Source organism: Ictidomys tridecemlineatus, chromosome 12, assembly GCF_052094955.1.
Source record: "Ictidomys tridecemlineatus isolate mIctTri1 chromosome 12, mIctTri1.hap1, whole genome shotgun sequence".
Lineage (NCBI taxonomy): Eukaryota > Metazoa > Chordata > Mammalia > Rodentia > Sciuridae > Ictidomys > Ictidomys tridecemlineatus.
In genome coordinates this window covers 100,468,094-100,698,164 of record NC_135488.1, presented here as the reverse complement: position 1 = coordinate 100,698,164, position 230,071 = coordinate 100,468,094, and the positions used below count along the sequence as shown (strand labels likewise).

The window sequence follows — 230,071 nt, the reverse complement described above, 5'->3', positions numbered from 1 at the left end:
CCAACACACCTTCCTCTGCCTCCAGCATCTGTCACCTTAAACTCACCCAGAATTCTGTCTGAATGTTGCCCTCAGTCCTCCTTCAGACAGGCAGAGGTCTTCTGGTTACAGGGTTTTGTCCTCCTAATCCTGACTCAGAGATTCTGTAAGCATCCTGGTTTCCTGACAATCTGGTTCTCCTGACCGCTGGTCGCCCCTAATGCTGATGTCCTTTAGCTCAGCCTGGCCCTGGCTGAGATGGCTTACCACGCCCAGCAGCAGCAGCACTGGGGCCAGCTGGTAAAAGCCTCTGGGAGACTGGGACTTTGTCTAAGGGGCGGCGTTGCCGCCCCCAATGGGAGCTAGAGGCCCCATTCCCTAGGGATAGTTCTGCCTGGTATCAAATGCCTATGTCACAAAGGTCAGATGCTGACGTCATAGAATCCTCTCCTCAAAACTCTGGGCTCTTCTCTCTCAGAGATCATGCAAAGGCTGACCCCTGACAAAAAGTGTTAAGCAGGCAAAATTTTTTGGTGTACTCAGTTTCCCCTTTACACTCCACCCCCGAAACCCCTCCCTGCCCATATACTTTACCCCTTTCGCCACTTCCTCGATTAATTGTTCTCCCCACCTAGAAACTATCTGATTAATTGTTCTCCCCACCTAGAGACTATCTGGGAGGAGCCCTCCCTTCTACTTTCTATTTTCCTTTGCTTTCTGAGGAGTGGCTCATACTCCATATCTTTCCCCCTCTAGGATCTACTTATTCTATGTTTTAAAAACCATTTCAGGGCTGGGGTTGTGGCTCAGTGACAGAGAATTTGCTTCGCACATGTGAGGCACTGGGTTCAATCTTCAGCACTGCATAAAAACAAACATTTGAAGATATTGTGTACACATGTAACTTTCTCATTTGAAGATATTGTGTACACATATAACTAAAAAAATCATTTAAAAATATTTAATTTACACCTTTATTTAGATGTCATTCACATAGTATCCATCCATTTAACACATGCAATTCAGTGTATTCTAGCATAGTCTCAGGATTTTACAACCATTGTCACAATCTAATTTTAGAACATCTTTATTCCCCACCCCCAAAGAAATCCCATATCCATTAATAGTCACTATTTCTTACTGTCCTCAGCTCCTGGAAGCCCCAAAGCTACTTTCTGTTCCTATGGATTTGCATATTCAAGATATTTTATATAAGCAAACTTTTCTGTCTGGCTTCTTTCGTTTAGCATGTTTGAAAGGTTTGTTTATGTTGTATTATGTGTAATTACTTTACTTCTTTTATTGTCAAATAATATTTCTTTGAATGGATAGATCATGCATTGTTTGTATACATTTGTTGTTTCTACTCTAGCAATCACAAATAATACTGCTATAAATATTCTTGTAAAAATTTTGTGTGGACAGGTATTTTTGTTTTTTTGAGTCTAAAACTAGAAACAAAATGACTGAGTCAGATGGTGAAGCTGTATTTAACATTATGAGGAAAGGTACCTAACCATCTTCCAAAATGACTGTGATATTTTTTGATCCCACTAGCAAAGTATGAATGATCTAATATCAACATACATTATTGCCTGTCCTTTTGATTTTAGCAATCCAAGTGGGTGTGAAGTGGTATCATATTATGGTTTTGATTTGCATTTTCCTAATGACTAATCTTATCTTTTCATGTGCTTCTGGGCTATTTATATTCAAATATTTTGCTTATTTTTAGGTTTTTTTTTGTCCTATTGTTGAATTATAAGGTTCTTCTATATTCTGTATACAGGTCCCTAATCGGATATACAATTTACAATTATTTTTTCTAATTCTGTGAGTCCTTTTTACTTTCTTAATGGGTTATCTTTTTACTTTCTCATTTGATGAACATTTTTTTAAGATTTTGGTTTATTATTTTTATATTTTGTGGTACCTGAAATTAAACCCAGAAATTAAATATGCTAGGCAAGCACTCTACCACTGAATCACCCAGCCACTCACAAAAGTTTTTAAATTTGATGAAGTCTAATTTATCTATTTTGTTTTTTGTTCTTGCCATTGGGGTCTTATCTAAGAAACTATCACTTAACCCAAGGTTAAGTGATTTGCTTTGTTTTCTTCTAAGCTTTTTATAATTTTAGCTCTCACATTTAGGTCTTGACAAAGATTCTTTGATTGGCCAAATTTTAGTCAGGCTTCTGAATCTTCTAGTCTCATCTGTTCACTTCCTTATAAAATCCAACTTTAGCAAAGAACCTTGCTAAATTAGTTTAGCTAGACTCTCTCCTCTCCTTGATATCTGATCATCCTGAATATTTGGTCACTTGAATATCTCCTCACCTTCCATCATACTCCAGGTGATGTCTAGTCATCCTGGCCGGTCTTCATCAAGAATCCTGTTAGGATGGTTTAGCCAGAATTCCCTATTCCTGATGTTTCCTCTTAGTAATTTTCCCTCTGCTTACCCCACACTGTGCTTTGATTAAAAATCACCACTTGCTGTATTGGAAGTTGAGTCCCAAATACTTTCTCCACTGCAAGTCCTCATTACAATGGTGTCTATACCTGTAACAGTGGTCCTGATTAAAGTCTTCCTTTCTGTGTTTTAACAGTATCATTGAATAATTTTTTTCTGTAACAGTCTATGACCCATTTGAATTAATTGCTTTATATAATGAAAGGTAGGGGTCCAACTTCATTCTTTTGCAAGTGGATATTCAGTTGTTCAAACACTATTTGTTGAAAATATTATTCTCTCCCCATTGAATGTCTTGGTATACTTGTCAAATATCAGTTGACTATTAAATTAGTTTCTTGGTGTACCTGTACCAATTTACTTGATATTCAGTGGCTTAAACAACAAATTCATTATTTTTCAATTCTGTAGATTATAAGTCTAACATGGGTCTCATTGGGCTAAAATTGCAATGGCGGGTCTGCATTCCATTCTGGCAGCTCTAAGGGAGAATCCATTTTCTTGTCTGCTATGGCTTCTAGAGTTTGCCCATTGCAATGGTTTATATAAATATGTAAAAGTATGTCCTCCAAAGGTTCATGTGCTGGAATCTTGGCTCCCAGTTTGGCAGTATTGAGGTGGTAAAACTTTTAAGAGGTGGGACCTCTTAAAAAGGTAATTAAGTCATAGGGGAAAGGGATTCATACTGGTCTTGTGGAGTGAGTTAGTTCTTACCAGAGTAGGTTGTCATAAAAAGACTAAGCTTGACCCCTGAATTTCTGTAGGCTTCCTGTCTTACCGTGTATTTTCTTCTGCATGTGTTTTTACCATTATGATTTTATCTTCCATGTCCTTACCAGACACCAAGCGGATGGGATCACCCAATCTTGGACTTACAGCCTCCAAAACTGGGAGCTCAATATTCCTCTTTTCTCTATGAGGTATCCAGATTCAGGTATTTTGTTATTGCCACAGAAAGTGAACTAAGACACCCACATTCCTTGATTTGTGGTTCCCCTCTCACATCTTCAAAGCCAGCACTATATCTCTATGTTTGTTCTTTTATAGTCACCTCTTCCTCTAACTCAAACTCTTCTGCCTCTCTCTTCAACATTTAAGGATACTTGTAATTACAATGGGCAAAGCCAGATTATGAGGGATAATTTTGTGTGTATGTATGTATGTGTGGTATTGGGAATTGAATCCAGGGGTGCTTTACCACTGAGCTATCACCAGCTCTTTTTATTTTTATTTTGAGAAAGGGTCTTGCTAAGATGCTGAGGCTGGCCTCAAACTTGAGACACTCTTGCCTCAACCTCCCAAGTTGCTGGGATTACAGGCATGGGCCACTGGCATAGCAGAAGGATAAGCTCTTATAAGTCAGTTTATTATCAACCCTAATTTTTCCTTCCCACATAACCAAATATATTCACAGGTTCTAGGGATAAAAACTTGGAACTTTTTGGGTGGTAGTGGTGGGGCTATTATTCTGCTTAAATCTAGGGGTTTATTTCTGGACTCTCAATTAAATTTCACTGATCCTTTTTGTGGTACTGGACACTGAACCCAAGATCTCAAACATGTAAGGCAAGCACTCTACCACTAAATTACTTGGCCCTTTTTAAATTTTCATTTTGAGACAGGGTCTTGCTGAATTGCCCAATCTGGCCTGGAATGTGAGTCTTCTGCTTCAACCTCCAGAATAGCTAGGATTACAAGCATGTGTCACAGAACCTTGCTCTATCGATCTTTGTGTCTGTCTTTAAGCCAGTATTTCACTGTCTTAATTCCTGTAGCTTTGTGGTAGGTTTTGAAATTGGGAAATGTGAGTCTTCTAACTTTGCTCTTTTTTTCCAGATTGTTTTATCTATTATGGATCCCTTGCATTTCCATAATAATTTAAGAATCAACACATCAATTTACACACACACACACACACACACACACACACACACACATACACACACGAAACAAAAAACTAACAAAAACCAGCTGGGATCTTGGTAGCTATACAATGAATCTGTATATTTCTTTGGGGAATATTGCTATAAGAACAATGTTAATTGTTCTAATTTGTGAATATGAGATGTCTTTCCATTTTTTTACATCTTTAATTTCTTTTGATGTTTTATAGTTTTCAGTGTACAGATCTTGAACTTTTGTTAAATTTTTTTCTAAGTATGCTATTATTATTATTTTTAAAATATTTGTTTCTTTAGTTTTAGGTGGACACAGTATCTTTATTTTACATTTATGTGGTGCTGAGAATTGAACCCACTGCCTCACACATGCTAGGTGAGCGCACTACCACTTGAGCCACATCCCCAGCCCATAAGTATGCTATTATTGTTGTTATTATTTTCTTTCATTTTTTTGGGGGTGGGTAGGTACCAGGGATTGAACTCAGGGCACTCAGCCACTGAACCCCATCCCCAGCCTATTTTGTATTTCATCTTGCCGTTGCTCAGGCTGGCTTTGAACTCACAATCCTCCTGTCTCAGTCTCCCGAGCTGCTGGGATTACAGGCACCACCATGTCCAGCTATTATTTTCTTTTTACATTATTATAAGTGAAATAATTTTCTTAATTTCATGTTTTGGATTATTTATTGATAGCATGTAGAAATATAATTTATTTTTGTATATTGATTTTGTATTGCTGATCTTGTTTATTAGTTTGAATGATTTTTAAAATAGATTCCTTGTGGTTTTATAGATATAGAACCATGTTATCTGTGAAAATTGCTGAAAGATTGAAGGGTTAATGTCATTAATAAAAATTCTTTTTTTTTTTTTTTTTTTGGTACTGGGGATCGAACCTAAGGGTACTTAAGCACTGAACCATATCCCCAGCCCTTTTTTAGGGTCTCACTGAATTGCTTAGTGCCTTGCTAGGTTATTGAGGCTGGCTTTGAACTTGTGATCCTCCTGCCTCAGCCTCCCAAACTGCTGGGAATACAGGTGTATACCTCCATGCCTGACTTAAATAAAAATTCTTAATACTACTTCTTCTCCACTTTGTAGTAAATCTGAATTCAGACTATCCTGGAGAAGACCACACTACCTGGTTTCCAATGCTAAGGTTTGCCCTCAACGGGAATATGTATGTAAGTGAGGCGGTGATCATGGTGCCCGAGTTAAAGGAGGCTTTACTGATATGGGTATTTCTAATTGTCTCTTTGCATGTATTCCCTGAAGCTTTCTCATCCAGGGCAATTTCTCATAGTAGAATTAGGAATGGCATGGCTTGTGTAAAATGGGAGAGCGGTACTTATGAGAGGGTGGGTGATAGGGAAAGCAAGCTGGGCAAAATTTCAGTCATATCAGTTTTAAGAAGGAAAGAATTGGAGGCCTGGGCTTGGGACCTGGAAGGTTACCTGGGACTTGGGACTTTTAGTGCTAAAACCAAAATAGTTCCAGATAAAACTAGGACAATTGGTCACCCTGAAACTTGAGCCCTTTTGGAAAGCATTTATGCTCTAGGGATATGAGGACCTCAATTTGAAAATTATTCATGTCCATGACATAATAAATATTTGTTGTCTTTAGTGATAGGAATGTCTTTTATTATCAATAATGAGCCCTATCAACCACACCTGAATGTGTGACTGTTGGTCAGCCTAGAGATAGCATCAGGATGGTGGTTTGTAGCCAGAGGAAACAACCATGTGATTCATAGGGTGATTTTCAGCTCTACTTTCTGATCTCTGGGGAGGAGAGAGGGACTTGAGATGCATTCAGTCACCAATGGCCAATAATTTAATCCACTATACCTATGCAATGAAATCTTCCGACCTAAACACTGGGGTTCAGAGAATTTCTGGGCTGGTGAACGCATTGGATGCTGGGAGGATGGTGTTCCCAGACACAACATGGAAGTGTGCATCTCTTCCATTTTGCAGTTCCTGAAATGTGTCCTTTATGATAAAATGGAAAACAAATAAAATGTTTTCCTGAGTTCTTTGAGCTGTTGTTATCAATTTATCCAACTTGTGGAAGTTTTATATTTATAGCCTGTTATCCAGAATAACAGGTAGCCTGGGACTTGAAACTAGCATCTGATGTGGGGGCAGTCTTATGGGACTTTGGGCCCCTTTAACTTGTGTGATCTGATGCAAACTCAGGTAGATGGTGTCAGAATTGAATTGAATTTTTGGACACCTGGTTGGTGTCTAGAGAACTGAAGAAACTGTACAGAGAACATCATACATTTGGTGTCAGAAATATTGGAAGGAATAGAACCTCTTGTCCCAGTGAAAAATGTCTGGGGTAACTCCAGTTCACACCAACTACTGCTTCCCTTGTTTCATATTATTTACTATTTGTGTTGTAAAATTTTGTTGATCAAGTGAATGGAAGTTCTCTCAGCATTTGGCATGCAGGTTGTAAATGTGAGATTATAATGCAGTTGTTTCATTTTGCTAGTTGTTTCCTGTTGATGTTATCTATCACATATTCTTCTCACCCCACACCCATCTTGAGGTTTAAGAACACTGTGTTCTATTTCTTTTAAATTCTGTGTAGCACAGTCTACCCAGAAACCTGCAAATGACTGAGGACTGATGAGTAGATGGGTTCATTGATAGTAGTCTAAGAGTATTTGACTACTGCCACTTTTCATTTTCTTTTCCTTTTTTTTCTGTTTGAGTTGAACATTATGATATGGTGGGGAGGGGAAAGTAGGGGCGGGTCCCAGAGTCTTTTTGGAGAAATGATATATATAAGACAGGTGCCTGGGCTGGGGATGTGGCTCAAGTGGTAGGGCGCTAGCCTGGCATGCATGCGGCCCGGGTTGGATCCTTAGCACCACATACAAACAAAGATGTTGCGTCCACCGAAAACTAAAAAATAAACATTTAAAAAATCTCTCCCTCTCTCTAAAAAAAAAAAAGACAGGTGCCAGACAACTACAGATAGGTAAATATTAAGAAAGGCAAAACCGATCAATTCTAGAATTTCAAACCAGCAAATGTCTAGTTGCTTTTCCCAAAATTTTCTATGAGATTATTAAACTGTGCACAAGCTCTTAGAAAACAAATGAGTAATCACAATGGCCAGAGTGGATTCAAGTAAAACAACCTGGAGAGAACATGCAGCCATATAGAAGTGGCATATACGCTGTGTCTTGGGGGAAGGCAGTTGTCTTAGTTCACCTTGTGCTGCTGACAGAATACTCGAGACTGGTTTATTTATAAAGAACAGAACAACAGAGCAAAGGTATTTGTTATTTTTTCTTTATTTTGTTTTGGAGGGAGGGTACTGGGGGTTGAACCCAGGGTTACTTTACCTCTGAGCCACATCCCAAGCTTTTCCTTTTTTGGGGGGGGGATAGAATCTCGTTAAGTTGCTGAGGTTGGCCTGGAACTTGCAATCCTCCTGCCTCAGCCACCCCAGTTGCTGGGATTGCAGATGTATGGTACTGTGCCTGGCAGAAAACAGAGTTATTTCCTATAGTCCTGGAGCTGGGAAGGTCCAAGGCAAGGGGCTGTCATCTGGCAAGGGCTTTCTTGATGCATTATCCCATGGCCAAAGGTGAAAGGGTAACAGTGCATATGTGCATGAGAGAGGGAGAGAAGGAAAGGAAGAGAGAAAGAGAGAGAGCGCACAAGTACCCAAGACAAGGCTGAGTTTACTTTTATAACAAGCCCACTCCATGATAATGACATTAATCTATTCATGAGGGCTCTGCTGACCACCTAATCGCCACTTAAAAGTCTCACCTCGTACACTGTTGCATTGGGCATTAAGTTCCCAATGTATAAACCTTGGGGCCACATTCAAACCATAGCAGCAGTTGTATCTGACCATTCACCTTCCAGGATTAGAAATGTGCTCTTGGTCATGCTGACTAAAACTCAATAGCCTGAGGTAAGTGCCAGAATGCCAATTGATAAATTGACCTCTAAAGGAGACACAGACAGGAAATAATTAGCAGATTTTTCTCCCTATAGTTATTTGGGAAGTTAAAATGTAATCAGCATTTGCATGTGTGTGTGTGTGTGTGTGTGTGTGTGTGCGCGCGCGCGCGTCAACTCGGGGCGCTTAATCACTGAGCCCAATCCCCCGCCCATTTTTTAAATTATTTTGAGATAGGATCTCACTAAATTGCTTAGGGCTTCACTAAGTTGCTGAGACTGGCTTTGAACTTGCGATCCTCCTGCCTCAGCCTCCCACGCCACTGGGATTACAGGTGTGTACCACCACACCTGGCTAGCATCCACATTTTTTATTTACCATGTGAATCACAGTTCCAGGAACTGACTTGCTGCCTTCAATATATCAGTGTTTTCATATCGTATAGCTAGAGCTATCTGGGAGACAGAATGATACTTCATGCAGGTTCCTAGAACAAGAGAAGGTGAGGAAGTAATAAGCTAATAACACTAAGTGAAAGTGTTTATTCTATTTGTCTCAACGGAAATAACACAAATCCCATTGGAGAGCTCTCATGAATAGTGCTGGGATGAGTATCACCAGTTTTGCTTCTGTGACTCTTCTTCCTCTTCCCAAGTTGACTGACACATTCTCTTTTTTTTAATATTTATTTTTTAGTTGTAGTTGGACACAATATCACTTATTTATTTTTATGTGGTGCTGAGGATCGAACCCAGGGTCCTGCACATGTGAGGTGAACGCTCTATCACTGAGTTACAACCGCAGCCCCACCCCCAACACATTCTTTTGAATCAGCCACTCTGGAGCCTTGCTGTGTGGAAACTGAAATGTGCACACTTGAACTCTATCACAATGAGTTGCTTTCGCAGCTCATCATTGTCATGTAACTTATCCCCAGCTGCTGATAGGCACTTAAACATGGTCCTTAAGTATTTACCATATAAAGCTCCCCACATTTCTTTTATTTCATACTTTGTAAATGAGTTTTTTAGCCTGAGGATTATAGTAATCTTTATGTACTTTTATCTTATCAAGTCTTTTGACAGAATATCATGGTGTGATTGTGAACAAGAAGGATGAACATGGGCCAGTGGGTCAAACCCTTTTTCAAAGGGACCTCCACTTAAATAGTGTCTGAGGGTTTTTTGTACCAAACATAGATGACCACTCCTGGAAGATTGGACCCAAGTTCTGGGGTGGAGATGATCCTGTCTGGCATCCCTTCATCTCCACTCCTCAGTGGACAGTCAATCCCACACCTAAATAGGACACGTTCCTGCCTCTTCCTTAGCTTGTCGTGGTGGAGGCTGATGGTGCAGGACTGAAACAACCAAGAAGGAGTGGGGTACTATGGCACACACCTGTGATCCCAGCAACTCCTGAGGATGAAGCAGGAAGATCTCAAGTTTAAGGCCAGTCTCAGTAACTGTGTCAAAGAGAAAAAAAGGGACCGGGGATGTAGCTCAGTGGTAAAGTTGCCCTGGGTTCAATTTCAGTACCAATGAAATGAAGAAGAAGAACCCAAAAGAAGGAAGCTTGCTATCATTGCTAGAGGCCACAGTGAAAGCCAGAAGATCCAGCTTCCCATGAGTTGGACCACACCTGAACCTTCCTCTCATGAAGTAGCTATGCCTGCCAACTTGAGAAGAGAATGCATGATACCAAAGCTGTGCTTTCACTGCTCTGCTGCCTGTGTTCTCCAGGAAGCTCACTCAGTCCAGTTGAGAGAATGTACCCTGCTGTATTCACGCCCTGGAGACTAGAGGCAAAGCCCCAGGCTGAGACAAAGTTCTTACAGAGAACTTTATATCAAAGACCACTTCCCAGAGCCACCCACACACAGGCATCATGTGGCATTATGCCAGTAGAGAGAGTCAGGCACAGCATGGACCTGAGCTGTGCCCAGAGAGGATGTTCAGTACACAGAGCCCTTCACGATAAGCTCCCTGAGACCTGTCTGCCTTCTCTGCTGATTACAGCAGCACTTAAGATGCTAGAGTGCTAGAAATGGCCTCTGTACCGCTTGGCATGGGAACCATTAGCTCTGTACATCAGTCTCACCCTATCCTGGTTCACTTGGGGATTTACGGACACTGTTTTTCACTATGTAGGTTTTCCTTTCTACTCTAGCATCTTTACTATGGATGATGTGAAAGTTTGAGAAGTTCCCATTTCACTGACTATGAACTTACTGTCCTCCCAGGAACTGAACCCTCATAGTGGAGGACCTCTCTGAGGGTGTCCAGGCCACCTAGCACTGGGAGTGCACTTGGGCACTAGAAGATCTCTTTTCCTGTGGCTGCAGGTGTGACTTTAATATTGCCTTTCTTCTTATACTTTGTCCTACTAGGCTCAGCAAAGTAGGAACCAGATCTCCCTCCTTTCCTAATGGGTAAGTTCCCTTAGAGGAAAGATGCCACACCAGTTTGCCATCTGGTGAGGGTTTTGATGGCTTCCTTTATAAGTCTGTCCTCAGCACTAACTGGATTACATTTCCAGTGAGCTCTGAATGGAAGCTGGGAGAGTTTTCTGAGAAAAAGAACACTGCACCGCAGCTGAGAGAACTTGCCACTTATTCTACAGCTTCTTATCTTATTCCATGGTTGGTTAGAAAGCAAGAGTCAGACCCCCAAACTAGTGCAGTTTTCAGTGAGTGGCTTTTAAAAACTGATTTGAGGGTCTTGGCAAGGGCACTACTGTTGACTATCTGCTTGTTTCAAAGGTTGGCATCTGATGTCTTTGGAGAGGTTTTTGCTCCTTCTCTCCAAATGCCAGCCTTCTGTCCCTGAGATCCTGGTGGGCAGTTCTCCCATGATTAGAGTTCTCCCATGATTACAATCCAAAGAGGTTCTGTGCTTCTTGTAGACATCCTTACTCCTTAATGATTGCCATGTTAGTTTCATATGGCCCCTAATTTCAATAGCAAAAGGTTACACACTAGGCAGGATTTTTGTGCCTCTGACAAAGTGTGCAACTACCGTACAGCATTCTGGAGATGTTTCATGTCAGTCTTTTCTTTTTTCTTTTTTTGGGCAATGCTGGAGTATGACAGTCTTAATCTTGCTGGTCCTGCCACAGAACTGCTGGTCCAGGGGAGTACTTAGAACTTCAGGTTTCCCTGGAGGCCTAGGGCCATGCCCATTCTGTGGGTAGTGTTGTCAGTAGATACACAAACTGTGCCACCAGTCTGGTCCGCACTGTCACTCCATGGCTCAGAGCCCACACTGTTCTCTTCTGGTACTGGGACTTGTACAAGTTTCATAGAATAAAAGTCCTGCTGGATAGAACTTTCAGCTTTTCTCATTTTCTTGGAGATATATTCCAAAGTATATTATGTACATTAAAGTGTTGGAGCTTCTAAATAAAATGGATAAATTCATAGAAAAATATAAAATACTAAATACTCTTAAGAAGAAATAAGGAACTTAAATCAATTAGAAATTAGAAAAATGGAAGCTAAAATCTCTTCCCCTACTTGCCGAAGAAAAAAACCCAGGCCCAGTGGTTTTGCAGGTAAGTTTTACCAAACTTTCAAAGAATAGATGATTCCTATATTATGTAAAAAGTTCTCCCAGAAAATGAAAAAAAGAACAAGAGCTACTCGGCTCATTGTATTGAAGTTAATGTAATATTGACTCCAACAAAATAAGTATAAATAAAATTATAATCTCATTTCCTTTATGAAATAGTTGCAAAAAATCCTAAACAACATATTAACTAATGAATTATCAGTGTATTTTTTTAAGTGAATTACAATTGGGTGGGACTTGTAACAGGAATTCAAGCAAGAATTATCATGAAAAAATCTAATAATATAACATATGAATAGGGGAGATAATTATTGTCTCAATACAGAAAAAGCCTTTGATAAATTTTGATGCCTATTTGTAATTAAAAAAAATATATTGACAAACAAGGAGAAGAGTATACTTCCTTAAGCTGGTTATATACCAAAAACCTACAGTAAAGATTCTGCTTAATGGAGAAATTGTAGATAGGGTAGAGAATAAAACACTGCCTAGGGGCCTAGGGTTGTGGCTCAGTGGTAGAGCACTTGCCTAGCATGCATGAGGCACTGGGTTCTGGGTTCAATCCTCAGCACCACATAAAAAAAAATAAATAAATAAAGATATTGTGTCCACCTACAATTAAAAAATAAATATTAAAAAAAAACACTGCCTACCATCACTATCTATGGTTAACAGTACTGGAAGCACTGTCAATGCTCTAAAGAAAGAAAAAGAAACTAGAAGCATAAATTCTAGAAAGGGGGAGATAAATGGTCATTATTTTATCTACTTGGAAAAACCAACAGAGTCAACAGAACACTAAGATGAAAAAGAAAGTTCAACAAAGTTGCTGGATTCAAGATAAATGTTAAAAAATTTAATAGCATTTCTCTATAGCAGCCATAATCAACTAAAAATATAAGAATAAGATAGCATTTGTAATAGCAACAAAAGCTGTGGGCAATTTTTTGGTTTACTTAAGAATACACAGATGTTCATGGAGTAAATTATGAAACTAATAGGAGAGGATGGAAATAAAGGGAGAGATCAAGGAGGAAGCTACAGGGCCCTTCATAACCTCGTTTTGGGTTTGCCACTGGTGCTGTGCTGGTTCTGTTTGTTGGCAGCAATTCCTTTGTCTGGCTCTTGCTTAGGTGGGAGGGATTAGAGGACTCTGCAGGTAGAAGAGGAGACTTTGCACACATATTTTCAAACACCACTCCTCCTAACAAAAGAATGTACATCAAACACTGGAAAGATTGCATATGACAGGGGAGAATAATGAGAATGCAATAGAAGGGAATGGAAGGAAGGACGAGAGGGAGGAAGGCTGACTTTTGTATACCAAAAACAACAGTGTGCCATGAATTGATGTAGATGTTTAATTTTCTGCCCTGGAATGAAAAAAAAAATTAGCGTCCATCTTTTCAGTCTCCTTACTATACATTTACATAGCACATAACCTTAACACACATCTTTTGGTTTCTGGTGGGTTTTTTTACAGGCTAGGATCTTTTTATTTTATTATAAGTTATTTATATGCAGTGCTGAGAATCGAACCCAGTGCCCTGCACATGCCTATAACCCCAGTCCCCAGGCTAGGATCTTATTATACATATTGATCTACTATTAGGTTTTCTCATTTAACCTTGTATCCTAGAGAGTTTTTTCATGTCACTGTAAATACAGAGGTTTGTCTGATTTGTTTTATTACTACACATTATTCCATAGTGTGGATACACCAGGAATATAATTGATCAATTTCCTACTGATGGACATTCAGGTTAGTTTTACTTATCTTTCTTTTTTCCTTTCTCTCTGTTGGCTGGATGGGTCTTTCACTATATGAGCATCCAAATTTGTACTTTACTTATTTTGTCTCCCCTGGACTTCAAGACTAAGGGACCAGGAACATGCAAGATGGATTCTGCTGTAGGCAGAGTTTGTTACTTGAGGACAGGCAGGGCCACTGTGGCAGATTTTCTATGGTTCAGCAACTCAACCAGGGTCCTAGTCTTTGCCTTCAAAGACCTCATGTTTAGCAAAAGGCAGACGTGTGAGTGACCCATGGGAGGCAGAACAGCATACAGGGAGGGGAAGCCTCCTGTCTCACTAACTGCACCCGTTTTTCATCCTAGCCCACCACTCACTGGATTTGACACTGAGCAAGTTATTTCACCTTCCCAAAATCTTAGTTTCCCTACATCTAAAATGACTATTTTTTTTCTCATAGGGCTCTGATAAACAAGAGGATACATATAACGTTCCTGGCACATAGTGATCTGTGAACATTGAGTTTTCAGGAAACTAGCCAATCAGGTGGGGACACAGGTTCTCTGAGGTCTTAAGTCCTCATAAATGAAGAGCAGAGCCCTGAAGAATGGGCAGCATTCCCCTGGCAGAGCTGGAGGAAAGCATTTTAGTGCACAGAAAGGTAGAAGTGAAAGTCCTGAGTTGGAAATGGGAGGCGTGTTTGGGGGTGGGGAGTAGTGTCCTGTGGCTGGCTGGAGGGACACATTCATTAACCAGAGGAGGAAAGGCCTTTCTAGGATGTATGCAGGTGGTCTTCTGGCACAGAGGACAGAAATCCAGGACACCTCCAGGGACTTGTGCCTCAAAGCTGAAGCTGCAGATCCACCAAAAGACCACCGTTGGGGTCAGCCATGACCCCAACCTCATCCCTTCCCTCATCCTCCTGCCTTCTTCAGCATGGGCCTCCTCCCAGGCTTGGCCACTCCCAGCATTCAGCACCCCCACCTCTCAGCAGGGTTGGGAGGCAGGCGGAGGATTTTCGCGGGGGCTGTGCTGGGTGGGCAGTTTTCCCAGAAGAAGGAGCGAAGCTAGACTGAGTTGGCGCCAGCTTCCTCAGATGTAGACATCGCTGGCTGAATGGCCAGCCTGCCCCAGCGAGCTTGAACTCAAGGACTCCCTCAGGCCCTGTGTTCCTGCTCTGAGGGTGCAGTCCTGTACCTCAGGGGAGTGGCATGCCACAGAGGGAGGCCAGAGGGGCACCAGCAATGCCAGGATTGGGGCATAGCCGGGTTAAGGCCAAAGCACGGTTGCTGCCAGGCACCAACAGGAAGAGGAGCCGCCTTAGCAGGACAAGGCAGGACCTGTGGGAAGAGCCCAGCTGGAGTGACCAAAGATGGTGCAGATCTTCCCCTACCCCTCGAGGGGCCAGAGCTAGAAGCCCGGCTGGTGGCAGGGTAAGGAAATCCTGGTCCAATAGAGGGAGCCCTGGGGAGGCAGGGGTTGGAAGGCAATGAGCCTCACTCCATGATATTGTTCCTGCCCAAGAGTAAGGACATGAGCCCCTGAGACTCCTCAGAGCCCTGTGGGGCTGATTGGAATGAATCAGAGCTGGTCTTAACCAGAGCATAGCTCAGAGAGTTCCCTTCACTTCTCTGAAGGAAACTGAGGACCAGAGGAGGGATGTGAATTACCCAATGTCCCCAAACAGCAGGGATGGGACCTGGTTAGTTTGTTGTGACCCCTGGTTTGTCGTCCCTACCCCTTTACCACAGCAGCCTCTTCATCTCAAGACCTGGCTGGGTCAAGGGTCAGCCCTACTGAGAAGGGTGTGGCTCTGTGTCCCCCCTGGGCCCAAGGGCACCCCAATAAGCAGGATTCAAATTGGGGAGTAATGGAGAGAACCCTGGACGCTTGGGTTCTGAGTCAAGCTTTGCCACCTGCTGCCATCTGACTCTAGCCCAGGCCTTCCCACAGCTATAAAACAGGGCGGGGCAGAGAACCACAAAGGTGGGCTGAGGTCTATCAGTTTTTGCTGTTCAGCACCCACTACTGCAGTAGGATTTCTAGAATGCTTTTGAAGCCAGGGTTGATGGGGGTTCGGGGCCAGACCTACTCACTGGTGCCCTCTGTGCAGAGTGAGGCCAGTCCTGAGAATGCAGCACGGGAGCGGAGCCGAGTAAGGACGCTGCGCCAGGCCTTCCTGGCCCTGCAGGCTGCTCTGCCTGCCGTGCCGCCTGACACCAAGCTCTCCAAGTTGGATGTGCTGGTGCTGGCCACCAGCTACATTGCTCATCTCACCCGCACTCTTGGCCATGAGCTGCCAAGCCCTGCCTGGCCACCCTTCCTGCGTGGACTCCGCCACTTGCACCCTCTCAAGGTATATCATAGGCCCAGGGACATGGCTGGGGAGATCTCTGCTCAAGACCCTGAGGCAAGGTAGAGTAAAGGCGGGGGCACTGGATTGGGGCCCCTGCTGTGGGCAAAGCTGACATCAGGGTCAGTTTTTCCTGCTGTTGCAGAGGGAAAAGACTCAAGACTGGCTCTTGGGGTGGGACCAACCCTGTATTTCTCATGGGGTGGTGACTGGGAATGTGGTTCCTCCAAGAAGAAGGAAAGACTCTGGGGGTTCTTAGTGTCAAAGGGAAAAAGGAGCATGTCCTAGGGCCAGGGCTTGGGGAAGCAAATGGCACCCAGGAAAGTCCTTGATCATCATGCGGCTTTACACCTTGCACAGTACTGACCTCAGTGTCCTCTGAACTCCTGTTGCAGGAGAGAGCCACTCTTTGGGACAATCAAGTGGGGGGCAATAGTGCAGCATGCACTGTTTGCCATACTGTCACCTAGCTTTCCTGAACCTCAGCTTTATTCTATGTGAAATAGAAGCTAACAGGAGCTTGCTTTCTCCTCTTGAATACAAAATAAGATTATGAATGATAAGTATAATTAATGATAATCGCCATTGCCATGACAGACAACATGGCTGAGGTGCTAAAGCTATGCCAGGAGCTAGGCTAAGTGCTCTAGCATGCTCTTATCTCTTGACCTGTGCAAGAACAAAATGAAGATTACAGATGAGGAAGCAGAAGGAGGGCAAGAGACTGGGTGTGGTTTGAGTCCAAGGGAGTCTAATTCCAGACACCTTGCTCACAGTCCCTGAGCAGGCCCCAGGATGGCACCGTAAGGAGCCGGTTGAGAAGCACACTTTGCTCTCTGAGGAAAACATCGTAAGGGGTCAACTTTATTTTTATGGAGGATACTTTCCACCCTCTCTCCCCTAAATATCATGGTCCTGAAATATCTTGAAACTTGAGGTCTTTCTTTCTTTCTTGCAAATCTAGCTAGCCTGCAAGATTCAGAAACAAAATGGTACAACTCCAAAATGCTAAAGGTGGCACCTGGTGCAGGGTTCTGAGATGACAACAGGATCCTTCACTGTAAAATGGTGACCAAGTTAAGGCCTTTGCATGTAGTAGATAAATATATTAAAGAATGAAGACCTGGTTAGGTCTAGAACAATCTGGCAGATTGGTGAGGAAGGGAGGTGAGCCAGAGAGAAGCACCCTGTGTCCCTAGTGGGAAGGGCTGTTAGAGAGGAGGGGCTGAGTCAACGTGGAGTTTTTTAGGACTGCTTGCTCCTGCTGGAAGAAGTGAAAATGCCTGGAGGACCCCAGGTGAGAGGGAGTTCTTCCTGCCCACCAGAGGGGGCCCTTGATCTCCTCAGCCAGCTCCTCCTGTGTCTCTTGGCCAGACTCAGGGTATCTGGAAAATGTGTGGGATCCCTGGCGTCAGAGCTGTGATGCCTGGGGGAAGGCATGAGGCAGGGGTGCTAGAGAAAGAGAAGCTTCAGGTGTTAAGGATTCTGGACAATGAAGGGCAGCAGAGTCACTCACCACCCATCCCGTGTCTTACAGAAGTGGCCCATGCGATCTCGTCTCTATGCTGGAGGTCTGGGATGCTCTGGCCTCGACTTCACCACAGCCATTGCCTCCTGCCAAAGAATGAGGGATGAAGAGATGGGGTCTCAAGTCTCTGGAGAGGCAGATGTTCTCCTTCGTACCAGGCCACCCTCACCAGCTCTTGGTGACAAATGACTACTATCACACTCATCCTGTTCTCCTAGACCATGCTTAGGAACCTGAGTTTTCTACCAGCGCCTACCCATCTTCTCTCTAACTCTCAGCCATTGGATTTGACTCTGGCTCAACTTCCAAGGTCTAGTCTGCAGACTAAGTGAAGCAGCGGTGGAGAGTTCCCAGGGAGCACAGAATAGAGAGCCTCACCCTTGGCTCTTCTGTGGCAGCTACAAGGAAGTGGGCGAAGAATGGGTTTGACTTGGTTCAAAGTCAAGTGAGGCACCACCCCTCCTTTCTCTCCCCTAAGGCTCCTACAAATCTTCTGCACACAGGTAGAAGACAAAAATCATGGCGCAGATGCAGAAGGAGGGGCCAAGATGGCAGCTGCCACAGGTGCTGATGGGAAAGCCAGGGGGCTTCATAGGTTCTTGGTAGCTTTAAGTGTGAAAAGACCTAGGCCCGTGTCACATAGCCAGAGGGAAAACAGAAGAAAGAAATATGCTTTTTTTATATGGCACTGTGAGATGATTACCCAACGTCAAAGAGGCAGTGAGGAATTTAGGATTCTTGTCTCTGGATGCTGTGTCTCTCCAGCTGCCCCTCATCACTACATTTTCTCCTTCTCTGGGTTTTGCATCCTTCCACTGTTTCTGTTTTGACATGAGTTATATCTACAGGTTAAGACATAAAGCTTACATTGCTTACGTTCCAGTTTCTGGAGAAAGTTTTAGATAGTCCCAGCTGTTTAGTTTGAGATCTTATCCCAGAGGCAACTCCGTCTTAACGGAACCAGGCAACCATTCAAGGCCCTGCCTATGCAGGATGCTGATATGCCCATTTAAATCCTCAAAGGACCTTAAAAAAAGAATGTGTATCAACCCCCTTTCCAGGGGTCGATCCTTACAGTCTCCTCTTTCCATTATGTCAGAAACCTTACCTCAAAGGAAAACAAGACAGGCCCAGGGTCAGCGGGTTCCCAGTGCTGTTATTGTCTGAGGTTTCATTGACTCTGGAGTTATTTCTACAATCAGTCTGTAAATTAGCTCCCTAGGCCAGATTCTCCCACAACCATCATCCCACCAGGCTGTCCCTAAGTCCTGTCTTGAGATGCCAGAAATGTGATAGCTCTGTAATAGAATTCATCACTGGTCCCGAAGAAATAATTTGAAGACTAATCACAGAGTCTACATACAGAGATGCACTTTCTAGGTCAGATGAAGCTTCAAAGCCAGCACCTGAAGTGCAGGCAGGGAAGGAACCAACTTTTTGATAAATTTCAGCATGTAGGCAGACTTAAGTCCCAACAGGGTATGGTTAGTTGCAAGCCATCACTGTCCTCATGAGTGTAAAGTTCTGGGGCGGCTGGGAAGAACTGGGGTCGGTCCTCCTCAGAGCTAGCTGGGAGCAGGGAATAGCGGGCAGGAGTGACTCAGCAAGCTGGGGTGGAGGTAGGAAAGGAGACACAGTACGTCCCAGCCTGAGCCACATGGGATGTGGGAGCAGCTGGACTGTGGCAGGGAGCCATGGGAGGAGGCCTCAGCCAAGGCTGAACACATAAATCTGCCTGGAACCCTGTCTCTGCTGAGAATCCTGCAGAGCTTGTGCAGAGCTGCTTCTGGGCAGCTAGACGGGGCCAGGCAGGGCAGAGACCAGGTGTGGGAGGGCGAGAGCAGTGTTCTTCACAAGACCATAAAAGTCCAGCTTGAGTGTTCTATTTTTAAAGCTGAATAGCAGCATCTCCCTGGTTGAGTTGGAGGGGGTAAGAAAGGTCTCCGATGAATTTCCTCCTGAAGAGTGGCACACAGTCTCTTTCTGGGCATGAAGGAACTGGCTTTGGAGTTTTATTCTGGGGTTCCCTGAGACCCTGGAACTTCTAATAACTGAGTAGACTTTGATCTGGAGTTTTCCCTGCCCCCACCTGGCTCGGACTCAAGCCTTTGCCTCATATCATCAGACTCTGGGTGACCATGTCACCCTGGTATAGAAGACAAAGAGGGCAAAGGGGTGAACCTGGTGAGTCTGAAGAAGGGCAGGTTCCATCAGGACAGTTTCTAAGGCTGTCTCAAGCCCTTTCTAGGCAAAGTTGTTTTCCTTTGTGCCCAGGACAATCCTCTGTGGTCTGGGGGTCATCTTCCTCAGCTGGACACCCAACACAGTCAGGCCAGGGAGCCAAAGGAATGCTCAGAGGATGACTGTCCTTGCCCTCCGTGATGAGATGATGCTGGCCTTGAGGAATATCAGGTTGCAGACCAGAATCCATGAACCACCCAGAACCAGGTGTAGCCCCTTTGCCTCTGCAGCAGAGCAGATGGTGTTTATTCTAGAAGCTAGGGAGCATGGGTGAATGAAGTGCTGGAGGCAGCAGAGGCAGCTGAGATCCAGGCCCAGAAGATTTTGTTCCCTAACAGCAAAGGTATGCAGGAAAGAAGCTGCTATGTTCTAATAAAACCCACTTGTTTAAGTATTATTTATGGCTGCCTTCCTGATACCAAAGCAGAGTTGACTAACAGAGACAGACTGAAAAGCCTAAAATACTTACTCTCTGACCCTTACAGAAACAGACTGCTGACCTCTGCTCTATCAGGTATCAAAGGTATCAGGGGTATTCAAAATCTGTTCTGGAAACCTTGGGGGGCCAAATATATTTTTATAATATAAGATGCTATTTACCGGCTGGAGTTGTGGCTCAGTGGTAGAGCACTTGCCTGGCATGTGTGAGGCACTGGGTTCAATTCTCAGCCCCACATATAAATAAGTAAAGGTCCATCAACAACTAAAAAACAAAATTTAAATAAAGGATGCTATTTACCATTTTTTACTCTTATTCTGTCATGGTGTAGTGGAATTTTCCAGAAGCTATACAACATGTGATATTGCAACAGATGGAATGGAGAGACATATAGGAGAATCCAGCTATTAAGAAAGACACTAAAGATATTTGCAAAAATATAAAAATATTTCTCACTAAATATTTCCAACAAGGAAAATAATTATATTTCATTAAAATGTTATATATGTATATTGACATAGAATGGATTAATGGTCATGTTATTTTAAAATAAATATTTTTAACTCTCTATTTTAATTTCTAACATGGTAACTATCAACAGGTACAGAATAAAAAAAAAAACTCTTTGTTTGGGGTTTTACTTTCTTGAGAGTGCAAAGGAGTCCTGAGACCAAAAGTTACAGAATCTGGGCTCTAGAATAAATTGATGACAGTTAAGAAAGCTCTCTCCCAGGTCCTATATCCTGAACCATCACAGCCCTACCTTCTGGCCACAGCAGACACAGTAGATTGGTCCTGTCCTTAGAAAGGCAGAGGTCTCTGGGCACAGGGAGCAGTTGGTGGTGAGGACAGAAGCTGGTGGCCTTTTGAGTCCCCACAGGGAGGTCTCTTGGAGAACAAAAGTGGGGCTGCTGCCCTGGTGGGCTGAGCCATCCTGAGCCATCTCCTCCTTGTCTCTGCTGTCCCACAGCACCCCATTCATCTTCTTCTCTGGAAACAGGTCACAGTCTGTGGGGACATCCTGGGAACATGCAGAGCAAAGACAGTGGAGCTGGTAAGAGTGGGCAAGGGTGGTGAAGGGACACATGTAGGAAAGCTTGGGCCCCGCTAGAAGGGAGCCCAGCCAGGCCAGTGGGGGAGCAGGGGAGGAGAGGGAGGAGCACAGTGCAGAGCAGGAGTGGGATAGGGCAGCAGAAAGGCCAGGCTGAGCTGAGCTGATCCCCGAGCCAGCCCAGCCTTGTGGAAGGGCAGCTGCTGGGGACAGTCCCTGTTTAGGCACATGACTAGAAAAAGGAACACTGGAGAGAGGGGATAGAAAAGGGGATAGGAGGGGACCTGGGAGGCAAGTGGCATCTGCAGACAAGAGAAGTAGGTCATGTGACAATGGGTCCCACCTGGCTGTGGCTTCTGCAGCAAAGCGGCTTCTGACAGGACAAGGGCAGGAGGGAGAGGAATCTCAGCAGCACACAATAATGGTCCAAGATCCAGGGGTTGGCCCTGCGTGCCCCCAAAGGCAAAGGAATTTGTGAGTGACCTCTGGAGAATGTTCCAAGTCCTCAAAGCAAGTCCTCAAAGCAAGTCCTTGGCTGTCCCTTCAGCAGAGGTCTCAGCCCTCTCCCACCTCTGGGACCTCTGCTGGGAAGCCTGGCTGTTACCTACAGCCAAGGGCTCTGAGGGGCAGAGTCCTTCCTCCCCGACTTCAGAGTTCCTGAAAGCCCCCCAGCCCCTCCTCACTGGTGATCCCCCACCCTCAATGGTAAGCAGACCCCCCTCAAACTCCCACACCAGCAAGTAGCCTCAAAAAAAAAAAAAACAAAAACAAAACACTATTGTTCCTGCTTTGTTGAGGGGCCCTCAGTGAGATAAGACAGAAGAAATAAAAGAATAGGTAGAAAGGAAACCTAAAAGAAAGGCAAGGACATATAATTTGAATTTAAAGTTCCATATATTTTCCAGACCTGGCACTTCCCAAAGCAGTCTCTCTATCTATATCATCCTGAGAATGACCAGACCACCATAAGCCCCCTCGAGATCACCAGACTGATGTCATTCCCATGTCTTCCCATATGATTTCTCACCAGGTTTATTTTCTTTCTTTCTTTCTTTCTTTCTTTCTTTCTTTCTTTCTTTCTTTCTTTCCTTCTTTCCTTCTTTTTTCCTTTCTTTTCTTTCTTTCTTTCTTTCTAATATTTTTTAGTTGTAGATGGATATCATACCTTTACTTTATTATTATTATTATTATTATTATTATTTTAATAATCAAACTCAGTGCCTCACATGTGCTAGGCAAGCACTCTACTACTGAGCTCTTCAACCCCAGCCCCCAGGTTTTCTTTAAAAGGGGAGTTGGTGATGGCCCACGTTTTCCCTTGATTGTGTATTCCTTGCTTTCCTAAATAAACCTGTGCTTCCATTGACATGGGCTGAAATTTCATCACATGTGTCAAAGACCCCACTTGTCCTGAATTGAGTTTCTTGCTCTCCGGGAACTCTGAGGGACCCTCTCCTGAAGCTATCTCTTCTCCCAGGACATGGGGAGTAAACATCTCTCTCTTCTTGGTTGAGCCTGAGTTTGATCCTTTTCCCTGCTGTCACATCCAGGCTAGCTTGGGAAGGTGAGGATGCTGCCTCCTTGTGGGGCCAGAGTCCCTGACCCAGCAGGTGATCAGCTGCCTGACAGTGAAACAGAGGACCAGAGCCAGCTCCAAGGTTAAGAGTACCCTCCAGATGATACTATGACCAGCCAGTTAGGTTATCAGTGGGGACAGAAGCAGTAACTCAAAACCAGCCTCATTAACTACATTGACAAGTTATGAAGGGATGGAGACAACTGTTTTTTTTTTTAACTTAAAAAAACTACAAAAAAAAAAAGTGATCCAGGAATCAAAATAGAAATAGTTAAGGATGATAGGAGGTGAAAAAAACAAGTTGCATAAATCAAGCTGGCCTAAATAACTTGACAGTTGTATTGAAGCTTTGGTGGTTCAAAACCTCTGGGTTGGGTCCAAGTTGGATGAAAGTAAATTCCGTATCCACATCCCAGAAACCACAGCTAACTTCATGGTGACTAGCTGAGCCCCTGGAACTCTTGAGATCCTTTTGAAAATACAGGTACCCTCTTCTCATACACCCTTTGAAATGAGGTGTTGTGAGGGAGCCACCAAAATGACACAACAGGTGAGTATAAAACCATTAAAATCTTAATACACCCTGAGAAGTACAGCCAGAAGTTGAAACAAAACTCATTCATAACACTGAAGTGTAGGGATAGATGCTCCTCGACTTATGATGGGATTACATCCAGACTAAATTAATCAGAAGGTGAAAATCTCATAAACTGAAAATATATTGAATACACCTAGTCTATCAGATATCACACATAGAGTAGCAGTTGTTCCCCTTGGAAATTGTATGGTTGACTGGGAGATGTGACAAACTGTGGAACCTCATACCACTAGCCAAAGAAAAGATCAAAATTCAAATATGGTTTCTACTGAATTTGTATTTCTTTCATACCACTGCTAAGTGGAATCATCATAAGTCAGGCATCATCTGTAATCAAAAAGGCATATATCAACAAAATGTATTAAAAGGGCTGGGGTGTAGCTCAGGGGTACATTGCTTGCCTTGCATGTGCAAGGCCCTGGGTTCACTCCCCAACACAGAAAAAAAAATCCTTTAGAATATATTAACCCCCCCAACATACACTCAGAGCAATAAGAGATCTAAAATCAAACAGTAAATGGGCTAGAAATGTAACCAAGCATCCTTCTAAAAAGAACTCCAAATGGCAAAAGATGCTCAATTTCATTAGTAGTTAGAAAAATGCAAATTGAAATCACTAGATTCCACAAAACACCCACTAGAACATGTAATGTCTGTATCTATTAAATCCAGTAAGTTCACTCCAAAGTATGAAACCCCCCCAAAATGAGTGCACAATTCATCAAAAATATATATGAGAATGCTCATAATAGCATTGATTATAATAGCCCAAACTAGAGTTCTGTGTTAGCTTCCCATGGCTGCTGGGGCTAGGATTCTGCTAACCACTTTCTTCTTTGCTAGCGGACACCTGGCTAAGTTCTGCCAACAGAGGGCGCTAGAGGAAGCCTTTCAGACAAGAGGAGGAGGAGGAGGGACTGCTTGCCAGAGCTTCCAGAGCCTGAAGTGTCAGGGAGGTGAAGCTCTTCGTCCCTGCAGTTGCACTTCCAGTTTTTTCTCATGCTCAGAACCAGTGTTTATTGTGCCCCTTACAGATGCCGGCAACAGCTGTTACCGCACTCTTTCCTCTGAAGTCTGGGTTGCACCTCTGCGGGGCCCCTCCTCCAAAGTTTTAGGTTCCAGTAACTATCACCTCATCCCCTTACTACCTCTACTTGCACTTGCTTCCTTCAGCTGCCACCTCTGTTTCCTTGGCATTTTCCTTTTGCCTTTTCAGTTCTTATAATAAACTACCTCTGTTAAAGTAACTGGTGCAGTTTTTATGTTCCTAATTGGACCATGATGGATAGAAGAACCAGGTTAAGATTTTGTGGAAATCTGACCTGCCTCCTGACCAGAAAAACATGAAATATCGCTCCCCTTTTAAACAGGGAAACTGACCACTGCAATAAAGTCTACAGAGTCTGTACAGCCTTGCTTGGTTTGTTGTCCAGTGTCTTGGCATAGTTACATAAATAAACCAGGGTCACAGGGAGTGGAGCATGGTGGGTGTGACTGGCTGCCATGCGAACAACTGGGGTCACACCATCTTTATGAATGTTATCTGGCTGAACACTTCTCCATACACACACACTCCTATGAAGGTCTATGGGGGGAAAACAGCATCTTTTCTAAAGTTTTCATGATCCTAAGTTGTTACAGTAACTGGATCAACAACACCCAACTCCAGAGGCCCCTTGCCATTAAATGGTGCATTTAGTAACACCATCGTAAGGGTTGATTCATTCATCAGATTATAAATGCATACAGAGATTGCCTCAGCAAACTAACAAGAAAGTTATGCAATTGGAAGGCAAAAAGTTTTGTAATATGCAAGGAAAATTATATACCACGAAGGATGTTGGTGGGGAGGAGTGGGGGAGAGGGTGGACTAGGTTTATAATAATTCACAACGATTGGTATATAATTTTCCTAACCCAGTTAAATACATCCCTCCATAGTTCCCACCATTTAAATCTGTGTCTAAATAAAGCAAAAGTACAAAAACTGCTTATTTTAAGTTCTATTTTTATTTACACTCAGAACCAGAATGTTATCTTAAGATTTCCCTAATGTATAAATTTTAGATTGTGCCAATCTAATCTAGAGGTACTAGATAGGGCAAAAATGAACAGAAGTTTTCTCTGAGTCCCTTCAGATGACATGTTTTATCAGCCCAGTTGTATTCTGTGAGCCAGTTTTCTGATTTAAAAAGAGAGAGTGTGTGTGAGACCCCTTTAGCTCCCTGAAGGCACTAAGAAATTCTATTCAGTCTGGAACTTGGTGGTCTCTATTCCTGGGCAGAATGGCCTTTATTATCCAGAATAGCCCGCTGCTGGATGTCTCATCTTTGTGTTGTCAAATGTATTCAGCAGGCATTCGTAACTGAGGCAGTGGTGCAGGTGGTCATCTCCAGATTCTAAGTGGATGTCCCCTTGGGTCCTGGCTGTATGGCCTGGCTGTCATATCCCTCTCAGGAAAAACAAGTGTTAGGTGCTCCTTCTTTGCTTTAAGGATTCATGTGAATTTCTCTGAAGTGACATGGCACTGAACTCCATGCTACTGACACAGTTAAATTAGTCGTTAGTCTTATGAGGTTAAGTCATGCCAGAAACTTGGGAGTTAAAAGTAGATCAGTCTTCATGACCGTGAAGTTAAGATAACACACCAGGAGACGAGAGGTTGGAAAGTCAGCTCAGCCTTCCAAGACTGTGTGGTCAGCAAATATACCAGGAAGCCAGGACCAAGGAAAACACAGCAATTAACCCAGTTATGGATCAGGTCCACTAAGACAGAAGGATAGCCTGCCTGCTGTGAGACGATATTAGCCTTCTCTAAAACAATATTAGGATTTCCCCCCAAGAACAAAAGGCAAGCATACTGTAGAACAGTCACTGAGGTATCTATAGTTACTTTACCCTATTAGCATAGTGAAACTCACACCCGAGGTAGACTCTGAGATAATAATGGGACGCACAGGACTTGAAGAGGCAGCAGAAAGAAAAGCGCAGATGTGGCTGAAACTCTTATCTCCGCCTGGGGCAACAGGGAGAGACCTTGTCCTGGCCTACCTTAGAAGCACTCTAAGGCTACACTTTCTGTCCTTTGTTTGAGCCAGCCTGGGACTTCTGTCACCCACAAGGAGGCTCCTTTGTGCTCAAGCATAGGAATAAAATGTCTTGTTCCTGCGCCAATGTGACTTTACCTGATTCTTCCAATGGAAAGCCAACAGCCCATAACATTGCCAACACCTCTTACATGGGAAAGGGGAATCCAGTCTCTCCTGCTTGCTAAGAGTGTGGCAGAGGCCCCCATTCGAAGGTAGCTACAGTCCTCAGAGATGATAGCTGGGTACCTCTTACAACTCGTCAGTGGACTCCATTAAAGACAGACGAAAATGCAGGGGTGGGAAGACACTGTGTGAATGCACCCTTGACCCACCGCCCTTCCCAACGCCCTCACAGGAGTCATGAAACAACCACAGTGAGTATTTAACAGAGCTTCAGGCCATGATTTCTCTTGGGATCCACAGAGGCAAGACCATGTGGAACTTTCTGCTTTATGACCCTGGACATGAACACCAGGATCATGGTGGAGAGAAGTCTTCTTCTCCTGAAGCTTGGGATAAAGACTGTCAACTTGAGGAGCCCTGCAGGAACTCACTTGTCAGGCCCAGTGGATCCTCCTGAAGAGGAACCCAGGCCTGCCCCACCCATTGTTGAGTCTTGGAAGCATCACCCCATGCTAACAGATAGACACGGAGAAGGGCTGCTCCAGAAGACACACCCTTTCTGCACACACGCACTCAGTGTGGCCTCCTTCTTCTAGTGGAGGGTCAAGGGTGGGCATATTTGTGGCTGCAGTCCACTAGGAGAAAATGGGCATCTTCTAATTCCTGGTGTGTCACCTTGGTCCAAGAGACCCTGGCAGCCTGTCCTGAATGGAAACATCCAACCATTATTGGTTAAAGAAAACTACCTAAATAACTCAATACTCTGAAGAAGGGAAACTAAGCCAAATACTGGTTTCTAATGACATAGAGCCAAGGCAAGTAACAGACTTAATAAAAAGTAGTACCAGCAACTGGCACACTAAAAAGACTTTCCTCCCCTGCACCAAACCCTTTTATAGCAATAATAGCTCACCACTATCTCCCCACTAAGCCCACAGGGGTGTTTGAAAGGGGCTAACTACACCCCACATCTAGGCTTAAGCCCTCGATTCACTTTATTCTGAGGGAGACAAACCTAGGATTTTGTGGTCAGGGAATGAAAAGGTCCCCATCTTACTCTCCACTGCTGCTTTCCAAGCATTTCTTCTACCTCCAATTTCAAAAGCACCAGGAGCATCTCCCCCACTTTTTTTTTTCAATGCTGGGGAAGGAACCCAGGGCTTTTTGCATGCCAGATGAGCACTCTACCACTGAGCTACAACCCTATCCTGGTACCAACGGCTTTAAAGTTTCTACCAACTGATCTGTCCCGCAATATTCTTTTTTTGGTGGTAACTTCTACTAATCATTCTCTGTCCTTCACTGAAGACTTGAGCAACAAAAGTGTCCTCTATTGTTACCGTTTCCATGTCTCTGCCCTCTCACTCCAGGTCCCATCTCCACCTCACTTCTAAAACTGCATTGGTGAGATCATTGACGGCTGCCTTTTCCCCAAATCTCATGTTGATTTTGTTCTCTCTCTCTCTCTCTCTCTCTCTCTCTCTCTCTCTCTCTCTCTCTCTCTGTATTGGGGAGTGAACTCAGGGTGCTTTACCACTGAGCCACATCCCCAGCCATTTTTATTTTGAGATAGGGTCTCAACAAAGTTGCTTAGGGTCTTCCTAAGTTGCTGAGGCTGGTCTTGAACTCACGATCCTCCTGCCTCAGACTCCCAAATCACTGGAATTACAGGTGCATACCATTGCTCCCATTGATTTCTGTGGTTTCATTATGCTGACTTTTTTTTGTTTTGTTTTGTTTTTTCTTTTTAGCATCATTTACTCTTGACCACTGATCCTTCTTAAAATGCTCCCATTCTTTAGGCTCCTCACTGGTTGTTCCTTCTGAGTCTTCTTCCTAGCTCCTCCTCTACTTCTATTCTACTTCTAAATGTGAAAATAGCATAGAGAAACTGAATAAGGAGAAATTCATGATAAGCAAAGGCAAAAGGCAGATGACAACTGTATGATGGTATTTGCAGCTCAGGTCAGGGACACAGAGGGATCTCCCTAATATTTGAAGAGCTCCTAAAAACAATCAGAAAACCACCAATAACCTGATAGAAAAATGGAGAGACACAGAGATTAGGAAAAGGATTCAAATGGCCATTAAACAATACAAAGAGGCCAGCTTATTCATCAAAAAGAGAAATATAGATCAAAATAACACTGAAATACCATTTTCACTTGTCATATGGTTAAAGATCCAAAATTTGACAACATGCTCTGTGGGAAAAGGTCTCAACTATTGCTGTGAAATTATCATGAACAGATCTCTGAGATATTTTTAAATGAATTAGGAGAACAAAATAGTGTGCATATCATGCTACAAGAACATATGTGCTTTCTTCTATTTGCATAAAGACCCACACATAATAATGAAAAGCAGCTGCTTGTCAGAGTGGGAACTGTAATGGATAGAGGATAAGGTGAATATGAATCTTTTAAGTGTATGATTGTTGCTTATTGGGCTTTGAGCTATATGAGGGTATAAATGAGAATCAAATAACTGTGATCTAAAGAGTTTCTTGGTTAAAAAAAAATGTGCCTTATCTTTAGAAAGAGTTAGCAGGATGTGTGGATCCTAGGCCCAGTGTTGCATGGATCAGAGATGATCATCACAGTGTAGAAGGATGTTTATGATGACAGGCTACAGCATCTCCAGACATACACTGATTTATTTGAATACTTTACCTTGGATGCATGATTTGGCTACGTACTGACTCAAAGTTTGCCAGAGCATCAGTGAACCGGTTACCTTCTTTCACCGCCACCTTCATGGAAGTAATGGCATTAATTGGATGCTTTTAGCTGCTGAAAGAAAACACTCCAAATCAAATGACTTACACAACAAAGACAGCCATTATCTCACATGACATGGCAAAGTAGAGGCCAGGTGGTCCAAGGTTGGCTCAGAGCCTTGATAAGGTCATCACAACTCCAGATCCAACAAGTTCATCTTTCTGCCTTGCTTTCCTCCACATGTTGATGATGTTTCTCGTTGCGGTTTCAGGGTGGCTGCAGCAATTCCAGACAATGCATGAAGACATGATTTCATCCACATAAAAGAAAAGGGATGTTTCTTCCTATGCATTTTTTTATTAGAATAAAACAAAAGCTTCCTAATACATCCTTCTGATTTATATTTAAATGATAATTTATATGATTATTAGTCATATTATTAATTACAATAATTTGATGCTGCTAGGGAACCAACACAGGGCCTTTGATGCTAACCAGGCAATCTACCTCTGAGCTACATTCCAAACAAATTTGTTTGTTAAGACAACAATTATTCTATATTAATAATTCTTTGACAAAAGGAAGAATCAGGCAAATTAAGATTAAAAAACCACCTGGCACTAGGCTGGGGCTAAAGCTTGGTGGCAGAGTGCTTACCTGGCATGTGTGAGGCACTGGGTTCAATCCTCAGCACCACATAAAAATAAACAAGTAAAATAAAGGTATTTTGTCCATCTACAACTACAAAAAACAATTTTAAAGAAAAAACCACCTGGCACTGTGGCACATGCCTGTAATCCTAGCAGCTCAGGAGAATCACAAGTGCAAAGTCGGCTTCAGCAATTAATGAGGCCTTACACAACTTAGCAAGGCTCTGTCTCAAAATAAAAAAATAAAAAGAGTTGGGAATGTGGCTCAGTGATAGAGCTCAGTGGTTGAGCGCCTCTGGGTTTGTTTGATCCTTGGTACAACACACACGCGCACACACACACACACACACATACACACAAAACCCTCTTTGGCAAACAACAATATCCAGATACTTAAGTAGCTGAGCTATGTATCCAAGATTGAATGCCATTTTACAAGATAGTTCATTAGCAAGGCTTAGAGATTGATAGTTGTATTCCACAAAGGATAATATGAAACTGTTGGAGCCCAAATGTCTGTAAGAAAATTCCCATAAGTAACAATGAAAAGGCACTTTTATGATTGCAAAAAGAAAACAGGAAGATAAGAAGACATTGCCAAGTACGAAGTTCACAAAGTTTGGAAAAGGGGTGTCCAGAACACAGATCTGCTCAGCTGATGACTAGGTAAATAGCACAATTTCTGGGGTGGTGAAGCAGCCCAGATTTTCTGTATTTTCACAATGAGTCATCCCAAGAGCAGCACTATAACTTTTTTAAAAAAAATTGATGAAATTAACATGACATAAAAATATATCATTTTAGCTGGGTGCAGTGGCACACACCTATAGTCCCAGGTACTTGGGGGCTAAGGCAGGAGGATTGCAAGTTCAAGGCCAGTCTCAGCAAGGAAGGTCCTAAGCAACTCAGCAAGACCCTATCTAAAAATAAAAAATTAAAAGGGCTGGGGATGTGGCTCAGTGGTAAAACACCCAAGGTTCAATCCCCTGAATATATATATATATGTGTGTGTGTGTGTGTGTGTGTGTGTGTGTGTGTGTGTGTGTATTTTTTAAATCATCATTTAAGCGACTTTAAAGTGTACAATTCAGGGGCTTGCATTACATTCACAATGTTTTGCAACCGTCACCACTCTCTTCCCAGAATATTTTCATCCCCCATAAAGAAGACTTTGCCAGCCACAGTGGCACATGCCTGTAATCCCAGCAGCTCCAGAGGCTGAGGCAAGAGGATGGAGAGTTCAAAGCCAGCCTCAGCAAAAGTGAGATGGTAAGCAACTCAGTGAGACTCTGTCTCTAAATAAAATACAAAATAGCGTTGGGGATATGGCTCAGTGGTAGAAAAAGAAAGGAAGAGAAACTTTTTTTTTTAATATTTATTTTTTGGTTGTAGTTGGAAACAAATACCCTTATTTTATTTATTTTTGTATGATGCTGAGGATCGAACTCAGGGCCTTGCACATGCTAAGTGAGTGCTCCTTCACTGAGCCACAATCTCAGCCCAAGAAAGAGAAACTTTTAACCAACTGGATGTTGTAATTCCAGCTACTTGGGAGGCTGAGGCAGGAGGATCACAAGTTCAACACCAGTCTGGGCAATTTAGTGAGACTCTGTCTCATAATAAAATAGAGTCTTGTGCATATAAGGGCTGGAATGTAGTTCAATGATAGTGCACTTGCCTACCATATGGGAGGCACTGGATTTAATTGTTAGTACAAAACAAAAACAAAACAAGGGGGGCTGTAGCTGTAGCTCAGTGGTAGAGCATTTGCCTAGTACGTGTGAGGCACTGGGATCCATCCTTGCATAATATAAAAATGAACAAATAAAATAAAGGCACATTGTCCATCTATATCTACAAAAATTAATTAATAAATTAAAAAAAAAAACGCAAAACAACAACCAAACAAAAAAGGCCTTTAACCAGAAAGTGACTTCATTCCCCATTCCCTACAGCACCTGGCACTGATCTATCTTCTGTCCATGTGGTTTTGCCTCTACTGGATATTTCATATAAATGGAATCATACTATATGTGAACATTAGTATCCAGTTTGTTTCACTAAGCATGAAGTTTTCAAGGTTCATCCATGTTGAAGCACCTGTAAGTATTTAATTCCTCGTCACTGCCAAATAATATATCATTTTATGGACTTATCACATTTTGTTTATTCATCAGTTGATGGACATTGGGCTGTTTTCATTTGTTGGCTATTATGAATAGGACTGTCGCGAACATTGCTGTTTTATTTGAATATCTGTTCTCAATTCTTTTGAGTACACATCAAGGAGTAGAATTGATGGGCTATATGATAGTCTGTGTTTAACTTCTAGAGGAACTGCCAAAATGTTTTCTACAGTGTTTGAACCATTTTACATTTTCACCAGCAATATATGAGGGGTCCAATTTTTTTAGTTTTTCACCAATTAGTGTTATTTTTTTATTTTGAGTTGTTGTTTTATATATGGCCACCATAGTAGGTGTTAAGTGGTATCTCTCTCTCTCTCTCTCTCTCTCTCTCTCTCTCTCTCTCTGTGTGTGTGTGTGTGTGTGTGTGTGTGTGTGTGTTTGAGATGGTGTCTTGCTGTCTTGCCCAGGCTATCTTGAACTCATGATCTTCTGCCTCAGTTTCCCCAGTACCTGGGATTACAGGCAGGTGCCACCATACCTGGCTTCATTGTGAACTTGGTTAGCATTTCCCTAATGACTAATGATATTGAACATCTTTTCATGTCTTTGTGGGCATTTACATATCTTCTTCGGAGAAATGTCTGTTCAAATCTTTTGCCTGTTTTTTCATTGGGTTATTTGTCTTTTTGTTGTCATGGTGCAAAAGGTCTTTACATATTCTGGATACTAACTCTTTTCAGAAATATGATTTGCAAACATTTTGACTCATTCTGTGGTTTTGTTTCACTTTCTTGAAAGAGTCCTTTGATGTAAAAAACGTTTTAAATTTTGATAAAGTTCAATTATCTGCTTTTTCTTTTGTATCTTGTGCTTTTAGAGTCTAAGCATCCATTGTCAAATCCAAGGACATCAATCCCAATGTTTTCTTCGAAGGTTTTATAGTTTTAGTTCTTACTTTTAGATCTTTGAGCTCTTTTGAGTTAGTTTTTGTATATATTATGATGTAAGAACCCACTTTTTTTCATGTGGCCATGCAGTTCTGTTCATTTCTTGATTCTCAATTTAATTCCATGGTTCTGTGTTTATTTCATGCATTTTATACATTCCATACTGTTTTGATTATTGTAACTGTGTAGTTAAGTTTTTAAGTTGGGAAGTGTGTCTTACAAATTTGTTCATACTTTTCAAAATTATTTTACTATAATTAAAATTATTTTACTGCTATTTCATGTGAATTTTAGAATAATCTTGTCAATTTCTACAAAAGTCAGTTGGGATTTTTTTTCCCTGTGGTACTGGGGATTCAATCTGGGTCCTTGCACATGCTAGCAAGTGCTCTACTAGACACTGAGTCATCTTGTTGATTTTTTTTTAATTAAAAAACATTTTTTTTAAGTTGTTGATGGAACTTAACTTTATTTATTTATTTATATGTGTTGCTGAGAATTGAACCCAGTGCCTCACAATACTAGGCAAGCACTCTACCACTGAACCACAACCCCAGTCCCAGGTTGGAACTTTAATAGTGGGAGCATTGACCATGTATATCAATTGGGGAATAGTGCCATCTTATCAATACTAAGTCTTCCAAATTTATCTCCTGTTCCAATACGTGAACAAGAGGTAAATTTCCATTCACTTACATTGCCTTTAATTTCTTTTGATAAACTTTGTAGTTTTAGTGTACAAGTCTTGCCTCATTTTAGTTAAACTTATTCCTGAGTATTGTATTCTTCTTAATACTATCATAATTAAAATTGATTTCTTGCAGGCTGAGGTTGTGGCTTAGTGGTGAAGTGCTTGCCTAGCATGTGCAAGGCACTGGGTTCCATCCTCGACACCACATAAAAATGAATAAATAAAATAAAGGTATAAAAAACGTTGTACTTGGGGGCTGGGGATGTGGCTCAAGCGGTAGCACGCTCGCCTGGCATGCATGCGGCCCGGTTTGATCCTCAGCACCACATACAAACAAAGATGTTGTGTCCACCAAAAACTAACAAATACAAGACAGTTTACTGAGAGTATCTTCGGTTAATCTCTATCCCTTGCTCCACCTCACAGGTCATTTACAACCTCCATGTTTGCACATTTTGCATGAGATAAACTCATTGTCATTATGTTGCCAGGAAGATTACCATCAGCAAAATATTTGGGAAATGTGTTGTAACATCCTGTACCTGGGTTGCCAAACAGCCATTGCACCAGATTGTTTTTCATGGCACTCTGGATAGACTTTAAACACCCTTTCAATATTTAAAAAGCAAAACAAAATAATAAAAACAACTCTTCCAATTAGTTTTTCTTGAAATAGAGAGTCCTGCCAGGATGAGAACACACACATAATATTGTTGTAACTGTACATGCAGGCTCAGTAACCATAAAGGTGCATTTCAAAACTTTTGGATACATTTTTTTTTTTTTTGGAATAGCACTCAGATTTTTTAGCTGCTGTACTTTTTAGCTGTTGTATTTTATCACATATAATGCCTCTTTGTTTTCATACGATCTTTGGTGCTTCAGCTTCTCAAATTGAGCAGTGGTTAATTGCAGGGTTTGTTAAGCTGTCAAAATTGACATTTGCGCCATATCTAGCATGCAAATAAGAATCCTTATACCTCGATCACATTCTTTCCATCTGTGGCTTCATACTTCCACGAGGTGAGGAGGTAAAAAACAAATCAGAAGGTGTTCTCCTGTTGGCAGTTTGTTTGTGAGTCCCTCCGCCCTATCATCAAAGACTTTACAAGAAATCTATAGATCGAGGGCCTCTCTGAATTATAGATGCAAAAATCATCAATAAATATTAGCAAACTAAACCTAGCAGCTCACACACAAAAAATATTTTATATCAAGACTAAATGGGATTTATCCCAAGATTTCAACTGTGGTTCAACATTTAAAACACAGCACCTCTCCATGAGCTCCCTGAGGGTTAATCCTCCCTGTCTTGCTAAATAACCTATCACTCCCCACACACTTTCATTTTCCAAAGCTGCTGAATTTTTTGACTTCTGTCATCATTTCTCTCTCCTCTTTAACCTTATGGGTCTGTGGTGTTTTTATTTCTTTATTGTTATTACAGTGGGGATTTGAGAAGGAACAAATAAATACATATTCAATCTTTCATGTTTATAAGCTCTTTCATAAGCTCTTCTTTAGCCAAGTCTACCACCTAAACATAGGTTAGGAAATATATACTATTTTCTCATAAATAAATACTAACAGTTTATCTCTGGGGCAAGGTACTCTGGCCAGAAAATACAGGCACTTACCAGACACAATGAGTACTTCCATACAAACCATCAAATTTTTCTCACTCCCTGATGACATACTTAAAAGAGTTGTCACATGGTTTCTGATCTGGTAGATAGAATTTCCAGGGCTGCTTGGGCTGTGGGCCAGAATTCGTGGGTCTGACCATGGTTTTACCTGTGGGCTACTGGGGCAGGGGCAGCTTACTAACAGCAGTTATCTGGTGACTTGGCAAAAGAGTTGTGAGTTTACGTATATCTATTGAGTGGCATCCCAATTTTCAAGTTTATAATTAGAACATAAAAATGCCTTTTGATTACTTATATCATAATCAATCCCTTACATGAAAACAATGTTGAAACAGTACTGAGTCCATAGGGAACATTCTCATTCTCCCTCATCATTTCTAAGGCACCTTGATCTTCAGACCCAAGTAGTCTTTGAAAAGGCAGTAATACCCATCTTCCACCGAGAGAGGCTGCAGGGTTCAATCTTCTTCAGGTACTACAACAAAGCCAAAGAACACTAAGTGGTGGGTTCTAAAACTTTGGATCACACAAATGCAAATTGCGGGTTGTAACATGTCCTACACACTTTTTTTTTTTTTTTGAGTAGCAGGCATGAGTTTATTGAAGGGGTAGGAAAAGGGAAAAGAGGACCTTCTCCAGGAAGAAAGTGAGTCCTCTCAGAGAGAAAGATGGTGTAGGCAACCTTTCCTGCCCTCCAGTTTTATTGGGGGCGGGGGGGGGGTTCCAGGGCAGTTTCCAGAGAATCCTGTCCACCTCTTGACTTTGGATTGAGAGCAGGATGACATCAAACTTTGAAGTCCCTACCACATATGACAACTCTAGGTCACTTTGGCCCATGCTAATTTGTAACTTGTGTTCTTTTTACCTGTATTTGAGGTCTTGCATTTTTCCTGTAGATCCCTGGTTGTTTGTTGAGGATGTAACACATCCTGTGGACTTAAGCCAGGTGGGGCTGAAGGTAAATTGCCTTTTTAAATTTTTTTTTTTTTGGTTGTTGATGGTCCTTTATTTTATTTATTTATATGTGGTGCTGAGAATCAAACCCAGTGCCTCACACATGCTAGGCAGGCGCTCTACCACTGAACTGCAACACCAGCCCCGTAAATTGCTGTTTAAGAGGCCCAGAGAGAGAAGCGATGGTAATGAGGGTGCCTAGGAGCTGCATCCACCATCTAGAGAGAGGACAGTGGGGGGCTCACTGAGTGGGGGTTTTAAAAGACATTGAGTGCCCTTGTTTTAGCCTCAATTTCCTGCCCCCTTGAACAGTTTGTCACTCTCTGAATAGTCCTCAGAAAGCTTTATTTGTGGGGTCTTGATGTTTTCATTGTCAGGGCAATTGGAGGTTGCCACGTCATTTCTGAGATAAGGGAGAGTCCAGGCCAGCCGGTATGGTGTGACCTGATCCTGAAACAATAGTTTTTCTTACAGGGATGTAATGAATTGTGGCTGGAGGAGGTTGTGACATTCTGACCCCATCCTCCAGGGGCTTGCCTATCAGATAAGGCTTCCGGTGGTTTTCAGTGACCTAATATCCACCCCCAAAAGACTTGGTCCTTAAAGTTTCTTAGGGTTATCAGGTTGCTTCCTGCTGAGAGAGGGTGAAGTTGCAGGGAGTGACCTAAAGCCCTTGTTTTCTGTGAGATGGAACATGGACAGTTAAGGGTATTGAGTATCTGCAGTCCAGGGGTCCATGGTGGCAGTGGGTAGGTGACTGGATGAGGCATACAAAGGCGTACATAGGGCAGGGGTCATGTTAAGACAACAATAAACAAGACAGCAGAGCATTATTAAAAAAAATTAGTATAAAAGCAATTGGTATTTCAGTCAGTCGCTAAAAACCTTGAAGACAATAATTCAGGAAAGCTTAAGGTAGCTGGGTATAGTGGAGCATACCAATAACACCAGAGGCTGGGAAGGCTGAGGCAGGAGGATCATGAATTCAAAGCCAGCCTCAGCAATTTAGTGAGGCTCTAAGCAACTCATCAAGACCTATCTCTAAACAAAATATAAAATAAGGGCTGGTGATGTGGCTCAGTGGTTAAGTGCCCCTGGGTGTTCAATCCCTGGTACAAAAAAAAAAGTAAGGTTGGGTCCATCATATCATTGATTTGTGAATGGAGACCATCTAAGGCTTAAAAAACTTAAGCAAAGTTGTTAGAAATTCATTCACATTTATTTATTTTTTGTTTTGTTTTGTTTTTTGGTGGTAGGGATAGAAACCAAGGACACTGAGCCATATCCCCTGCACACACACACACACACACACACACACCCCATTTTTTAGCCACTTGATTTAGTAAGATAACTTTTTAAATTAACATTATCTAAGTTTAATATAGGGATCCCTTTAGCCGTGTCATCTAGGCCTCTCTTGGTAAAGTCAATTAGGGCTTCCATGTGCCACATTTCATCTTTTAGACTAAACTGAGGGATAAGTATCTGGGCTAGAAATTCATATCAGCAAAAAACAGATCATATCTGCTATGTAGAAGGTTAGGAAGACTTGTAGTCTTGAGACCAGGCTCATATGGACTAGGGGCAAATTTGTGACTCTGGCATTCTTTTGTGACTGTCATTATTAGGCACTCCTATAGAAGAACGCTCACACATCTTATGTTTGAAAACTCTGTCACTGTTCTTTTAGCCAGCTGACCCTGAGAAAACCGGTTTCATTCTGTAATATAAAACAATGCCTACCAGCCTGACACACACCCCACACACATGGTACTGGCCACCCCCATGCTTAGTGACCATTCTGGGTTGTACAAACCAGAGCTTTCTTGACTGAAGCTGTAGAATATCGTAGGAAGCTTGTTCCAGACCATGCTGATTATTTTTAGGCATGACAACCTTCTTGCTAATGGAGCTCTGATTGTCAAATATGGGATGGCAGTGGGCTTGGTGAAGGTGGGTGTGTTCCCCAGTAGGGTTGCCAGATTTAGCAATAAAAATGCAGGATGCCCAATTAAAACTAAATTAGATAAACAATCAATAGGCAGCCCTACTTCCCCCGCACCAAGGAAGAGCTATGATTAAGCCAGACATGAAAACCCTTTCTCCTTGTCAGTGATTGATTTTGGGAATTGGCTTAAAACACAGTTCTGACCAATGGGAACTTAGGGGACACCTACTGAGGCTTCTGAGAAATATTTTCCTTGCTGATTAAAAACAAGAGGGGGAGAGAGGGTGGCTAGAGCAGTGTGGGAAGTTCTTTGTACTTCCTGCCTTTAATGACATCTTGTGAAGATGTGGTGCTAGGGAACAGCAGAGGTCACTTTGTCACTAGGAGGTGGAAATCATGAGGCAGAGACTGAGCCAGAACTCTGAACTTCTGAAGGAGGCAGATATGGAATCCTCTTCTCCAGATGCTCTGTTCTGTGAAATTTCAAAAGTCTTCACTGCATGAACCACTTTCATTTGAGTGTTCTGTTTATGCTGTTGAAAGTAACTGAAAGGCTCACTTATAATCGAAATGACTCAGGAGGCTGAGGCAGGAGAATCACAATAAGACTAGTCTAGGCAACTTAGTGAGATCCTATCTCAAAAATTTAAAAAATTTAAAAAGCTTGGGGCTGGGGATGTGGCTCAAGTGGTAGCGTGCTCGCCTGGCATGTGTGAGGCACTGGGTTCTATTCTTAGTACCACAAAAAGATAAAATAAAGATATTGTGTCCATCTAAAAAAACTAAAAAATAAATATTTAAAAACAATTTAAAAAGCTTGAGGATGTGGCTCAGTGGTAAAGAGTTTCTGGGTTCAACCCCCAATACCAACAACAACCAAAAAAAAAAAGAATAAGAGAAAGAAAAGTCTAAAAAACTAAATTATTCAGCTGTGACAGGATTTTGAAGCTCACTCAACAGGTGTAAAATGACTATGGCTATCAGACCCAGAACTCAGCCAAAGAACTTAATCCTACTCAGATAGACAAAATTATTTTATTATAAGACCTACTGGCCTTATAGAGGTCTTTCTCAACTTCTCACATCTTAAGAAACACAGAAAATCAGGCATGGTGGTGCAAGCCTGTAATCCTAGCTCTGGAGGTTGAGGCAAGAGGATTGTTAGTTCCAAAACAGACTTGGCAATTTAGCAAAACCCTGTCTCAAAATAATAAATAAAAAAGGGCTGGGGATATAGCCCAGTGACAGGATGTCCTTGGGTTCAATCTCCAGTACTGAAACAAGCAAACAAAAAAGGCAGAAACCCTGCATAAACTTGGTGGGGCAGGGGTCAGTAAAGACTGATTCTTGCCTTCTCTGCCCTCAATGTCACTGATTTCTTTAGAGAGCTAAACTGGTAGCACAGGAAGTGCTAGCTAGGCAGCCAATTTTGTGGGACAAATGGATGTTGTTTCACAATCGTGGGTGTGAGAAGGAAAGCCTTTAGCCAGAAGTTGGGGTTAGTGACCCTTAAATATTATTAGTATCTATGGCAACTTTTGATCTTAGTGTAGATCATACCCACAGTTTGTTGGTTTTATTTCTAAACATTCTAAAATGAGTAAAAGTTATCACGTTTAATAGCACAATTTTAATGTATGGCTAATATTTTTATTTTAAAGTGTTGTGTATAGATTATATATACACATTGCATATGTAGAACTCAGATCAAAAAGTCTCATTTCTGGGGCTGGGGTTGTGGCTCAGCGGTAAAGTTCTCACCTAGCATGTGCGAGGCCATGGGTTTCATCCTTAGCGCCACATACAAATAAAATAAAGGTATTGTGTCCAACTACAACTAAAAAGTAAATATTTATAAAGTCTCATTTTCATCTTAGTCTCTCTTTCTCCTTTTCTAGAAGCAATCATGGTTACCAGTTTCTTATGTATCCTTCCAGAGTTTTATAGGTTATGGGTATGTATGTAAACATGTATGGCTCTATTTTTTAATTTTTATGCGGGGCTGAGGGTTGATAAGTGTTCCACCACTGAGCCACATCTCCAGCTCTACAGCTTTATTTTTAATACAAATTAGAGAATATAAAACACACTGGTCACATCTAGGAGATCCTGCCACATCATTATGTTTTAAATAATCTTTTTCTGGGAAAGGGATGCATAGTATTCTGATGAGTGGATGTGCTATAATGTGGCCCATCTCCAATTGATAGACAGTGTACTGGACATGAGTCACATTGAACACTTCTAATGTTGGTAGGAAAACTGACTCTCTATTCTCCTTTGAATCGCCATCTCTAAACCAGAAGTGGACCCCAGAGGAAATGGGCTCAGTGCAGGGCACCCATTTTGTTGGCAAGAGTGGCTTTGGGATTCACAGAAACTGCAAAGAAAGTTCCTGCTGCAGAAGACTCTTTGGTAGTGCTGGCACCAGCAACAGTCACAGTTGCAGGAAAGTTCTGGGAGGTGGTGCCTATGGCAGTGTGTTGTACTTGGCCCCAGTGCAGTGTTCTGGGTGTTCTACTGGTCTGCTATTTCAATATGTGGTTTGTGGCTTTATTCATGAGGTTTAGCATTGTGCCTATTCTCCAGGTCTTCCAACAATCGTCTTTATAGTAAATAACTTTCAACTCATTAATCAGAGCCACTTCTGCTGCTTGCAAACAAGAGCCCAGCCTAAGATAGGCATTTTCTTTTCCTTCTAATTTGTTATTTCTGTTTGCAGAAAAAAAAAACTATAATGATTATCCATAAATATCTTGGTGTCTGTGTTGGGAAGTTCTACGGCATAAAATGCTAAAAATTGAATTGCTGCATCAAAAATAATGTGATTTTGATGGCTATTGCCAAGTTGGCTTCAATGAAGTATTACCAATTTACACTCCTGTCAAAAATGTATTCCAGACCCTGGTCAAACTTTTTAAAAATTTTGCCAATCTGAGAGGTGAAAATTAAATCTCATGGTGGTTTTATTTGCACTTATCTTATTAAAGGTTGAACTTTTCTTTGTCAGTACTGAGGATGGAACTCAGGGGTACTTTACCACTGAGCTACATCCCCAACCATTTTTATTTTATATTTTGAGAAAGAGTATCACTGAATGGTTAGGGGTCTTGCTAAATTGCTGTGGCTGGCCTTGATCCTCCTGCCTCAGCTTCCTGGGTCACTGGGATTACAGGTATGTGCCACCAGGCCTAGCTAGGGAGTAAAGTTTTCATATATTAAAAGACATTTGGGAGCAGGGTTTGTAGCTCAGTGATAGAGCGCTTGCCTTTCATGTGTGAGGCACAAGGTTCAATCCTCAGCACCACATAAAAATAAATGAATAAAATAAAGGTATGATGTCTGTCTACAAGTAAAAAAAATATTAAAGACATTTGCATTTTCTATGAACTGTTAACCTTTTTGCCTATATTTCCATTAATAAAAATAGTCTATTCTTTAGTTTTTGTGTAGTCAAATTTAGAAATCACTTATTTTATGACTTCTAAGCTTTAAGCTTAGAAAGGACTTCTCTATTCAGTGATTATTAAGTAAAAAGCACTTAGATTTTCTTCTACTACATTTTTGCTTAATGATTTTTTCAATTTTTAATATTTAATAAAATTTGTATGAATTTTCACAAGTGTAACTACCACCACAGACAAGACACAGAATAATTCCAAAAACCCAAAGAATGTCCTTGTAGTTAAACCCTCCCTCAACCCAAGCAAGCCCCTGACAACTGACTTATGTGTAACTATATTTCTGCCTTTCTTATGTCAAATAAATTATATAGTATATAGCCTTTGATACTGGCCTTTTGCTTAGAATGATATATTTGAGATTAATCCGTGCTCTGTGTGTCAATATTTTGTTCCTAAGCCCAGTACAGCAGCATGTGCCTGTAGTTCCAGCTACTTGAGAAACAGAGGCAGGAGCCTGACTTGAGCCCTGGAGTTCAAGGCCAGCCTGAGAAACATAGTGAGACCCCATCTTAAACAATTTTTTATTGTTGAGTAGTATTCCATTGTGTGTATGCCACTGTTTGTTTGTCTAATCACCCATTGAAAGAGACATCTGGATTATTTCCAGTTATTGGTGGTTATGAATAATGCTATAATAAATATTTGCATACAGGTTTTGAGTGAACATCAGTTTTCATTTCTGTATTGCAAATACCCAGAAGTGATACTGCTGGGCCACATGGAATGTAACCTCCAAATGGTTTCCAGCATTATGCTTGGACACCAGCAATCCTCCAATCCTCTTCAGCACTGGTATGGTTAGTACTTTTAATTTTAGTCATTCTAATAAGTATATCATATTTTGGTTTTAATTTGCATTTACCTACTGACTAAAGAAATTGAGTTTCTTTCTTTTCTTTTTCTTTCAATGCTGGGAATTGAACTTACAGCATTACACATGAAGTAATGTACTTCCTGCCTTTAATGACATCTTGTGAAGATGTGGTGCTAGGGAATACCAGAGGTCACTTTGTCACTAAGAGCGGGAAATCATGAGACAGAGACTGAGCCAGAACTCTGAACTTCTGAAGGAGGCAGATATGGAATCCTCTTCTCCAGATGCTCTGTCCTGTGAAATTTCAAAAGTCCTCACTGCATGAACCACTTTCATTTGAGTGTTCTGTTTATGCTGCAAATATCTACCTGCATCCATCCATATATATATATATATATATATATATATATATTTTTTTTTTTTTTTTAAGTAAGATATCAATTCAGATCGTTTGCCCATTTCAAAAATTCGGTTGTGCTGGGCACAGTGGCACATGCCTGTAGTCCCAGGGGCTCAGGAGGCTGAGGCAGGAGAATCGTGAGTTCAAAGTCAGCCTCAGCAAAGGCAAGGTTCTAAGCAACTCAGTAAGACCTATCTCTAAATAAAATACAAAAAATAGGGCTGGGGATATTGCTCAGTCGAGTGCTCCCAAGTTCAATCTCTAGACCCCCCCCCAAAAAAAATTCAGTTGATAATTTTCTTACTGTTGGGTTTCAAGAGCTCTTTGTATACTGTGAACACAAATCTTTTGACACACAATTTGCAGAGATTTTTATCTTCAACTGTGATTTTGCTTTTTATTCTCCAAGGAGTGTCCTTTACAAAACAAAAGTTTTGCATTTTAATGAAGTTTAATTTATCCATTTAAAAAATTTATATATTGTACTTTTGATGCCATATCTAAGAACTCTGCCTAACCCACGTCGTAAAAAGCATACTCCTATGTTTTCTTCTAAGAATTTACATTAAGATTCATCAGTTATTTTTTCTATAATTTGTGAAGTATAGATCAAAGTTACATTTTTTTATATAAGGATGTTCAATTCTTCCAGTACTGTTATTGAAAAGATTGCCCATAGAATTGCCATTGTACCTTTGTAAAAAAAAAAAAAAAATCAGTTGAACATGTGTGTGGATATATTTCTGGATTTTCTATTCTGTTCCATTGATTTATGTGTCTATCTTTTTGTTAATTCTACACTGTATCTTAATAGATTGTCTTAAAATTAGCTAGTGTGGATCCTTAAACTTTATTATTTTCAAAATTATTTCAGCTATTCTAGTTCTTTTATTTTTTAATATAAATTTCAAAATCAGCTTTTCTCTATCTACAAAAATCTTGTTGGCATTTTTATTGGTATTGTAAATATAGTACAAGAGTATCTGGGGATTTACAGTCAACAGGCCAGGTGAGGGAAAGACAGAATTAATAAGAGGAACTTGGTCAGGTGTCAGAAGCTGGGAGAAAGAGGAACTTGACAGAATATCAAGGGTGGGGGATTTTTGCATTAGCTTAGCAGAATTCTTGCTAAAACTGAGCTCAGAAGGCCGAAGATGAGGCCTAAAGAAAAGTGTTCAGAGGAGCCTAACTAAAGTGTGGACAAGGAGGAAGCCTCTCATGGGAATATTTAAATCATGACGAGATACTGTCACATACCTATTAGAAGAGCTAAACAATGAGACACCATTACACACCTATTAGAATAGCTAAATTCCAAAACACCAAAAACAATGGTAAAGATGTGGAAAAACCAAAACTTTTTCATTACTGATGAGAATTGCAAAACGGTACTTTGGAAAACAGTTTGGCAATTTCTTACAAAATTAAATGTCCTTCAATCATATAATTCAGTAATCACCCTCCCTGGTATTTAACCAAATGTGTTGAAAACATCTTTACACAAAAACCTATACTTTTTTTTTTTTAAGGTACTGGGGATAACCCAGGGGTGCTTTACCACTAAACTACATTTCCAGTCCTTTTTTTTTTTCCCCTTTTTTATTTTGAGACAGAGTCTTACTAAGGTGCCAGGCTGGCCTAGAACCTAAGATCCCCCTGCCTCAGCTTCTCAAGTAGTAGGGATTCCAGATATGTACCACCATGTCTGGCTGCACACAAATACTTATAGCAACTTTATTTATAATTGCCAAAACTCAGAAACGGCCAATATATCCCATAGCAAAAGATGGATAAATGCACTATAGTAATCCAAATAATGGAATATTATTCAATGATAAAGAGAAATGTGTTATCAAGCCACAGAAAGACATGGAGGAAATTTGAAAGCATATTGCTAAGTGAAAGAAGTCAATCTGAAAAGACCACATAGTGATGATTCCAATGACATAACATTCTGGAAAAGACAAAACTATGGAGACAGAAAGAAGATTAGTGATTCTATACAGGGAGCAGTAGAGCATATCTATAATTCCAGCGACTGAGGTGGGAGGATTATCAGTCTAATCAGCCTCAACAATTTAGTGAGTCCCTGTCTCAAAATAAAAAATAAAAAAGGTTGGGGATGGAGTTCAGAGGTAGAGCATTCCTCCATTCCATCTCCGATACTGCATGCAAAAAAAGATCTAGTAATGGTAGACACCTGGCAAAACCCATAGCATATATAACACAAAGAGTGAATCCTAACATAAACAAAACAAAACCATAATGAGATTTAGTTAATAATTTAGTTATAATAATATATTAAACACCTATTGGTCAGTTATTACATATGTACCACATTAATACAGGGTACAAACAATAGAAAAATTGTGTTCAGGGAGGAAGCAAGTCCAGCAACTCTGTACTTTCTGACCAATTTTTTTTTTTTTTGAAAGCTAAAACTGCTCTAAAAATAAAAATAAAATACAAAAAACAAATCTCACAGAACTACTTCACACCCACTAAGATAAAAAAGATGAACAACAATGACCACAATATGGAGGAAACAGAAACTCCCTTACGTTGCTGGTGGGAATGTAAAATTTGCAGTCACTATGGAAAAACATCTTGGTAATGATCCAGAACAGATGGACTTGAGTGGTGGGAACATAAGGTTAAGGTAATAATTCTATGAATTAGGCCCATTGTGCCGACCTCCACATGCATTTTTTTTTTAAAGCAATTTACCTGCAGCCCGACTTGGCTTAAGTTGACAGGATATGTTACATTCCTCCCCAAGCTAGGTTATCTTTGGGAGGAATGCAGGCCCAAATGGGAAATGCTGATAAAAATGTAAGTTACCCTTAAGGGGGACACTTTTGTGACCCTTACACAAGCCAGATTGCAGAACTCATAGGCATAAGGATAATTTCCCCCCTAACCATAAAATCTGTAAGAACAGGTTTCAGTTAGAAACTGAGAGAGGGCATCTCTATGACTGCCTAAGTTTTACAGCAGACAGATATCCAAAATGACCTAGAATTGTCTCCACAAACAGTGTAGACTTGAAAGTCTGCTGTCATCCTGCTGTCAATCAAAAGTCAAGAGGTGGACATGGGTGGGACTCTTTGGAAATTTCCCTGTGACCCCAACAAAATCTGGAGGGCGGGAAGGGTGTTACAAAGCTCTGGCCTCCCAGGAAACTGAGGCAACATAGAGACCCCCCCTTGAAACTCCGATTCTTATGGTCAAATCAGAAAGATTTCAGACATGTCATTCAGAGTAACAAGAATGAATTTTATTGAAGGGATAGGAAAAGGGAAAGGGGACACTCTTAAGGGAAAGAATGGGTCCTCTCAGGGAGGAGAGGGACAATGCATTTCTTCTGCACTGCAGTTTTACTGGGGATCCCAGAGAAGTTTCCAGAAATTCCTGGCCAGATCCACCTCTTGAATTTTGACTGATGGCAGCATGACTTCTGATTTTCAAGTTCCACTGTCATGACAACATGACAACTCTAGGTCACCTTGGCCCCTCTGACCTGTTCTAATTGAAATTGTTTTTCCTAATTGTGTTCTTACAGATTTTATGGTTAGAAAGAATTATCTATAAAAAAAAAAATTCTCTCTCTGAGTTTCAGGATCTGGTCACAAAAGTCTCCTTCGGGAGATTTGGGTTCCCCTTATTGGCATTATTTTGGGCCTGTATTTCTCCTGCAGATAACACGTAGTTTGCTGAGGAATGTGACATATCCTGTCCGCTTAGGCCAGGCAGGATTGCAAGTAAATTGCTTCTTGGAAAAGAAAGCATGTGGAGGTCAGCACAGTGGGCTCACTTTATAGAATTATTCTCTTAACCTCATGTTCCCACCATTCGTACCTGACTGTTCCCTAACAGGAGCACACGGTCGGTCTCTCTTCTCTGAGAGGACCCATTCTTTCTCTTGAGAGTATTCTCTTCTCCCGTTTTCCTACCCCATCTAAAAAAAAAAAAAAAAAAAAAAAAAAAAAAAACCTCATGCCTATTACTCTGAGTGACATGTCTGAAATCTTTCTGGAATGATTGCAAGAATCAGGGTTTGAAGAGGGGGTCTCTATGACTGCCTAAGCTTTACAGCGGACAGATATCCTGTAACAGATATATATATATATATCAGTGATTCCTCAAAAAAGGCTAAATATAGAGTTACCATGTAACCCAGCAGTCACAATCCCAGATGAAATGGAAACATGTCCACACAATAACTTGTACACAAATATTATTTGCAGCATTATTCATTCACAAAAGCCAAAAGGTGGAAATACTCCAAAAGTCCAGCAAGTAATGAATGGATAAACAAAATGTGGTAGTTCATACACTGGGCTACTATTTGGAGATATAAAGGAATGAAGCAATGGTGCATGCTACAGTAAGCAAGATCTCAAAAACTATACTAAGTGGAACAAGTCAGGCAAAGAGAATTATGTAGTATATGATTCCATTTCTATGACATGTTCAAAATAGCAAATCCATAGTCAGAAAATAGAGCCCCACACCTATAGTGTCACTGGAGACCATATAGAGAGCACCCTAGCTTTGCCCAGTCAGGGTGCTCAGCAGAGACCTGGTGGGGAGTCTAAAGTTATCCTCTTCCCCAAGGTGACCAGGTATCTTTCCAGGATGTCAACATGGGCTCTGTGGGGACCCTGGACTTCCACTCCCGCCTGATAACTGCAAGGTGATTACAATACATGTACAACCAGCAAACACAGTTTTGAGGGAGGAAAAAACAAAAAGACAACTGGTTCTTGGCAAGTATGCAATTCAAGAATGGAAGACATTGTGTATAATTGCTTTAGGTTTGGGATTTTAGTGGGCTTTAGCCCTCGGCCAGTACATTTTTCAGAGTCCATAAGGTAGAGGTTGCTTACTACTGCATTTCTGCATGTAAAAATGCAAGTTAAAGGGCTTTTAGCATCTGCTTTCTACTTGAAAGTGACCTGCCTATCTAAAGAACTCTAGGGAGCCTGCCATAAGCACCATCCATACTGTGGATATTGGGGACCCCTAGTGGACAAGTTAGAGTGTGGGCTCTTCAAATTTCCCTGTCCCAATCAAATGGTATTCCCAAAGGAGACCAAACAGAAAGCCACTCACAGTGGACACCCCCATCACCCAGGAGTAGTAGTTTCTATGCTATTGCCACCCAAGACAAACAAATTAATCTATAAACTTATTGCAATTCTAACCAAATCTTTAAAAGATTTAAAAATTGGAATCTGAGAACTCTGATTCTCTCATGGAAGAGAAAATGTTGGGGGGGGGGATGTATAATTCAATGGAAGAGCACATTCTTAGCGTGCTAGAGGCCCTGAGAGGCCAAAATACCCACGCACATTAGTCCTCTTGGCAAGAATCGTGCCCTTAACTTGTTTATTTACCACAGTGTCAATAGTGTCCTGGGTAACTGTAGCCTTTCAGTCTAGCCATGGCAACATTCATTGGTTGTTCCTTTTTGACAATGTCCTTTTCCTCCTTGTCCACACCATCACCTTTCCTGTAGATTCCAACGTACCAAAGGAATAAACTCCATGTTTTGTAAAAGGTATAGAGAACAAATATACAAAATATACAAAATTTTGGAAGATGGTTCCTGCTGGGAGTCTACTAACAATTTCTTCAATTGACAAAGGATAGGTACCAGGCAATTTACAGAAGAGTCTAAATCAAAAAAGGAAATGAGGGAGGGGACAGGAGAAAAGGAGAGAGAGAGAGAGAGAGAGAGAGAGAGAGAGAGAGAGAGAGAGAGAGATTGATTCTCAAACTCAATGGTAATAAAAAAAATTAAATGAATTTTCCCCCCATCAGATTGTCAAGTTAAAATGTTGCTTGTCTACTGCTATAGTTACAGTATATATCTTTTCTCTCCTCACTGCCCCTGTACCAGTGATGAAACCAGAGGTGCTTTACCACTGAATTACATCCCCGGGCCTTTTTATTTTATTTTGAAACTGGGTCTTGCTATGTTGCTGAGGCTGGCCTTATAATTATGATCCTCCTGCCTCAGCCTCCCAACAAGCAGGGATTACAGGCATGCATCACCACACCTGGCTTTGCTTTTTCTTCTTAATAATATTTTGGAAATGAGAGGTATGCCAATATTATCATGATATTTGTAGGTTTAAAATATTGTATAATGAGATATGTACAAGGCATAATTTTAGCCAGGTACAGTGGTTCATGCCTATAATTCAAGTAGCTCAGGAGGTTGAAGAAGGAGGATCGAAAGTTTGAGGTCAGACTCAGCAATTTAGCAAGGTTCTAAGCAACTTTGTGGGACCCTGTCTTAAAATAAAAAATAAAAAAGGTTGAGGAGGTAGCTCAGTGGTAAAACATCTCTAGGTTCAATCCTTAGAACCCACCCCTCCCCATATGAAAGAAAGAGAGAAAAAAAAATCCAAAAACAAATGGAGTGTTTCAAGTGAACCTTTAGGATATCTCCATACAGATAAGAACTAGGACTTTGAAAACATATTCAAAGTTCCTTCTAGATCACCTCAGCCACCCTTTTCTCTGAAGGAAACCCTGTTTTAACTTTAGGTTAATCATTCCCTTATTTTTCTTTATGGTTTTACCACCTTTGTACAGGGCAATATATATATTTTTTCTGTGTAAAACTTTATGTAACACTGGAATCACAGTGTTTTCTTCTGTGACTTGCTTTGTTTTGATCCACTCTTTGTCTTGGGGATGTGTGTAGTTGGGGTTAATTTTTTGTCACTGCTACATAGAGTTCCTGTAAGGACAACGTACTAGTTTTTCTGGATTTCTGGGTTGTCTCCAGTTCAGAGCTATTGTTTCCTTATGAACACTCTTGTACATCTCCTGGTTTAGGACAGTAGTTCTCAAAGTGTGGTCCATGAATCTATAGGAGTCCCTGACTCTTTATCAGGGCTACTGAAGTAAAAATTATTTTCTTATATAATAATACTAAGACATAATTGCCTCTTTTTACTCTGTGAACAGTTGCATTTATGGCATACAAGTGACATGGGTACAACTGCAGCTACCTTAGCACCAACCAAGTCAATGGCTCCAAATTGTGTTTCAAGTCATTTTTGAACAATCTGATAAATATGCAATTGTAACCTGTTTGTTTTAATTGGCATAGAGTACTGATGAGATTGAATACCTTGTCTCATCTTTCTAGACCACTTGGATTTCTTCTTTTGTAAAATATTAATTCAAATATTTCCCATAGTTTTCTTTGGTGACTTGTCTTTTCCATATTGATTGCTAGGAGTTCTTGATGTTGCATGTTATTTGCCTCAGTTATATATGTTTCAAATACATTTTTCCTACTTTGGGTATGCTGTCTTTTTTTCCCCCATCTTTTCTTTTTTTCATTACTGGGGATTGAACCACTGAGCTACATATCCAGCCCTTTTTAGTTTATTTTGATACAGGTCTTGCCAGGGCTGGCCTTGGCAATCTTCCTGCCTCAGCCTCCTGAATAGCTAGCTTGGTTTCATTCTTTTTTTATATATTTATTTTTCAGTTTTCGGTGGACACAACATCTTTATTTTATTTTTATGTGGTGCTAAGGATTGAACCCAGCGCCCCGCACATGCCAGGCCAGCGCGTTACCTCTTGAGCCACATCTCCAGCCCCGGTTTCATTCTTTTAATGTTGTCTTTCATTTAAATAATTTTTAATTTTTAATATAGTCCAATTTATCATTTTCCCCCTCAGTAGTAGGGATTGAACTCAGGGGCACTCTACCACTGAGCTACATCCCAGTTTATTTTTTATTTTGAGACAGGGTCTCACTAAGTTGCTGAGGCTGGCCTTAAACTTGTGATCCTCCTGCCTTCTGAGTCACTAGGATTACAGGTGTGCGCCATCACGCCTGGTTCATCATGCTTTTCATGACAACTAACATATCAACTACAATGTGGAATAGAAATTGAAATAGCAGGGCTGGGGATGTGGCTCAAGCAGTAGCGCGCTCCCCTGGCATGTGTGCGGCCCGGGTTCCATCCTCAGCACCACGTACCAACAAAGATGTTGTGTCCGCCGAGAACTAGAAAATAAAAATAAATATTAAAATTCTCTCTCTCTCTCTTAAAAAAAATGTCTAAGAGGGTATATACCAATATGATAACAAAGGTTTAAGAAAGAAAAAAAGAAATTGAAATAGCAGACATTCTTCCAGCGTTTCATCACTAGGCTCTTTTCTTCCACTGCTTCCCTTTTTCAAAAACTTTGAATTAGTAATAGTAGTTAAACAATTAAATTGTTCCATATTTTACTTTTATTATAGTTTTAAAATGTTTGCTATTGCTTTTTTCTATTATTATTATTATTATTATTATTATTATTATTATTATTTGAGATAGGGTTTCACAAAATTGCTTAGGGCCTCACAATGTTACTGAGACTGGCCTCAAGCTTGAGAGCCTCCTACCTCAGCCTCCCAAGTTGCTGGCATTAGAGGCATGCACCACTGCACCTGACTTCTATAGCTTTTTCCACTATCAAATTAGAGAAGCCCTTTTCCTATTACACAAATGCTAAAGCACATGCAGCATCTTTTTGGCATCTATTGAGATGGATACAAGATTTTCATTTTCTTTTCTTTTTTTTTTTTTTTAAAGAGAGAGTGAGAGACGGGGGGGGGGGGAGAGAGAGAGAGAGAGAGAATTTTTAACATAGAGTGAGAGAGAGGAGAGAGAGAGAGAGAATTTTTAACATTTATTGTTTAGTTCTCGGCGGACACAACATCTTTGTTGGTATGTGGTGCTGAGGATCGAACCCGGGCCGCACGCATGCCAGGCGAGCCCGCTACCGCTTGAGCCACATCCCCAGCCCAAGATTTTCATTTTCATCTGTTAACGACAAGGCTTATATTATTTGAGTGTTTGCTGTTAAACCAGCCTCTCATTTCTGATTAATATATCATCAAAAAACAATGTAACTAATTAATGTATTATCAATTGGGAATAATATATTGTCCTTTTTATATATAGTGCTAGATTCCACCCATCAATATTTGATGATTTTGACCAGGCATGGTGGCACACACCTATAATCCCATCTATTTAGGAAACTGAATCAAGAGGATTGCAATTTCAAGGTTGGCCTGGGCAACTTATCAAGATCCTGTCCCAAAATAAAAATAATTAAGGTCTGGGGATATAGCTCAGAGGAAGAGCTTGCCTAGCATTCAAAAGGCCCTTGGTTTAATCCTCAGTACCACATACACAATATATATATATGTATGTATGATTTATAGATATGTATTTATAGATATGATTTATATATTATATTAAATATATTATAATATGCTTATATTATATTTATGTATTAAGTATGTATTTATGTATATAAATCATATATATGTATGATTTTTGCATGTGTGCTAATGAATGAATGAGGTTACCTGTGCTTTTCCTTTCTAATACTATCTCTGTCTGGTATTATGTTGATGCTCTTTTTTTTTTAAGAATTAACCTTTTTAATATTTTTAGTTGTAGATGGACACAATACCTTTATTATTTATTTATTTTTATGTGGTGCTGAGGATAGAAGCCATTGCCTCACACATGCTAGGCAAGTGCTCTACCACTGAGCTACAACCCCAGTCCATAGGTTTATGTTCTTATAAAAACACATACTAAAATTTTTTTGCTTTATATGCTTGTTGCTGTTTTTTGGGAAATGTATTCAGAAAGGCTTCTTCTATACTCTGGAATCATATGTGTAAATTTAGAATTGTGTATTCCTTGAAGAATGAGTCAAACTCAATGGTGAAAACTGTGAGCCTGATGTTTTCTTTTTTAAAATATTTTTTTTAGTTGTCAATGGACCTTTATTTATTTATTTTTATATGATGCTGAGAATTAAACCTGGTGCCTCACACATACTAGGAAAGCACTCTACCACTGAGCCACAACCCCAGCCCAAGCCTGGGGTTTTCTTCATAAGGTATTTCTTACTACTGTTTCTCTTTCTTTAATAGGAATAGGACTATTCAGATACTCTCGTTTCTCTACCTATAATTATGTATCCTTTGTGTTTCAAGAATGAATTATTCAGTCCTTTCTTGGTTTTTGCCAGTTGGTGAATTTCATCATTCTTTTCAAAGTACCACATTTTGACTTGTTGACCAAAGCAAATTTAGGCTATAAATTGACAAGAGGGTCAATTTGTGATTTTCCAGAGATTCAGCCCACTTCCCACCCCATCTGCTCTGTTTGAGTCTAAAGGAACACTCCTTTCAGTCCCTGGGGCCTGAAGGTATCACACTTTTGGGTCCTGCATGCTCCTCCCCCCCAAAAAAAAGGAAAAAGAAAAAATCTTTGTGGAGAGAAGTTCTATCTGTCTGCACATGCCTAGATGTCATTGCTGTCAAAATTGAAGCTGACAAAACTAAAGTTCACTTTTACCCAAATCTGCAAATATACTAAGGACAAAAGCAGTCTCAGGGACCTGCTTACCTCTCTGGATTCCTGCCTTGTCTAGACTTTGGCCCAAAAAAATCTGTAATCTCTTAGTCGCTAGGTGATGACTTAAAGAGGTTTTTGTGGAGTTGAAGATTGAACCCAGGATTTCACACATGCTAGGCAAGCTCTCTACCACTGACCTATATGCCCCACCTTAAGAAGATTTAAAAAATTTTATTTGGCATTTTAATTAATTTCAACAGGAGCTTTAATCCAGATATTTAACTAATCTGTACACAAATACAGCAGAAGTCTTCTTTGTTTAAAACAACACAAAACACTATCTTTGATTAATGCATTTAACTCACTGCTCACTGCTTTATGCCTTCAACCCTATTTTGTATGGCATTATTGCTCCTATTTCTACAGTCTTTTTACCATTTGAGTGGCACATTTTTTCTATCCTTTATTTTCAATAATTCTATGCCACTAAATTCTTTTAAGAATTTCTTTTAAAATACTAAGTAGCATGGGCACAGTGGCACATACCTGTAATCTCAGCGACTCAGGAGATTCAGGCAGGATGATTGCAAGTTCAAGGTCAGCCTCAGCAACTTAGTGAGACTCTGTCTCAAAATAAAAATAAAAAGGACTGGGGATGTAGCTCAGTTAAAGCACCCCTGGATTCAATTCCCCATACCTAAGTAAATAAATAAAATAACAAGTAGCTTTATTTATTTTTTTTTAAATCAAACATCTATGACTTTTATGGCTTAATTTTATATATTCATAATTAATGGGGCTAGGGATTTGCTTAGATTTATTCTTATCCTATCATTCAGGATTTTTATTTAGCATGCTTTCCCCTCTACTCCTTTTCTACTTTTGTCTGAAGTAATCCTTGAGGATTTTCTTTTTCCACATAGTTTATTTTTTACTCTAATACTATGACGGTAATACATTGTATATCCATTATGTTATTAGTTATCTTTTTTTTAATACTAGGAATTGAACCCAGGGGTATTGAACCACTGAGCCACATCCGCAGTCCTCTTTAAAATATTTTTTAGATGTTTATGAACCTTTATTTTATTAATGTATTTATATGAGGTGCTGAGAATTGAACCCAGAACCTCACACATGCTAGGCAAGTGCTCTACCCTGAGCCATAATTCAGCCCCCCTTTTTATTTTTTTGAGACAGGGCCTCATTAAGTTGCTTGGGGTAGTTATCTTCCAAATATTCAATGTACACTTTAATTTTTCTGTTACTGTAGTTATCTGATCTGAATTATGTTTTCTAAAAAAGAAAAAAGAGGATCTTAGCTCACTTTGCTTCCTTTTGTCCCTTTCTCTCCCATAATCCCCTAATATCATCTTGAATTTTAGTTCCAGATTATAATTTTATTGGTTAAATGGTTTGTCATCCTAATTGTTCACTTTTTAAAAAAAAGTTTTTAGCTATAAATGGACCTTTATTTTATTTATTTATATATGGTGCTGAGAATCAAACCCAGTAACTCACACATGCTAGGCAAGCACTCTACCACTGAGCCACAACCCCAGCCCCTAATAGTTCATTTTTGATGAATTCATATTTCTTCTCTCTGGAATAGCTCCCCTAGTAATTCTTTCAAAAAAATGGATATAATTGAAAACTTCATGAGTCCTTGTTTGTTTGTTTGTTTGTTTGTTTGTTTTAGAACTCAGGATTAAACCCAGGGGGAACTTTACCACTGACCTACACAACCAGTCCTTTTTATTTTTTGAGACAGGGTCTCCTTAAATTGCTGAGACTGGGCTTGAACTTGCCATTCTCTTGCCTTAGCCTCCCAAATCACTGGGACACAGGTGTGGGTTACCACATCCGTCTTTATGAGTCCTTTTGTGCTGAGGGCCATTACCAAGTAGGAATGACGCATCGAAATTTCCTTGCCAAGCGTACCCCATGCTGCTTAGAGGACATTTGATGGGACATTGCATGCATGCTTTAATGAGGTGACCTTGCTCAAGGACCTAGGCAGATCCGGGTTTAGAGCTGATCAGGTTTGAGGAAGTAACCGGCTCCTTGAGTTTAAGGCGTTGCCAGTTTAAGATAATGGGTTTTAGGGAAGTTGGAAGTTGAAGATTATTGCTGGGATTAGGGTGTTCCTGCTGCTTGTTCCCGTTGAGTTCTCGTGAGATTAAAATGGGATTTGGAGATAGCCTCGTGGAGTAGGTGGTTTGTGCGGGAGACGGCAGAACGTGTTTGCCCCTGGACCTGTGTGGAGGCGGTGTGAGAGCGGGAATAAAGAATTGCTGTTTGAACCTACAAAGCTGTGAGTGCCTCGTGATTCTGGTGCCAAGCCGAGACATTGGCCTTGGCACTTTTGAACCTGAAAATATATTTAATGCTCATTTTGGGATATCCATGTCAAATTTTAGTTTGACAATTTTCTCATTGACAATTAATCCAAACAGTTTATTGCTGAGCTAGAGCTTCTTCCAATGGCTCAGTGACATACTAGAATGATTGGAAGGATTTTCCTCTGACTGGCAAAAATGGCCAAACGGACTCAAGACCCTCCCACCATCACCCTGACATGGAGTAGGCTGCTTCCATGTTCTATCAGAGAGGAAGCAAAGTGGCCTACTGGGACTGCAGGTTGATAGGCCCTTTATTTCCCACGAGAAGGGGAACAGCCAGAAGTGGCTCCTCAGAGGATGTGGCCACTTTAATGGAAAATCCATGACTGCCCTAGAATTGTGGGACTGTTCGTGTTTGGAAATGGAAAAGGAACAAGTTGCATACCTGCAAGCTGGGAAGGACACTAGCACCACAGCATTTTTCAAACACTGGGTTGCAACAATTAATAGGTGATGCATGAAACCAATTTTATTGTATATTTCCTACCAAGAAGAACTATATCCCATATAATAGCAATAGAACTGGGAAAATCACAAAATTAATATCACTTCCATCTCATCCTCCGCTCCCATTTAAATTTCACCTATTGTCCTAATGATATCCTTCATAGCAAAAGAATGAACTTTGGAATCATATTGCATTTGTCATATCATTTGAATCTCCAGCCTAAAATATTTCAATCTGTCATTGACTTTGACTTTCATGGCCTTCATACTTTCCATGATTACAAGCCAGTTATCTTACAGAATGTCTTTCAGTTCAGTTTTTTATCTGATGTTTTCTCATGATCTGATTGGGGTTATACACCTTTGATGGGAATACCTCAGGATAGTACATTCTTCCCATTGCATCTTATCAGATGGCACATGACTGTCATTCGCCCCATGATTAATAATGCTCATTTTGATTACTTAATTAAGATGATATCTGCTAGGCTTTTTCACAACAAAAATGTTTCTTTTCCCCTTGTAACCAATAAGTATTTTGTACAGAGGAAGGTATTTAAAATTATGTAGAGATATTATTCTTCCTCTAACTTCTGATTTATTCACTTTCATTTGTCAATATTAACTCATGGGCTGGGGATGTGGCTCAAGCGGTAGCGCGCTCGCCTGGCATGCGTGCGGCCCGGGTTCGATCCTCAGCACCACATACCAACAAAGATGTTGTGTTCACCGAGAACTAAAAAATATTAAAAATTCTCTCTCTCTCTCTCTCTCTCTCTCTCTCTCTCTCTCTCTCTCTCTCTCTCTCTCTCTCTGTCCCCCTCTCTCTCACTCTCTCTTTAAAAAAAAATATTAACTCATGATTTCTGTTTGGTAGTCAATGGGTTATAATCCAATACTATAATTGTGATGCTCACATTGTCCCAGATTTAGCCAGCTGGCTTCTGTTTTTTTGAGATGATTTTATCAACCCTTGAGAAGTACTTTGCTTTCTTACACAAGGTGTTCCTGGAACATCTTGTGCTTTGGACCCAGCCCTAAAATCATCTATTTCTCTCAGAAGCCCTGGATTTTTTTTTAGAGGACAATGACATTTAGAAGCCAAAATCTAGGCACAAAATACTTATTATTATTGAAGTGCTACTGCTCCCAGGCCCTCTGGGCAGAGCTAATTCTGTCTCTATTTATTTCCTAGAAATATGTTGAAAATCATGAATATATGCTAATATCTCCTATTCTAATTCACAACACAGAATTCATCCTTCCTTTTCATACATATAACACCCATCTCTGATAGCCTGTGTTATCCTTAATATATTTATTTGACACACTGCTCTGAAGCCAAAGCCCCATCAGAGTCTCTTGCACAGAAACCTTACTCTTGCCCCAACCTGGCCCCTGTGTGGATCACCTCATCACCCATCCTACGCTGATACCCACCTCCAGGAAATCTCCAGGATGGATGACCTCCTCACCCTACTTGGGCTCCCACCTATCCACAGCTCTTCTTCTCATATAGACCTCCTCCTCATTGCCCTCAGGCTCCAGCAACCCAGGTTGGGCTACTCACATGTATAGGTGCCCTCTTCATTCTGTTTAGGTTCTGATTCTTCATGTCACACACACACACACACACACACACACACACATTTGTTCAGGCTATGAAAACCTGGCTCCCTCCTTGCTCCACCTTAATTGACACCCCACATCAGATCTCTTCCCTATGGAGATGCCCTTCGCATTCCCACTGAGTTCATGCTCATCCCACTCGGGCTCCTAACCCACATGGCCTCTCCTCATCCCGACCCTGTGGCCTACAGGCTAATCTGCCCCTTCAGGTGGATGCTCTTCTCCCTTGCTCAGACTGTGACTTCCCAACCTGGACCAATCCCATGTGTGCACTCCCTCCTCACTCAAGTTCTGATATCCCACACCAAACAGCCCCCACCATGAAAGCTTACCTTCCTCTATTCATATAATGGACTGGATTATTCAGGAAGGTGAGGTGCTCAGAAAATATTAACTACACCCTATGGGTATTTTTTTCATGAAATTCTAGTTTTAGTAATGTACACAGTATGTGTTGAAAGGAAAGTGACCATGACACTTGGAGCGACCAAGAGATCTTTATTATTGATAGTGTCATTAACAGAGAAGGAAGAAAAAAGAGAGAGAGAGAAAGAAATCGAGTGAAAGAGAGCAGGGAAAAAGAGAGGGAGAGAGAAAAGCAAGAGAGAGATTGGGGGGCTAGGGATGTGGCTCAAGCGGTAGCGCGCTCGCCTAGCATGCGTGCGGCCTGGGTTCGATCCTCAGCACCACATACCAACAAAGATGTTGTGTCCGCCGAGAACTAAAAAATAAATAAATAAATGTTAAAATTCTCTCTCTCTCTGTCCCCCCCCCACTCTCTCTTTAAAAAAAAAAAAAAAAAAAAAAAAAAAAAAAAGAGAGAGATTGGGGGAGAGCAAAGCATAAGAGAGAGAAAGCAAGAGAAGAAAGAGAGAGAGAGGGAGAGGGGATGAGAGAGAGTAAAAGAGAGGGAGAGACAACAAAGTGAGAGAGGGAGAAAGAGAGATAAAGAGAGAAGGAGGGTGAGAGAGAGGGGGCGGGTGACAGAGAAGAAAGGGGGGGAGGGGGAGTTTTTATAGCCAAAATCTAATGGGGTCTTTGAGTCTGCAAGCTGCCTTCTTGGCTACAATGATTGGATCATAGAGTAATTGCTAAGGGTGCCATCTTCTGCCATCAGGAAGACCGGGCAGGGGCCAGATGTGGGTTTTCCTTGCACCAGACAGGTGGAGTCGAGTGTTCAGCCTTGAGTGGGGTTGAGTGTTCAGATTTGAGGCAAACAAGGAGCCAGACACATAAGAAACCAGACAGATGAGGGTTGAGTGTTCAGCCCACCCTGCAGCTAACATTTGTTCAGCCTGCCCTGCAGCTAACATGTTAGCCCTGAGGTTCCTCCCACTAGACCCCAACTCTTAAAGTTGCCACCACCTTCCAAGAGCACCATGCTGAGTATCAAGCTTTAAACGCATGGGATTTTGGAGGACATTCTAGATTCAAACTATAGCAATGCATGTATTGGATGATGATGTAAAATATATTTCTTTCCATGGGCCTCAATCCAAAAAGTTTAAAAGCTGTGGCCCTAGAAAAATTCTACAATGATGGTGCTACTGGCCTCCCCAATTAATGTCTCACTGTACTCCAGATTGCTGTCTCCAGAGAGACCCCATTGTTTGTGTAAACATCCTGACCAAAAGGATGCTGCTTTCACGGCAATAGTACAACTTGTTGGGCCACTGAAAGTCAAAAACCCAAATTCTAGCTGTCTCAACCACTTTACCAGTCAAGCCATTCAGTTATTTTATACATTAAAAATACAAAAAAAAAATTAAAGTGAATTTAAAAATCAGTAAAAATGCAGATGATGGGTTGAGGGTATGGATGATGGACAAGTATTTACCTAATATGCATGAGGTTCTGGTGTTATGGTTTGGATGTGAGGTGTCCCCCAAAAGCTCATTGTGAGACAATGCTAGAAGGTTCAGAGGAGAAATGACCAGATTGTGGGAGTTCTAACTCAACCAGTTAATTAATCCCTCATGGGATTAACTGAGTGGCAACTAGAGGCAGGTAGGAGTGGCTGGAGGAGGTGGTTAATTGGGGGCATGGCTACAGGGCATATTTTGTATTTGGAGCCAGAGTCTCTCTCTCTCTGCTTTTTGATCACCATGATGTGAGCTGCTTCCCTCTGGCACACCTCCACCATAATGTTCTGCCTCACCACAAGCTCTGAGGGATGCAGCTGGCCTTCTCTGAACCGAGACCTCTGAAACCATGAGCCCTCAAATAAACTTTTCCTCCCCTATAATTGTGCTGGTCAGATCCTTTAGCAACAGCAGCAAAAAAGCTGACTAAAACAGCTGGGTTCAGTCTTCTACACAATACACACACATACACACACACACACACACACACACACATACACACAAATGCAGATGAGATTTGCTTTTCTCTCAAAGCATAAAATCAGGTAGTATATGAAAGTGCATTGAAAAATACAATAATTACTATAATAACCAATATTTAAGGATTGCATATATACCTCTGTATAAAAGTGCATGCAATTTTTTTTCCTTCAATGCAGTACTGGGGATTATCCCCAAGGCTTTGCACATGCTAAACAAAACACTCCACCGCTGAGCTATACCCCAAAGCCCTAATATATTTTAAAATGGAAACAATTTTTAAATATTTTTTTTAGTTGGACACAATACCTTTATTTATTTATTTTTATGTGATGCTGGGGATCGAACCCAGCACCTTGCACATGCTAGAGACAGGTTTTCACTACATTGTCCAGGCTGGTCTCAAACTTATATCCTCCTGCCTCAGCCTCCTCAGTGGCTGGGATTACAGGCCTATACCACCATACTTAGCTAAACCAGTGTTTGATCCCAGGTCTATTACACTCCATCCTCAAAAGCATTAAATGGCACTTGTAAAATGCTATGTGAAGAAAAGAGGTTTATGGCATTAGAAGGAAAGGAGCATATTTGCTCTCTGAACTTTGAATTATTTGTATGGAGAACTGTACCTGTTGCCATCCCCCCCCCCATAATAGTTCTTGAAAATTTGTGGGACTATTTCCTCTTCTGTGCAAATATAACTAAACGCAAGACTTTGAGGCTAAATGGGGCAACTCTGAGATGCCAATAGTGGCATCTGGTTCAGGGTCCTGGAGTGACATATCAGTATCCTTAGCTATAAAATGGCCACTATATTAAGGCCCTTTTGTAGTAAATGATGAATATATTGAAGAATGAACAAAGGAGCACCAGTTAGTTCTAGATCTCTGGCAGATTGGTGGGAAGGGGTAGTAAGCCAGGGAGCAGTGCCTTCAAGCGCCCAGTGGGAGGGGCTACCGGAGAGGAGGGCAGACCTAGGGGTCTCTGTCAATCTGGTATTCTCTAGGACTCCCTGCTGGGAGGATGGACAATCCTTAGAACATTTGGATTTGGAGGGATGCGGGCAGAAGTGCTTGGGGTTTGAGATTAGGCAAGAGAGGGCTCAGGGTTCTGAGTTCAAGAGACTGATTATGGGTATTTCTTCCCAGCCCTATGTCCTGAAAGAATGGTCAATGTGAATTTTTCTTTATACTAAGCCCTGGGCTTGGGGTTAGGGTTATGTGCCCTGCTCTTGACTGTTCCATAACTCCTGGATTGGCCAAGAAATGAGATTCAGAGGCCAGGCCTCAAGAATACAGATGGGGCTGGGGATGTGGCTCAAGTGGTAGCGCGCTCACCTGGCATGCATGCGGCCCAGGTTCGATCCTCAGCACCACATACAAAGAAAGATTAAAAAAATTCTCTTAAAAAAAAAAAAAGAATCCACAGGTGATCTTATCTCACTAGTTCTTGGTATACACAATCATTGCTCTCTCCTATGGCTTGAGCCAGAAATCTCCCATTTCTGCTTTGCATAGACATTTTCACATAGCTTTTTCTCAGCATAAAACCTTGCTCCAGAGGCAGCTCAGCCAGGGCACTTGAAGCAGGAAACAAGGCTTGAATTGGAAAACCCTGGTTTGATAAATTAGATGCAAATATTTTATCATTTTATATAGGGGACTTGCACAATCGAGGACCTTGGTATCTGAAGGGGTTCTTGGAACCAGTTCTCATGGATACTGACAAATTACATACTTAGTCACCTAGCCTCTGAGTAGACCCTAATTTGGCAAATCAAACTCTAGGGATCTTATTCTCTCCATTCCCCCTGAAGCCCCATCCAGGCATGTCTGAAATAGTGTCAATGGTCATATCTTGGAAATGACCATTACAGCCATTTCTCAGGTCTGGAGTAGCTCAAGACTATATATCCACAGTCCATATTGAATAGGAATTTATATATTTTTGCAGTGCTGGGGATTAAACCCACACATGCTAGATAGCTCTGTCACTGAGCTACATTCCATCACTGAATAGGAACTTTTATTCTCAATTCCAGAGTGTCATGGATTGGGGAAACAATGAGCAGAAGGTTTTAGGTTCATTGGTGTTCTAATTGGATCTGGGCAGAGTAGCTGTGGCTGGGGTCTGGGTTTGAGCATGATGAGCCTGTTCTCCCACAGGGCTGGCCAGAGCAGCAGTGGAAAGAGAACTAAAGTGGAAAGAGAAAGTTGGGATATAACCAGCACTGTGGCATATGCCTATAGTCCCAGTTACTCAGGAGGCAGAAGCAAGATCAGGTGTGCCCAGGAATATGGAGCCAATCTTGGCAACACAGCAAGACTCTGTCTCTTAAAAAATAAGGCTGGGGTGGAGACAGGAAGATAGAATGTCCAGCACAGGATATGAGAATAGCTGGATCATGTCTGGGAGCCATAAGGTGGCCTCAATGGGAGCTGAATCCTCAGATCTGCCTGGGACATCTCTGCTGAGGTAATCTGGAGAGCTTCTCAGCAACAGAGATTGTTTGGCAAAGGACAAAAAGGGCAACAGGTGACAGCCTAAGCCACAAGAAGTAAAGCCTTAAGGAGTAAGTACATCTTCCACCCTGAGGAGCGCAATGCCGCCCCAACAGATGTGGAACTGCAGAAACTCCAGGAAGTTTCAGTGGAAGTGTCAGTGAAAGGCCCCTCTGTCCCTTCTACTGACAAAGACATCTATGCACAGGAGGGGCTCTTCTTCTCCAGGGACTGGGTGGATAGTTGAAGACAGAACAGAAGCCAAGACTCTAGATGCAACAGCAATTTTTATTCCCTAGGAACAAAGATACATGAGGAAGAAACTCCAAAAGAAAATAGGAGTATCAATGACAGAATGATACCAGGGTAGCTGGCTCTGGAGACAAGGATAGCATATTCCACAAAGGACCTGGTTACGGCCCTGGTTCCTTGGATCCATATTTGCCCATCCCCAAAAGCCCATTTCAGTGTTTTAGGGTGGGTCAGTGATGTGGAAAACCTGCCTACTATACACAAAGCAGATGAACACACCTGCCTATTCAGAGAGGCTCAGGGACATCAAAACCTCTCAAGAACAAATTAGGCACACAAGAACGAGGAGCCTGGGAGTCACAGACAACCTGAAAGGGATCACAGGGCCCACCATGGCTGACAGAATCGGTGCCCACATGGAATAATAAGGGAACAGTTGTCCTTTAAGGAGCTTTGAGCTATGCGGAGCTGGTGGAGCTGGTCAATCTTGTCAGATTGGGCCCCAGGAAAATTTTCCCCAGAAGTATGGTCTCTAACTTCTCCAAAGGATACTGGCTATGCTGAATCAGAAGCCATATCCCTTTCCCAGAGGATTTGCTCCTATGCTCATTATTGCACTATCCTTCCCCCTGCAGCCTGGTCCTCTAGAGAACAGACTGGCAAAGGATGAGGAGAAACTCTGCCCTCCTCTCACCCACCTGGAATGGGACAATTTCCATGGCAGGTGAGAACCTTTAAGAACAAGATCCTTTGGTGTAGACGAAGTCACCCAGTCCCATCCCTGCACTATAGTGTCCTCCGACTGCTGGCTGGCAGTGGGGATCTGTCCCCATCATAGAGAGGTCTCTTGGAGAACAAAAGTGGGGCTGCTGCCCTGGTGGGCTGAGCCATCCTGAGCCATCTCCTCCTTGTCTCTGCTGTCCCACAGCACTCCATTCATCTTCTTCTCCGGAAACAGGTCACAGTCTGTGGGGACATCCTGGGAACATGCAGAGCAAAGACAGTGGAGCTGGTAAGAGTGGGCAAGGGTGGTGAAGGGACACATGTAGGAAAGCAAGAGACCCTGCTTGGGTCCCCGCTAGAAGGGAGCCCGGTCAGGCCAGTGGGGGAGCAGGGGAGGAAAGGGAGGAGCACAGTGCAGAGCAGGAGTGGGATAGGGCAGCAGAAAGGCCAGGCTGAGCTGAGCTGATCCTTTTGCTCCCCGAGCCAGCTTGGCCTTGTGGAAGGGCAGCTGCTGGGGACAGTCCCTGTTTAGGCCCATGATTAGAAAAAGGAGTGCTGGAGACAGGAAAGGGGATAGGAGGGGACTTGGAAGGCAAGTGGCATCTGTGTGCAAGAGAAGGAAGTAGGTCATGTGACAATGGGTCCCACCTGGCTGTGGCTTTTGCAGCAAAGCCGCTTCTGACAGGACAAGGGCAGGAGGGAGAGAAGTCTTGGCAGCACAGGGTAAATGGTCCGAGGGTTCAGGGGCCGGCCCCGCATTCCCCCTGAAGGCAAAGGAACTTCTGAGTGACTTCTGGGGACCCTCCAGGGCAGCAAGTCCTTGGCTGTCTTCCCTTCAGCAGAAGTCTCAGCCTCCTCCCACCTCTGGGACCTCTGCTGGGAAGCCTGGCTGTTACCTACAGCCAAGGGCTCTGAAGGGCAGAGTCCTCAGGAGCCCCCTTGCCCCTCATTTTTCTGCACAGCAATACTAGATCCTTACCAGTGAGCAGACTGACAGTCAGGCCCACCACAATAACTGTGGTAGAGTTGTGAGCGCTGTACCATAAATAAGACAGAGAATAGAATCGCTGCAGCCCTGTGGGCCTGGAGAGAACAGAGGGGGGAGGACAATTAGCAACTGGTTGAAAGGGCATTCTTAGACACCTCATTCTATCCATCTGCAACAACACTTCCCAAGACAACACTTCCCTAAGTCCTCTGGTGGCCAATCCCTTAGCAAGGCCTGTTTAAGATCCTTAAAACTGAGTTTCTGCCCTCAAGGAGAAAGACAGCAAGCCCAGCCTCACTTAGAGAGGGTGGTTGAGGTCATCAGGGTGGTCACAGTAGTGGTGGTCAGATTGGTGGGCAGGCTGAAGATGGACCCATTAAGTGAAGGTGCAGTGCTAGAGCTCATGCTGGTCACTATGCTCCCAATGCCGATCCAGAAGGCCATGATGAGTCCCGCCAACAGGCCCACAATGGCACCCTGCCCAAAGACACAGTACACTTACTTGTCACAAGGCCAAACCTTCACAGTCTCCAGCCCCCCATCCTGAAAGCCCTGCCAACCCAGTCCACAGACCCATCCCATGCACATGACTGTGGACCCAGATACATCACTCACAGGAGGGTTGGCACAAGGAAAGAACATCCCAAGGCAGAAGAGTCCAAGCAGTGGCCCCCCGACCATGCCAAAGATGCTGATTGCTGCCTGGGGAGGACAGAGTTGAGGAAAAATGAGAAAAGAACACACCACCCACAATCAAAGACCCCAGGCTCACTGAGCAAGCACAACTACCCATCACTGCCTCATAGCCCCACTCATCAGCTGTCTCTCTCCTCCCCCTGGAACAGAGGGCAGAGATGACTGCAGGCATGTGCTCTGGATTCCCACTTCAGGCTGAGCTCTATGTTTCTCTAAACTGACAATATCCCAGAAGTAACCTGAGAGCTTTTTGCCACTTGAGAGTCTAAAGTGGCAAAAAGCTAAAGGTGGTCCATCAAAGGGGATTTCTGACACCTGCTCCTTAAGCCATGCCCTGCTGAAAATTTCCTGTTTCAATCAATCCCTTTTCTTCCTTACAAAGTATTTTCTTCTCTCCATAGTCATTACCTGCAGCACAGATCCCAAATGGGAAGAAATATAGGCCATTCCAAGACAAAGTATCCCATAGCCAAAGGCTGGGGAAAAGCACAAGGGAGAAAATAAGCAGATGTGAGCAAACACAATAAAAAGAGAGAAAAACAATACAACTACCCAACCAAGCCACCACTCCTGGAGCCCTGGAAAGAGGGCACATATTCCTCATGCCCAGCTCCAGGTCCCTCTGCCCATTCTCAGTGCTGTGACTCAGAAACCTCCCCCAGGAAACACTCTGAGATATATAAAACCATGGGGTGAAGGCTGTGGGCTTCACCAGGCAACTGGTGTGCCCAGGATAAAATAGGTGCTGACAGTAGCCAGGGTGTATCTCAGAAATAACAAAACTGACAATATGGGGAAGTGTAACCCCACCAAGGCTTCTGGAAAGCACGATGGCCCGGGCCTCGCAGAACTCAGGGAACCAAGGTTGAATCAGGTCTTCCATCGTAACAGTTGCCAATGAATTAAAAGCAGAGGATATGGTGCTAGAAAAAAGAGAATGAGGAACAGCACTGTGCCCAGGAGCCAAGATAGGCAGAACTAACAAGGGACTCCACAGAGAGAACAGGGCCCAAAAGGTGACAGAGATGACATATGCAAACTAGACCTCATAGTTGGAACTCGGGATACTTCAGAGGAGGTCTGGAAGGCAAGGACTCTGTCCCTTGTTGATTTTTCTTTTTCTTTTTTTTTTTGGCAGCACTGGGGACTGAACCTAGGATCACCCATGTGGTAGGCCAAGTGCTCTACTACTGAGCCCCAGACACTGTCCTTTTCGGATGAAGGTAAAGCTTTTGTTGAAGTTAATCGATTCCTGACATTATAAAAAGAACTCTTAATCAAAACAGAGCATCATCTGCAGAGGCTGTGGTCTTATACAGCTGGACTATATCTTGTCATCCACAATGGATGGCACAGTGAGAAACTCAATGGGATCCCTCCTCCACCTGTCCCCTTGGAGTAGGAGCACCACACCTGAGGCAAGTGGTCAAAGGCGATACCTGAGGGAGCCACTGAAGAGGCAGGCAACAAAGAGCCCAGGCAGGCCTGGCAGACCTTTCAGGATGTCTATCACAAAGTAGAGGACGAACTGCAAGCAGAGCAGAGTACATGGACCTCCTCAGAAGGGTGCCTTCCCCAGGTGGGCTGTGCACGGAAACCCCTCTGCACATGCCCCAGCAAGTCCCCAGAGCCTGGTGCATCAGGATAGGGAGTCAGATACACAGGCATCTGCTACTATAAGTGACCTCCCCCAAGTCAACAGAAAAGGGGCCCTGAAATGAGAGTGACACATGGCAGCACAAGTCCCAGTTCTGCCTCTGACTATCAGTGTGATGTCAGCACACTGCCTATCTCACCAAGGCGATTTCTCCTCTATAAAATGACACTTCTGGAAGGCTTACATAAGACCAGGCATATGACAACTCCTGGCAGAGCATGTCGTGCATAGTGAGGGACAGGTTAAAAGTAACCTTCTCCCCATGCCCCCACCCCGGCAGGATGAGCACTAATTAGGTGATGACTAGGGCTGGCATCTCACTCTCTAGACTATTGGAACCTCAGAGTTAGAGAGGACTTTTCCTCCATCTTCCATCCAGGCCCTGGGGCTTTTCTGTAGCTACTCAAACTATCTGCTTGGATGCCAGGTCTGGCCTCTCATGGGCACAGGAGGGAGCTGGAGAGGCCTTCTCACTTGGTCAGGAGCTGCCTGAGACTGCTGGGTACTCATGGGATTCTCCTGGTAATAGGCGAACATGACCAGGCCGATGAGGCAGCTCATGCAGAGGACCAGCTGCTGGCAGGGGAACACCGCATAGCAGGAGCTGCAAAAAGTCAGTGCCAAGGGGTAAGGCTGGGTTAATGGGCACCATCAGGCACACCCTCCTGAGCCTTCAGAGAGGAGGTCTACTTCCTGGCTCCAATGGATGCATGTGCACCCTGCCATCCTGCCCCACCTCATGCATCTCCAGGGAACCCCCTCCTCTACTGCTTTCTGACCCCGCACTCACAGCACAGCAGCCTTCTCTGTGCGGGAACTGAGGTAGCGCTGCACCTGAGCCTGGTTCACACCATATAAAGAGAGCATCATAAAGACTCCCCCAAAGGCCAAGGTCCAGAAGGTGTGCCGCACAAAGGGGTCAGGATCCAGCCTGCAACAGATGCCACCCAGCCACCATGTCAGAGGCCCAGACACCAACTTGGCTTTCCTATCCTCCTGGAAAGAGAGGTAAGTGGACAGCAGAGCAAAGCGCCACTGCTATGCTAAGAGAATGATTTAAGACAAGGACCTGGATAGACTCAAGAGATAGCACAGCAAGCTGGAGGGAGAGTTCCTTCTTTTCAACCCCAGCCTCGTCCCAGGTAGTCATCCTGGTACCATCCTGATCCTCCACAAACACACCAGCAGGGCATCTGTGATCACCGTTCCTCTCTGTAGTGCCAGTTTCTTGTCCATGCAGTGTTGCACCTGAGCTTCCCAGCATGCCCTTTGCTTATGATGCCCAGATACTAGGTTTTAGGATGGGCTTGGATCCCAGATACTGCAGACTGCAGTCAGGACAAAGTGTGTACTTACTCAATCCCAGAGATACGGCCGTGCTGGGAAGCCACATCCCACACATGCCCCAAGCCTCCTACTTTGTTCGACCCCACAATGATGACTGCCAGCTGCCCTAAGAACATGACCAGTGTCTGGAACACATCTGTCCAGATGACAGCCTTCAGTCCACCCTGCAGAGAAAAGACAGCACACCTGCCAAATATATCTTCCACATCATCCACAGGGAGGACACAACCAGCGAGGAGGCTACACAACTTTCCAGCAGTAATCACTGGGACTCCACTGGCATCATTCCCATCCTCACTCCTACCTCCCATCCTAAATCTCATCTTCCGTCACCCCAACCTATCTGTAGATTTCATCCCATCGCCTCACGACTATATTCTTATCTCATTCCTTTTCTTTCTTTTTTTTTTTTTTAGTTGTAAATGAACACAAGACATTTATTTATTTATTTATTTATTTTTATGTGGTGCTAAGGATAGAACCCAGTGTCTCACACTTGGGAGGCAAGCACTCTGCGACTGAGCTAAAATCCCAGCCCCTCATCCCTTCTTTATCTCTCAGGCCTTACTGCACTTACCAATGCAGTATAGATGTTGCAGACGATGCCCAGGGTCAGCACAGACAGCCACAGATCAAAGCCAGTCACTGTAAGCAGATATAAGTCACACTCATATCTCTGGAAGAGGGTTTCCCAAGACAGAAGCCGGAAGAGCCCTGGTGAATGCAGCTACGCTAAGTCATAGAGATGAAGCAATTAGTCATTAAAGACAAAATAAACCATTCTCAATGGGGAAAAATGTTTGCAGAGCTCCACCAAAAGGTGTTGATTAACCAATTCAGGCGAGGCATAGTAATGTTTGATCAGCTTTCAAGTAAGGTGAACGAATCCTGCTTCTACCTGATAGAAGCCAACCCAAGGGCCCATGCAATGATTTAACTCCCTGTCCAAAGTTAGGTTCTTATGGCACATTGCCCTTCTTTGACCCTCCCAAAGGTGTTTTCCCAGACTGCCACTGCTGGAAGCCAGGGGCCTGACTCCTCACCTGCATTGAGGGCCAAAGATGGAGCATAGAGCACGACCCCCATGTAGATCACCTGTTGGATATGCGAAAGGATGCGATGGGGAGAGGAGATGCAGGTGGGATGAGAGAAGGATGGACCTCAGCTCCAATTTCCCCAAGATTTCCCCTTTCCTAGTTCACTTCCCTCTCCCTTCTCCTCCCAATGTCTGGCTTAATATCACCCTGGTACCTATGGTAGCATTGGACAGAATGGGCAGCAGGGGGCTGCTAATGGCTTCTATGACATTGACCCCTCACAGGAATTTCAATCCTGCCAGTCTGAGAGCAGGGAAAACTCCATCTCCCTCAACATGCCTAAATTCAGCTCTCTACATGCCCCGGGCCCAATTTCTATCACATTCCACCTACCATCTGAAAAATGAAGGTCACAGTTCCACAAACCCGCACTGCTTTATTGAATCGGAGCTCCAAGTACTAGGTAGGAATACACAGAAAGAAAGGTATGGCATTCCTCCCAACTCTGCCCTCCACAACACATACCCCTTCCCTCAAAGACCCAGGAGGGAACATCTAACGCATGTCTACTCTAAGCCTTCCTCAGCAAGGCACTCCCCAGACTCCCAGCCCCACCTGGACTCCATCCAGGAAGAACTGAGAAACTCAGGGGAATTCTCTGCCATCTTCCTTGGATGGCGGTGATCTAGGGCCCTAGATTACCTCATGTATGTCCTGTCCTCTTCTCCATTCATATCTCTGGAGGTCCCCATGCCTCCCCCAACCTTCCCTGCTCACCTCATAGGCACTGGTGAGATTCAAACGGTAGAAGATGGGGATGAAGATGTGAGCAGGTATCAGCAGCCCTAGGAAGTAGGAGCAACCCAGGAACCAATACTGGGTCCCAAATCGGTAGATCTCAGATGGAACTCCCAGGATGGCAACAGCTGACTGGAAGGTGGCTAGCAGGGACAGCGCCACAGGAAAGCAGCCCATTTTGCGATCTGCCATCAGCAGTTGGCCAACGGTATGGCGGCCCCAGCCACGAAAAGCATGGTAGAGACCAATGGCCAGGGAGAGAAGCAACAGCAGAACAAATACCACATAGTCCACAAAGGAGAAGGTAGATGTGGCCACGCTTGGGTGCGAGGTTGAGAGGAGGGGGGCTGCGGTGCTCATCGTTACACTCATCCTCGAAGTGTCTGTGGTCTGCAGCCAGGTGCTGCTCCTGGGTTCTGGGCTGCCACTCAGGCAGCTTATAAGCTGGCTCCCAGCCACGGTTATCACAGTCCTCCTCTTCCACCCAGTGACATGGTCCAGGGTGAGCTGCAAGGAGTCAACTTCTAGTCAAGCCTATTTTGTTCCATACCTGTTAGACTTGCACCAGACAGTGTGGCGATAACTACCTGTGAAGGCCTGGGATGGGCTGGTTAGGGGAAATCGGAAAGGGAGGAAGCAGCAGAGTAAGAGAGCCAGGAGACAATAATTTGGCTAAGACCTTTGGGTGTGCAAAGCTGTGAAATTCAATAATATTCTTGGGCCTCCACCTAAGTAGCAAAAAGAAAAATCAACTCTAGCTCCAGTTTCTTTTCAGAATTAATATAAACTTTGCCTTGTAGGCAAAGACCCAGTCACCATAATGTACTAAGCTAGTAGAGCCCAGCCTGGCGCCACAGCCCTGCAGGGAAGAAGAAATGGAGAACAATGACAGCAGGGCTTCCCCTGTTCCCCTTGCCTCAGCCTTACCTCCCATGATTCCCAGAATCACCCTTCTAACAGCACCAATTCTCAGCACTGCTCAACAGTGAGCTTGCCTCCATGGCAGCCCAAACTCCATTCTAATCACTCTGTGCCTTTTCCTTTCTCTCCAACACTACTCAATCAACCTGATACCCAATTTCTCAGACCCTCCACCTGCCCTACCAAGGTCAATAACAGATCTGGAAAGAATGATGGGATTCCAAAGTGAGAGGCAAGGTGCCAGGGCACTGTGCTGGAACCAAGGATTGAAGATTATGATTCCAGAACCACTGTGGACAAAAGCTAACCAGCTGGGGAGAATGTTCGCACACTGCTGTAGGCAGACACCTACCTGGAGAAGTAATCCCTGTTCTGTGGCAGAGCTGGGCAGAGGTGGAGTGTCTGGCTCTATAAAGTGGCTAAGAAGAGACCAGGAATGAGGTGTGGGGAAAAGCTCAAAAGCTATTTGTTCTAGTCCATCCATGCAGGGAACCAATCACTGTGAACCAAATGGCCCTATCACCCCAACTCAGAAGTTCCAAAATGGGAAGCAGTGAGCTCATATTCAATAGCATTCCTAGATGGATTAGGCTTTCGGCCTAAGTCACTCTTGGCACCTTGTGTGCTGGAGGGAGTTAGAAAGGAGGAACTGAGAGAAAATGGGAAAGTTGCTTTTCTAACTCCCACACAAAAAATAGTAATCCTCCAAGAACACACAGAGAAGCAAAGATGGAACTGCAGAATTTCAGCATTTAAAGAAATCTTAGGTGATCACTATTATATCCTCCTCATTTCACAGATAAGCAAAGGCCCAGATTATTCAAGTGAACTTTTCATAAGCACAGCCAATTGTTGTCAGAGGCCAGATCAGAACCAGAATCTAATAATTCCCCCATCCATTCTGCTCTCCATAAATATCATCTTGTCTTCAGAACCTATGCCCTAGGAGTACTTATTGGTATGGAGGAAAAAACACCAGAGTGTCATGTATTTAGATAGCATAACATGACGACAGTTAACATTTTCTAAACATCTGCTATATAGCCCAGAAGTGTGCTAAGTGCTTTGCTCTCATTAGTAACACTAAATAATGAAGTTATAATGGCTGATGCTTTCAAAATACCATTTCTCAGGTTAAGACAGGAATTTTTCACAAGGTAATTGAAACAAATAATTTGCTTAAGGTTATGCAGTATGATACAAAACAAGGGAGAAAAAAAAATAGTGCTGTCTAAAGGAAGAGTATTGTCTGTAACTATGACAGGTGAGTCACCAGAAAAGATCTGTCCTTACTACTCCAAGAAAGGGCAGGAGCTGAGTGTTAACTATAGTCAATCATTCAAGACACATAGTTTACATTTCAACTAATCTAGAGATAGATTAATATAAACTGTGTCTTCTGGTCCTGCCCACTGGAGGGAAGATCAGGCCAACCTTTAGCTCTCCAGAATTCTTGGGCATATGCTATCTGGTTAGCAAGGAATAGACTGAATCTGAACTTGGAACCTCTTGGGACCAATGAAAAGAAGAAAGAGCTGGCAACTATTGGGTCACATGTTTACAGTCACGAATGCTAGTGTCTAGAAAAAAGTTCTGAACAGATCACTCTGGTTTAATCTAAAGATGCCCAGGGCATTTTTATGTTGCAACATCTTGAGTTTTCTTGTTCCTCTTTGACAATTTTTACTGCTAATGATAGAGATGATGGGAACTACTAGAAAGAGATGTCTGCTATGTGCAACAAAGAACATGTAGAACTAAATGGTTAATGGCACTGATAGGCAGGTGGTTACAGAAAGGACTGGGACACCATACTGCTGAGGTAAACTGATAGGCTTCCTAATAAAATTCTATTTGCCTGAAGTACAGAGAACCCTCCTGGATGGCTAAAGAGAGCCAGGAAAGACAGGAAAAAACAACAACAACCCAGTAACAAAGCCTTCATCGAACACAGTATAATTCTAGGAACAGAGCAGTGGCTTTCTAAAAACCCTACACTGATAAAATCCAATGGACTTGCCAGACAGTTGGAGTCAAAAAGAGGAACCAAGTTGTTTCACTAAAACTTCAACATACCAAGGTACAAACAGCTCATGGGGGCCCCTTTTAAAAAAGCCTTACTCACTTTGGTCGCACATTGCACGGGGAATGCTTTGACTCCTACAAAATGTAAAGGACCCACTGTAGGATCAACTTCTCCAAAAATATTCTCTCAAAATTTGTCTTGTGTCTAAAATTCCTCAAGGTCTGAAAAGCTTGGGGCTTCTTATCAAAATGCCAAGATCGGATTTTAACATCTTGGAAAATGTGCCTGCCATCCAAATGTAAAATGCAAATTCCGAAGATTCTCAGGTATAGGTACCTAGTAATAGACACCTGGGAGAACACGAAGGGAAGGCTCTGCTGGCTACTCGAGATGAGTTCTGGTTGGCTTCAATGAGCTTTTATTTTTTGGGGGGGAGAGCAGGGGGGACGCTAATCAAAGCAAAAACTGTTTCTCCAAAAGCAGGCGTCCCCTAGCACCCTTCAGTCAGAACACCGGCTACCCTGGGACACTGCTGCCTTGCCTTACCTCCGTTCTTCAGCCAGGGCTAGGAAGGTCCCTTCTTTCTTTCCGAACTCAGCATCGCTCCCTGTCTTTGGAAAGGAAAAGAGAGAGAGAGAGAGAAGGGCACGTCTGTGTTGCCCCAAACTCCTCGCTATGCTCTGGGACGCCGCGCGGTCTCAGGACTGAGGTGAAGGCGACTTGGCACCCGGGGCGTTCCCAGGCTCGTGTCCTCCCGCCCGTATTTGCCCTTCGCCCTCCGCTCCTCCATCACCCTTACCCTCTTTCTTTCCCGGCTTTCCCCTGCCCTCCACACGTGCCGAGCTCACCTTTTAACTGCTCGCACTTCAGATCTCCAGTCCCCACGCTTAGGGACAGTCCGCTCCGCCCCTACCAGTCCCTCCTCTCCCGCCCAGAAACTGTTCTGCCCAGCCTCTTCGCCCCCGCCCACTCCGGCCCGGCCCAGCCCACCTGCCGGGTCTCCACACGTGGATTGCTGGAGGGCTGGGCCCGCGGCGCCCAGGCCGGGTGACAGCGGGGCCCCGCCCCCTGCCCGCCCCAGCCGCTGTGCCGCCATGTTTACTGAGGGCGGATGGAGAGGCCCGAATCGCTGCGGAGGCTCAACCTTGGCATCTGGACTAGCAGAACGCGGGCCGGAGAGAGTCTGCAGTCGGCTCAGGGGAGCTGAGCGGCTACAGGGGCGTATGCCAAAGGGGGAAGTGAAAAGGCGAGTGGGTCTGTCCACCCCGAATGAGCACTGGAGCGCACCGAAACTAGCACGGAACTCGTAGAGATGTCCGCCCCTCGGCGACCTGACCCGTCCGACTAAGCCACGCCCCTAGGCGATTGCACTAGAAGGGTTAGATCACGCACCTTTAGAGGGCGTGGCGCTCCGGAGGCGGGACCCCGCGCTGCTCTCGCGAGCTGTCAAGGAGGTCGGAGAGGGCGGAAAATGGCGCCTATCGTTCCTAGTAGTGGTGCAAGCCTGGTTTCCAGGGCTATGGCCCTGCTCCTCGCTCTGGGCGTGGAAAGGGCTCTGGCGCTACCCGAGGTACAGAAGCAAATTGAAGCCGGGCTGAAGTAGGGTTTGTTGACCCTCTGTGTGTCGCGCTTGCCCGCGGTTCTCCCCTCCCTCTGCCGGCTCAAGCTCGGATTTCCTCCTCGAGGCCTCCAGATCCTAGTCCCAGGAATACCCCAAACGGATCCTACTCCCGAGTACTCACAGTACTCACGTTGCCCAGGCCTCCGGCGCCCTCGCCTTGCCCACATTCAAAGACCTATGAAATTCGACCTCCTCTCTCCTCAGCCTTTGAATAATTTTAAATTCTTCGTGCGGATGAGTCCTATGACTCTTTTGCAAGCTGTCCAGTCACGAATGCCGTGCGTGGTGCGGTGATAGGACTATTCTTTCTGTAATGCTTGACGAGTTCTTGGTGTTCCTGCAGTCCTTTTACGCTCGGCTAAACTGGGGCTGCCAAGATGCGAAGTCTCTGGAGAAACCATAGTAAAAACCTTGTGTAGTAATCCTCAAAGATAAAGATCTTTCCTGTGTGAAGACTGGTACTGAAAATCTGACGCACTCATTCAGCGCCCAGCTTTAGGAGAAGAAATGGCATCTCCTAGTCCAGCCTGATAAAAAGATATGACATGAGCCATCTCCCCTGCGTTAGAAGAATTCTGGAGAGGTGTACTGGCAGTGAATTCTTGATCCTTGTTTGTTCTCTTGGCTTTTCTTTCTACAACCCTAATAAGGTTTCTTTCTCTTCTGCAGATATGTACCCAGTGTCCGGGGAGTGTGCAAAATTCGTCAAAAGTGGCCTTTTACTGTAAGCAGACTCCGGAGCTAATGCTGCACGCCCGCTGCTGCCTGAATCAAAAGGGCACCATCTTTGGGTGAGGGAGTAGAAGACATCCTTGGATACCGGAAAAGAGTTTCAGACCTAAATCTACAATCCTTGCCAGATTGGGTTTTGAGATAAATACTGGTGCCTAACCGTAGGCATCTAAACCATGATCCTCAAACTTTTAAATTTGTTATAGCGTTTTTGGCTAGGTAAACAATCCTGTGCTTCCTGGATGAAACTGCTTAAAAGTCATAGTTTGGGCCTTTTTAAAAATAGGCTTTTATGCTGGGCTCTGTGGTGAATGTCTGTCATCCCAGCGGCTCAGGAGGCTGAGACAGGAGGATGGAGAGTTCATAGCCAGACTCAGCAAAAAGCAAGGCACTAAGCAACTAAGCGATACCCTGTCTCTAGCTAAAATACAAAAAGGCGCAGTGGGGGGGGGGATGCTGATGTGGCTCAATGGTTAAGTCCCTTTGGTACCGAAAAAGGGCTTTTATGGCACCATTTTGAAAAGAGCTTTGTTCTTTTGTTTATTATCAAGACTTGGGTTATTTACTGTGTGTCTGGAAGAGATTCTCCCCTTATTCTCCAAGACACTGGCTTTTCTTCCTTTTCTGATTAATTCATTTTTTCTTTAGGACAAATTCCTCTTCCTGGCCCTTTTTTCAGGTTAACTCCTCAGATTCACTCCTTGGCCTGGCTGCCTTTTTCCCTTTACACTTTTTTTTGGGGGGGGGCGGGATCTGCCTATTCTTTTTTTTTTTTTTTTTTTTAGGGGAGGGTATGGGGGATTGAACTCAGGGGCACTCGACCACTAAGCACATCTCCAGCCCTATTTTTTATTTTATTTAGAGACAGGATGTCACAGAGTTGCTTAGGGCCATGCTAAATTGCTGAGGCTGGCTTTGGACTCTTGATCCTCCTGCCTCAGCCTCCCAATGTGTGGGGATTATAGATATGTGCCATCCTGCCCAAGAATCTGTCTATTCCTAATGGCTTCAACTATAACCATCATGCAAATCTCTCCCCAAATTAGGTATCTTTTAGTGACCTTTGACTTCTTCAAGCTCCAGGTACATGTGGGTATCTCTAACCTATTAAACATTTCTTCCTGGGTACACTCTAAACTTCAAATTGGAAAATGTCATGCCTTGCTCTCATTCTCTTCTTTCCCTAATCTACCTAAATACTTCCTGTGTTAAACTTTCTGAAAGCCAATTTTTTTCATTATTATTATCTTGCTTTCATATTGTATGTGTAACTATTTCTTGCCCACAGGATACAGGTGAAATCACGAACTACCATAACTAGTCCCAACCTGTTTTTCCATCATTTAAATTACTTGCCCACTCAAACCCTCCATAAGGTCTAGCTCCAGCCAGACTTGCCTCCTCCCCAAAGGCATTCCATTTTTGTTAGTTTCTTCATGCCTCTTTCCATAACTAAAATTGCATTCCTCCACCAAGTTAGGACGTAGCAATACTTAAATTCCAACATCCTTTGTAAATACTCCCTACTACCACATCCCAGAGTAATATCTTTTCCCTTGTAACACTTAGTGTTTATACCATTCAAATTTCTGTATATGGTCTCCTATGATTTCTTTCATATTGTAATTTAATGTATTCATTTTTAGTGTTTATTTTTAAAGTTATGCTCTTGTTCCCCTACTACATTGTAATCCACTTGAAGACTAAGATACTGTGTTATATATATTTTGTCCTCTCCTAATTTTTGCAGTTTGTAGTTACTCAGTAAATTTTCCCCCCCGGTACTGGTGATTGAACCTAGGGGAGCTGTGTCACTACGTTTCATCCCCAATCCTGCTTATTTTACACATCTCATTAAATTATACCTGTTGGCCTCAAGCTTGTGGTACTCCTGCCTCAGTCTCTCAAGATGCTGGGATTACAGGTGTTCACCACTGCACATGGCACTCAATAAGTGTTAGTAAAATAAAGGACTGGAAAGCAATAGGTAGTGAAGAAAAAATAGCATGTCATGGAGTTTAATGTCCAGGAGTTTAGAATCCGTCTGTAATAGAAGTTGCACTTGGAAAAAAACTGTATATGATACATTTTTTTTTAATTTAAGTGTCTTCTGTGGATCTGAGAATCGATATAAGATTCACTAATCTAACAAGAACAAAATTTCTTCCAATATTTGCACAGTGTATAGAAAAAAAGTATTAGAACAGTTTAGTCCAATAGAATATTCTGTGATAATGGAAATGTTCTAATCTGTACTAAACAAAACATAGCCACTAAGGTGGTTATTTCACATGCACTTTGAAATGTGACTAATGTAAATGAAACACTGAATTTTTAGACTAAATTAAAGTAACTACATATAGCTAGTATTGATTGTGTCAGATAATGCATGATTGAAATGTCCACTACAACACCTAGTCTGTGGCTCTAAACAATTGTATTCAATTACCATTAGCTGAAATGGGGACTGCATAATCAAATACAAACCTTGCCTTGGATTTAAAAAAAAAGATACATAGTTATACCAATTATTTTATTTCCTCAGATTGGATCTCCAGAACTGTTCTTTGGAGGATCCTGGGCCAAACTTTCCTCAAGCATATACTGCTGTTATCATGTAAGTGGTTAGGTTCCCTCTTGCCCAAAAGGTGAATATGATAAAGTATTGATAGGAAAATCTTTGGGGATGGACCCTTTAGAAAGTAAATGAATATTAATATTGGATAATCAGGAAAAAGATACTTTCCTGAACAGTGTGTACTTTGCAGAGACCTTCAGGCAAACCCTCTCAAGGATAACTTGGCCAACACCTTCCGTGGCTTTATCCAGCTCCAGACTCTGTGAGTAACAGGATAGGGCAAATGCTACAAATTCAACAACTTTGGGCTGCATTTTCTTTTTCTTCTTTCTTTTATTTTATTCTTTTTGGTGTTGGGGATTGAATCTATGGCTCTTGCATGTTAAGCATTTGCTCTACCTCAAAGTTACGCACGCCCTCAGCCCCTCAGGTTGCATGTTATGATCACCTATGTTGTCTTCAGGGTACTGCCACAAGGTATAAGCTGTCCTGGGGGTAATGATGCCTGGAAACAAGTTATCTCTCATAAAGACAACAAGATCTGCCAAGGGCAAAGGAACCTTTGCAATAGCACTGGAGACCCAGGTATGCTGTCTTATCTCCACCCTTCTGAGCATTTCCTTTCCTCACTTATGTTATCTGTTTTACATCAGAAATATAATGATACTTAAGTTGTCTTTTGTTTGAAGATCTGAGGCTTTAACTCTTTGGAAAGAAAAGATCTTAAATATTATTATGTTCTGATTATTTGTATTCTGAGAACTAAGTTAAAGCACATATTTTGGAATAAACCTGATTCCATTCAGTGATGTTCTCCTTTCTTTCTGACTTCCAGAAATGTGTCCCGAGAATGGATCTTGTGTAGTTGATGGTCCTGGTCTCTTGGAGTGTGTTTGTGCTGATGGCTTCCACGGATACAAGTGTATGCGCCAGGTGAGGATTTGACCTTCTTATTAGTAATAAAAGGAATGCATAGGGCAGGAACCTCTCTTAAAGGAAAGCCACAAGAAGCTGATGCTAGTTACCTAGAGAAGAGGAGCTATAGGGGAATTGCCCAGAATGAACTAGGTGTTAAGATGTAGTCTTCTGTGCAATGAATGCTGTGTAATTTTTTTTTTTTTTTTGGTTAATCACAGGGCTCCTTCTCACTATTTATGTTCTTTGGGATTCTGGGATCCACCACACTGTCCCTCTCCATTTTGCTTTGGGGAACCCAGCGCCGAAAAGCCAAGACTTCATGAACTACACAGGGCTTCCTACTGACCTAAGATCATCCTGATGTATATAGCCCAGCAAGGAAGATTTGTTAACTTGACGGGCATCATTGACCAACGGACCCTCCTAAGTCTGAGGGTGCATTTGGAAGGAAAAAGAAAAATTGCACTATGCCAGTGTTGGACACTCTTGAGTCAGGAATGAACCAGTACCAGTTCCCATTTGTGCTGTTGACTACAATAAACATTAAAAAAAAAAAAAAAGAACTTTTCCCCTTTTTTTTTCCTCTTTTTTCTTTTTTACATTTTAGGGAAAGGCTGCTAGTCTTTCGTGTTTCTTGCTTGGGGGGGCAGCTTCGTGGAGGCCGAGTTTTTCAGGTCTCGCTGGTTTGGCGCAGCGGAGACGACGCGGGACGACGCGGGCGCACCTCGAGCCCCGCCCCGAACGTGCCCGGCCCCGCCCCTCACGCTGCCTGCTGCTCGCGCCGCCGCAGTCGTGCAGTCGCGGAGCGCGCCTAGGGCTCTTACCTCGCGGCGCCCGCCTTCTCTCTAGCGCTCTGTGCTGCTAGCCACGTGGACCGACTCCGGCGCGCCGCCCTCGCGTGGTTCCAGTGGGGCGTGCAGCGCCTCCTGCGTCTCTGGGTTCACCCCTGCCTCAGCTCGGTTCCCATGGCGGCCCTGGTGTTGGAGGACGGGTCAGTGCTGCGGGGCCGGCCCTTCGGGGCCGCTGTGTCGACTGCCGGGGAAGTGGGTAAGCAAGCCCGGGCAGGCTGCCGACCGCATCCCCTCAGATGCCCTTCTACCCAACCCGAGGTGCCCAGGCCCCACCTACACACTCCCTCATCCCCATCGGTGCCACGGCCCCGGCCCTTTCACCCCTCACCATCAAGGCAGCCTCCACGAGGGTAACCTCCGCTGTGGCGATGTTGTGAAGGGTGCCCTTGCCCGAGTCCAGCTGTGCCTCTTTTTGCAGTGTTTCAAACCGGCATGGTCGGCTACCCCGAAGCTCTCACTGACCCTTCCTACAAAGCACAAATCTTAGTGCTGACATATCCTCTGATCGGCAACTATGGCATCCCCCCAGATGAAGTGGATGAGTTCGGCCTCCGAAAGGTAGCCACGCCCAATCCTTTCTCTCTACATTTCTTTTCAAATCTGTAGTTGTTAACTGTTGGTGAAATGACGACATTGACACCCTGCTAGGCATCCTGGAAAGAACAAAGATACCCGTTGAAGCGGTAAATACTAAGACAACTGTAGTTAGGGGTTGTTAAGTACCTGGAGAAGCGCAGAGTGCAATATTTTGTCTGTAGTGAAGGCATGGATCCAGGAAAGTGGCAAAGGGATTGGGAGAACAGTTGTCCAAATAGCTAGGAATGCAGAAATAAAAGTCCTGCAGATAGGTTGTAGTGAGTGTGGAGGGCTTAAAGCCAAATCAATTTGAGCTTAATTTTTTAAGGAACCAGCAAAGGATTTATAACAGTAGAATCATGTGAGGAGAGCTGGGCTCCGGCATTACATAAATTAGTAGGAGATTGGAAAGGGTCATTCCTTTCTGGGTGACAGTGGGTACTAGTTTACCTACAAAACCAGTGACATTGATTATTATCCTTTAGACTTCTTACATTGCCTTTTCTCATTTTCTACTTTTCAAGTGTTTTTATTCTAAATTATAAAATTGAATCTCCTGCTAGAGTGAGATTTCCCTAGTCTTTCTCCTTGGAATTTGGGAACTAAGTTGCCCTCTGAGAGTTCAAGTAAAAAAAAAAAAAAAAAGAACCAACACATAGCAGTTAGGTAATAGTGGACGTCACCATAGCCTAGATTCATTATTCCTCAAAACTTACTTTGGCCTGATTCTAGGCTTGCTGAGCCTTTGATTCTTGATTTGCTCTCCTGGCAAAAGGGAGCACTGAATAAGAGATACTCTCATTGTTATTCCTGAAAAGAACCCTTCTTCATTATAAACCTTTAAACACACTGCGTTCTAGTTTATAATGCAATATCTTGTGAATTTGATTAACATATGTCAGTCATCAACTTTATCAGCTGTGGACACACCGACAAAATTGAGTTTATAAAACTGCAAAATTGAGATCCTGATAGGGTCAGTGGAAGAGAGGCCTCCTAAAACCTTAGCCCAACACTGATACTTTTGTGGCACGTGTGCTGTAAATGGACTTGCACATATGTGGATTAAATCCATCTTCCTTTAAACCTTTCACCATTGAGCTGAATGTGATATAAGTGTGCTACTCCCTCCCACAGAAACTTTGTTTTGTTATTATTTATTAACAAAGTTGTGTTATACTTTTTTAAATGATAATCCCTAATAAAGTGGGAAAAGAATATGATATGTCTAGTATTATACTGTGCAACTTATTACTATTTTTATCACACTATATAATTAACATTTATTTATATGTGGTTTCTGGCTCCCTAAGTCAGAAATTAACATCATGAAGATAGGAACCTCTTCTTTTTGTACTCCTTGATTTTCCCCAGCATCTATTAAAATGCTTGCACATAGTGAACATTTAGTAAATGTTTGTTGACTGATACTGTGTGGTCAGACACAAATACATATTCACAATACAATGTAAATGGCAAGAAGGGAAGGTGGTAGGTGAAATCTTAGAAGGAGGCATAAGCTATAGTGGGTGAATGGGAATTCCTTCACAGAAAAGAGGATTAGTGAACTCAATTTTGGATAGGGAAAAGCAAATTGTCATTTTCAGCAATCAGGCATGCTGAGCCTGTATATTCAGTATTTTCTATAGTGCACAGCAAAGTTGGTAAAGGAACTATCTGTGCAAAACCATAAAATACTAGGTATATTGAAGGAATGACAGGTCAGCTAGTGTGGTCAAGTAGAAGGTCTATGGCCAGACAGTGGGGGCAAATGCTTTTGGGAGATAGTTAGCCCCAAGCTCTTCACCTTCTTCTCTTTTCATCTGTAGTGGTTCGAATCCTCGGAGATCCATGTGGCAGGACTGGTGGTGGGAGAGTGCTGCCCCACACCTAGCCACTGGAGCGCCACCTGCACCCTGCATGAGTGGCTGCAGCAGCATGGCATTCCTGGCCTGCAAGGTATGGTGACAGGCCACTGGTATGTCACAACAGAGCATAGTGTGCCTAGATGGAAAGAATCAGAAGGTTTCTGAAGTCTTTCAGAACCAAGGTCTAAGGTGACAGAAAGTGTCAAAAGTTTAGATTGGCATTTGGGGCTTGGGGAAGAAACTGAGCTATCACTCAAATGGAAAATTTCCATTATACAAAGGAAAGAATAGTATAATGAATTCCATAATCATCCACTCAAGACTGATCTTATTTCATCACCACTGTTACCATCCCTAGGTTATTTTAAAGCAAATATCAAACATCGTATCACTTTTTTAAAACTTACACACACACACACACACACACACATATATTTTAGTTGTAGGTGGACACAATACCTATATTTTATTTTTATGTGGTGCTGAGGATTGAACCCAGTGCCTCATGTGTGCTAGGCAAGTGCTCTACCACTGAGCCACACCCCCAGTCCTCAAACATCATATCATTTCATCTATAGTAGTTTAATGTCTATGAGAAAAATTTTTTTTTTGAAAAGTGACTAATGCTGTTATATTTTTTAAAAATGTATTCCTTATATGCAGATAATGTTGAAATTTTCCTCAGTTACCTAATTTCTTTAAACTATTTGTTTATTTGAATTTGGCTCTAATCAAAGTTCATATGCTACATTTGGTTGCTATTACTTAAATGTAATCTATGGACCTTTAACCTATTTGAGGAAAACAGGTCATTTTTCCCTAGGAATATCCCATAGTTTGTTGGCTATATTCTTATAGTGAAAGTTAGCATGTCCTTTTTCCTTGTGGAATTAACTTTCTGTAATTGGATTGATCTAGAATTGTGATTCAATTTAGATGTGATATTCAGGGCACAAATACTTCATGGTAGTGTCCTTTGATCAGGAGTGGGGTTTTTTTGCTGTTGTTTTTTAATGTAAATGGACACAATACCTTTATTTATTTATTTTTATGTGGTACTGAGGTGCTAAGCAGGCATCCTACCACTGAGCTACAACCCCAGCTGTTTGACCAGGATTTTGATGCCCATAAAATAGTGGTGTATGACTTAGATCTCTGGAATGAAAGTGCTCCTGGATGACTTAGTTGGGGGAGTGTGATCTCTGAGACTATGCTATTTTTACAGGAGTGGACACTCGGGAGCTGACTAAGAAGTTGCGGGAACAAGGGTCTCTGCTTGGGAAGTTGATCCAGGATGGGACTGAGCCTTCAGCCCTGCAATTCTTGGACCCCAATGCCCGGCCCCTGGTGCCAGAGGTCTCCATTAAGGTACAAAGGGACAGCAGAATTTTGTAAGTGGAAGCATGTTGGTTATTTTCTGCCCACAACTGGGATAAACATGTGAGGGTGAATCAGGGGGCCTCAAAGGTAGGGGTTGGTGGAGGCATACCTTATACCTGCTGATCATAGCGGCCAACTGTTGTTGCTCTTTATTCCTTAGACTCCGCAGATATTCAATGCAGGGGGCACCCCTCGGATCCTTGCTTTGGACTGTGGCCTCAAATATAATCAGATTCGATGTCTTTGCCGGCGTGGGGCTGAGGTCACTGTGGTTCCCTGGGATCATAAATTAGACAGCCAACGTGAGTAGCTGCGGCCTGCCCAGGGCTTCAGACCAGGAGCTTGGGTGGAAGATCAATCCATCAGTCTAGTTGCTAGGAGCAACTTTTACTCCTGTAAAAATAGCATAGAGGCACCAGGGCTTCTGTTCATATGATATGTTCAATGATATCTTTTCTGCCCACTGCAGAGTATGATGGTCTTTTCCTAAGCAATGGCCCTGGTGATCCTGCCTCCTATCCCAGTGTGGTAGCCACACTGAGCCGTGTCTTATCTGAGCCTAATCCCCGACCTGTGTTTGGGATCTGCCTGGGACACCAACTGTTGGCCTTAGCCATTGGGGCTAAGACCTACAAGATGAGGTGAGACTTGTGAGAAGAGGAAGATGACACACTTGTAACAAGAGGGGGGCGTGGGGTACATTGGGGACTGGAAGAGAGTCAGAGAGTATTAGTGTATGAACAAGAGTGGGGCTAGCAAGTAATGAGGGCCAGGAGAGCTAGGTTTGGCACAGAAGGAAAGAGAGTGAAAGGGGCCTGTGACTTGACATGCTTCTATCTCCAGATATGGGAATCGAGGCCATAACCAGCCCTGCTTGTTGGTGGGCTCTGGACGCTGCTTTCTGACATCCCAGAACCATGGGTTTGCTGTGGAAACAGACTCCCTGCCCGTAGGCTGGGCTCCTCTCTTCACCAATGCCAATGATGGTTCTAATGAAGGCATTGTACACGACAACCTGCCATTCTTCAGGTGAGCCTGTATAGTCTTGCCAGGGTAACTGGCAAGTGTGTAGCTTTGAAGCCCTAGGGTCTTTGAAGATGGGGAAAGTAAAGCCCAGCAGTAGAACTGAGTCCCCTCTATCCATTACCCACCTCTGAGGCTGCTGATGTCATGCTAGTGATAAAGCATCCAATCTCTTCAACAGTGTCCAGTTTCACCCAGAGCACCAAGCCGGTCCTTCAGATATGGAATTACTTTTTGATATCTTTCTGGAAACTGTGAAAGAGGCTGCAGCTGGCAACCCTGGAGGCCAGACAGGTAAGCACTCTGAGTAGAATTGGATTATGGACCTAAACTTAAGATCAACATGCCCCAGAAATACTTGTTGGAGTTTGGGAGTGGTGAGAAGATAAGCAAGCTCAGACAGTTTGTGTCACCTCTGTTAGGAACTCCAGAGTCATGAGTCCTGGGTTCTGGTGGTCCTCTCTCTGTCATTAGATACATGATTTGTTCTGAACTCTTCTGAAAGTGAAGGGACTAATCCAGATGGTGTCTTGGGTCCCACTTAGCTGTGCCATTCATTGACTTTATTTGTTTCTACAGTTCGAGAACGGCTGGCCGAGCGCCTCTGTCCAGCTGGGCTTCCTGCCCCTGGCTCTGGTCTTCCACCACCACGAAAAGTTCTGATCCTAGGCTCAGGGGGCCTCTCCATTGGCCAAGCTGGGGAGTTTGACTATTCAGGCTCTCAGGTAAGTCGTAGTCATCTGTACCCTTCAGTGTATGTGACCTGCAAATGTGAGTAGAGTCTTAAGGACTGAAGTAATGTTGATTATAGGGAGGAAGTCTGAGGATATACAGAAAGAAGGAGGTGTGGAAGGAAAGAAATCAGTTATTAGGGAACTAAGATTATAAGGAGGGGAAGAAGAAGAGTAGAAATGCTGGCCAAAGACTGTTTCAAGACTTGCTTCTATAATAGAAGCTGATGGATCATTCTTGTCCTCTTAGGCAATTAAGGCCCTGAAGGAAGAGAACATCCAGACATTGCTGATCAACCCCAACATTGCCACAGTGCAGACCTCTCAGGGGCTGGCCGACAAGGTCTATTTTCTTCCCATAACTCCTCACTATGTAACCCAGGTATGATGGGGGTAAGACTAGACTGAGGTGGGGACTCTTGGTGGATGGGGGGTTTTATGGTCACTCTGGGTTCCTAAGCTGCTTTGAGTCACTCTCTACCCCTAAGGTCTAAAGGCCTATGACTCCTCTTTCTTGCCTCAGGTGATACGTAATGAACGGCCAGATGGTGTGTTGCTGACTTTTGGGGGCCAGACAGCCTTGAATTGTGGTGTGGAACTGACAAAGGCTGGAGTGTTATCTCGATATGGGGTCCGGGTCCTGGGCACACCCGTGGAGACCATTGAGCTGACTGAGGATCGACGTGCCTTTGCAGCCAGGATGGCAGAGATTGGAGAGCATGTGGCCCCCAGCGAGGCAGCAAATTCTCTTGAACAGGTTCGAGAGCTGGTTGGGTAGTAGAGTAGTGTAATTTTCTTTTGTATTTTATTTTCTCTGGCTCTGGGCAACCTGTGGGAAGCAGAAAATAACCTATGAATTCATCTCTTCCATTCATTGCAGGCACAAGCAGCCGCTGAGCGCCTGGGCTACCCTGTGCTGGTGCGTGCAGCCTTTGCCCTGGGGGGCCTAGGCTCCGGCTTTGCCTCCACCAAGGAGGAGCTCTCAGCTCTTGTGGCTCCTGCTTTTGCCCATACAAGCCAGGTGCTGGTAGACAAGTCCCTGAAGGGATGGAAGGAGATTGAGTATGAGGTGGTGAGAGACGCCTATGGCAACTGTGTGACGGTGAGTGATTGGGGAGGGAGGGTTGGCTCAGGCAGTCTGAGCTTTTGGAAGAGCAGAGACCAGGGCTGAGATCTCTGAGAGGTCTGTGTCCCTCAGATCCAGGTTAGGCATAGCCCCAGAGATGTAGCCTCCTATCTCCTGATTCCCTTGGGCAATGACATTTGTGGCATTCCCCTTCCCAGGTGTGTAATATGGAGAACTTAGACCCATTGGGCATCCACACTGGTGAGTCCATAGTGGTGGCTCCTAGCCAGACACTGAATGACAGAGAGTACCAGCTCCTGCGACGGACAGCTATCAAGGTGACCCAGCACCTGGGGATTGTTGGAGAGTGCAATGTACAGTATGCCTTGAATCCAGAGTCTGAACAGGTGAGGCTTAGGCCCTGGAGCTGACATTGCATCAATTATCTCCTTTCTGCAATCTTTGGGCCTTGTAGTTAAGAGGTTTTCTGGCCCTGTAGACCCTGAGAGCCAGGATCAACTTTAGTAGGTTGAGCCTTAGGGAGGGCCCTTTGTTCTCTGTCCTTATGAAAAAGCTATTCTCTCTCCTTTCTGAGATCTCTTCTAGGCAGGGATTTCCAGGCTGGGTATCCAGTAACTTTTTCTCTGTTCTCCCTCATTGCAGTATTACATCATTGAAGTGAATGCCAGGTTATCTCGCAGCTCTGCTCTGGCCAGTAAGGCCACAGGCTATCCACTAGCCTATGTGGCAGCCAAGCTAGCTTTGGGCATCCCCCTGCCTGAACTCAGGTATGAGGTAGGGGGAATCTGAGTGTTCAGAGGGGGCAGGGAGGCGGGGCACAGTGGTACATGCCTATAATCCAGTGGCTTGGGAGGCTGAGGCAGGAGGATTACAAGTTCAAAGCCAGCCTTAGCAACTTAACAAAGCCCTGAGCAATTCAATGAGACCAGTCTCTAAATAAAATATTTTTTTTTAGAAAAGGCTGGACTTGTAGGTCAATGGTAAAAGCACCTCTGGGGTCAATCCCTGTTACCAAAAATGGATCAGGGGAGCTGAAGAAAATATTCATGGGGCAAGGACTATGAAAAGGATATTGGTCTGGATGTGTGGGTCAGAGCTATCTGGAAGCTCACCCTGTCCTGTATACTTTTCTCTGTCTGGCAACCCTACTTGCTGGTCCCCAGGAACTCTGTAACAGGGGGAACAGCAGCCTTTGAACCCAGTCTGGACTACTGTGTGGTGAAGATTCCTCGCTGGGACCTCAGCAAGTTCCTGCGTGTCAGTACAAAGATTGGGAGCTGCATGAAGAGCGTTGGTGAGAGTCATACCCTGGTCACCCCCACAAGGTCCACTAGGACCAAATGTTAGAGTTCCCTAGCCTGGCCTAAAAGTTCCCTGGTGCCTTTTTTAGCAGCAACTTAGAAATATGGTTTCTGAGAGCTCATAGGGACACTTCAAACTAAAATAGTCCTCATCAGGAGCAGGGTCAAAGTCACCTGGAAATGTGTTGGAAGGCAGACTTGGCCAGAGTACAAGCGGCAGATTGTCTCATCTCTCTTATTTAACAAATGAGGAAACTGAGGTGCCCCTGGGAGTAAAGTGACTTGGCTGAGGACCCACAAAGGAGTAGTGGGCAGAACCAAGAATGAAAACTAGATCGGCTTCCTAGTTGCATGCCCTGTGTTCACTGCATCACCTGTCACCTGGGAGACAAGTTCATGAAACCATGGACAGCATTTCATCCTCATGGCATTTTACCCATGGCCTCATCATTAGGTTGTTAATGCCAGTGGCATTTTATTCACTGTTAGTTTAAATACTTAAATTTCAGGAGAACAATTACTGCTGTTTTTTTGTGAACCTTTCTAAATCTGAGTCAGCCCAGTTGCAGGTATTCTTAGCCTATCTCCTACCCTGGCACTCTGTGCCTCAGTCACTAAATGAAATGTTTTTTAAAATAATGTTAAGATTAGAGCAAGGGGCTGGGGCTGTAGCTCAGTGGTAGAGCACCTGACTTGCACGTGTGAGGCAATGGGTTCTATCCTCAGCACCACATAAAAAAACAAACAAGTAAATAAAGATATGTTTAAAAAAAAAAAAAGATTAGAGCAAGCCATGAGAGATCTTAATTATAATAGGGAGCTTTATCAATGAGTATGAATGGATGTAACAGTCATTCACCACCCAGTAGTGGAGTTTAGTTGCCTTAAACTGTTCTCTAAAACATTTCAACCAAGACAAGAGTATGTATGTATGAGACCAAGTGTCACCAGCTCAGTAAATAAGAGCATTTCGTTGTGCTCCAGACTTCCATTTAGAGCACTAGTGGCCTTTAAACAAGTCTGGGCTCAGATATTATTTCAGAATTTTTAGAAATCCTACAAGACTGCCAAGTTGTTCCTTCTGGAGATGAGTTTCTGTTAAATGAAAATTATAATAATAAACATGGGAATGAAGCCATAATTAAATTATGGCTAAGAGAAGTAAATTGAAAATAGAACAATTGAAGAATGATTCCTAGCTGAAATTATGTAATAAGTGTTTTACATCTATTCAAGTATTCTTAGAATGTATTTTTTGGTAACTTTTTTATAGGATTTGTTGTACTAGTAAGATACATGAATCTTGAAAAATGAAAGATTATTTAACCAGAAAAAAAAAAATCATCTGTGATCTTGTCAGAGTTGGATTAATTTAGATATATATACACATCCAAATTTTATATATATGTGTATGCATATTTTATATATATGTGTGTGTGTGTGTGTGTGTGTCTACAAGTTATATAATTTCAGAAATTTTGTAGGTATTCCTGTATGAATGTGTGAAGTTTAACAAATTCCAAAATAAAAGGTTCTATAACCACAGTACAAAGGAATTAAAATCTTATTCCACGTGCCTATAATTCTGTCAGCTTGGAGACTGAGAAGAAGATCACAAGTTCAAAGCCTTCCTCAGCAATTTAGTGAGGCCCTAAGCAACTCAGTCAACTCAGTGAGACCCTATCTCAAAATAAAATATTAAAAAGGGCTAAGGATATGACTCAGTAGTTAAGCACTCCTGGGTTCAATCCCCATTACCAAAAAAAGAAAAGAAATTCTACTTCATTTGCACCACTATCAGCATCTTAGTGTTTTAAAATTTTGTGGAGAGGTGGTACCAGGGTTCAAACGCAAGGGCACTTGGCCACTGAGCCATGTCCCAACTCCCTTTTATATTTTATTTAGAGTTAGGGTCTCACTAAGTTGCTTAGCACTTCACTTTTGCTGAGGCTGGCTTTGAACTCAAAATTCTCCTGCCTCAGCTTCCCAAGCCACTGGAATTACAGGTGTGTGCCACTGCAACTGGCAAACTTTTTAAGAACATAAATATTAGGATTGTAAACCAGGTGCAATTGCACATGCCTGTAATCCCAGTGGCTTGAAAGGCTGAGGCAGGAGGAACCCAGTTTGAGGCCAATTTTGGCAACTAAGCAAGATCCTGTCTCAAAAAATAAAAAAGGCTAGGATGTAGCTCAGTGATAGATCACCCCTGAGCTCAGTCCTCAATATGAAAAGAAAAGAAAGAAAAAAATGATAAGAGGGCATGAGCAGAACTTTATAGAAGAGGAAATCATAAGCAGACCTGGGGAGAAAAAGTTTCCTTTCACTACTTAATAGAAATCTAGTTCAAAGTAATTAGTATTTACCAAGGGCCTTTACCCTTACCCTTGCACTTCTCAAAATTTATTAAAAGAAGCTAATCCAAAACGTCACAGCCTCATTTGTAACAATCAGCACTTAAAAGCTAAATGTCCCTCAGTAAGTTGGCAGTTAAATTATGGCAAATCACACAGAAGTTAGGTGTCTGTGAGGTCACACAGCTATGTGGGAAAATATTTATGAGAAAAAAAGGGTGGGCATTATGTATGTACTATGATCATGTATAAAATATACATATGAAAAAAGTCCAGGAGGAAAAACTCTAGAATACTTTTTTAAATGTAACTGTCTCTAGAGGGATTCAAATAGTAATGATGTCATCTTCCTGTTACCCAAACCTTTTAAAGGTCTAAAGGTTGAGGCAGATTCCAGATGGTGTCATTACAGTATAAATAAAACAAGCTGAATAACTGGGCAGCCGTCAGTGGTTCAGGCCAGTGGGATAAACTATAACATGTCACAGTATCTACATGCCCATTTTAGGCATATCAATTCCATATTTACTCATAAGCACAAAGCTTATCCATGAAAATGGCAGGAAGAAATGCTTAAAGTTTTGAGGTTTCTTAATAGTGAAATATCATGAATCCCATTACCCTGGGGCTTACCTTGAGAACCTCCCAGAGGTTTGACTAAACCATAAGTATGCTGGGCAGTGCCCTGCCCCTAAGCCCTCAGTTTTTTCATCTTGTTCCTCCAGGTGAAGTTATGGGCATTGGACGTTCATTTGAGGAGGCCTTCCAGAAGGCCCTGCGCATGGTGGATGAGAACTGTGTGGGCTTTGATCACACAGTGAAGCCAGTCAGCGATGTGGTAAGCAGCTTACCTCCTCAGGAACACCCTAGCATGGACTCTGCTCATTATGGGAGGATGTATTATTAGACTTGTTTTTACAGGTAAGGTTATAAAAATTGCTCATGTAGTGAGAGGCAGAACCAGGATTTGTATCCAGGATTTTGCAGATTCCAAGCCTATGCCATGGTGTTCAGCTTCTTTTTCTTAATACCAACTCAAGCACTCAGGCTTTCAGAGGTGCTGACATGAGTAGGTTGGGAATTTGTTTTTGATTAATTGATTGAGATAAGGTCTCCCTGTATTACCTAGACTGGTCTCAAACTTTGGGGCTCAAATGATTCTCCCCCTTACCCTCCTGAGAAACTGGCATGCACCACCACATCTGGTTGATTGGAAATATTTTTGGTTAGCATTCTGATCTCTCCTGCCTCTGCACAGTTCCATATCTATCTGTATTCTCCTCATCAGGAGTTGGAGACGCCAACAGATAAGCGGATCTTTGTGGTGGCTGCTGCTCTATGGGCTGGTTACTCAGTGGAGCGCCTGTATGAGCTCACACGCATTGACCGCTGGTTTCTGCACCGAATGAAGAGGATTGTCACCCATGCCCAGCTGTTGGAACAACACCGTGGACAGCCTTTGCCTCCAGACCTGCTATACCAGGCCAAGTGCCTTGGCTTCTCCGACAAACAGATTGCCCTTGCCGTCCTGAGGTCAGAGATTGTGGTGAGGGGCTTGGGCTGACAAGTGTGGGAAGAGCCTTTGTACCAGGAAGGGCCCTTGGGGAGCTTTGGAGGCTCTGGCCTTTTTCCCTGGGATATTTTCCTCTGTGATCCCTGCCCTAGGAACTTACCTCTCTGTCAGTCTGTATCCTACACCCAGGGACTGAGTTTCCCACCCTTCTCCTTCAGCACAGAGTTGGCTGTTCGAAAGCTGCGTCAAGAACTAGGGATCTGCCCAGCAGTGAAACAGATTGACACAGTTGCAGCCGAATGGCCAGCACAAACAAATTACCTGTACCTGACATACTGGGGTAAAACCCATGACCTCACCTTTCGAACACCTCATGTCCTGGTCCTGGGCTCTGGCGTCTACCGTATCGGCTCCAGCGTTGAGTTTGACTGGTGTGCTGTAGGTTGCATCCAGCAGCTCCGAAAGGTCTGAGATTTTGTGTTGCTTATTAGTTTCTCTGCTATCTGCTCAGTTTGGGTGGTTGCCTGTCATCCCTCACCTAATTCTGACTCTTCCTATTATTTGCTATACCTTTCTTCTGTCAGAGAGCTTTGGGTTGGGGCCTTGCTTAGTCCATCCAGTACTTGAGTCCCTTCCCCAACTCTTTGCCTGCTTCCCCCCAATGCAGCTGTGCTGTACAACTGTTTCACAGGAAGCTGAGCTGGCTGGCACTCTCCAGTGGGGGCTTTGGCTTAGTTTCTCCATGCTCTTCCTGCCTCCTAATTGCTAAGTGAATTCCCCACCCTGTGGCAGATGGGGTATAAGACCATCATGGTGAACTACAACCCAGAGACAGTCAGCACCGACTATGACATGTGCGACCGACTCTACTTTGATGAAATTTCTTTCGAGGTAAGGGGAATGAGGGCTGCCCTATACCTGGGTGGCCAGGGTCAAGAAAGAATGACTGACCGAATATTCTGTGGCACTTATTGGGAGTGAAGGGAGCTGTGAGCAAGAAGGCTCGGCTTCCTGACCCTCTTTGTGGCCACTGTCTATAGGTGGTGATGGACATCTATGAGCTAGAGAACCCTGAAGGTGTGATACTGTCCATGGGTGGGCAGCTGCCCAACAACATGGCCATGGCTTTGCATCGGCAGCAGTGCCGGGTGCTGGGCACCTCCCCTGAAGCCATCGACTCAGCAGAGAACCGATTTAAGTTCTCCCGGCTCCTAGACACTATTGGTATTAGCCAGCCTCAGTGGAGGGAGCTCAGTGACCTAGAGGTAGGCCTGGGTAAAGGGGCCTATAGGCTGGATGGTGTTTGTAGGTGAATGTGACCAACCCTGCTAAACTCCCTCTCCCTCTTAGTCTGCTCGTCAGTTCTGCCAGACCGTGGGGTACCCCTGTGTGGTGCGCCCCTCCTATGTTCTGAGTGGTGCTGCTATGAATGTAGCGTACACTGATGGGGACCTGGAACGCTTCCTGAGCAGCGCAGCAGCTGTCTCTAAGGAACACCCTGTAGTCATCTCTAAGTTCATCCAGGAAGCCAAGGTGAGAAGCTGCAAAGAAATCTGGGGGCAGACTCAGGGCCCTAAGGAGACTTCCCTCTGGTCCTGCAGAGTCATAGAAACAATGGGTCGGGAAGGATGGGTCACATCTTGGGCCTGTTAAAGAAAGGAAGCATCGCTCTAAGCAATTTAGCAAGGCCCTGTCTCAAAATAAATATAAAAAAAGGGATGGGGATGTGGCTCAGGGGTCCCTATGTTCAATCCCTGATACTAGGAAAAGGAAAGTGGAGGGAGCATCCAAGGGAAAGGGCAAGTCTTAGGATGGCTCTTGCCCTACATCACACTGCCTATGTCCCCCACTAGGAGATTGACGTGGATGCTGTGGCCTGTGATGGTGTGGTGGAAGCCATTGCCATCTCTGAGCATGTGGAGAATGCAGGTGTGCATTCAGGAGATGCCACACTGGTTACCCCACCACAAGACATCACCACCAAAACTCTGGAGCGGATCAAAGCCATTGTGCATGCAGTAGGCCAGGAGCTGCAAGTCACAGGACCCTTTAATCTTCAGCTCATTGCCAAGGTAATAAGGCAAAAGGAAGGGACTAAAGGGCTCTGCAGCTCCTCTATGTTCTGTACCATCCTGTGGTGCGTCTGTCCTCACTTAAGTAGACAGGAGAACTGCTGGAAAGAGCTCAGTGTTATCAGAGTTAGTGACAGTTGTTCAGGTTCATTACTCACAGAAAGAAGAGGGGAAGAGTCAAAGTTAATACAGTAGCTTCAGAATACCCAGCCTGTGCAGGCCTGACCAGTGTTTCTCTGCCCCAGGACGACCAGCTAAAAGTTATTGAATGCAACGTGCGAGTCTCACGATCCTTCCCCTTCGTCTCCAAGACACTAGGTGTTGACCTAGTGGCCTTGGCCACACGGGTCATCATGGGGGAAAAGGTGGAACCTGTAGGGCTCATGACTGGCTCTGGAGTCGTGGGAGTAAAGGTAAGGAGGATTGAAACCCTTGAGCAGAGAGCTCAATCAGCAGATAAACTGCCACCTACTTAGGCATTGCCAGATGGTGGGGTCATAGATGGTTTTTGTCCCTTTGGAGCTTACTCTCCAGGAATGGGAGGAAAAGGAAGTTGGGTCCAAAAATAGCTTTATTATGGGACAGTCAGATAAACCCACATTATCAAGGTATAAACCAAATGTGCAAGATGGTTAGATACAGAAGAAGCAACTTCCAAGAGGGCTGACCTGGGAAGGCTTAGAAGAATGGGTGGCATTTGAACTGAGTCTCGAGGATTGTGAGGATTTTTGACTTCAGAGTTTTTTGGGAAAATCCCAAGATCATTGAACAGATGGAGCAGGAACCATTAGAGAAGCTTTAGGGCGTGTGGAGCATAGCATCAGGGAAGGCCAGCATCACTGCAGGTACAATAAGGAGCAAGAACTATGTTTGTCCCTCTCCAAGGGACAACCCAGCCCTCTCTTTCATCCTGCTCTCTCAGGTACCTCAATTCTCCTTCTCCCGCTTGGCTGGTGCTGACGTGGTGTTGGGCGTGGAGATGACCAGTACTGGGGAGGTGGCTTGCTTCGGGGAGAGCCGTTGTGAGGCCTACCTCAAGGCTATGCTAAGCACTGGCTTTAAGATCCCCAAGAAGAATATTCTGCTGACCATTGGCAGCTATAAGGTACCAGAATTACAGAGGGTCATCCCTGGAGTTAGAAATGGAAGACAGAGAGACATTCCCACTTCATGCCTCTGCTTGATTTCAGAACAAAAGTGAGCTGCTCCCAACTGTGCGTCTGCTTGAGAGCCTGGGCTACAGCCTCTATGCCAGCCTGGGTACAGCTGACTTCTACACAGAGCATGGTGTCAAGGTACAACTCCCCATACTTCCCTCCTGTGACCCCAGGCTTGCCTCTCTCTTTTCCTCTGCTTCTGTGATCATGTCATGTTATTAACATGTGTTTCATGTATAACAAGTAGGGTATACAGGAAAACAAAAAGAAAAAAAGTCCTTTGTAGTTTTTTGCACTGTTAATATTCTAGCATATTTTTTTGCCAAGGCTTGCCTGTGTATGTGCTCACAAGCTCATATTGTTTATGGTCCTAGGTAACCTGTCTCATTCCATATACCTTTCCCGTCAAGAAAGATACCTTGCAAATAGCAAATAGAGGTAGCCCTGGTCCCCACTGGGGGTCCTTAATTCCTTGTTATGAACTCCTAGGTCAGCTCCCCTAGTTTTAGGCTGGCCTTCCTGACCCCTACCATGTTCAGGTTGGCCCTGACCTTAACTCTGGGCCTGCAGGTGACAGCTGTGGACTGGCACTTTGAAGAGGCTGTGGATGGTGAGTGCCCACCACAGCGGAGCATCCTGGAGCAGCTGGCTGAGAATCATTTTGAGCTAGTGATTAATCTGTCCATGCGTGGGGCTGGGGGCCGGCGTCTCTCTTCTTTCGTTACCAAGGGCTACCGTACCCGGCGCCTGGCTGCTGACTTCTCTGTGCCCCTCATCATCGACATCAAGTGCACCAAACTCTTTGTGGAGGTAGCTGAAATGGGGTGCTGGGAGGGAACCTGCTTCTCCTTTGCATGACATAGGGAGGGAATAGTGAGCACATCCTCAGTATTGGAAAAGGTCAGTGTGAAACAGCATTGCTCTGAGAATGCTTTGTGGCTACAGAGGGAGGAGCCTTGGTTTTAGGAAAGCCTGGTCCCTACCCACTACCCCTGGGTCCCCCTTCCATTAAATCAATGTTAACCATGCTCCCCACTTGCAGGCCCTAGGCCAGATTGGGCCAGCCCCACCTTTAAAAGTGCACGTTGATTGTATGACCTCCCAGAAGCTTGTGCGATTACCTGGTAAGTGCATCTCTTGGGACACTTGTAGCTGGCACAGAGCCCCTTGGGGTCTAAAGGTGGCTATGGGTCCACTCTGCCCTGGACTGTATAGACAGTGAAGGCCTCAGAATCTGTCTCACTCTGAGCCCTTCCTTCCTTAATCCAAGATGCTCTGGACTGAGGAACTTATATCATATACTTTTAATTTTCCCACTATGCCAACTCATTTATGTCCTTCCTATTTCTGAATCTCCCTCTAATATTGCTGTGCCCGTGTTTTCCCAGGACTTGTTGACGTTCATGTGCACCTGCGGGAACCAGGTGGGACACACAAGGAAGATTTTGCCTCTGGAACAGCTGCTGCCCTGGCTGGTGGTGTCACCATGGTGTGTGCCATGCCTAATACCCGGCCCCCCATTGTTGATGCCCCAGCTCTGGCCCTGGCCCAGAAGGTGAGCCACTACACCCCTGCTTCCTTGAGCCCTTTGCCCTCTTCTTTCCCTGTGGGGCCAGGTGTGATGCTAGGCTGGCCTTTGGGCATGAGTGTCAGTAGCTTTCTTCTCATGTGAATCCCCTGCAGTTGGCAGAAGCTGGTGCCCGCTGTGATTTTGCCCTTTTCCTTGGAGCCTCATCTGAAAATGCAGGGACCCTGGGTACTGTGGCAGGGTCTGCAGCAGGGCTGAAGCTCTACCTCAATGAGACCTTCTCTGAGCTGCGGCTGGACAGTGTGGCCCAGTGGATGGAGGTAGGGAGTACACCTGTGGCAGAATACCACCAAATGGTATCCCTTGGCTTAAGGACCCCAAAAGCGCTGGGCTCTGAGCAAAGAATCAAAGGCTCTGCACTCTCCCTCATCAGTTCTTTCTGCCCTCAGCACTTCGAGACCTGGCCATCCCACCTTCCCATTGTGGCTCATGCAGAGCGGCAAAGTGTCGCTGCCATCCTCATGGTGGCTCAGCTGACCCAGCGCCCAGTGCACATATGTCACGTGGCACGGAAGGAGGAGGTGAGAGTGCACCTGAGGTCCTGGTTCCCTGTTGTTTTCCCAGTAACTCTAAAGGTCAGGGTAGTCCTTGTGGGGCAGGAGAGGATGGGAGGAGGGCCTTGATCTAGCACCCTGGGCACAGTTGGCTCATAATGCTCTGAGGAGAGTTGCCAGCCATGAGAACTTCGAAGGACAAACATGCGGGACCTCCTCCGGATCTCCTCTCTCTCTAGATCCTCCTGATTAAAGCCGCAAAGGCACAAGGACTGCCAGTGACCTGTGAGGTAGCACCCCACCACCTGTTCCTGAGCCGTGATGACTTGGAACGTCTGGGGCCTGGGAAGGGAGAAGTCCGGCCCGAGCTTGGCTCTCGCCAGGACGTGGAGGCCCTATGGGAGAACATGGCTGTCATTGACTGCTTTGCTTCAGATCATGGTGAGAAGGCCCAGCCTACTCCTCCTTTGCCCAGCAGGACTTGTGTCCCAGGTCAAGCTGTGGGACAGCCCTAGCAAGAAAATGTAAGGGGACTAGACTCTGAACTCCATAAAAACAGGATCTTGATCTGTGGAGGACCCCAGCCTCTAATTTACTGCCTGGTCTGTGGTAGGTGCTAGACAAATACTTGACCAAGAGAATAAGTGTGAGTCTATTGTAAATGAGAGAATACATGGGCTCAGGTGTGGGAGGACAGTGTTCCCACTTCCCTGGGCTCCAATTCCCAGGGGAAAAGAAAAAAAAAGCATTGAGGTTGGTAATACAAGACTACTGGAAGTACAGCCCTGGGGTGTGAATCCCCATGTATTAAGGTGATTCCCTGCCTCCTCAGAAGGTAACCTCTTTCTTTCTCCAGCCCCCCACACGTTGGAGGAGAAGTGTGGGCCCCAGCCTCCGCCTGGCTTCCCTGGGCTAGAGACCATGCTGCCATTGCTGCTGACAGCTGTGAGCGAGGGCCGCCTCAGTCTAGATGACCTGCTGCAGCGATTGCATCACAATCCTCGGAGGATCTTCCACCTGCCCCAACAGGAGGACACCTATGTGGAGGTGTGCGGGGGAGGGCCCCAAGCGAGTGGGGGACTCTAGCCCTTGGTCTGTTCTCTGGTATAACCTCTCCTTCTTGTAACCACACCCTCTGGGCAGGTGGATTTGGAGCATGAGTGGACAATTCCCAGCCACATGCCCTTCTCCAAGGCCCGCTGGACACCCTTTGAAGGGCAGAAAGTGAAGGGCACCATCCGCCGTGTGGTCTTGCGAGGGGAGGTTGCTTATATCGATGGGCAGGTACGTGTGTGGCCCCTACCTGATCTCAGTAATGACCTCTGTGGTTTTCGTTTTCTTCCCTGGGCAGCACATCTATACAGTCCCACTGCCCCCTGCAGCTGACCCTGTATCAGCTGCTTGCTGATGTCCACCTTTAGAATCCCAGTCATGGTGCTCTCTGTTCCTTTCTCATGCCCCACCCCTGCCTTCTGTCTGCAGGTGCTGGTGCCCCCGGGCTATGGACAGGATGTACGGAAGTGGCCTCAGGGGGCTGTCCCTCAACCCCCACCCTCTGCCCCTGCCACCAGTGAGATAACCACGGTATCACACTGCTCCTGGGCTGGGGCTTGTGGGGTGCCCAAGGGTAGGACCAACAGTTTGAACATTTGCATTGGTGGTCAAGGGCTCTACACTTGACCACTAAAATGCCTCCTGCAAAACAAAGTTGACTATTAGGAGGCTGCCTGTGAGTGTCACAAACCCACTGCTCATCCAGCCAGGGTTCTGTCTAGAACCCTGCTGCGGGGTTAACACACACCTCTAAGAATCCAGTTTATCACTTGTTGACAAAACACCAGAAGGATGGGGCCAAGGGGAGATGGCATGGAGTAAAATGCACACACACAAGGAACAGCTCTTCCTGTGGGACTGTGAACTGTGGTTAGATTCATTACCTTTCAAAACACTGAGCCCATGTCACCACTCCAGACACCTGAAAGACCACGCCGAGGCATCCCAGGGCTTCCTGATGGTCGCTTCCATCTGCCACCTCGAATCCACCGAGCCTCCGACCCTGGTCTGCCAGGTAAGAGAGGGCTTCCTGTGGCACAGGAGAAAGGCCACTCTGACTAAAGTGTGTAGGGACGGGCTTCTCCTGCATTCTGTGTCCAAGATCAGGACTCAGTTGCCCAGGAACTGGTTCAGGCCCCTCCTCCCAGCATTTGCCTGTCCTTTTCTCCATCCCTTTGTCCTAGTTGTTCCTCATTTGCCTAAGTAAATCACCACAGCGTGAGGTAAACCTCCCACAGTTGCTTCTCACAGCCCTTTTTTTTTGTTATGGGCAGCTGTGTTCCTGCGCCCGGGAGCTGGGATCCCACAGGGCAGCAGAGTATGGGGTAAATCCTGGTTGCTGATTGGTGTGAGCCTGGCCATTCCTCTGCCTAGGATCCCTGTGCCAAGGGGGAAGGCCCTGGGAGGGCACCACTATTCCCATACAACAGAACCCCAGAGCTGCTGCACCCTCTCACCCTCCCCTAACCTGCTGTAGCTACTGTCGTGTGAGGTGGTTTAACACAGGTGCTGTGAGGCAAAGTTCCTGGGAAAATTGGTGCTCTCTAGACCACAGCTGAAAATTGGCATCTGTCCTGTTGCCCTCTTTACAGCTGAGGAGCCAAAGGAGAAGCCCTCTCGGAAGGCAGCTGAGCCAGGTAAGACTCCACTCTTGGCACACACTCATCTTGGGGACATTCCACTCTGGCCTGGGTAGGAGGAACCCTCTGACCAGCTTCTTCTGCCCCGTCCCTCACTGCAGAGCTGATGGGAACCCCTGATGGCACCTGCTACCCTCCACCACCAGTACCTAGACAGGCGTCACCCCAGAACCTGGGGACCCCTGGCCTGCTGCACCCCCAGACCTCACCCCTGCTGCACTCATTAGTGGGCCAACATATCCTGTCTGTCAAGCAGTTCACCAAGGATCAGGTGCCTGGGGGAGGGAGGGCAGGGACACCCAGAGCTTTGAGGATTTGGAAAGTTGGGGCCAGGACCTCCAGGGGCTGCTCAGCGCCTTTCCCTCTGACTTGGGGTGTTTCTTAGATGTCGCATCTGTTCAATGTGGCGCACACACTGCGTATGATGGTACAGAAAGAGCGGAGCCTCGACATCCTCAAGGTTGGGATCAGGGTTGTGGGCTGAGGGTCCCCGCCATTATCTGTCATTAGCCCCCGTTGGGGATGGGATATGCAGTGGTCAGAGGGGATCTTCCTGTCCCTGCCATCAGGTTCTTTTGTCTGCCTCCAGTCCCTGCACTGTCATCAGCTCGGCCCTCTGTTCTGGGAGGGCCTGCTGCTCTAGGCCTGATCTCAGCAGGTAGTTAGTTGACATGGGGACCTGAGCACTAGAGCATCAGACCACACTTGGGGTCATCTGGTCTGTGCCAAGTGGTCATGGGAGAAAGCTGTGGCCTTTCCTCTTCTGCTGAGTTATTCACACTCAGTGATGCTTTTTGGAGGCAGAATGCTTAGCTCAGAGACACACTAGCGGTAGAAATGTCAAGACTGTGACAGGTCACAGGGGAGGTTTGGGTAAAGAAGGATCCTCTCAACTCTCTTTGATATAAACTGGAGAGGTGAGCTCTGTCCTGTTCCCCAAGATGAATGTGCACACATGCCTTCCTCATCCTCTCCCCAGGGAAAGGTCATGGCCTCCATGTTCTATGAAGTGAGCACGCGGACCAGTAGCTCTTTTGCAGCGGCCATGGCCCGACTCGGGGGTTCTATGCTCAGCTTCTCAGAAGCCACATCTTCCGTCCAGAAGGGCGAATCCCTGGTTGACTCGGTGCAGACTATGAGTTGTTACGCTGATGTCGTCGTGCTTCGGCACCCCCAGCCTGGAGCAGTGGAGGTGAGGCCAGCTGAGATGGGTTGATTAGGCTGAACCCAAGGACTTGGGGTCCCTTCTGCCTCTGTTTCGTATCTTATTTGGGCCATATGGGTGAGGGGACTCAGGAAGGGAGGGCTGGGTTGGGGAGGGGCCTCTGAGTTGCAGAAGGCAGGATTCTCCTTCCTCATTCCATTCTTACAGCTGGCAGCCAAGCATTGCCGGAGGCCAGTGATCAACGCTGGAGATGGAGTTGGAGAGCATCCCACTCAGGCCCTGCTGGACATCTTCACCATCCGGGAAGAGCTAGGGACAGTCAATGGCATGACGGTGAGGGCAGTGACAGGGATTGGAGCCCTGCCAGGGGAGGTTCTGGAGAGAAAAGCAGTGGTTTCTCTAGTCCGGGCTATACTATACCCTGGAGATAGGCTTTGAAGTGGTGGCAGTGGTCCTCAATCTGGGTCCCCCTGGTGATGGTGTTCCTCTTCTAGATCACCATGGTGGGTGACCTGAAACATGGACGCACAGTGCATTCCCTGGCCTGCCTGCTCACTCAATACCGTGTCAGCCTGCGCTACGTGGCACCTCCCAGCCTGCGTATGCCATCCAATGTGTGGGCTTTTGTGGCCTCCCGTGGCACCAAGCAGGTGAGACTCTCACAGTCCAGCAAGCTTAGGGACCTGGGTTGAGTAGTCAGAACCCAGCTCTGCATTCCCCATGGCTCTGCCTTCCCCTCCAGGAAGAGTTTGAGAGCATCGAAGAGGCGCTGCCTGACACTGACGTGCTCTACATGACTAGAATCCAGAAGGAGCGATTTGGCTCTACCCAGGAGTATGAAGCTGTGAGTGCCGGGCTTGAAGAAGAAACAGGGCTGGAGCTAGGGAGGGCTGGGCATAGGCTGGGGCAGGGCCATTAAGCCTCAGGTCCCTTAGTTGATGTAGCTGCATGTGGGTATAGAAGGGACACTGGAGGAGCCCAAATTGTGTCCTCTATAGCCATCACTGCCCTAAAGTGCTAACAGGGACCCCATCTACCTTGCAGTGCTTTGGCCAGTTCATCCTCACTCCCCACATCATGACTCGGGCCAAGAAGAAGATGGTAGTGATGCACCCAATGCCCCGCGTCAATGAGATAAGGTGATGTGGAATCAAAACTGGAGACTACCTGGGGTTGGCTGTGGGAGGAGCGCTAGTCCTGAGCAGGCCTTCTGTGAGCTGCACAGTAACTCTTCTCCTTCTCTTGCAGCATGGAGGTGGACTCGGACCCCCGAGCAGCCTACTTCCGCCAGGCTGAGAATGGCATGTACATCCGCATGGCTCTGTTAGCCACTGTGCTGGGCCGTTTCTAGGCCCCAGTTTCCTTGGCCTCTTGTCTTCAGGCCCAGCTGCTGGGCAAGGAATCCCAGTGCCCCCCACGGGGGCAGCACACTTAGCAAACCTAGCTCACATTCACATATGCACACACGTGGTTACCAACTTCAGGCTCTAGACTGGAGGTCTCTGGCACAGGGTGCATCCTCAGATACCGGGACCCTGTCTGCCACATCTCCATTCTTGCACCGCATATCTGTACAGTTACTTTTCTACTGACTAATAAATAGCCAAGCTGCTTCAGTTCCTGCTTCTTCATGAGTTATCACAGGCTTTAGCATTCTCTGCTAAAGCCACATTCTCTGTGTGGTAGGATGAGAGACCCACAAGTCCTGACAAACAGCAGTGCCATCTTCCTGGATGCTGGGTGAATACAGCTCACCATAAAAGTAAGGCTGTGCATTGGGGCTGGACCAATGCGGTTTATTATCTTTCAGGCCCTTACTTTTCCCTCCTGTTTTTGAGCAGTCCTCTCCTTCAGTGGGTAAGGCACCCATTTCATCCTCAAAACCTCACCCTGGAGTTCTCTCACTGTTAGGAGCGCCACTCCTTCCATCCCTGGGAGCCTCTGTCTGATGTTGGCTAGAAGGGCAGAGCCTTGGATGCCTGAGGATCATTTGGCTGGAGACCCTGGGGTAGGGCACGGGGTGAAGTAGCCTGCGTATCTACAGGTGAAGTCTTGTGTGGAACAGCCATTACATCCCATGCAGTTTAGTAACGTTAGAGGAGTCTCATTACTTGTTGCAACAGACTTTAACTTGGCACACTCTGGGCCCAAGGCACCATGCACAGTGGGAATACAAGGTAAACAGTTCTCACCTTCAATTTTTAGCCTCTTGTTGAGGCACTCCATGAATCTATAGGTTAACCTGTTTCACCTTGGCACATGGTGGTCCAAACTCTTCCCAGGTTCTACAGGAAGAGCCTACTTCACCCAGAGCTATTAGCATGTTACAGAGATAGGAAAAGGGAAGGGCCCCATTTTTTGAAAACTTGGTATAAGCAGGAATTTCACACATATACCAGCCTTCCAACTATTTTTCAAATGTGGAGATGGGCTCAGAGAAATTGGTAGATAACTTCTCAGACCACTGGCCACCAGACTGCTTGACTTGAAACCCACCTTTCTATTGAAAAGGAAAAGGTTTCTGACTTTAATGCCATCCAAACAGAAGTTCACAGGAATCAGTATGGATAGCAGTCAAAGGCCCATTGGAGTCGGGGGTGGAACTGATTCTGAGGAGGAAGGGATTCTGATGAGTGAACAAAAGGACAAAGGAGCAAGAACCATATGTACAACACAGTTTGCCATACAGTGAGGAGATGGACCACGTGCAGCAGAGGATTCCTGCTGTGTGATGTTTGGAAGCTTTGAGAGTCTAACGGCAGACCTGTGAGATTTGAGTGTTGATTCCAACAGATAAAGAATAATCTGGCTGATGTTTGAAGAAGGGTAGGGCTAGATGTGATGCTGCGTCCTCTAGAGAGCTGGGATCTCCAGTTCCACTAACATGAACCCTTTCCAGTCACTGAATCCTGTTCTGCCAGTTCCTTTGGTAACTGGGGGACTTGAGTTAGTAAATAGTTATCATTTATAGAACTCTTCTTTCCAGAGCTTCAGTCTCCTGCTTAAACTATTCTCATAAGTCAGAATATTTTCCCAGTCTTGTCACAGATTTCTGCAGACCTGGGATCCTTGTCCCCAAGTGGAATCCTTGTCTGCTGCCAGGCGGCATGCTCATTCTCCTCTGTGGCAAAGTGGTGGGAGGTGTTCCTGCCCTCCTCCTTTCTTTGGCTTCCCTAATCATAAGAGCTCTAAGTTGAATAAACTTTCCCCTACAACCAGAAGTCAGGTTTTAATACATTGGGAAAGAGAGAGAAAGAAGATATCAGCAAAGAAGAAAAACAGCCCTTTAATAATAAAACAAAATTCTCATGTCTGAGCTTGTTCCACATCCACTGAAAACCATCCCCACGTGTTCCATGTTATTGTCATTAACTATAGGCTTTAGTTTCTGTTCGCCTTTCCTCCCAAGATGCTCAATACTGAAGAGATTTGACCTATTTAATTTTTTGAAAACAGTTAACAGTTCTAATTATATGTCAAGCACTATTTAAGCATCTTAAAAATATTAATATGACACTTGCATGAACCCTGTAAATCTGCCCCCACCCTCCTGAATAAAGTCCAAACTAATGTTTACTTGTTACCACTGCAAAGTCATCCTCTCTCCAACTCCTCTGCAATCCTTGGGATGGAATAAATCTCAAAATAGTTGGTCCACCCATGTCTGATTCCTGACTGATCACTAACTATAAATGTGGACAACTGGGTGTACCTTAGAGTTTTAATTTGAAAGGGTAGAAATGAAAGTTCCCAGTATAAAACTGATAGATGTCTAATTCTGGAACAATATCCTAGGCACTGTGGGGAGACACTGGTAGAGCAAGGAATGAGGGCCAGAGTGAAATGAGTGCTCAGGGAAGACTGGCAGCAACACCTGAGAGGTGGAGGCGGGGAGCCATTCCACCATCAGGGAGGGTGATCAGGAATTGGTTGCAGTAAATGCAAATGGTAGGTGAAGAGGGTCAGGGTTGAGACAGGAATGATGTCACAAAATACTTAGCGGGAAGAGAGAAATGATCAGATGGCTAACGTCTGATTTTCAGAAATGTGAAGGAATGCTAGAGACCTCCAGGAGGCCCCAAATTCAAGTGTGAGGTAAAACAAAGGCTGAGGCAAGGACACTCATAGCAGACATCAGCTCAGTGCTTGTGGTGGGACAGTAGGTGCCAGGTCTCATGAGGGCCTGGTTACTGATGGACTGGTTTAGAAGCTGAAATCACTTGCTAAGAGACAAGGAAAAAAGAGGTGTTGGGACTGGGACCCGAATGAGCCTTAAAAAGGATGTAAACCTGAGATGAGTCCAAGGGAGATTAAGAGTTGCCAGGTGGCAGAGCTCAGGAGGAATGTAGGCCCCGCAAATTTCTAGTGGCGGTAGGCATGTCACCCACCATGGAGGACCTTAGAAATACAAATTATTGCCTCCTTGAGAGACACCAGCATAGTTACTAACACATTTTGGCAAATGCACCCAGGGAAGTCAGTGGCTTGTTGGCCCATTGGTGGTTGCTGAGGACAAAGAAGACATTTGTGGCTTTGTATTGACTTGGCAGCTGGGGATGGGTCATTGGCTCCATGCCCATTTTGTTCACCATCCCTCCATCCATTCATTCATTTACCAACAGTCATCACTGAGTGTATGCTCAGCACTAGGCTGTGAGCCGGGGGCTGTGGAGGCAAGCCCAATGTCAACTTGACTTCCTTAAAGGAGAGCACCACTTGCAGGGCATTCACCCAGCCAGCACTGCCACTGTGCCTCCCAGAAATACTGTGTGGCTCAGTTTTGGTCAGCGTCTGAAAACTTTTTATTTTGTTAAGTTTTGCTGTCCCTTTTATTTTGCAGTTTTGGTTCCCTTTTGTTTGTTCCCAGGTTTTGGGCTGCAATGATAGCCCACCACGGGGTCAAAAGAAATCAGAGACTGGGATCAGAGGTTAGGGCTAATTGGATCCTATCTGCTGAATGAACTTCCCCAGCCTCCGGATGCTGTAGCCAGAGCGCAGGTGAGCAGGGCTGGAGCAGTGCATAGGAAGTGGTAGCAAAAGGAGAGAGGGGCTGGGGCTGGGGGCTGAAGGAAGGAGGTACAGGTCCTGGCAACTGGGCCCCTCCTTCCTACCCACTCTCCCCATATGCTTTTTATCACCAGCTCTGGCCACAGGTCCACTGTCTTGGGATTATGTGTGACCACAGCTGCATTTGGGCCCTCAGACTTTGCCCCACTGGGGCCAGGAACTGCCCAGCACCAGTTGGAAGGTATTGACCAGGTGCTGATGGGTCAGCCCTGAGGTACAGACAATGAGGTCCTGGGAACTCCCTGAGTTTGAAGGAAGGAAAGTTGGGGGTGTAAAGTCCTTCAACTATGAAAGAAATGCTCCACAGAGGTGGGAGAATCTGCCAGGAAGAGGACAGGGAACCTTTCCACCCTTCCCATAGTGACTCTGGTCCAGAGATTCCCTCCAGACTTCTGGTTGCCTCTGCTGCTATGGGCCTCAGCGGGGCAATGCTCCCACTGACAGTCTGGGTCAGGACACCAGGGTGGGCTGCAGGACCCTCTTTCAGATTGGTCAGCACTAAAATCCCTAAAGGGGCTGGATGTGGATATTGCTTTGCCAGTTACCCTGGGCTTCCAAAGAGCAGGCTGCTCCCTGTTCTTCCAGGTCTTTAGTTTGCACATCTCAGACACGGCCCTCCCTCGGCCTTCCCAGTGAATTGTCTAGAGAGGAGAGCAGAGCGTGTCCCTCCACCAGCTGGGTGGCCCCAGACAGTCTCTGCAGCTTCTCAGATCCATGATCTCCTCTCTGGCTAGTCCATCTGGCCCCTTGGTCTCCAGTCTCTTAAAGAGTCTCCCAACTGTGCTTTCAGTGTGACAAACCCGGCTCTCTCCTCCTCTCCACCTCATTCCTGTTCAGCTCCCTTTGGCTCCCTTTCCTCCAGTTTCTCTGCCTGCAAGCGGGCCCTTGCCTCCCCAGTTACTCAGCTGTGTAAAGAGCCGCCAGGGCTGATGGATGGGTACTCCCTCCTTATTCTCCCGCTGGCCTCCCCTCATCCAGCCCCTCCCCTCACCTCTCCCACTGCCTCCTATTGTATGTTATTTTATCACCAGGGAATGGCATCCCAAGGAAAGGACTTCTAGATAAGCAAAGTGGAGAAGGTGGGTTGAGAATGATGAGGAGGGGTGGAGCATCCCCCGAAGATAAGGATTCCTCCCAAGGGAGGGAGTGCCAATGAATAAGGAGGCCAGTTTCCTGGTCCTCCTGTCCTTCCCTGTCCATGACAGTGATGCCTGAAGGGCAGAGAGGCAGAAGAGCAAGGAAAAAGGATTGGGGACTTTCAGCAGCCAGAACAAAGTTTGAATCTCAGTTTTGACCCTGTTTAGCTACATGATCATGGACAGTAAGCCTCAGTTTCTCCATCTGTAAGGTGTAAATACTACCTACTCACAGCGCCCTGCACAAAGTGTAAACTCAGTAAATGTTGGTTCTTGCCCCTGCAGTTAGCATGCTGGGTCACCCTATTCCCTTGAAATTTTCCCTCTCATCTTGGATTCCAACCAAAGCTAACCTTTATACTGGGCACATTTCCAGCCACAGTATCAGGGAATCTTTATCTTACCATTAGGAAAGGGGAAATGCGGAGAGGTTAACTGTGTCAAGAATCAGCAGAGGCAACACCAGAGAGGAGAGCAGAGCGTGTCCCTCCACCAGCTGGGTGGCCCCAGACAGTCTCTGGGGCTGAAAAACTTGGTCCCAAAGCCCCAGGGGCTGGGCATGCCAGCAAAGAGGTGGCTGGGAAGCTGAGAAAAGGTTGCAGAAAATTCACCTGGGAATGAGCTTCAATAGCCTAGGGTGGCTCAGGAGCCCGGGATCTACTCCTGCCCACCACTGGCTGTGTGAGCCTGGGAAGTTCTTTCCTTCTCTGAGCCTCATCTTGCAGGGTATGGGGCAGCCAATGAATGGTATGCCTGGGTCTCTTTCTGCCCTGCATATTCTGTTTCCTCACCTGCACTGGGCACCTAGGGCAGCCCCGGAGTAAAGCTCTTCACAGGGTGATCATCTTGCCCTCTTCTTTCCCGCCCTCCTTTCCTCTTCTCCATTTCTTCACTCTTCCCCACCCCCATCCTGTCACTTGGGGCCCATAATCAATGAGACATAAAATGAGAAAGTGTCAGGAACTAGCAAAGCGTGGTGAGCAGCTGGGGCAATCTCCCATAGCCTGCCTGAGTGGGTGGACCCCCAGCTTTTTCCCCAGCCCAGCCTCCACACCCTGCCCAGCCATTGGGCCAGCTGCCAGGGGCCAGCCTGGGGCCTATTTTCAATGAGTCGAAAAGCTTCATCTAAAAAAACATCATGAAATCCGTGTGTATTGACATGGAAAGATGTGTCAGGATTTAGATGCTTCTCACCCCCATTTGTTATCACATAAACACATCAGTATGCACAAAAATGTGGATGAACGGACCCCTGCTGACTAGCAGATACCTCTGGGAGTAAGATCAAAACACTCACCTACTTCAGATACTGCCTTTGTTGGACCTTTAAAACAAGCATATATTACTTTTATAATAAAAGTATTTCCATTATGGGGAAAAATCTTCACAGAAACATGTATGGGCTAATGAAAATGCCCAGCCTAAAAGCATAGATACTGGTTTTGTGTGTGTGGCGCTAGGATAGAATCCAGGGCTGCTCCAGTACTAAATCATATCCCCAGTCCTTTTTATTTTGAGACAAAAGTCTGGCTAAGTTGCCCAGCTGGCCTCAAACTTGGGGTCTTCCTATCTTAGTTTCCCAAGTAGTTAGGATTACAGGTACACCCTACTGAGTTGCTTTTTTTTTTTTTTTTTTTTTTTTTAAGAGATGATCAATATTTTCTTAGTGTGGCTGGTCTGTAAGACTAAATCTTCAGAAATTTGTAATTTTTGAAAGTACTTTTTAGTTGTAGATGGACACAAAATCTTTATTTATTTATTTTTATGTGGTGCTGAGGATCGAACCCAGTGCCTCACATATTCGAGGCAAGCGCTCTACCACTGAGCTATAGTCCCAGCCCAGAAATTTGTAATTTTTAAGACAAAGGAGACTAAATATAAAAGAGGCCCTTGATGTGAAGGCTGGTTTATGATAACCAAGCCCACAGCAAACTGGAAAAGAATATTTCTTGGCAAAATTTACCAATATAGAAAAGCTTGTGCATAGGAAGAAAAGAGGAAGGAGAAAAGGTTGGAGGAAAGGGACAAGAGGGAGGGGACAATTTTTGTCCAACGAAGACCAAATGTTCTTTTTCAGGCTCATGTATTTCCCAGGTTGTTCTCAGAAAGAACAGGGACTCTTTGCTCTGTTGTGGAAAGCTTACTGAAGACAGCAACCCCGGATACCCCATGTCTCTTCCACGGACAAGGAGATCTTAGTAGTGCATGAAACATAGGAAGAATGTCCTCCTCCAAAGTCACTGATGATGTGGCTGTGTCAGAGGCAACAGGAGCTGTCACTTCTCCCCACCCCTGCATTCTGGCCATGGTTGCTCCTGTCACCCTCTTGCTGTCCCAGAGATGTGCATCCACACATAGCCCACACCTGGGCTCAGGATTGCCACCCTCCGCATAAGTACTTTACACAGCATAAGGACCAAGTCCACTGAGCTCTGTGGTCCAACTCCCCTCCCGCAAAGGCACCCAGCTTCCCTGCAACCAGCCTGAAGGAATCCTGCCTCCTGGAGCCTTTAAGCATGAACAGTTCCCCAGAATCCTTGCTTCACTCCTAGCCTGCAAGCTTTCTCCTGCCACCAAGCCCAGGTATATGGGGACTCTCCCTGAACCAAGGACCACGCTGGAGCATGCTGTGAAACAGAGAAAGGGAGGAAAGAGGCTGGTGTATCTCTGCCTCTTTCTGAATGAGGGTGGAGGGCTAGGAAGGGACATGAGGGCCATGGGAGGTCACTCCAGCTGCGGAGTCTGTCAGTTGATTCCCACGCTGAGTCACACGGGGCTGGAGGATGCAGTCAGACACAAGTTTATTGGTGGAGCTGCAGCAAGAGTCCTCCCTCCCCTGGGAGAGCCAGCCGGGGGCACAGCACCAACAGAGGGATGGACAGACTCCCAGACAGACACATGAGTGGAGCAGACTCATAGAGACCATAGCACAGCCACACAGGCAGAGACACCAAGGCCACAGCACCAAGGAACACACACACAGACAAAACCACAGGGCTAAGACACATGGAGAAAGTGCAGGCTTTGGGACCCCTGCATAGACAGAGCGAGGGCCACATGGGGAGGGGGCCCCTGCTGACCTCCCCAGGCATAGGCACACCAAGAGCACAGAGAGGCAGATGACCCAGCCACACAGCCAGACAGGCTGCCACACAGACACATGGATTGCACAGAAAGGACATGCGCGGCTCTCTAGGCTGTGGGGAGCAGGGACTGTGGGGGCTTCTTACATCCCCCTGCCTCTGACCTGCTTCCAGCTGTTCAGCCTGACTCCCACCCAACACTCCCCCCCACACACTTTGGTCTTGCTCACTGGGGCTGGAGCTGGGGCGTTTGGCAGGTGGAAGAGGGAGAGAGGAAAAGGTATGGGCCCAGCTCCATTCCTTCTCCGTGACCAGGGAGGCAGGTGCTGAGAGTCCAGGACTGAGCCTGGGCCTGGCAGTGGGGTGAGGGTGGGGCTGTGGCTCAGGCTTGGGGTGGCTCCTGGCAGCGTGGACACCGGGCCATCTCAGATCTGTACCGCTCGACCTGCAGGGTACAGCTGGAGATTCCAAACCGGGAGTAGAGCCGGGATGATGCTTCTTTCAGGACAGCCTCAGGGTCAGCTGTGGAGTCTGTGGGAGAGAGATAAGAGGCAGCCTCAGTCCCCAGGGAGTCAGAACCAGGCAGGCTGCGATAAGGACAGAGGGAAGGGGGCCTGAGGGCTGCATAGCCTTAAAGCTAGGCATGAATGGCGCACTTGCTTTTCTTTCTGTATTGTATGAATAGCATAAAATCATAAAAGAAAATGTCAGAAAGACTCACCCTAATAGACCATGGTTAACACACTAAACTGTTCCTACTATTCTATTTTCTTCTACCTTTGAGTATTAACATACAGCTAGATGTTTCATCAACCACACCACCCAGCTTTCCAGGACAATTCAGATGTTAAACATTCTGTCTCATTGTCCTGCTAGAGTTACCATCAAGTATCCCACAAGTTATGATATTTTTGGCATCTAAATTGCATGCCTCTGATTGCTTCTTGCATCTGGAAGAAACTCAAAAATTCTTTGTCAGCTCATGAGTCACTGTATATATTTTTAATAGTTGAATCATAATGTAGATATAATTTTATATTCAGCTTTTTTCTCAGCATTATACCATAAACATTTTTCCTAGTTGCCATACAGACTTCATAATTGTCATTTTTAATAGTGATGTGATATCCCACTGAGTGGCATAAGTTAACTGTGCCCCATCACTAGACCTATACATACTAGTGGTTTTTTAAAGGATTGTTGGTTTCTAATACTACCTCAGAAAGGGTGAAACCTCCCCCAGAACACAATGTCAAGGCCTCCTTCTTTCTAGTGTGTGTGTGACAGAGAGAAAGAAAGATCAAGAATGAAACAATCCCCAGTAATTCAGCCTACTGTCACATGTTGAGGGCCAGAGGATGGTTCCAGGAAGGTAATGGTTGGGGCCAGTGTAGACTCACCAATGGCCAGGTGTGCAGAGGCAACATGGTAAGTAAGTGTCAAGGCCCACAGGTGCAGCTCATGGGTTGCGCGGACTCCTGGCACCGACAGCAGTGTATCTCTTACAGGTTCAAACCCCACACCGCTGGGGGCACCTGCAACCAGCACCATAATGTCTTACTGCTAGGGCTGCTCTTGCCCAGAGGCAGTCCCCCCAGATTCCGCCTCCCTGATCCTATGTCCACCGGCCATGTGGACCTCCATGATCTGCCCTGTGTCCCAATCCTTCTTTCACTAATAGGTCTCATGACTCAGCCTTTGTACACTCCTTCAGAGAAAAGAGGGGCGGCCCAGTGCTGGGGTTTTGTCAGAGAGGCCTCTGGGGTGGGAAGCAGTAGCTTTGGATTCACCTTCCATGAGGATGTGAAGAACATCTCGGAGGGTGGGGGCGGTGGATCCAAGGGCACAGATGGAGAAGAAGAAAGTGCTGATGGGGTCAGCCGCCTTGTACTGAGGCTATGGAGAAAGAGATCCTTAAGCCCAGGAAACAGGGACCTCTAGAAGAAGGTCTTGGGGGAATCAGACAAATAAGAGGTGAGAGGGGAGCCCTGCAGAGGGGGAACAGGAATGTGACCCAGGGCAAGAAGAGGCTGGGAGCTGGGAGCCTGAAGGAGGCTGTCAGAGGCTGAGGGTTTCTGAAGGAGGGGCTGGGACTTGGAGTGAGGAGGGCTGGGGTAGGCCTCCACAGGTGGTACCTTGAAGTAGATGAGGACAGAGGCAGCCAGTACCCCGAAGCTCTGCACGAGGTCCCCCAACACGTGCACGAAGGCTGCCCGGACGCTGGTGTTCCCCATGGACAGGGGGTCACCAGGCCCTTCTTCCAGCGGTGCATACTCTGCCCCGCTAGAACTGTGGCTGTGGGAAGGCCCAGCCTGGTGCAGCACAAAGGCCATTCTGAGGGGAAAGCAGAGAAGCTCAGCACAGGCAGCCTCTCTAACCTCCTCTGCCCCGCTTCCATGCCACCTCCTCCCACCGCCCCAGGAGCCCAATCTACCTGTGTTCCCAGCCCCAGGAAGAAACCAGCATTGCCTAAGAGAGATAAATAATGCAGCCTGGGGGAAACAATACTGGACTTGGTGCCAGAGACATAGATTCAAATCCTGGCCTTACTAGTTAATTAGCTGTATGACCTGGACAAGTCACCTAGACCCCCACCAGAATCTTTTACACTCATGGAAAACAAGGAATAATACTACCAACTTCAAAGGGTGATTTGAGGTTTAATTGAGATTATACCGATGAAAGACCCCCAAAGGGGCCAGTACACAGCAGGCCCTTTACAAATGTCTGTTCACTCTGAATTATAGGTCTCTTCCCTGGCCCCTTTTCTAGCTGACCCAAAGCAGACAGTGGAGAACCGTGTGTGGAAGAGCCAGCTCTCTCATCCTGGAGGAAGAGCCCTCGCCTTGAGTCCCACATAGTGCCTGCTCCACACTGGAACGTACATCATATTGGCACAGACTGCAATGCTGGCGGTCAGCAGCATGGGCTCTGCCTCGATGTGGTAGTCACTGTGCAGCAGGCGGAGGAAGGCCAGGTACAGGAGGACACCAGTGACCATCCAGAGGGAGACCACAGAGGCCAAAGCCCCCAGAGTCTCTGCAGGGGGAGACAAGCTGTCAGAGACATGCTCAGGACCCTGAGAGGTGCTTTCTGCAACATTTAGGGGCATTGGGTCATGCTGGGCCTTACCTGAGCGGTGCCAGCCAAAGGTCATGGTGCGGGATGCTGGCCGGGCAGAGAGCCAAAGAGAGAAGAGGCTGCCCATCATGCTACCCACATCTGCCAGCAAGTGGACGGCATCAGTCATAATGGCCAGGCTGTGTGCCAAATACCCACCTGCAAGGGCAAAATTATGTGAAGTCTAGTTCCCTTTAGGAAGTATCACATAGTTTGTGCTCATAGACACAGAAAATAAATAGAGGAGAACACACAAAAATGAAAACTGGGGGCTGGGGTTGTAGCTTAGTCTAGAGCACTCGCCTAGCACATCCAGGGTACTGGGTTGGATCCTCAGCACCACATAAAAATAAAATAAAGGCATTGTGTCCAACTACAACTAAAACAAAATAAAAGAAAACTGGTTTTTTTGGGTGTGATTAAGGGCAGGTTTTTATTTATTCTTTTCATGCATCCATGTTTTCAGGTTTTTCTACAATGATATTCTATTTTAATAAAAAGACACAGCTTTTTTAAATACCAGCCAACACGGAGAGGTCAGCCCTGGCCTGCCAGCACTGCCGTCACTCACCCTGAACCCCCCTTGAAGTTTTGTCTTTAATACCACCCCTCTTCCCGCCTCCTGAGTCCTGGGCACACCCCTCCCACCCCTCCACCTTCTGCCTCTCCACTCAGGAATCCCTGGACTGGCACAGGTTGGAGAGCTGCTCCCCACTTACCAACCACCTCCCCAGTCATGAAGACGACACACACAGCACAGGCGGCGTACAGCTGCTTCCGCGCCCGCATTCTCTCAGGCGTGAGGCCCGGCGGTGGCATGGAGTCCCTGTGGCAGTGGTGGAAGGGCATCTCCACAGGCTTGGGCTCCTCAGGCAGGGGCTGCGAGGGCTCTGTGAAGAGACTGAGAGGGCAACTCCATTCCACCTGGAGTCTGGCCCCTGTCAGGCTGACCTGCTCATTCCCAGGACCTCATCCCCCATGCTGGCCTCAGCAAATGCTGACCACCTCCTGCACTTTCCCTAGGCCCGGTCATGCCCTAAGCCTTGTGGACAGACGGAGACCATTAAATAGTTTAGACCCTGACCTCCCTTTTCCTTCCATATACAGAGCCACAGAATTTCACAGCTGGAAGGCATCTTACAGATGAATGGTCCCATCTAACAATTTAATAAAGAAATGAGAAGCGTGAGGCTCAGAGTAGGAAAGGACTGATGGGGGCCCCACAGTTGGCTGGTGGTAGAGTTGACAGTAGAACCCAACCAAATTAATTTGCTATGATAGGCACCACCAGGAAGACACAATGAGTGGTCTCTGGGAGGTCTTGATGAGCAAGATGAATGTGCACTTAGACACTATGATACAGCCCAGGGCGGCTATTGGCAGCAGAGCACCTCTCAGGTGAGTTCTAGTGAGGAAGGCAGGGAAACAACTGACGGAGGCAACATGAAGAGGCTCTTGAAGAATGGGAAGGACTTTGATAGAGATGAGTGAATGTGCCAGGCAAAGGCAACATGAAGGGACACTGGTGTGATAATGTGGAGCAGGACTCAGCACATGAACATGGCTCTCCCAGCCCTCTTCCTGGTGCTTCCACTCCCAGAGCCTGCCCTCCCTATCTAGATACTCAGCAAAAGTGCTGTCCTTTCAGAGAGGAGTAGAATATTGAGACCCAAAACATCTGAGATTCTCAGCTCAGAAAACTGATGGCTCCAGAGCTGAGGCTGTCATAGGAAGAAGAGCTGCAGCCTGCTATGGCTGGAGATGCTGGTATGGGAGCACTGGTTTGGAGTCTGCCACAGGTTAACTGGACTTCAGTCTAACCATAAGCACCTAGAGGCCCTCTTAGCTACATGGCACCATGGCCTATCTTGACAAGTGAATGGGGACGGAGGCCTCCCTGGAGGGTGCCAGAGGCTGAGCTTGGGCTATTTTAGGTCTTTTCTGACCCAATTCTCACCCCATCACTATCCAAACTGAACCCCAGCAAGGACAGAACTATCCACAGAATAAAGAACCTAAACAAATGAACAAAACACTCATGACAATCTAAAACAGTTGTGGAGGTGTGATAAGAATACCCATCAGGGAAAATGATGGCTCCAAACAGAAACTCATCACAGAGGTGCAGTGGAAAGGGTGCCTGGGGCCTGCTGGCTGAAGAAAGCTCCGCAAGTAGGTGAACCAAGGTTTGAGGGAAGCTGAGGGCATTTGGTGCTTGTGGGGAAAATCCAAGTGCTAGTAGGAAAATGTATCTCCTGGATATCAAAAGCCCCTTCCAAGACATAGAACTTGGGTATACATGTTTCTGGGTGTTTTCAGAGGGAGTGGGGAGATGAGAGTGGCTTTGAAGTCCATCCTTACTCTTTTTATGAGGTGTGCCAGGCAGTGCATACATACAGAAGTCCAGTCTGGTGGGAGAGACAGATGTGTAACAAATAGCTTCTAGGCAGGGAGAGGCTATCGAGGTGAGGTTATGAACAAAGGACTTTGGGGCACTGTTGGGAGTGACCACCTCTAATGGGGGTGGAGAGAACTTCACAGGGGAAGACATGAGCCCTAGGTGGAGGAGGGTTCTCCTGACACGTAAAACAACCATGACAAGGTTTGCAGCTTGCAGTTTAAGTGTGAGACGAAAGGGGAAAGGAAATGATGGCTTCAAAGAAACATAAAGGGAGATGTGCTGATTTACTGAACAAATATCTTCCTGCAGAGATGACTTTGCAGATGGGATGGAGAGAGGAGAAGAGGTGGAGGAGTCGAGCACAGACCAGGCCTGAGGCTCTGGGTGCAGTGTGAGAGCATGGGCAGGTAGATAGGAAGAGCCTCTTTTTGAAAACCCTGCAGGATTTGGTGACTAATGGTCATATGAGAATGGAGATAGGCTGGGAGCCATAGTCACAGAGACTGGGTGGCTTTAGGGGCAGTGGGCAGGGCGCCTTCCCTGGCCTCATAAGGCACAGCACAACCAATCATCAAGGTAGCTATCCATCAACAGGCTGCTGCCTTTTGTTCTGCATGAATTGGGAATGAAACAGACCTCCTAGTCGGGATGCCAGGGGTATGTGTGGGCCCGGATAGCTACATTCTGTTGAGTGGGTAAAGGCTGTTCCCTCTCCTGGCCCTCAAAGCCCTCAACAAACAAATTAAATCTAGTGGGGAAGGCAGGGTGATGTGAGCAAGGGAGCAGGAGCTGATGCAAAGTCAAAAGGATACCTGAGAGATGCCAGGGTCATAGCTGGAGCCCCTACAGCGGCCCACCTCTGCAGTCCCCTGCAGGAAGTCTTCCCTCTCTTCTGCTCACCCATTCCCTCAATCACCCAGGTTTAAGGTCCCCTCCCAAGGAAAGTGCTAGAAACACACAAAAGCACCTCATCAAAGACAAAGGGAGCGGGGCGGGAGAGAAACAGAAAGATTAGGAGAGACAGAGAGAAAAATTAGGAAGAGAAAAACCTGGAGACCATGCCAAATTCTGGAGACAAACAGACGGTCAGCCAACAGACAAAATGGCCAGCAGAAGTGACCATGAAAGGCCTAGCGCTGCCGCCGAGGGGTAAGGCGGATGGAGCCGGGCGCGGGAGGCTGGCAGGGTGCGGAGGCGGTTCTCCAGCCGCCCCCGGCCCGCTGTCCCGGCCGCTCCGCGCGCCTCATTTCACACCTCGCCGCCCCCGGCCCCGTCTGTGCCGAGCCGGGAATACCCCCAGCCGCCCTTACCGCACCTGCTCCTTCCTAGCCGCCCCCTCTCTTCCCCGCGGCCGCTAGCTCCCCAGGAGCCGGGAAGACCCGCCACCGAGCCGGGCTCGTCTTCGGGCCCGGGTGCCCACAACTGGCCGCGGCTGGAGGGGGCGCCCCTAGCCCGGGCGTGCGGAGAGATGGGCTCGGGGCCTAGACATGGAGCTCCGAACCCTGGGTGGTGAGGTGTTCCCACGGCCAGGGCCCGGGGCAATGCGGACATCGGGGCACCTGGCGCGGACTCTGGCCCGACGGAGCGACAGACGCTCCCAGGGAAGTCAGACGCGGCGGGGGCGGCAGGGGGGCGGGAGAATGCAGACTGGGGACCAGCTTCGCGGGAGCGGGAGAAAATGGGATGGCCGGGAGGAGACACAGCGGGCTGCAGGCCGGAGGGGATCGGGCTGCTAGGGAGGGCTGGCGGGAGCCAGGGGCTCTATGCGCCCGAAGGGAACGAAGCCCCGCGCCGCGAAGCCGAGGGAGCCGCTGTACGCTTGGGTGGCCGGCCGAGCCCGCACCGAAGGAGACAACGAAATGGACAGAATGGCAGGAGGATGGAGCCCCCGGGCCGAGGGCCAGCTCTGGTCTATCCTACCTCTTCAAACGCAGGCTGCCGCCGGCGCCGCTACGGTCCCGGGGGCTCACGAGGCGAGTGGTCTCTGAGCCTCCAGTGGCGGAAGAAGGCTCCATGTCCAGCTGCTCCGACCGTCTAGGCCCCACCGAAGGAGGGAGAGGCGGGGCCGGCCTCGCGCTGTGTCCGAGCAGCCCGCGGACCCCCGGACTCCCCGCAGGGCCGCGGGGCCACCAGAGTGGAGGGAACTGCGGAGACTATAGTGCGCGGAGTCCGAACTGCAGATCCCGCGGCAGCTGGAGCCCCGCCCCGCGTGGGGCTATCTCCTAAAGCCCCGCCTCCAGGCTCCCCGTCCCCTCTCCCACGCCTAAACCCCGCCCCTAAGCCCCGCCCTCATACCCAAAGCCCTATTTTCCCGCGCCAGAGCCAGGTGGGGACACCGGGAGCGCCCTGCCACCCCAGTTCTAGAGAACGTTCAACCTGCACAGCCCCACCCCTTAAGTGCACCGGTTCCGTCCCTGCCCCAACTCCCACCCAGCCGTTCCAAGACAAGCTCCTCAGGCTTAGGGACCTCCCAAGGACCAACTTTAGCCCAAGGAAACCCACCCTTGCAGGCCTGCTTGGAGTGTCGCCCTGACACCCAGTAACCTTGTGGCTCCAGTTTCCGCGCGTAGACAGAAACAAGGGCCAAATCTATCTCCAGAGAACCAAGAAGAAAGTGGGGTGAGCAAAGACACATCCCAGAGAACCTCAAGAACGCTGGCAAGAAAACCCACTGTGGAATCTCTGGGGTAGGAATTCACAGCAAAATCTCAGTTGAGCACTGTTCCGCTAATAGTTTACTTTTACACAGGACCTTGAGTGACAAAAAGCTTCCTGCTGTCCATTATTATCCCTACTTTTTTTAGATAAGTAAATTGGGTCCCCAAAGAATGTCCAAGACCATGCAGTACATAAATAAAGGTCCCTGAATGAAACCTCATCCTCTTTCTCTCTCAGATCGGGCTAGGGCGCCCCACTGGTACTGAAGAGTGTGAGTCACAGTGCTTTCACTGAGAGGCTGAGACAGCAGGAGTAGTACCATCTTTCTGGGGTCACAAGCCACTGGTTACGGAGGCAGGTTGCAGTCAGCTTGTGATTCCTTATTTCCATAAGTGGAGCACCTTCTGGGGCATTATCTCATTTGGGGAGCATTAAAACCTAGTATAAGGAGTGACTTACGGCAAAGTCGATGGCCGAGGCTAGAGCTGAAGCTTCAAATACTCAATGCTTTCTGCCCCTCGCACTTGCCGCCCCTGTAGAATGAAAACGGGGTGGGAATTGGATTGTGCACTCTAAGCTGCGACAGTCTGTGAAGAGGAGGGTCCGTGGGAGGAGGGGAGAGAATAAGTAGGGATGAGGAAGCACTGAGTGTGGAAATGGTTGGTGAAGGAGGGCGAGCAAGGAACTCATCAACCGCATCTTTCAGAACATACTGGGCGTCCTGAACTGTGAGTCCTGAGAATAGACACCTACCCTCGACATTATTGTTTAAAAAAAAAAATGAGACCGTGTGTGTACTTACAAAAACAAAAAACTCTGGAGCACGTGCCAGCTGGAGTGACTGGAAGTGATGGGGTTAACCCGGGAGAGCTTCGCGGAGGAGGTGAGGCTTAAAACGGATTAGGCAAACTGGGCGGCGAGCTGGCTGTTCCGGCGGGGGAGAGTGCCTCTCGGCTCTTGCCAAGGTTTGCGGGTGGAGGGTGCTAAGGGATCGCACTGAGCGGCGCAACCCAGCAGAAAAAGAGAACCGAGGGTCTGCGCTCGCCCTCCCCACCGCTCCTCCACCCACGCCGCGCTCCGCGCCGCTGCCAGCCTTTCCTTGTAGCCAGTACCCGCACCGGCGCCTCACGCACGACCAAGGCTGGGCCAAGACCCGCGAGGGGCCAGCGAGCCAGGGAAGCGCGGGGTCGGTGGGCGGGGCTCTCCAATCTCCCTAGGGACTAGAGGTTGAAGGGACCTCAGCTCTCTGCTCGGGTCACAGGAGGGCAAACTGGGGTAGTGAGGTGAAACCACCGACCAAGGTCACCTTGTTGGCCTGTGTCAGAGCCACCACAGTGCCGCTCAAGCCCCTGCCCGGTTGTGCCAGGGCCCCGGCTCGTCCCCGGGCGCCGTCGGTTTTCTAAACTCGCCACCCAGCCTGGGGCTTCCCCAGTTCTGAAAACCCTGGAGCTGGGATGATCAGGAGCTCCGCCGCACTCCTAGGCGTGGTGCACTCGCCTCGTCCCCAGCTGCCCGGGTAGCCTAGCTCTAGAAGGGGGAGAAACCGCGGGGCCTACACGGGGACCCAGCTCCTTGGCCCGCCTCGCTGATGACGACAACCGGGGACGCGACAACAATGGCTTCCTCCGGGATTTCCCTTCCTGGATATCCACCGGCGCGCGGAAAGCAGACCCGACTGCCCGGGAGGGGGTGCAGACATAGGCACGTGCCCGCCCCGCCACCCGGTGGGATACAAGCTGGCGGGGAGAGAGAGGGGGGCCTCGGAGAGAGTGGATGACAAGCTGGCTGGATGTCTGGCTGCTGAACGTGACGCCTCCGCAAGCCTAGGGAGCCGGCGATGGGAATACCAACAGTTGCCTTCGCTTGAGAATCTGTGTAAGAAAAGCTTGGCGGCAAGAGTGGTGCTTGCACCTGTTTACCCAAGAGTCATCAAGTGGCCCTATTTCCAAATTTTGCAAAGGTCCTGCCAAGCCTGAGGGAATCATGCTGCACCTGGATAGGAATTTGAGATTTTCTTCAGGAGTTGGAAGGTCAGCCTACGATGGAGCCCTGTATGGAACTGTTGGTTTTTTGTTTGGTTTGATTAGGTTTGGTACAGGGGATTGAACAGTAGGGGTGCTTTACCAGGAACTACATCTCCTGTACTTTTTATTTTTTCATTTTGAGACAGGGTCTTGTTAAATGACCAAGGCTAGCCTTGAACTTGGATCAACCTGCCTCAACTGCTAGTGGCTAGGATTGTAGGTAGGCACCACTGCCTCTGGATGGAACTATGGTCTTTTAAGAACTATTCATTCAACATTTACTCAACACTTATTCCCTGCCACATATCCTGCTAGCTTAGCTGGAGATGGGTGGTAAACAAAATAGAGTTCCTCCCCTCCTCATTCTAACTTTACTGCAAAAGAGCTGTCCTCAGGAGTTCTTTGTACCCACATGCTTTTACTGCTCTGCTTTGGTAACAGTCATTAGGCAGAACTTGGTCCCAAAGACATGATGGAAGCAGGAAGCCCTGGATGTTCCTAGGGTAGGTCCCCTCAAGGGGTCCTCTGGTGGAACAGGTCAGATGATAACTACAGGGGGACCCATGCTAAAAGTCCATGCTAGATCATTCATATTGGAACAGGAGAGTGAAGCCCAGTGCACCCCAGTGTTGAGGTTAAGATTTAAATTAGCCTAGGGACATTAGGCAAAATTTGGAATCTAAGCATGAGCAAAAACTAACACTTGCAAGAGCCAACCCAAGCTGGAAAGGACAGGCTAAGGCAACCTGGAGATCCAACTTCTACTCCATTCTCCACTCAGATGTCACTTCCAAAGAAGCCTTTCCTGACTTCCCCCAGGCTAGGGATGTACTTCTCTGGTTCTCTCAGCACCCACCGTGCTTATCTGACCATAGTATCACATTGTCAAAACCATTTGCTTGACTATCTTCTCACTAGAGAGAGGTTAAGCTCCCTGAAGGGAAGAGGGTGTCTTTCTCATGCTGGATCCCCAAAGCCCCAATAGTGGCAGTACACAGTCCTTAATTAAGCCTCCTGGAAGAGAATGAGCTGGTCATCAAGGAGGAAGAAGGATGGAGGAAGCTGACTTTTAGTTGGCAAAAGAGAAGATAAGAAAGGGCTGCAGCTTAAGGATTCCTGGCCCCCAACTGGGTTAGTTCTCATTTACTTCTATGGCACACTACGTTTTTCTTTCCTAGCATTTATCACCCTATACTTAAATTTCTACTTGAAAATGATGTGTTTCTTCACTTGGCTTCCAGAATACCATAATCTGGTTTTCCTCCTACTTTGCTGACTGCTTATTTTCAGTCTCTTTTACTGGTTCCTCCTCAATCTTGCAATGTTGGATTGGCCCAGGAATTGGCCAGCCTTTTCTCTTATCTTTCTGCACTTATTTCTACCATCTATCACCCAATCTTAAGCCTTTAAGTACTATTCAGTAATAGCAGAAAGCAGGGGTTGTTGAAGTTGGATGTAAGGTATATGAGGAATCATGGTACTATTCTATTTTTGTATGTGAAATTATTTTTTTAGGGGCTGGGGATGTGGCTCAAGCGGTAGCGCGCTCGCCTGGCATGCGTGCGGCTTGGGTTCGATCCTCAGCACCACATACCAACAAAGATGTTGTGTCCGCCGAGAACTAAAAAATAAATATTAAAAATTCTCTCTCTCTCTCTCTCTCTCTCTCTCTCTCTCTCCTCTCTCACTCTCTCTTTAAAAAAAAAGAAATTATTTTTTTAAAGATTAAAATATAAATGGCTCTATAGATGATAATTCCTAGGTATCTCACTTGGACTTCAAATTCCTATGCCCAAATGTCAGTTTGACATTCTCTCCTGAATGTCTAACAGCAAGCATCTCCAGATTCATTAATCTAAAGCTGAGCTCTTGATCACCATTCCATCCCAAACCTCTTTTCTTTAGCCCTCACATGTCAGAACATGGCAACTCCATCCTCCACGTGTATAGGTTAGCAACTTTAGGGTTATCTTTGACTCTTCTATTTTATTATCCCACATTCAATTTGTCAGCAAATTCTGTTCCTACCCTTGTCCAAACCACTACCATCTGCCTTCTTGATTGTCATATTAGCCTCCTAGGTGGTCCCCCTGTTTCCTCTAGTCTTATTGCCCTATATCCTTTTCTCAATGTAGTAGCTAGGCAACATATGTTAGATTTTGCTAATCCCCATCTTGTTCAGAGAACCAGCCAAAGTCCTTCTAATGTCCTACAAGGCTCTACACTGATCTCAGTTCATACTCATTACTATCACTCTCCAGTCACTCCGGCCTTTCTGTGAGTCCTATAACCCTGCAACACACCAGATAACCTCCTGCCCTAGGGCCTTTGCATTTGCTCATCTCTACCTCTACTGGATTCAGTCAAATGTATTTATAATCTACCTCTTCACTGGATTCAGGTTTTGTAGCAAATATCACCTTCTCGGATCCCCTCTGCCTGTTCTTTTAAAAACTGCAACCCCTCCTTCATCACAAACTTTCTCCATCTCCATTCCCTCCTTTATTTTTTCTCCATAGCCATTATTACCATCTTATACACTATTTTTAAAATTTATTTTGTTTGCTATTTTCTCCTATCAGAATATAAGGTCCATGGTGGCAGAAATTTTTTTGTGTATCCCCAGCACCTAGAAGAGTATCTGGCACATATTGGCACCTACAAAATTTTTGTTGAAAGTCGTAATGAAGATGGGCACAGTGGCACATGACTATAATCCTAGTGGCTCGGGAGGCAGGAGCCAGCCTCAGCAAAAGTGAGGTGCTGAGCAACTCAGTGAGACCCTGACTCTAAATAAAATACAAAAAAAGGGCTGGGGATGTGGCTCAGTGGTCAAGTTCTCCTGAGTTTAACCATTGGTCTCCCCAACCCTCAAGAAAAAAAAAAAAAAAAAGGTCTAATGAATGTCTCAGTAGGCTATAATCTATTAAGTCAGAAAAAGATTTTGAATGCTTATCAATATATAGCTTTGCTTAATAAATGTTTGTTGGGAAAGCTATATTATTAAGGAAGAGGACATTTTACAAGGGGACGTGGTATAAGAGCAATGGTACAGAGGTAAGGAAGAAATATTTGGGGTGGGAGGAGATGTTATTTGGATTATTGTAGAAAGTTCACTTTAGGATGATAGAAGAGAGTGAGCTTGGAAACATAAGTCACTATCAAGTTGTAGAGTTCATTGACAGATTTCAAAGGATGCTTTGTATCCTGTAGGCTACAAGAAGAGTGGCTTTGAGGAAAGGACTACTTAAAATCACTAATCTGACAAGGCCATAGTGGCATGTACCTGTAATCCCAGCCACTAGGGGAGGCTGAGGCAGGAGGGTCATAAATTCGAGAGCCAGACTCTGTCTCAACATTAAAAAAAAAAAAAAAAAAAAAAAAAAAACAAGGGCTGGAAATGTAGCTCAATGGAAAAGCACCTCTGGGTTCAATCCCCAGTACAGAGGGGGAAAAAAAGAACAGGAGTCTGGTAGCAGGATTCCAGATAAGACTGGACTGGGGAAACAGGAGGGGAGGACCACATCTGTTATGATCTGGAACTCCCCTTAAGATTTCGAAAGGGAAATCTTTTTTTTTTTTTTTTTAAAGAATGTGTTTCTCTGACTTGCTTTATTTATTTTTATTTTTTTTTTAAAGAAAGAGTGAGAGAGGAGAGAGAGAATTTTTAATATTTATTTTTTAGTTCCCGGCAGACACAACATCTTTGTTGGTATGTGGTGCTGAGGATCAAACCCGGGCCGCACACACGCCAGGCGAGCGCACTACCACTTGAGCCACATCCCCAGCCCTCGAAAGGGAAATCTTAAAGCTGTGAGAGCTGACAAGACGGGACAAGTAAAAGAGCCATTTTGGGGAAAAAAAAAAAACTAATTAAACCTTTATAACCTGGATTTGGGGAAAACAAATCCACAGCCCAGTGATGCTTGGGTTTTGAGTTTCATTATCTTGGAAGTAGAGATAACTTTAACAGAAATAGAGAAACTAAAAGTAACAACCCATTTACATCATAATGATGAGTTGAGATTTTAGAGAGTGGTTGTGAGGCGAGTGGATGACATTGAGGCGTAGCTTAACAGCTGAAGCCGGGGTATAGACTGGACCTCTGAAGAAGAGAAGAGAGAGCACACACAGACCAAGCATGCAGAATCTCTGCAGTCAACTGTAAGAGAAGGAAAAGGTGCCAGGAAGCAACCAGGAAACTCATATGAGATGTAGGAGAGCCAGAATAACGCAGACCCACAAAATGAGAAGGCAGGAAAGTGATGGGGTTAAACAGGAAGGACAGAGTGATCTAAGGCCAAAGTCTCCTCCCCAAACCTAGCCTGATGATTTTCACTTCACTTAGCCATTCTACCTGAAGCTCTAGTTATTCCTCTTGTGTTAGTAAGAATCAAGAGGGTGAGGTATGAGTTGCCTTTCTCGCTATAATATAAATTCTAGTATTGGTTCTGATTGCTTTCCACCTAACCTTTAGGGATGAGATCATCTATGCAGCAATGTTATTTATTAGAAGCACTGAAAGGAAAGGAAGTGAGAGAGTTAATTTTGGAGTTCTGGTTGCTTGGGGAGGACTATGGAGATCATTCTGGATAGCTAGAGGATAGCACTGGGTAGGGGAATAAGAAAATGAGGTTCTAGAGGGCTGGGAGAAAGATGCAGAAAGAATGTGGAAAAACATCAGTGAAAATTTGCAAATCATAGAGGAAGGGCTTACTTTTCCCCTTCTTCCTAAAGACAAAGTAAAAAGCAGCATCTCTATTTGGGGCAGGGCAAGTTTTGGGAATGGAAGCTCTCTGCTACTGAGCTACCAGTTCTTTTTACTTTGCTAAGCTGTCTAGGCTGGCCCTGATTTTGACAATCCTCCTGTCTTAGTCTCCCAAGCAACTTGGATTACAGGCATATACCACTGTGCACAGCAACTTCTCTCTATAAAATTGGGAGGATACCACACAGAAAGAATTATTCCAATAATAATAGTGATAATTATTATACTGCAGAATTCCCATATACCAGACTCTGTTCAAATTAAGAACCTGGTAGCAACCCTAAGAGGTAAGCACTGTTATCTCCATCTTACAGATGAGGGAGATGTGCTATTATCCTGGCCTCAGGTCTGCAGCTTCTAGGGTTGTACATTGGAGAGGACAAAGAAATGAAGCAGCTTCTTTAGCTAGAAGCCTTCCACCTCCCAAAACTAAGCTGGGGGGTTTCTGTCACATGGAGAACATAAGCCTTCCTGTGGGGGTAGGGAAAGAGGGACATTCCCTGACATCACCCATGAGAGGACATGAATATCATCTACGGCTTTGGTCTGTCTCTAGCCATAGATTTTAAACTGGAAGGGAGTTGGTGTGTATAAGGAACAATCATGGTATAGACACTGAACTTGGAGTCAGGAAACTTAGGTCTGGACTTCACAGGTGACCTTGAGCACCTGTAAGTTCCTTTGGGCTGCACTGGCCTCAATTATAAAAATAAAGGCAGTGGGGTAGAGTTAAATCTCTGAGGTCCTTTCCAGCTTAAAAACTGTATAATTTCCAGAACCTGGTTGTTGGGTGTGACAAATTATGATCTCTCTCTCCCACCGCATATGTTCCAGAGCGTGGTGTTTTGGGTATAAATATGCCAATGTCTGCTGTCTGTACGTGTGTGTTCCAGCTATATGACTACAACTTTTTGTTTGTGGGTAAACAAGGGATGCTTCGTGGTTTTCTTCAGGAAAGACCAAATGGCTCTGGGAGGCAGAAAACTCTACGATCAGTGATTCAAGTCATGGTGAGAAGGCAAATGATTCCAGAAAAGGTTTGAATCTGTAATGATTCATTGTCAGTTCTTTTTGTTTTTCTATTCTTTTTGCAACCAAATACAATTAAATCTTGACATCAGTCCTGTAAGATCGCACAGGTTTTTATAGAAGAAGCAAACGAAACTCAGGGATTAAGGAACTTGTTCAAGATTACACAGCTCATTAGAGCCAGACCAGAACTGAGATATCATGCTGCTGAAGCCTGGCTTGTGTGTTCTTCTCAATACTATGTGGGGGGCTGGGGATGTGGCTCAAGTGGTAGCGCGCTCGCCTGGCATGCGTGCGATCCTCAGCACCACATACCAACAAAGATGTTGTGACCGCCGATAACTAAAAAATAAATATTAAAATTCTCTCTCTCTCTCTCTCTCTCTCTCTCTCTCTCTTTAAAAAAAAAAAGTACTATGTGGGGTGTGAGAAGACAGCCTATGTACAGGACACAGTTGGAGGAGCCATGGTTTTTAGAAGGCAGAGTGGAGGATGCTCCAGCCAGTAAGCTGCAAAGTGGATGCCAGGCTGACTTGCCTGCTATGTTCCCACTCTGCACTTACTGGCTGTAGCATCCTTTCATTCAGAGCAGAGCCTCACATGACTTAAAGATAAAGGCCATTTTTAGGAGCCATGAACTGGATTAATTAGAATGGCAGAGGGCAAGGATGAGAAGCATTGACTTTCTAGAGTTGACTAACTTTCTCCCAGGACTCACGTCTATAAAATAGGGATGTGATCATACCCTCACACAGAGTTGTGAGGATCAAAGGCAATGATTGGGTTGAAGTGACTCTGAAAAGTTACATATACATTTGCTCTTTCATTCAACCAATCAACATTGATTGAGCACCTACAATATCCCAGGGATTTTTAGGAACTGGAGGAATATATATATATATATGTGCAGCTCAGAATCACATTACATATTATCTCTCTTCTCATCCTCATTTTGTCTCTTCTTGTATAGGACCAGATAATGGGAGATGGGCCCAGTTGTCCTACCCAGTCCCCCAGCTTCTGTCCCAGAGAATTGCAGCTATGGCTAAGCCTCCAGGTTTAAATTCCATTGGCAGAGAAATCCCTCAGCTGTAGCTCATTCAACAAATCATCCCTTCATTTCCTGTGAGCCAGGCATGGTTATAGGTGTTGGGGATACATGGTAAATGAACAAAGTCCTGTCCCTTGTAGAGCTGTCAACTGGAAAGTTGAGCCTTAAATCAACACCCAAATAAATATATACTCAAATCATAGTGAAGGGGGCATGAGGTGGGGAGGGAGGAACAGAACCCAGTTTAAAGGCCTCTCTTTGGAGGCATGAGAATAGTCTGTGGAGGAGCCCTCTGGGCAGAGGAAACAGCTCTCTAGGTCAGAGGCCCCTGAAGTAGGAAGGAACACAGTGTCTTCAAAGATGTAACAGGAAAAAAGTGGGGCAGAGCCCACAGCAAGCAGGATGGTGGTTCTCCATGAGATTGGAGTGAGAGGTAGGGGCAGGCCACGCTGGGTCTTGGGGACAGAGGTGCGGAATCCTCTGTAAGGGTACTCTGCTTTGAATGCCTTCTTCTCCCAGTGCAGTGAAGAAATGAGTTGGCTTGTTCAGTTCGATTTTACTGGCCTTTGCTTCTGATGAACAGTTAGAGATTACTTGGAGAAATCTGGCATAGCACTAACCACCAAAAATAGTCAACATTAGGTCCTCCTCATTTGCCAAGTCACCTTGAAACTCATCTGATCCAGAGCCAATGGAACTGGATGGGTGTAAAGAATTTCACCCCCACTCCTTGTACTGATCACAGATCTATAGCAATAAATTCACCAATTCACTGTCATTGTGCCTGCTGCATAGGGATTCAGTTTGCTTAGATGACTGATGTCAATGGGGGTAGTTTATTGACTTACCCCTTAAAACCTAGAAGAGGAGGTAAATACGTGCAAATAACTGTAATAAATAGAAGAATGTAATAAAAGCCACAAGAGTAGTAAGGGGCAGGTATTATGGAAATAATAAGACTCTTTCAGTTACATGTTATAGGAGTCACTGTGCTCTTCTCTGCAAAGGAAACCAACACCACAAACACTGCCTCCCTTAGGGGATCACAGGACATGAAGCCAGAGAGAGACAGGGGCTCACTGCCCTGCAAGTGGTGATGCAAAATGGTACTTTTGGTGCTTGTCTGGGAAGAATTAGCAATATGGAATAAGAGCTTCGAAAAATATTCTATTTGACCCAAAAATTTCATTTCCAGGAATCTATCCTTAGACAAAAATCAGATTTGTTCAAAGATTTATGCATAATTACATTATGGTACATCATCATGATGGAGTAGTATCTGAATAAAATTTCAGAAGCAGAGTGGTGACTTTTGGCAAGGCTCAAGATATCATTTTAAAGAGATGTGCCAACGAATCGTTACAATGTAATAGGATAAATGTTTTGACAGATGACGATGAAATGGGAACAACTGGGGGTGAGAAGAAAGAAGTGTCTCAGGAACTGACTTTCGAGGTGACTCTCAAATGCTGTGGAGGGGGTTCCAGGTGGAAGGGAAAGGATCAAGTGGCCACCCCCACATTCTGAGGAATGGGATTGTAATACACTTCTTGAGAAGGCTTGCAGCAGCCATACCTCTCATCCGCCGCCTCGCCAAGCCGGTTGTCTTCCCGTAAGTGAGTTGGAGCACCAGGGTGGCCATCAGGATGGGTGACGCCCTCCCACTGGAGGAGGGATGCGGCAGCAGACTGGGTCGCCGGGAGCTGGAAGCAACGCTCAGCCCAGGGCCTGCGGGTCAGGCCTCCCGCGAGCGAAATAAGTCTCACGGCCAACGTGGCCTCTCTGTGTAGCTCTTCCTGCAGCGCCAAAAACCACCCGCAGTCTACTACCCAGCGCGCAAGCGCAGTGGGCCGAGGAACCGGCGGTGTGAAGTTTCACACCTAGAAAGATGGAGGGTGAATGAGGCCTACCTGGTTTAAGAGCCCTACTGGGAGGTAAAGGGCCAAACCCAGCAGGGAGAGGGCACAGAGCTGGAGCTCCCCTTCTGCTTGGTTTTCCCTGCCGAAGGTCTCCCCGGCCTCCGCCCTGCTCTCTTTGGTCCTGTCCCTGGCTCCCTCAGTCGGCCTCCCCCGCAGCAACCCCTTTCGGATCCCCTCTCTAGCCCCTGAGGCATCCTTCTGCTCTGTCCCCTACCGGGTTTCTAAGGGGCAGGGATGGGGTGGTTTGAGGGCCAGTAGCTGCGGGTGGGGGCGGGGGAGGACAGAAGTCCCTGGCCTACCTGCAAGCCCCGCCCTCTGACCCTGCATTGGGACCCCTGCCCGCCTTCAACAGTGGAGGATTTGGTCTGAATTGTTTCTTCCTTGGCTGTTGTGGATCTTCCTGATTCTGGACCCAATCTTTAAAGGGGCTGGGGCCACCCTGGTCTTTCAAACCTAGTCATTATGAACTTGGACATGAGTGGGGCTGTTTACTAAAGATAATAGGAGCTCTAGACAAAATCAGATCCTTCCATGGCTTCCTCTACTTGCTTATGCCTCTCTAGTCTGTGGGGTCGCTGGAGGTCTGGGTAGATGGGGGATCCTGAGAAATGTAAGGGGACGACGTCTTCTCTTTAAAATTCCTTTCTAGTCACCTGCACTCTCCTGGTAGTCAGAGTATCAGCTCACTAGTGTCTTATTCTTGTCCTTTTGGCCCAGAGTATGGCTCATGTGGATGAAGCAGCCCGCAGGTTGTCCCAAACTGGGACAAGTCTCTATGCAGTGCTGGAGCTTAAGAAGGGTGCCTCACCTGAAGAGATCAAAAAGGCCTACAGGTTCAGAACCCAGCTCTTTATTGAACCTTGAGATTTCCCCCACTTAATCCCTGTTCTTTCTACCTTGATTTCTGACCCATTTGTAAACCCCCCCCCCAAGAAGTCTTTTTTAAAAAATATTTTTATTGTTGATGAAATTTTTTATTTTATTTAATTATTTGTATATGGTGCTGAGAATCGAACCCAGTGCCTCACACATGCTAGACAAGCACTCTACCACCAAGCCACAATCCCAGCCTCCCTAAGAAATCTTTATTTGAGGAACAAAGGAGGCTATCAGCCTCTTTAACATAATATGGGAAAACTTTTAGACCTTGACTACTTACCTCCATCCTTCATACCACATCTCATGCATTCCTCTGCACTAGCTAGAGACCTATCCCTGCCATTCATCCTAACCTTCCCTTCCCAGCCATTCCCCATCTCCTCCCTACCCTTCTTTTGGGTATTGCCTGGGTAGGAGACTGGCCTTGCAGTATCATCCAGACAAGAATCCAGGGAACCCTCAAGCAGCAGAAGTCTTCAAAGAGATCAACACAGCCCATGCTATACTGAGCGACCCTAAGAAGCGGAAAATCTATGACAAGCATGGCTCATTGGGAATATACCTGTATGATCACTATGGGGAAGAAGGAGTCACATACTATTTTACACTGAATAGTTGTTGGTTCAAGGTACACAAAATTTCTTCCTAGTCTCTGACCCTCTTCTCAGACAAAAGTTCTATTGTCTCATTTTCTGGGTGTGAGGAGGAAGGAAGGAGGGGAGCTTGAATGAAATACAGAAGAACTGCTGGATTGAGGGCCACCTTCTACCTTTTAGACACTTGTCCTCCTCTGTGCACTGCTCACTTGTTGTTGTTGCTGCTGCTGCTGCTGTTTTTGCTGTGGAGCCCTACAACCACCTTCTGAGGAGACGAGTAAGAGGAAATATCAACAGAATGTCCGTACTCAGCCTAGGAGAGCAGGTGAGGACCACAGGCTGGGACTAAGGTCAGATCTGGATCAGGAATGAAAGAAATGGTTGGGCGTAAGAAAGACCTGTGAAAATGGCAGGTCAGCCTCTAAATATGGCAGTTTCAAGTCTGGAATTGAGGCAAAGTGAAGAAAGGGAAGGCATTTGATGTTTTTCTGTGGACCTCATGCCACAGACTGACAGCTTGAATATAATGATGGCCTCTCCTGACTGTTAAGCTAAGGAATGAGGTGGGAGAACAATAGCTGAGGACAGTTTCGAGGTTGCAGTTTATTGTATCTGCTCAAAAGAAAGATGAACTGAGGTTGTAACTCTTGTGCAAAATGAAGAATGATATATCTGAGATGATTCCTACCCCAAATTGTTAAAACTTTAAAATGGTGGATTGGCTGAGGTTTACACCAGTGCCACCTTGTGATGCTAATGAGTAACTGCAAGGTAATGGTTTTCTCATCTGTATATTAAAAAATCGTTAATAAGAGGGCACAGTGGAGCACCTCTATAATCCCAGCAGCTCAGGAGGCTGAGGCAGGAGGATTGCAAGTTCAAAGCCAGCCTCAGCAAAAGATAGGTGCTAAGCAACTCAGTGAGATCCTGTCTCTAAATAAAATAAAAAATAAGGCTGGGGTTGTGGCTCAGTGGTCAAGTGCCCCTGAGTTCAATCCCCTGTACCAAAAAAAAAAAAAAATGTTTATATGTATAAATATGTGTGTAATTCCATCATAGGAGCAAGAAATAGCTCTTCAGATGATGACGATAGTGATGATTAATAAAATATGAAGAAGATTGAGGTATGTACACTGAAAAGCAGCAATAATTAAAGAAGAGAAGCGTATAAGCTAACTTGAGATGAGTCCTTGGTGGAAAGTTTATATCTTTATAGCATGGGCTCCAGGTGTTTATATCCTTACATAGAGGGTTTGCTTTAAATTCTGCATGATTTTTCTTTGTCATTAATAAGGTGCCAACTTCTTCTGCCATTAGGTGCTGGCCCAATTGAGGGTGCCCTCTGCTACCCAGTCCACTGGACATTGAAGAGAGGAGCAAGTAGCCCTGTCCTGATGTTGACCCCAATTTGACTCCTCTTATAAGAACCTCTACATTAAAAGCATTGATAATGTCCATCCCAGTAAGAACACCATCGCTGCCCTCTATGGTACCACTAACTCTGGCCATATGGGGTCTCTCAGCTACTCTTCATTTTAGCCCCAGTCCTACTTTTAATCTGTGAGAGAGCAGCCCTCCCTTCCCTACCTGTATGAGGTCTCAGGCAGTGATGGCAGAATTTTCCTGAGGATTCTTTTCCCCGGTGTCTGCCTTGGCATTTAAGCCAATGTCAGGCAGGACCCTGAACCACTTGCAGCATCTCCACCAAGATTCTGATAGTAGAGCATGGTGGGTTCTATTCCTGGAGCTGCTGCACCAGTTAATCCTCCTTTGCTGCATCTCGTAGCATCAATCAGCCTCATTTCTAAGCCAATACATTTCTCTGAGGCTGGTGCCCATACCATGGGTGTTGCAGCCTCATCTCTGCCACCAAAAGTCAACTTGGGAAACACATGGGTGCATTTGAGACTTACGGGTAGCCATCCCATCACGGATTCTCCTTGACATCACTTACCAGCACAGCAGCCATTGTTAGCCCTGGTTCATGGGGTTGACTGCAGTCCCCATGACAGTGCCTGCTTGCCTCTGTCCTTCACCAAATCTTGTGCATCTTATACATTTTGTTCTTAAATCAGGGACTGAAACATGATGGGAAAAGCTTGTGCTTTACAATTGTTCCTTCCCCACTCTTGCCTCTTTGGCATCCTCTCCACATCATTTATTTCTCATCCATGCAGGGTCAGGGGCGAGGCACTTCTCTTCTCTCCCTTACTGGGGAATATCAGTAAGGGAATATTAGTAAATAAAAGAACTTTTGTGCAATCCCAGTGCATGTGTTGGGCCCAAAAAAAGACAAGTTGTGCTGTAATAGAGAAAACAGCCAATTGGTGGAAAAGACAGGACCTGTGCTTGCATCTGGGATGAGCCCGGCATGGGAAGTAGAGTCCAGGACAGCGGTGGAGTTGGGGCCAAAGTTTCCCAGAACCTAGTGACTCCGACTTCGTCAGAGCTCTAAGATTTCCCCGGATACTGATTCCCTGGTGCCCAAAATAGGTCCTAGCATTCGAATCTCCCAGCTTCTCCCAGTTTCCAAGCAAATGTGGTCTTTGGAGTGGCCTTAGTGACATGTTTGTGGACCAGAATCACACTTCTCCAGGGACATGCTCATATGACCTGGAGCAGCAGCCACCTCTAGCCTCTGTAGCTGCTTTCCTAGGGTGACATAAAAAAAGGGCTGGGCAAGAACAATCACAGGCCTGAAGTTTGGGACAAGAGGCTATCTCCCTAGTCTCTGGTGCCTCTCTTCTGAATCACACAGTCTTGCGGAGGAGTGCCAGGGTCACTGGCTAAGCCTGAGGAGAAGACTGTAGATCCAGCCAGGTCGTTCCTCCCACCCTGAGCCATGTGTGGTGCTTCTCCCACAACCTGATTTAGAGACTGCCACTGACTGTATGAAGAGGCCATGCCAGAGCATAGGGGTCCAGGGCTCACAGGAGCCTTCACAGCGAGAGCCAGAGAGGAACCCACACCTTTGCTGGTCACTATGTATCAGTAGTGACACTTGCCCCGGTTGTTGCTCCAGGGAGTCACCCATTCCTGAGTGAGTCAGGGTCATTTACTCCGCTGACAGCTGTGGCTCGCCTTACATGAGCTAAATTGGGAGTTGGAATGTCACACAGATGCCCCTTGTCTCCCCACCCCCACGATAATATTAATCTCCTCTCTGGGGAGCAAGGGACAAACAGTGCTGCCCAGAGTGAACCAGAGTGGTTTGGGGAACAAAAGGAGAATCGCCCAGGGAGGGAAGGATAAAGCTACATGTGCCTGGCAAGGACACCAAGCAAAGAGCAGACGTGTCTGGAGACAGCCAGGGCAGGACGAGTTTCAGAGGAAGGGACAGAAGATAGAGCAGCACTATTTTAAGAGGGAGCACCAGAAGGGAGCCTAAGAACCCACAGATAGTCTGAGGTGAACAAGGAGGGTCCAGAGGCAGTAGAGAAGGCCAAGACCAGGGCCGCAGCCAGGGCCAGCAGAGCACTGAGGGGATGAACTTCACCGTGGGCTTCAAGCCGCTGCTCGGGGATGCGCACAGCATGGACAGCCTGGAGAAGCAGCTCATCTGCCCCATCTGCCTGGAGATGTTCTCCAAGCCCGTGGTGATCCTGCCCTGCCAGCACAACCTGTGCCGCAAGTGCGCCAATGATGTCTTCCAGGTGGGCTCAGGGCAGGGGTGGTGAGGAACCCCAGAGGGTGCTGGGCAGAGTGCTCTGGGAGGTGGGTGGGGCCACGGTGGCTAGGAGCAGAAGAGCTGGGGTCCTAGGATCCCAAAGTAAGCATGAGTCAGCATTTGCCCTGCAGGCTGGCAAGCATAGCCTGTGCCACAGTAGCTGGAAGGCTGGCATCCACAGGGGACAGCGTGCCCAGCACAAACTGGGTGGAGGTGGTCTCACACTGGCCTCTGTGGGTGCCACACTAAACTCTGCATTCAGTTTGGGGTTTCAGATTTCGAGATCCTTGTGGAAACTCCAGAGAAGAAATCAATGAAATGCTGAAACATTCAGAATGAAATAATAAATCCTGTGACGAAGCCCCAAATGACACCAGAATTACAGTAAAGCCCAAGGCATCAGTTTTGGGGGACAAAGTTTGACCTAATGACAGGATACTGGGATTTCTCCCCAACTTCAGCTCACACCTGTGACCCTTCTAGACTGTTCAGTAAAGAGGCCTAGAGGCTAACAGCTATTGAGGTCAAGACTTACCACACAGAAGGCAGAGAAGAAATTCCCCAAAGTGCAGCCAGTTTTGGTTCATCTTTGGTCATAGAGCATAGTTGAGCAAAGTCACAAATATCATTTTGGTACTGATTTCAAAAATAAAAGCAGCATATACCAGAATGGTTTATAAATGGAGGTTCAAGTACAGATCAGAGGTTGGGGAGAGTGATGGGCAGTTTGTGTGTGTGTGTGTGTGTGTGTGTGTGTGTGTGTGTGTGTGTGTGTGTGTAGATGCACGGGTACACCCAAAACCTTGAAAATGAAATGAAAATTCTTATCTAGATAAGAGCCATTTGGCTTAGTATGCATTTCAGTGATAAAGCATCATAAATAAGTATTCTTCAATATTGTTAGTATGAGGAAATGTGCCAAGCACACAAGTAATTTATTTCTTTTTCTTTTCTTTTCTTTTTTTTTTTTTTTTGTGTGTGTGTATATTGTGAGTTGAATTCAGGGCCTCAAGCATGCTCTATCATTGAGCTACACTCTAACCCCAACACAAATGATTTTTTTTTTTGTATCAGAGATTGAACTCAGGGGCACTTAACCACTGAGCCACACACACACAGCCCTTTTTTATTTATTCATTTATTTTTATTTATTTTTTGAGACAGGTTCTCATTAAGTTGCATAGGGCCCCCCTAAGTTGCTGAGGCCACTCTCAAACTTGCAACCCTCTTTTCTCAGCCTCCCAAGTTGTTGAGATCACAGGTGTGTGAAGTGATTTTTTTTGTAATTTATTTTTTAATTTTAGATGGACACAATATATTTTTTATTTTTATATGGTAGCTGAGGATCGAACCCAGTGCCCCATGCATGCTAGGGGAGCGCTCTACCTCTGAGCCACAACCCCAGCCCAACCCAAGTGATTTTTAACTTAACTAAGAAAATACTTATCTTTTAGATTCCTTGGGGCAGATGTTTGGGGGAAAAAATGGAATAACTAAACCAGGCCATCACACATTATTGCCATCTCCACTGGGTGTCCACCAACCTGAAGTTTCTCCTGCTATCTTCCTGCTGAGACCCCTTCCCATCTCCTTTTATTCTGAGTGTTCAAATGTGGCTCCAGAGCCATGCCTTTCCCTCTCTGGGGGCCTAGACTGAATGCTATGCCCCCTCACCCCAGGCTTCAAGTCTTGTCCACCACCTTGGTATTTCCTTTGGTCTAACTAACTCTCTGAACATTCTTCAGGCTGAGATGCCTGGGAAGGAATTGCAGAAAGACTTTGCCACCCTTTCTTAGGAATTTATAGTGAAATATCCTCTCTTCTAATGAACCTGAAATATATAAATCAAAGAGAAGTTTGCAAAGTTAACATGTCCTCTAAAAAACTGGCCAGCATGTTAAAATACAAATCATACAGTGTTATCTGACAGTAGGACCCATGAAAAGAACCTGTATACAGAGGCAAGAAGAAGTTGAAGTGTCCCCCATTATTGGAGGCAATCCTCTGTATACAGGAGCACTGTTTGGGTTCCAAGAAGCTCTAGAATACTGATATGGGCCCAGAGAGACTCGGAGATGGTCTGAGTCAAACCCTATGCAATATCAGGACACATTGGTTTGCTTCTGTAGTCCCAGCTACTTGGGAGGCTGAGGTGGGAGAATTGCTTGAGCCTAAGAGTATGAGGCCAGCTTGAAAAACACAGCAAGACAGTGGCTCAAAACCAAACAACCAAAAACCAACAAGCAGGCAAACAAAACTTGTGCTGACTCTTTGGGAAGTAACATGATTCCCAGGACTCAGGAATGGTTCTATGGGTCTGGAGTGGTATACAGCATTGGAAGTGCAGAGCACCCCTGAACCCTCCACAGAGAGCAGAGAACATCTGCCTTCCTTGCTGCTTTATTTGGGAGGGCTTGGGGGAGGCTGACCCAGTTACCCAGCTGCATGTATATGCCTCCTGGCAGAACTCAGCAGATCTCTGTCTGAAAGATGAGCATATTTAGTTTTTTCACACATTGCCTCCACATTTTGACAACTCCAGGCATAATCAGATTGTTTTCTAAGTATGGCGACAAGAATAGGACTTTGAGTTCCTCTATCTTCAAACCACTTAGGAAGAAAACCTTTAGAACATTGCCTAGAAAGTTAACAGTTATGAAAGTGACACCAGTACACCATATTTAAACTTTCCTATGTACATTTCTTCCAAGCACCATAGGAGTTTATATCATGAAAAATGAATCTGCTACTTACCTTAGCCCCTCAGTTCTCTTCACCAGATAGAAGCAACCATTACCAACTTTATTGGGAATCCTTCCAGGAAATGTTCACACCTAGGTCCATGTTTGCACATATAAACATACTTACACTGGACTAATGGCCTTGTTCACTTTGCCATGCTTGTTCCATAACCACACATTCAGCTCTCTGCTTTCCTCTTTTTTAAATATATTTTTTTTAGTTGCAGATGTATACAATACCTTTATTTATTTGTTTATTCATTTTTTATGTGGTGCCAGGGATCAAAGCCAGTGCCTCATGCAGGCTAGGCAAGTGCTCTACCACTGAGCCCCAGCCCCAGCCCTCTGCTTTCCTCTTGAATAGTGGTCTAATGTTCCATTGCAATGAGTGGAGCACAGTCTATCTAATCCATCCTCTAGAGCCTGAAGATGGTTTTCAGTTTTTGCTGGGCTAAAAACTTCTATGATGGACAACAAATAGGAATTGGGGGGAAATGTGACCTTGTAAAATGAGGTTTGCTAGACAGCCAGGAAGAAAACTTTGAATAAAATATTTAGTTGAAAATGTTGAACAGGATTAAGGATTTGGGAGAAAATCAGCCATAATCCCCCTTTAACCAATCTAATTTTCTTCTTCTTCTCCTTCTCCTTCTCCTTCTTCTTCCATATTACTTTCAAGTCCTTATCCCCACACATATTTTCACATAGTTGCCATTATAATGTGACTACTTCTCTTTAGAGCTATAACACATCTCTCTTTCTCCCTGAACTGAAACAGAAAACAGTAAAATATGACATTAACGCTCTCTAATTTCTCCCTCCCTCTTTCTCTGCACTTGCACCCACTCAGCTACTGAGAATTTTGACTACAGCAAAGCTGTTGGTGTGGGAATTTGACACAAACATCTTCCCATGTGTTTCTGTATTTGTAAACTCTATTCGCGTCTGAACTACTTTAAAGCAAGCCTTCAGTTTATTTTTGTATCTGCCCCCACTTTACTGTGGGCACTTACTTGTTTGAGCTGCAACCTGTTGTAGCTCAGCAGAAGGTCTTGTAAGAAGGTTGCAGCTTTTATGGAGGAGGTTCTGCTACAGAGGGACTTGCAGAGAGGAATAGCAATGAAGAGACCTCCTTCTCCAGAAAAGGGTGGTCCGACAGAGAGGAGACCTTGGTTTCACTCCAGTCCTATTCCAGCTATCAGTTAATTGTCTGGACCTGGTGTCACCAGGTAGAAGCTTCCGGTGAAAATCCCAGCAGCCTGTCTCCTGGATCCCATGTACCTGCTGCCCAGATCACTAGAACTTCTTAGCTCTGCCTTGGGCAGGTCTCTTGTATGAGAAACTGGTTCACCAAAATTTTGTAGTTGCGTTAACCCACTAGCAGTGCTCTAACTTCTGTAGGGAAGAAGCTTGGTTTCATGGGAACAAAAACCTAGACTGAGGTTTAGCACTCCTGGCACCACTGTCATTGGTAATTAGACACATGACACAAAGCAAGAGGCTATCTGGGCACAGTGGCATATACCTGCAATCCCTGCTACACAGGAAACTGAGGCAGGAGGATTATAAATTCAAGGTCAGCCTGGGCAATGTAGTGAGACCCTGTCTCAAAATAAAAAGGGCTTGGGCTGGGGTTGTGGCTCAGTGGTAGAGCACTTGCCTAGCATGTATGAGGCACTGGGTTCAATTCTCAGTACTGCATATAAATAAATGAGTAAAATAAAGGTTCATCAACATCTAAAAATTTTTTTTAAATAAAATAAAAAGGGCTCAGTGGTAGAGTACCCCTGGGTTCAATGTCCAGTACAAAATACAAACAAAGAATAGCCTGTTTACACATCTTTAGATTAAAAGGGTATTATAAAATGATTTTAACAACCCTTGTAATTCTACCAATCTGCTTTCACAAATTCAAGAAATATGATTTTTTAAAGGATTTTCCATTCTGTACCTAGCATTCCCACTTGGCCTCCTCTTCTGCTTCTCTGTGGTCTGTTTGGTAGCAGGGCTCAGTTTGTCACCCCGTGAAGGGGCAGGGGCTCTTCCCTAGACTCTGTCAGTCATGGCTAGCCCTGTTCTCAAAATCCCTGTTAAAGCTGCTGCTCAGCTTTTACTGAAACCTGGATTCTTCCAAGGCTTTGCAACTTTTCTCCAAATGTCTGGACTTCTGCCCACCACATTCCTGTAGTTTCTCCAGTGTGTTCTGAGGTCTGACTCACAGAACCTGCCTGGTCCACCATTTCTCACTGGCAGATCATCAGGTTGGCCTTGCATCCTGGGCCTGTGTCCCACATTAGCCTCTCCCTGGTCAGGTAGAGAAGAGGGAAAACATTCTGCAATAAGTATGGATTTCCCAAAGTAGTAGCAGTTACAGAGATCTTCTTGGATGGAACATTTCTACCAGAGGTTATGGAACCTACAATAGAAGGCACCATGCAGCCTACAAGAGACAGCTAATGGCATGGATGCCAGCTAAAGCCTGAACAGAGCCAGAATTAAATCCACTTGTTTCTTATGGGGGGTAGTGGTGTTAGGGATTAAACCCAAGGTATCATGCATGGTAAGCACATGCTATGCTGCTGAGTTGCACCCCCATCCCTGTTCCATTCCATTTTATCCTTCACAGTGAAGAACAAACAGTTATTTCATGCCCTGTGGTTCTGTGTGATCTTTATTGTTAAGGTCTAGATTAGGATTGTTACTATTTCCTTTGTGTTTACACAGTGATTTATAATTTATAGAGTACCTTTGCAGACAGGATTCCATTTGAATTAGATAGAATGGATCAGAGAGAGAACACAGGAAGCAGGTTACGGTCACACAAACAAAGAGATAGGGTAGGGACATAAATCTAAGTGTTGAGTTCTATTTCCTAGAGTGATAGAATTTCCTCTAAACATCACATTTGTTGGCACATAAAAATTTTACTTCCTGGGGCTGACTCTCTTGTCTAAAGGTAATATTTAAGGAAAGAACATACATACAATAAAGCTTATCAGTTATATTTTGTCTTGAAATAGGAAAATAAACAGAAGCAGAATGTAAGATTTTGCTAACTGGAAATTAGTTGGCAGAGAGATTTTTAGCCCAGAGTAGAGACTGTTGACTATGAAGATATAGTAAGGAGATTATCATCACTACCCTAGAGCCCAAGATTCCTATTTGTGATGAGAAAAAGAAAGACTTATAGACAGAACAGAGAGTAATTTCTTTTTCTTGCCATGGAACTATTCGTCAGTCTATGAAATCTACGGATCCATTGCAAGACCGATGTTTTTAAATGCATATATATAATATGTGTTTATATGGGAAACCAGTTGCATTAGAATGCAGAAGCACCCTCAACAAGGGTGATATTGCTGCTAAAGAGGCAAAACAGTCTTATGCTTGTTATGTATAAAGCACACAAAAAAACATGCAGTATATAAGCAGTGGATCTGTGGTGTAGACATTCAATGGGGCAAGGGGAGCTGTTAGGAGAAAAATGCCTAGCTATTTGAGGTGAGACACCCCTGTAATCCCAGCAACTCAGGAGTTTGAGGCAGGAGAATCACAAGTTTGAGACCAGCCTCAGCAACTTAGCAAGGCCCCAAGCAACTTAGTGAGAACCTGTCTTAAAAAAATAAACAGAAAGGATTGGGGATGTGGCTCAGTGGTTAAGCACCATGAATTCAATCTATGGTATTTTAAAAAATGTCTAAACAGAATCTTAGAGAGGCCAATAAAGAAGGAGGTTTGGAAGCAGGTACAGTGGCAGATACCTATAACCCCCAGCAACTCAGGAGGCTCAGATGGGAGGATCACCAAGTTCAAGGCCAGCCTCTGCAAATTAGTGAGGCCATAAGCAACTTAGCAAGACCCTATCTCAAAATAAAAAATAAAAAAAGCTGGAATGTGGCTCACTGGTAATGTGTCCCTGGGTTCAATCCCAATACAAAAAAAAAAAAAACAAAAAAGGAGGGGGAGGAAGAGGAGGTTTGGGAATTACTGAATTGTTTATGTGCTTCTTTTTTTAAATTTTTTTTTAATTGTTGATGGACCTTTTTATTTTTATTTATTTGTATTCGTTGCTGAGAATTGAACCCAGTGCCTCATGCATGCTAGGCAAGCGTACTACCGCTGAGCCACAACCCCAGCCCCTGACATATGTGCTTCTTGATGAACCCATTAAATAATGAGATTTAGCAGTGGCCTAATAACTACTGTAACTTAGAAGTAGTGTAAGTGTAAATTGTTTTTTGAGATTCCAGCAACAACTGTAACATGATATGAAAACAACTGTGATTTCTGTTGGTGACAAAGTCACAGGTGCTGCTAAAACTCCTGTTTTGCGCCTGCATTCATCACTGAGGGAAATGTTCCGTTTCTGCTAAAGATTAATGAAAATAAAGATGTAATTCTTCTCCCACCCAAGTTCATAAACTCCCTGAACTCCATGGATCTTTTGGTGTCTGGCGCCCAAGTTAAGTACACCTGTGTTGGGGACATCAGTGTCTTCCCAAGTACCCTGGCTTGCAATTCCAGAGTTGTCTTTCACTCCCTCCTCTCCCCAACACCCCAAATCCAAGTGACTGACCAGTCCCACTGATCCCATCTCTGGTCTCCCTCATCTCTCTAGTGCTGCCATCCCTCTAGTCAGCCCTGTGGCTGACCTTGACCATGGCACTTGCTTCCTAGCTGATCCTTGCCTTTAGCCTCTCTCTGTCTCATCTATCCACATTACTTCTGTTTGATTAATATTTACCACCTTTTCACTCCCAACTTAGAAACCCAGCCTACAAAATCAAGTTCAAGTCCTCACCCTGTTCAAAGCTTTCCACGATAAACCCATCTTTCCAGCTTCCCGCATGCTCCTCTGTTTGTAACATGAACTTCTACAGTCCCTCTGCTCCTGAAACTCTTTCCAACCTACCATCTCCTGCTGTCTACCCTGATTTCAAGTCCGTTACAAGTGGCATCTTCTCTTCATACTAATATCCTTCTAGTTGTGTCCCCTGAAGTGTTTTGTCCTGTTGGCACCGTTATATGGCATTCTAGTGCCCCCTTTTATTTGTGTCATGTCTGAGCATATCATTTTTTGTTAAAGGAAGGATTTTTTTAAAAATACCTTTATTCTATTTATTCATTTGTATGTGGTGCTGAGGTTTGAACCAAGGGCCTCATATGTGCTAGGTAAGCACTCTACAGTTGAGCTATTGCCCCAGCCCCGAGCTTTGCATTTTTTAAATTAAGGGAGACCCCACCCCAAATCCTCATAGAAAATTTTGAAATCATAAAAAAGAAAAAAGGGAGAAGGATGAGACCCACAACACTACTACTCAATAACAATTACTTCAAAACTATTTAATTTTTGTTTTATGTACTTAGTCATTTGTAGCATATACAGAGAAACTTGGGAAATGCCAATGAATACCAAGAAGAAAAAATTGAATCACATGTAAATTTATACTGTATATATAGATTTGTATCTTTATTTTAATTAATTAATTAATTTATTTTTTAAATTTTGGGGTACTTGAACCCAGGGGCATTTAACCACATCTCAGTACTTGACTATTCTATGTACATCATATAAGATAAATTCCACAACAGTTGTCCTTTTGTATCTGGTTTATTCGCTTAGCAGAATATCTTCAGGGCTGGTCCATGTTGTAGGCTGGATCCTGATTACTTTTCTCTCTTCATTTCTGCTATAATCCATATGGCTTTTAATGGCATCATCCATTCTACTGTGCCAGATGTGGGAGGATTCTCCGTTAAAAATGTTGTTTGATTCCTCTCCTTAATTCTGTTAGCTCTGTTTAACTCTCCAGCTGCCATCACTTAGATCTCTTCTTCAATTAAATAGACTAAGTTTTCTTCATTTCTTTACAAACATTAGGTTGAAGTTGTATTGATCTTTGAGAATGTCTTCTTCTGGAAGAGTCCTTTGTCCTTTGGCTCCTCTTTGAATAGGGGGTTGTTTATCTGCCCCCTCCACCCTGTGAATTCTTTTTTTTTTTTTTTTTTTTAAGTGAGAGTGAGATTGAGCTGGGGATGTGGCTCAAGTGGTAACACGCTTGCCTGGCATGCGTGTGGCCAGGGTTCGATCCTCAGCACCACATACAAAGATGTTGTATCCGCCGAAAACTAAAAAATAAATATTAAAAAATTCTCTCACTCTCTCTTTAAAAAAATAAAGTGAGAGTGAGAGACAGAGAGATAATTTTTTAATATTTATTTATTTATTTTTAGTTTTCTTTGTTTGTGGTGCTGAGGATTGAACCTGGGCCCACGCATGCCAGGCCAAGTGCGCTACCGCTTGAGCCACATCCCCAGCCTAACCCTGTGAATTCTTGACTCACCCTGTTTACCTTGTTTCTTTTGCTGTTTCAAATGCAAACTGGCTGGCTGGCCGGATGTTGTCATCAGTTTGCAATCTCTGTTTAGTCATTTAGCTTCTCTGGTGAATAGAGGATATGACCTGAATTAATAGGTAGCTGAGGTCCCATTTTGGCTATGTTGTCTCAGCATGTTTTTTACAGGGAATCCAGTGAACTGTCTCCCATGGAGGTATGCACAGATCCCTAGGAAGTGGTCTCCCCCCTGAGACCTTTCCTTTTCTTCTCACAGACAAGCAGGTCATTCTGGTTGAAATCTCTGCCCTTACATGCAACACGGTACCCAAGGTTTTGATTTGATGGGTCATCTTCTGTTTATATAACTTAAATAAGTATGCTTAAATAACTTCAATCCACAGTTGCATAGATGATTTTCATCTTGTGATTTCTTTCCTCTATGAAGAACAGCTATTTAATTCTTCAGAGTTCCAGAATGCCTGAGTTCAAATGTCATCTCTGCCACCTTTAGCTGATATCCACATGCAGTTTATCTCACTTCTCTGGGCCACAGTTTTCCCATCTTTGAAATGGGGCTAGTAGTAATACCTGCTTCAGAAAGTTGATATGAGAGCAAATCTGACATAAAGTAAGTCCTCAATAGTTGTTAGTCACTGTCATTACATTTCTTGTAGGGGTAAATGGGTGAATGTTCATCTTTTCACTATCTTTACAAAAAGCTCCAGAGGATGAAATTCAATAATGTTGGAAAAGTCCAGGGCACGGTGCTTGACACATACAAATCCTCAAAACAATGGTAGAATGTTAAGTAATGAGTCTCCTGCACCTGTGTCCCAGGGAGAGGACAGGTACAGGGAGGAATGGAGGTGGAGAAGAGAAGACATCCCGGAGTTTGCCTTTGCTCTAAGCTAGATGGAGGTCCCTTTTCCTCTCTTCCAACACTTAGTGAGCACCCCTATATCCCACCATGTGCAAATCAATTGTGAGTAAGATCTTTCCAGGAGCTTGCAGCCTTATTATTCTTTCAATACCTCCTTACCCATTGGATTCTAAATATTGATAGGTAATTTTATTAGGCAGACAAAAGTCTGTGATCATACTCTTTAACACATTCCCTAAATTAAACCCAACAATAGTCATATAATCCTAGTTACTGAGAAGGACAGATGCACAATTCCAGCTTGGATAATCTCAAATTCCAGGCTTATGATAGCTAAAGTGTTAATTTCTTATGACTCTCAAGAAATTCTAAGAAAAATGTTGGATGCATAGCACATGTCAGTTACTCTCCCCAAGCTAAGCTGCCCACTTCACATATTTGGGCCATGTTTCCTGCCTAGGACCCTTGCCACCGAAGGAGCAAACAAGTCTCCTGACTTGGGTACACCTTGTGTGTGATGGGGTGCTGCTGTGCACACCAAAGAGTCCTTCCAAACTGGTCTTCCAGGGGTGTGGTAGAATTTAGAGAGTTTCAAGGAACACATTTGTAGGAAATACATCTAAAAATGCAAAGTCAAAGGTGATTATTTTCTCCATTTCTCTCTAGGAGTGAATGGCCTTCCAGCTTGTCAGGTTGAAGTGCTGGGGGTGTAGCTCAGTGGCAGAGCATTTGTCTGGCATGCACAAGGCTCTGGATTCAATCCCCAGAACCAAAACAAACAAAGTTAGGCATGCTGGTACGTGACTGCAATCCACTTATTCAGTAGGCTGAGGCAGGAGGATTGCAAGTTGGAGGGCAGCCTGGGCAACTTATCAAGACCCTGTCTGAAAATACAAAAAATAAATAAAAAAGACTGGAGGTGTGGTTCAGTGGTAGAGAACCCTGGGTTTAATTCTGAGTACTAGGGGAAGAAAAAAAGAGAAGAAATAACAGTGGCTTGAAGAAGGAAAAATATGGATGGGCAGTCTAGGACTGCTTCGTCAGAGACCTGCTTCTTTATTTTTTTAATATTTATTTTTTAGTTATAGGTGGACACAATATCCTTATTTCATTTTTATGTGGTGCTAATGATTGAACCCAGGGCCTCACATGTGCTAGGCAAGCGCTCTACACTGAGCAACCCCATCCCTGCTTCTTGATTTTGTTGTCATTCTCAACCTGTATCTACTACCTCATGGCTCAAGATAGCTGCTTCAACTTGACCCATCCCATCTTCATTCCAGGCAGCAGGGAAGAAGAGGGAAAGTAGGACATGCACCTCCCATTAAAGATACTTCCTAAAAATTATACCAAACATTTCTACTTACCTCCTAGAACATAGTCAGTGGCCACATCCAGCTGGAAGGGAGACTTGGATATGCAGACTTTATATCACTTATCTTGCTAAAACTCAGGGGCTCTATTGAAGAAGAGGTGAATATGGGGGAACAATGAGCAATCTCTGCCATTCTTTCATCTCTACTTCTCTCCACAGATTGATTCTTTTCTCCTTCCTGTAGACCTGCCTACTCTATTCATAGTTTCTGACCATCACACTTTCTGGGATGGCCACAGTGTACACTCTTAGCTCCACCCACAAGCCTTCTTGGTTCCAAAGCAGCACATGATGTAGCTAGCTCAGTCCCCGGGTCTTAATTCCAAGTTTCTGGGAGAACAGTAGATTGGTCCTCAGCTCTGAGCCAGTCACCTCTGGTGGGCATGGCAGGGCACTCCCTTTTAGAATGGGATGGAGCAATTCTCTGGTAAGCCTACTTTCCCTATGATCATGCCCCTTGCACTAGGTGCAAGTTGTCTGCTTGTCCTCAGGGCAAGGGTGCATTGTTGTTGTTGTTATTGTTATTATTATTATTATTCTTTTGGTTCTGGGGATTAAACCCATGGGCACTTTACCACTGAGCTATATCCCTAGTCCCTTTTATTTTTTTATTTTGAGATAGGATCTCACTAAATTGCTGAGGTTCTTGCTAAATTGCCCCAACTTGTCACACTCTCACCTTAGCCTCCTGAGTCACTGGGATTACAGGTGTGCTCCACCTCACCTGGCTAAGGTACATTTTCTTCACATACTTAACCCAGAACATAGCAACTACTTGGCATACTCCATATCTAATGTAAAATGAATAATCCAATTTAGTTTTTAACTACACAGGTTGAATGCTTGACAAATTTACAGAGTAAAAAAATAAAAAAGTGCCAGGGGCAGCCCAAGAACCAGAACTCCTGACTACCAATGCCTGAAGGGACCTTCCAGAATGACCTGGTTAATTATGGTTTCTCTGCCTCATTGTTCAGCACTTGCATTGTGTGCACTCCTGCCTAAGACTGCAGAGACTCTCCCCAGACATGGCCCAGAGGGTCCTAGTCTAGGGAACACTGGCTGCATGGCTCAGCCTTCCTACCAAAGCTTTGAGCTGAGCCCCTCTGCAGAGATCTCATCCTCACTCGGCCTTAGCCAAAGCTGCAGGGATGTACAAGGAGCTGGGCTGAGTAATGAGATAAAGGCCAGAAACCAGCTTCTGGGCCACCTTTCCCTGAGCTGCTTCCAGGGAAAGCCCAGCCATAGTAAAAAAGAGCTAATGCCACCCCAACCACAACTGTCCTACTCCCCATCCCCCAAGACCCTTCTTCCTTCCTCCTCCAAGTTCCTGCACCCTCACTGTCTTGTTCTCTTGTGCCACCTATTTTCACAGGCCTCGAACCCTCTATGGCAATCCCGGGGCTCCACTGCTGTGTCTTCAGGAGGCCGTTTCCGGTGCCCATCTTGCAGGCATGAGGTGGTCCTGGATCGACACGGTGTGTATGGCCTGCAGCGAAACCTGCTAGTGGAGAACATTATAGACATTTATAAGCAGGAGTCTTCTCGGTAAGCTGTTAGGGACTCTTGCCTCTCACCTCTCACAAGATCAGGGCCAGGGACTCTGCCAAGGAGCCCATCAGGGCCAGAAGGGAGGGAAGGGAACAATCAACTGCCTCTTCAGTTTAGAGAGGAGAGGCCTGGACCCACAGAGGGGAGGGACTTGGCCCAGATCATGCTGGGATGGCAGACTCTGATTCCCTGGTAGTACTTCTCCTTCACCCTCTCCTCTTGGGGTGGGGCTGGGAGTCTACCAGCAAGACTCTTGACCTTGCCAACCCTCCATGACTTCCTGTCCTATGGGACAGTCTTGCCCCCAGGAATAGAGACTTGTTTTGGATCCAGATCTCCTCTACCTCTTAGCCGCATCCCCTCCCCAAATTGACATGGAAACCACTCACCCACCTACAGCACGAGCTGCAGGGAGGTAATGGCAGTTGAGTGGAGACTCAGCACTCTGGGCTCACCTCCCTGGCCCCCGACCCTCACTGCCACCCTGCTTGCTCCCCTCAAGGCCACTGCACTCCAAGGCTGAGCAGCACCTCATGTGTGAGGAACACGAGGAGGAGAAGATCAATATCTACTGCTTGAGCTGTGAAGTGCCTACCTGCTCTCTCTGCAAGGTCTTTGGTGCTCACAAGGACTGTGAGGTGGCTCCACTGCCCACTATTTACAAACGCCAGAAGGTATCAAGCAGGGAGGGGAGTTCGAGTGGGAGCATAGGACAGGGTCAGCCTTTTCGCTCCACTTGCTTGTGCAGTCTAGCGGATCAGGCTAACTGCGCAGTTCTAGGCCTGACCCTGCTTGGCCCGGAGTAAGTTACTAGACCTCTCTGGACCTCACTTTCCTCAATTATAAAACAGAAAGTGGAAATACCTACTTTTGAGAGCTGTTATAAGCATAATATTAGATAATGGATGAAAACAGATTTCGGTGTGGTGGACTAGATATGCTCAAGGTCCCCTCCCTATCACACAACTAATTTCTGCATAAAGCATAATTTTAAAATTAGATTGGTTGGCACATAGGAAGTGAAAGAAACCTCCAAGTGGAGTGGGGCAGGGTGAGGAGGAGAGAGCCAGATGAAAACAGAGCCCTTGGCAGCCAGCAAAGACACCATTTCCCAGGGGGTTGATGCCGGCAGTGTCACAGAGCTTGACAGAAGAGGCGATGCCTTCAAATCTCTAAAAGGTGGGGGAGCTGCTCTAAGACTCCCAAGACCCCAGGTTAAACTGAAACCCTGGAGCTAACATCATCAGCTGCGCCACCTGGCCTTTGACAGGAGCAATTGCAAATTTTGCCTGGAGGAAAATATCCTCAATTTAGCACTTAGATTTTGTTGATTAAGATCAACAAAATATTAGTTTAAAATTGAAGATACACAGAAGAATGAACTCCATGAGTGAAGTCAGCAGAAACAAAAATTATAATTCAGATGCTTGAGGAATTCAGATATTGGAATTATTTTTATAAAATATTTCTTAGTTGTTAATGGACCTTTATCTTATATGTGGTACTGAGAATCGAACCCAGTGCCTCACACATGCTAGGCAAGTGCTCTGCCACTGAACTACAACCCCAGGCCCAGATGTTGGAATTATTAAAGAATAAAAAGTCACTATGAATAAATGCTTTTTAAAAGATGGGATATTTTTTAAAAGAAATTATAGAACATTAAAAGTGACCATGCATATCTGACAAAGCACCAAATAGAACTTTTATAAATTAAGTTACAATTATTTAAATAAAACATTCAATGGATGAATTGAATGAAATTTCTCTGAAGAGAGAATTAATGAATATGATAAAAAGACTGAAAAAAAACGACTATAATGTAGCACTGGGAGGTGAGAAGGTTGAGGATGAGAAGGCTTAGCATAAGTCTTATCAGATTCCCAGGATGAGATAATAAAGAGACTAGAGAAGAGGCAATATTATCTGAATGGATATCACAGAATTTTTTCAGAACTAATGGAAGACAAAAAAATCTACAGATTAAGCACCAAGTCAGTGCCTGGCACATGGCAATATTACGAGAATGTTTATTCCTTTTTCATTTGATGGTGGGACTCTCCTCTCTACCTTCTTCCAGATTTCATAGAATGCGTCTCCATACTTCTTAAATAGTTTCAAGCCTCCTAGATCTTTGATGTAGAGAGTTCAGTCTTCTAGGCAGCACTGGCTGGGGTGACAGGGGTATGACTGCAGGACAGGTTCTCCAGCTCTAAGAGCTGACCTTTGTGTGTGGTAGAGTGAGCTCAGCGATGGCATTGCAATGCTGGTGGCAGGAAACGACCGTGTGCAAGCAGTGATCACACAGATGGAGGAGGTGTGCCAGACCATTGAGGTGAGCCTGGGCTAGGGAGGGAGGAGAGGATGGAAAGGGGCTGGCCTGGAGACCTCAAGCTCCAAAGATAGTTTTTCCTCTCTGATTGCTGGTCAAATTGGCAAGACAGATTCTGGGCTCCTGGAAGTGGTGGAGTGTGCTTAGGCTGCTGGATTGAATCCCAGATCTGCTGCTCACTAGCTCTGTGACTTTGGCCCAGTTATTTAACTTATCTGTGCTTTGGTTTTGTTTTTAATTGCATAAAATAGTGACGATGATAATGATATACTGGCTGTCTCATTGGGTTTTTTTTTTTTTTTTAATGGTGCTGGGGATTGAACCCAGGGACTTGTGCATGCAAAGCAAGCACTCTACCAATTGAGCTATATCCCCAGCCCCTGACTGGCACTTTTGTGAATTAAATGGAATAACGCCAATCAAAACCAAGGCCAGGAATATAGATAGCACCCAGGGAAGCTACTTTGAGATGTCATGTTATCTAAAAGATCTGGGTTGGATACTGGCCATGCCCCTAACTCAGGTATAGCCATGGTCAGGTCACTTTAATTCTTGGCTCTCTGTGAGTTCCGTTAAGTGGGGAGCAGACGAATATCCAGCTCTCTCAGCTATAGGTCCCAGCCACACCTTCCCTCATGATCGAGTCTTTCAGGACAACAGCCGCAGGCAGAAGCAGTTGCTAAACCAGAGGTTCGAGACCCTGTGCGCGGTGCTGGAGGAGCGTAAGGGCGAGCTCCTGCAAGCGCTGGCTCGGGAGCAGGAAGAGAAGCTGCAGCGCGTCCGCGGACTCATCCGTCAGTATGGAGATCACCTTGAGGCTTCCTCTAAACTGGTGGAGTCAGCCATCCAGTCCATGGAGGAGCCGCAGATGGCACTATACCTGCAGGTTGGCCCCGGGGGAAGGCGGCAGCCCGGCACAGTGGCTGAAGTCAGGGGGGCATTGGCACGTGAAACCCAAATTCAGGTCTTATCTCTTGTACCTATTTGCCCCCACGAGCCTGGCCAGGTCACTCCCTCTGCCGTTGCTTTCTCCTAACGACTTGTGACATGCACTAAACGACTTGTGATATGCACTAAACGACTTGTGATATGCACTAAACGACTTGTGATATGCACTAAACGACTTGTGATATGCATTCCCACCTACCCTACAGGACTGTGGTAAGAATCAGAAACTGGGCTTTGCCGGGGCTAGCCCAGCACTTACTCTCACCCTCTTTTTTCTTCCCTGCAGCAGGCCAAGGAGCTGATCAGTAAGTAAGTGGGCTCCGCGGGAAGGGAAAAGAAGTGGCCGAGCCGATGCCTCTGGCACTGGGAGGGGCTGAGGGTACCTGGGCGTTGCCCGCTGAGCAGCTGTGGCCACCGCAGGGTCGGGACAATGTCGAAAGTGGAGCTAGCGGGACGGCCGGAGCCAGGCTACGAAAGCATGGAGCAATTTTCTGTGAGCGTGGAGCACGTGGCCGAAATGCTGAGGACCATCGACTTCCAGCCGGGTGAGGGAGCCAGGGAGGGAAGGAGGGACTGCACTTCCAGAACCTCAGTATGGGGGTGAAGTAATACGATGTCCAGAACAGCAAGGACTCCACCTCAATGGCTTTCTTTCCTCCCAGGCGCCGCTGGGGAAGAAGAGGATGAGGAGGTGGCGCTGGACGGGGACGAGGGCAGTGCAGGACCAGAGGAAGAGCGACTGGACGGGTCAGAAGGTGAGAGTGGCGCAGAGGGGCTTGGTGCGTGGTCTGGCTGGCACTCTCATGTTCCGTCCTCGGGTGATTGCCTTCCCAGCCACATCAGGGCTCACCGACAGCCCCCAATAAAGTGCCATCTAATCCCAGTGCTACAAAAGAGCGCCCCCTAGCGTGCAGAAAACGCTCTTTCCTCCCATTCATTCTGGGGCTCTACGAGATCGGGTTGAGTTTGCAAGAAACCAACCCGGTGACTGGCGAAAGGCAGTGAGCCGATCTTCGGGGCTACCATTGTTCTTTGAGTCACTCGCCCATCGAGCTTTCTTTGCCTGGCACAGGGCTGCACTGACCCGATCCCTAGTCGAGAGCCCACGCGCACGGAACCTGGCGCCAGCGTCCTGGAGTATCTGTACAGAGACCACCGCCGCCACCCACTTTGGCGCCAGGCGCCAGGGGAAGGCCTCAATAAAGGAATTTTGCGTCCCATATGCGTATCTCGTTTCGCTGCCTACTCCCCCATTCAGGGCTCCGGAGGCGACTTCGCCACCAAAGCGCCCTTCCCCGCCTGAGATCACTTGGGGGGCAAAAATGAAATGAACCTCTATTTGAGCACCTCCCTGATGCCCGACGCGGACTCGTGAGCCCAATGACCTGGGGAGAGGGTCGAGGGTAGCGTGGAGGTTGCGGGACCTCTGAATTTAGGAATTTGGGAGAGGGGGAGATAATGGTACCCCTAGAGCCTTGACTGAAAACAGTTCTCCCTGACCTTCTCCCCATCAAGATTGGGGCCTCTCCTGCCTCTCCCACGGATTCCCTGCTGTGCTTGCCCGAGCCCCCACGACAGGAGTCAAAGGCTCTTAAGCACTTTTATTAAAAAATAGACAAGCAGAGGTGCTCAGAGCGTCTCTGGGCCACTCTGCATGGCGGGACTGGGTTAGTTCCGGTCGCGCACCTTTCAGCCTCGGGGTGGGGGAAGGGGTCAAGGTTTTCGCAGTCCGGGACTGGGCGGATCACTTGCCCACAGAGTCGAGTATGATGCGGTTTTGCTCCGCACGCTCACGCTGACTCTGCGTCCGGGCCAGCTCCAGCAGGGTCCGCAGCAGGTGGAATGTGAGGTCGATGGACAGTGGAGGGTCGTCGCGTCGTGGCCGCTCGCCTGCACGGGATCCCCATCGGGTGAGCCCAGTGCGGCGCGGGAAGCGCTCTGCCAGTAGCAAGAGAAGAGCGCGAGCCCCACCACCCTGGTTCCGCGCCCCGGCGCTCCATCGAAGACTCGGGTCCTGGACCTCGGTCCCAGCTGCCGCCGCCGGGCTCCACTGGCTGCCCCCGGGACGCAGCTGGGCCAGAAGCAGCAGCCCCACCAGCAGTGCCGCGCGTCCCGCTTGCTTCATGGTGCCACCGGCCCTAGACACACGGGTTGCGCAGGGTGAGGTGCGCCTGGGACAGCCGCAGGTGGTGTGACCCTTATCAGCGCATGCCCAGCATCACCGCCAGGACCCTCCAGCTTCTGCCCAGTGCCCCAAGTCTGCCTCCCAGCCCCAGCCGCTGCGCCAATCCAGTTCCACCCCTCTCTCCCTTCTTCCCCGCCTCCCGGAGGGCCGCGGTTGGTGGGCTGAGTCTTGGTGCTCAGGGAATCTAGACGGCCGCTCCCTTCACTCACAGGTTATCGGAGAGTGTCTGCCTGATGCAAGACGGAGCTCCAGTCTCTGTCCCTCGGGCTGGACTGAGGGCTCCTTGGGGAGCACAGGGTCTGTCCCGGGACTGCCGCCAGCCTTATATAGCGCTAGGACAGCTCCGACTGACGTCAGCCAAGAACATGAACTGATTGTAGAAGCAATGACAGCAACTTTGAGTCCAGAGGTTTCGAGCCCCCAGAGCGGTACATTTCTTGACATTTGACTTAGTGTCCCTAGGGCTAGCACTGGAAGCAGCATTAGAATTGGAAGAGAAGCCGGCTCCCGAAGTCTGGGCCATGAAGATTGCTCTACGACCCGAGTCCTTCTCCCTGTCTAGAACAGACTAGAGCTGGTCGCCACATCACACTAACCTGGTTCCTGGCCTCTGGCACACAGAAGGGAGGTGGGACCATGGCGCTGTCTATGGTGCTGACCCTGTCTTTAGATGCGAAGAACTGGCAAGAAGCCTGGGGGAGAACTCTGGGATGCTCAGATCCAGTCCCTAGCCCATTATCAGGTTGTAGACTGGGGGAATCCAGAACCTGTGCTGGCACTCAGCCAACACTATAGGCAGCCCGCCACAACTTAAGTATCCCCAGACTCTTGACCTTATTACAGCCCTGGAATCTAAATTCTACAGCTGTCTGAGCACCAAATATGAGGATTTCTGGCTGGGCCATTTGTTTCTGAGTTTCTTCAAAGTGGAAGTTTAACAAATACCAGTTTTTCTTCCAGAAATCATAATAGCAGTATTATGCCTTTGCCCCTGTAGTTAAGATCAGTAGGCAGGAAATAAGAAAATTGGGTTCAAGTTTTTATTCTGCCACTCTTAGACAGGTTACCTCACTTCCACAGACCTTATCGTCTGCATTTGTAAATGAAGACTTGGAGGATATAGGCTTCTTTCCATCAATAGCTATTTTTATAGTTTTCTCCTGGGTCTTACTCCGGACCTCTGCACGTTCCAGATTATGTATTTAAAACATTTACTGAAGCACAATAAAGAGTTTGAAGGGATCCCAAAGAGCACTAGGGTTGGGAAGGGAACAGACATGTAAATGAAAAGTTGGCATGAGTGGGAATAAGACTATGTCATGTGCCATAAACAATGTTTCAGTCAATGACAGACCACATACATAATGGTGACCCTATAAAATTGTAATGAAGTTGGAAACTCCTATCTTACCACCTAGTGACATGGTAACTGTTTTAACATCACAGCACAATGCATTAATCCTATGTTTGTAGTGATGCTGGTGGGAACAAACCTACTGCATCCCCAGTTGCTTTAAAGTATAGCATGTATGACTTATGTGCAGCACATAAAACTTGATAATAATAATAAAGACAATATTACTGGTTTATTTATTTACTCTACTTTATCATTATTTTATGACTCAAAGTTTTTCTTGTTGTTGTCTTTTTGGTACCAGGGATTTAACCCAGGGGTGCTTAACCACTGAATCACATTCCCAGCCCTTTTTATTTTTTGACACATGATTGCTTGCTAAAGTTGGCCTTGAACTCCTGCCTCAGCCTCCTGAGTTGTTGGGATTACAGGAATACACCACAGAACCTGGCTTTTCGTTATTTTAGAGTCTTCTCTAATTTAGGAAAAAAACCTTTATGTGGTGTTAGACGGGTAGCAATCTTCATACACCTCATATTTACCATGTCTCTTCTCTGCATCAAGAGGCCACATCAAGTGACTGATCTATACCACCTAGGTTTGTGTAAGTATACTCAATGATGTTTGCATGACAATGAAATTGCCTAATGATAGTTCTCAGAACGTACTGTTGATAAGCATTGCATGAATGTATTATAAAGGGCTAGTGATTTTCAGAAGCAGTTTACAGTTTAAAATGAAATGTCCCATTTCAGAGTGCTCATCTCATCAAGTTCTGACCAGCACTTCCAACCCCATGGACATTGATATGCCCATTTTGAGGAGACTGTCTGACAATCCCGGGATCATGGTGAATCACTGCGGGTGGCAATGATGAAGCAAGGCAGGCTAGAACTGATGTGCTTTCCATGACAGGTAGGAGTTCCAAATGACAGCAACACACTGGACAACAGCCAACCTAGGAACAGGAATGCATTGTGAGGAGGGAGACTAAAAAGCACGGAAGGGGGAGAATGGAATAGGATAGGGAGAGTGCAAAGGAAAAGGAGGCAGCATTCTGAGAATTTCCAGATTTGAGTCTTCTTCCTCCAGCCCCTATGGAGGGACTACGTGGCGCAGACCAGAACTAGCTCAGATTCTCATTCTCTCCCAGGGCCCTGAATTCCAGATGAAGGTCTCAACAGTCAAGAACCCAGCAGTTCTTGTCAGGCACAGTCTGTTATTCATAACCTGTCCAGGCCCCTTCAAAATACATTTATCTGTCCATCTTGTACCAACTGAGGAGATTCCACCTTCCAAAAAATTTGCTACCTGTGTATAAAATAGAACCTTTTCTTGTTTGCTTTTTGTAGTGCCAGGGATCAAACCCTTGTGCACACTAGCCAAATGCTCTACTACTAAGCTATATCACCAGCCTTTTAAATTTTTTTATTTTGAGACAGGGTCTTTTTAAGTTGCCCAGGCTGGCCTCAAGCTTGCAACCCTCCTGCCTCAGCCTTCCCAGTCACTAGGACCTTCTTTATTTTAACTTGACTTTGCTCTAGTTTCAAAGACTGCTGCAAAGGACACTTATGTTTAGGAATTGGTTTGTAAGTAGGTATTCCTTTAACTATGCTATTCATGAAAAATTTGACCATGTCTTCTCGGAAGAGTTTCAGAGTTTTTCTGTTTCCAAGATACCTCACCTGCAAGCATTTTTAACAACTCATTTTGAGTTCCACACTATTTTTTATTATCTCTCAGCAATGACCTTTATTATTAAAGCAAAATAATGCTTTGCAGTAAACTAACCTGACAAAGCCTTTAGGTCTACCTTTCTGTCTAACCTAGGATGCAGCACCCCAGTGAGGCACTGTCTCTGCAGATATGCCATCAAAGGTGGAGAGCTCAGGTGGGATGGAGACAAGAGTTGTAGAAGCAGGATCCTCCATAGCGAGATGATAGAAGGTCAGTGGGGGACATTCTGGAACAGTTTCTGTAAAGGGCCAAAGGTTATGAATAAAATGCTTGGAAGTCTGAAGAGTTATGACCAGAGCAAAGTATACTGGTGGAGGTCTAAAGGAGGTGAAGGTTGAAATGAGAATCATTTTTTTTCTAATTGTTGGTAACATGGATCTTCCCTGAAGGGTGGGGTGGGGGTCTGTCATACCTGTAATGCAGGGGGACTAGGTAGAAGTTGGCTAACTGCACAGCAGGCCAGAGCTACAAAAAGAGAAGGCAAAAGTTGAATGGCTCCCTCCCCGACGGGACTTCCAGACTCACTGCCTCACCTGGCCCTGCCCTGACTGCTGCACACAAGAAAAGACTGGAAGTTATTGTTTCTCTGAGCATAGGGCCTGAAGGGGGAATGAATAATCCCAAGGGAAGGATTCCTATGCCAGGAGAACCCCAATCCCAGGGAATTTCTGGACTTAAGGGAGCAGGAAAACAGACAGAAGGGGTCAGTTCTTACATAGTAGTTGGTAAGGAGGGCATCAGGATAATCCTGAGGAGACAAAGAAGGAACAAATTCACACTTGCACCTCTAAGTGGCTGCCCCCCCCACCCCGCATCATGAATATCATATACAAACTTCTGTCCCAAGAGTACACCTCTAACACCTCTAGCCCCACACTGCCTTCCTCTCCTGGCTCTCCCTGCCTCCACGTTTTCCTGGAGTTGCCAGCCTACTAGCCACAGACTCACTTACCCTCCGTAATTTGGCCCAATTATCCTGGGCTGACAGTCCATTGAGTGTCCCCATCAATGGGAGGAAGCAGCCTAAAAAACACGGGGCAAACGCCCCCTAGGGAAGAGAAATTAAAGCTCTGTGAGTTACCCCATGTCCTAACCCAGCTTGGCCTTCCAAACACCCTTTTCCTTCACTCACCTGATCCAACAACATCTTCTTTAGCGCATCCACCTTGGTGGTGCCAGGGATGAGCCGGTCCAACACCTTGTACCAGCCTCCTAGTACAGGGGCCTGGAAGTCAACCCCAGTTGGGGCCGCAGGATGCAGTGAAGGGGCACTTGATTTTTATGCCACAATGTTCTTCCCCCAAGTATCAGAAACCAAATCTCAGGGGAAGCATACACTGAGACACTATGAGGGCTGCAGGATGACCTAGGTGTGACAGGCCAAGGGAAACTACAGGATGGCAAAGAACTAGACCTCTAGTGAGTTCAGTGCAGCCTTGCTGTGGGCAGAACTTACCACAAAGCCACAGCCCAGGGACACCATGGTTAGGGTTCGGCCTGTCTGGTGTTCCTGCAGACCCCGCCTCTCCACCAGCTGCTGTGAGATAATGTCACCTAGACCCATCAGGGACCCTGTGCAGGGTACACAGATGTTGTCAGGATAGCTCCAAAAATTTAAGTCCGCTGACAGAATGAGGCTCTGGCACTCTGAGCCCCAGGACTTCATTCTGGGCAAATGACTAGCCCCACCTGCTACCACAAAACCACCTGTTTTTCAAGGATGGTGACACCTCATGTATATCCTGAGTAGGCCAGAACCCAAGAACTCTGCACTGAGAGGTAAAGGGAGGTCAAGTCAGGAAATAGCAGATAGAAGAAAGAGAATTTAAGGTCCTAGGACTGAAAATCATAGACAGAATTAAAAGGGCCTACTAGATCATTTCTTTTCCTTTCTTTCTCTTTTGGTACCAGGGATTGAACTCAAGGGCACTTAACCACTGAGCCACATCCCTAGTCCTTTTTTTAAAAAATATTTTTTAGTTGTAGATGGACACAATACCTTTATTTTGTTCATTTATTTTTATGTGGTGCTGAGGATCAAACTCAGTGCCTTGCACGTGCGAGGCAAGTGCTCTACCGCTGAGCCACAACCTCAGCTCTGTATCCCTAGTCCTTTTTATTTTTATTTTGAGACAGGATCTCACTGGGTTGCTTACAGTCTCATTAAGTTGCTGAGGCTGGCTTTGAACCTCTGATCCTCCTGTCTCAGCTTCCTGAGTCACTGGGATTACAGGAATGTACTACCACGTCCAGCCTAAAAGATCATTTAATCCAAACTCCTTATTTTATTTAATACTTATCATTTGCTAAATTTAAACTGAGTTAAAATAACATTAATTTATTGTGTAAAGTTATTTTCATCTATATTTTTTATTTTAAAGTAAGTATTAGCAAAATGCAACATGGGAATATAAAATAAAAGCCATCCACCTCATGGTCACCTAATAAAACCCATCTGATCCCAAATCCATTATTTTAGAGGTAAAGAATCAAAGGTCTACAATCTCAAATAACCTGTAACTGAAGAGGCAAGCCAGAAAGAGGAGGCTTGACTCCTAGACATATGTTCTTTCTAGGACACTGTACTACAAATAGATCATGTATAGAATAATAAAGAACCCTGTTTCTTTCTCCCTCTGCCCAATGCAAGACTTAGCCCACAGCTTTCACCTTGGTCTTGGGATCTCTATTTGCAGAACACAGCAAGGATAACTCTTTTCTAAGACATTAGTGCTCAAATGGTCCTGGGTGGGAAAATGATTGAACTGAAAGAGTTCCCGACAAGAAAGAGTCCTGGCCACCTTAGCACTGTCAAATCCAGACTTCCCCATTCGTACCCTCAGACTGAGTTGGCAATGGGTATTAGAGCCATTTCTCCCCAGGCCTCTGCTTCTGCTTCCCCCTTAATTATACAGACACTCAGATCCATGCAGCCCCAGTGAGACATCCACACTCAAAAACCAAGACAGAATCATCATTGTTTACAGAGCCCCCATCAGTTATGATGGTTTCTAGCAAACACACACTTATAGGGGCCGCTTGGGATTGACCATCTGATCTCCAGCTTGCCCAACTCTCTCACTGAGTAATGAAAGTCCCCTCCAGCCACAAAGCCACCACTGTCTCTATGCCCTCAATTAGCACTGGGCAAACACATCCTGCAACCCTGTTCCTTGGCCTGGAACTGGCTCTGACGTCTATGCTGGCTGCGTGCTCAAGGCACTGCTCTTCTCTACCACCCTCTGCACAGCCCTGCCCTAGCAGCCTGGTCAGAGGCAATAGGGGAAAGCTGGGGGCTAGGGCTGGGGACAGGCATCCCTAGATAATCTGGGCTGCTGACCCCTGAATAGCTCTGGTCCCCAAGGTACAAACTATTTCAGATCAAGGTACCCCTGAAACTTTCAGTCATTCTTCCCAGAATACTGGTAGACATAACCTCCTCAAGGGAAAGTACAAAATCCTAGACACTTTTGTTTTCTTATTCCTCACCATACTTAACAGAATCCCTGGCAATTGTACAGAAATAAATAAAGGAAAAACGTCAAAAGCATGATCCCAAACAACAGGACTGCTCTGGGAAAAGGCATGAAGAATGTTGGAATCAAGGTGTAAAAACCACAGGGAAGTGAGGGCTTGCTCCCTGCTCTCAAGTAGTTAGCATTTAATTCACTATGTCTTCCCCCAATGTGGGGGCACTGGCTGTGCTCCCAGGAAGGACAGGGAGCTTCTGCAGCCATGCATAAAAGAAGAAGTGACCTTGGGAAGACCAAAGGCACTTCTTCAATGAAGGCCCTAACAGTCTGACAGTGTACTTTGGCCAGATGGTTACAGATAACAATGAATGCTCACATAAATCTCACAAAAGGTCTGGAGGTAGATGGTCACACATCCAACTAAGATGTGTGACTCAGTAAGGAGCAGAATTGGGACAAATCCAGGCCAGGAGAGCAAGAAGGCCAGCATTCCAAGTAGAAGCTGAGACAGGCTTGGAGGTCAATGGGCAGCCATGGGCTCCTGTGGCTGCTCCTCTGCATTGGTTTCTGTCCAAGCAAGGTCCCAAAGAGTTTACATATAAGAAATGCTTCCTAAACGAATGTATTTCCTGTTCTTACTCTCCAGTATTCAGCACCTTTGTTCCCTGTCACCTTGTGGGGAGGGCAGGCAGCAATGCTCCTGGGGAAAAAAAAATAGTTAAAGAGAGGTATATATTTCTACTCTTCATGACTTGCTGACAGTCATCTGACAAGCTAAAGGCAGAGTTGGAATGAAAGTCCAAGTTCCTGAGCCCATAATCATGGAAGCCCACAGCCATTGAGAAATATGGATTCTAGGCCCCAAACTGTGCACATCAAGCCCGAGGGACTACCAAGCGTCATGGCAACAACAGGAATGAGTAGGCACTATGGCTGTACAGCCCCTGCCAGGTCTTTCAAATAGAACAGCACCCAGAAATTCATCCTCTGCCCACAGATGATCAGGGACTTGGACCTACCTACGCAACTCTAGGGTAGTCTAAGGCTTTGGTCCAAACAAAGAGAAAGACCTACATTTATGGCTCAAGTGACCCTTTGAGCAGGAAGGAGTCAGATATTCAGATTCCTCATTTCATGCTTCCCAACCCAAAGCCCAAACAGACCCCAAAACCCCAGGCTCTGGGAGACCTGAGACATATTTTGCTAGTTTTGAGCTTCTATGATCTGGCTCCCTGATCCTTGGTCTTGGGATTTGGGACTAGAGGGCTGCAGGCACATAATGCCCAGAGCCCTGATGGGGCAGGGCAAGGGGCTGCTGGGCCGTGATGCCCAAATGCCAGAGCTGGGCACAGAGCCCAGCCTACAGATGCTGGTGCAGGTGTGACATCATGCCCTTGGGTAAGTGCCAGTTCTCATGCCGTCACTCCCTGCTAGAACCAGGGGAAGGAGGTAGGAGAGCCTATCTCTGGGCATAGATCTACTTGGACCCATCCCCTGCCTATTAGTAAAAAAGTCCCAACTTCCACACCTTCTTCCAAGGTATATTTTGTTCTTCCACTGGCTTTTGTGTGGAATCCTATGTACAAGAAAATAAAGCACTAATGGAAGATGAGAAGACAGAGGGACAGGAAGTAGCTTTTTGGAGTGAGAGAAAGTGTGCCCTCAAGCACAGGAGGCTAGGTTGGCAGATAGACACTACTGGCAGGGGGCCAGCAGTACTGCCTACTCAAAAGCTTCCTTAACTACCTCCCTGGCTGGGGTAGGGACTTGACCCTGGGTAGGACAGAGTACATCCTCTGGAATGGGTCTGAGGGCTCTCTTCACACCTGGCCTTAGCCCATCCTTCTGCTGGAAAACAAGACAAAGTGGATGGTTCTGATGCTTGCCAGATGTCTAAGCTCAGACCAGCTGGGACAGCACTCAGCATCCGAAGGACCCCATAGTCTCAAGTGCAGGGCAGTGCAGTAGGTAGTACTCTAGGTTCTAATGACAGCCCTACAGTGACCATATAAGACCTCAGCACATGTCACTCCCTACTCTTGCCTTAATTTCCTCTTCTGTAATATTGTGGGTAGGAATGGTCTTTAAGGCCTGTTGAGCTCTCACATCCTGGCTTAAGTCAGACTTCAGGGAAACCAGGGTCTACAGGAGCTCAGATGCTCTCATAGTAGTACTAGGGTGGCCGAAGATGAACAGAACTGGGCCCCAGGCCCACTGGAGACTGGAAGGGCCCTCAAGAAAGGAAGGGATAAGGCTGACTCAGACTCTACAGAATATGCAGCCAACCTTTCCCTAGGCTGCCCTGTTCCTGTCTCTGGCTTGGCCAAAACTGGTGTATTAGACACTTCCGTTGAACTATTTCAGATCTTGGCTCACTTATCTCTTGGTCCAGCCATTACTGTAGTACAACCTAACAGACCCTTGCTTTGGGCCCATGCCATACCTGGGGACTCACTGTTAATGTCTTCAGTGATTATGCTTGTGTAACCTGGTAGTGGAAGGGGAGCTAACACTTCCTAAGGTGACACTTTGGCCAATGTGAGATTGGAGCTAGGGAATGAAGTTTTCTTCTTTTCTCCAAAAATGACTATTCATCCAGACAGTCCTAAGAAGCATTTCAAAGAGGTTCTTAGTTCCAAGAGATTGAGCCACAGTGAACAGAATAGTGGACAATTTAACCATATATCCTTATTCTGGTTCTCCCTCTTTTCCTCTGTGGGATTACTTCCTACTCCCTAACAAAGTACCTGCACATAAGTTTTCTGCTCTGCTTTTTGGAAAACCAAGGCTAACCTACTATTCATGAACAGATTTATGGCAACTGGGACAAACTCAACCCACTATAAAAAGAAAGGCTTGTTGTGCTTGGGTTGACTCATAGAAAGGGTCAAACCCCTTGAGCCTTGAAGTCTGTTGTGGATTTTTAAAAGAATTTCCACATTGATAATCCTTACACTAACCCCGTGAAGTCCTAAATCCCTTAAGAAAAAGAAAAAAAATAACTCTGTGTTAAGAGCTAACTTTAAATAGATCAACTCAAGTTCTAAATGAGGAAACTGAGGCCCAGTGAAGTTTATTGGCTTGTGCTGATTAAAGCAGTTATAAAGTACTATGGTTCTGATTTTCATATCTTGGTCTTTTTAACTCCAATTCTGAAATCTGTTTTCCAGTGTGATGAGCTAGTCCATGGGACCTTAGGAACTAATTGTGCTGGGGTCCAAAAATGGCTCAGTGAGCTAAACCATCTTCATTTATAATTTGGTCCCAATATACCTAGCAGCAGTGATAGACTGAAAGTTTGGGGAAATTTAAGAAAAGTGCTAGGAATCTTCAGATTGTTTCAGGAATGAGTTGTCAGCATAGATTCAGGAAGATTGAGGGTGTGAAGCCAAAGGACTCTAATATCAAAAGACCAGACCCTTGTTCCACCACATTTTTGCCTTTGGGACCCTTTTCAGCTTTAGCTCCTGTCCTTGTCAGCTGCAAATTCACTGGGTATGGAAACACAAAGGCTATCATTCCTTCTCTCTCTATTCTTGATGACCACAAGGGGGAATCTTCTATCTGGCAGTTATGGGCCCTGAGGGAATTTGAGGCTGGGCAAAGGGCCCAGCGTGTCAGTTCCCATCACAGCCACACAATCCAGCATGAGTCACCACACACGCAGCCAGGTGAGTCATGCAGGCTGATGGACACTCTGAGGACAGGACAAGAGGTCTTTGGGCACAGGAGGCTGAAGAGAGGCCCAAGGAGAGGCAAAAGAGTCCATCCATCTCTTGGTCAGTCACACAGAGAAGTTGCAAATTTTTATTTGAGTAATCTTAGCTTTCAGTAGTGCCCTATCCCTTCTAAAACTCTTTCTTCTCAGAATCCCACAGTCCTCACATAGGCAAGGCCTCATCTTACCCGGATCACTCTTTGCACTGCCTGATAATTTTCCCTTCTAAAGCTTATCTCTGAGTTATCTCCTTGCATTAGCTAATCTGCAGAAAGAAGATAGTAACAAATGTAGGGATATCCTTGGGTTACCTTCATGAAGTTGCTATCTAATCACTGGATTAGAGTAAAAAATCCTTGGTTAGAAAGGTGTTTGGGGATATACACATAGGTAATAAACAGTAAGAAAAGCAAAAGAATGATATAAACAAAACTCAGAGTTCTCATGGAATATGTGAATTAGGGAGAGTGCCACAGGAGATGCCAAAGCTGAGTACTGATACAGGAGTGATCAGTTTTAGCACAATGTAAACTTCAAATGTATATATTTATTCTGGCACATATTTCACAATAAAAATGCTAAGAAAAATAAACTGGAGTCTTGATATCAGCACTTACTGGGTATGTAATCTAATCTGGAGTCAAGTAATTCTAACTCTGAGCTTTGTGGAGCCCCTGTGGTATGATGCATATGAAAGTGCTATGCATTCTATAAAATGTTAAAGGAGGGGCTGGGATTGTGGCTCAGCTGTAGAGAGCTTGCCTAGCAAGTGGGAGGCCTTGGGTTCGATCCTCAGCACCACATAAAAATAAATAAATAAAATAAAGATATTGTGTCCAGTTACAACCAAAAAATAAATATTAAAAAAAAATTTAAAAAATGTTAAAGTGAGTGTTTTAGTTTTCCAAGCGGGTTTTCCTGTAGCAATGCTTTTATCCTTGAGACCAACTGCTCAGCTTTTTGAGAACTTTCGTATCCTACTTTACAGGTAAGCCAATTATACATAACCCGTTAGAATAGCTTTGGGGACAGAACAGATTGAGATGAGAGTCAACACTTCCGGGAGGCTAAACAGAAGCAGGAAATAAGGGCAATACCTTGGAACGCACCCTTCTCCCTAATCAGCCTGCTCTGTTCCCACTTGGTTCCCAGACACTCACCAGCCGTCAGGACCTGGACTTTCCACGGGTGAGCAGCCAGGGCCCTTTGGTACGCCCGCCAGAGTGCCATGCCTTCTGTCAAGTCAAGAGGAAAGGGTCACTCCCACTGCCCTACCCACGATGAGAAAGACACCTGACATTTCCTTCGCACCCACTCCCTCTTTCCACTTCTGATACATCGGGAAAGGGCAGAGGCTTCCGGAGGGATGATTCCTGACAGTGTCGCCTTAGACAAGTGGAGAAGAGGCAGACTGTGCAGCTATGGACACCTAGTGGCAGCCAGCCCTAGTTCTGAAATAGGGCTGGGTGGGTGTCTGCAGCCCCAGCCGAAACACTCAGAACAGGCTTTTTCCAGCTTTCACTTTGAGCCAGAGTCCTCCGAAAAGGAAACCCGACAGACTCCAGATTCAGACTTAATTGAATTTGCCCGCATTTCTCCCGGGTGCAATTCCAACTGAAAACAGGACCCATCGTTGCCTGGGCCTGGAATGGTCACGTGCTCTATGGGGCACTGCAGGTGCGCAGCGCTGGGAACCAGCGACTGTAGATCACCAGCCACTCACCTGAACCCTAGCTCTGCGCGCCGCAGGGCCTCCCGCGTGACCTGAGACGGCAACTTCCGCCGCAAGCACCGCCCCTTCCGCTTGGCGTCCTGTGAGCCCTTGCAGCAGGCGCAGGACTGGAATGTCACCGGGCCACGGAATCCCATGGAGAGCATCTCTGCTGGGTCACCCACTCTGTGAGCAACCCCCTCCGGGGGACAGCGCCGAGCGTTAGCATGGGGTTCGCCAGCCATTCTGCCCACGAGGTTCGGCCTCTGCCTCGTCTCTCAAGCCCCGGCTTCTATGGGGTCTAGAGGGACCCCACTTTACCGCCCACAGGGCTTCCGCAGAGCTGGCCAAGGTCCTGACGTCCTTCCTAAATCTCAGGAGTGGTATTTTGGAAACAAGTATAGTTCAGTGCGAACGTGCGTTATTTTTTGTCTCTAGATTCCTCATTAGCCTAGCTCCTGAGTGGGGAGAACTAGAACTTGTTCAGATTTGTCGTCTTCATAACTAGTTGAGTGTTTTGATCACAAAGTCCCTTTTGGAAATGCTGCGTAAGGATGACTTCCATGGAAAGCACGGGAATTACAGAACTTCTGGAATGAATTTAGGTACTAACACGCCTTGATCTTTACTAGACTTGCACTTCAGTTTCATCATCTGTAAGAATGATGGGGTTACACTGTTTTTCAAACTGGGATCCTCAGTTCTAGGGGATGTTTGTGGAATGGGGGATGGGAAGAAGATTATCACTAGATTCTTCTACCTAAAATGTTTTGTTCTTCAAAATATATACTTCTGGAAAGTTATTTTTAACAAAGGGATTCATGACTATTTGGAAACCAATAGGGAAGGTGATCTTTTAATTCCCTTCCAGCTCTAACATTCTAAGATTTTGTGAAAGTAGTGTAGAATTCTTCCTAGGGTGGTGGGAATTTCTACAGTATGCCTGGCAGGGAATTCAGCAGGCTGTGCCTTTGCTTATCTCCAGGTAGCTCACATTTCAGGAGGCAGACTTGCAAACTCTCTACCTGCCTACCTCCAGGCCCGGTTTACTCAATTCCTATGATTAAAGCGGGGAATCCTCTCTCAAACACTGGAGAAACAGAGTAAGGATGCAAGAAAACTCAATGTTACAAACATTTGACTAAAAGTTTCCTATATACAAAACACCATGGTAGATTGAGCTTACACTAGCAAATTTAATAGGAGACTAAATATGGTAGTTTGGGAAGTTATATTCTCAAGTCAGACTGAGTCAAAATCTCAGCACAAGTACTTTGTAGTTACATGTCTTGTTCAGATTGCTTAACCTCAGAAACTAATTTTTAAGTAAAACAGCAATACCAGACTGGGGTTGTAGCTCAGTAGTAGAGCACTTAGCTAGCATGTGTGAAGCACTGGATTTGACCCTCAGCACCACATAATAAAGCCATTAAAAACAAAAACAACAACAAAAACAAACAACAACAACAAAACAGCAATACCTACCTTACAGGACAGAAATATGCCAAGTACCCAAAATATGAGTGCTTAACATTTATCTTTTTTCCTCCTTTCTTGGAAACACATGGGAAGAATGTTTTTGTTTTTTTTTTAAAGGCAAACTCCTTAGTGAGGGTGAAATTTCAATTTTTTTTTTTTTCCAAGCCGTACTGGGGATTGAACCCAGGGCCTTGCACATTGCTTAACTCTTGCTCCACCCCCAGAGGTACACCCCTGAGCCAGGATCTTGAAGGATGAATAGATTAAGTTAGAGACAGAAATGACAGTACTAGAGAAGGCAATAATGTGAACAAAAACACGAAGATAGAAAGGTGCAGGAATGGAGTATAAACTATATATATTGAAAGGATAGGTTAGAAGTTAAGTGGCCTGGAGACAGTATTTATGGGAAAGAAAAAGATCAAGACCTGAAAGCATCATTCTTATTTTCTTTTGGAGGTTAAGATTAGGGCTGACCCTCAACAGCAGGAGCAACTATGGCTGGCACCAACCTACAACCTAACTATACATATCACCAGGTCCACACATTTTCTATTACTGGAAATAGAAAAGGGGCTGCTGAATAGCATCAAGAGGTTGCTCTGTAGAGCAAAGCTTCTCTTAGTGCAAGGCACTTTCCTGTCAGCTCAAAAAGCAAAACTGGTACAACTTGAGTTGGGTTACAATAGGATGGTGCACACTTGGTGCCTCTGCACTGATGTGAGTTATGATTCCTTGGCTGCTAAGGAACCTGGGTTTTCTGTTTTTCTTTTGTATAGGACAGGGACTGAATTACTCACTTGATTGCCTTCTTCAAGGTTTTCTGATATATGATAAATTGACTAAATTAAACAGGAAGAAATTTGTTCCCAGATATATGACCAGTTTGGAGCATCAGAGGTCTTTGTTTCAGGCAGACACTAAGCTCTACTCCCTCCAACAGGCTTCCCCCTCCCCATTCCTTTAGGTCATCTAACTACTTCCCTCCAAACCACAGCCATTATTCCTATGCATCTTAAGTCTATGGTTTTCCTATTCTACCTTGCAGGGATCAATTTGTGCTTAGGAGGCAATATCATAGTCACTAGAAGTCTACAGTATCCCACAAGAGGACTCAATATCAAGATAATACATTACTGTACTTATTATATTCTAAACACTTCCTATACGTAAAGTTTAAATAAACGTTTTTAATAAGTCAACAATGTGACCATATCATGAAGGATCAAGAATCATGACATGTAAAAGAATGGTTGAAATAACTGAAGATATTTAATCTAGAGGAAAAATACTAGGGAAACACATGATAGCTATTGTTAAATACTTAAAAGGGCAATCACAGGGAAGAATGTCTAGATTTCCTAATACCCATAAGTAAAATTAATAAGAGGTATACTCTGACTTGATATAAAGGAAGATTTTTAAAACACGACTGTCTAGGAGTGTTCAAGTAGGGTCAAGTGACCAATGATCAGGAATATTTCATAAGCAGGAGCAAGTAAGAGCTAAGCCACTGTTCTACTGGTAGGGTGTTTGTGGTGTTCTCCAGTTAAAGAGGTACTATGAGCAGCTTCAGTCCAATAAATTACTGTCACTCCTCTTGGGCTTGTGTGTTGGTTACTCTAAAGAGGAAGTTTGGGAAGGCAGTAACATTGGATCCTCGAAGACAGACAGAAGCCTTCATGCAGATAAGTCTTTGATTCTCCAAACACCCACTCACAAGTGGTCTCAAAAACACCCAGTACCTTTACTTAGCTTTACCCACTTCACAATATGCTCAATATGAGCAATTGGACTCCCAAGCCTATGTTAGGCCTGAGTGTTACTTGTGAGCCATAGTTTTAGGCTTAAAAGCCTTTGTGGGGGGAGAGCCCCCCTGCCTGCAGGGGACTGTGACCATAGAAGTCAGTAGAAGGAGAGGGGTCTAAGGAGTCCTGGGGAAGCAGGCCTAAAGGTCCAGTCCTAGTGCCATCACTGTCCAGGAAGGCCCCAGTTCCTATGGCTCTGCGCATGGAGGCCATTTGTTCTTGGCAGATTTCATTCCAAGGGTCCTGTGTGGACTAAGACTAAGGATTGGACAGAAGGCGATGACTGGCTGGAGGGAAGCTGGGCCCTTTAGTTGGGGAGGATGGTTGGAACATAGCACTGAAGTGTGCTCGGCTTTCAAGCTGCATACGGTGGCCCAGTGGGGAGGTGAGTCCACGGACAAAATGGATCCGAACCAGCCCTGACTGCCCCCCAGATACCAGCCATCCATAGGAGTCCAGGTTTGGGCTGAAACGTACCTATATGAATAGAAAACAAGAGAGAGGCTCACAGGTGATGTTTTAGGGCAACTCTTAGCTCTGTAAGAAAAAAAAAGTCACAATCTGAGAAGGCAGGACTATAATGGGGTGAGAGAGGTAGGAATAAGAAGCCAATGAATGAGGTATGTCTACTATATTCCAGAGGAGGTTGCCAAAGCTACTTCTCCTCATTAACCATCTATATTGCCTTTTTATTTCCCATTTCATTGATCATAGACCCAAAGTTGGGGAAGAATGAGTGGAGGGTGGGGAAGATGAGACAAGGTTCTTACCTTATGAATAGCCTCGAGCTGCAACCTATCCAGGCACAGCTGAGAATGCCCTTCTCCTTCCTGCATGCGCAGCATCGGTTCTCTATGGAGCAAATTGTGGAAGGAACCCTGGGGATGGAAGTGGAACAGCAGAGAGAAAGCAAGCAGCTCCTTAATTTTGCATGTTTGTGATGGAACTCCTTAGGATTTCCTATTATACAAGGACTAAAGTTTTCTACCTTTTCTAATACTACACCCTATTTTCCTGGACTTGACTTACCAAATCTGTGTCTTGAAAGAGCAAATAGTGATGGTTGACAGTTTCAGCATAAGTTCGAGCTGTGGGAGGATTGGGGACCCCAGATAAAGCAGAAGAGTGGTCTTGACCTTCAGGACTGTCCTGATATGGCATCAGATCAGCTTTATATATAGGCTAAAAAGGAGACCATAAGATTAAGTTCTATAATGCTGAAGACAGAGCTGGCAGCAGTGGCACACGCCCATAATCCCAGCTACTCAGGAGGCTGAGGCAGGAGGACTCCAAATTTGAGGCTAACCTGATCAACTTGAAGAGACTGTTCAAAATCTTAAAAATTTAAAAAAGGGCTGTGAAGTAGTTCAGTGGTAGAGTGCTTATTTAGCATGTGTGAGGGCCTGGGCTCAATTCCCTGTACCAAAAAAAACAAAACCCCCCAAAATCTGAAGACAGAACAAAAGGAGAGGAAATTGGTTTGAGGCAGGAAAGTCTTAATAATGGAAAAAAGTAGTATGTTTAAATATATGCTCAGCTGCAATAGAATAAAAAAGATTGGGGCTGGGGTTGTGGCTCAGCAGTAGAGCGCTCACCTAGCACGTGCGAGGCCCTGGGTTCGATCCTCAGCACCACATAAAAATAAATAAACAAAATAAAGATATTGTGTCCAACTACAATTAAATAATAAATATTTTTTTAAAAAAAGATTGTACATAATTCTGTGCCAAGACTTTCAGGGACAATGTCAGGGCTTGGAGACTAAGTACTAATTTGTATTCTACAAGGAATTGGGAGGGCAAGTGGTTAAGATCCAACAGATGGTGTTGCTGTTAGATGTTCATATACGTACAAATCTTCGCTCTGCAGGTCGCTTGACATTTATTGGGTTCGATGCCATATCAGGCAATATAGCTGCAATGAGCTCCCCAGATATATCTCCTGCAGCTATTGTCCCAAGCCAGTCAGATCCTGAAAGACTCTAATAAGAAGAGACAAATTTCATTAACTTACTCATTTCTATGAATTGATAATAAGTCTACAGTCAGAGGACAGAGAGAATGCAGAAACAAAACTGAATTTACCATAACCCATGTCCCTGATGATACAGTTGCCATATATCTGAATTCTCCTTCTCCCCCAAACCACTGTCACTTCCTGACTACCACTAATAATAATAATAATGACTATCCTTCTGTGTAATGAAGACTGCAGAAGACAGGCTCACCCAAACAGTGCCTTTTCGAGGAGCTGTGAAGTAGGCCTTGAAGCCAAGATAACCAGCATCAATATAATGAATTCCACAAAGTCCATAACTGTATGAGAAAGAGAAATAAAATAAAACCTTCCTTTTTTAAAATTAGATTAATATCTTCTCAATTCCTTCCCCAAATCAAACTGCCTCAGCAAACCAGCTCAACGTATCTCTCCCCACAACAATCTGGCATGCCATGCAGCCCAACCCTTAGGGTCTGGCCCCAGAGTTCTTCCTATCTCCATCTTGCCGTACGAGGCATAGCAGTTGTCCTGAGCCACAGTGACACCATTGTAGGGGACCAGCCAGGCTAGCTCTGTACTCAAGAAGCGCTTGATAGAATTGATTGGTTCATAAGGTCGTCGAAGGTCCCAGAATTTGATTTTCCGATCACTTCCCGCAGAGACTAGGAAATGACTGTAAAGATGGGAGAAAATCAAAGCTAAACAAACCTGGAAGAGTTAGCCTGCCACAGTTTTCATCTTCCCCCTCCACAGATCTTCTATTCTATACCTGTTAGCTTTGCACCACTGAAGTGTACGTACAGCTTGGTCATGGGCTAGGAAACACTGGAAGGGGTAGAGCTTTAAGGAGCCATCAGAGAGCCGTATCCGCTGAAGGGGCGAGTTAGTGGGAAGGTTCCAGAAAACCACCATGCCTGAAGTAGGAATAGAATGTGTAGGCATTAAAGGCACTTTCTCACTGCTTTGTTCTAATTTCTTTCTCTGGGGTCCTAGGACCCTGGTCCTCTAACCTCAGATGCAAACTGCAATGGAAGAATGTAAGGATCATGATAAGCTATTCAATACTCCCTCTATGGTTTAAAGACTCAGTCTGACATTTTTGTTGCAATTCTCATCAACAAAAAGTAATAGCATAGCCTGGAATCTGCAGTTGAAAGATAGGCTCAATGTTCTTAATAATCTCTACTGCCTATTAAATCAAAGTAAAGAGGTTTTTTTTTTTTGGTTGTAACTAGACACAATATCTTTATTTTATTATTTATTTTTATGTGGTGCTGAGGATCGAACCCAGGGCCTCCCACGTGCTAGGCAAGCACTCTACTGCTGAGCCACAATCCCAGCCCCAAGAGATTTTCTTTAAAAGAAGCATAAATACCCTAGGAAAGGGTTGGTATATTAGAGCTCAGGGGTCAAATACAGCCGGCTGCCTGCCTGTTTTCCCTAACAGTTTTTTTTTTTAATATTTTAATTTTTTAGTTGTAGTAGCACTCTACGGCTGAGTCACAATCCTAGCCCCTTCCCTAACAGTTTTACTAGAACAGTCCCACCCATTAATATACCCAATGTCTATGGCTGATTCCATGTCATAATTTGCAGAGTTGAGTTTCTAACAATGGTCAGCCTGTTTACAAAGCCTAAAATTATTATGATCTGAGTCTTTACAGAAAATATCTGCCAGCCAGGAATGGCGGTACATGCCTGTAATCCCAGCAACTTGGGAGGCTGAGGCAGGAGGACAGCAAGTTCAAGGCCAGCCTTAGCAACTTAGCAGCCAAGAGCCTATCTCAAAATAAAAGATAAAGAGCTGGGAATGTAGCTCAGTGGCAGAGTGCCCTGGGTTCAATCCCCAGGAGATATATATATATATAAAAATAAACATATATATGTATATATATACGTTTACATATATACATATATAAACATATATGTATATATGAAAATTACCTGCCAACTCTGGTCTAAAACAAGAATAGACAAGGAGACAAAAGCAACAAAATGTGGAGAAAAGAAAACAGACAAACAGAAACTAATTTGGCAGACCCCAAATAAGCTGACCCTTGACAATGCTGGCAAGAGAGAAGGTACTCAAAAGTATATCTCTGATAAAAATAAAATACAAAGAAATAAAAATCGTGAAAATAAAAACTGGGAAAAATATTGGTAATTAAAATCCATTTTATATGTAAACTCAGGGAATGTAGCACCCATGAATCTTTCTCAAGAAAAAATTGACAGTGATTTATAGGTAATAAAAATAATTCAATAATGACAGGGAGACAATCATTAAATCACTTAGGAATTAAGATACAGAATAGCATGAAGCAAATTCATTAACAACTTAAGAATACTTTCACAGAAGAAAAACAGAAGATGGAAAGAGGGATAGTAAAGGAAGTTCAGTGCTAATTTTCTTATCTTCCTAGAAGAAAGTATACTGAGGATGTCTGAATAGGAAATTATTATTTAGAAACAGCTAATAATTCCAGCTTAATGTTATTCATCATCTTTTTTCTTCTTTTTTATTTTTTTGGTACTGGGGATTGACCCCAGGGTGCTTAACCACTGAGCCACATCCTCAGCCCTTTTTACATTTTACTTTGAGACTTGCTAAACTGCTGGGTACTGGCTTTGAACTCTCCATCTTCCTACCTCAGACCTCTAAGTTGCTGGGATTACAGCTATGTGCCACTGTGCCCAGTATTTTTTTTTTTTTAATCTTAAAAATAACTTTGAGGAACTAATGTCTCCTGTGGTGAAGAAAGATTTATTAGGAGTTAGCTAATCTTTCAGCTCAATTTCAGTGTCTTTTTTTTTTTTATAAACTGTAGTTAAATTTAATACCTTTAAATTTAAAGTAGCTTATATAGTATGAGCTCATTTTTTAAAAAATCATCTTTCTTTTAATCTTTGTATATGCATAAAGAACTGTATGAAATTATGTTCATCTACTCTTATTTTTTTCTGATTAGAAAAATTCTATTCAAAAATGTATCTCTCTTTTTTTACATTTCTTGAATATTTGTAATTATATATAAAATGCCCAGTTCTGAACCAAAAAGCAAGCATATATGACAAATTTAAAGAGCAATAGCATGCGCGTGCGCGCTCTCTCTCTCTCCCTCTCTCTCTCTCTCTATATATATATATATATTTTTTTACCATTATAATATCCAGCAGCCAGGTGGTGGTGGGGCCTGGTGGGCATCCAGGCCAGGCTAAGGCACTGACCACACTCAGAGGGATCTGAAGCTTGCATAGATCCCACCTGAAGGGTTGCCACACATTGTACCTGAAGGGACAGAAGAGAATGGGATTAGGGTTAGGGGTAAATCAGTGTTTAATTTAGCAGGAGGGGGTACTTTTCAGAAACAGGGGACAACTGTGGAATTAATAAGATAAGGCTTTAAGAAGATGAAGTTTCAGCTAAGGTAGCAGGTTCCTCACTCACCTTATAGATGGCGGGCTTCATCGCATCTGTGAGGGAAGAAAAGCAGTAGCTGATGCTTTGGATCCACAAGTCTGAGCTTCTACTCAAGCCTTGCTCTAAGATCAGGACCCCACGCTTTGGACAATGAGCTTCCCGCATCATTTATTCAGAAATTTCTTTTCCCACAATCAACTTTCTGACCCTACCTCCATCTGCCCCCATCTTCTTTCTTTCTTTCTTTACAGTTGACAGTACCCTTCCTCCTATCAAAACCATAATCCTTCCATTCTGGTCTCATCCTCTCTCACCATTTCCAGAACTTTACTCATTTGGTTATTCTTCCTTTCTTCTGCATTATCCACTTGCTCTCCACCTACTGGGTCATTCCCACATTCCCATGTAAATGCCCTATAGCCTCTTCTATAAATAAATAGACAAAACTTTCTTTTACCCTTTAATCACCCCAGCCAACACTCTCAATTTTTTGTTCCCCTTCATAGTCAAATTTCCTAAAGGAATTGTCTACAATGACTGTCTTCATTTTCTCACTTTATATTTCCTCCTCAACCCACTTCTCTACCAGACCAACAAATATGGGACCTTCTCAGGGCTCAAACCTAGGTGCCTTCTTCTTTAAATACTCAGTACTATTGAAATACAAATAGAAGCTATCTTTCCTTGACCTATTCCTCTGCTTTCTCAGCTTTAACTCTAATTCTTTCCCTCTCCTCACAGTCAAAACCAGGCTGTGCATGTGTATGTGTGGGAAGTGGGTGGTAGTGGTGAGGGCAGGAGGGATTAAGTCAGAGGGGAGATGAGCCCCATCTGTCAGCCTCAGCTTTTAGCAGCTCTTTACACAGCCAATTAGGGGATGAAGCAAAAGGGGGAATAGCCTAAGGGTAAAGAAGAATAGCTTAGAGGGGAAGATAGGAGCTAATGTGCTAAAAGACTGCAGTTCCGAGCCTGAAAAAGGAAAAGCAAGCTCAAGAACAAACCAGAAATCACAGTGGGGGTTTGGACATGACTAAGTAAGACTTTGTGCTAGAGACTGAACCCAGAGGAGTTTCAGGGGAAGTGGGTATGCCCTATGAAGCTCTGGCCATTGCTACTGCAGCCCCATTCTCCTTGCTGAATTACTTACCTGGGGGTTGCTGAGCCAGCAGGGCCTCAGGATGCGGCAGACTGAATAGCAGCACCTTCCCATCTGAGCAGGCAAGAGCCAAGAGACCCAACCGAGGCAGGAGAGGAGCCTAGAGGGCAAGACCAGATCTGTGCTGAGGCTTGCTGCCTTCAGGCGCCTCTCAGAAAACTTTTGAGGTTCTGGTCCCTGGGATACGACACAGAGTTGCTGGAAAAACACTGTCTACCACACTCCAACCTTCTTTCCTCCGATGCTGAGAACTCCCAGAGTCCCTATTTCCTAGCTTCAAGTCCCATGGCCAACTCATAGTCAACTAGGAAGTACCTTTCGAAGGGTGCCTGGAAGTTCCCATGCTCCACTGGGGCAGAATTTGAGGTCCCAGATACAGCCGTGATCACAAGCAATCCCATAGACAAAGTGGGCCCTGTTGCCAGGACTGGAGAGAGAAAGCACGTGGAGACAGTAGGTAGGAAGGAGGGGCCTAAAGCTGCCAGAGCTGTTTGAGCCCAATTCAAGCCCTCCCTCCATCCTTCTCTCTCCCTCATATACCCACCCATGGCAGTGTCCCAGCCCCACCTCACCAGCTTTCTTGCTGCAAAGTCCCAAGGCCCCAGAGCTGCAGCAACCCAGGGCCTGAATGAAGCTGACTCAGTGGGTGTGTCTCGTTCATATCAGGGCTTGAGAAAAGGGCAACATATTGCGAAGCTGCTGACCCCTCTGGCACTGGGCACCAGTCCAGAGCCCAAAGTGGTCCCCCTGTGAAGAAGGACACATCCCAGCGCTCTGGATGTGCTGTGATTGAGCTAAATCTAGAGAAAAGTCAAAGAGAGAATGGAGAAAAAAGTTAATAAAAGGTAATGACAACAGAATGGAAGCTCTACCTGGTATGACCTCGCTTAAGCAAGGACCTGAAAATCAAGAAATCTACAGGTAAGCACAGTACTTAGCTACCACTTGTACCTCCCTCTCTTCTTTCCCAAACTTTTTTTTTTTTTTTTAAAGAGAGAGAGAGAGAGAGATGAGAGAGAAAGAGAGATGAGAGAGAATTTTTCAATATTTATTTTGTAATTTTCAGCGGGCACAACATCTTTGTTTGTATGTGGTGCTGAGGATTGAACCCGGGCCGCATACAGGCGAGCGCACTACCGCTTGAGCCACATCTCCAGCCCTTTCCCAAACTCTTTATAGATCTAGCTCATCTTCAAAGATGAGAGGCTGTTGATTCTGGTTTACTGCAATGTTCTGTCAAGGACTGAATACTTGTGACCTTGTAAGCTGGCTTGACTCTGAGTCTCCTTAGCTTCTCTCAGTCTGGCTGGCAGCACTGAGCACTAGAAATTAGACAAGATTGACCAGCTCCAGCCAGAACCTCTATTCTCGGGACCAAGTAGACCAACTTCAGGGAAAGTGAAGGGCTAATGTGTCATCCCTTTCAAAAATTCATCTTCCCTGTTTCCCAAGAATCAGAAAAAAGGTTGAGCTGCAATCATCACCTGTTTATTCGGTACAGTGTGCCATCCTCAGGAAGCCCTTCACGTTGTACAGAAAATAGCGGAGACTTCTCCTCCTGAGGCAAGTACGGAGCTGCCTCACTGGGGCAAGACAAAGAAAAGAGCCTGAATTTGGATGAGTTTCACCCATTCCAGGATTCCCACCATAAACCTAGAATCCTCACTCTTCTGTCTCCAGTCATGTCACTCCTCCTAGGCTTCAGAAATGTCACTTCAACTTACAGTTCAGATAACAAGTGCCACTTCCAGGCTAGAGGAATCCATTCAGCAAACTCCCAGAATGAATGTTTCTGTTCTCGGCTGGTGAGAGAGAGAAGTATCAGTGGAGGAAGAGAGAGATTCTCTAGCAGCAACTCTAACACAACTTTCTTAGGATCAGAAATGATCTGTTGTCTGTATTGTCCAATATGCTAGCTGCTAGGGGCAAGTGGCTACTGGGTCCTTGAAATGTGTCCAGTGCAACTAAGAATTGTAACTTTCCAATTCATTTTGTTTATTTATTTATTTATTTATTTATTTATTTGTTGTGGTGCTGGGGATCTAACCCAGGGCTTCATGCATGCTAAGCAAGTATTCTACCACTGAATTACACTCCTGGCCCCTCATTTTAATTGAAGAGCTCTAGAGCTCTTGCCTTTGTAGTAGTGCTTTTTGGTAATGAATATCATTACCATGCTCTGCCCATTAATGCTTCTATCTTTTTAGATCATCTTTGCATTCCTGTCACCCCTTCCCCCACAGTCTCTGTCCCCAAGTCTCACAGGTCCTTGGTGAGATGGAGGCACTTCCAAACAGGGGCCATGATGTAATTGGGTAAGCCATTGGGAGCCACTCCCCGGCAGTGTGGCTTCTGCTTCTGAGGATGAAATGGGAGAAAAATTAAAGGGAGAGAATTTTCTAAGCTAGAAAAAGTCCCAGAAGGCAACTTTCTTTCCTAATTTTTGCTTTCCTGGCATTAAATACCCTACAACCACTGCCCTATCAGCATCTTAAAAGATTTGTGTTTCAAATATTAAAGGGACTTCTCCACTTCTGCTCCTACTCCTCTATTAGAACTGTATGTTCTGCTATCTATTGTCTGTTCATCTTCCTTACCATCTCCAAGGCATTTGGATTCAGAGGACTCCTATATACTTCTTAAAACCTTTGCTCCTTAGGATAGTCACCACCTATTCCCTCCACCTCTCTAATATATTTTTTTAGGCTCTTCCTCCTCTGATGGAACTGGTCATTGAGGGTATTCTCTATATACATACTCTTGGAAACTCATCTCATGTTCCAGGGCTCAGATTCATCTTTATGTCTAATTATAAAGTTTACATCTCAGTACTAACATAAAATTGGCTCAGACCCAAGTTTTCCATAAGTTCTAGATCTATATGATATTGGGGTAAGCCATATTAGCCTGCAGCAAAAGAAAAATCAGTAATCAGTTAACAAAGTTCTTGTCTTTCCACATATACAACTGGATACTCTTGAGGCCACTGAGTTGTACATTTTTCAGTGGTTAAAATGTTAAGTTTTATCTTATGTATATTTTACCACAATTAAAAAACAAACAAAACTCAGCATTGTTGTTGGCTCCTACCAATTTTAGTCCTATTATCCTCTCTAGTTTGATCTCCCTTAAGGTTTTTTTTTTTTTTTTTTAATATTTATTTTTTAGTTCTCAGCGGACACATCTTTGTTGGTATGTGGTGCTGAGGATCGAACCTGGGCCGCACGCATGCCAGGCAAGCGCGCTACCGCTTGAGCCACATCCCCAGCCCCTCCCTTAAAATTTTATCCAGGCCCTATCCTTCAGCTGCAATATATTTATGGGAAAACCATTATTTCTGACAAGTTTGTATTCACCCTTCAAGACCCACCTCATTATCATTCTTCTATGAAACCTAAACAGTTCATCACCCTCCCACTATATGCCTAAATCATTTTGTTCACTCCTGGTACAGCACGCACTGTCGCACTGTACTGCAAAACTTGTGAAACAGGGCTCTCATTCATGTCTATGCTTCCTAGCAGACAATATTCAGTTAAAAATAAACAATCTTGCTTACTATACCCCTTGCCCTATAATCTTCCTAATAGCTCAAAGGACTTCCTAATAGTCCCTTTTCTTACCTGTCTTGGCCAACATAATTACTATCCTTTTAGGTATATGGCTAACCCCTTAAAAATCCTATTCTCCCGTTCACTTTCTTGTCCATTCAGGTTACCCCTGAAGTAGATCCTCGTGGGTTGCTTCGGGGTGCCACAGGCTCGGGGTCAGATGAACTCTCGCTTGGAGCCTCACTTTCTTCCCCCTCTTCAGCCTCAACCTGGAGCACAAAGTCTTCATCCTGTGCAGCAGTATTCTCTTCTCCACCTTGACAGATTGCCTGCTGCTGGCTCTTCTTCGGTTTGGTAGGGCTGCTCACTTTGGGGCTCTTAGGACAGGAGACTGAAGCAGGCAGGGCAGAAGAGAGTTCTTCAGCCAGTTCCTGAAGATACAGAAGTGCCCTGTGGGATAGGGCAGAGTCAAAGCCATTCTTGTAAACACTTAACTGAGAACCCAGAAATCCAGACCTGATTGATTCTTATCTCACTGGATCCTCCCAGTAACACTATGAGGCTGCTATTAATTTCCCTTTCCATGTTGACAGATGAAGAAACAGTAACTCAGGAAAATTAAGTGACTTGGCAGAAAAAAGTCAGATAACAAATGTAGAATCTTAACTCAGATCTTCCAAGCCCAAATCCAGTGCACTTTTCATCTACTACAGCCAAAGAACATTTAGGGCAAGGGGAAAGAAAGGAAGGGCACATAAATAATGAAATAAGCTGGGTGGTAAACAGCAATGAAGAACTGGGTGAAGTCTGTGAAAAAAAAAATGTGATGGAGTACAAGGTACAGAAAGAAGCCTCTTGAATTAAAAAAAAAAAAAGAAAAAGAAAAGAAAGAAATCAGAAAAAAAAAGCTGCTATGCTGAGAGCTAAAGGATTGCCCTTGGGCTGGGGTTGTGGATCAGTGGTAGAGCGCTCACCCAGCACGTGCGAGGCCCTGGGTTCGATCCTCAGCATAAATAAATAAAATAAAGGTATTGTGTCCAACTACAGCTAAAAAATAAATTAAAAAAAAAAAAAAAAGGATTGTTCCCATATCCCAGAGTGTAGGTACCACCCCTGCTTACCTGATACCTACTCATAGTCTTCCCATCTCTCCAACATCTGTCCCATTCCCATCCCTTCAATCACTACCCCCCTCCACTAAGCTGTTCCCCACAATCCTTACACTTGGGCAGCCCTTCGGCGGGGTCGTTCCCCAGAAGGGGTCTCAAAGTCCTCAGGGGGCCTCTTTGAAGGTGGAGACTCTGGCTGATCTAGGCCTTTTGACAACTTCAGCAGTAGTAGGTCTCCTTTGGACTTCTGACTTCTTTTCTTAGGCATGGGGGCAGATAGAGGGTTGGATTGATCTAAGAGACCAGGAACCAGAGGGGCTGATGGAAGTTTACGCTGTTGGGGCCTTTTGGGGCCTTTTCGTGTCCTACTACCTCTCTTCCGGGCAGGCTTTGAGGCCCTAGGCTTTGAGACCTTTGACATCTCTGAAGAAAGATCTGTAGAGAAGAATATGGGTTTGTGAAATGAGACCAGAACTCAAACCTCTTTGGAATAGATTATACTGCACTCAGATTTGTAAAATCCTGTGAGCTCAAGCTGTTTTCTTTCATCTTAAGCTAAGTATAGGGAGATGAAAAGATGAAAGGAAAAGGTACACACCTTGCTGTTCCAGTCTGGAGAGGCTCTCTGGCTCTGGAGGAAGACTCCTCTCATCAGGAGAATCCTCAAATCCAGGCAAAGAGGGAGGTAATGACATCTCTATGGAAGCCTCCACACTGGTTGTTTCTGAGGCCTTGACATCAAGCTGGTTTAGCACTTCTCGTCCAGGAGAGTCTACCACAGTCATGCTTCCCACGGGGCCGGCCTCCCCCAAGGCAACATAGCCGACCCCATAGGTATCCATCAGCACCCCCCAAAATGGCTGCACCTACATACAGAGACACACCAATGAGCAAAAGGCAAAAACTGTTTGTATAGTCTCAGATTTTTCTCTTTTCCTGCCCTTTATTCCCTTATCCCACAACCAGAAACCCAAGCTTCCTGATCATTCATTCATTCAACAATAATTACTAAGCATCTTCTATGGCAGGCACTGGTTATATGACGAGACAGACAAGGTCCCTGCCCTCATGGAATTTTCATTCTGGTGAAGCAAACAATAAACCATTTATCAAATGCTTACTATGTGCCATACATAAGAGCTTTATATACATTTTTTAATTTAAAGCTCATACATTTTTTTGTAAGAAGACTGCAGTGAATGCACAATTAATTAACCCCTCACCTTGAAAGCCAATAAAATGAAATATACATGCCCCACCAACCTCATACCCAAATAGCAAGAAAATAATGATTATGCATCTAGGGAAGGGTAACAACTTTCTATAACAGACTACCAAGAATAGCTGCCACTCCAGGCACAGAGATACATACCTATAGTCCCAGCTACTTGGGAGGTTGAGACAGGAGGATCGCTTCAGCCCTGGAGTTCAGGGCTGGCCTGGGCAACAGAGCAAGACCTGTGTTTCATAAAACAAAACAAACAAAAAGTGAAAAGGATAGCAGCCAGACACTATAAAACTTGGACCAAACTGAAGGATGTTGCCTAGAGCTAACATCCATTTCTGTGAATACTAGTGAAGGTACAAATTCATTTGAGAATAAATAACAGTTCTCTGGAGTCTGGTTATCAATCTTTCACTTGAAATGGAGAAGGGGGCTAGATTAGGAAACAACTAAGGAACATCCTATTACATTAAAAGACCATTTCCACATCAAAGAATAAACTAAAACTAAATTTTCATAAATATTTTCTTTGAGCCCAGAAAATCAGATGTGCAACCATGGCCCAAAGTAGGCTAATAGAGGGAGGTAATGACACTGACCACCAAACCAAAAACGTGAGCAACACAGAACTTTGCAGAGGTCCAGTTTTTTGACAAGAATAACTTGCTTTCCTATGACAAAAGGAGACATATAGTTTAGCTACATATGGAACTATGTACAGTCCTAAATGATGTACCTAAATGATGAAGAATTCATCACCAGTGGAAAGTACAATATACAAAATAAAGTTCCTATTTATCTTCTTTGAATAAGATAGTTTAAACAGATTGTAAACTGTAACAATAGCTAACCCTCTAACTCAGCTGGTGAGGATACAAGGTAACATCATGTTCCAAAGATACTTTATAACAGTGTCAAGATACATACATACAGTGAGAATCAACTCATATTGTACACAGAAGCCCTGACCAGAACTAACCCATTCAAAATAATTAGCAAAAAGGATCCAACTGAGACCTATGCACAGATCCTACAGAAAGAATTAAAAAAAAAAAAAAAAAACCCCTAAAAAAAACCCACAAATAAAGGTGAAAAGTACTCTTCTGAAGAACTGCTCAGGCAAACAAAACAATTTCCAACAAAAACTTCCATACCTTGAAAAAAAAAAAACCCCATGACTATGGAATCCAAGAAAAGAAATCAAAGAAGAGATAAAAAAAACCGGAAATGTAAAAAGTAACCTGGCAACCAGGCGTGGTGGTGCAGGCCTGTAATCCCAGTGGCTCGGGAGGCTGAGGCAGGAGGATCATGAGTTCAAAGCCAGCCTCAGCAACAATGAGGTGCTAAGCAACTCAATGAGACCCTGTCTCTAAATAAAATACAAAATAGGGCTGAGGATGTGGCTCAGTGCTCAAGTGTCCCTGAGTTCAATCCCCGATTCACCCCACCCCAAAAAGTGTTTCATTTGTAGAACTAAAAACAGAGTATAGTGGGCTGAGGATGTGGCTCAAGCGGTAGTGCGCTCGCCTGGCATGCGTGTGGCCCGGGTTCGATCCTCAGCACCACATACAAACAAAGATATTGTGTCCGTCGAAAACTAAAAATAAATAAATATTAAAATTCTCTCTAAAAAAATAAAAAATAAATACAGAGTATAACATACAAACACATATTTTTAAAATAAATAAATTATATACATATAAATTTTAAAATATAGATAGATATATCTTGGTTGTACTAGGGTTTGAACTCAGGGGTTCTCTATCACTGAGCTACATCCCTGCCCTTTTGTATTTTTGTTTTATTCGGAGACAAGATCTCATTAAGTGCTGAGGCAGAATCAGACTTGTGATCCTCCCGCCTCAGCTTCCCAAGTTGCTGGGATGAGGGTATCTGGCTCATAGTGTAATATATTGCTTCCAAAATACTTTGCCACAGAAAGCTCAATTCATGTGTGTGTGTGTTTGCTGGGATTTGAATCCAGGGCTTTGTGCAGCAAGGTAAGCACTCTACCAACTGAGCTATATCCCCAACCCAGGAACCTCAAATTTTTTTTTTAAGATCACACAATAAAAGACTGAAGACCACGCAAAAAAAGAACAGAAGGGGAGGGGGGCATGTTGGCAGGAAGAAGAAACAAAGATGACAGAAGCAAAATTTTTAAAAAACACATGCATCATGATAATAAATATGTATCAATAAGTTAATCCATTGAAGAATATTCAAATTGATTCAAAAAGCCTAATAACTATATGCTTTACATGACACATCCCAAACAAGTCAAAAAAGTGAAAGTAAAACGATAAAATTAAAATATAAAAATAAATAAATAAATAAATAAAATAAAACATATAAGGCAACTGGGCATGGTGGTGCACACCTGTAATCCCAGAGACTCAGGAAGCTGAGCAAGATCACAAGTTTGAGGCCAGTCTCAGTAACTTAGGGAGACCCTGTCTCAAATAAAAATCAAAAGGTCTAGGAATATAGCTCAGTGATAAAGTGCCTTGGTTTAACCCCCAGTACCAAAATAAAATAAAATAAAAAATACGTGTGAGCCAGGTGCAGTGGCGCACACCTGTAATCCTAGCAGCTTGGGAGGCTGAGGCAGGAGGATCATGAGTTTAAAGCCAGCCTCAGCAAAAGTAAGGTGCTAAGCAGCTCAGTGAGACCCTGTTAATTAAATAAAATACAGAACAGGGCTAGGGATGTGGCTCAGTGGTTGAGTGCCCCTGAGTTTAATCCCTGGTATCTACCACACACACACACACACACACACACACACACACACACACACACACACAAATCTGTGTATGTATGTATACATATAAGTGTGTTTACATATACATTATGCAGGGCAAATGTAAGCATAGAGAAAACAGGAGTTTTGACGGTTAAATTCAATGGAAAAATATTAAATGGAAGAGAAAGTGGAATACTTTATAATGAACATAAATTCAAATCATATAAAAAGATAAAAATGTTACAAACATTAAATAATGTAACATTCAAATATATAAATCAAAATCTTCAGAAACACACTAACAGCTTCTTTTAATTATTGACCAATCAAGTAGATAAGGACAGATAAAGATGAATAAAATAACCATTGACCTTTATATTGCTAAGGTTCAATTGCAAAGAACAGAATTCTTAGGCTGGGGCTGTAGCTCAGTGGTAGAGCGCTTGCCTAGCATGTGTGAGGTACTGGGTTGGATCCTCAGCACCACATAAAAATAAACAAATAAAATAAAAATATTCTGTCCATCTACAATTACAAAAAATAAAGATAAAAAAATTAAAAAAAGAACAGAATTCTCTCTAATCTTTTCAAGCAGAAAAGGATTCAGTATAGTCTATCAGTGTCTTCTCAATACCTCTCCCAGTGCCACTTCTATACCAACAGTCTATTAAGTGGCTCACCTACAGCCGAAGCAGCAACACCTACCCTAGATTCATTGAGTCAGAAACTCTGGATGGGGCCAGCACTTTGAGTTTTAACAAGTGCTTTAGGGGATTCTGATGCATGTGCATTTCCAAATCCCTTGCATAAATGACCACTGGGACAGATGGGGGAAAACACTAAGGAACAGAAATGCTTGTCAAATTGGAAAGTTGTTTTTACAGCTTTGGGTTAAAAAAACCAGACAGCCTTCCCTATGCCTTGATGGGGAGCCACCTGCGGAACCAAAGCACTTGCCACAGCTGATGGTACCACAGACAAGCTGGCTCTACAATAACGAGAAAGTGACTAAATGAAGAAGCCACTTCTGTCTCACCCAGAACCAAGCACTGCCACAATCTGCACCAGCAAAATGCATGCCTCCTTAGCCTGCCTCTCCGCCCTCTAAACTTAGGTCCAAATCCAAGCTCTCCAAGGACACATTTGTTTTGCGAATGATGAATCATATTCAGAATCTTGAATGCAAAAAAACTATAGGAAATACATTTCTAGGTTTCCAGGCTCTCAAGTGGAAGTTGTTCATTCTCTCTGATCCCATTTACTTCAAGGTAGAAAGCAGGATCGGTGTCTTCTCAATTCCTCTCCAGTGCCACTTCTATACCAACAGTCTTCCCTCTCCTTTGAAACTCAAAACATTCAGCTCAACCACTGTTACTCCACTATCATACCCTGAACTTCATCAGTACTCCATATCTCTTAACCTTCAGAATCATCAAGATATCCCACTGGTGTGTGTGGGGTGGTCACAATCTCCCATCATTATACTAGACTACTATTACAATATCTATTCTTCAACTCTATCAAGACACTATCCCTTATCTCTCCAGTTTCTCCCTAGGTCTGCCAGATCCAATCTAGCTTAAATCCCTTCATTTCAATCAGATTCTTATTGATATTAAGAATTTCGTTTCTTTTTGCTTTTTATCCCATAGAATTAGAAAATTTTAAGCCCTGGATGAGCCAAATCATCCTGTTTTCTCTATTTATACACCTCAGGCTTTGGGTATTGGCAACCCCACTTTCTCTCATCAGTTCCCGTATGTACTCTCCTCAATTCTGATTCCCTGGTTTTCTGCAGATGATGTTGCTTCTGATTTCTGAACAAACATCAGATGGAAAATACTTCCATGTCCTAAGTAATCTAATACTTCCTACACCTGATGTGCTCATCCCATTTGTGTTCTAGCCCTATTTCTCCACCCCCAAAGGAAACTTGAGTTAGTTTATCCTCTTCCTTTCCACTGGTTCCTTCTAAACAGTGTTTAAGGATGTTTATGACTCTCAACTTACCACACACAAAAAGCTATCTTCAAAACATATTCCTCCCAACTAATATCCCTCACCTCCCTCTCTCAAACTTTTTTTTTTGGGGGGGGGCAGGGAGTACAAGGGATGGAACTCAGGGGCACTCAACTTCTGAGCCACATCCCCAGTCCTATTTTGTATTTTATTTAGAGATAAGGTTTCACTAAGTTGCTTAGCACCTCACTGTTGCTGAGGCTGGCTTTGAACTTGTGATCCTTCTGTCTCAGCCTCCCAAGCTGCTGGGATTACAGGCATGCGCCACCAAGCCCAGCTTCAGCCAAACCTTTTTTTTTTTTAAACATATTTTTTAGTTGTTAACTGACTTTTATTTTATTTGCTTATTTATATGTGGTGCTGGGAATTGAACGAAGTGCCTCACACCTACAAGGCAAGCACTCTACCACTGAGCTACAACTCCAGCCCCTAGCCAAACTTTTTAAGTTGACTGCCCTTGGTACTTTAATTTCCCTGCTTTGTCCTAAGTAGGCTATTGCCCCTAGCTCATCACTAAAGCAAAAATTATCAATAATTATTGTATCATTCATCCAATGAACACTTCTTAGCCTCTTTAACTTGACCTCAGCAGCACTGACTACTTAACATTTCTTTCTTGAAACAGTTTCCTTCCCTCTTCTTTTTCTCCTCCCCCAGCCCTTCTTTTCTTTCCTTTTCCAGTCTTGCTGAGTTGCCAAGCTGACCACCTGGCAGCCAACTCCTAGGCTCAAACAATCCTCCTGCCTCAATCTCCTGAGATATGAGGTTACTGGCATGTACCACAATGTCAGGCCACCAGTCTCTTTTTCTTTGAAACAATTCAAGTACAGCTACCTTCCAGATTTTTACGCATTTTCCTTAATCTTTTAAAGTTGCTTCATTCACACCTGTTTGGCAGCTTTTTTGTTTGCTTGCCAACTCACCTCTTTTGTTTTTTCAAAATATTCAATTAGGCTGATTTCTTTTTTAGAATTTTTTTTATACATTTATTTTTTTAGAAGTAATTGAAAAAAAAAGAAGTAACTGAACACAACACCTTTATTTTATTTATTTTTATGTGGTGCTGAGGATCCAACCCAGGGCCTCCAATGTGCTAGAGTGCTCTACTGCTAAGCCACAAACCCAGTCCCTAGAATTGGTTTTTTATAAAACTTAATTGATACAAAATACTTATAAATTATATGTGTAAAATATAAAGAATAGCAACAAAGCAAACACCTATGTATCTTCCATGTTTCAACTTAGTTTTAATAGAAACAATAACTTTTTTCATACTAAAATTTCCTTAAAAGCCTGGTGTGGTTGTGGCAGAGGCCTGTAATTGAGAGGCTGAGGCAGGAGGATGGCAAGTTCAAAGCCAGCCCCAGCAATAGCAATGCTAAGAAACTCAGTGAGACCCTGTCTCTATATAAAATACAAAATAGGGCTGGGATGTGGCTCAGTGGTTGAGTTCCCTTGAATTCAATATCCCAGTACCAAAAAAAAGATTAAAAGTCAAATATATTCAACATTTACATAAAGACAAATCATCTCATGCACAAGGCCCTGGGTTCAATCCCCAGCACCACCAAAAAAAAAAAAAAAAAAAAGAGAGAGAGAGAGAGAGAGAGAGAGAAATCATTTGACATTTTAAATAAAACCAATACAATGACTCTTGATAAGCATATAACTTTTATGGGCAGCAAAGTAGGCAGGCAGTCAGGAGAAAAGTCCACAAGCTTCAGCGTGCCTTAGGCATCTGTCTCTAGACTTTAGAGAGGAAATGGAATGAGAGTTACCAAAGGAAACTAGTTAAATGAAGGGCAGTTTTTTTAAATATTTATTTTTTAGATATAGGTGGACACAATATCTCTATTTTATTTTTATGTGGTGCTGAGGATCGAACCCAGTGCCTTATGCATGCTAGGCGAACGCTCTACCTCTGAGCCACAACCCCAGCCCCTGAAGGGCAGTTTTTAAAAAATAACAAAATAAGCCAGGCACGGTGGTACATGCCTATAAAATCCGAGTGGCTCAGGAGGCTGAGACAGGAGGATTTTAGGTTCAAAGCCAGTCTCAGCAACTTAGCGAGGCACTTAACAACTCAGCAAGACCCAATCTCTAAATATAAAAAAGGGCTGAGGTTGTGGCTCAGTGGTTGAGCACCCTTGGCTTCAATCCTCATTAAAAACAAAAACAAACAAACAAAAAAATACCTATTTATACCTTAAAGATTTTCCATGGGCTGGGGATGTGGCTCAAGCGGTAGCGCGCTCGCCTGGCATGCGTGCGGCCCGGGTTCGATCCTCAGCACCACATACCAACAAAGATGTTGTGTCCGCCGAGAACTAAAAAAAAAAAATAAATAAATATTAAAAATTCTCTCTCTCTCTCTCTCTCTCCTCTCTCACTCTCTCTTAAAAAAAAAAAAAAAAAAAAAAAAAAAAAAAAAAAAAAAAAAAGATTTTCCATACGAATACATACACACTGATCTTTTTTTTGTTTGTTTTTGGTACTGGAGCTTGGGATTGAACTCGAGCACTCAACCACTGAGCCATATCCCCAGCTCTTTTTTTTTTTTTAATTTAGATATTAAAATATTAATTTAGGGCTGGAGTTGTGGCTCAGTAGTGGAGCGCTTGCCTAGTATGTATGAGGCACTGAATTTGATCCTCAGCACCACATAAAAATAAAACAAAAAACAAATAAAGGCATGCTGTCCATCTACAAGTACCAAAAAAAGAAAAAGAAAAATTATTTTTTTTTAAAAAAGCTAACATTTGAAAAAAAAGGAGAACCCACTTATATCCCACCACCAACTGTATATCACACCCTTGCCAATTCCCACCCCCCCCTCAGTACTGGGGATTGTACCAGCCCACTTACCACCTAGCTACATCTCCAGCCCACTTTATTTCTGATACAGGGTCTTGCTAAGTTGCCAAGGCTGTCCCTGAACTTGTGATTCTAATGCCTTGGTCTCCCCAGTTGCTGGGATTACAGGCATGAGCCACCATGATTAGCTTTGCCAATCTTCTTAGTGTTTGACAATCTGATAAGTTAAAGAATTCTTCCTTCTTGTAATTATTTGTATTGTTCTGATAATAATTGAGGTTAGCAACTGGTTATTTTTGGTTTTGGAACTGAAAATTAAACCCAGGATCTTGCACATGCTAGGCAAGTACTCTAGCTACAAATAAGCAATGCCCTTTTTATTTTATTTCATTTTGAGACAGTGTCTCACTAAGTTGCCCAGGCTGGCCTTGAACTTTCAATTCTCCTGCCTCCACATTCTGAGTAGCTGGGATTATAGTCATGTGCAACTATATCTAGTTAGCAACTTATTTTTACATGTTGGACATCTATATCTTTTATGAATCATCTGTACGTATAAATTTGCATATACTCCTATAGGGTTGTCTTTTCCTTATTTATCTGTGAAGTGTTATTTATGTTGCGAATATGTTCCTCCTGTATAATTTTTACTTTTTTTTTTTTTTTTAAATATTTATTTCTTAGTTCTCGGCGGACACAACATTCTTGTTGGTATGTGGTGCTGAGGATCGAACCCGGGCCGCACGCATGCCAGACGAGCGCGCTACCGCCTGAGCCACATTCCCAGCCCTAATTTTTACTTTTAACTTGTTTACATTACTTGCTTAACTGGTTTTCAGATTTTATGTGTTAAACTCCTTAATTATCTCTTTTATGATTTTTTAAAATATTTTTATTTTGGGGGGTGTAAATGGACACAACACAATGCCTTTATTTTTATGGGGTGCTGAGGATCGAACCTGGGTCCCACCTGTGCTAGGGGAGCACTCTACCAATGAGCCACAATCCCAACCCGATCTCTTTTATGATTTCTTTTTGTGTCTTTAAAAGTCATTTCCTACCTCACTGATATATTTTCTCCTAATTATTTGTCTAGTTTTGGATATTACATGTGTCTTCTTAGTCCATCCAGAATTTTCATATAAAGGTGATAGGAGTATGAAACATTTATACTTTAAAGTTTCACAACAAAAAAAGTTTTGCCAATCTCATTCACTACTGTATCTGCAACTTGGTGGGGTAAATGCAATAATTGACCCTTAACCTCTGTCAATTGAATGACTGACTCCTCAACATTCTTCAGTTCTCATGAAGGCAGAAGTAGTGTGTAGTGTATTTTCCATTTATTATTTTACAATACAAATTTTGGACACACGGTGAAGGAAGAGATGTTTAGTCAATTCATAGTACAGTTTTTGCATCCCAACCTGTCTGGTTTTCTTGCTGCTCCAGGCTGCCAAGCTGACCTTCCTTCCCCCCAGAGGAAAAAATAATTAGATAATACTGTACCTCAAGTATGGAAATTAAAACATACTAGTTTAATACACTGTTTCCAAAAGTATTCTTATGGTGCAACTGGTGGCATGCAAGATGATTTTAATGGTATGCAAAAAAACATTTTTTTAACTTGCATAGAATACTGTAGCCCACGATTTCAGTACATATTTAAAGTTTAAAAATAAACCAATTTAAATGAAACTATTATGAAAACAACAGTACAGCTGTTAAGGATGGCAAAAACAGTGATGTTGGCAAAGGAATGACTTCAATTTGAGTAAAAATACGCTGGGGCCAAGAGGTTTGGTCATATTTTACACTCCTCCAACAAAGTTAATTACTTATGGTGGGCTAAAGTCACCACCTGTGTTCCCCCCAGCAGATTGCCAACTTGCCACAAGATAAAAGAACTAGATAGGGAAACATAACTGGCCCTTGGCTGCGCCAATGGGGTTACAGCGCGCGGGGCACAACCCCCGGGGTTAGAAGAGCCTCCTCGAGCAAGAGGCTGAGATACGGCAGGAAGCGACTGATTGCAGCCACCATAGAGGCCGCCTACCATCCCGAGCCCTGGCCGTGGCAGCAGCTTTCGCCACCTGCCTGTGCGGGAGGAGAACCCTGATTTCCCTAAGACTTGAAGACTACTGTAGGTCCGCTAGTCCAATGGACGCGATGTAAGAAAGCAGAGGCTGGGACACAGACTGCAGCGTTACGCACAAAGCGTGAGGAAAGGGCAAGACCCGGGGCTTGCAGAGATGGGGATGCTCGATGGCCACAGTGGGCAAGGAGGTAGGCACGATGGCTTTCTGTAAGAGCGCAGAGGCCGAAGGGCGCGCTGCCGTGCGCAGGGGGAGAGTAGAGTCAGGACTCCGTCCTTAATACCCTAGTGCTACCGCAAAAGAAGGGGAGGAGTAATCGCTGGGTCCCCCACACACCCCGCTGCGGTACACTCACCCCGCCAAAGTCCTTCCGGAAGTCCAAGTTCGAAGATGGCGCCGCCTGTCTGGTCGCGGTTTTATGACGAATCTCTTAGCGGCTCTCCCTCGCTACTACCCCCACCCCCCGCCCAGGCTCAAGGTAAACACGCGCGCTCAGCCAAGAGTTGGTGCCGGGCTAGGCTTTTCCTTAGACTTTGAGTTCCATAATGCAGCGCGCTGGTCGCCGAGTCCTCGGCGTGGGCGGGACTCCAGTGCGTCTTCCGCCGCGCAGGGCCGCTGCAGAGCCTTCTGGGAATTGCAGGGACAAGGGCCTTCTCGGCGCCTGCGCAGCCGGGCGGGCTCCCACGCCGCCGAGCTTCGCGCCCGAGCACTGTATCCGCCCCTTTCGCACAGACTAACAGGCCTGTGACGCGAAGCACCCGGCTGCGTCTGAGAGTGCAACTGCAACCCTACACCTTCCGAGCCTGGACAGAAATGCGGAGATCAAGAGACCCTCGCCCCCGGCCGCCAGCGGATGAGTCTGGTTTCTACCACTAGTGAAGTCAGGGATGCATCCGAGACAGGAAGAAAATGAAAGGGGGCTAGGAAAGAGGACAAAAAGGAGTAAGAGCAGTAGAAAAGTCAGGCCTGGGACAGGGACGCAGCTCGGTCTTGTTCAGAGGCTTTGCCTTACTCCCTCATTGAGTGGTGTAATGCCGTGGAAAAGGGTGTGCATCAAGTTTCTGTCCTTTCTAAAGGTATTTAAAGCCGCATAAATTTAACAGATCTCCACACACCCACTAGGAGAGAGCGCAAGAGATATCGACATGGACGGAAAGAAGTGGAGTCAGCCAAACTTTCTCTTCCCAAATAATATCGCCAATTAAATTTCCTTCCTTGCACAAAACATTTAAGAAAAGTATGGGAGAAGCTGGGCACCATTGCTAATGTCTGTTGTCCCAGCTACTCTTGAGGTCAAAGAGGAGGATCGCTTGATCTAGGAATTTGGGGCCTTTCTGGGCAAAGTAGCAAAACTGGTCTTATTAAAGAAACAAAAAATACTGCAGGTGTTAACTAAGATCTAAATAAGGAGACATCCGTTCCACTCCTGTTTCACTCCCTTAGAGGCCAACAGTCTTGAATGGGTGTCTTCTTTCTCTTAGGTGTTAGCTATCTCTTAAACCCTTGTGTGATGGACAGCTCTGTTTCTAATATTTAATTCTATAATGAACAAATCTGTCTTTAAATCCCTGCTGCCTCAGATTTGGCTATCTTTGACTTAAACCATTGTGAAATCTTTTTAAAATGAATAATCATTTATTTTTAGAACAAAACAGTCATATGGCTAAAAATTCAAGATACAAAAGGGTATAAAGTGTCTTCAAACTGTCTCTAGCCACACAGGCATTTCTTATTATCTGTCCAAAGCGTTTTACTTTTATATGTATCTTTCCCCCTTTTTTCATTCAAACAGCAACTAACTACCACATTGTCCTGTATCTTCTTTTAACTGAGTGTATTTTATATATGGGAGGCCAACCTTACCGGTAACTGAGTTACATTCCCCAGCTGGGTGCTGAGGGGCTCAGTCACAGAAATGGGTGTGTCTTGCTACAGCCCCATGGGTGAAGCTATGCTCATCTGTTCCTTTGTAATATAACCCCTTGCCCTATTTAAGATAGAATCTTCCATGGAAGTGCCTTGTGTGTGTCCCCTCCTCTTACTGTGCCCTTGGGTGTGGCCTACCCAGGTGTCAGTCAACCTGCTGACAGTGGACATCATGAAGATAGACTCAGCCTCCTGAAACCTGACCCCTTGCCTCATTTGAATAGCTTCTCCTCAATAAAAGGGGTCAGCGGGTGTTCTTCCTTGCTCTCTCTTTCTTTGGACCCTTAAGGTCAGAGAAGCCCTCACAGCAACCCCAAAGAAAAAGGTACTTGTGTCTCTTGTATGGTTATTTCGTGCAGCCCAGTTAGCCCAGTTTAACTAGAGTGACCCCTGAGCCTTTTAGTCCTGAGAACAGAAACCCAGCATTTTATAGATCTATTTCTGTACATTAAAACCTTCTGCATTCTTTATTACTGCCCAGGATTTAATTTTTTGAATGTAATATGGTTTAATTAGTACATTACTGATTCTAAGGGGTATTTAGGTGGCTTCCAATCTTTTGCTGTTATTAACAATGCTGCTATAAATAACTTTGTATCTAAGTTACTTCAAACACTCAAGTATATGAGTAGGATGAATTCCTAGAGGTGAAATTGCTGGATCAGTTTTTTTTTATTTATTTGTTTGGTACCAGGGAGTGAATCCAGGGGTGCTTAACCACTGAGCAATATGCCCAGTCTGTTATTTTGAGGCAATCTCACTAAGTTATTGTGGCTAGCTTTGAATTTGAGCTCCTCCTGCCTCAGCTTCTTGAACTGCAGGGATTACAGGTATGTGCCATGGCAACTGGCTTTATTTATTTATTTATTTAAATATTTTTTAGTTGTCAAAGGATCTTTTATTTATTTATATGTGGTGCTGAGGATCGAACCCAGGGCCTCATACATGCCAGGCAAGTGCTCTACCACTAAGCCACGACTCCAGCCTGGCTTTATTTATTTTTTTGTGCTCTGCTGGCCCGCAAACCCAGTATCTCGTGCTATGCAAGAGCTGTGCCACTGAGCTACACCCTCAACCCTGAAAAACAATCTTTTTTGTTTTCTATTTTTTTTTTTGGTAAGTTGTGTATGGACTTATTTTTTTAAGTTGTTTTTAGATGGTGTTAGCATTGAACATACTAGGCAAGCACTCTATCACTGAGGTACAACTAGAGCCCCTGAAAAACAATCTTAACTAATATATTTATTTCTCTAATCTCTACTATCTTTCTAAAGCATAAAACTGACCCTGCTTAATTTTGATGACTGATTTCACACTGATCTTGAAAAGAGAGAAAACGGGAAGCCCCCCCCCCAAAAAAAAAATCAAGACATGCTCATTGTAAACCATTGGCAGTAACTAGTGACCAATTCCTGAAAATTGGCAAATAAAAGGAAAAACTTAAGTATTTATCCTGCGTTTCCAGTATGAACTGTAGTTCAGAATAACTAACTGATGAGAGGTAGTTCTTTATAGATTATCATCCAGTAAACAAGCAAAGAATGATAGAATAATCACCATTTTGCATCTCCCAAAGAAATTATTCAGGCAACAATCATCAGTGGATGAAACCACTAAATGAAAGGTTTGGGGAAAGCTTTAAAATGCCTGGACCCAATCATCACTGAACATGAAACAACCATTGTTTGCTTCCTGATGAGATACAATATAAAGCATACAGAACCACTTATTACTCTCCTTACCCAAAAAGTTGAAATAGAAACACAGATCAGAGAATAAATTAATACTACATGAAAGCAAACAAATACAGAATGCAGAACATTTTATAATGATAATTGACTGGGTTTCTATAAGTCAATACCATGAGAAAAGCAGGACTTTTTTTTTTTTTTAATGCTACAGATTGAACCCAGGACCCTATACATGCTAAGCATGCTCTCTACCACTGAGCTACAACCCAATCTTTTTGTTGTTGGTCATACCTTTTATTTTTATGTCATGCTGAGGATCAAACCCAGTGCCTCAAATGTGCTAGGCAAGAGTTCTACCACTGATTGAACCCAGGGCCTCATGCAAGCTAGGCAAGCCTTCCAGCATGGATCTGTATCCCCAACCCTTTTTATTTTATTCTGAGATAGTTTTAAGTTACCCAGGCTGGTCCTGAACTTGTGATCTTCCTACCTCAGCCTCCCAAGTCTCTGGGATTACTGACATGAACCATTGCACCTGACTCGGTCTCCTTTTGTGATGCTTAAAAATTTTTAATAAAACATGCACACAAATGGAAAACTTTCCATTTTGAAGCTAAGCAGTGATTCAACTCAGTTTAGCCTCAATTTGGAGCGCTGTCATGCTTAAGCCTGTTCTAACCTCCTTACACTACTTGACTCTTTTAAATTGGCAACTTGTTATAAGGCCAGTTTTTGTGTTCAAGCAATCTCCTCCGTTAATTTGCCTTCTGATTGTTTTCCAAATGGGAAATGACTTAACCTTTCAAGGATTGGGTCGAATGTTACTTGTCAAGTCTTCACCAACTTTGCTAAACCAAATGGCATCATATTTTGGTGTTTCCAAGGAATTTTGTTCATACTACTAGAATTTATCTCATACTGTAGATATGATTTGACTATCTTCCTACATCATAAAAGTTAAGTCTTTGGATTCAGACTGCCTATGATCACATCCTGGTTTAGCTGTTTGCTAGCTGTACTATCCTAGACAAGTAACTTTCTATGCCTTAGCTGTGTTGCCTCCTATTTTCTCAACTATAAAATATCATTTATTTCTTGGCAATATATTGATTTTTCTGAGTAGGTGATAAAGGACTCAGCAATTTCTGATACACATTGAGTACTTAACAAATACTAACTTACGGGCTGGGGATGTGGCTCAAGCGGTAGCACGCTCACCTGGCATACGTGCGGCCCGGGTTCGATCCTCAGCACCACATACAAACAAAGATGTTGTGTCCACCAAAATCTAAAGAATAAATATTAAAAAAAAATTCTCTCTCTCTCCCTCTCTCTCTAAAAAAAAAAAAAAAGAAAGAAAGAAAAACAAATACTAACATTACTCTTATTTGTCCATGTGTTTCTCTTAATACCTAGTTCAGTGTCTGACAGGAGATGCTCAATATTAATGACTAAAGATCCGGATAGGTTTGGATCTCCATAAGGACCCTCACCTCGGCCTCAAATCACTGGCAGTCACCTGAGAGGGTCTCTACAAGGGCCTAAAGTTATCAGCAGGCACAGATTCTTAAGTGGTGGAAACACTAAAAGAAATACAAAGGAGCAGAGTTGTTGAATGTAGGGCATATACTGTTTATTGAGCCAGTGTTTCCCCCTCATTGGTCACTGCTCTTGACTCGTAGGACAACAGGAACAGAACTGCAAGGGATCATGCCCAGCTCTGTGATCACCAGATCCACAAGCTCTGGGGGAGTCACATCATAGACCAAATTCAGCAGCCGTAGAGATGGGTGGTTCTGCCAGTTAGCCAGGGCCACATGTTCTCCCCGCTCACACTGCAGATCATCAGGGTCATCTGCAATGGGAAGTACACTCTTTTTATCCATTTAGGAAAGAAGTTGTGGTTTAGTTTCCCCTTTACCTCTTTTCTTGGGTGCTTGGAAGCTTCTCTTATGCCCTGCTTACCTAGCTCATTAGAGACGAAGGCATCAGTTTGCACACGCTCACAGAACTTGTATGTTTCACAGCAGACCAGCACTGGGACGTTATGGGCTCGAGCCACCAAGGCCAGCTGTGCTGTCCCTACCCGTGACATCACAGATCCATTGGCCAGCAGTGCATGAGCTCCCAATAGCACCTTAGAAACCTTTTGTTTTGAATAGTAAGGAAAGGGAAGAGAAAAAATGCCATGTTATATCAATGCAGAAAGTTCCCCCATTTCTGCCCAGGACAGTAACAAATCTTAATGCTTGCTGTTTTTGGAAAACACCTAACTATTGATCCACCAAGCCTTCTACAGGAAATCTAAACCTTAAGGTTAGTTTTGTTCTGTTGGTAGCTGCCAGATTAATATAATGTTCTTGTAATAGCTACATTATACTAGAGCATACTACATTATACTAGAGTATCTAGTAAGTATAAACAGGGTTATATTATTTTTTTGGACATAATACCTTTATTTTATTTATTTATTTTTATGTGGTACTGAGGATAAAACCCAGTGCCTCATACGTGCTAGGCAAGCACTCTACCACTGAGCTACAACCTCAGACCTGGGCTGTGCTATTCTAATGTTTTTAAATAACTAAATCTAAAGAAAGTGGGATTATGTCTATTTATTACACCATTTTACCTCCAACCTTGGAGTCCCTTTCCTCTGCCCTCACCTCTGGGAGCACATAGGAGGCAGCAGGAATCAGCAGATAGGAAGCAGGGACCCCAGCACGGACCAGAGAACGTAACATGTGCCTTCCCTCTAACCGGGGCCGACTGTCCACCACTACTACCCGAAACCGCCGGCCATTAGACCAAGCCTCCTGAAGAATTCCTGATACCAAAGATGAGCTAGAAGGGATGCAGAAGAGATTCAGTTATAAAAAGTCACTAGTTTTCAAAGGCAAGAGGATAATCCTATCTTCCCACCATTCCACTCCCCAGTTTCTTAGTCATGGAGTTGGATCATACCATCCATATACCAGAATCACATCTCCATTATTGATTTTCTTGTAGGCAAAGCGTGAAATTGCCTGAGCTGCAAGCACAATCTTCTCTTGCACATACCGATCAATGGCTGCTCCAAGTTCTGACTTGGCCTAAGTGGAGTATGATGTTTAGAGACAGGAAATGGATACTTTTCTTCCTCTAATTGTCATCTGGATGCTTGAATTTATGTATAACAATGGGCCTGAAAGGAGCCCACAGGTAGCACAAGTAAGAGATGGACCACCTCCTTAAGCCTTGCTCAGGGCAGGTCGCCTGTGCTGGCCTTCCTGAGTGCTCCAAACATGTTTCTAAATCATAACTACAGGTGCATGCCTCTCCCATTCCTCCTATTCATCACCTCTTCTTCCCGCTTGGAGCTGCTCACACTGGTGATTTCCTTGTTGAGGAACTTAATGGCGTTGTACATGCTCGCGGACAGGGGGCGGCACTGAGTCAGGAAGCTGCAACAATAACACCTCAGTTTGTGCAACTTGTTAAAACTTAAAAAGCTGTCACTTTTTTTTTTTTTTGGAACATTCTTAGAAAATAAGACAGAACATAAAGTGAAACAGAGTAGAAAAGCAAGAGAAAGAGGACCTGCAAAGGCCTGGATGAAATGGGAGTGGACTTGTAGTGGTCATCCTTACCTGATATAGGGTTTTAGTTTATTCACAAGATCCCTTGAGAGCTCTTCATTGGGAGGTGTTGTGTAATCTTGAATCACCTATAGAGTATACAAACCGATCAGCATAGTGTTCCTCAATAAAGATCTCTGAAAGGGACGTCAGGGTAAGCTTCAGTGAGGAAAATGTTCTGAGGGTGGGAGTCATTCCCTTTTCATCTAAGAGATTACCTCGGGTGAGAGAAGCTGGGGTAGTTTGGGGGGGTCATAAGAGAACAGGATGGGCATACCTGCTGTAAGGCACGAAGCAGGGCAATACACCGGGCATTGGAGCCACTGACCAGGCCCTGGGAGTACTGCAGGCCGAGTCGCACCATGGCTGGGTGGATCACAGAGGATGGGATGCTGATGGGATGGCGGTGTCACATACTTTGCAAGGGAACTTGAGCACCTATTGCCCCCTTGCCCCTGATGAAAAGGAACTTTCTTCGCTAGTAGACTCCCCATTTCCTCTAGAGTTTTGTCTTGAGTTCATATTTCCAAATATCCCATCTCAAACTTCCAGTCTTTTAATGACTGAGTTACTAAACCTCAGATTTAAATGTTATGACACAGGATCCTACCTCATATACTGGGTCAGGAAGTTTTGTCTGCTGTACTGGGGTAGGTGGGAGAAGAGACTGACTTTGGATCCATAATCCTTTCGTGTAGGAACCTTGACAAAATGGGAATAGGACCAATGGCCCAGAGTTTAAAACAATGTGATGAAGCTGGGAAGCAAGTGAACAATGACACTACTTTGATCCAAGTACCCATCCCTTCTCCAGGGTCTCACTTTGCCGGGAACAATTTTCCTCCCTCAGCCCTATCTACACATACCAACCTACTTCCTACCTGTTGCCGCTCTGTTTTTTTAACAAGCCTTCTCAGAAGTGTGGAGTCCTCAACCTGAGTGTGCTCTGGGAGACGCTTTACTCCTAAAAAATAATGGCTGTTTTCAAGATATAATAGGCCTTGAAATGGGTAATTTACTCTTAGGGCATAAGGCACATCAAGAAAAATAGGATATAGGGGCACGGAAAATAAAGTAGAAGAAGAAATAGGGAAAGGATGGGGTTGATGGAAGAATTTTGAACTTTGGGTTCCAAGGTGAGAATGGGAGGGAGAAAAGTGTTTTACAAGGGGAAGCCTTAGCTAGCACAGAATTAGGAGCATGAGATTTTGAAATGAGGGAAAAATACCTGAGGGGATTTCTCCAGCTGTGCTGGGACAGGTCTGAGGAGGTGGCCCTCCTTGTTCCCCTTTTCTTGCCTGTTTCAGGGCCCGCTCAGCCTCCTGTTTAGCTCGACGCTCAGCACGAAGTTCAGCCTTACTCCGACCAGCTGGAACTTTCTCCCCAGGAGTGCCCCCCAACTGAATGCCAGTTCCTGGCAGTTCTCTGGTTGTGCCTACTAAAGGTAGAAGAAAGAAGTGCCCAAGCCCCAGACAGGTGATTTCTACCCTAACCAAAACTTCTCTTTTAATTTATCTGCACCTTTTCACTTTGCATTTGCTCAAACCAATTTTGTGTCCTATCACATCAACACCTCCCTCTAACCAATTTCATACCCCAGCCCATTAAAAAAGACCTCGCACCTTGACACTGTGCTGTAGATACAGCACAGCCAGTTTCTGGTTCTGCCCCCTTGTCCTCCTTCCGTCTCTTCTTCTGCTGTTTCTTTTCCTTCCGAAGCTGCAGCTTCTCTTCTTGGGTCATCTCCCTCCCTGCTGCCTAAGACACAGACATAGGACATTGCTCTTCACCCAACAGTTCCAATGATGAACCAACACTCTTGGATATTTAGAAGATTCCCACAAGGTTAGGTACCTAAACCTCTCTCACATCCACAAGCTAACTTTTACAAGCTTACATCCCGTTCAGGGATGGAGGTTTCTCCTCAACTATCAGACTGAAATACCATTAGGCTCTGTAAAAATTTCGCTGTTTTAACTGAGATACTGAACGGGATGGGAGATAGGGTAGAACGAAGCAGAGAGTCCTGCGTAGCATTTGACAGGCAGCTTGGAAGGGCACCTCACTTACCCCAGGTCGAGGCGAAAGTTCTGCCTTCATTCCGGATCCCGAGTCTGAATTAGAAAACAGATCACAAAGTGAGCCAGAGAGGCTCCGAGAGGGTTTGGAGGGACTCGCACTCGGCGCAGCTGGCTGCTGGGTTGGCATGACCACGGCTCCGCCGCCAGGCGCGAGGCAATCCAGGGATCCGCGTGGGGACGCACTGCGCGGCAGGATCAAAGGACAGACGGGGTGGGAGGAAGGAGGAGTCACCCACCCTTCTCACGGGAACCAGCCGGGACGCAGCGTGGGGCTGCACCCGAGACTAAGCCAGAGGCCGGCGCGGCACCGGAACGGAACGGCAGGGCCCAAAGGAGCTCAGGGCCCAGCACTAGCCGTCCGGAGCTCGTCGGCTTGCGTACCAGTTGGTGCGCCCGGCCCTTCGCTCACCCTCGAGAACAGCCACAGCCACCGCAGCCATCGCGGACCGTCCTAGGCTCCGCCCACCGCAGTCACCGGGCTTGCTTCGCCTAGCTTCGCCTACACTGGGACTACAGCGCCACCTGGGCTGGAGGTTCCACCACCAACACCCACTGCGCACACTGCAGACGAACTACAATTTCCGGAGGTGCATCGGGTCCCGCCCCGGACTACGGGTCGTGATGAGGGCCGTCTCAATTTTGGGCTGCCGGTCCTGACAGCCTCCTTCTGCCTATAGACTACAGTTCCCAGAATGCTGGGGTCTCTACGCCCGGAGCCGACGTCCTACCGTCTTCCCACCACGGATCCCAGGCCCCCCAAAATGGCGAGTGAAGCCGCAGGGACGTACTGAGCAGCGGAGGCGAGCGTGGAGAGCCGCTGGGGCCCTCACAGTCCGGACCCCGGAGGGGCCCTGCCATAGGGAACATGCACTTTTCCATTCCTGAAACCGAGTCCCGCAGCGGGGACAGCGGCGGCTCCGCCTACGTGGTGAGGAGCAGCCAGAGCTGGGCCGGGGCGGGGATAACGGGCCGGAGCTCTGGGAGCGGCCTCCAAGGCCTGGCAGCCACTCTTCGGGCCAGATCCAAGGTCGCTACCACACTGGGAGCGTTTGTCGTGTCTCAAATTCGTGTAGAAGTCGCCCCAGCTCCAATAGGTCCTTTGTTCGACCAGTCGCCTGCCCTTGCTAGGTTGTGGCTGCTCTGGTGGGCGTCTCAGGCCTGTGGGGAGGGAGACTGTAGCACAAGTGCCCCAGTTTCCCCAGGCCCTTCTGCTTTCCCTGGGGAAAACAAACTAGCTAATCTTCAGGAGATCTCGGTGCGTTACTCTGAATGAGCTGTGCCGGACAACTTCCGGCTAGGTTCTCGAGATGTTGCCATGACTGCCACCCTAAAATGCCTGCCTACTTTTGCGTCCTCAGGCCTATAACATTCACGTGAACGGAGTCCTGCACTGTCGGGTGCGCTACAGCCAGCTCCTGGGGCTGCACGAGCAGGTGGGACTAGCACTCCTGGCTGAAGGCAGCTTCCAGCTCTTGCCTGCACATGGACATCAATATCTCCATTTTTTGCTTCATCCGGTTCCTCTTTAATCACTGCCAAAGGGAGGGTGAAGTGCTTTATCTTTTCGTCTGACATTTTCTGGGAACTCCCCAAGGAACTTCATGTTTGCCACAATAACTGCTCCTCCCTATACTTATCATCCTGCTTCCTGCTTTTCTGTACCTTCTTAACTGTTCTTTTAGCCTTTGCCTCTGCATGAAAAAACAGAACTCTCCCTATCTACGAAAGCACATTCCTTCTGTCATCTGAGCTGCAATTTTAAATTCTTTTTCCTGCTTATACAAACCATTCACTGATTTCCTTGTGTATTCCTTGGCTCATTTCAATGTGTATAGCTGTTCCAATTATTCTTATATGTGTGCTACGATGTATTTCTGCTTTCCTTACCAGATGGTGAACTCTGTAACTCAGTAGAGTGGCCTGGTTCTACTGATAATTAATTGCACAACCCCAAGCAAGTTACCTAATTTCTTTGAACCTCAGTTTCTACAACTGAAACATGAATTTCTTGATCCATAAAGTGTCTTTAAGTCCTATTAGCTACTTTATGAACTTACTTAGTTATGGCATAACTATTTGTGCACATAAATGTCCCTGAAAAGTCCTCTGCTTCCTGTGAAGGTTCAATGAAGTCTTGTTAGATAATAGAGGGGCTCCCTTTAGGACCTTTTTCCACACAAACCCTCCCCACCATATGAAGAGATTGACTTATACACACTAAGAAAAGAACTTGTATCTAAGACAGCTCCACTGAGTTGCTAATTCTGCCACAGGAATTATTTCCCAGTTGACCAGAGTAGATATGGTGAACTCTGTCTCAATAGCGTCCTTCATTTTCTGTGTTTACAAAAGGGTTGTATCTCTTTCTCTATGTAGCTTCGGAAGGAGTATGGGGCCAATGTGCTTCCTGCATTCCCCCCAAAGAAGCTTTTCTCTCTGACACCTGCAGAGGTAGAACAGAGGAGAGAGCAGTTAGAGAAGTACATGCAAGCTGGTGAGTGATTGGAGGAACTTTAGACTATTTTGAGATTATAGGGAGAAACTAAAACAGCTGGCTCTGTAAAAGTCCTACATTAATTTCTACATGTGAGAAGCCTCTTGTCTGATCTGTTATTTAATGTTAAGAGCAAAGTAGGGATTTTTAAGTGTATACTAGCAAAGCAATTTGGGCACTAACACCTATGAGAAATACAAGTATTACACTAAATAGTCTTAAGGCAGTTTAGTTTGGTGGGGAGAAATTAATTTCTATCTGATGTGCTTTAGATTAACATCATTGTTATTTCCCTAGTTCTATAGACTGGACTCAACTAGATGGCAGCCAAGGGTGGGGCAGGTGAAGAATTTATGCAAACATTGAGTGAGGTGAGGCCAGCTGGGGGATGTGGCAGGCCACCATCAGCCCAGGAAATGGGGTCGGGAGGGAACTACTAAGAAGAGTATTGGGGGAAGCCAGTGAATCCTAAAATACTAGAACATCATTCTCTTGTTCCCACAGTTCGACAAGACCCACTGCTTGGGAGCAGTGAGACCTTTAATAGTTTCCTGCGTCGTGCACAACAGGTAAGGTTTTAAGTGAGACTAGATTTAAGAGAAAGATTTGCTGGAGGGCTATGTCATTTTTTTTTTTTTTTTTGTGGTGGTGCTGGGGTTTGAACCCAGGGTCTTGTGCATGCTAAGCAAGCACTCTACCAACTGAGCTATATCCCCAGCCCGGGCCATGTCATTTTAATGGTATGGTTGAGAGGAGTCATTCTGGAACTTTGATAATGGAATGGAGTGTCTGCTGTACCACTGACGTCAAAGTCAAGGAAAGCTCAACCTATGTTTAAGCAGCTGAGAATGAAACACAAAAGGGGACTAGAAATAGAGAGTTGCAGACGGAACAGAGCTTGTCTGGGGACAGGTGTTAATAAGGCAGAGCTTCCCAACCTCATGTATGCTCACACAGGAGACACAGCAGGTCCCCACAGAGGAGGTCTCCTTGGAAGTGCTGCTCAGCAATGGGCAGAAAGTTCTGGTCAACGTGCTAACTTCAGATCAGACCGAGGATGTTTTGGAGGTAAGGTGCTTTTTCAGCACTGCCCCTGCACCCTCTGCACCCCAGGTCCTGGGCTTGGGGAAGACTGGGACCAGCCAATAGGATGAGCTGTACTTCTTGTCCCCAGGCTGTAGCTGCAAAGCTGGATCTTCCAGATGACTTGATTGGATATTTTAGTCTCTTCCTTGTTCGAGAAAGAGAGGATGGAGCCTTTTCTTGTGAGTCTTTTTAGACTTTACTACTTCATTACTACTTCATTGTGCTTCCAGTAGTGAGTTTCTGCCTCCCTGTCACCCCTTAGAATGGAACATTTTCTCACGGTGCTTCTTTCTTGTTTCCTTTTTTTTTTTTTTTTTTTTTTTTTTTTTTGAGGTTCATTACATTTTTCCTTTTTTTTTTTTTTTAATCCATAGTTGTACGGAAGTTGCAAGAATTTGAGCTGCCTTATGTGTCTGTTACCAGTCTTCGGAGTCAAGAGTATAAGATTGTGCTAAGGAAGAGGTCAGGGCTGAGCCTGAAAGTGGGGACAGTGCTGAGTGTGATTATTGGGCCATATATGGAGACAGAATAATCCAGACAAGGGAGTAGTGCCATGTATTTATACCAGGCCTCCCAAACTTCCTCTCACTATCTCACCATTAGCCTGAGAGTTCCAGATTGCTCCTGTTTTGCCCCATTTTTCCATTCTATCGCCTTACCCCAGCTTAGCCCCATTACCCCTTTCCACCCCTTGGCCTCACAGTTATTGGGACTCTGCCTATGATGACGATGTCATGGAGAACCGAGTTGGCCTGAACCTGCTTTATGCTCAGGTGAGCTTGGAGCTGCATCAGAACCCTTGCCCTGAAAATGACTCTAGTGTCCCACTTGCCTAAGAAAATATTTGTCTTTGTGCTCACTTCTTAGGGATATTCCTAGAATACTGTCAGGACTCTTGAAGCATCTCTAATTCTCCTTACTTTTATTATAAGTTGATAGGGTCAAGGTCTCACTTTAAAGAGGTCACTCAAGTGTGGGGCTAGGGTCAGACTCAACATTTCTAACTCTGGACACTTTCCAGGGGGGCCACTGACTGGAGCCCCCACCCCCATCCCTTATTTCAACTATAGACGGTGTCAGATATTGAGCGTGGGTGGATCCTAGTCACCAAAGAGCAGCATCGGCAGCTCAAATCTCTGCAAGAGAAGGTCTCCAAGAAGGAGGTGAGCTCTTCCTGGCTGTCTCTGCATGGGATTGCATACTCTGAGCCTCCACTCCCCCTTCTAATCCAGGACACATGCTGACATTTTTCAGTTCCTCCGGCTGGCTCAAACCCTGCGGCACTATGGCTACCTGCGCTTCGATGCTTGTGTGGCAGACTTCCCAGAGAAGGATTGTCCAGTGGTGGTGAGTGCAGGCAACAGTGAGCTCAGCCTCCAGCTCCGCCTGCCTGGCCAACAACTTCGCGAAGGCTCCTTCCGGGTCACCCGCATGCGATGCTGGCGGGTTACTTCCTCTGTGAGTAAGGTGGGAGGGAAGGCTTCCCTGGGTCGGGGTACAGCAAGTCTTCAGCTTCAAGGATGGGCTGCAGTGGTTTGGAAGAGGTAGCCTAATTCTCTTCCTCTCCTAGGTGCCACTGCCTAGTGGAGGTACAAACAGCCCAGGCCGGGGCCGGGGTGAGGTGCGCCTGGAACTGGCTTTTGAATACCTTATGAGCAAGGACCGGCTACAGTGGGTTACCATCACTAGCCCCCAGGTGTGAGACCACCCTCAGACCTCCTCTGGAGCCCCTTAGATAACCATCTAGGGCTTCCAGGACTCCATGTGAATGGGAGCCCTTGTCTTAGGGTGCTGGGCTCAGGATGAACGCCTTAGTCAACAAGCTCTCTGCTCTCAGGCTATTATGATGAGCATCTGCCTCCAATCAATGGTAGATGAACTGATGGTGAAGAAATCTGGGGGCAGTATCAGGAAGGTAAGCAGCAAGCAGGGACCAGGCAGCTGAGTGTGGGGATAGCGCTAAGTGTTATGCTCTCCCTACCTTTTGTCCTGAGGTTTCTCTTGAGGGGATATAATTAAGATTCTGACAGAAGTGACCCTGACTTCTGTGACCCTGATCAGCATATTGGATTTTTGTCCCCAGATGCTGCGCCGGCGGGTAGGGGGCACCCTGAGACGCTCAGATAGCCAGCAAGCAGTGAAATCCCCACCACTGCTCGTAAGTATCACCCCGGGTCATTACCCTGGTTTCCAGACTTGCCTTATCTCCCCCAGTGAATCTGATAACTCTGCCTCCTCTTCCCCAGGAGTCACCTGATGCCAGCCGGGAGTCCATGGTCAAACTCTCAGTGAGTTAACAGGGTTGGCGAGGTTGGTGTCTGTAGGAGTCCTCCAGGCTCAAGCCCTCTGACCCCACCCTGCCTTTGTTACAGAGTAAGCTGAGTGCTGTGAGCTTGCGGGGGATTGGCAGTCCCAGCACAGATGCCAGTGCCAGTGACGTTCACGGCAATTTCGCCTTCGAAGGCATTGGAGATGAGGATCTGTAATCTCCACTGCTTGGATGTCTACCCCAGAGGAATTTACAGAAATGTGCCCTGTGCCCCCAAGCTAGGGGGAGTTTTCTCCTTTTCCTTTCCTATCTCTCCTTTTCCTTCTTGGCCAGGGGCCTCCTAACCCATTTTCCCTCCCTGCTGGGCTGGCTGCACAAAGAACTGCCCTCTTTTTTCAGAGCAGGCCCTCGATGCCAAATTAACATTTAGTATTTTGCACAAAGTCCAAGGGACCATGGCTACCTGCCTTGGGGAGGAGCCAGAGCTCCCCCTGGTCTGCTTCTGGCTTCTTAGGGCCATGGGCAAGGGGATGGGCAGAGGTCTATGTATGGTCTGGCCCAGCTCCTCATTAAACTCAAGCCTGACTGCTGCCTACCTCTGGTTCCCTCTCACTGCCCCTGCTGCCCCCATTGTAGCACAGACTGCTGTGCAAAAGACAAGGCCAAAGTGCTTGCCATTGCCAATTCAGCATAGACATGGCTTTGTTAGTGTTTCCTTTATTATAAAGCACTGAAATAAGTTAAATAAACAGGTGGGAGGCTGGGCAGTCCCCAGCCAGTTCTTCCACAGCCCCTGAGAGCAGTGGAGGTGAATACAAGGCCCTTCTCACTGAGCTCATGAAGTGCATCAGTCAAGGCAAGGCCCCCTGGTCCATATGGGCCCCTACCCAGAGAGTTTGGGCTGGTCCATATAGTGCCTAGGTTAGTCTGTGGAGCCCCTGGCCAGCGGGGGAAAAAAGAAGTTGGCTTCTGTTCCATCTGTATAAAACGCAGGAGGAGCAGGGCTAATCCATAGGGGCCCTGGGGAAGGACCTAGTTCAAGGTGAGTCTGTATGGAGAGCCCGGCTACCAGCAGTACCCAGGGCTGTTGGACCCCGAGTGCTCAAAACAGAGGGTGGGCTATGAGGTGGTGCCCATCCCTCTGTGGCAGAGAGGCCAGGCCCTCCTGCCCCACCATGGCCATGCACCTTCTGGTGGCGCTTGTAGTTGTCCCAGTGGCCTGTGGTATAGGCGCAGGTGGCACAGCGGAAGGGTTTCTCGCCTGTGTGCCGCAGCATGTGGCGTTTGAGGTTCATGCTCTGGTTGCAGCTGTAGTTGCAAAGGCTACATCGAAAAGGTTTGTCGCCAGAGTGGATTCGACCATGACGTTTGAGGTTGGCCAGGTTGCCACAGGCATAAGGGCAGAGGGGGCACTTGTAGGGCTTCTCTCCTGTGTGGACACGCTGGTGCCGTTTCAGGTTATCCAGATGAGCAGAGGCATAAGGGCATCGGGCGCAGCGGAAGGGCTTCTCACCACTGTGTGTCTTCATGTGCCGGGCCAGGTGGTTGGGATAGTGAGTGGCAAAGGGGCAGAGGCTACAGGCAAAGCCTTTGTCACTGGGGCCCTGGGGCACCCCACTGGCACCCCCTCCAGCCTCTCCTCGCATGCAGCGCCCACACATGGCAGGTCCCAGCCGACTACCCTCACCCTCCTCCAGCTCTTGTCCACAGCCCCGGCAGGTCCAAGGGAACAGTAGCTCTGGCAGTGGTTCTGATCCAGTCCCACATAGGCCCTCCCCTTCACCCCGAAGCTGCCCACAGTCTGGCAGGAAACTGGCACCACCTGGTGGCACATGGAGACTCAAATCTGGAAGGAGCAGAGCATCTGTGGGAACAATGAAATTTGAGCTATGAATCCAAGTACCACTAGTGCTCCCCACCACAGGATCTTTGGTCTCTGGCTTTTTACCTTCAGGTCGCCGGGGCACTGCTCCCTCCTGCTCTGTGGGACTGGGAGGCCGGGTTGGTCGTGGAGCACAGCAGCGGAAGCCACAGGTCGGGCAGGGAGGAGTGGGGGGCCCTGCATGGGTACGCTGATGCCGCCTCAGGTTGCCCAGGCTGCTGCAGGCAAAGGGGCAGTGGGGACAGCGGTAGGGCTTCTCGCCAGTGTGGGTGCGGGTATGTCGTGTCAGGTTGACGAGCTGGGCGGAGGCGTAGGGGCAGCGGCCACAGCGGAACGGCTTCTCCCCGCTGTGTGTCTGCATGTGCCGCTTCAGGTGGCTCGAGTAGTGGGACACGAAGGCGCAGAGGCGGCATGAGTACAGTAGCCGTGGGGGCAGCGGGGGCCCCCCACCCGGCCCTCCTGCCCCACAACACGGCCCCTCACCTGTCAGCCCCCCACACAGCTGGCAGGCTGGGCCTGGCCTCTCACCCCTGGCCTCCCCTGGACCCCTGGCTGGCTCCTCAACTTCACTCTCAGCACTTAATGCTCGGCCGCCCCCAGACTCGTCGTCGCTCAGCCCATAGGGAAGCCCAGGCCTGGCCCCCAGAGAGTCTCCTGGCAAGAGATACATAGGGAAAAACATCAGTATGGGGTAGGACCAGCTCCAAACTCCCTTTTCCACCACCTATGGTCTCACTTGCTTAGCCCCACCTTTCTCTTGGCTTTGATAATCCTTTTAGTTCTCTCCTAGGGATTAAGGTCTCCCTTATAATGCCTCCAGAAAATTCAAAATGAATTGTCTACCTCTGAGTCTGCACTAACATAATGTCAGTAGAGTTGAACTGAATGCAAAGATCAAGGGCTCACAGTAGATTGCAAACTGAGATGATTAAATAATGTAATTAATCCTTGAATAAAAAAGTTATAATAGGTCTCAGGCAGGACCTGGGACCTTTTTCTACTCTATTAACTTCAAGTACAGAGTTAATTATAAAATAAAACCCACCTCAGGAAAGAGGCAAAATTTGGAGAGAAGCACAAAGAAAGAAAGTAATGTGCATTACACTTAATGGATAGGTTGGTTCTCTTTTACTTGAGTTCCTTGAACGATTTTCAAAATATCCTTCATAAGTGAGTGGGTAATGTAATGTTAGGGTAGGGTGATGCTAAGATCACACAAGGAGGAAGGATATTTAAGGACAGAAGCTATGAACTCGGTACAAAAGGAGCTTGAGCTTCAGGTGAAACAAAGTTAAGAGCAGACCTAAGTACTAACTAAAATGATTAAAGAGAGGGCTTTCCCAAACCTCTTTACAGTACCCACACAAGGAATGGACTAGGGAGGATATTAAAAGAGTACTTACCACCTTCCTCAAACTATCTTTGACCAGTCTCCAGAATTTCTCATCAAAGTGATGGAACCATAAGTAAAGGAAGTAATAGCTTCAAACTAAAATCAGCCTTGGGTTGTAGCAGGAAATGGTGTTTTGGTCGCTGACACTAAACCCTACCTAACCTGTCTCCTAAAGGGCTACTGGCCCCAGCGGCTACTAGTCCTTAACCAAGTCCCTAAAAGAACCCACCTTCCGAGTCTCTCTCAAAGCCCATGAGCTGGTCGCTGTTGCCGTCACCTTCCTCCTCCTCTTCCTCCTCAAACTCCAGATCCTGGCCTAGTAGCAAATCACTTTCCAACACCAGTGCCCCGGCTCCTTCGTCGAGAGTGTCTTCTGTATCCACTAAAGAAGGGAGGGGGCTTATGGTTCCTCTCTCCCAAGTGGTGCCCATCGTCCGCACCCAGGGAGCCACCCCTCGTGGACGGCGCTTCCCGTACTCGTTGACCCTCTTGGGTTCCCTTAGTACCTGAGTGGGAAGCTAAGAGCCCAGATCGCCCGCCCCATCCCTCAGGAGGCCCCCTCCGCCCTGACCTGAGCCCACTCCACTGACCCCACCCCCGCTCCTCCCCCCCAAAGCCCCTGACCCCTGACCTTTGACCCCCTCGCATTTCACGGGCTGCGGGTGGCTTTGCTTCCTTCGGGGCATCGTGACCGGCTCCAGCCCGACGCGCCTCCGGCCCCACGGCCGCCCGGCCCCGCCCCTCCCAGTTCGGCCCCTCTGCCCACCCCTGCTCTCAGGGCCCTCGGGCCGCCCCCATGCAGAGGCGCAGGCCCTGGGCAGCCCCCGGCCCTGGCCCCGGCGCCCAGCTCAGGCCGCTCCCGCCGCCGCCGCCGCTTCCATTCATGGAGCCCCCTACCCCCCTCCGGAGACCAGCTGGTACCTCCGTACCCGCTTCCGCTTCCGCTGCCGCACAGCCGCACGGGAGGCGTAGTCCGCGGGACGCACAGTGGCGAGAATGGCCCGGCGTGCCCGGGAAGTGATTGTGACGCGCCGCGGACCAGCCAATCATCGGCCGCAGAAACCGGGCCAGCCGGCCGGGCAGGAGACGCCCTGCCTCTTCCCGGGAGGAACTGGGAAGTCATTCCGACTCCAGCAGGCTGTAGGAGCGCGCGACGTCAGACCGGCCTGCCAGGCAGAAGCGGGCTCTGGAGTTAACGCCCGGCCCCTGTTCCCCCTACCCATGCGCGCGACACACAAGCACGCGCGCAAACAGGGAGGAGCTCACTGGATGCTCCTGGTGCGGCCATGTCTCAGGCCACGGCAACAGAAAAAACAGGACACCAAGGGCACAATTGGGTTTTGGCCTTTAGTCTGAAAAAGTGTTGATTGAAAGTGTACAACAGAGAGCGGGTGCAAGCGGCTGGGGGCCATGGCGCCGCCAATAAAAAAGAATGTCCTTAAATAAAGTGTTCACAGAGTAAAAACCAGAACCGCCAGTCCTTCCCTCCAACACAACATGAGCACAGGCACAGAACCGGTGATGAGCCCGAAGGAGCAAGGAGGCTGGGGAGGACAGCAGAGGCTCCCGGACTGCTGTGCGGAGGGAGAGCCCTCTTTGGAACAGGCTGGCCGAGGAAAGCTACCCAGCTCCCCCTGCACACCTCATACCCACTGCTAAGGCTAAAGGAAAAAGACAAAACTCAGTCTCAGGTCCGGAGGGCTCAGAAAACAGTCTAGATGGGCAGGGATCTAGATGACTGCTAGTCCCGCTTGGCCTTCTTCTTGTCGCTGTTGCCATTCTCTTCTGCTCCCTCAACAGAGAGCACCTCCTCAAGTTTCCGCTTGCCACTCTCTGGCTGAAGCTCTGCTGTGTTTCGGGGCTTGAAGCAAATGATGATGCAGGTCATGTTGTCACACCCTGTACCATCCCCAGAAGTGTCTGGTGCCAGGCACTGATCCAGCAGCTACAAAAGGGATGGGGCAACTCAGCCACAGGATTTGAACACCTTCCTGGGAACCTACAATCCCACAAGAGGGCTGGCACTGCTAAGACAAGGTGCCAGAAGGAATGGAAAGGACAACAGATGTCATGAGGTATAAAGCTAAGTCAGGGACGTGAGGGAAGGTAGAACTTTCTAGTCAGGATCTGGTGCCTATCAGTAATTAATAGTTCTCCCAGGGTCTAGTCTTAGCCCAAGTGAAAAAAAGAAAACCTTGGCTGTGCAGATTAGCACCTTCTCTTCTCCACCCTTAGACTCACCTCTTCCACGATAGATGACAATAACCGAAGCTCCCCATTTTCATCACGCTGGCTGATCTTTGATTGAATAAAGTCTACAACTTCCTGGCTGCTCATCACATTCCTGGGGTCAAAAACAATAGTCAAAATCTTCTTTGGTCCCACCAAGGCAGAGTAGAGGAGTGTGGACAGAGGCCAGGACCCAAACTAATGTCTACAACTAAAGAAATTCTCCTCATCTCTGCCTTGTCTTGGTCTTGACTCACCAAGAGATCTCCTTACAGCAGCTCTGAACCCTACAGAAGTATCGCTGCAGAAAGAGCATGTGGAGGGCATTCTGCCAGTGCTCACCAGATTCCATCACAGGCAATGACCATGAATTCATGGTCATCTGTGAGAGTCAACACCTTGATGTCTGGAAGGGCTGAAATCATCTGTTCCTCAGGTGGCAGGTTCTTGTTTCTCTTGTAGAAATGGTCTCCTAAAGGAAAAAAAGGGTTGGCTGGCATGTAATTTGAATACTTTCCACAAACTTGTGTTTTGAATGTTAAACCTTGTCATTGCCATTCATTGTTTTCATAGTTCTACAATCCAGTGAAATGGAGAACTGGGTTCTAGTTTTTCTAGTTCCAGCCTTATGGTTGCTGAACTCTTAATTCTCACTTGTCTTTTTCATCATCCAGAAAGTAATCAAGATAATGATATCTCCCTTAGCTATTTCACAAAGAAAAATTTAAGGACAGAGGTAGAAGATGTGAAACTACTTTGAAATATCCAATGGCTATGAAGATTAAATAAAGTTCCCTACTAGGTAGTCTCAGACTGAAAACAAAACCCAAGAAGTCTTTCCCCAGTTTCTTGGTCCTTACCAATAGCTCTGGAGAGGTTCAGGCCCCCATTGACTCGTCCATCCATGGTGACCTTGCCACCAGCATTCTTGATGCGTGCTAGTTCCACTTCATCCTCTGGTTTGTGATCATAGGACATGTCTAAAGCTTTGCCAGCCTCAGACACCACACAGCGAGAGTCTCCTGCATTGGCTACAATCAACTGCTTGCCTCTTATGAGAGCCACCACCGCTGTCGTGCCACTGTCAGAGCCAGGCTTAAGAGGAAGAAAGGAAGCATTATAGGAGCTTTAGAACAATAGTCCCTCCTTGGTGCACTCCTGGCCAGTCACCTATGCTATGGAGCTTTAATAAACAGGAGAAGCACAGATTTCATCTCTCCAGAGATAGCAACATGTTCCCTCCCCTTTTTTAGATAATTCTGCCCAAAAGATTTACTACCTAGTTCCCCTTGAAGAATAAATCCACTTGACCACAACTGAAGATAACAAAGACATCATCTCAAAATAAATATTAGAGGATCTGCATCTGCCTCTTGGCTTTTCCAGATTCACTGGTCCCCTCCCCACACACCTCCTCTTTGCCTTCCATCCCAGGCACCATCATTTCTTCTTCTTCCTCCTCCTCCTCCTCTTCATCATCATCATCCTCTTCAGCCTCCTCAGTGTCATCTTCTTCTTCCTCATTTTCTGCCTCCTCACTGCTGTAGCCATCCTCTTCTTCACTACATTCCTGCCAGGAGGAGGATCCCAGGCTGCTGAGACTGGGATGATGCCCTGCCCCCCTACCCCCACTCATACACAAAACACCAAGAGGCCCTAACTCAACACAGACCCTCAAAACACTGAAAAATACAACTGTATGATCAAGCAAATCATACAGTGGGGGAGAGAGGACCCTCAGATGAATGTAACTGATATCCTGAAGTATACTCAAGCAGTCACCACCAAGAAGCCCTAGGAAAGGCCAGGGCGGCCAAAAAGCACCTTCCAGGCAATGTGGCCAGAATATAAATTATCCAGAGACGGAAACACCTAAATATCCAAAGTAACAACTACCTTCTTGTTCTCTCTAGGAGACAGACTCTGAAAGGCCAGAACTAGATCTTTCTGTTATAGTATCAACAAAGGAAGAGATAAGAGGGCTAATGGTTCGTGTAATGGTAGAGATGATGCCTTCAAGGGTAAAGCTTAGAATACAGTGGGTCTTGGGGGATGATGTCAAAATAAGAGAAGGAAGAGAGTTGAAAGCTACAATGGTAATCGAGCCCTCTCTTCAACTTCATCATCTGCCTGCCCTCACAGGCCCTTACCTCACTGTCTTCCTCTTCCTCCTCCGCCTCATCTGACTCATCCTCACTGTCCTCAAAGAACTTGGACTTAGCAACTCGAGGCAGCTTGTCAGAGGCTGAAGAGCAGGAAGGCCCAGCCTCACCAGTGGGAGTGCCAGGCTCACCAACTTGGCCTGCCTCAGTCCCACGTTCGGAGTTGGAGGAAAGGCCTGTGTGGGCCTTGGCTGTGGGGCCATTTTCCTGTGATGGAGTTTCCCTAGATGGGTCCTCAGGTCCTGCCTCCCCATTGAGGCCCTGGGACCCTGGTTCCTCGCCTGTCCCAGCTCCAGATTTGCTGTGGGGAGGGCCCTTGTGACAGTTCTGCCCGTAGCGTGTCAGCAGTTCTTCAATAGTCATGGTAGCCTCTTCATGCAGCAATGCAGCCTCCTCATTGTCCACTGCAGGGAAGAGGCTATATCAGAGCCCCCATGCCAGACTTCTCATGGGATAAGTCTCTCTCACTACACCAAAGATATCCTCACAGCCTGAATTTCAACTTCCCCACAACCTCCCACTCCTGAGGCTCCTTTCACTTATCAGGTCTCAGAAGAACATCTCCTAGCTTCCTTCTCCTCCACAGACCTCTTTTGGTCTTTGTCTTTTACCTGCTTCTTAGTCAAGGGAATACTAGTTACTGTATTTCCCCTCTCATTTTCGTTTGTTATTGTTAAGCTGAAACCCCTACTATCCTGGCTGAGAACCCAATAAGCCCACGATGCTACTTTAGGCCTAGAGTCCAGGCTTAATTACTAGCTACTGGGGCTAATGATAACTCCAGTCTTAGAAAAAAGGTCACATAAATAACAACAGGAACCATGAAGACCCATCACAATGCCAAAAGATAATGTATATAAAAATGCTTAGAATTATGATACTAAGCACAACAAGATTAATTCTCTCCCTCCTTTTCAAAACCACATGGAGAACAGGAGAACATCATAGGGTTCGTCATTGTGAGGACTCCCCAGATCCCTAGGAAGCCATTCTCTCTCAGAATTCATAATAAAATGCTAATTTCCTCTCAAACAGAGTATGCCACACTCACCATCATCTTCATCAGCTACTTTTTCTTTTTCATCTTCATCCTCAGTGGGTCTCCCAGCAATCTGTGCCAACTCCTTAATGACTTCCTCAGTGGTCAATTTGGCATCAATAGCCAAGAAGGCATCTTCTAAAGCCTGAATATAAGCAAAATGGTATGAGGCAAGAACACACTGGGAGATACCCACAGACATATAAAATAATTTAGAGACCTGGGAATAAGAAGGCAGACTGAATAAGACCCAAGTGGGAAAAAACTTCCTTTAGGTAGACACATAATTCCTTAAATAAGCAACAGGTAGAAGTCAAAGAAAGGGAAAGCCAAGGGTTAGAAAACAATGGAAAATCCATACAAGTGGCAAATGAACAGTGTAGGAAGACAGACCTTCTGTAGCTTGCCTTCCTTATAGGCCTTCTGATCTTTGATGATATCAGGAAGATATTTGGCACAGTACAAGGCAACTTCCTCCCCTAGAAGAAAGGTTAGGTTATCCAAAGTACTGCTTACCAAACACAAAGTGATATAAGTCACACATGATGGCACTTGCCTATGATCAAACTACTTGGGAGGCTGAGGCAGAAGGATTGCAAGTTTGAGACCAGCTGGGGCAACTTACAAGACCCTATCTCAAAATAAAAAAAGGCTGGGGGATGTGGCTCAGTGGTATAGCACTTTCCTAGCATGTGCTAGGCTCTGGGTTTAATCCCCAGTACTACCACCAAAAAGAAAAAAAGTGAGCCAGGCACAGTGGCACACACCTGTAATCCCAGTGACTCAGGAGGCTGAGGCAGGAGGATCGCAAGCTCCAGGCCAACCTCAGCAACTTAGCAAGGCCCTGTCTCAAAATAAAAAATAAAAAGGACTAGAGATGTAGCTCAGTGCTAAAGTTCCCCTGGGTTCAATCCCCAGTACCAAAAAATTTATTTTAAAAAATATATATTTATATACCATACTAAAGTAAACTCCAAGGGTAGAGGGGAACCAACATCTTAGCAAATCTAAAATCCATTTGAAGAACAATGTTTGGGAAGTTCTGACACAGAAAATGAATTTCACCAACACTGCTGCTCTCAGGGGTATATAAATATAGCCCCTGTCTTTTCTTACCTGTACACTTAGTTCTTCAGTTAAAAAAAAAAAAGATAAATGATAATTTAGGAAGAGGATATTTAGATGAATTAAAGAGTGGGTATATTATTAACCAAACAAATACCCTATGGGGGGAAAGGAAATGGCAGGAAAAAAAAAAAAACAGGCAAGAAATGTTATCTCAGGGTCAGAACCCTGTAAATAAAAAATATAAAAAGCTCTTCTTGCCAAGTCAAGTCTGCAAGTCTGGGAATTGGTGATCCTACAATGTTACCAATATGATCTGCTAAAGTTACCTCCATGTCCATCGTAGACAGAGAACATGGCTGTCTCACTATCCAATTCAGGTATACAGTTGTGAGCATCCTAGGAAAAGAACATAATCAACATGTCTCAAGATCAAGAACATTCTTCCTCATAAACCTCAGATCATAAAAATTGCCTTTACATCTTATCATGAACCTGGCTGGCCTAAATGGCCTAGGAAGAAGGAAGATGTAATGATAAAATAAGAATACAAAAGAGAGATTGGGAAGGAGGAAAAGTATGGAAGGGAAAACAAAGGAAGGGAAACAGAATCAGATCACTATTTCTACAATCTAGCAGCCTCTGTCTAAGAGATCACAGTCCAAATAAGAGAATATTTAGCTCCTCTAACCAAGACCTAACCATTTTGGACTTGTGAGAATTATAGGAAGAATCAGGGAGAAAAAAAAAGAATATTTAAAGTTATTTCCAGACTCATTCTTTGAGAAATCAATGACCTTCAAGGAAGAAAATATTAAGTCAGCAAAAACAGACAAGGCCTTACCAACCTGAAAATTTTCTAAGAGAATCCTAAAACACTAAAAGTCAAATAACTAGAAATTAAAGCTATACACATACTTAAACACACACACACACAGAGTTATCAAACTGTTTCGCTGAACACAGTGGCACAAGCCTATAATCCCAGCAATTCAAGAGGCTGAGTCAGGAGGATCACAAGTTTAAGGTCTGCCTCAGCAACTTAGCAAAACCGTGTCTCAAAAATTTTAAAAATTGGGCTGGGGATGTGGCTCAACTGGTAGCACGCTCGCCTCGGGTTCGATCCTCAGCACCACATACCAACAAAGATGTTGTGTCTGCTGAGAACTAAAAAATAAATATTAAAAATAAAATTCTCTCCTCTCTCTCTTTAAAAAAAAGAAAAAAAAATTTTAAATGAAAAACTATACTATGTTTAGTCCTTGTCAACTATCAACTAGAATTTATAACACCCCCTACCTTCAGCCTTTCCACCTCCTACCCTTGGGTATACCACCTAAAGAGAAGCTGGTAATGGCCTTGCCACACTAATGTTTTGTTGGAAGGCAAAGTTGGATCAAATTCTAAGATCTACATAAAACTATGTGGCAGCTTACTTTGCCCCTTCCTGAAAACAATCCAACCAGGCTGGAATGCGGCTCAATGACGGAGTCTTGCCTAGCATGCATGAGGCCCTGGTTTAATCCCCAGCAACACTTAAAAAAAAAAAAAAAGGTAAAGAGTTCACAATATATTGTGATAAAAAAAAATTAAAGGTATCTGTATGTGTATATTAGCATGGAAGCTCATATATCAAACAATGGAAAATGAGATTTTAGTAATAATTATTATTTTCTACTTTTCAACATGTGTTTACAGCTTTTTGTAAAATAAGCCACACTGTTCCATTATAAATAATCGTAAAATGAACCTATGAACTGGCCTTGAATCACCATTCTACTACTTATGATTGGTTATCCCTTAGTATCCATGACAGACTGATTTCAGGATCCCTTATGAATACCAGAATCTGTAGATGTGCAAGTCCTTTATACAAAATGGCACAGGGGATGGGGTTATGGTTCAGCAGTAGAGTGCTCGCCTAGTACATGTGAGGCCCTGGATTCAATCCTCAGTAGCACATTAAATAAAATAAAGATATTGTGTCCAACTACAACTAAAAAATAAATATTAAAAAAAATGGCACATAATTTGCATATAGCCCATACACAACCTCCTGTTTACTTTAAATCATTTCTACATTACCTATACTAACAATGTAAACACTATGTAAATAGTTGTTATACATATTCAGTACAACCACAATTTTTTTCTGAATATTTTTGATCTAAGATTGGTTGAATCCACAGATGTGGAACCCATGGATATGGAGGACAAACTATTCTGTATGATCTCTGGCCAGCAATCTGTGGTGTGCTTTAATTTTATTCTCTGTAATATAGAATAACAACACCTGCATTTCTTATGTTATCGTAGGATTGTTGTGAGGATGATCAAAAAAACATGTAAAAACCTTCCTAAACTGGAACTTGGCTTTTAAAATATATATCCTACTTTGAAATTTAGCACCTGGTTCACAATTTTTTCTCTACCATTTTTCTCAAAGAGATATGACCACAATCAAGATTCATCTTAGGGGCTGGGGATGTGGCTCAAGCGGTAGCACGCTCACCTGGCATGCGTGTGGCCAGGGTTCGATCCTCAGCACCACATACCAACAAAGATGTTGTGTCCGCCGAGAACTAAAAAATAAATATTAAAAATTCTCTCTCTCTCTCTCTCCTCTCTCTCTCTCTAAAAAGATTCATCTTATATAGAGATTTTCTCACTTCCTAGAACTATTCCACATTACTCTCTCTTTTACTTCTTGGTGAGGTTTTATTTTTTAATTTTTAGTTGTAGAAGGCATAATACCCTTATTTTTATTTATTTTTATGTGGTGCAGAGGATCGAACTCAGTGCCTCACATATGCTAGGCAAGTGCTCTATCACTGAGCTATAACCCCAGCCCTTTTGGTGAGATTTTAATCTATATTCTCACATGGAACAATTCCATCTTCTCAGAGCACTTCAATTTCCCTTCACATCTTTGTTTATGACCTTTACCCTTGGCTTTCTCTGTCTCTTTCTGAGCCAGAGCCAAGTACTTCAACACTGTCACTTAGCAATCTAGAATAACCCCACCAACTGCTTTCTTTACCCTTGAATCAGAAGGTATTAATCACTAAATATTACTAATCATAAAATGCATGAGATCATGTTGACTGTGACCACCACTTCCAGTCAACATTTTTTCTTATTCTGTAGTGACTCTTAGTACACTTAGTATACACAGCCAGTTGCAAACCTTTCCCACTCCACTGAAGTTCAGTGGTATTATACTCCAGAACTACCTCATCTTCCCCATTCTACCTCAAAGCTACTTTGTAGATTTATCTAGCCTATCATTTACCTCTGGCTCCTCTCTTCCTAGATTAACATTTTATACTTCTAATCTAAATATTTTTTCAGTCAAGATCTTACTTTATGAGAAGATAATAATCAAAACAGTAATCCAAATAGCCCTTTGGCCTTGGATTCTGGAAGAAACTGTAGTTATATATCTCCAATTACCTTTTTCTACAGGAAATCTCTTCTCTCTCTTTTTTTTTTTTTTTTTGAGAGAGAGAGAGAGAGAGAGAGAGAGAGAGAGATTTTTTTAAAGAGAGAGAGCGAGAGGGGAGAGAGAGAGAGAGAGAGAGAATTTTTAATATTTATTTTTTAGTTCTCGGCAGACACAACATCTTTGTTGGTATGTGGTGCTGAGGATCGAACCCGGGCCGCACGCATGCATGCCAGGCGAGCGCGCTACCACTTGAGCCACATCCCCAGCCAGAGAGAGAGAATTTTAATGTTTATTTTTTGGGTTTTTTTTTTTGGTGGACACAACATCTTTGTTTGTATGTGGTGCTGAGAATCGAACCCGGGCCGCACACATGCCAGGCGAGCACGCTACCACTTGAGCCACATCCCCAGCCCAGGAAATCTCTTCTCTACTTCAAAAGTTCCTATAAACTCAGAACTCAAACCAGTTCTTTCTCTACAGCTCTTCTTCCTTCCAGTGGGTGGGGATAATACCTAATAACAGTTATCCTTAACTTCCTGGCTGTCTTTCACCATTCACCACTGAAACTTCTGAATTTTCCATGATAGCTTTCATCACATAGTTTCTGAATTACTTTCCTTTAAGGCACTTAAGCATGTTCCTATCCATTTTATAAACTAATCTCTTAATTCCCAAACATTCCCCAACTACTCCTTTCTTGACACTGACACTCCCTTCCCTCCCCAGCAAAGTAGAAAGCAAGTCTACCTAGTCATTTCCTCCTATCCCTCCAAATGTTTTCTTCTCCCATTTTTCTATTATACTCTTTTCTTACATCACCACCTCCAAGAGACCTTTCCAAATCACACTAATGTTCTAAACCATTTTTGTATTTCTTGCCTCTCCCATAAATGAGCATTCAGCAGATGCTACCTTGTATTGTTAGCTAATATTCCATGGGAGAGAGAGAGGGAGTCTTAAGTCCAAAACTGGATTTAAATCAACATGAAAACAAAGGGTATATTTTAAATCTATAACTCTGGGGCTCTTATACCACTGCAATACAGCAGACTTTCTATCTCTGCCCAGGATGGGGCCAGAGTTTAGGTATGGTTTGCTGCCCAGAAGTTCATACTGAAGGCTTAGACCCAGTATAGTGGTAACCTTAAAGAGGTGGAGTCTAGTGGAAGGTAATTCGGTCATGGGGCTCCATTCTTATGAACATAATGCTGGCTTGCAGGAGTGGGTCAAATCTGGTAGGAGTGTATTATTAGTTCCTACAAGATTGGGTTGTCATAAAAAGAGGGAGCCTAGCCTCTCTGATCTCTTTATTCCTGTCTTGCCAAATGTGTTTTGTGCTTCTGCAAGCTGCCTCACCAGAGCCAGGCAATTCAAGCACCATGGTCATTAACTCTATAAGTGTGAATTAAATAAACCTCTTTCTGTGTATGGAGAAGGGTATTAGGGATTGAACCCAGGGTGCATGCTAAGCAAGTGCTCCACTATGAGTTACATCCCTAGCTGTCCTTTAAATTTTTATTTTGAGAAAGAATCTTGCTAAGTTGCCCAGGCTTTAAATTTTTATTTTGAGAAAGAACTTGCAGTCCTCCTCTCAGCCTCCTGAGTAGGTAGGATTACAGCCAATGCACCTGGGTAGATCTTTCTTTATAAAGTATCCAACTCCAGGTATTTTTGTTGTAGCAACACAAAATGGGCTAAGACAGATGATGAGTTCTCAACTGTCCTAGGACAACTACCTTAATGAGGCCCGCCCCTTCATTTCCTAGATATATCCTCACACAATAACCACTATGATGGTCTAGAAGAGACTCACCTGAGTCAAGGCTATTAGTCCTGGCCTTGATGAATCATATCCCACAGCCCTTCTAACCTCCTATGCAACCAACACATCCAGGTTATATTCCCTAATGCCAATCTCAAGTTACAAAAAAAATGCTCCTGTTTTCTCAGAATCAACCACTTTGATTTATGACACATACATTTATCTAATCTTTACATATCAAGATAAAAGACTTGAAGACAGTTGGAAAGGGAACTACGTTTTTGATTTTAAAAGTCTTCCCAAAAAAAGTTATGTGAGGGCTGGGTTTGTACTGTTCGCCCTAAAAAAAAAGATAACAACAATTGTTAGTGAGGATGTGGAAAAATTGGAACCTTTGGAAACTGTTGGTAGGAATGCAAATTGGAACAGCTCCTGCTGAAAACATTGTGGCAACTCCTCAAAAAATTAAAAATAGAATTATATTATGATGCAGCAATTCCACTTCTGGGTAGTACCCCCCCATTTGAAAATGATATCAAAAAGATTTTCTACACCCGTGTTCATAGCAGCTTTATTCTCAGGAGCCAAAAAGCAAAGGCAGTCCAAGTGTCCAACAACAGATATGGACAAAATATGACATAGACACTTAATGGAGATTATTCAGTTTTTGTTTTTTGGTACTGGGGATCGAACCCGGGGGGGCCCTTAGCAACTGAGCAACATCCCCAGCCCTTTTTATATTTTATTTTGAAGCAGGGCCTCACTAAGTTGCTCAAGACCTTGCTAAATTGCTGATTCTGAAACTGGATCCTCCTGCCTCGGCTCCTGAGCAACTAGGATTACAGGTGTGTGCCACTGCACCTGGCTCTCATTCAGTCCTAAAAAGGAAGGAAATTCTGACACAGGCCACAACCTGGTCAAACCTTGAAGAGAGTATGCTATATGAAATCAACCAGCACACAAAGACAAATACTGTACAATTCCACTTATATGAGGCAGTTAGAAAGTCAAAATCACAGACACACAAAGTAGAATGATGGTTGCCAGGAAAATGGGAAAGGGGAATCATTTAATTGTATGGTTTCAGTCTTGCAAGATAAAAAGTTTTGGAGATTGGCTGCACAATATCAATGTACTTAACACTACTAAACTGCATATTTTTATAAGTAATGAAGATGTAAATTTTGTTATGTATATTTTTACCACAATTTTTTAAAAACCAGCCAGGCCAGGTAATGCAAGCCAGTAATCTCAGCAACTCAGGAGGCTAAAGCAGGAGGATCATAAATTCAAGGTTAACCTCAGCACCTTAGCAAGACCCTATCTTAAAATAAGAAATAAAAAGGGCTGGGGAATGTGTGGTAAAATGTCCCATGGGTTCAATCCCCAGGACCAAACAAACAAAACCTTTTAACAAAGAAAAGCCTACTCAGATAGCTTCATTAGTGAATTCTTCCAGATTAAAAATAATAATAATAATAATCATTAATATAGTTGGCTCTCTACATCTACAGGTTCCATATCCCTGGATTCAAATGACTGTGAATCAGAAAACTATTCAGAGAAAAAAAATTTCATCTGTACTGAATATATGTAGACTTACTATATTAGGTATTATAAGCAATTTAGAGGTGATATTTTGGTATCGACAGTAGCTCCTGGAATATATCCCTTTTGTGAATACCAAAGGACAACTATAGCAGTTCTTCCAAAACAGAAAAGGAGGCAACACTTCCCAATTCATTCTATGAGGCCAAATTATCCGATATCAAAACCAAACAAACATTTCACAAGAAAACTATAGACCAATATCTCTTATGAATATAAACACAGAAATTCTCAACAAAATAGTAGCAAACCAAATCCAGCAACACTTAAAAAGGATTACACACAATGACCAAGTGGAATATGTAAGGTTGGTTTAACATTCAAGAATTAATATATATCATATCAACAGAATAAAGAACAAAGCCACATGATTTCTCTTTTTGGCAGTTCTGGGAATGGAACAACCCCCCCGCCCCCCGCCCGCAACACACACACACACACACACACACACACACACACACACACACACAGGCACTCTACCACTGAGCTATATCCCTAGCCCTTATCATTTTTCATTTTGAGGGTCTCATTAACTTTCAGAGGTGGCTCCAGAACTTGCAGCAATCCTGCCTCAATCTCCCTGAGTCACTAGGATTACCACAGCATCATCTCAACAGGTAAAAAACATTTGACAAAATTCAATGCCCACTCATCACAGGAGAATAAAAGGGAATAAAAGAGGACTTTTCAGCCTGTTAAAAATTGAGTTCATCTACAAAAGCCCATAGTTAACACACTAGCGAAAACTTTCCCCCTAAGATCAAGAATTTTATCAAGGATGTCAGACTCTCACCACTGTACTTGGAGGTCCTAACAAGGGCAATTTGGAAAGAAACATAAAAAGCACTTATTTAGATTGAAAAGAAGAAAGTAAAAGTCTCTATTTGCAGATAACATGAGCTTGCATAGAAAGAAAAAAAAAAACACCAGGAAATCCTGTAAAATCAACTACTAGAATTAATAAATAAGTTCAGCAAAGTTTCATAACATAAAATCAATATACAAAACTCAATTGTATATCTATCCACTAGCAATGAACAATCCAAGAGGTTAAAAAGCAAATTTATTTATATAATAGATCTGAAAAATCTAACCAAAAGATCAAAACACCAAGAAATAAATTTATATGGGCTGGAGTTGTAACTCAGTGGTAGCGTGCTTGCCTAGCATGTGTGAGGCCCTGGGTTCAATTCTCAGCACCACATATAGATAAGTAAATAAAATAAAGGTCTATCAGCAACTAAAAAATATTTTATTTTTTAATTTTTAAAAATATTTATTTATGTTTCTTTAGTTTTCAGTGGACTCATTATTTTGTTTTTATATGGTGCTAAGGATCGAACCCAGTGCCTCACGCATGCTAGGCGAGCACTCTACCACTGAGTTACAACCCTAGCCCAAGTAAAAAATATTTTTAAAAAAGAAAGAAAGTTATATACATCACCACAAAAAAAAAAGAGGGATTAAATTTAACAAAAGAAATAAACATGAACTCTGAAAACTATAAAGCATTGCTGAAAAAAATTACAGATCTAAATAAATGAAAAAACAGTTCATGTTTATGAACTGGAAGACAATATTACTAAGACAATAATACTACCCCAATTGATCTACAGATTCAGTAGAGTATGTCAAAACTCCAGGTACCTTTTTGAAAAATTGACAAGCAAATACTATTGAAATGAAAATGTAAGGAACCCAAAAGAGAAGAAACAAAAATAAATTTGGAAGACTCATACTTCACAACTTCAAAACTTACTACAAAGACACAATGATCAAGGTTGTGTGGAATTTGCATAAAGCCATATAGATCAATAAAACTTAATTGGAAGTCCAGAAATAAGCCCTCATATTTATAGTTGATTGATCTTTGACAATGATGCCTATAAAATCCAAAGAGGAAAAAGAATAAGTCTTTTTACCAAACAATGCTGAGACAACTAGATATCCACGTGGGGGGCAGGGGGAGTTGGATCACTTACGCCATACGCAAAAATTAAATCAAAACAAGATCATAGTTGTAAATGTAAGAACCAATAATACAAAACTGTTGGGAGAAAACCTAAGAATAAATTTTTGTGACTTTGGTTTAGGCAAAGCTTTTTAGATATATATACCAAAAGTATATAAGACAAGGTGGGGGGAACAGTTAAGTTGGGCTACACCAAAATTTAAAACTTCTGTGCTTCAAAGGACACTATTGAGAAAATGAAAAGGCGATCAAAAAATGGAAGAAATATTTGCAAATCATACACTTGAGACTTGTAACCAGATATACTCTTACACCTCAATCCAATTAAAAATGAACAAAGACCTATTTAATCTCAGCAACTTGGGAGGCTGAGGCAGGAGGACCAAAAGTTCAAAGCCAGCCTCTGCAACTTAGCGAGTCCTTAAGCAACTCAGCGAGACCTGTCTCTGAATAAAATATAAAAAAGGGCTGGGAATGTGGCTCAGTGGTTAAGCACCCCTGGATTCAATCTCTGGTACCAAAAAAAAAAAAAAAAAAAAAAGGACAAAAATCTAAATAGACATTTCTCCAAGGGAGCTATACAAATGGCCAATAGGCACACTAAAAAAATGCTCAAACATCAAAACCACAATGAAATTTCACTTTATATGCATTAGAGTAGCTATTATAAAAAGACAAGTGTAAGTAAACATGGAAAAAATGGCACACTCATATATTACTGTTGGGAATATAAAATGGGGCCGGCCACTTTGGAAGTTTAGTAGTACCTCAAAATGTTAAATGTGTGGTTACTACATGGCTGTCAAAGGGGGAAAAAATGAATTTTTTCTCCTTATTTACTCTACAAGGTAAAATAATTGTGACCTCAAGGTTTTTCCCACTTACCAAGCAAGTAGTCCTTAGGCAGTAGACATTATCTGAGTGTTCTCTAAATCACTTCAATTCTAACACTGTCTACCTAGATGGAGATGGCATCAGATCCCACAGGGTGAGGGCACAGTCCTACAAAACTGCCCCCCACTCCTAAAACCAATCACAAACCCCAGGTTGTTTTACTTGTGCTTCAGATAAACTGGCAAAAAATCTAATTTTCTACTCTCCCTTCCTTGGATTAAAATAATTTGCTAAAGTGGCTCACAGACCTCAAGGAAACACTTATATTTGCTGGTTTATTATGAAAGATAATACAAAGAACCTGTGGCACAGTGATGCACACCTATAATCCCAGCAATTTGGGAGGCTGAGGTAGGAGGATCACAAGTATGAAGTCTGCCTCAGCAACTTAGCAAGATCCTGTCTCAAAATAAGAAAGAAAAAGGACTGGGGACTAGCTCAGTGGTAAAAGCTCCTGGATTCAAGCCCCAGCATTAAAAAGAGAAAAAAAAAGGCTGGGGTTGTGGCTCAGCGGTAGTGTACTCGCCTAACATGTGCAAGGCCCTGGGTTCAATCTTCAGCACCACATAAAAATAAATAAAACAAAGCTATTGTGTCCAACTACAACTAAAAAATATTTTTTTAAATAGAGAAAAAAATAGATGAAAATATGTATAAGACACTGATGTGGGAAGGTGAGCATGCCACCTTTAAGAATCTCACACTCAGGTACTCAGAAGCTCCCCAAAGCTCTCCTTTCAGTTTTTTGGTTGTTGTTTTTAAGAGAGAGAGAGAGAAAGAATTTTTTTTTAATATTTATTTTTTAGTTTTCAGCGGACACAACATCTTTGTATGTGGTGCTGAGGATCGAACCCGGGTCACACGCATGCCAGGCGAGCGTGCTACTGCTTGAGCCACATCCCAGCCCTCCTTTCAGTTTTTAATGGAAGTTTCGTTATATGGGCATTGTTGATTAAATCACTGGCCAAGGGTGCTCAACCTAAGTGGTAGTAGCTCTACCTGGAGGGTAGTCACCAGTCAATTCATTAGCATATAAAGTCTTTGGTGACTTTAAAGATTTTAATGGTTATGTCAGGAGACAGGAAAAGACCAAATATATATTCCACAATATCACACCCGGCAATTCCAGTCTTAGGTGTATACCCAAAAGAAATGAAGATATATTTTCACAAAAATTTACTCATGAATGTTCATAATATCATTAGTCCTAATGGCCAAAATGTGGAAATCCAAATGTCTCAACTGTCATATGGATTAAAAAAATTATGTACACACATGCAGATACGATGGTGTATACCTATAATCCCAGCAGCGTGGGAGGCTGAAGCAGGAGAATCAAAAGTTCAAAGCCAGCCTCAGCAACTTAGGGAGGTCCTAAGCAACTTAGTGAGACCCAGTCTCTAAATTATATATATGGGGGGGGGGGGGCAGGACTGGGGATGTGGCTCAGTGGTTAAGCACCCCTGGATCCAATCCCAAGGAACCAAAAAAAAAAAAAAAAAATCTCACATGAACACACACACCCACACCCACACAGTAATATTATTCAGCAACAACAACAACAAAAAAATGAAGTACTAATCAAATCATGAGACAACATTGACAACCCTTAAAAAAAATGCTTAGTAAAAGCAGTCAAGTATTAAAAGTATATATTGCTGGGTGTGGAGACACAGGCCTATAATCCCAACAGCTCAGGAGGGTGAGGCAGGAGGATAGCAAGTTCAAAACCAGCCTCAGCAACTTAGGGAGGTTCTAGGCAACTTAACGAATGGCACTGATTTCAATTCCTGGTACCAAAAAAATAAAAAAAGGCTGGGAACATGGCTCAGTAGTTAAGCACCCTTGGGGGTTCACTTCCCAATATCCAAAAATAAATTTTAAAATTAAATAAAAAACAATAAGGCACATATTTATCTTTCCTTTTAGATAAATGTTTAGAATAGGTAAATCCACAACAGTCTACAGAAAGCCATCAAACATCACGGATGTTTTAGATTTACTTCCAAAGATTTGTTTCCAGAGAGCACAAATGTTAAGAGCAGCTTGGGGGGCTGGTGATGTGGCTCAAGCGGTAGCGCGCTTGCCTGGCATGCGTGCGGCACGGGTTCAATCCTCAGCACCACATACAAATAAAGATGTTGTGTCCACCAAAAACTAAAAAGAAATATTAAAAATTCTCTCTTTCTATCTCTCTCGCTCTCTCTTTAAAAAAAAAAAAAGAGCAGCTTGGGAAGCTGAGGCAGGAAGACCAAAGTTCAAAGACAGCCTCAGCAATTTAGGAGAGCCTGTCTCAAAAATAAAAAGGACTATCGATGTAGCTCAGTGGCAAAGACCCTGGGTTCAATTCCAAGTACCAAAACCAAGAACAACAAAGACTCACTTCAACCCATATAAATTTTTGTTCTTTTTGTTAGATTTTGCAGATCTATTATATAAATAGATTTGTTTTTCTAACCTCTTGGATTGTTCATTGCTAATGGATAGATACACAATTGAGTTTTGAATATCGATTTTATTCCTGCAACCTTGTTGAACTTATTTATTAATTCTAATAGTTGATTTTACAAGATTTCTTTGGATTTTTTTTCTATGCCAGTATGGATGGCTGCCTCAAGAAAAGGGATAAAACAGTTCTAATACTGAATCTATGCATCAGTCAGAATATTAGAAACCTTTGTAAGGTGTACTGGTATGATAATTTTACCTTAACTAACTCATTAGGACCAATATATACAGTAAATAGACTTAATTAAGTCTTCTATAGGTTAAGTCTTCTATAGGAATTAAGTTTCAATAGGTTAGTAGGAAACGGAGCACACTGTATATATGTTTAAAACCATTGAGCTATATCCCCAACTCAAAAGTATACTTTCTGAAGAAAAGATTCACTTAAAAAGGATACAAGTCATAGTTATTTTCTTGCAATAGCAAAGAAACTATGTTATACTTTAGGGAGAGAGAAAAGGAAGCCAAAACAGGATCTCAAACTACTTCAAAAGAACATAATTAGGTATATTTAACTATTCAAACAAGGGTGGGTTCAGAAATATCACATTAGAAGATTCAATGCCATCAGTTAACCCTCAGAGAGAAGACTAGGATCCAAGAAATAGTCTAACAAGATCTCTCTCTACTCACCAGGAGAACCAAAAACAAATAGAAATGGCCAGCAGAGAAGCTGAAGCACAGAAACCCTGGGCACAGGACCTAGAAACAGAATATCCATGCAACTCAATTCATAAGGAAAACTAGCAGGGTGGGAGGGAAAGAGTTCCAAAGAAATGGAAAAACCATTTCCATTCCACAGAAGGAAGTGGAAAACTTGAAGAAAAAGCCTTGCTGAGGATATTCATCTCGAATCTCAAACAGAAAATGCCATAGAAATGGAACTTGCAGACTTCCCACCCAAACTTCAGCCTTACATTTAGGCTTTCCCTTTTAAGCTATAGATCTGGACACTTCTAACTCAATTACATTTACCAAGCACCTATTTATACTGTGCTGGCTGGGAAATATGAATTTTATGCTTCAGTCTGTCACATATGATGTCTAGTAAGTGCACTACATCGGATTTTTTTTTTTTTTTTTTTTGATCCTTTAGACTCTTTCCACCAAGGCACAAGTGTCCTAATCTTTCTGGGACTCAATTTCCTAGCAGTAGAATGTGGCAACCAAACCAGATGGGAAGAACTATAGGATTCCCTCCATTCTTGAAATTTTATACCTAGTGACAGAACTATTATCAAAGTCTACTGTGGGTATAAAATTTGAGTCCAAGAACAAACCATTTAAGTCTACACTGTCATTCCAGAGCTAACCACAGGGAGGAGCGAGGGACTTGGAAAAAAAATTCCCAAGGGAGTTGGTATTTGACTATTACCTGAAAACTAGTAAGTGAATAAACCCAAAATTCCAGAGAGCATTTCTCTAGCCCCTCTACCTAGACCTCACAATGCGCTCCACAAAGGTATGGATTGTCTGTCTTTCTCCCCCTTCGTTTCTACCAGATTTTCCTGTTCTTTGTAATTTGACATCCATTTCTCCAACACTACTCTTTTTTACGTTTCATTTTTCCAAAGTGAAATTTTCTTAAAAAGAAAGAAAATTTGTTTTCAGTAGGTCGTGATGAAAAAAAATAATTGAAAATCAAAGAAACTGAACTATAACAAATGCAGGCAAACGACAAGTACTGAATAAGTTTTAGAGAAATCCCGAGAAAAAGAAAATTCCCAAGAGTAATAAAAAAGTAAGTCTAGTGATTGACATTAATTTGTTTTCCAAAGGTCGTAAAAGGCACCCAAAACAGAGTACAAAAAAGTGACAATTCTTGGAGGTCAAGCTGAGTGTCTTGAAATTAACGTGCGATGCCCAAGGCTAGGCGATTTAGGTGTTAATAATTAGAGACTTTTGCCCGGCTTCCCTTCACTGTCAAGTTCCTCGCCCAAAGAGGCCTGCACATCACATATTTTAAAAATAAAAAAATAAAGTCATTCCCATCTATTTGGCTCTTCCTGGAAAAAACAAACGAATAAAGAGTCCCTCTTTCCATCTTTACTCCAACACAAATCCTCACACCACTCATGAGCCTGGAAGGCTGGGTGGCACGAGAGGATGGCGCGAAGACATGGGAGAGAGGGCAGTTCAGTGGGCGGAAGGTGCCTCTCCCCACATGGCAAAGCCCTTGACTCCATTGGCCACCGGTCCACGGTCCCCAAGCACGGAGGTCCCTCTCGGCCCCGATCTTACGCGCGCTACCGCTTCCCAAACTGCCGCGGCAGCAGACTCTCGACTGGAGACCCTTTCCCGAGGAGGACCCCATCTCCCCGACTCCCTTTCTCCGTCTGGTTCCCGCCGTGCAGCGGCCAGCCTATGGGCCCCTGCCGCCTCACCTCCATGGAGACGCGCCAGCCTTGCATGGCGGAGAAGCCATAGGGCAGCGGAAGGCGCGGGGCGCCGACCCCGTCCCCGGAACACTTCACTGTGTTGGGCTGGGAAAGGTAGGCACCCATGGCGGCGGCTGGCCGGCGGCCTCGGGGACAGGCGAATGGGGCGCGACCCGAGCCGGCGCTGGAGCCGGAGCCCCGGGGGCGCGCGTGGCAGAAGCGGGCCCGGCTGCGGGGCCGACGCAGGGTGCCGGTGAAAAGCGCGAGGCCGGCCAGGAGGCGGTAACGGGACGGGAGTAGTGAGGGAGCGGAAGCGGAAACGGCCCCGCTCCAGACCCCGCCCGGCCGGCGCGGCGCGGCGCGGCGCGGCGCTGCAGGCAGTCATTTCCTTAGCAACTCGCCCCGCCCGCGGGAACAACGGCCCTCCCAACCGTCGCTCCCGCGAGACTAGCGCGGCCACGCCCGCCAACGGCCGCGGCCCGCCTCCCGCGGTTAGGGGAGGGTGGCTTGTCTCGTCCTGCTGCCACCTAGTTGCCCCCCGCCTTGTTCCCTGGTCTTGGCCCCTT

At 44.7% G+C, this 230,071-nt stretch overlaps 14 protein-coding genes across 47 annotated transcripts; 6 read left to right on the top strand and 8 right to left on the bottom strand.

The window, feature by feature from the left end:
- The first annotated feature begins 14,797 nt into the window (after nucleotides 1-14,797).
- Tcf23 (transcription factor 23) lies at nucleotides 14,798-19,118 on the top strand. The gene is made up of 3 exons (XM_005322541.5): nucleotides 14,798-15,043; nucleotides 15,724-15,966; nucleotides 17,501-19,118. Exons 1-3 carry the CDS (start codon nucleotides 14,822-14,824, stop codon nucleotides 17,678-17,680), a joined length of 645 nt encoding a protein of 214 aa, XP_005322598.1. The 5' UTR covers nucleotides 14,798-14,821; the 3' UTR covers nucleotides 17,681-19,118.
- A 43,847-nt stretch (nucleotides 19,119-62,965) lies between these two features.
- On the bottom strand, nucleotides 62,966-74,674 carry Slc5a6 (solute carrier family 5 member 6). Of its 11 annotated transcripts, none has more exons than XM_078029498.1 (18): nucleotides 74,535-74,668; nucleotides 73,689-73,749; nucleotides 71,469-71,535; nucleotides 70,175-70,702; nucleotides 69,791-69,856; nucleotides 69,404-69,455; nucleotides 68,938-69,005; nucleotides 68,370-68,524; nucleotides 67,804-67,944; nucleotides 67,488-67,617; nucleotides 66,796-66,884; nucleotides 66,167-66,279; nucleotides 65,765-65,832; nucleotides 65,276-65,362; nucleotides 64,959-65,137; nucleotides 64,652-64,755; nucleotides 64,321-64,436; nucleotides 62,966-63,928 (listed from the first exon to the last, which is right to left on the bottom strand). In XM_078029498.1, the coding sequence occupies exons 4-18, from the start codon at nucleotides 70,565-70,567 to the stop codon at nucleotides 63,782-63,784; spliced, it is 1,908 nt and encodes a 635-aa protein (XP_077885624.1). In that variant the 5' UTR covers nucleotides 70,568-70,702; nucleotides 71,469-71,535; nucleotides 73,689-73,749; nucleotides 74,535-74,668; the 3' UTR covers nucleotides 62,966-63,781. The 11 variants fall into 11 exon arrangements, with proteins under 11 accessions (XP_077885624.1, XP_013212829.1, XP_077885619.1 ...); XM_013357375.4 differs by lacking the exon at nucleotides 74,535-74,668 and adding an exon at nucleotides 74,133-74,267; XM_078029493.1 differs by lacking the exon at nucleotides 71,469-71,535 and having other exon boundaries at nucleotides 73,689-73,753; nucleotides 74,535-74,674.
- On the top strand, nucleotides 74,578-79,451 carry Atraid (all-trans retinoic acid induced differentiation factor). Of its 2 annotated transcripts, none has more exons than XM_005322540.5 (7): nucleotides 74,578-74,712; nucleotides 75,433-75,554; nucleotides 78,041-78,112; nucleotides 78,264-78,335; nucleotides 78,537-78,658; nucleotides 78,909-79,006; nucleotides 79,210-79,451. In XM_005322540.5, the coding sequence occupies exons 1-7, from the start codon at nucleotides 74,614-74,616 to the stop codon at nucleotides 79,312-79,314; spliced, it is 690 nt and encodes a 229-aa protein (XP_005322597.1). In that variant the 5' UTR covers nucleotides 74,578-74,613; the 3' UTR covers nucleotides 79,315-79,451. The 2 variants fall into 2 exon arrangements, with proteins under 2 accessions (XP_005322597.1, XP_077885629.1); XM_078029503.1 differs by lacking the exon at nucleotides 74,578-74,712 and adding an exon at nucleotides 75,007-75,346.
- Nucleotides 79,452-79,693: 242 nt separating this feature from the next.
- Nucleotides 79,694-102,460, top strand: Cad (carbamoyl-phosphate synthetase 2, aspartate transcarbamylase, and dihydroorotase). 4 transcript variants are annotated; one of them, XM_013357388.4, is made up of 45 exons: nucleotides 79,694-80,038; nucleotides 80,261-80,400; nucleotides 82,248-82,377; nucleotides 83,512-83,654; nucleotides 83,827-83,968; nucleotides 84,136-84,307; nucleotides 84,510-84,695; nucleotides 84,871-84,983; nucleotides 85,269-85,414; nucleotides 85,671-85,802; nucleotides 85,944-86,177; nucleotides 86,301-86,522; nucleotides 86,705-86,893; nucleotides 87,150-87,274; nucleotides 87,671-87,801; nucleotides 90,888-91,000; nucleotides 91,451-91,695; nucleotides 91,894-92,140; nucleotides 92,468-92,566; nucleotides 92,716-92,940; nucleotides 93,026-93,208; nucleotides 93,529-93,747; nucleotides 93,993-94,160; nucleotides 94,670-94,852; nucleotides 94,938-95,042; nucleotides 95,475-95,714; nucleotides 95,947-96,028; nucleotides 96,293-96,459; nucleotides 96,588-96,752; nucleotides 96,882-97,013; nucleotides 97,226-97,427; nucleotides 97,843-98,033; nucleotides 98,130-98,270; nucleotides 98,469-98,570; nucleotides 98,958-99,054; nucleotides 99,314-99,364; nucleotides 99,632-99,676; nucleotides 99,781-99,950; nucleotides 100,065-100,139; nucleotides 100,659-100,871; nucleotides 101,052-101,177; nucleotides 101,339-101,494; nucleotides 101,587-101,688; nucleotides 101,889-101,983; nucleotides 102,093-102,460. In XM_013357388.4, exons 1-45 carry the CDS (start codon nucleotides 79,957-79,959, stop codon nucleotides 102,193-102,195), a joined length of 6,729 nt encoding a protein of 2,242 aa, XP_013212842.1. In that variant the 5' UTR covers nucleotides 79,694-79,956; the 3' UTR covers nucleotides 102,196-102,460. The 4 variants fall into 4 exon arrangements, with proteins under 4 accessions (XP_013212842.1, XP_005322590.1, XP_040127421.1 ...); XM_005322533.4 differs by lacking the exon at nucleotides 99,314-99,364; XM_040271487.2 differs by lacking the exons at nucleotides 99,781-99,950; nucleotides 101,052-101,177; nucleotides 101,339-101,494; ... (1 more) ...; nucleotides 101,889-101,983; nucleotides 102,093-102,460 and having other exon boundaries at nucleotides 100,659-100,832.
- A 7,371-nt stretch (nucleotides 102,461-109,831) lies between these two features.
- Slc30a3 (solute carrier family 30 member 3) lies at nucleotides 109,832-119,826 on the bottom strand. 5 transcript variants are annotated; one of them, XM_078029500.1, is made up of 10 exons: nucleotides 119,616-119,826; nucleotides 118,769-118,842; nucleotides 117,572-117,804; nucleotides 113,970-114,151; nucleotides 113,263-113,409; nucleotides 113,016-113,169; nucleotides 112,266-112,464; nucleotides 111,921-112,026; nucleotides 111,531-111,665; nucleotides 109,832-110,661 (listed from the first exon to the last, which is right to left on the bottom strand). In XM_078029500.1, the coding sequence occupies exons 3-10, from the start codon at nucleotides 117,664-117,666 to the stop codon at nucleotides 110,513-110,515; spliced, it is 1,167 nt and encodes a 388-aa protein (XP_077885626.1). In that variant the 5' UTR covers nucleotides 117,667-117,804; nucleotides 118,769-118,842; nucleotides 119,616-119,826; the 3' UTR covers nucleotides 109,832-110,512. The 5 variants fall into 5 exon arrangements, with proteins under 5 accessions (XP_077885626.1, XP_013212799.1, XP_077885628.1 ...); XM_013357345.4 differs by lacking the exon at nucleotides 119,616-119,826 and adding an exon at nucleotides 119,112-119,292; XM_078029502.1 differs by lacking the exon at nucleotides 117,572-117,804.
- A 104-nt stretch (nucleotides 119,827-119,930) lies between these two features.
- Nucleotides 119,931-131,588, top strand: Dnajc5g (DnaJ heat shock protein family (Hsp40) member C5 gamma). Of its 2 annotated transcripts, none has more exons than XM_078029504.1 (3): nucleotides 119,931-129,933; nucleotides 130,394-130,607; nucleotides 130,756-131,588. In XM_078029504.1, the coding sequence occupies exons 1-3, from the start codon at nucleotides 129,821-129,823 to the stop codon at nucleotides 130,945-130,947; spliced, it is 519 nt and encodes a 172-aa protein (XP_077885630.1). In that variant the 5' UTR covers nucleotides 119,931-129,820; the 3' UTR covers nucleotides 130,948-131,588. The 2 variants fall into 2 exon arrangements, with proteins under 2 accessions (XP_077885630.1, XP_077885631.1); XM_078029505.1 differs by having other exon boundaries at nucleotides 130,346-130,607.
- Nucleotides 131,589-133,371: 1,783 nt separating this feature from the next.
- Trim54 (tripartite motif containing 54) lies at nucleotides 133,372-151,627 on the top strand. Of its 4 annotated transcripts, XM_005322530.5 has the most exons (9): nucleotides 133,378-134,228; nucleotides 146,952-147,124; nucleotides 147,630-147,801; nucleotides 149,367-149,462; nucleotides 150,112-150,345; nucleotides 150,694-150,716; nucleotides 150,828-150,952; nucleotides 151,070-151,162; nucleotides 151,480-151,627. In XM_005322530.5, the coding sequence occupies exons 1-9, from the start codon at nucleotides 134,061-134,063 to the stop codon at nucleotides 151,488-151,490; spliced, it is 1,095 nt and encodes a 364-aa protein (XP_005322587.1). In that variant the 5' UTR covers nucleotides 133,378-134,060; the 3' UTR covers nucleotides 151,491-151,627. The 4 variants fall into 4 exon arrangements, 1 of the variants encoding a protein (XP_005322587.1); XR_013429156.1 differs by lacking the exon at nucleotides 151,480-151,627 and having other exon boundaries at nucleotides 133,372-134,228; nucleotides 150,457-150,952; nucleotides 151,070-151,094; XR_013429154.1 differs by lacking the exon at nucleotides 151,480-151,627 and having other exon boundaries at nucleotides 133,372-134,228; nucleotides 150,424-150,952; nucleotides 151,070-151,094.
- A 367-nt stretch (nucleotides 151,628-151,994) lies between these two features.
- On the bottom strand, nucleotides 151,995-154,040 carry Ucn (urocortin). Its single transcript, XM_040271501.2, has 2 exons — nucleotides 152,802-154,040; nucleotides 151,995-152,545 (listed from the first exon to the last, which is right to left on the bottom strand). Exon 2 carries the CDS (start codon nucleotides 152,530-152,532, stop codon nucleotides 152,152-152,154), a length of 381 nt encoding a protein of 126 aa, XP_040127435.2. The 5' UTR covers nucleotides 152,533-152,545; nucleotides 152,802-154,040; the 3' UTR covers nucleotides 151,995-152,151.
- Nucleotides 154,041-154,611: 571 nt separating this feature from the next.
- On the bottom strand, nucleotides 154,612-167,160 carry Mpv17 (mitochondrial inner membrane protein MPV17). Of its 4 annotated transcripts, XR_002483657.3 has the most exons (9): nucleotides 164,598-167,160; nucleotides 164,035-164,109; nucleotides 157,140-157,255; nucleotides 156,816-156,908; nucleotides 156,636-156,731; nucleotides 156,399-156,431; nucleotides 156,096-156,148; nucleotides 155,738-155,921; nucleotides 154,612-154,904 (listed from the first exon to the last, which is right to left on the bottom strand). XR_002483657.3 is itself a non-coding variant. In XM_005322529.5 (8 exons), exons 2-8 carry the CDS (start codon nucleotides 164,102-164,104, stop codon nucleotides 154,835-154,837), a joined length of 531 nt encoding a protein of 176 aa, XP_005322586.2. In that variant the 5' UTR covers nucleotides 164,105-164,109; nucleotides 164,598-167,160; the 3' UTR covers nucleotides 154,612-154,834. The 4 variants fall into 4 exon arrangements, 2 of the variants coding, with proteins under 2 accessions (XP_005322586.2, XP_040127433.2); XR_013429157.1 differs by lacking the exon at nucleotides 156,399-156,431; XM_005322529.5 differs by lacking the exon at nucleotides 155,738-155,921.
- A 157-nt stretch (nucleotides 167,161-167,317) lies between these two features.
- On the bottom strand, nucleotides 167,318-190,638 carry Gtf3c2 (general transcription factor IIIC subunit 2). Its single transcript, XM_013357365.4, has 20 exons — nucleotides 190,360-190,638; nucleotides 180,480-180,565; nucleotides 179,706-179,973; nucleotides 179,221-179,542; nucleotides 178,166-178,448; nucleotides 176,711-176,805; nucleotides 176,172-176,249; nucleotides 175,932-176,030; nucleotides 175,020-175,247; nucleotides 174,763-174,874; nucleotides 174,439-174,547; nucleotides 173,319-173,344; nucleotides 173,030-173,159; nucleotides 170,640-170,784; nucleotides 170,382-170,543; nucleotides 170,100-170,187; nucleotides 169,725-169,853; nucleotides 168,902-169,054; nucleotides 168,643-168,750; nucleotides 167,318-168,349 (listed from the first exon to the last, which is right to left on the bottom strand). Exons 3-20 carry the CDS (start codon nucleotides 179,947-179,949, stop codon nucleotides 168,131-168,133), a joined length of 2,730 nt encoding a protein of 909 aa, XP_013212819.2. The 5' UTR covers nucleotides 179,950-179,973; nucleotides 180,480-180,565; nucleotides 190,360-190,638; the 3' UTR covers nucleotides 167,318-168,130.
- Nucleotides 190,639-195,229: 4,591 nt separating this feature from the next.
- Nucleotides 195,230-199,883, bottom strand: Eif2b4 (eukaryotic translation initiation factor 2B subunit delta). 6 transcript variants are annotated; one of them, XM_005322522.5, is made up of 13 exons: nucleotides 199,729-199,883; nucleotides 199,309-199,352; nucleotides 198,861-198,996; nucleotides 198,467-198,673; nucleotides 198,120-198,202; nucleotides 197,849-197,940; nucleotides 197,516-197,630; nucleotides 197,251-197,327; nucleotides 196,962-197,064; nucleotides 196,586-196,713; nucleotides 196,288-196,465; nucleotides 195,587-195,767; nucleotides 195,230-195,476 (listed from the first exon to the last, which is right to left on the bottom strand). In XM_005322522.5, the coding sequence occupies exons 1-13, from the start codon at nucleotides 199,757-199,759 to the stop codon at nucleotides 195,277-195,279; spliced, it is 1,575 nt and encodes a 524-aa protein (XP_005322579.1). In that variant the 5' UTR covers nucleotides 199,760-199,883; the 3' UTR covers nucleotides 195,230-195,276. The 6 variants fall into 6 exon arrangements, with proteins under 6 accessions (XP_005322579.1, XP_005322578.1, XP_021580255.1 ...); XM_005322521.5 differs by having other exon boundaries at nucleotides 198,467-198,676; nucleotides 199,729-199,882; XM_021724580.3 differs by having other exon boundaries at nucleotides 198,467-198,676; nucleotides 199,701-199,782.
- A 16-nt stretch (nucleotides 199,884-199,899) lies between these two features.
- Nucleotides 199,900-205,763, top strand: Snx17 (sorting nexin 17). The gene is made up of 15 exons (XM_005322523.5): nucleotides 199,900-200,247; nucleotides 200,678-200,752; nucleotides 201,696-201,813; nucleotides 202,318-202,382; nucleotides 202,771-202,881; nucleotides 202,988-203,078; nucleotides 203,274-203,361; nucleotides 203,603-203,672; nucleotides 203,970-204,062; nucleotides 204,154-204,357; nucleotides 204,470-204,595; nucleotides 204,737-204,814; nucleotides 204,983-205,057; nucleotides 205,146-205,187; nucleotides 205,272-205,763. Exons 1-15 carry the CDS (start codon nucleotides 200,185-200,187, stop codon nucleotides 205,383-205,385), a joined length of 1,413 nt encoding a protein of 470 aa, XP_005322580.1. The 5' UTR covers nucleotides 199,900-200,184; the 3' UTR covers nucleotides 205,386-205,763.
- A 106-nt stretch (nucleotides 205,764-205,869) lies between these two features.
- Nucleotides 205,870-209,510, bottom strand: Znf513 (zinc finger protein 513). Of its 4 annotated transcripts, none has more exons than XM_040271502.2 (4): nucleotides 209,373-209,510; nucleotides 208,673-208,825; nucleotides 207,117-207,704; nucleotides 205,870-207,032 (listed from the first exon to the last, which is right to left on the bottom strand). In XM_040271502.2, the coding sequence occupies exons 1-4, from the start codon at nucleotides 209,491-209,493 to the stop codon at nucleotides 206,206-206,208; spliced, it is 1,689 nt and encodes a 562-aa protein (XP_040127436.1). In that variant the 5' UTR covers nucleotides 209,494-209,510; the 3' UTR covers nucleotides 205,870-206,205. The 4 variants fall into 4 exon arrangements, with proteins under 4 accessions (XP_040127436.1, XP_005322583.3, XP_077885625.1 ...); XM_005322526.4 differs by having other exon boundaries at nucleotides 209,365-209,498; XM_078029499.1 differs by lacking the exon at nucleotides 209,373-209,510 and adding an exon at nucleotides 209,075-209,333.
- Nucleotides 209,511-209,776: 266 nt separating this feature from the next.
- Ppm1g (protein phosphatase, Mg2+/Mn2+ dependent 1G) lies at nucleotides 209,777-229,852 on the bottom strand. The gene is made up of 10 exons (XM_005322519.4): nucleotides 229,512-229,852; nucleotides 215,268-215,337; nucleotides 214,267-214,352; nucleotides 213,886-214,018; nucleotides 212,823-213,238; nucleotides 212,084-212,242; nucleotides 211,533-211,767; nucleotides 211,015-211,144; nucleotides 210,685-210,787; nucleotides 209,777-210,388 (listed from the first exon to the last, which is right to left on the bottom strand). Exons 1-10 carry the CDS (start codon nucleotides 229,629-229,631, stop codon nucleotides 210,185-210,187), a joined length of 1,656 nt encoding a protein of 551 aa, XP_005322576.1. The 5' UTR covers nucleotides 229,632-229,852; the 3' UTR covers nucleotides 209,777-210,184.
- Between the last annotated feature and the right edge of the window lie 219 nt (nucleotides 229,853-230,071).

What these genes read in the sequence shown, in the direction of transcription:
- Ppm1g (XM_005322519.4), bottom strand. Translation starts at nt 229,631, where the DNA reads ATGGGTGCCTACCTTTCCCAGCCCAACACAGTGAAGTGTTCCGGGGAC. An exon ending in TGTCTACGATGGACATGGAG is followed by an intron (nt 214,353 to 215,267) that starts GTAACTTTAGCA and finishes CCTTTCTTCTAG; the next exon opens with GGGAGGAAGTTGCCTTGTAC. An exon ending in AGTAGCTGATGAAGATGATG is followed by an intron (nt 213,239 to 213,885) that starts GTGAGTGTGGCA and finishes TCTTCCCTGCAG; the next exon opens with TGGACAATGAGGAGGCTGCA.
- Slc5a6 (XM_013357375.4), bottom strand. Translation starts at nt 74,238, where the DNA reads ATGGCGGCACAGCGGCTGGGGCGGGCAGGGGGCGGGGCCCCGCTGTCA. An exon ending in GCAACATCTATACTGCATTG is followed by an intron (nt 68,525 to 68,937) that starts GTAAGTGCAGTA and finishes TTTTCTCTGCAG; the next exon opens with GGTGGACTGAAGGCTGTCAT. An exon ending in GGCCGTATCTCTGGGATTGA is followed by an intron (nt 67,945 to 68,369) that starts GTAAGTACACAC and finishes CATCTGTTGCAG; the next exon opens with GCTGGATCCTGACCCCTTTG.
- Ucn (XM_040271501.2), bottom strand. Translation starts at nt 152,532, where the DNA reads ATGAAGCAAGCGGGACGCGCGGCACTGCTGGTGGGGCTGCTGCTTCTG.
- Tcf23 (XM_005322541.5), top strand. Translation starts at nt 14,822, where the DNA reads ATGCCACAGAGGGAGGCCAGAGGGGCACCAGCAATGCCAGGATTGGGG. An exon ending in GAAGCCCGGCTGGTGGCAGG is followed by an intron (nt 15,044 to 15,723) that starts GTAAGGAAATCC and finishes CCCTCTGTGCAG; the next exon opens with AGTGAGGCCAGTCCTGAGAA. An exon ending in GCCACTTGCACCCTCTCAAG is followed by an intron (nt 15,967 to 17,500) that starts GTATATCATAGG and finishes CGTGTCTTACAG; the next exon opens with AAGTGGCCCATGCGATCTCG.
- Eif2b4 (XM_013357367.4), bottom strand. Translation starts at nt 199,446, where the DNA reads ATGCCAACCCAGCAGCCAGCTGCGCCGAGTGCGAGTCCCTCCAAACCC. An exon ending in AACTTTCGCCTCGACCTGGG is followed by an intron (nt 198,997 to 199,308) that starts GTAAGTGAGGTG and finishes TCTGTGTCTTAG; the next exon opens with GCAGCAGGGAGGGAGATGAC. An exon ending in ATCTACAGCACAGTGTCAAG is followed by an intron (nt 198,677 to 198,860) that starts GTGCGAGGTCTT and finishes TTCTACCTTTAG; the next exon opens with TAGGCACAACCAGAGAACTG.
- Gtf3c2 (XM_013357365.4), bottom strand. Translation starts at nt 179,949, where the DNA reads ATGGATACCTATGGGGTCGGCTATGTTGCCTTGGGGGAGGCCGGCCCC. An exon ending in CTCCAGACTGGAACAGCAAG is followed by an intron (nt 179,543 to 179,705) that starts GTGTGTACCTTT and finishes TCTTCTCTACAG; the next exon opens with ATCTTTCTTCAGAGATGTCA. An exon ending in ACTTTGCAGCAAGAAAGCTG is followed by an intron (nt 174,875 to 175,019) that starts GTGAGGTGGGGC and finishes TTCTCTCTCCAG; the next exon opens with TCCTGGCAACAGGGCCCACT.
- Mpv17 (XM_005322529.5), bottom strand. Translation starts at nt 164,104, where the DNA reads ATGGCACTCTGGCGGGCGTACCAAAGGGCCCTGGCTGCTCACCCGTGG. An exon ending in AGTCCAGGTCCTGACGGCTG is followed by an intron (nt 157,256 to 164,034) that starts GTGAGTGTCTGG and finishes TACCCTGCACAG; the next exon opens with GGTCCCTGATGGGTCTAGGT. An exon ending in CCCTGGGCTGTGGCTTTGTG is followed by an intron (nt 156,909 to 157,139) that starts GTAAGTTCTGCC and finishes GTTGACTTCCAG; the next exon opens with GCCCCTGTACTAGGAGGCTG.
- Cad (XM_013357388.4), top strand. Translation starts at nt 79,957, where the DNA reads ATGGCGGCCCTGGTGTTGGAGGACGGGTCAGTGCTGCGGGGCCGGCCC. An exon ending in TTGACTATTCAGGCTCTCAG is followed by an intron (nt 85,415 to 85,670) that starts GTAAGTCGTAGT and finishes TTGTCCTCTTAG; the next exon opens with GCAATTAAGGCCCTGAAGGA. An exon ending in CCACCAGTGAGATAACCACG is followed by an intron (nt 98,571 to 98,957) that starts GTATCACACTGC and finishes TCACCACTCCAG; the next exon opens with ACACCTGAAAGACCACGCCG.
- Snx17 (XM_005322523.5), top strand. Translation starts at nt 200,185, where the DNA reads ATGCACTTTTCCATTCCTGAAACCGAGTCCCGCAGCGGGGACAGCGGC. An exon ending in AGAGAAGTACATGCAAGCTG is followed by an intron (nt 201,814 to 202,317) that starts GTGAGTGATTGG and finishes TTGTTCCCACAG; the next exon opens with TTCGACAAGACCCACTGCTT. An exon ending in TGAAATCCCCACCACTGCTC is followed by an intron (nt 205,058 to 205,145) that starts GTAAGTATCACC and finishes CCTCTTCCCCAG; the next exon opens with GAGTCACCTGATGCCAGCCG.
- Znf513 (XM_040271502.2), bottom strand. Translation starts at nt 209,493, where the DNA reads ATGATTGGCTGGTCCGCGGCGCGTCACAATCACTTCCCGGGCACGCCG. An exon ending in GGCAGCGGAAGCGGAAGCGG is followed by an intron (nt 208,826 to 209,372) that starts GTACGGAGGTAC and finishes TCCCTTCTTTAG; the next exon opens with TGGATACAGAAGACACTCTC. An exon ending in CTTTGAGAGAGACTCGGAAG is followed by an intron (nt 207,705 to 208,672) that starts GTGGGTTCTTTT and finishes ATCTCTTGCCAG; the next exon opens with GAGACTCTCTGGGGGCCAGG.
- Atraid (XM_005322540.5), top strand. Translation starts at nt 74,614, where the DNA reads ATGGCGCCTATCGTTCCTAGTAGTGGTGCAAGCCTGGTTTCCAGGGCT. An exon ending in CAAAAGGGCACCATCTTTGG is followed by an intron (nt 75,555 to 78,040) that starts GTGAGGGAGTAG and finishes TTATTTCCTCAG; the next exon opens with ATTGGATCTCCAGAACTGTT. An exon ending in CAATAGCACTGGAGACCCAG is followed by an intron (nt 78,659 to 78,908) that starts GTATGCTGTCTT and finishes TCTGACTTCCAG; the next exon opens with AAATGTGTCCCGAGAATGGA.
- Trim54 (XM_005322530.5), top strand. Translation starts at nt 134,061, where the DNA reads ATGAACTTCACCGTGGGCTTCAAGCCGCTGCTCGGGGATGCGCACAGC. An exon ending in AGATGGCACTATACCTGCAG is followed by an intron (nt 150,346 to 150,693) that starts GTTGGCCCCGGG and finishes TCTTCCCTGCAG; the next exon opens with CAGGCCAAGGAGCTGATCAG. An exon ending in GCCAAGGAGCTGATCAGTAA is followed by an intron (nt 150,717 to 150,827) that starts GTAAGTGGGCTC and finishes TGGCCACCGCAG; the next exon opens with GGTCGGGACAATGTCGAAAG.
- Dnajc5g (XM_078029505.1), top strand. Translation starts at nt 129,821, where the DNA reads ATGGCTCATGTGGATGAAGCAGCCCGCAGGTTGTCCCAAACTGGGACA. An exon ending in GAGATCAAAAAGGCCTACAG is followed by an intron (nt 129,934 to 130,345) that starts GTTCAGAACCCA and finishes TTCCCTTCCCAG; the next exon opens with CCATTCCCCATCTCCTCCCT. An exon ending in TGAATAGTTGTTGGTTCAAG is followed by an intron (nt 130,608 to 130,755) that starts GTACACAAAATT and finishes TCTACCTTTTAG; the next exon opens with ACACTTGTCCTCCTCTGTGC.
- Slc30a3 (XM_078029500.1), bottom strand. Translation starts at nt 117,666, where the DNA reads ATGGAGCCTTCTTCCGCCACTGGAGGCTCAGAGACCACTCGCCTCGTG. An exon ending in CATGACTGGGGAGGTGGTTG is followed by an intron (nt 113,410 to 113,969) that starts GTAAGTGGGGAG and finishes TTGCCCTTGCAG; the next exon opens with GTGGGTATTTGGCACACAGC. An exon ending in CTGTCCTCATCTACTTCAAG is followed by an intron (nt 112,027 to 112,265) that starts GTACCACCTGTG and finishes CTTTCTCCATAG; the next exon opens with CCTCAGTACAAGGCGGCTGA.